The 241,651-nt window shown below is 42.4% G+C and overlaps 8 protein-coding genes, 2 long non-coding RNA genes and 1 other non-coding gene across 19 annotated transcripts; 6 read left to right on the top strand and 5 right to left on the bottom strand.

The window, feature by feature from the left end:
* Nucleotides 1–4,154: 4,154 nt before the first annotated feature.
* Nucleotides 4,155–10,886, bottom strand: arxa (aristaless related homeobox a). The gene is made up of 5 exons (XM_030397679.1): nt 10,408–10,886; nt 9,509–10,070; nt 8,012–8,057; nt 5,586–5,917; nt 4,155–4,863 (listed from the first exon to the last, which is right to left on the bottom strand). Exons 1-5 carry the CDS (start codon nt 10,595–10,597, stop codon nt 4,602–4,604), a joined length of 1,392 nt encoding a protein of 463 aa, XP_030253539.1. The 5' UTR covers nt 10,598–10,886; the 3' UTR covers nt 4,155–4,601.
* Nucleotides 10,887–24,436: 13,550 nt separating this feature from the next.
* Nucleotides 24,437–32,765, top strand: hgd (homogentisate 1,2-dioxygenase). The gene is made up of 14 exons (XM_030398814.1): nt 24,437–24,569; nt 25,797–25,868; nt 26,178–26,266; nt 26,367–26,472; nt 26,878–26,937; nt 27,032–27,123; nt 27,268–27,302; nt 27,423–27,502; nt 27,786–27,885; nt 29,131–29,255; nt 31,041–31,145; nt 31,589–31,715; nt 32,122–32,303; nt 32,413–32,765. The coding sequence occupies exons 1-14, from the start codon at nt 24,555–24,557 to the stop codon at nt 32,554–32,556; spliced, it is 1,332 nt and encodes a 443-aa protein (XP_030254674.1). The 5' UTR covers nt 24,437–24,554; the 3' UTR covers nt 32,557–32,765.
* An 804-nt stretch (nt 32,766–33,569) lies between these two features.
* On the bottom strand, nt 33,570–36,554 carry ndufb4 (NADH:ubiquinone oxidoreductase subunit B4). The gene is made up of 3 exons (XM_030398815.1): nt 36,329–36,554; nt 34,726–34,869; nt 33,570–33,721 (listed from the first exon to the last, which is right to left on the bottom strand). The coding sequence occupies exons 1-3, from the start codon at nt 36,503–36,505 to the stop codon at nt 33,659–33,661; spliced, it is 384 nt and encodes a 127-aa protein (XP_030254675.1). The 5' UTR covers nt 36,506–36,554; the 3' UTR covers nt 33,570–33,658.
* A 29,848-nt stretch (nt 36,555–66,402) lies between these two features.
* myripb (myosin VIIA and Rab interacting protein b) lies at nt 66,403–198,914 on the top strand. Of its 4 annotated transcripts, none has more exons than XM_030398662.1 (18): nt 66,403–66,706; nt 75,886–76,082; nt 128,359–128,580; nt 161,686–161,822; nt 176,148–176,234; nt 177,686–177,783; nt 178,046–178,126; nt 179,042–179,203; nt 181,799–181,988; nt 183,133–183,659; nt 184,030–184,176; nt 184,287–185,051; nt 185,430–185,492; nt 192,484–192,672; nt 192,748–192,909; nt 193,060–193,155; nt 193,265–193,325; nt 195,629–198,914. In XM_030398662.1, exons 2-18 carry the CDS (start codon nt 75,973–75,975, stop codon nt 195,670–195,672), a joined length of 3,141 nt encoding a protein of 1,046 aa, XP_030254522.1. In that variant the 5' UTR covers nt 66,403–66,706; nt 75,886–75,972; the 3' UTR covers nt 195,673–198,914. The 4 variants fall into 4 exon arrangements, with proteins under 4 accessions (XP_030254522.1, XP_030254521.1, XP_030254524.1 ...); XM_030398661.1 differs by having other exon boundaries at nt 192,481–192,672; XM_030398664.1 differs by lacking the exon at nt 185,430–185,492 and having other exon boundaries at nt 66,404–66,706.
* A 59-nt stretch (nt 198,915–198,973) lies between these two features.
* On the bottom strand, nt 198,974–201,947 carry prlh2 (prolactin releasing hormone 2). The gene is made up of 3 exons (XM_030398665.1): nt 201,514–201,947; nt 200,926–201,113; nt 198,974–199,365 (listed from the first exon to the last, which is right to left on the bottom strand). Exons 2-3 carry the CDS (start codon nt 201,089–201,091, stop codon nt 199,163–199,165), a joined length of 369 nt encoding a protein of 122 aa, XP_030254525.1. The 5' UTR covers nt 201,092–201,113; nt 201,514–201,947; the 3' UTR covers nt 198,974–199,162.
* A 3,619-nt stretch (nt 201,948–205,566) lies between these two features.
* trnar-ccg (transfer RNA arginine (anticodon CCG)) lies at nt 205,567–205,639 on the top strand. Its single transcript has one exon. It is a non-coding gene; the product is annotated as a tRNA-Arg (tRNA).
* A 1,095-nt stretch (nt 205,640–206,734) lies between these two features.
* On the top strand, nt 206,735–220,257 carry shrprbck1r (sharpin and rbck1 related). Its single transcript, XM_030397717.1, has 14 exons — nt 206,735–207,443; nt 208,999–209,173; nt 212,140–212,217; nt 212,471–212,612; nt 212,718–212,808; nt 212,936–213,257; nt 214,564–214,664; nt 214,799–214,969; nt 217,136–217,296; nt 217,526–217,637; nt 217,801–217,980; nt 218,153–218,251; nt 218,601–218,744; nt 218,892–220,257. The coding sequence occupies exons 1-14, from the start codon at nt 207,162–207,164 to the stop codon at nt 218,970–218,972; spliced, it is 2,139 nt and encodes a 712-aa protein (XP_030253577.1). The 5' UTR covers nt 206,735–207,161; the 3' UTR covers nt 218,973–220,257.
* LOC115569686 (uncharacterized) lies at nt 215,209–217,600 on the bottom strand. Its single transcript, XR_003981602.1, has 2 exons — nt 217,468–217,600; nt 215,209–217,290 (listed from the first exon to the last, which is right to left on the bottom strand). It is a non-coding gene; the product is annotated as an uncharacterized LOC115569686 (long non-coding RNA).
* A 101-nt stretch (nt 220,258–220,358) lies between the features above and the next one.
* LOC115569685 (uncharacterized) lies at nt 220,359–226,840 on the bottom strand. Its single transcript, XR_003981601.1, has 4 exons — nt 226,547–226,840; nt 225,943–225,995; nt 224,151–224,289; nt 220,359–223,988 (listed from the first exon to the last, which is right to left on the bottom strand). It is a non-coding gene; the product is annotated as an uncharacterized LOC115569685 (long non-coding RNA).
* Nucleotides 221,235–225,492, top strand: LOC115569684 (cleavage and polyadenylation specificity factor subunit 6-like). 5 transcript variants are annotated; one of them, XR_003981600.1, is made up of 3 exons: nt 221,235–221,365; nt 222,659–224,935; nt 225,357–225,492. XR_003981600.1 is itself a non-coding variant. In XM_030397718.1 (2 exons), exons 1-2 carry the CDS (start codon nt 221,293–221,295, stop codon nt 223,435–223,437), a joined length of 852 nt encoding a protein of 283 aa, XP_030253578.1. In that variant the 5' UTR covers nt 221,235–221,292; the 3' UTR covers nt 223,438–225,488. The 5 variants fall into 5 exon arrangements, 1 of the variants encoding a protein (XP_030253578.1); XR_003981598.1 differs by having other exon boundaries at nt 222,659–225,098; XR_003981597.1 differs by having other exon boundaries at nt 222,659–224,129; nt 224,203–225,488.
* Nucleotides 226,598–241,434, top strand: oplah (5-oxoprolinase, ATP-hydrolysing). 2 transcript variants are annotated; one of them, XM_030397714.1, is made up of 28 exons: nt 226,598–226,734; nt 229,018–229,221; nt 229,484–229,675; nt 230,041–230,155; nt 230,890–231,013; nt 231,474–231,669; nt 231,845–232,010; nt 232,199–232,337; nt 233,993–234,060; nt 234,364–234,539; nt 234,643–234,768; nt 234,895–235,007; nt 235,099–235,269; nt 235,391–235,528; nt 235,761–235,899; nt 236,054–236,166; nt 236,992–237,143; nt 237,234–237,394; nt 237,492–237,593; nt 237,698–237,872; nt 238,446–238,630; nt 238,704–238,850; nt 238,934–239,068; nt 239,534–239,683; nt 239,833–239,990; nt 240,085–240,245; nt 240,364–240,461; nt 240,651–241,434. In XM_030397714.1, the coding sequence occupies exons 2-28, from the start codon at nt 229,051–229,053 to the stop codon at nt 240,801–240,803; spliced, it is 3,924 nt and encodes a 1,307-aa protein (XP_030253574.1). In that variant the 5' UTR covers nt 226,598–226,734; nt 229,018–229,050; the 3' UTR covers nt 240,804–241,434. The 2 variants fall into 2 exon arrangements, with proteins under 2 accessions (XP_030253574.1, XP_030253576.1); XM_030397716.1 differs by lacking the exon at nt 226,598–226,734 and adding an exon at nt 227,572–227,752.
* Nucleotides 241,435–241,651: the final 217 nt, after the last annotated feature.

Genomic DNA, 241,651 nt, shown 5'->3' with positions numbered 1-241,651 from the left:
CTGCTTTGGCCCCACTGCAGTTCTAATTTAAAAAAAAAAAAAGTGAGGAGAGAGAAGGGGCCTCCATTTGTGCTCCAGGGTTTTTTGGCGTTAAAAACTCCAGTCAAATTGAGTTCCCCCTGCATTAATTCGACCCCGCTAAGCTAATAAGGTCGAACAAGTCTCTTTGTATTGTGGCGTTAAGCTTTATTGCTTGTCGTTTTGACCAGCGATGGACAAGGTAGGGCTTTGATGAGGGAATTAGTCCCCTATTCTGTCCCCGTTATTCATGGCGCGGCGGAACATACAAGGCAGCAAGAGAGGGTGTCAAAAGGAGAGCCGGTCCTATTGCAAAGTGTCTCCCTTGTTGGAGCTGAAAGGGCGGTTATGAGACGATAAACCGCTTAATACACTGAGCTAATTGGATGAGAGCAAGAGAGACGGGGAATTAAGGGGCGATCCGAGAGGGGAGCGGAGTGCCATGGCCCTGCTATTCAGGTCTTTTCATCGGGGCCGGTTCTCTGCCTGAAGGGGGGAGGAGGGAGGGAGGGAGGGGGGTGGAGGAGGGGGGGTGTTCATCAAAGCGCCTTTTTAGAGCTCCTCTCCCGGGAAGGGAGCGAGGACTGATCCGGCTGAGGCTGTGGAGTGATTGGGCCTATTCTCTGAGGCAAAGGGGGGACGCGGTGTGAGAGACGAGGCCCGGGAGAATCCAAATCACGGGGCCAAATCAAGTCCAGGAGCGAGGGGAGGTGGGGGGGAGGGTGATGAAAATGGGCAGTCAGCAGAGTGGGGAGGGACATTTTCTCCCCCTGGGGATGGACACCTGGATTTTTTTTTTTTTTTTTTTAACCTGTGAGAATGCATCGACAGAATCCGCCCGAATCATGCAGATGTTTTTGTTCCCCCTCTCCAATTCTGAAAGAAAGCCACCCGCATGATCGGACTGTACTCACCTTATACTCGTTTTTTAAAAAATGTATAAACATTCATTATCACGATCATTCATGCAACAAGAAAAACCTCACGGGCCTTAATCCCAAGTTACAGGCCTGACTCTGAATGAAAGAGCGCACCGTCCAACAAGTGTGACTTTTTAAATCCGGAGCCACAGCATTTCAATTTTCTCGCCTTTTTGCGCTGCAAAGAAAGTTTAAGCCCCGCTCACAGCAGGGTCACCCGCCTCCCGGCATTCCCCAGATATTAGGGACAAATTGGTTTGCCATTCATTAGTTGTGTTCACAATAAGATTAAACCTCCCAGGACAATCTCATCAAAACCCTATGGGAAGAAAAAAAAAAAAAAAAGAAAAACACACACGCTTCAGTAGGTTTTAGCGCAAGAACAGGAATTTTTAAGAACACATAGAGCTCACACATTGTGGATGATGGTTCGGACGCAGGAGAAAATTGGTTTTTATCTTTCTTTTTATTCCCCCCCTCGCCTCCCTTTCATGCTTTTTTTTTGTTTCTGTTTTTTTCTTCTGCATTTTGCTCCAAGGAGCAGCTGTGGGGTGACTTTGTGTGACGCACAGAAATATCTCCTCTCCCCTTTTATCACATCCAGGCTAATTCCCGCTTGTTTGGACTAAACTGTGGTGATTAACAGGTGTAAGACCTGTAAAACAAGACCGCTGAAGGAAAGAAGAAGAGTATTTTTCTTCTTCTTCTTTTTGTTCTTCTTCCAGGGATGCAGAGAATTAAAAAAAAAGAAGAGGGGACTACTTTAATCCGCGAGGTAATTTCACGCGACTTGCTCGGGCACCATAGATGGGTCAAACGGAGGAGAATAACCATTGATTGCTGTAATAGTCCTGCATTAGTAGTGAGATCCAGTAGAGGAAGGGGAGGGGAGGAGGGGAGGAGGGGGAATTAACTCTCCGAGATGTGTGTGTGTGAAAAGCCGTTTGATGAAGTGGTTTGTTACTTCATTAATGACAAAGGGGACTCGCTTCCATCGACATGGCATTACAGATGTTAAGACCAATTTAGCGCCTTTAAAGGGTTTTAAAGGAAGTTTTGTGACGCCCCCCCCCCCTCCCATATATATATAAAGTGGGCGATCTAATTGAAAACCCCTCGCCTTTGTCGCGCGTTTCACATGTTGGGGATTAGGCTCATGAATATATGGTCAGTATTTTGTCAACTGCGCTGAAGAGGATAGACGCACGCAGCGCGCTGGATTACGCACCTAATACATTTTGTGTTATTCAGGTGGAGCAGCGCGCCTCCATCTCTGCTCTCTGCAGCGATAAATTCCTCTTTGGAGAAATGTTTTTTCATCCTCCTCAGCAGGACGAGCTGTTACTGAAGCTGCCACTAAAACTACTGTGCCAATGATATTACAAATATTTATGATACATTTTAAAAAACAAGGGATTTCTTTTTTTTTTTTCAATGTAAGACAGAAAACACATTTCTTTCTTCATAACACCTTTTATTAATAGTTCTATAATATTCTATTTCACATGGTTTTATTTTTCCTGGTTTTTAGGCTAAATGTCAGTCCTAAAGGAAATTTTTGAAATAATAAAAGATAACTCATTTTCAATGTAATTTATTCAAATTAGCATTATTAAACCAGGAAACTTACAATCACTTAATTAGAAAACCAAAAAATGTTCCTTCACTCAGTTTCTCAGGGAGAAAAAAAAAGTTTTTGACATAAATAATTATCTAAAAACCTAATAATTCATAAACACAGGTGGAATTCTACACAGGGCGACATTCATTATTAAACACTACACCGAGTGCAAATTATCAAAACACGGCCTCCTGAAATGTACACGACCTTGTTTTGAAAATCATCCTTCTTTTTTTTGTGGTACTTTTTTTTTTTTTTTTTTACACAATATGTACAGTTTTCTTTCACACAGTCAGGTCGTTAGAGACACATCTCAGATCTCTGCTCTGCTCGCATGTCCTGGAATCAGACTCAGCGGAAATGCCACTGCTGGGATAATAATAATAAAGAGCTGGAGGAGGTGGAGGGAGAAAGTCTCACATTGCAGCAAATTCACACAAATCTCCCCTCATGTAACTCCGGTTTGATTCGGAGGTGTCAAAAATACATTTTCAGCCGTGCTGCTGAATGTGACTGGTGGACATGCGAGCAGTGGAGAGGAGTCAGGCTTGTAGAGAAGGCTATGGAAGGTCTATGGACAGTTTTCCTTTGGTTCTGAGGGGGGGTGGAGGTGGGAGGTGGGAGGTGGGGGGGGGGGGGGGCCTCCTCCAAGTCGCCTTTATTAAAGACGCAGACCGGCTCAGCCCACATCAATGCATACAGATTAAGCAGTGTTAATGTTGAGCACTCGAGTTGTCCACATTTGAAGTAGCACAAGAATCCTTTCTCAAAAAAATAAAAGTCTGGGTTCCCCCTGTGGTTCTCGCAGCTTTCAGTGTGTGTGAATGTGTGTGTGGGACAGTAACAGACAGGTTGGAGTAGTTTAAAAACTAGTAGATGTTTTTAAAATATAATTATTGTAGCAAAACTAAAGACAGATTATGAGAAAAAAAATGGCCTCTGTGATGCGAGTTACTGTAACTGATGCATTCATGTGTAAGCAGCATTTATCTTTAGTAGCTGGTTGAGGTGAATCTTATTTTTTACTTTTATTTAACAATACTTAATATTTTTTAAGATGTAATTTAGTTTAATAAAAATGGCTAAAAAGTAATAAACAAATGTTCTGGACATTCGTATCTTAAATGTAGTGAAGTATAAAGTGGCATCAGAGGGAAATTCTGAAGTATAGTGCTCATATTTGTACAGTACTTTTTAAACATACCTGTCCTGGCACTGTGTACTACACACAGATAGTTGTCTATGTGATTGTTACGGCACCTCATTTTAAGTTAGAATATAAACAAAATATAAAGAGGTTATTTAAAATGTATTGTTATTTTGAAATACTGTATCTGTTATTTAAAGGAGCACTCTGTAGTTTTAATTTCAATCAGAAGAGAAAAGTCTTCATTGTTTTTTTTTATGCCTAAACAAACCTTTTTGGTTTTTATGAATAAATAAACTGAATAAACAAACTGACCTTAAAGAACAGCACAGCTTCATACTGTTTTACTTTGTCGATATGTGGCGGACCCTGCCACCTTTATAGCCTTAAACAGTGTTCAGGGGACCTTATTTTCCTCTAAGAACAGCTTGTTTATTCAAATATATAAAAAAGAAATATTTTTGAGTTTGGATTTTTACCTCATTAATATTTTAAACATTAAAATTCTGAGATTGAATTTCTTTCCAAAACTACAGAGTGCCCCTTTAAGGAAGAAACTATTCCTGGACTGTCATTCAGATGTGAGTATGGAGTGTAAAACGATGTTACAGTAACTGTTATTACCAGGCACACACACACACACACACACACACATGCACAAACACACACACACACTTTTTGTAGCCGGTGCTCTTTTGAATTTGGTCGTGCTATTTTGTTGGGGAAACATGAGGTAACAGGGACGCTTGAACAAGGGGACATCAGGACATCAGCCTCCAGAGGTATGAATGGGTTTTTGAAGGGGGAGGGACGGGGGACGGTGGTGGTGGGGGGGTGTGTCATGGAATGGGACATAAGCCCCGGGACAGGGAGGCCTAGAGCTGGTGTTGAGTGTTCAGCACACCTCCTTCCCTGTGGCTCCGGCGGGCAGGATGTTAAGCTGGGTGAGCTGAGCCGAGTGTTCCTTGGCCTTGAGGCGCAGCGCGGCGATACTGGAGGCCCTGCGGTCTGCCGAGGCAGAGGAGGTGGTGGATGAAGAGGATGGGTCGGGGAGGACGGGGCCCGCGTGGGAGGGGTTCTCTACAGGAGGGGCGGGCTGACGGAGGAGGGCCGCGGCGGTGGAAGCACTGGTCAGGGGACCCATACTGGAGAAGAGTCTGAAAGGAAACAAACATTTATGGATGCTGAACATGTTGTTCAAGATTGAATTATTCATAGAAAAATAGAGCAGAAGTTTTACTTTCCAAGCTAAAACTTTGCTCACACATTAGAGAGCGTGGTGCTTTAAAATTCTGTTTGTAGCAGCAGTGGAAGAGGAAACCCACAGCCTGTCAATCAGGAGTCTCACTGTCTCTCAGATGTTTTTCATCTCCTTTTAGTTTCTTCAGTTTGCGTCTTACACATCCTAAATAATCTAAGATCATCTGTTGCATGCTGACTTCCCTCATATAAAAGATAACACGGAGAGTTGGAAGTTAATAAGGCCGTTTAATAGAGAGTGAGAAGCTAATTGTGGCATATGGAGTGCGGTGTCAGGCCTCCTCACAGCTTGTCTTGCCAGATCACACGTTTCATTAATTTATTTAGGCATTTGACAGATTGCACACCACTGTGAACAGTTAACAGTATAACACATTTACTACCAGACACTGTGAAATAAACAGTAATGCAGTGAGGCTGAGGATTACTGTAACTATCAGTCATTAGACTTACATGATGTGCTGGGAGATTATTATAAACCTGACTTGCTGCCGTACATTTATCCATACATGTGCCTGACTATGAAATTGTAGTCATTTATTGTAAAATACAGGGATGAGTGTGGAGATTGGTAGTTGCAAAGAACAGGTATGAAGGTCTGTGCATGGTTGCAGCTTACCTGCCGAAGGTGGGTCCGATGAAGGCAGGGTGACGAAACATGGCGGCCGTGCCCAGGAAAGTGCCCAAGCCGAGTGGGGTGGCCAGGGGCGGAGCAGCGCCGTTGTGTGGTGGAGGGGCCAGGCCCGGGAAGGCAGCGGCTGCAGCTGCGGCTGCTGTCCATGCAGACTCGAGGGCAGGGTGGGGGTGGTGAGGGAAGGGCCCTCCCTCCAGGTAGTGGCTGAGAGGGTGGCCTGCCGCCAGGGGGCCTGGAAACGGCAGGCCTGACGGGTGGGCCTGCACCCCGGCCTTCTCGCGCTTCCTCCACTTGGCTCTGCGGTTCTGAAACCACACCTGAGGGCGGAATAGAAGTGATAATATAGATTAATATTTCATTTTACTTAATGCACTATGTAGTTTTGAGGGAAAAAAAATTGATAGAAAGAGAAAGACCTCAATTTACTTATGTTTTTAATACCTGAAAATAAATAAACCCTCTACAAGGAAAACATAATTTCATATTGTTGTATTTTTTTTTTGTCTGGCGGACCCTGCCACCTTTCTAGCTTTAGACTGTTCTCGTGACATTATTTTCCAAGAGAGCAGCTTGTTTATTCAGATATGAATATATATATATATATATATATATATATATATACATATATATATATAGGCTATATATATTTCTGAGTTTTTATGATCACCTTATTGAGACTGTAAACATAAAAAATTCTGAGTTTGAAAATCTTTTCCAAAAACGACATAGTGCCCCTTTAAGTCAGAAGGCAGCATCAAATAACCAGAGGAAGAAAAACCAGCTCGATCGATACATAAATAGGTAATTCTGTCTCTCTTTCTTCTATTCCTAAATGACAAGCAGAGTGCAGTCACACATGCCGATAGAAAATACTGGCTCTTTCTTGCTATAAATAATTAAAACCATAACTTCTTGTCCTGCTTCCATCACAGCACCGTCTCATTGTAATTAACATGACCAGACTCTATTGAGCGTCGTGTCAGCGCGGTCTAATAGTTGTCTAGTTCAGGTGGTGGCCAACAGGCGGAAAGTCAGCGGTAATTACATGCAAGGTAAACCCTGCCGCTCACGGTCCTTTAAATCTACTTTCTGTCTAATTAAACCCCCTCCTCTGTGTGTCCCCGCGGACGGGCTTCGGGGTGGGGAGAGATAATTAAGAGCGGTGTTAACAAAAGATCCAGAAAATTACCGCCGAACTGGCTCCAATAACAATTAATGCGCTTTAAATTAAATTCTTAAGGGGAATGTGGAACAAGTTGACTTCCATCCGAGGGGGACTATTTAACTTTCCCACGCATCCGCCGTTGCCCAGTTTACACTGCGAGGAGCACGGGGCTCTCACAATGAGCAAAATGTCAACACGAGCGCGGTGATTGAACTGCGCGAGTCTTGAGCGACAGGGACTGCGCACACACATTATTCCCAGAGGGCTGTTTAGCATTACACAGCCCCTCGGGAATTTATGAGTTTTTATCACCTCCTGATGGCGCCCGTTAAGTGATTTGTTCACCTACGGTCCCTAAAGAGACATCTGTTGTTTTACCGTCGGGCCATAACCTCCCGGAGCTTTCCACCAGTGTTTGAACTGTCTCTCTGGTTATGAGCCCGGGCTTTCGACATGCAAGCCACGCTTTCAGTGTGAGAGACAGAGAGACAGACAGAGAGAGAGAGAGAGAGAGAGAGAAGAAGGGAGGGATGGATGGAGGGATAGTGAGGGTTGAGAGAGGGAGAGAGGAGAGAGGGGGGAGAGAGGAGGGAGGAGGGGGGAGCAAACACCTTTAATGGTCTCTCATTCGCTCCCAAGTGCAAAGCATCGGATCAATGCAGGTCTATTGCAATCACATAATGGGAAATCAAATAGCATTATCCCTCCCCTCTTTCTCTTCCCCCCCCTCCCTCCCTCCCCCCCTTTTTTTTTTACTCACACACAAACACACACACACACATCTCGTCCTCGCCTCTTCTCGCCCCCCCTCTCTCCCTCTGACGGGAATTCAAACACCATCTCATCCCAGGTATATAGACGGTGTTTGCTCCTGCGCTAAGTGAGCTTTTTATGAATCGCCAGCGTCGGCTTAATTGCCACTAAAACGTCCCCCGTCTGCGTGTAATAACATTCAATAACAGGAAGGACCTTCCCCGCGCGGCGACTGGGGCCATTTAACACATTTCTGCCGTAATAAATTACTGCCTCAAATTGGCCCGTAATCGTTGATCCTCAATCAGTGACGCATATCACCGGTTATTATCCAGCACCGTGCACCAGGGACATTTTATAGACGACATAAAACATTAAGAGGGTGCTGCTTTTTTTTTTTCCTTCGCTTTTTTCTTCCCCTCCAACCTCCCTCTTATTTGATTTTACAAGCCACATGCAGGCTCCTCTTTTTCAGATAAAGATGAACACTTACTTGAACACGGGCCTCGGTGAGATCCAGACGCATTGCGAGCTCCTCTCTGAAAAGATTTTTATTTTTTTTTTAAAGAAGGGAGAGAGAGAAAAGAAAAAAAAAAGATTCAAGGTTACACAGGCCACCGTTTGGAAGCAACGCAGAATTGCTGTTTTGTCCCCTCCTGTTGTTCACTGTCAACAATAGACGGGCGAAAATAGGCTTGATTTCTTTTTCTTTTTTTCTCCTCCACCCTGGCATTGGCTGCAGAAAGAAGCCACATAGCCATATTCTATTTTCCCCTGTCACGGATGGGTAGAAATAGGCCTAGTGATTGTTAGATTTCCCCCCTAGCACAGGCCTGTCACTGTAACAACATAATGGTTGAAATAATGACATCTAAACTAGCCTGCCACAAAGCAATTGACGCTCCCTTCAAGCTTGCAAGATGGGCTGGCAGTGTAAATTAGACCTACAAGTCGCTTTAAAGTAAATCGATTGGAAAATATGAATAATCTCAATGGCAGGGGAAATTAAATGAGAGTGGCAGAAAATAAGCTGCTATTTTAATTGACAGAAAATAGGTTTCTATTATAGATGCGTTCAGTTGGTTTTAGGCCCTGGTGCATACAAATCATAATAATGTATTTTTTTTATCAACATCAAAAACCTTTCCAAAAAAAAAAAAAAAAAAAAAAAATCAAAATCAAATTAATCACATTAAATGGCTCAATCAGTGTGCACACCTGCCCTCGGGCTTGAGTTTAGGCCCTGACTTGTTGTTGTTTGGGGGGGTGTACAGCCTATCATGTCCAGCAGGTAACCTGATCCGCATCGGCTAATTATTCTTCCAGAGAATTACACAGCTGTCAACAACAGGAGCGGATACAGGTAACAAAACGTCCCCATTGTTAGCACTCACAGGGGCCTATTTATGTTCACTTATGCTAGGCACGGGTTCGGTGCTGGGGCGTTTTATGAGGTGCGATCCGCGTGGCGAGGCGTGTGGAATTACTTGCGGAGGGGGAAAAAATGTTATGGGGTCGGGAAGTGTTTATTTAAAAATAAATGCAATTAATTATCACTTTCATTCGTGGAATTACTAGAGGACACGTTGCGTGTTTTGTCTGTTTTTGCGCTTGGTCTTGGATTTTCTTTAACACAGGCATAGGTTCTAATAATCGTAATAATTTTAGTATTCAATTTAATAATATAACTAAATTAAGAAACAATAGAGTAAATATATATATATATATTTTACATGCATGTAAATTAAAAAAATAGGGTCTAGTTGTGTCGTTTAAAAAATTAGACGCATATAATAATAATAATAATAATAATAATAATAATAATAATAATAATAAATATATTATTATAATAGCTAAATAATAATAGTAATACTAGTAATGATAATACTACTAATAACAGTCATGGTAAAAATGGGAAATGTTTAAATATTTTGAGTGAGTTTTTCCAGACTTAAATAATAAAAATGTCAGCACTTTCACTCCTTCTTACCGGGTGAACACGTCGGGGTAGTGTGTCTTCTGGAAGGCCCTCTCCAGCTCCTCCAGCTGGTAACTGGTGAACGTAGTCCTGTACCGTCTCTGCTTCCGTTTCAGCATCCCTTCCTCCGAGTCACTGCCCGCCGACAGACACACGCTGTCCTCCCCGTCCCTCACGTCCCCATCCCCGGCGTTCAAGCTCTCCCTCTCCTCGTCCTTCGGGGACAGAGCTGCCGCGTCCCCGCAGCTCTCCTCCTTTCCGGCGTCCTCCTCGAACTTCAGCGGGCCGAGGTCCACCAGCCCCAGGCTGCCGTCCTCCGAGCCCTCCGCGGGACTCTGGTCGCCCTCCCCCCGGCTCAGCGACGCGTTCTCCCGGTAGCTCTTGCTGCGGCTGATGCTCACCTGCGGCGCCTGGCTGATCTTAAGGCTGTCGCTGGCTTGCTCCAGGAGGAGCCGCTCCCTCTCCAGCGTCTCTGCGTGGTCGTGGAGGTACTTCCCCCCGGGGCCATACAGCCGGCGGAGCTTGGGTGGCAGGTGCATGTCGGCGCTGAGAGAAAGCGGGTCTTTCGTGTGCCCTGAAAACGTCAAAATAAAAACAAAAAATGGCAGCGAATAAGAAGAGAGAAGGAAAAAAATCCTCCGAATGAAGTTTAATACTTTGTGGGCCTGTGAACAATTCTCTCAGACTTTACAGCAGCTTTTTTTTTTTTTTTTTTTTTTTGCATGAAAACAAGAGTCTGGACCGTGAAACGCTGATTCCCTTCATAAAAAACCTCTTGGTGACGCATTAACTCGCCACACACTTTTAGCTAAAATCAAAAACAAATAAAAACTGGCTTAATTGTCACACATTTATGCTCCCAGCTAACCAACACACCCTCTTATTAATTTCACCCCCCTAGTCAAACTTACTGTCCGCCGTCTTGTCGTGCTCCCCTCTGCCGGGCAGACCAGTCAAACTTTGCGCCCCTATCAGCCTGACCTTACAGGGACTCCGGCGGCCCAGAATGCTGTCTATGCAGTAAGAGGAGAGCAGCGTCGGGGATTTACTGCTCTTCCTCTCGCCCCGGTCGTGGATATCTTCCTCGAACTGACCGCTCATGTCGACGCTTCGGCTCTTCTGCTCGTCGGTGTCGCCTGTCAGTCTCTCCCTCTCTCTCACCTCGGGGCCGACGTATCTGTCTGAACCTGGACCCTCTCTCTCTCACACACTCTCTCTCTCGCTCTCTCTCTCTCTCTCTCTCCTCTGTCTCCCCCTGTGTCTCTCACCCTTCTCCCTCTCCCGGCTAATGACTGACAGCGGTTGGAACTGCCTCGCGCTGCGCTCCGCTCAGCTCTCGCTCCGCGCGCTCCCCTCGTGCAGGATGCTTCGTCGCGCCTGATTGGCTCGCGCGTGTGTATGCGGGGAGAGAGCCCGCGCGGAGCTGCTTTATATATTTTTACGATTAAAGTTAATTTGAGGGAAAAGGCAGCGAAAACCCGACATGGAGTCGCTTTCCCTTCCGCGGAACGAACTCGACCGCCGCCAAAGTGAAAACAAACCCGCTTTTAAAATCACTTTCTCCTCGCTCGTCGGTTTGGAAGCAGTTCAGTTTACTCCTACTAGAAAAAATACTGAAAATGCTCTGAGAACAATCATCAGCTCTCCATCGGAATTATTCGATTTCTTTCTTTTTATTGTGTGTGTTTTTGTTTTTGTTTTTTTTTTTTGGGGGGGGGGGGGGGTTGGCAGGCGTGTTGCAAGTAAAGCACAGCCCAGGTGTGTTTTTATGGCGTTAATTAAGAGCAACAATGGCGCCGGAGCACAACAATCAGCACTACGCACACTGGCATTTTAACACGTCGCCCAAAAAGCACAGGTGTAAATAATAAAACTATCAGAGAGGCTGAATCCCGTTTAGCTGCTCGCTGTCGTGACGCATGGTGTTATTGTGTGACACCTGTGCTTTTCAAGTCAAAATGTCTGCTGGGAGATAGAGGCCTTTTCCCCGTGTATTTGTAGCCTAGTTATCATGTGCACACACTATATACTGTACTATATACATTAATACACCACAGTTTTAACAGATGTAGTTAGCTGTAGTTTGTGCCTGAAGCCTAACCCTTTTAGTTTCCTGCGTAACATTATACATGAAACATAATTAATTGGCACACTATTATTTAATATATGTGTCATCAGTTTAATAATAAATAAACGAAAATATGTAATATAATATGATCAAACAGGAAGTGGGGCTGTGTGTATGTGTGATTTTTTTTTTCTTTTGTAGCTTTAAAGCTGCACTAGCTCTGTGGAATGTTCTTCCCTGGTTGATTTTTCCCCTTTGTTTTAATGTCTAAACAAAACATAATAAACAATAAATAAACTGAATAAACAAACCAACCTCAAAAGGACAACATATTGGCAGACCCTGCCACCTTTCTAGTCAAACTACACAGTGCCCCTTTAAAAGCGACCAATTTTTTCTTTCCTCTTTCTTTTTTCAGGCCCCTCTCTCTCTCTTCGAATCCTTGTGCCAAGTTAAAAAAAAAAAATAATAAATCTGGTGCGGAGTTTACGTTCAACCTCAGACCTCAGAGAGCACCTGCGAGAGCCATGTCAGAGATATAGTCACACTGAAATAGAAAATATCAACACTGGGCTCAGAGTTTTGGTGCACTCTTTCCGGTTGCAGCAATTTGATTTAATTTTTTTTGCCAAAATAAAAATAAACATTAATATTATCTATCTATCTATCTATCTATCTATCTATCTATCTATCTATCTATCTATCTATCTATCCTTTTCTCTTTCTCTCTCTCTCTCTCTCTCTCTCTCTCTCTCTTTCCCCCCTTTTCCCTCCAATTGCCTGCTCTCTGCTGGAGTTGTGGATTGACTTCAAAAGTGAGGGTGGCGCGACGGTGATGAGACGCCGCACGGGGAGCCGGGGTAGCACGCAGGGACTCCGCGGTGGAGAGGGGGAGCGATGGAGAGATGGATCGAGAATGTAATTTTAAATGAAAGTCTATTTAACCCGCTGTGAATGGCATGACCCTTATCCTCGCCTCAGAGCCCATCACTGTTAAAAGGATCATTTTCAGAATTCAATCCAAAAACTTCAGCAAGCTGCAATTTACTCTCTCCTTCTCTCCCCCCTCTCCCCTCTTTCTCTCTCCCCTTTTCCTCCCCTCCCGATATGTATCTGCCCGGGGCTGGAGCATCGAAAAAAATAACAATAAAATATATGTCCAGAAAATTGCACAAGTTATTCTTTTTTTTCCCTACTCTTTCTCTTATCTATTTTAAAGCAATAGCTTTATGACCTTTTTGTGATTGAAACTGGAATAAGAGCGCCATTGATCTGTTTAGTTAAGGTGCAGGCCGCTCTGCAGTGGAGGTAAACCCAACCATCTCAGTTTGCAGCATTTCTTCTTCTTCTTCTTCTTCTTCTTTTTTTTTTTAATCTAACAGCCCCATAAAAATTTACCCAACACATGCTATTAAATGTAAGAAGCACACAAGCAACACTTTTCTTACCGTATTAACCTTTTTCGTGCCGCACATTTCCCCTGCGATGAATTAATTTCACCTTATCGGACGGCACAAAGTCAATACAGCGCTTCGTGGAGCTTGCTGTACTCTGATGGTGTCACATTCAAACCCATCTTCAACTTTTTTTCTTTCTTTTTTTTTTTTTTGCGGTGTCACAAACTTCCGTGCTTGTTTATTTGCAGGCAAATCAATGTAATGAGCAGTAATAACAATATAAAATGTTATGCCTTTTTCCTGCGCGGTCACAAACAGACGTGCGTAATACAGACGGGTATTTAGAGTCGCTCTGTAATTTGGGGGCCACAATTTGATTCATTTATCCGCACACTGTTATTAACCCTGTGGAAAAAGAGATGTCAGCCGCCATTTCAGCCAGCAGGACATCCGCGCTTTGTTTAAATGCACTAATTACGCGCATACATTAGAGGGTTGGGGTTGGGGGGTGTGGGGGGTTGGTGTGGTGGTGATGGTGGGGGGGACGAATAGTCGGAGCGCAATTTTCACATTTCCAATTTACCGTCTGTTTGACGTGCAGGTGAAGACATGGCGGAGAGGAGAGAGGCCGCCTTCCGTTTTCCAGCGCCACCTCGCCGCCGCCTCCTCCCGTATTTGCATAACATCCTAACTCGATGATATCCAAAGGGGAAACACCGGGCTGCGCGCTTTCTCCGCGTTTCCTGCTGCTGCTGTGCCACAGCTTGCAGGACTCGATAGAAGTCCTCTCTGCTACACCATTACTACATGCATAGTAACGCGGAAGTCAAAAGGAGGATTTGTGCATACATTATAACAGCGTTCTCTTAAGTGATCAGCTCTATTTCTTCTCTCTTTCAGCATTCTTCTCGTCCTCTCCAGTGAAGGCCATGGAAGTGATACTGATGAAGTCCTTCATGTGAAGTCCGCGGATTGTATTCGAGGCCTTGCAGGTCATTCAAATGGCGCCATCTCCTGGAAGGAAGAGCGAACTGCTCTAACAGGTAAAGGCAGATCTATTTGCGTCCTAGTCTGTGTGTTTGCGCTTTTTCTGCCATCCTCTCGCTCATACCTACAACTTTACGCGTCATGCGTCACGCGCTATCCCTCATTCTTGGCCACAAACGTATACGCATGCGTGATCTTCAGGCATAATGTAATGTATTTAAAATTAACTCCACGCTCCCAGCCCACTTTAGAGGACAATTTGATCCGTATTCTGTTATCCAACAAGTTTGTCCCTAAATGCAACACGTGTACATACTGGCCCCAACTGGCTCGTGGACTTGGTGACGACTCATCACCCTCCGTCCTCCATCCATCCTCCCGATCTGACATAATTGGACACTTGCTCTGCTCGAGAGGCCGAGCAAGGGGGGGGGGATGAGGAAAGGATGGAGAAGAAGAGGCAGAAGGAGAGGGGGAGAAGAGAGAGTGTGTGTGTGTGCGCGTGCGCGCGCGCGTATGTCGGGGGGGGGGGGGCTGGGAGGCTTTTAAGGCGCGCGTAAGCAAAGTTAATTAGCGGTTATTAACAGCCCGCATAATGAGAGCGAGAGGGAGTCAATTTAATGACTTTGTTAGCGCGAGTTCAGAGCGACAGGCGATGATCGAAACAACAAAGGCGAGCGCGCACGCAGCCATCATCCGTAATTTCCAGCGGTAATGCGGTCTGATCAGAAACAAAGGGTTCTAATTTCGTTCAACTGACTCGATAATTTGTCCTTATGTAAGGAAAATAATTAATGACTTAATGCTTCAACAGAAGTAGCTTTGGGGAGGGTTTTCGGATGCCTCGTTTGCTGGAGAAGGTCGTAAGGAAATCAATTCCCAGGCCTGTAATTATTTACATCATGGATTTAAAAAAAAAAAAAAAACGTGGACTTGCGCCTCTCGCTTTAGCGCGAGGGTCTATTAGGAGTCTCCAGATCTTCCTCTCCATGCATGCGTGGCAACAAATGAGCCACTTGTCGTAATGCAGTGTGGCCCATTTTGGGTGTGAAATCGTGCGGAATATGACAGAAATGTACAGCAGAGTCTAAATCTGATATAATATCAGTCATCAGTCCAGGTGTGGAGATGGTGACAGATAGATACCTGATCACGCCTTGGAGCTCAGATGACTAGATGGCCATCCTCAGTTGCCGACAGTACGCCAGGTTATTGTGGCTAAACTGCATTGTAAAATTATCCCCGAGGAGTGCGCGTCTTTACGCACGATTTCATCATTCCACAGATGGCTTGAGTCGGAGGAAAGATGCGAGCGCCATTATCGATTGCGGGCACATGTAAGCCGCCTGCGGGCCGCTCTTGGATTCATGGCAGGTGGATAGGTCACCCACACGAGAGCGGCAATCTCACGGCCCCCATTGTCTCCACTGATTACTGCTTTGATCACAGGAATCAAGAGCCCAAGACTCTCCTAAACCTAGTACGGAGTCCAGGAGCTCGTGAGCTGAAGAGGTCATCATCATCATCACCATCATCATCAACTGCGACATCATCATCATCATCATCATCATAACCGTCATCATCTTCGCTAGTTGACCATACAAACCTGGGGTGCCGTGTGTTTTCACAGCCGCGTTGCCCTTTTATTGATTGCGTGCCTTAATTTTAATTCGATTGCGCGAGTGTCAAAAAATTCCGCAAGAATCATCCTAGTAATGAGATAATCAAAGTAATATATGCAAATCAGTTATGTTGCCAGCTTATCAAAACCGGAGTGCCCCCCCTTGAGTCTGAAGAAGTCCATTTATTCAGTTAGTGGCAATACCTTGCGCAAATGGCGCGATGCAAATGACAGTTGATTAGACTAAATTAAGAAGCTCGTTTCTCCCTGACCTTGTCTGAGTTTTATGTAAATTCCTTTTTTCTTGCTTTAATGTGATAAAAATGCATTTTACACCTTGGCCTTTATAAATCCGAACAATATTTTTCCGTGTGAGAAACAATGGTCAGCTTCTGATAACTCACTGTGTCAGTAGCTTGGGTGAGTCTGTCTGTCTGTCTGTCTGCTTCCTGTCTGTCTCTCAGATCTCAGTATATCTTGACCCCGGTGCAGCTCCCACAGAGACAGAAAGTGTGCAGCTCTAACTTCCTTGCTGTGGGGGAGTGTGCCTTGAAGATAGACTAGGTATGTGTGTGTCTGCATGTGTGTGCCTGTGTGTGTTTACACGATTATGTGTACTCATGTGTGTACCATAACATATTGTCTTAGGGGACAGAAAGAGTGCAGTTGAGACTTCCTCTCTGTGGGGTGTGTGGGGCCTGTAGATGGGAAAGGAATAAATCCAATATAGATTGCAGGGCTGCGCTGCCTCCCGCTGGGGACCCTCAGACTTGCAGGCCAGGATCGAAGTGCTTTTCTCCCCCTAAATTGGCCTGAGAGGCCGCAGGAGCAGCTGAGCTACACCCCCAACACTGGGACTGCCTACGACCTAATGATGGTGCTGGGGACAGACACACATATACACATGCATACACAGAGACAGGGATGCTCGCGTGTGCACAGACACACACCGATACTCACACGCAATCATTCCCAGATTGATATAACATCAGTCGCACACTTGCCCCAGTCAAACACACACTTGGACAAGAAAACCACACAGATATAAACACACCCGCCCCGCTCTCCGCTGTTGAACACACTCATTCCTTGTCCAAAGACCATTCACCTCAAGTTTTCCTCTTCACATCGCAGACCAACCCTCAAAACTACCTAGCTAAACTACGGATTTAGAGGAGGCATCCTCACTACCTGTCCACACACTCCAGAGGGAGGGCTGAATAGCATAACTGGCACCACACTAAGTGTTTGGACTGATACACACTCCTGCCCTTTGGTTCCCCTACACGGAAAACACCACCAGCACCCCAATGCCATTACACTTCCTGCCAAACATCCAGCCACTGTCATTTTGATTCTGTCCAGGGTGCTAATTCTATTTGTGATGAGGTGTCTGGTGTGTTGCCTGGTCGGGTCCAGGGACAGTGAGACAGAATATCTAAGAGGTGGACATTTGTGGCTCAATGTGTCTCGTTACCTGCTCACCGGGCGTTTTGTTATGTTAACCGCAACATGCTGCTACCTAGCTCATCTGTAGCGGTACAAAGATACAGACCCATGCATACATATAGACAACTCAGTTGTTATTTTAAAAAGGTTTGTGGATGTTTAGATGGTGTGATATCTTTTCAACTCAGTGACCAAAGGTCAACGTCACCATTTCTACTAAGACTGCTCATCATTATGTACAATGACGCATTATTGACAACAATTTTACCACAAGTTTATTCTTCTTGGAAGAGGAAGCATCATCAATCAGATATTGGTCATAGCTGATATCATTTTAGTACTTAGCAAGGAAATGGAGTGAACTACAATGTCCTACAAAGGTAGGGAGCAGCTAAATTGAGAAGAAATACTTATAAATCCTCAAGCAAGCCAGCTTATATAACGGTTGTCATACTAAATCTTATGCCTTTTTAGGCTAAATATCTCAACCTCAAAATCGTTGCTATAAATTGACATAATACCTAAAAAAACAAATAACAAACAAACATTGCCTCAGGCCCTTTGATGATCTTTTTGTTTTGTTATTTTGTACAGTAGCCACAAACTACTGAAACTGAAGTTCAATTCAGCCTCTGACCCATCTCAGCACTCACCTGAGACCCTGATTCTTTCTGTCATTTCCCTCAAGTCTCTCTTCTTTTTCCATCTCTGCACCACCATCACACTTTCCTGAAGCATATTTAACTTGACCTTTTAGGTGAATAGTGTCAGCATGATAGCTAGCAAGCTAAAAATTACATTACATGTTTTAAGGTCAAAACAGAGATTCGAGGAAGAACATTTTCACAACCAACTTGGTGAACTAAGCATGTGTTTTCACCAAACCAGAGCTGGTGATGGTTGGAACAGTGAAATGACTAAATATGATTTTGGTCAGTTTGAATGAAGTTTGTCTTACTATTATCTGTGAGGTAAAATTGTCGTTTTTGTCAATGGAGTCTGGTGCCTTTGAGGAGAGTGCTGTAGCTGTGGTTTTTGATTAGGAGGGGGGTGTAGCTGATGTGCCTGTGTGTCGTTGTGTGGAATGTACCTCATGTCTCAACTCCTACTGACAATGGCAGACCAGTTTATTGTGTTTCTCATTACCCTGTATTATAAAGAACCAACATTATCAAGACATCGAATTTAAGGACAATATGTGAAGTGCCCCTGCCAAACAAGTGGGCTTTCAGGATAGTGAGAAGCTTATGTAATTTACATTTGGGATGTAGTAGAGTTGTTGGCACGGCAACGATGTCATTGCAGGTCTGAGCTAGCTAGCTCGCATTAAGTCATTTAAATCAAATACAGGAGGCACTCTGTAGTATTTGAGTTGAGCATTGCACTACCCAAATTAACATAAGAAGAAACTGGAACACACGTAGGCTCTATATGAGTGCGGCAGTAACATATTTCAGGCATTGTCACCTGTCGCAAATTTGCATCGTTGCGGGTGGCCAGTATTTTGACATTTTGTTTCCTTTTATTCGTCACTTTCCTGGTGTGTTAAGGCCTTTATTCATCCACTCGTCTCCTTCCGAGTCCACTCTGACTTATCTCTGCTGCACCATCTTGTGTCTTTTCTCTCCTTCTTTCTGTCTTCTCTACTATTTTCCACTTTGTATTTTCTCCCTTTCATCTCCATCACGCCTCTCTTGTCTCTTGACGCTCATACACCTTTCACCTTGCTGTCTTCAGCGCTCCACTTGTGTCTCTGCTATGATGCATCACATTATGTTTTTCTTACATCGGCCCAACAGTTTGTGGCCATTTCCATGTCTTGTTTTGCTTAATAGCTCATTTGCAGCGGGCTGTGTGGAAAGCAACATTGCTATTCGTGTGTACTGCCCTAATTCGGCACATGTACGTCAACGGAGGGAAATGCGTACTAAATACCCAGAATGCAACAACATACACGTGCAGTACATAAACATAGGCCACAAACAGATACACAACAAAATCCTTTTGACATCAATAATTGGTAAATCCTCTGATTAACTTGTAAGAATTGTCCTTAGAGTGCTTAAGTAATTGTGTTTGTGTGTGTCCTTTTTTATTGCATGCACCCCCCTCTCTTTAAAGCACATCTTTATAACCAAGCAATTCCAAAGCAATTTTCTCTGTGGGAGGAGAGTGTAATTTTCTATTCTGTGACACTGTGATGTGTAAGAAACTGGTAGCTGGCGCTAAAAGGCGTCTGTAGTGTGTGTCTTGGTGTGGGTGTGAGCCGCTTTAATGGCCAACGCGGGGCGGGTGGCGGTGGTGGTGAGCGGGTGCATGTCAGGAAGGCCATCATTTAATGACTCCCAAATAGTGCCCTCCTCGTTAGAGCTATCGTCCTGGAAACACGAGGCTGTGAACCAGGAGAGCGCCACACGCTGCAACAGTCTTTTATCTTCATATTAAACCATTTGCATAACATTAGCGCGATAGATAGGATTCAGGAGATACTCAACCTACTCAGGGAGAGACAGAGAGGGTATACTACATGTCCTTGCAAATCTAATCAGCGTTAAATGGAGCTGTCAAATGTGTGTGTGTGTGTGTGTGTGTGTGTGTGTGTGTGTGTGTTACTGGATGGCTCATGTCAGGAGTCATTTAACATTAAGCTGCAATAGTGTGTAACAGGGCTGTAATTACAAAATACAAGAATCTGAGCTATTTCTTGTTAGATGTGACAACCAAATACAGCAGTTACCCACCAGTGATACACAAGACGAGGCCAGGCGACAACAATGCAGGTGTCATATGCACGTACGTCCTTCACAAAGTTAAGTTCCAATGGTTCTTTTCCTCCTATAATGAGCAAATTGTCATTGTTGCAGCAACTCTAGTAGAATAATGAATAGAATAAATCGCATTACTATGCAATCATTTAAATTGCTGACGTGGTCTGCAGTGACTGAATGGTCATACTTTGCGTGATATCGGCAGGCTAACAAAAGACTCTATTCATGTTTTGTGTAGATTCAACACCTATCTACACTGTATAATGCTGTGTTTTTGCTTTGCTTTGTGTCTAAATGAGTGTATCTGACTGCTGCTCTTCCCCCGGCTCCAAGAAGAATAAAGAGAAGACGAAAAGAATCTCATTACTGCAGAGAAACAAGAGCAGGAAAGTGTGTAAGCACACACTAATTAGTTGTTGCTACTTGCTACTGCCTGATTAATTTAATCAAAAGTAAACTTGATCTATATATAACTACCAGTATGAATGTTGTAAATATCACAAATTGGCTCCAGTAGAATCATTTCTTATATATTTCTTTGAAGGTTTGAACATTGAGAATCCTCGAATGAACAGTGAGCCATGTAATGATACATATTGTGAAGTCTACAAGTATTCAAATTGCAGCAAAGCATGCCGGAAGCCTTAATTCTGACTTAGACATAATACCATTGTGTTGGACATGTTAAAGGCCCTGCACGCTGATGGTAAACCCACACAGGTGATTCTTTCTCCCAATGAGACCTTTTGTCTGGACTGTGTAGGCGTGTATAGACTGTGTTTGACTGACATTTCCCACCTGTTGGGCGCAACAAATTACAGCTTTATAATTCTTGTTAATGTATTGAGTTTGTTGACCTTGCACAATAACCAGCACAGTTTTGTCTGTCTTTAACCTGAATGTGGGTCTAACCACTCATAATAACTAACAACACCTGTGCGAGTCTGCAGGGCCTTCAAAGGGTCAATGCACACATATAACACCATAAGGTAAGTTGTGTTTTTCATGAATAAACCATAATAGCATACAGCAATGCAGAAAGACACATTGCACACTTCAAGAGTTTGTTTGATGGTCTTAGCAGTACCTAAAAAGTTGGTGGCAGAAATCTTGAAAGTGAATATCTGAAACCTCAGCTAATAGAACAGAAACACTGTGCATGGCTAGATGCCCAAACGGATAGTGGGATATGATGTTTGTAACACATCCTCATATCTAAACAAGGTTGATTGTGTCCCAAAACGATGTATATAACCATTCCCGAAACAACACCTTTGTTATACTCTTGCAGTTTGGTCAGGTTTAGGCAACAAAACTACTTGCTAACGTTTAGGCAACAAAACTACTTCCTCATGTTTAGGCAAAAAAACTACCTGCTAACGTTTAGGCAACAAAATTACTTGCTAATGTTTAGGCAACAAAACTACTTGCTAACGTTTAGGCAACAAAACAACTTGCTGACGTTTAGGCAAAAAAAACTACTTGCTAATGTTTAGGCAACAAAAGTACTTGGTTAGGTTTAGGCAACAAAACTAGTTCCTAAGGTTTGGCAGCAAAACTAGGCAACAAAAGTACTCGTTAGGTTTAGGAAAACATTGTGGTGTGGGTTAAAATCACTGTGTTACTACTTGAACGTCCGTTGCAAGTGTACCTACATTAGTTTGGGGCGAAAAAACTACTCGGTTAGGTTTAAACAGCAAAACTCACAGGTCACAGGTCGCTGCCTAACAATGTAAATATTGGTCATAAATAATAAGCTGCTATAATTGGATAAATACTGTTTGGTATTTTTTCTGATGAAGACAGGCTGTTTGTATTTGGTTGTGTGTTTTAGGTGAATCGACCCTTTAAAAAACATATAGAGTATAGAAGGGGTTAAAAGCACATGCATTGTAGGTATGAAAGTTTGGGCACTTGCATCTGTTATGAAAGGCTAAAGATGTCATCATATCACGGAATAAGCTTGTAACTGTGAGTGTGTGTGTGTGTGTGTGAGAGAGAGAGAGAGATTGCTTGTTTATGCATATGGGGAGAGACTGTGCCAGGTGAGTGTACCATTTACCATCAAGCCATTGAGTTCAGCAGGCATCTAATAACAAAGCATTTATGGCCCACTTACGCATGCATAGATATAACTGTCAGTAGGCAACAACAGTCTCCTCTCCCCCGTCTCCAGCTATTCCTGCCTCTCTTAAAACACACAGGCACCATCCGGATTGGACCCAAATACTCTAGAATTCTATCATCAGACTCGGGGATGAAATTAAAATCGCTCATTTTCTTTCTCCATGCAAGGAGCAGATCAATTTCCGGAGACTGGGACGTGATATTTTCCTGCCATTGGGCTTTCTCGTCTTTGGCACAGCACCCTGACTGGCTGCCAGCGGGGGGCCCGGGCCTGACTGCACGCCTCGCCGGAGAACAGTTACTTCTGCCGCGGCGAGTTTATTTGCGCCTCGCTATGAGAATTGCCATCATTTACCCTTTCCCAACACCTCCCAAAAAGAAAAGAAATAGACAAGAGGGGAAGCGAGGCAAGGATGAGAGAGGGGAAATTGATTCTTTTTGATACATGCTGCACGGGGGACATTAGGTACCCCTCGTTTGACCATCTATTTCGAGAAATGAACTGAATAAATTTTGCGTAAAGTAATGTATAGGCCTTTTCCGAGGCCTTTTGCTGTTGTTCATGTCGAGAATGAATTGCTCGCTGCAGCATACAGAGGTTATCCGCTGTATTATGCTGGTTTTAACAGAAGTCAATTAATTATGCAGCTGTACAGGAATGATAACTCACTTTAAATAAAACAGTAACTCAGCGTGAGTTAAACATGATAAAATTAAGGGCAACTTGATGAACCAGCGGAGCAGTAAATGCAGAGAGATGGCGGCCACGGCGCTCAGACTGGTGGCATGTTCGACTCCACGGCAGAGTAAACATTTCACTTTGCTGTCAGCGTTGGGGAAACTAACAAAGTACATTTATTTAAGTACTATATTTACATACTTATTCAAGGTACTTCCACTTTGCTTTAGTATTTCCATTTTATGCAGCTGTATTCTCCTACATAGCAGAGTTATATACTCTACCTTTTACTCCACAGCTCTAACAGCTTCATTTACTTTTCTAGATAACAATTTTTCATACCTTTACTGTTCAATAAAAACATGCATCTCCAAATTTGTTGAGTTTTCTTTCTTCATTCTCCTGCTTCTCAAAGGTCCACGGTGTAGGATTTATGGGCAGATATTTAATGTAATTCATACCTTAATAATGTTTTCATTAGTGTATGATCACATGAAACTAAGAATTATTATGTTTTCATTACCTTAGAATGAACCATTTCACAACCGGATCTGTGTAGCGGCCCGATCTTGCATAGCCAAGCACGTCGTGAACAGCAAGGTATGGCAACACCACTTGGACAAATCATGTGCAGAGCTGCAGCAAAACCAGACACTCGATGTAGTTATAATCATGATTACGTTTTTCATGTTTTCAGTAGGGAAACTAAACCTTAAATGCTACCTTGCGCATTGTTTTAGCTAACTCCCTGTCTTTTTTTTTGCAGCTAGCAATCCCCTCCATCCTCTGTTCGTCACCACACTTTGCACGACTGCTTTATTGCTTTTCGAGTTGGCTCTTTCTTTCAACTCATAACATTGTTATGATGTGATGACTATTGCTTGTGGTCAGCACCTACTGTCTGATAAATTCTTACAGACCTGGGATGAGTATTTACAACAGAGGTGTTGCACTCAGAAACTGTGGGGGGCACCAAATCGCACAAGATGACAATTTCTACATAATGTTGCTTTAATAAAAACATCAGAAATAGTTGTGACACCCTATCAGGGACCATTTCTCTGCAGAATTGTCACTACTATTAGATTCTAAATCCTGAAGTAACATTCTGAATGCGGGAATTTTCCTTGCAGTGGAGTCATTTCACAGTGTGGTACATTTAGTTCAGTGAAGGATCTGAATACTTCATCCACCCCTGGTCCACAGAGGAAGTGCTCGAGTCAAGAAAATAATGGTCTCGCAAATTTCTGGAGCTTTAACTGCAGAATGTACTTTGCAAATCTTTTTGTCTGGAGGTTTGTTTTTGCAGGACGTGAAGATGTGCACGACACCGTTGTTTACACAAGCAGTTCCATATGAGGTCACAGCCATTTGAACAAGATTAAAGTCACTATAACAGACTAATGCTGTCTGTTACACCATCGTTTATAGGCTGCCATTTTTCCTTACTTCATTATAGCCTAAATATCTGTACTTTTTCTACTACTAGTTATAGTTGGTTTGCGATACTCAAGCATCCCTTCAAAAGCATTTGGCTAAAAGGTCATGTCAGGATTACAGCTGTATGTCACCCTAGAAACCATAAACTGAGTAATAGCCTGTCCTTCCCTAAGTAACTGTATGAAATATGCCCCGTTTGTTACCTGTGTGTTGCTCTCAAAGCTTTTAGACTAAGTTCTTGTTTGTCTTGGCAGTGGCTGGTCCTTGTTTGCGCACATTTTGGCCATCTGACCCATCCTCTCCGCTTTGCATGAGACCCTGGCACTGTTGCGTCACGGAGTCAAGGCCTAATTAAAACCAGATTGAGAAAGAGAATAAATCCAACCCCCTTTTTTTCCTCCCAGTTCATAAAGCGGCATGCATGCGACTGGGCAGCGGATTTCGGTCGAGGAGAATGCGTAAAGAGTCCGGACAGCTGCAGGTTAATCTGTAACCACTGAGACCCTTTGAACGGCTTTAACGATGGCTGGACTCAAGGTAAGGCGGCGATGGCTTTATCCAACACTATATTGTTAGATATGTTCATTCTCTGATTGTTATGATCTGCGTTTCTGCCAAGCCCTAAAAGTTTCAGATGAATGTAAAGTAGTGAACGTTTGCATGGATGAAAAAAGGATAAAGTTCAGGAATAGATCATTTACATCTTGGGGCAGAAAGGCGCAAAGTTAAACTGTGCATGGAGCCATCATTAACTCTAACACAAGCAGACAGGCTGACTGATAGGAGGCGTTGCCGGCGACCAATCAGAACGCTGCATTCAGCAGCTGCCCAGATGCGGTCTGAGAAGTTTCTACAGCTTCACAAAACAACGATATTTAGGTGTGAAGTCCTCATTACGACATCATTTTTGAAACATTTTACATTGGTGTATTTTAAAGCAAACATCAATCCCATTTGATATTACTTAATTTCACTGTTGTTCATAATCGTGGGAATGTCCATATATCTATAACCTAAAGCATAGGGACTAGTGGAGGTAAGCCAGCTATTTGGCAAAAGCTTCGCCAAGCAGAATTTTAAGAATGAACGTGATTTAATGACTTACTTTGACTGACAGTTCGTGCGTTTTCTTTGTTTGACTTAGTTTCAAGAGTCTTTGCTGCTCTGACACTAAAAACGTCCCACTGAATTGAATTAAATCCGACTTTACATAACAATTCCTCGTGAGGCATAACAAACTGGAGCCTCAAAAAACGCTTTTACGCACGCACAGACGCGCATGGACGCGCACATATGGAAGCCATCCATGCTCGTGAGCGCGCTTTTTGCAGACTAACAGTGACTCAGCAACATTTCTTCACGTCGTGTCAAGTTTGTGTTTGTCTATGCAGACACGGCTGCTGGTGATCAGCGCCAGTGCAGACGGATGGGAGAATGATATTGCTGTCATAATTGAAATATTGACCAAAACGTACTGTGCGCAATTAGTCTGCGACGCAATAACACAAAAGTAATGGATGCCTGCGAGGGGGGGAAATTTGGCACAACAGCAGTTTGTTTTATCATAGATCTAATGTGAATCAATATGACGACAATTAACCAAAAGACAAGCCTTAATGACAAGCCTTCAAATTTAATTATAACCAGCATGAACACATTTATCCTGCATTACAATGAAGCCGCGTGGTGTTTACATGTGCTTTCATTTATTTTTTTACTTTAACTTGGCTTAATGTGAGCGCTGGATGTCTCTGTCTCTGTCAGTACCTGAGCGGTTTTGGGAATGAGCTCTCTTCTGAGGACCCCCGCTGTCCAGGAGCTTTACCTGAGGGACAGGTAACACAAAAAAACACACACTGGGGTCATTTTAGCATTTATTCATACTAATATTTATTCACTTTTTTCTGTTTTCGCTTTACAATACAAGTACACAAACATGTGAGTAGTTACTGAGGAGGGAATCAGTAATGACTTGGTAGTGAATGAATCGTTAATGAGTAATTCCTCAATAAGTGAGATTTGAGGATATATGGCAACAGACTGAGAGCAAATATTTTAATGAATCATTAGGAAATGATTAGTTTATCAGTATCTGTGAAAATCATCACTATTGCACCTTTAACATCCAGTATTATGTCTCTACAGAACAGTCCTCAGGTCTGTCCCTATGGCCTCTATGCTGAACAGCTCTCCGGCTCTGCCTTCACCTGCCCGCGTCCGGCCAATAAGAGGAGGTATTCGCTTGTTGCTGACGTTCAAATCATCTCACCTATCACCATAAAACCAAACGGAGCTATGACAAAAAATAATTACTTAACCTTTTTCCTTCTCCAGCTGGTTCTACCGCATATTGCCATCTGTCAAACATAAGCCCTTTACTGCAGTACCCAGTGGAAACCTAACAGAGAACTGGAACGAAGTGGAGCCTGACCCGAACCAGGTATGTGAAGGCTCAAAAGGAAGAGCTCATTTCATCTTCACCTCGAGTGGACAGACTGGGAATCTTCTTAGAGCCCCTGAAAAGTTGTGTTCACAGTTTGAATGTCTATATCTTTAAAGGTGCAACATGTAACCACGTGTCGAATTCATATTTTAGCTCCACTCTGATTGGTGCACAGAGCTGACATCATCTTTTTCCAACTGGGTTCCGCCAGATAAATACCAGTTAAAAAATCAGATGTACAGAAACCACAAGTGTTTTAACTCTGGCTAAAAAAATGATGTGTTCATGTAGGATCTTATTGCTCATGATAGGGAGATCATTTTAAACATATATATGTATTCCTTAAGTCTCCTCCTGTATATCGTGCATATGTAGATTCTGACTCTGAGTTCTCTCTCACAGCTGCGATGGCTGCCATTCACCATCCCCAAATCTACAGAGAAGAAAGTGGACTTTGTGGCTGTGAGTTGAACTCGTCGTTTTCTGTTTTCTGTTTTCTGTTTGATTTTTTGGTTATAGATTCTCAGTTTGCTGATTGGGATTTTGTATGTTGCAGGGCCTGCATACCGTTTGTGGTGCTGGAGACGCCAAGTCCCGCAACGGCATCGGCATCCACATGTACACCTGCAACACCTCCATGGTTGACAGGTGTGTACGTATTTGTGTGCAAATGTGTCCCATCACGTAACAAACAGATGCATTTTCACATATCAAACGGCTACAGAATCCTTGGTTACGCTTTGACGCTCATTTCCAAGTTGACTCAGTTTTTTTTTTTTTCTCTCGTTCCAGGTGCTTCAACAACTCAGATGGAGACTTTCTGATTGGTGAGGAAAAGGGCTGTTGATGTTTTCACTGTCGTCTATCACAAGAACAATGATAGCTCAATCCCCAGTCCTTATTCTCCCTCAGATTTTCTTTTCTCTTTGTTCTGTTTTCCTCTCTAGTCCCCCAGCAGGGCGAGATCTTGATCACCACAGAGTTTGGGAAAATGATGGTCGAGCCGAACGAGATCTGTGTCATCCAGGTGAGGTCTATCTTTTTCATCTTCCCAGTTTTCATGCAGAAATCTACCGGTGTGTCTGCCCTCACACCCCATTTACCATATTTAGAAAGTCGTAGTTTGGTACTGTCACAAAAGTGCCCTTGAAATTAAATGACAGGGAAAAAGGGTCTGAGCTACAGAGCGCCTGACCACCGGGCCTTTCAGCACACGTGTTAGTCCGTGAACCCTTAAGTATATCACACTTTTGAATCAGCACTAGCATGAAATTTCCCTTCACAGCCATTTTTTTGTGTGTTTTGTCCAGCAAGGGATGCGCTTCAGTGTGGATGTGTTTGGAGAAACCAGAGGCTACATACTGGAGGTCTATGGAGCCCATTTTGAACTCCCCGACCTGGGACCCATAGGTGCATTCATCCCTCCTTGAAATCTGCACATCAACCGCTTCATGTCTGTTTCTTATAACTGCCTTAATTCTTTTGCACCTTCTCCTGCCAAGTCCGAGCAGTTGCAGTTCACATGTCTTGGTGGAGTACCACTGCCTATGTGAAATAAGACATATAAAGCCTTTTGTGACTCCAAAGGAAGCTGCATTTAATCTGACAAATCCCTCCAGTGATGTCACTCGGTGGCTACTTTGCACTGTGGGTAATGTAGGCGACAGGTTTGAATAGGAAGACGAATATGTGGAATAAAGACGGTGATGTCTCTGGTTCTGATATCTCGATTTTGATCATTTCTGTTGAAACTTTCTGTGATGAGTCCAACAGTGTTATAAGACTGCTTTTCAAAAACCGGCACCTACATTACCCACAATACAACTTAGCCACTGAGCGGAGGCAATTTATCAGATAACATGCAGCTTCTTCTGGAACCACAAAAGGCTTTATACTACTTTTTTAATTATGCAGGAAGACTCCTGATCTGTGAAAACACTGTGATGTGTAAAATTGTTGGAGTTACTCTTTGAATGGATTGCCAGACATTTATTATCTCAAGTGGATGAGTCCTAATGACATTAGTGATCTCCTGACTTTTCCTTTAGTATCACCATGAAGTTCACATTTGTTGTTGTTCATAAAGTGTCTCAACAACTGTTGGATGGATTGTCGTGAAATTTGGCAAAGTATTCATGTTCCCATCGGGATGAACCGTAATAACAGTTATTCATGTCTTATCTTTAGGTAAAAAGTCCAGTTTAACCAGGGCTATATTGGTTTCTGACCACATAGCAACAAAACGAATGGCATTCCCATTCACCTCAGCAGTTATTTCTTTTGCGTTAATTAGCAAATGTTACCACAGAAACACGCTGAACTCCAATAATGTTAGCATGTTAGCACTATGAGTTTATAACTATTGCTAATATTCAGCTCTTGTCCCTAGTCAGGCTTTGAAATGTACGTTTTAATGAAAACATACAACTGTCAATTGTTAGTATCATAAAACCACAACACACAATAGATATGGAAATACACAATAAAATACACATACCACACTGCGTCAATACATGTTATCATGCCGATGTTAGCATTAGGCTTAAAGTACTGTGCAAAGAGTCACAGAGCAGCTAACATGGCTGTATACTGTTATGCAGATTTTGATGTTTTTGTGTATGTGTATTTGTATGACTATGTTTGTGTGTTTCCCAGGAGCCAATGGTCTTGCCAACCCAAGAGACTTCCTGTGTCCAGTTGCTTGGTACGAGGATCGTAAAGTAGCCACAGGTTACACCGTCATCAACAAGTACCAAGGAAAGCTCTTTGCCTGCCAACAGGTGATGTTTTTTTTGTTATATTTAGTTTTCTGTGGGTCAGTACACTGACACGTACACAGACACCGTATGACAGGAGCCAACACATATGGCGTTCTTGCCCTATTACCCTATTTAGGTATGTGTTCGCTTCAGTTGACTCCATTGAATCGCAACAATGCCTAACAGGAAATGGTCCAAGTGAAGCATATGATCCATTAGCTGCTGCTGCCGATTGAATTGCCATCCCTGATGATTTAATATCAAAGTGTTGGCTGTTATCCGTTCAGCAGGTTTCCGCCTCGACTCCCTTATGAGTCTTAATCACTCATAATTAGTTAAGACATTCAGGAGTTACAGGCAGTGTACCTGTGAAGCTTTGCTTTGTAGGAAAAAACCTTTCCCAAGTTAAGCATTAATTTCACCGTATTTCACTCAGGGAATGATCCTGCCCCTCCTGAAATGTCCTGTTGGGCGCATAATTGGATCGACACATAATGTCTGACAGGAGGTTTTTTACCTAGACGGGGAGGAGGTGGGAGGAAAGGTTTCGCAGGGGCGGGGGTTGGAGGGTTGTAACCGTGGAAACCGTGTCAAACCACACTGTTATTATTCATCTGAGGAAGTACCCAAGGGCAAGAAAGTGTCTTTTTTGTAGCGAAACAAACATTTTTCTATCTCTCTTGCTGCCTCTGCTTGTGTATCAGCCCCCTGTTATGGGCTGGGTGTCAGAGGTGGAGGCTCCTGTCTGCACCTGACACTCTTTTTCCTGGTGTCCACCCTTCCCAGAGCCAGGAGGGCGAGGCTACGGGGCTAAGAAAATAGGGTGGGGGTTGGGGGGGAGACGCGGGCCTCATCTCAGGGAAGATGCTGCTGCTCCCGTCTGGTCCTGCTGTTTTGTTCCCCCGCAGAGCGCTGAAATTGCTCAAATTAACTTATTATTTGCTTGACTGGGCCAATATGTTTGTGTTTTGTGTGCATGTGTGTGCAAGCGCTTGCTCTCCACCACTTTCCCCTTCATTTTAATCGAATGTAGTGGAGTTACCACAGACGAATGTCCAAGAGATTACCTGCACTGGGTTTCCCAAAGACCCCATTTGTAGTGTAACCACTGCAAATTGCGTGTGTGGCGTAGGCCCTTTTTGTAAGTGTTTATTAGTTATGTAATGTGTGTGAATTCACTTAAAGACATGTCTGTGTATGCATATGTGTCTGTGAGGTCCAACTACTGGTGTGTATTAGCTGGAAGTGTACGCGAGCATGTGTGTGAGGAGCACGCGGGTCACTCAGGAGGCAGCTCGAGTTGTAATGAACTATATTGATTTTAGAGCTGCTGTTGAATGTCTTTTTCGCTCTGACATTATCAGAACAGAGAAACTATATAAAATTGCTGTGGTTTTAACAATCAAGATAAAGAAATATCTCTGCACACACTGTTACCGCCGCTCCCCCCCCCATAACTACGCCGCCACGAGCGTCAAAATGCTCAAAGTTTGGGAAAGTTTGATTGTGAAGCCAATTACCCCATAATACCTGGAGCCTCGTTTCACAAAGAACAGGGGGAATGAAAGAAGGCGAAAAGAATGAAAGAAGCACACCCTCCTTCACAATCAACCCTTGTCATTATGACAAGTTTTTTTTTTTTTTTTCCCTCTCTTTATGTCAAGAAGTACTCTCTCTGGGAATTTAAGATTACAAAGACATTATTCATTATTCCTTTTTCCCTGTGAAAAGCTCAATTTAAAGTCTTTTGTGTTTGCTGCTGGGGTAGACTCGGCTCATTTGTTTCATTTTGTGCTCTGAACGCAGGATTTCTCTCCGTTCAATGTGGTGGCTTGGCATGGGAACTACACACCGTACAAATACAACCTGAAGAACTTCATGGTTATCAACTGTGTGGCCTTCGACCATGCGGTGAGAATTCAAGGACACAGACGCACACCAGTATTATACAGTACTTTACAATGTTTTTGCCTTTCTGCCTTTAAAGGGGCATTGTGTGGTTTTGAAAAAGAAAGTCAGAATTAAGGTCATAATACAAACTCTTTTCCATAACCGGATAAACAAGCTGTTCTCAGAGGGAATTAAGGTCCCCAGAACACTGTTTGAAGCTAGAGAGGTGGCAGGGTCCGCCACATATAAACAAAGGAAAACAAACGGTGTTGTCCTTTAAGGTCAGTTTTTCTATTCAGTTTATTCAGACATGAAAACAAAGAGAGTTTGTGTATTTAGTGTGTTTAGGCATAAAAACAATCAGTCAATGACAATCTTTCTCTTCGACATTGTGCACCTTTAAGTGAATTAACCCCAGCTCTCAGCCTTAAGTCATGTATTCTTGATGTCTGATCTTTCTCTAGGATCCGTCTATCTTTACCGTGCTGACTGCCAAATCCACCCGACCAGGTGTGGCCATTGCCGACTTTGTCATCTTCCCCCCTCGGTGGGGTGTTGCCGACCACACCTTCCGTCCTCCGTACTATCATCGTAAGACCATGATAACATATTACATGCCCTCCTCTAACTTAATTTGTTCACATTTTGCGAAATTAGAAGACCTAAAAGGCAGAAACAATGAATTTTTGAGAGCCTGGTTGTTAAGAAAAGGCTGAAATTTGATCCTAACATGTCAAATTCTGTCTAGTGAGGTTAGTTTTAGTCTATCATGGAGTGAAACAGGCTGACCAGAAGCTGACATGTCCATTTCCCCCTAACCAGTGTCAAGACAGTGGGAGATAACAGTCCACCTGTTGTATGACTCCTTCCAACTGAGGCAGCAGCACAGCACCTTTTGTCTGTTTTCACCACAGACCTATAAGGCCATCTAGTTGTACTGAGTACAACTGCACCCATTACAGTGCTGTGTTACGGCTCCTCCTGCTTGTCTCTTTAGGTAACTGCATGAGTGAATTCATGGGTCTGATCCACGGCCACTACGAAGCCAAAGAGGAGGGCTTCCAGCCTGGAGGGGCCAGTCTCCACAGCATGATGACCCCACACGGCCCGGACGCCGAGTGCTTCGAGAAGAACAGCACGGCTGAGCTCAAACCTGAGAGGGTGGCTGAGGGAACCATGGTAAAAAAAAATAAAAAATGACTTCAGCTTCACCTTATAAAAAGCTGGAAAGGAAACCATCTTGATGCTATAACTGATTATATCCGTGACATGCCTTTGTTTCCTTCAGGCCTTCATGTTTGAGTCGTCCTTCAGTATGGCAGTGACCAAGTGGGGTCTACAAACGTGCCAGAGACTTGACAAGAGCTACTACCAGTGCTGGGAACCTCTCCGCAGCCACTTCAATCCCAACTGGAAGCCCAGCAAACCGTAGTAAAACAGTATGAAACAGATAAAGATAAAACATTGTAATTTCCCTCTATTGAATGTAACTACCATCAGTCCATCAATCCAATGTCTGTGGCTTTCATTCTTTGTGTTTTGTATGATCAGGTCTGCTTGGGGAAATTAAAGAAGAATTAAGCTATGTAACAGATTTGCTGTTTATCATGTTCCAAATTAAAATAACATCCAGGCAACATATATGGTTTCTGTACATTCAAATGTATATACATGGAAACTGATGAGCAATTAGGAGTGGCCTTTCTAACAGGTTTGGCTGATAAAAAAGGGCTGGTGTGATCCAACTTTAAACAGATATTTCATTAGTCAGTGTCATTTCAGTGGCCATGTGTGAGCAGATTGTAACGTGAAATGAAAAGAGACTGTGGAGGACTTGGGTCCGATTTTCTGTGACAATTTCTGTGACTTTTAGCTTGTTTTCGACTGCTAACAGACCAACATTATTTAACTGTAGTTTAGAAATGGAGTCCGCTAACTTCAACAAATGACAGGTTTCAACACAGATCATCCCAGGCTCCTTTAAATGGAGTTTGAGCAGCAGTAGCCTGGTTCTACATGTTAGATAGAGCTGCGTTGGTAAGTCAATCAAAAGAAAATTGCCAACTATTTTCACAACTGATTATTAATTTCAGTCACATCAAACTTTTGCTGGTTCAAGCTTCTTAAATGTAAAGATTTGCTGCTATTCTTTGTCCGTTATGATACTAAATGAAAAGTCTTAGGGTTTTCTGCTGGTAGTTGGACAAAAGAAGCAATTAGAAGACATTACATTGGGTTCTAGTTAACTCTGATGAGCATTTTTGACAATTGTTTGACATTTAATCGACTGAACCAGTAAACATGAAAATAATTGTCAAGTTAAACAGTAATGAAAATGATCAGTCTCAGCTATAATGTGAACTGTGCACACACTGACTACACCTTTGACAATAGGTTGTTTTACCATCATTCACACTTCTACCTCATCAATCAAAACCACATGACTGTTTTTGACAATATCATTTTATTTGGATAATAATAATTCCAAGAACTAGCATCATTAGAACATAAAGGAGATTTTTGTACATCTGAGCTCACGATGACAGACTGAACTTGCGATCTAGAGTTCCAGCCTTGATCTGTGCCTCCTTCCTATCCTGTAAAACAGACGACAAACAGATGATGGGTTAGTGCAGGTTCCATGGCAACAAAGTCACATCACATCCCTCTTGACCTTCAAGACATTTTCTCAACTGCATGCTTTATGAGTGAGTGTTTTATGATTTTCAAGCAGTTTTTTTTCCTCCCAGAATGAAGAGGGAGACATGATAGCCCAGCAGTGTGACAATTGTACCAAATTCCCTCTGGATTATTCTGTTGGTGAGGATTTAGAGGGTGAATCTCCATGACAATGGGGAGGAAAATGAAAGCAGGCAGCATTTCAAGTGAGGCATTCATTTCGAATGGAACTGTGACAAAAAAGGAAAACCAGATCAACTGCACACCTACATACAAGGGAATAATGACTCCCAATCTTCCAGTAAATAGCTTTTCAGATATCTATGATGCCATTCATGACCAAGCGTCACATTTCGGGACTATTTTACGCAAAAATATTCTTTGAAATGGCATCGTAATTGTACTGCAGTAGCTAATAAAACATTATTAGAGCTGTAACATAAGTAAAATTACCCCATGTGTTCTTACCGCCAATACTGTGTTTACATTAAGTAAAATCATTGATGTTTTGACCACAGTTTGGCAATAAAACAGTGAATAGATGCAATGAAAAGAAGACAACAGGAGAGATTGGGAATACAACTTAGATACCTACAACACAATGATACTCATTGAGGCAACAGAATTTAACCTGCAACACTATGCAGCATATATTATTGTTTTTTTTTTGCCAGTTTTTGTTTAAACTGTTTTAATTCTTTTCTGTCGGTCTTGCTCTACAAAGATTAAAGAAGTTCTCTGACTGAACTGTGATCAACAGATGTTCCCATGCTTTGTATAAATATAAACATTATCTGATGTATCTATAGTACATAGATAACACATGGTGTAGTTATTGAACTTTCTTCTTTAGGAGCCACACGTTTTTATTCATTAACACTAATAATCAAGCAAAAAGAGGTCAGCTTGTCTAATTTCATACCCTGTCTGTCTTGAAGATGTAATAGAGGCCAAAGAGAGGCACAACTCCAAACAGCAGACCCACGAGAGATGTCTTGAATGTTGGCTTGAAGTATAAGTAGGGGTTGGCGCGTGCGTGCACCCAGCGTGTCAGGGCAGGGTCTTCCTGTAAAGACAGAAGTATACTATTACATTTCAGTTTCGCCTTGTATAAACTGAATCTTTGCAGATGGAAAGAATTTACGCAATTATGTCAACAAAGACATCGAGAGTAAAAAGAAAATAGTGTGTTGCCAACTCAAGTATATATATTGGGTGAAAAACTACTGAAAAACTGCAGAAACTACTAGTAGCAATATTAGTAAAAATTTATATTAGCTTCTTTGGTTACAGGGTCCTGGTATTGTGCATTTTTGCTCATTGTCATGACTTAGTGAAATACTTATAAAACAATATTATCGCTAATGCAACACCTATGCTTTTCTCACCAGGACAAGTCAGAACTTTTGTCACCGAAAAGGCCAGCATGCACAGAACAGACATAAGAAGCAGTAGCAGAACTACACAACACGAAACAATATTAAGTAACCTATCGTGCAAACAAAACTCTCTAGTGTTTTCAAGTATGATTGTTGACACCGCTGTCGCAAAGACAACTTGATCACTTTCTGTTTTCACTCAGTGTCACATTTACCAACAGCAAAGGATGAAACGTGAGTTTAGCCATTCATTTAGTCTATAATGGAGACCTGAAAGCAGAGTAAAGTCATGCCATGCTCCTAACCACTGTCTTCATTTTCCAGGGAGATGTATGCCCAGTGGCAGAACAAAATAGCTTCCTAAAATAAAGGTTTATTCCGCTGATGGTGTTGTTACATTATTGACAATATGTTATGCAAACATTCACTTGATAATTATATATTAATAAAAAAAACTGTCTGTAGCCAGTTTAAGTACATAGGTTCGTATCAAATGTGGCAACTGTATGTTAGTGTTACCTGAGAATTTTTTTATTCTGATGTATTATTCTGTATCCTTTGTGAATATCAATTATGAGTGGAGTCAGTTTAGTTTCTGGGTTGAAAGGGACTAGTATGTAACAAATATCTCACAGGATATTCATTTTGTTTAAAGCAGTCATGTAATTAGAGTGCATTGACTCAAACTCTGGCCAACAATGTAGCACTTCCTACATTCATGGACTTTGTGAAAATTCTCTCAGAAAACACCTTTTTGAAAACAAAATATTGAACTGAGCTACAAGTCGTCATAGTAAAGGTAGGAATAGGGCATTTATGTCTTAGTGAAAGCCTCCCAATCGCTCTGACAGTACTTTGCTCAAACATCAACATCAGGGACCGACCTTCCTCTCGAGTTAGCAAGCTAATGGGACACACTGTCGTTTTGACAAAGATAAAACCTTCCTGACAACATTAGTGCCACCCAGCCCCACTTGCACACGCAAAACACATGCACCAGTATGCGGCACTTAATAATGCATTTTTATACTTCAGTAAAATTGGGCTCGTGTGACTTATGTGCCCTGGCATGCTAGCTGTTAGCGTTAGCAAGTAGCCTGAGCCATTTTCAAGGGTGACATTGCTAGCTAGCAGTTAGCCACTTACAATGAGCGCTTTTCTGTGCGGGTTGTTGAGCTGTGTCTGATACTGCATCTTTAGGCTCGCTCGGATTGCTGCCCTGTCCTCTTCCGCACGTCGGTACTCCTTCGAGAGATTGAAATACTCATTTGGGTCCAGTGTTTTTGGCCGACTGGCCAAGGGCGCTTCTCGGTAGTCCGCCATGACTGCTTGGTGACGGATGAAACGCGAACTGGTGAAATCTCGCGTTGAACGGACTTATCGTCGCCATAGCAACATCAAGCGACATCAAACTTTCCCTCGCTTGATGTGTCAGACAGAACATGAGCGCTGCTGATAAAAAAATGGAAAAGTACGAGAGTGACGATGACTTTCAGTATGAAGAAGTATCTCTCGGAGATAACTGGAGTTTGACAGAAGGTGAAGAAGATTTGGAGGCGACGGTGAGAGCCATCCAGAGCCGGGCAAAGCCAAGCGCTGCTCCCGGAGCCGACGCAACAACACACCGACCTGAGGCCGTGGATGACTTTTTACGCAACTTTCTCCTCCAGATGGGCATGGCAGAAACACTTGACTGCTTTCAGACGGAGTGGACTGAAATGGTGCAGAAAGGGCTGGTGGATGCAGAACGGGTCGGTGTGGTCCCGGACGTGTACACTGAAATCCAGATCCTGGACAGGGAGCTGAAAAACGCTAAGCGGGAGCGGGAGGAGTACAGACGGGCAGCTTCAACCTCAGCCGAGACACTGGCCAGGGTCCAGAAGGCCAGAGACTTCCACAGGATGCAGCATAAACGTGTTGTCCAGGAGAAAAACAGGCTCATCGAGGAGATGAGGAAGCTCAAAGTGCAGTGCGACAGCTACGAACCTGCCGTGAAGCGGATGAATGAGAAATACCATGCGGTATTAAAGCAGACCATGCAGCTGACTGTGGAGGTGGAGGAGGCCTTGGGACAGGTGAACCATCAGACAGCTGCAGGTGAAGAAGGAGAGCCACAAGTCAGAGGGACAACTCCTCCTACACCTGCGCCTTACCTGAGCAGTCAGACAGGATGCACTCAGTGACGTCATGAAACGTTTCCCAAATCTGTTGTTGTAATAAACCCAATATCTCTTCATTTATAGGACACATAATGACAAATAAATTCTATAAATATATATATTTTAAATGTCAGTACTTCCATCAAGATCACTCAAGACATTAAATGGGGCAGTGTGTAGTTTTGGGAGAAGAGATTTCAACTCAGACATTAATAAAAACACAATATGATATTTATGAGGTAATAATACAAACTCAGAAATATTGTTTTCTTCCCACATCTTAATAAACAAGCTGTTCTCAGAGGAAAATAAGGTACCCAGAACACTGTTTGAAGCTAGAAAGGTGGCGGACCGCCAAATATAAACAAAGTATGAAACTGTGTTGCCCTTTGAGGTTATCGTTGTGAGTTTTTTTTTTTTATTTGCAAAATACTACTTATCTCACACCTTTGTTCTTAAATGTGTGATTCTAAATTTACACTGATTAGTACAAATCAGAATAATTTGAGATTTGTATGGTTTTTATCTGTAGAGTCCACTCGAATCCACTACTGTCTTGTTGTTGAAGTTGAGACATGTTGCATCCTAAAGTATAGCCACAAGAGAGCAGTCTCTCGCAAGCTTTGGTCAAACTAACGCAGAGTGAACATCAGCAAACTGAAGCTCCAGCTTAGTCCAGAGTACAACAATGTGTAGCAGCAGGGAAGAGGAATCTGCTGAGCTGCTCTCAAAGATAAACCAGTGAAGAACCAGTATCATTCCTGCTCACAAGAGGACTCTCTGTCTCTATTTGACAGCCGCAGTTATGGTAGGCTACCAGTTGTCAGCGTGGGTTCTCAATGGAAAGACCAGTGTATTTTTCTCATTAGTGGAAATAAGTGGTGGACCCTGTCTGAGGGGCACCGGCAAAAAATAAAAAGGGCACCAGCTGCATACAACTAGTACTAATACTAGTGTGCAGAAAGTGGGCATACAGTTATCGTGAAACTATTCCTGCATATAGGGCAGCCTATATATATGGCACTGCATCATATTATAAGCAATTGTAGAGGGCATTTTATCATGTTTTCCCCACTGGGAGGGCACCTTAGAATGGGTTTTCTCCACTGGGGGGGCACCTTAGGGGCATTTTATCATGTTTTCTCCACTGGAAGGGCACCTTAGAGTGGGTTTTCTCCACTGGGGGGGCACCTTGGAGGGCACTTTATCATGTTTTCTCCACTGGAAGGGCACCTTGGAGGGCATTTTATCATGGCTTCCTCACTGGGAGGGCACCTTAAGGGCACCGCATCATTTGTTCTCCGTTTTAAGTGCACTTTAACACATTTTCTTGCACACTGGGCCAATGTAGAGGGCAGTTTTGAAGTGTTCTTCTTCTTTTCTTTCAAACATGGAGCCACCAGTGAGAGTAACGTTATAGAATTGCAGTTTCAACTTAGGCTAAAGATATAATTTTTTTCTACATTCTTGCAGACTAGCTTTTTAAGAGAAAGGCTGTTCTACTATTTTCTTACACCAGGGTGATGGGGAGTCAAGTTAAGCTGGGCCGTCACGTAGCCTGGTCACAGATATCTCAGTGGCATCACAAATGTATGATGCAATATAAAGATATATCTTTCTCTCTCCCTCATACATTTCATACTTGAGCCGGAGAGTACGTGGTATGGAGATGCTGAGAGGGGCTCTTTGATCCGGAGAGGCCCGGGCGTAGCTACAGTACGTGTGACCGAATGATTTATTGTCCTCTCGGGACCTCTAAAGCACCACCCGCTCTGCAGTTTTGAAACGTCCATTTATGACTTCAAAATTCAATGTGAGATCACACTCCTGGGCCAACAAGCCTCCCCTCTCTCTCCGTAATGTTCGGAGTGAGACTTAGCCTCAAATGAAATATTAATACTTCTCTGCCCCAGCTGGCACCCGGCAGACCCCACAGACTTGGGGCTGAACTTGCTAAAGTTTCAGAGCTGTAGGCCCTTTACAGCCTGTGTCCTTCACTGTCAGCTCGCACAGTCTGTTATGCATTTCCCTTTACAGAGCATTTGGTATTGTTCTTTATCATACATCAGTGATGCTGACGGACGTTTATTTTGATGCACTCACCGTGCAGAGCTTTTGACAGGATAATAGAGAGATAAGGAGGCGATATAGTTATGGAGGCAGTCGCAGACCGAGGGACAGATAAGGAAGAAGAAAAAAGAAAAAAAAAGAGGCAAAGGCGATTTCTATCAGCAGTCTGCGCTACCTCGCAAGACTTAATCACTCCCAGCAATCAGAAGTCATTTTGTGCTGTTTTGGTCTGCTCCAAAATGACTTCTACATGCGAGTCGAGGCTCGGAAAAGTGGGAGAAGGTTTCTTTTCCGACCACAAGCTAGAAGTACTTTTCTCCGTATTCCTCACCAAAGGTCCCTGAAGTGGTTTGAGGAGACTTAAAGACAGTGACCTAATGTGTTATGCTCCTCTTTGGTCGTACTTATTCATAATATTTCCTGGCCCAGATATGCCATTACTCTGCTGCCCTTGAGGAATGTAACTCAGGAATGTAATGTTCCTTCCCACCCTTGTTTTCATCTCTATAGTACATAATTGTGCCAGTTGAGAGCCTTTGTAATTTTCACAAACGGTTACAAAAGTCAATGAGGTGGTGACTCGAAGCTATTTCCAACCTCCAAAGCACATATTACCTTTCCGTGGCTGCCCACCCATCCCTCCCTCGTGGTGCCTCAGGTCTAAGGGCTGTCTTTCACTTTTACAAGAAGTCTTCAACTCTGTGGCTCCATCTTAAATACCCCAGGCTTATTTGAATCTCTTCCCTCACCCCCGCTCCTCTCTCCACTGACAGCTCTGTCCACTTCACAACCCGCGACGACCTTCGTGTCATACCAAAGAGAAAGGGGAACGAGAGGGGAGAGAGCTCACGTTTTGGCCCACTTGGCTCGGGCTGAACCAAACCTGCCTCGCACCCTTTCATCTCTCCTTTTCTGCGCCTACATCCCATTACATTGGCCCTGTCTATGCGGCTGAATTACGCCACGCTTTGCCTTGTGATTGATCCAGAGATTTCTCCGGCCTAGTTAGAGCCGTATATATGTGACGCGTTGGCTTCCTCGTTTCCTCGAGATATATTTTTAAGAAATGCAGCATTCTCAATTCATCATCACTCTCTCCGCCATCCTATTTTAATCTGTATCTACGAAATTGATTCGCCCTGTCTGAGAGTATTCCCCTCTTAATAAATCAGCTTTCCGTGGACCTATGGTGGGCAGCGGGTCAAACTCAGCAATATTTTCTGCTTTAATGTACTGAGCAGGGCAGAGATTGGCCCATGGCAGTGACTCAGCAGGCATCCATCATCTTCAAGGAGAGGCGCGCAGATGAATTGCCCAGAGACGGAATTGACAAAATCCCGCATTTTTCTCTCAGCTATATGCTCATCTCAGTGCCCGGCATTTATGACCGCTTTCAGATTTCTCCGGCAATATTTGTCCCCAAACCCAGGGGCATTTATTGCTAGTGAATTGCTAACGGTGAAGCATGTGGAGACCCCTGTTGAGAAATTGTGACTTCATTACTCCTGCTGGATTGACAAAATCTTTAAGGAAAGCATTTCAGATACATTGGAGGAGCTCAAAAAGGTATGGTGGTCAAACTTAAACCGACTTTGTTTTTTGTCAGTTTCTTTTATGTCATAGCAAGTGTTGGATTCCCAACTCCAGTGCTGCCCTGTAAGCCCCAGGTCAATCTATATCAGTTAAGGCGTAGGTCGACATTTGGGGAAATACATTTAGTTACATGAGAACATTGATACCATTTTCATGTCCGTTACGTGGACATGAGGCCAAAGCCAGGGGAGTGCTAGCTTAGCTTAGCATGATGACTGGAAACAGGGCTTCCGTCAAAGCATGGCTGACTCAGTGAAAGAGGACCCAGTCCCTCTGTTGATGTAGAAAGCTCATTCTGAAGTAACACAAAATACAATGGTTCTTACTTTCAGGTGGTAAAACATAATCATGCATGTTATATTCCATTCCATACACCAAAGTAGTCCCAGGGGCTGCGTTTGAGGGGTGCCCGAGTGAGCAATTAAGCTCCGCACGAGGCCGAAACCCATAAAATTTACATTTCCAACACTTTAAAATTTTTTATTTTAAGTTTTATGAGTGTCTGAGTATGTTAAGCCCTCAGAAAAGCAACCAAGGCATTTGCCAGAAGAAGAAAATCCTTGCATTTCAAGATTTCATCAGTAATACCTCTTGGTCCACCTTTAGTGAACCTCTTGATCCCCAACACACCGTAATAAAGTCGTAAAGGCTTGTGTATTTCCCATTCAGTTTTCTCCAAAGTTGAAGTTTCCCACTATTGTTGGAGCAGCTGAGAACTGGGCAGGTTCATCCTGATTTCTTGACAAAAGTAGCATTATATAAAATAAATGCAAAGTATAAAATTGCTTCTGCAGTAATGGCGACTTGTCTACATCAACCATGTATGTGACTGTGGCATCAATATTTTGCAGTAACTGCAAGATTGTGGATGTTATTTGTGACTGTGACAACAAAGTTCTTTTCTAAATTATATTTCAGGACATCTGAGAACGTTTGTGGACATTTGTCTGGTGACAAACTGAAGGGATTGCAGATGGCAGACTGCCTCTGGATGTTCAGACGAAGCCTTTGTTTATAATGAGAAGCTGACAGAGCCTGGAAAAGTCAATGAATTCTGCATTGGCCCATAAATAACCCTCCCGCTGCCATACACGCTGAAAGGTCAGCGGACTGATATATTGAGCTGACGTCACAACGCTGTTACTGAGGATTTACACGTATCACACATATACATCTCTGTTTGCCTCTCCCTCCCTGCCTTCTCTTCATTAGGGATGGAGTGATGTGACAGGGCTTGGCCGCTGTGACAGCAGTTAGAGGAAGTTTTGACAGGCAGAGTTAGGGAGGTTGTTCGGGGGCGGTGATGTCAAGTCAGAGAGGAGCGACACGAGGTGAGGGCAGACAGCCAACGCCCTGTATCTGATCTGATGGGAAGTGGCAGGAGATGAAGAGAGGGAGCCAAATTCAGCCTGAAAGCATGGTCACAGTCTGAGGTCAGCTGGAACTGAGAATATGTGACGCGAACCACTCCTGGAATACTGAGTAGGGAATACCTTGTCTGGACGGTCCATCACAAAGTCACACTTTGTACAGCAAGTCTGCAGTTGCTATAATACCTTCTTTACTTTCACAGCCCAGTGCAAAGAAGTAAAAAAAACATAACGCTGGTTTATTGCGATTAGGGTTTTTGTTTTTTCATTTATATCATGATAAACCTTACACAAATTTCACACTTTGACACACACATACATGAACACACTGTACACTAAATATGAAGCTACAACCAGGCTAGCTTCAGGATAAGCCTAGTAGCCTCACTTCCTGGAGTCTCCGCTGGTTGCTTGTCAGTTGGTTCTTCCACAAGGAAATAGTCCCCTTAAAAGAAAACCTACCTGAAATGGTTATTTGCAGTTTTAAACTTAAACAATTCGTACAGCTATATTGGCCACTTCCACGTTTGTAGCCATCTCTCTGTTGCTATTTTTGAATGCAAGCTAGCTATGTTTTAGTATAGCATTCTTTATTCAGCACAAGGAAGCATAGACCAGCACCAAAACGCAACATATGCTGGTCTTGCTGGTGACTGGTCAAATCAAAGGCAAAATATTTTTATCAAACATTATAGGCTAAAGCTAACAAGCCAGGCAAGAAGCTATGTCTCTATTCTTAGGTGTGATTGATTGGTTGTTTCTTTAGATGGGTACACCAGCATGTGACCGCAGATTTGAAGTCTTGAACCGGGCAAAATTTAGGTTGGTGCTCCTTTAAAACCGATACAATCCTCTGACTACTCATGTTTCTAGTCCAATCTGTCTTTCTTAAAATTAAGTCACCATTTTTTCCCCCCCCAGATTTCAGCAATTAACTTCCTGATCATCACCAAGTCAAGGCCCCAAAGCTACAAAAGGCTTTTATGAATAGTGATTATCCTTAAAACAGAAGAACATTTTAATTCACACTGTGATGAAAATAAAAGACAAGGCACCCATAGAGTTTTCAACTCTTTACTGTTCTGCAAAATATTAGCTGATCCTTTCTTCTTTCAAGACAAACTTGCTGCTCTCTGCTCACGTAGGTTGTTTGCGACTTGTATTTTGCCACATTGCATGTTGTTTGGGATGAGACGCTCCTGTCAACAGAGACTAATACTTACGCCGTGGTTTCCACTGCTTGAAAGGGATGTTGACCGTAAGCCACTAACTGCATACGAACCTGACTGAACTTTTATGGGAAAATCTGACGTATAACTCCACTTGCGCCATTTCCTCCCGCAACCCTATAGATTGAAGGCCTCCACGTTATTTTGCTCGCGGTGATTATCATCAGCTTTGTTCTCGAGGAGACGACTGACCCCAAAACCGGAGCGGAAACAATGCCACACACCATTACACAACCACGATGAAAGGAAAGAAGGCAAGAAGGATTCCCTTTGTGTTGACCACACACGGTGACACATGCTCAGATTGAAGTCTGAACTTTAATTTAACACTTACATCACTGGGAGAAATGAGCATATATGGCCGATTTCTATTTACAGCGTGTCTAGGACGGATCTGTTTGTGTGCAACTAACACACACACTCTGACACTTTTTGTCTAGTTCCATCTGGTCATCAACTAGGAGTTTCCCAGGATGCATTAGCCCAAGGGTACAGCCGGTCAGAGATGCCCTGCTGGCAGCCGTCACACCAATGCGCGTGTGTGTTTGTGAGATGACGATGACAAGGGAGTGGGCCGAGGCTGTGTCTCCCTTGTTGCTTCTAAATGGGAATAATAAGATCTTTGTCTTTATCAGAGCGTTGCTGTTTCGGGGAAATCACAGTGGCATCCTGTGGCGGATGGTCACCAAGACAACGCAAGGATGGTTCGTAACCAGCTAATCCAGGTTATCTGATGAGTGTGTCAGCAGCTCGGGACCTCACACTTTGTCTATATCCCCCCTCAGCGAGCTGCTGAAGCGTATTCAGCATCAATTATGTGCTTCAGGGAAAATGTCAAGTTTATAAATAACATTTTGTTGTGTTATTTTTTCCCCGTTCTCTCTGTTTGTGTCTATTAAAGCATCGTAATGAGACTGTGACTGCTGCATACCTACGTCATGAGCTGAGGGCTCTGATCAGTAAATGAGCGGAGGATGAGTCATCCTATTCACTTAGATTGCCTTACACTTTTACACATGCAGGCTCATTTTCCTCATCAGATTGCCTCATCCTCTGGATTTTCTGGTGGCATCACGTCGGGCGGAACCGTGTTACGATTTTAGATGGCCGTTTTTTTGCGTCTTTTATTTTTAACCCGGCATGCACAGCGCTGTTTTTTCTCAGGTGATTTTTTTTCTAATCCGATACGCCGTAAATAGGCAGAGACCCAGATGCGGAGCCCGCCCGCAAAGATCAGATTTTGTGCACGCATTTACGTCAGCGTTCTGCAGAAACACTTAAAAAAATCTGCTGCTGCAGACCGTACTGTGTTTCCATTCTTGGCCAAATGAATTAAAAAATGACACAAGATATTTAAATAGACAAAGTTTGACTCCTGAAACAGATGGTCTGGTCTACACTTAGAGTTTTATTTTTTTCCCTCTCTCACACACGCAGGCTTTTTGCCCTTGGCTGCGGTAAATTTAAATGGATTAGGGCCTTTTATAGAAGGCTCCTGCTGGTTTATCCCGCCACCATCTTTGCCAGCCATGCACAATACCTGTAACACTTGCCATATGTAATTGGTGACTCAGAGGTGCTTCCTATGTGTGACCCCATGATATTTCATTTTATGAATCAGTCGCAGGCAGTTATTCTGAGACAGGGAGGGAAAAGGAAAAAGTGGCTGTATAATTTCTTAATGGAGCTCAGGGAGTAAACTATTATCACATTTTATAGATGAAGACTCCAGTGGAGCATTAAGTGCTTTAAGGTGCACTGTAAAGTTTCGGGGAAGAAGTTTTAATCAGACGAGAAAGAGCTACGTGGACTGATTTTCTTATTTTATGCCTGAACAAACTAAATAAACAAACACTTAACGATAACACAATCTCATACTGTTTTACTTTGTTTGGATGTGGCGGACCCTGCCACCTTAACAGCTTCAAACAGTGTTCATGGGACCTTATTTTTCTCTGAGAACAGCTTGTTTAATCAAATATCTGATATTCTCACCTGAGGTAGCATATCACCAGAGTTCCCGTTAATTGTTACTAACTGTAGCTGGCTAAGCTAGCTAACTCGGTTAGCCATGCAGCTAGTGGTTTGGACTGGGAACTTGAGACCAGGGGAATGTTAGTGCTTACACCCGTAGCACAGGAGCTTTGGACCAGGACGAGCTTGGGCTAGCTGGTTAGCACGCTAAATTCAGTGGATAGCTCAACATAATACGTAGACATCATAATGTCAAAACAGCTATTTGTTACTTTTTATGTTTGAATTGTTGCCTTAGTTCATTTTTTCTTCTTTTTCTCACAAAATCCCCCACAAAATTCTGAGCTTGACCATATGACTCCGGTAGACCTTTTATTGAAATCTGATACACACAACACAAGAAATATTTCTGCAAAAATATACCCCCAATCTTCATAAGGAATCTGTGATTAAATAGGTTACAACAACATGGCAAACTAGAAATATTAATATGGGATCTTTTGTAACTTGATTTCGTAACATGCAAGAATATATTAGAAACTTAAAATAGTATATAAAAAGTATCTGTAAGTGCAAACTGGTTGATTGAAGTAAGCTAGCTTACAGGTGGAACAGCAATGGTGGACGCACGCATCATGGTCACTCAAAAAACACAGAAGATCTTACTCCAAATGTCAGATTTTCACACCGATCTTGAATTTGTTAATAGTGTGTCTTTAGGTAAAATGTGAATGAAGATGAGAAAGAACATTTTTCTTCAGCAGCACTCTTCTTCTAAACGCTTCTCTTGGGTCTTTCTTCCTGTCCTTCATTCAGTGGATCTCCCTGGAGAGCACAGAAAGACATCATGTAAATATTAAATATTTTTATCGGAGGAAGTACATTTGTGCGTGGGAGGTTAATCTCTACGTGATGATGACTCACCAGGACAGAGAACGCTCCGGAACGATTGGAGTTCCTCTTGGCTGGGTCCATCTTCACCTGCCTCCTTGCTCTAATCACCTGGAAGTGAAATCCCACACAGAGGGGAGTCGTTGTTGACATTTTTTCTGTGAGAACTTATTTCGGCATCCTGACAAGAGATGATGTTGAATATTTGCCTGATATGAAAACACAATTTCCAGGAAGAGATTGTAGCGGTAAGTAAACCCAAACCGATCCAATAAAACCAAGACAGGTGGCCTTATAAGTCTGCCTGCACATCTGGCCTCTTTGCTCCAGCTGTTTCCTCTGCTCGGAGGGGTTGCCATGGAGACTCACCTGTAGCTGGTTGGATTTCTTGTCGCTACTGAGCAGGGAGAAGGAGCCCACGCGGGATTTGCGCTTGCTCTTTTTCTTATTTGCAGCTTGAACCAAGTGTCGCCTGGACCTATCAGCCTGATACACCACAGACGCAGGGATTTAGTATTGACACACACTGCAGAAAAACGTGCACTTATATGGTACTTTTTTTTTTATAAGTGAAGAAATAATGTGGTTTCTTAGGATCATTTCCATACAGATGATACAGCATGACTAACAACTTCTCTGGACTTTTGGCAGCAGCAGCAGCAGTCAGCGCTGTGAACCATCCCCACCTCCCCCGCATTTGGCTTTTGCTCACTCTGACTCCTGCGTGACTAAAGAGTGTGGTTTACCTGGATGAGAGTATTAGGGAAGCCTCTGACTGAGACGGCCCCGGGCAGGCTGGAGTGGCTCAGGTGGGTGTGACCCCTCTGCTCCAGCTGTCTTTTACGTCTGGACAAAACCTGCAAGAATCACAGTCACAACCACATCCACAACCCACAGCGAAACAACAGCTCGCGTGCGTCAAGTCTCATGTCCCGTCCTGCTCCGTTGTGTCCCTGTCCTCACATTCGGCCTCTTTTCTTCCAGGCAGGACAAACTCCGACGTGAGGGGAGGAAACAGTAAAATTATTATTGTCAAAGGCCCCCGTCGTATCCTGCATTTCTCATTGATCCGCGCATAAATGAAGCGCCGCTATTGATCCACTTGTTTTCCTAATAAATGGACTGTCACTTTGAGAAACAACAGGTTTCAGCTCGCCAATTAGGACATTGTGGTGAATTTATAACAGCACTGCAGGGCTTTGACTCCATCAGTGCCTTTTTTCGCTTTTTTCCCCCCCAAAGTTATATAAGTGTGGACATAAAAAGACTGTTCCAGTATTGGATAATAACTTCCTCCGCTTTCTCCTTTTCCATTCTGCTGAGAATAAAGACGCCTGCATTAGCTATGAGATATTTGCCCAGCGATTTAAAGTGCTTACAGTGATTGCCATTGACCTACATTTTGATGATAGCTTAGGTTTGCCTTGCGGAGTGGGTTTTGACGAATATGTGAGTATTCGCTGTGGCACATCAGCCTTGTATGCAGTTGATGGGTAATTAAAAATATGCCTATGCCATTGCGGCGTGAGGGGCCTCAGTAACCTGTGTTTGTTTGTTGCTAAAACTGCAACGCTTCTATGGTTTCATCGCTGGATAGCTTTCTCGCAGATACATCATACTGTCACTAATTGCCATTTTGTTTTGCTTCTGTCATGATGTCTTTTCCCCAATCGTATGCCCTCTTTCAGAGGAACAAACGGATTCAGACTGAGGGAGCCTGTCCTCGTCAGAAAAACTACCACATGTGTTGAAAATGCTTGCAGCTTATTAACGATCCATGTTCACGTTTGCTGTCAGCGGCAACCTCTAAGTGCGTCTCTATAGGGAGGATGTCGGGGATGGACGGTCGGGTAAAACAACCGCAGGACTTTCACTCAGACCGCTGTTTTTGTCCATTGGAAAACCGGAAGTCAACAGTGAGTTCCTTTACACAACGTTACGTGAGGTCGGTACACTTGTAACAGGAGTTTGAGGAGCAACGCAATGATTTTAACCCAGACCACAATGTGTTCCTAAACCGAGCTGGTTTGTTGCCTCAACCTAATTAAGTGGTTTTGCCTCTTAAACCTAACCAAGAACTGTTGTTGCCCAAACTCAACTAAGTAGTCTTAACCCTAAACCGAACCAAACTTCAAGAACACGATGAAGTTCTGGTATGTGTGTCGCTGTTACGCCGCAACAGTCAAGTTGTTTTGGGATCAGTGATATATGTTAACGTGGGAGATGCAGATAATTGACCTGTTCGGCAGTTGAGGTGTGAGGGTGTGTCGAACTGAGGCAACAACCTTGAGTGGGATAGTAAGTGAATAAAATGTGTCACATACCAATGCTTCCGTTAAGGGTAGCGCCCTCTGCTGCTTCTGATCATCATACTGGAGAAGAGGAGAGGAAGAGTTAAAACTTAGGCTGTATTTAAAACAAATAAAAAGCACTTTTAGTACCAAAGTGGGATTATATTAATGCGAAGAAATGTGTGTTATATAAATATTCTTGCACTTTTTCATACATTGTTTTCCTACATAGTACTGTGTCAAAGTAAGTGTCATAACTTAACCCTGGCAAACAAACAACAACAAACATGGCAGCATCTGCATGACCTTCTGGGTGTATGTGTGCATGTGAGTGTGTATAAAGGATATTAAGCCAAAATTCCTCAAAACCCTCAACAACCCATCTGGTTTTCTGCTGCTACGTGTTGCTGAGACCCATAAATTTCCACTGCATTAATAAACACAAGTGACCTTGGTGGGAAAAGGCAAAACACAAGTAAACTAAACCAAACGCAGCCCCTGAGAAGATGCTGCATCGGGTATTAGTTAGTCCCCACCACATTTGAAGCTTCAAATCGCGCACGCTGTAATTAAAATAGGAATAACTGCTGTAGAAAAGCACATATGTGGCACAAACGCCTTCAGATTCCCAATGAAAACCCTTTCATGTGTGGGTGAAAATCCTCCTCTCTGCTCCAGCAGCTGTCGAATCCGTTTGTCCAGATGAGGGTGATTACTTTGGACAGAACATGAGGACCGTCCACAGAAAAATGCTAACCACCAGTTTAAAGTATAACAGCCGCCAGCCACATGAAAAGCCAAAAAAAGGGTTAGCTGGAAGATTTTGTTCCACTGAGGGGTGTATTTTTGGTGTGTTGGCATTATGGCTGCAAAAACCATTACAATGAGACTTTGTTTCTGTTAGAAGAAAAAAAAAAAATTATACGTCTCAACAGGTCAGACTGTACACGTCTCCTACTGACATCCTGAAGCACACTTGACCACTATTATCGTCACAGCTGCCTCGTTGGAAGGAGTCAGAGTGAAGTTGCATTCCAGCAGAGTAACTGTCTTCCTCTGACCTGAGCTACTGTGTAAACAATGACCACACTGCGTACGAGCATGCTGCCATTGAAACCAACCTACACTGAAAGCACAACGTGTTAGAGATTGATTTTTGTCGTGAATTATACTTGACTGATTGATAAGGTGAGTCTCGATGATTTTACTTGTGAATCTATGCCAAATGACATGAAGTTACCGTCGGTGAAAAGAAGGCAAATTAGATGTTTTTTGAGCTTTAAGTCATCTGAGATGTGAAATGACAGAAATGACGGAGATGCTTGAACTATTTTGTAAATTCACTGCAATTTTCCAAATTTTAAACATGCCATACTCTTAAAATTATCATCAAACTGACTCGTCCCTGCCGGCTTGCATTACATAAACCGTTCAGTAGCCTCTTTCCTGGAGAAAAATGCTGATAAATCAGTTTCTTGTCACTCTGATTTGAGAAGAGGGTTAGTTATTATATAGTTTGGTCCAGCAAACAGCATTTAAACAGACTCAAACAGGCTGCACTTACCTCCGAAGTGTCACAACAGCACACATGGTGACTGATATCTAATGAACACCTTGGTACCCACTGTCCTTATCTTAACTATCACATCCATTAGAAGTGCGTCTCTTACCTGTCCGTCTGCGGTCTGTCCGCTGACACACAGCTCTCCCTGTGTCGCTCCTGAGCAGTCGAGGGCGTGTGACAGCAGGCTCGCCTGCAGGCAGAGCACGCACAGCCAGATAGTAAACCCCATGATCCAGGCAGGAACTCGAGTGTTCCCAGCCCCTGTCAGCTCCCTGCTTTATACTCTCGGCTCTGCTAATGGGGAACAGATGCAGGGGAACGGGAGGCCATGCCAGCTTCACGCAGACAAACAGCCCACCACAAGCCTGTGCTATGCGCCAGCCGGTGGCCTGCGGTCCTGCAGAAACATGTCAGACATCTTGAGGGGCCTCCCCTTTTAAAATCTCCCCCTACTCCACTAACCCTACCTTAATAGGAGGAGGATGAAGGACATTTTCCACTTATGCCTGTACTGTAGCTCCTGCCAAAGTGTGTGTGAGAGAGAGAGAGCACACGGAGAATGGGAGGGAGGGCTAAGTTGCGTTGTCAAACCTCTGCACATAACAAATGAGAAATTGGTGGTTTGGTTCTTGTAATGTCTTGAAGAAATGCTGCATTATGTGGTGAATTTGTCTGCCGGCTCAGTGGAGATGAATTTCTTCCCTTGTGCTGTTTATACAGATCCAAACACTTCAGTAAGCCTTTTAGAATTACAGTAATTACTCCTCAGTAGACTTTTCAGTGGAATATACAGCAGCCATCAACACTGTCAATCCATCTCTCAGCTCGCAGACTGCTGTTGACTGAACACAGGCAGAGGAGACGAAAACACAATTGTCAGATGTGGATAAGGATCATGAGGACTCATCATGATCCTCAGGGCATTTAGGGTTTCGGGAAACTACTCATGATTGATTGGCAAAAAAAAAAAAAAAAAGAGAAGAGAAAGAAAGTGTTTTGAGTTCATTTTCTTTTTAAATGTGCACTATATAGTTTTAAGGAAGACATTTTTGATCAGAAAAGAAAGATATTCATTGACTGAATAAACAAACTGACCTTGAACACAAGTTCATACTGCGTTACTTTGTTTATATGTGGCGGACCCTGCCACCTTTCTAGCTTCACACAGTGTTCCGGGGACCTTGTTTTGCTCTGAGAACAGCTTGTTTATTCAGTTATGGACAAAATAAATATTTCTGACTTTGTATTATAACCTCATTAGTATTGTAAATATAAAAACATTTGACTTAGAATTTCTTCTCCAAAACTACACGGTGCCCCTTTAAATTGTAGGCCTACAGTATGTTTTAGATTATCTGGAGCATGTTCCTCTGTGGGAGTTTATACGGCCTTTAAAGCAGGGCAAACCATAAAGAATGCATCTCCTGATGGGGCAAGCCGTGGATGAATAGGCAGCCTGTCTCAAGGTGTATTACGGGATGGAAAGAGTGAGTGGGAGGGAGAGAGACGAGAAGTCTTCAAGTCTTCAAGCCTCGGGCTCTGGGCCACAGAGGAATTGTCTCCCGCTACGAGTCGAAACATGCACCGCTGTGAAAATTGTCGAAATTAAAGTTTCATTTCCGGTCTGAGAGGAGCCCTTACACCACTTGCCTGTCCTCTGGCATATCAGTGAAATACGTTGAATTTGAATACGATTGCGAAAGCATCTGTAATGTCTCTGACAGCCTCCCTGTGAGTCACAGCTTGAGTGGAGGGGATGGTTATTCACCCCCGGCTTCCATTTGCTGAGATATGGTCGACACTGTGTAGGAACCGCTGTTGCAAACTTCCCCCGGGAGGTTCAGCAACCAGACCGCAAGCAGCCAACTAATGATGCGAATTGATGGAGGAGGATGTTTAGTCCAGAGACAAAGGAAGGGTGAGAGTGCAAAATAGCCTCAAAACAGCAAAAGATTGCGAAACGGTGCAGCCCATCCAAAATGGTCCTCAAGTCTACCAGTGGACAAACGCGGCAGACATTTCACAGACCGAGCATCTCATTTCACCCCTCCCGAGAAGCAGCCTGCGCTCTCGTTTTAACAAAACATCAGATGACTTCTCGCAAGGCATGTCGAAATCACGTTACCAAGGCTACGAGTTTACATTAACCTCACAGACCACAATGTGGCCATGCAAAGACACAGTAATCACAGCGAGGGAGAGTCATTTCATACTCCAAATCCCCATTATTCACTCCACGCTTTCAAGTTTAAAGTAAGTTTTCAGCACATCTCAGGGAGTTAACTGGTCAAAAAAATTGCTATGCAGAGCCACTCTCAGTGCTTCACTGCCTCCCTTATGGGAAGTGTCATTCATCATTGGCTCTGCTGTGAGATGCTGTCAGTGTGTCTGAGGAAGATGTTCTACGGCCAGCAGCTGTTGACCTTGTAAAAAAGAAGAAAAAAATTATCACCCCCCCCCCCCCCCCCCCCCGCTGCACACTCCCTGCTCGGACCGGAGATGAACACAGGTAATTTGTGACACATAAATACTTCCAAATGTCCAAATGTGTTTTGTGTGTGCGGAAGGGAAGCAACAAAGATGTCTGGCAACGGGATGAGGAATGAAAGAAAACAGGAAATGTGATTTAGGGAACAACATCTGGATTAGGAGACGTGACTCACAAAGTAATGGATGTTTTGGATTATGTAATTGAAACATCGACTCTCTGACTGCGCCATTTGTTAAAGGGTTGGTTCACCCAAATTACAGAGAAACATTTTCTCATGTAGCTCAAGCTGTATCTGCTCAGATAGTTTGGGTTTTATTTTCCCAGATTTTTGAGATATCCGTCTCTGAAAATAACGCCTCTGCCCCAAAACTAGGGAGGTGAATTCTCTTTATGGTGCTGAAAGTATTTCAAACATTTGCAACTTTACAGAAACATTGTCCTTGTTACTGATTCACTGACCTCACTATAAACCACTTTTTGAAATGTTTTTTTTTTTTTTTTTGGCAGAAAGTAGTCCTTACAAAAACTACTTGCATAGTGGGACTGGAGTGAGTTTAAATATAATTTTGGTTAAAAGGGGGATCCAACTGGTTTGTTTGTTTAAGGAATAGTTTGATTTCCAGGGAAATAACCTTATTTCTTGCGGCTACAGCCAAGACACAGTTAGCTTGGCTTAGCTTATTCTAGCTTAGCTTAGATCAGTTTAGCGTAAAGGTGGTAACCGCTAGCCTGGTTCCCTTGAGATTTTAACATGAAACGATATACATCACAGGCTAATCTGTGATCTTAAAGGGACAGTTCACCCTAAAAGCACAAATGCACCTTTTTCCTCTCACTTTTAGATAGTGCAGAGTTTTGGAGATTTCAGCTGTAGAGATGTCCGCCTTCACTTGAATATAATTCTACTAGAAGACAACCCACAGACCTTGTTGTCAGCTGGTTCGTGTTGGAACTACTTTCTTTCTTCCAAACCAGGCTCGTGCTCATCCCATCACAGGAAGCTTTTCTTTTTCAAGCTGCAATGTTAGCTAGATAAATTAGGTTAATATGTTAGCCTCTCTGTGGGTTATCTTGAGTAACCAGGTCATGTACAGCTGTTCAGATTTTGTTTTGGGGGCTATGAGCACCACAAGTAGCCATCTAGTTGTGTTTTATTCCAGAGAAGGTGCACATCTCTTTGGCAGACATCTCCAAATCTCAGCCATTCACACCAAAATGATCTAGCCAGGCTAGTGCTGTCCCACTTGCTTCCAGTTTTTATGCTAAGACAAGCAAGTTGGTTGCCAGTGATATTGAACAAAAAAACAACAACCCGCCTGTGTGTTCGAGTTCACCTCAGCCTGTATGAACTCTCGACTCCACTTCTCTCCATTTCCCTTCAGTCTTTCTCAGATTTCAGATTTACAAAGTCCTGGGATACACCCAAATGTTTGGTTGAAGAGGGAATCTTTCCAACTCACGCAGTTGCGTTGTCGTGGCAATTTGCTTTTCACTCCGTCTCAAAAGGGGAAGAAAACAAAGAAAATCCAACTTTAATTTGAGGAAAGCCATGCGTTTTCCCCATCACATATAAAACGATTGTGTTGGGTCTCAGCTCACTGCTTTGTAGCGCTCCATAAAAACTACCCTTTATGGCTCTACATATTTGTATGTGCATGCGAACACTGAAACACATAATAGCCAATGTGAGTTGATTTGCTTGACTCTTGGAGGCCATATTATTTTGCTTCCAGACGAGATGAGCACTGACACAAGAGTCAATTAGCCTCCTTGTGCATCAAGGTTATTTGGCCATTTGGCAGACCGAATTCAGTCACGCTCCAAATAGCACTTTCCAATCATCTCTGTGTTATTGTATGCACAAGTTGTATGTGTGTTTGAGAGATGGGTAAGGCATGAACCGTGTGTGTGTGTGTGTGTGTCTCTGCTTTATTTTAGGGTCATGGCGATAACAGCCTCTAGCTGAGAAATGAGAGACTGAAACTCTCCCTCCTCCTCTTCATACATCTGGACAGGCTCATAGGTCTGATTGCAAATCAATACTCTTCTACAGCGCGTCGTCGGCTTCTTCTTTCTACGCGGCTGCTTTGGTAACGGCTTTGTGAAAGGTGCGAGGGAGAGAAAGGCAGCGAGCCTTTCAATCCTCTCATGTGGAAACAGTGGAGGAAGCCAAGGACGAGGCAGAGAGAAACCAGTACGGCCGTTCTGCAATTTGTGTGTTTGTCATTGAACAAAGAGGGATTATTGTCTGCTCTCTTACATTCCACTTTCCGTTTACGTGTCCCCGGCTGTTTGAGCGTTGGCAACAGACCAGCCCTCATTTGACTCAACGTGAATTTTTAAGAGATATCATCACTTGCCGACAGTATTTGTCTCTAATCTCACATCCCCCCCACCCCCACCCCCGACCCCCGCTGTATATCCGTCATATCTCACTGAAAAAGGCACTCATCAGTCACAGCCCTTATTTTCCCACAGCAGACGGATGAAACGCAGCTTTATTCCAAATGATCTGTCTACAGATCGCTATTACTTATCAACTCAGACATCAGAGCTCCCAGAAATAGAAAACATCCTGTATGTAGATAATCAATTAAGTCGCCGGAAACATGACGTCTCAACACAGATGTGCTGTGTGAAAGGTGCTTGTTCAAACATTAATCCATGAAGTCACGTTGCTCTGAGGGGCTTGTTTACATTATGATTTGCCGGATTAAAGCCATTTTATTGCTTCAAAATCAATTTGCAAGGTTTCAATATGACGACTGACAAAACGTGACACTTGAATATACAGAGTACTATCATTTCATTTGAGGTTTGAAGTGGTTTCCAGTTATAGGCTTTGTTGACAGAAATGCAGCTGAGGTAAAACGACACGCAAATAGCTACTTTCATAATGTGCCTTCCATTTTTAGCTCAGTTCTGTTGATAGTCGGTGTGTTTTTCTTGTTTCATGGGGAAAAAATGACTGGCAAATTTCTGTAACCACTGTGGACCTGAATGCAATACACAAGTGTGATTTAGTGGCATCTGGTGGTGTGGTTGCAGATTGGAACCACCTTAACTACCCCACCCTCACCCTCCCCAGTGGTGGCCCCTGAAAACGTGAAAAATCCGAAAGGCCCTCTCTTGTTTGTCCATTATTGGCTACTGTAGAAACATGGCGATCTCTGTAAGAGCACTTGCTCCTCTGTAGATATAAAAAACAACGAAAACACAACGATTTTTGGTTTCAGGCAGTTACACACCAGTGAAAACACAATTCTGAATATCATATTACATTTGTTACAATCCTACATACTAGACCTTTAAGTTTCAAATTACTGCTTGAAACATTCTGCTCCTGCTTCTCAGTTCTCTAAGCAAATTAGCTTTACCCCTACAGTTGGTCATGTGACCCAGAGCTGAGATGCACTAGCATTACTTTTCGAGCTCTCACAGCGTCAGCTGTTCCCATCGTGTCCTCTGAAACTTCCTTTTCATGACTGCAGTGAATATTGGAAAACTCCTACCAGAAAGTGTGTTGCATTACTAAAAGGCAAACACCTGTCATGTCACCACATAGTTAGCAGGGTTGTTTTATTACACCCATTTTGATGTTAATTGCTCATTAATCGCTTCGGTTACTGCTCTATTTCTGCTTATTTTCTTTCGAGGGAAATTAGCAAATTCTCTGGGTCGTGGAAAAGCACGTGTGAGTTTAAGAAAGAATAGAAAGAGCTGATTGAAGGAAAGAAGTTAACAAAAGTAAATCCCCACAACTCACTGTAGATGATGTCTAGATGATCTAAATGGTGTAATAGTGTTAACCTAGCTGCACCATATATGGTCATGCTACAGGTGATATTGAACCTTACGGAGGCAATGAAGTGAGAAAGTGCTAATTGAACCCCACTTGTCCAGTTATGGTCACAGCACACCGACCATTGTTCATCCAGCCAGAATACTAAACACGATATCATGAGAGAGTGTTAGACGTAGTGCGGGTCGTGCCCTCTCACTATCTCTCATTTATATCCCATCCTCTCTCCGCTCTGGTTGCCATGGCAGCAAGGAGTTGGATTCAAACAATGCCACGAAGGGCTGAAGCCTTTGACGAGAGGAGAGAGAGCCGAGCGTATCTGTGTCTGGGTGAGACGAGGTGTGGACAGGCTCAGTCTGATGTGTACGCTGCTGCACCGCTCTCTGCAGCTGCAGCCACACGTACATAATTACATACATATACCTGGAGTGCAGCTCACATCTGTGTCTATTTCTACTGGGAGAGTGTGGAGTCATAAGGATGTGTTTTTCCTCTGGATGTATTGTTCAGAGGCAAGAAGGGGCTGAAATACGCTTTCTTGTTTTTGTGAACACGTGGAATGAACTGAGACTGAATTTTATGTTATCTGATTATTTGCTGACTTTTTCCATTTTGTCTGCTACTTTGTCCAAAGTGGAAATGCATACTTAAAACTCATAAATCTCATGGCCCTTGTTAATCAGCAACAAATCAAGTCACTCGCCAGAGTGGGAGGGCAATCATGATAGCAGAACCCCGATGTGGTAAAAAAAAAAATACAAAAAAAAAAAAAAAAATCAGTGTATGTTAATTCATAGCTTGCTTGTTGCATATATGTTGACTGGTGTGTAATATATAAAAGTGGCAAAAGAGTGCTCAGTTAGACAAAAACTTGTCATTTTGCCATTCATTGCACAGTAGTATGTGGAAATCTTCACATATTTGCCACCTCAGTAAGCTAATACTTTGATAAAATGTTTAAAACGGCAAAATGTAAGAACTGATCACCTGTTGAATTTATACTCCAAACAAACAGGGGGCAGCACATCACCACAGCTACTGCTAACTGCTGCTAACTGTATTTTACACTTCCATACAGTTAGCTCTGTATGGAAGTTAATTAGTCTGAGCAGCTTTTCGGTGATTTGTTAACAACCACACACCAAGGGAATATAGACTACGTAAGCATACATTTCCAGTCACTTTTTTGTGTACAGGATATATTAAAGTCTCATATTTAGTTTTGCATCAGTCTTGATTAGGATCTGGCTCATTTGCTGCTAAAGGCTATACCACAACAGCAAACTGCGAGGTTTGTTTGTCTGCTATCTGTTGCTGGGCAGGTAGCATAGTGTGGGTCACTGACATGCGACAGGTTTAAAATGAATACATTTTGAACAAACAGCAAAGACTGCAGTCTGAAGCTCGGCTCATATGTGATCCCTCATACATGATCTCACGGGGAAGCAGACTTAAACCAAATGGAAATTAGCGATGAAAAACAAAACAGGAGGCTAAATGGCTTTCTATTTTTTAGAGAGAACTGGAAGTGAGATTTTAAACTTGTCAACAATTTATTGCTAGCTAACGTTAGCCTTGGCAGTTTAATGTGACTTTGCAGCATCGTCAGCGGGATGAATCTCCCATTGGTTGTTGTGGTCCAGCTCGGATGTAATCATCTAGATTTCAAATCATAAATGTCAAAATCTGTAAACCCCTCACGTTACCAGCCAAACAGCATGCTTTGCACAGGCCCTGCACTAGCTTCTTTAATTCATTCACACTTCGTCAGACATCCTGGTGTGCACAGGCTGCTGAACTGATCACAGTCGGTGCTGAAGTGCTCATTTTCCGGTGGTGTGTGTTAACAAGCGCCGCTAAATCTCAGACCTATCACAAAAATATCTAACAGAGCTGGGTGGCTCGCAACAATAACACCTCTTTTGTAAGCAGCTGCAGCTAAACTTGGCTGGAGGAAACTATTGGCAAGCGAACCGGGAAGTGGAGTGGCTGGCAAATTTACTCTCACTCATGCACATTTGTGAAATAAACACAGGAAAGGAGGGGGCTTAGCAGGCTTCTGTGCTGTGTGACTAATATAGTCTGGAAGGAGACTGACCAGACAGTCAATATGTTGTGGTTTTCAAACACTGGAAGGGAAAATAATTAGTTTGGGGCTACTGGAGGCTAAAAGGAACACTTAAAGAATGAATGCTAATATTGAAAGCTTTGCACTGTACAAACCCTCGGGCCGGTGTTCCTCGCTGACCTCCTGCTGTCCACACACTTTACTTTCCGTGACCTGTCATGCTCATGCGCTGCAGTTTTGTTCCCCTGTTTGTGTTGCAAATGCAAATCAGTGTTAATGAACATCTGCTCCGAAGATATTTTGCGGCACCTGAGCAAACTGATTGCATCCAGTACTAACAGCCGTGTGTATCCAGGAGGTAAGAGAGTTGTTTTCTATTACGAGCGTGATTTTCCTCAGCTCCTGCTTTAACTCATTACTCAACCCAGAGGACAATCAGCTCTTGTTTATTAGCAGTAACAGGGGAAATGGCTTCATGACTCCCTTCCGCCACTGAAGCCCTATCCAGGCCCCGGGGATATCTGTAAAAACGCATCTTTCAAAATGAATTATTTTCATCAAATGTAAAAATATTGAATGTGAAGCAAGCTTCTCTTTCATCTCCCTCTCTTGAAATTAAATACCTTTCTTCCGCATACGCCACACTGTGAATAACAGCACAATGCATGGAGTGACTCACTGTGTTTGTTTGGTATTTGTGATGCTCTGTTTCCAACACTGGAATGGCCACTTATGGGCAATTAGTCATGCTGAGTAGGCAGAGGCTTCACCTCCACCTCGTCGCTGACAAACACAAGAAAATGTATGTTTAAATGGAATAAGCTGAGAGACTGCAGACTGAACAATCCGACAGAAGTGGGGGTGGTCATGTTGGCATTAGTAGACAGGCAACAGAGGGTTTAGCACAGAGAGCATTGTGGGAATAAAGGCAGGAGCTTTAATCCAAAATCAACACTCTGAACCAGAGGCATCTCAGGCCTTTTAATATTTTCATAGCAATCACAGCAATTATGTATTTTACTAATTGTTTTCCACTGAATGCTAAGTGAATATGCTTTATGGGCTTGTTAACATCTGCTTTGCAGCAATTTGCAGTTTACAAGGTAATCATATATAATTCCACTCAAGAGAGCCCAGTCTTTCCCTGCTGATGGAAATTCTGCTTTTATTTTTGGTCTTGACACATACATATGGACATACCTTCACATACACACCATTAAGCATTTGCACATGGTTAGATGTAAAAGGCTTTCTTAAAGGTAGGTTAAACTAAAGGCACATCCTGTGAATTTCCACGTGTTGATGCCCTCAAGGGCAGCAAAATTATGTTTGAACTATTGGCCAGATTATGTGAATGACGTGGCCAATTTAAGTGACTAAAAGTGCCAATTTTCCGACTTTCTGAAGAAACAAGAATCGGCTGAAGACAATCTGCAAGTGGACAATGTGTTATGGGATACCCTTCATGAAGGATGTCATGGTTGTGTAAGGTGGAGGAAGCCTGCATTTGAATGATAGTAACAGGTTAAGTACAGTAGTATTTCAGTGATTTCAGCAAATGAGATTTGCAGCAACAAATCAAGGACAAAATCATTTTGTAAAACCAAATGTCTGCGCAGTTATTCTACAAATGTTGGCTTTAAAAGGTGTAAGACAATCCTATTGGTTGGTGGAAAACTATCTGTTCAAATTGATCACACACACCGATTACCTCAGAGGAAATGGTCCGGCCTTGAATAGCTTCCCCCTAAGAATCACAGGAAGGATGAAAGTCAAGAGGAGCAGGATATCACACACTGTTACCAGGTTGAGACAGGAGCTGGCTTATGTATGTAGGTCAATATAGACCATGGATCACTGAAGAGTGACTGGATGTTAAGTGTCGCAGGTGCAAAATGTCCTCTTAGGTAAGTGCATCTGACGCACCTGCTGCCTCCCTGAACACCGAGACGTCCCTGTGGTTTTATTACAGAATATGATCTGTGAGCATGTTCACACTGATGGTTTTGATCCTTTTTTTTCTTAATGGTACAGTAGAATAAAGAGCAAGGTACTCTTTTGCTTTTCAAGCGTGCTGGCTGGCTTAATACTAATTGTAGTCAAAGACTGATTTAAAAATGCACCATTGTTTTGTAATAGAAATCACTTTTAAATTAACTATGGACAGTTGGACTGCAACGACATCTAGAATTTGTCTTTCCTGTCTTTCCTCCTGACATGTTTGAAGGCTTTGTGTAGTGATCTTAAATCACCACATTTTATACAGGAACTTTAAAACGTGTTATTTCTATAGCACACCTCCTTTAAAGGAGAGTTATGCCCATTTTCTGGTTCATGTTTTTAGTTTGGGACACTACAAGAACTCTTTAACTCTTTCTTTAACTTATTAAGGACATTTTCTTTTCTTTTTGGTGCACCCTTTATACTTTTTTGTCACTATACCAAAAACATGTATCTTTCAATATGTTCAATTATGACAATGACTCAGCAAATGGGTGGGTGCACGTTTGAGTAATTGGTGTTTTCTGCCTGCCACGCAATTACCGTAGCAGTGAAAATTGTTGCCTTTCGAAAGAATCACTGTTACAAGTTTCCCAGCAAAACCTCCATGAATCAGCTCTTACCGGCTGCTAATGTACGGTACGTGATTCATTGACCGTTTATATGGTTTCTGAAGGCTGACATTTGGCTCAAGGACAGGATCATATGATGTGCAGCGAGGCCTTCAAAGAAAAAACGAGCCTCAAATAGCAACATGGAGGCTCCTCAGTTATAATCTGTCTCCAAAACACACCAAATTAGTGAATGTCACAGCAGACAGTAGACATGTATGAACACAAGAGCAGTGTAACAACAGCATGTGACGTGGATAGAAGGAACACAATACTTCTCTCTCTTTAGTTACTCTAAATATTTCAATCACAACACCCCGGTAGCCTCTGAGGACTCACATGCTCGTTAAATCTATCACAAATTGCTGATACATGTTAAGGCGTGCCACGCTGACCCGTGGATTGCATTTTCACACGGGTGCTTATCAAGGATGACTCTGTGACTATTCCCTCTGTTCCCATGTGCCATCTTGATGGGATTATTAAAGTGTGCAAATGCACAAACTCTTTTGTAACAAGCTGAATTCCCCAGGCCGAACTTTCAGCAAAACCTGCTGTATTCAGCCTTTTAGGAAATAGGAAAAGTTGAATGATTATGCCACACATTTAAAGGAGACTTTAAATTATGACAATTATGTAATTGTTTGCGTTTCTCTAAGTGTTTTATATAAGTTCTTGTGCATGTAAGAGATCTTGAAAATTCAAAAGCACAAAGTCAGCACCAACAGAAGCTCCTCTCTCCCACAGAAAACACTGCTCCTGAAACACCTTGTTGGTAGTCCCGCCTTTAATTCTGTGTCTTTGTGACTTCACACTTTGTCACAGTGTCACACATTGGATAAAGTTCTGCATAGTGGATAGTTTGACACTTAAGATTGATTTAGCACAGCTGCTCTGTTGTTGTTAGCTGTACTGGTTCAGGCATGTGCAACTGACCAATCAGAGCAGACTGGGTATTCAGGAAGGGGGAGCCTTAAAGAGACAGGAGCTAAAACAGAGCATTTCAGACAGAGGGGGAATACGGTGCTCCAGACAGTATGAGAAAACTGGTGTGTTTATTGAGCATTAGAGCATTCTAGTAGTAACCCAAAATAAAGTTCCCAACCTGAACCTGAAAATGAGCGTAATATGTCTCCTTTAAGGGATTGTGCCTACATTCCACCTCAGGTCTGCGGATGTAAATGCAGAGTCATGCTGCAAATAAGCATAAAGTAGTGCAAACACCAGTATTACCGGAGCGTGAAGCCTTTAATACGCTTTAGTCAAACATATATGCAACCTGCAGCTGCCTAAAGGTCATAGAAATGTGCTTGTGACCAGAGGATTGCTGACGTAAAACCCTAGAATAACCCCTAACTCTACACTGGAGCTACTTAGTGACCCACAATAGAATACTGGGATTGTGTCCGTGCCCTGTAAAGTTGCTCCTCCTTCTATCCTGAATTCCATCCACTTCTTTTTGCATCTGATTTAAACATTGTGAACTTCTCACTTCTGTGTTTCCTGCAGCCCCTGTGATTGCATTAAAAAAAAAAAAACAACAACTTGCAAGTAAAACTGCTGTTTAACAGGCCAGACATTATGTTATTTAAATCTCTGAGTACTGAGCGCTGAACCATGATAATCAGACTCATTTTAAAATGCACCACTGAACATCCGTTGCGCAGTCATATGTGCTCGAGTTAAAAGATTTAAATAATCCCCGCCTGTGACCTTCCAGCAATAATTACCAAGACCTTATATTTCTCAAACAGGCTAATTCTAGCAAAGTGTAGTACAGTATATACAGTAAAGTTTATATCATTTTTAAGCTGAACTGCCCTGAGGTACAGAAAGTGACAACTCTGGAGTTTGGAGTAAATTGAAGAATTGTAACGTTGCCATGTAGCTTTTAGCTGCTAATACAGCACAAACACTATGTCCAAGCCTTTGTTTGAGATATAGGACCCAAATGCCTGCTTCTAATCACGCCCTGGAATGATGACAAAGAGGAGATGCAGTCAAAAGTCAAAACTCCAATGAAAAAGAGGCGAATGGAGGTATGTTTCAGTCTTTACGGTGTGTATACCTGCTCTCTGTGGGCTTACATATTTGCAGTACATTTGCTGTTTGTTTTATCTGTGTACATTCAAACTCTGATATGAATCGAATGCCTAAGATTGCAGAGGGACTTGCTGCTGTGTATTCTCTACATACTGAATGTAGATCAAGGGTGTGACTTGGGCCAAGCACACAGTCCATAGTGACTCATGGAGGTGTTTGTGTGAGTAATAATAGGGTCCAATAAGGAGAACATATAGAGGGTTTCTTGGCAACATCTCTATGGTAAATTGCAGCCTTAATTAGACTAAAGAAAACATCAGTCCAGCTTTATTTATAATCTCTGAAAAGTACCCAATTTCTGCAACATTGGAGTGGCTCTTTATCTTACTAAAATTGACCTTGTTGAGCAAGAACCACAGCCCAGAAAGTGTTTTTACAACACTGTCAGCATTTTTTCCCCCCCGAACACTGTGCACTAATAAAGAGAACAAACAGGCCAGTATTCTCTTCAGCTCTGCCAGACCACAACTCAGGAAGACAGAGTATGCTGCAAAAATACAATTATGGTAATGTAATAGTTTGACTGTGGTAAGGTTTCTCAGATACACTGTTAGATATATAGGTGAATTGTTATGCAATTCTATCCAAGACAAAAAAAGGCCATGCTTGCAACTACTTCTTTAAGCCGGTATCACATGTTACTTTTTCATTATTTTCAGAAAAAACAAGGTTTGTGTCTTGCGATAACATGATACCCGATATCACAAGAAAACAAAAGTGTCTTAAAAACTGCAGCAACTAGTTTAAAGCTCGTATTTGGAAGAGAACTGATTGCTGAGTCTTACTCACTCGTCAAATACTGGCGCTTTAGTTTGCCGACCGACTCGACCTACAATCCCAAAGCGTCAGTATTTGACAAGTTGAGAATGACACTCAAAAATCAACCTTCTTACAAATCGCACCTGTTAGCTAAAAAATATCAGATCGGACTGTACTTCAATCTTATACTTACCTTTTTTTTTGCCTGCTGGACAGTAAAACACCTGCTTTAAATGGACCACTGTAATCCCATCCCTCACAATAATTAACCATCATTCAAATACCCTCAACATGTCATAAAAACTCTGAATCCACCCCACAGAGCAGTCTGTGTATGTCACCGTCCACTCTTATGATTTTTAAGAGGTTGTTTTACAAGTGATGTTGTTTTCTTGAGAAAGCAGTATTTGTTTTTGTTCAAGATTGCGGGATAAAGTAACCAGTTATCACAAGAAAGTTACTTTTTCATCTGGAGATAACAAAATAATTATCTCATGATCTTGAGGTGGCGGCATTAAAAAAAACAAAACAAATGCAAGCATGGCCTTTGTCGGCTTCTGTAGTTTCATGTTAAACCACAATGTGAAAGTTAAACTGGCAATAGACAACTTTTTTGCACATTTATCATTCTGAAGGGTGAAGCTGTAAAAAACTGATTCCCTGTAAACCTTTCACTACGCTATTCACTCTGGTACCAGACATTAGTTTTACCACAAAAATTAAGGACATTACCTTGTCTGCCATTACCCAACCAAAACAGGTAGAGGCATCGTTTTACCTGTTCGCTATCCCCAGTTAATGGTGGAACAAGAGTGCACTGTGAACGAAGAACCCCACTGACTGGGTCAAACTGGGATTCTTAAGGTTGTGATTTTGCTTAGGAACGTAGCCAGGCTGCTAGCAGAGTAAACGACTCCTTAAACCTGAAATTAGTTAGCCTTTTTTTGCACTTCTGGTTCCCTTGTCTCAAAGTCAATGAGACAAGGGAAGTCAATTAAAATGTGTGAAATAAGGTTTTCCTATTTGGTTATATGATATAAATTACTGCCAGCAATACCTCATCTTTCAATATAAAATGCGGTTGCTAACAGGCAGCTAAGTGCGACTACAGATGTGGTGGTGGACATTTAACGTCACGCGGAAGACGGAGATCTACTCACTAGCTTAGTGGTGGTAAAGTTGAATGCATGCGACCGCAGCCGTTAGCGTGACATTAGCTTTTCACTTAAGGCCACAGCGGTGTCACTTGTGAAGGTTATCTTGCTGAGCAAAACATGTAAGTACCATGAACTTGGGTTTGACATAGACATTTGAAAAAAAAGTTGCTAACAAGCGGTTAAATGCGACTACAGACATTTTGGAAACATTAAGCATCACGCTGGACATGGAGACTCATCTACTCACCAGCTTAACATTAGCTTAAAAAATCATAAAAGTGGTTTTCACTTGTGAAGATTATCGTGCTGAACAAAACATGCAAGTGTCATGAACTTGGGTTTGACAGAACCATTAGTAGAAAAAAAAGGTTGCTAACAAGCGGCTAAATGCGACTGCAGACCCTGTAGGGGACATTAAGCTTCACCTTGGACACAGAAACTCATCTACTCACTATCTCAGTATTGGTGAGGTTGAAACCATGCGACCGTTCGTTAGCATAGCATTCACTTTTCATTTCTGGCGACTCAAGTTATGCTTCAAAAATCATAAAAGTGGTGTTAACGTGTGAAGATTATCTTGCTGAACAAAACATGAACTCAGCGATAAACCAAAATCCAAATTCAGAAGCTCGATAGGCTTTTTTTGCTGAGGGAGCCAGGGTGATGCTAACTTCCAGGGTTAGCCTACAAACATATCATCCCTGCAAAAGTTGTGTGTTTCTATTTTAAGTACAGAGATGTTGGGATGGAGAGGGAGGAGACAGACGCGGGATTAATGAGGATGTGTTCATCTCTCTCTGAGGTTAATTGCACTGTGACTAGCTTTGTGAATGGAGCTGCCAGCCCACACTCCTCCTCCTCCTCCTCCTCCTTCTCCAGGAGCAGCGGTGCCAAACTGCAGGATGCCCAGGTGCCAGCAGAAAAAAAAAGAAAAAAAAAAAAGGATAAGATATCAGATCAGCCAAGCACGGAAACAGACTCCGCTATCTATGCTTTCCAACCCCGCTACACACACAGCTCCATCAGCACACCGCGAAACAGGAAGAATAAAGGTTGGGTGCCAGTCCCTCACCTCGCTCGCCGTGCGCACTCCCTCCTCCTCCTCCTCTCCTCCTCCTCCTCTCTCCGTGTAATACAAACCTCGTGATCTTCCATTCAGCGGTGCCTGCGTCTGCTGCTTTTGGGTTGAAAAATAATAAGCCGAGTCGCCGAGGGTGGGAAGGCGAGCCAAAAGTATCTGGGAGACAGACAGGTGTCGCGGAAGTTTCCACTTGCAGAGGCGCATCCTTCCGCGGCTTCTCTCTCTTTTTTTTAATTTCTTTTTCTGTCAGTATCTGGGATAACGTGAAAGAGACTGTAACTGGCGGTCATCCGGCACCCACTGATCCTGTGTAAGTGATTCTCCACATCAACTCACTGCGAATAGGTGAATGTTGTAGCCCTGTTGTAACGAGCCGGAGTGTCAGGTGTCTGCGTCTTCGTGCGTACGTGCTCGCATACCTTCAAGAATGAAACACGTTTCTGCAGAAAATATCCATGATCACCCCCCCACCCCCCCCTTTTTTTTCTCTTTACCGTGCGGTTTCTTCTTCTTCTTCTTCTGCTTCTTCTTCTTTTTCACTGGTGCTGAAGCTGACACGGATCTCCCGCACTGATGTTACCATGTTATGAATGGGGCTGCTGGGTTTGAGATGAGGGGGGAAAGTGCGGCATTATTTCTTGCGGGATGTGATTTGGGTGTAAACAGGTGGATCTCTCCCCACAGAGCAGGTGCAGGAGATGCAAGATTGTGACATCTCTCTTCATGCATGGCCCCGTCCTTTTCTGGTTTTGATCATGAGGAGCTGTTAGGAGTTAAAGTCATGTTTTTGTGTGTGTCAGAGCCTTGCCTGCAGAGAAACATTAAACCCAAAGGAATGCAAGCTGGAAATCCATGATTTGGCAGCCCACTCTGTGAGTGGGTGTGCAGGTAGCTGTATTCCTCTTGTGTTTTTTGTTTTTGCGGTGCTGCCTGTCACCTGTTGACAATAATACTAGGTTATCTTCTGTAGGCTTTTGAAAAAAAAAATTTTGTTTTTAGGGAGACACCAGGAATTCATTCACCCACATGGAGCATGAATCAGGCTGCTATTCTGAGCATTTCATTCAAGGAAATAATGGAGATCACTCAAGTAGAAATACAACCCATTCTCAGATTCCTCAGGAGTTTGCGGCGCAGACCACCCCCTACATACTTTGTCACATGCACAGTGACGCAGGGGCAGATTCAATTAGCATGCCTTTTGGATTCTCACACTCTCAGGTCAGGAGTGTGTTCGCATGTCTGCGGAGCGTGTGTGTTTTTGCGTTCACAGCATTCTTCGCACCTTGCTGGCAGTAATTGGGCAGGTGTGGTGATGGATGTGGCACAGCAGGCGGGTGTCAAACAGGGACAAATAATCAAGGGGTTGTCATCTTTATTTGGTGTGTCTTCATCCGTTATTGCTTTTGGCGTAATTTAAGGTTTATTTAAGGTGGCGGTATTCTTATCCACAGCGTTGGCTTGGAAAAAAGTGCAAAGAAGTGGTTGGATGAAGTATTTGGCGCCATTAACTTCGAACCATATTCCTCCTGATACCGATTTTGATACCTGAACTTGCATACCGGCCAAAACCGAGCACCGATCTGATACCAGTGTACTTGAAATCATGCATGCAGCATATTACTGCAGTATTTTATTATTTTTTATCAGATGTCAACAACTATTCAGACAGTTGTTGCTGTATGGTCTGGCTGAGTTTGTAAATTATGAACAAATACATTCAGAGAGGGAACGTTTAAGATTCAGCTTGACAGACAGTCATGAGTAAAAAAAGAGCACAATTAACTACTATTGTAAGTTTGCTTGTTGTTTATGGATATTGGCTACTTATGTGGTAAACATCTTTTATGCTGGACACAGCTGACATTGCCGGGAAGTAGCAGGGTCCTGTTTTGGCGCTAATAAAGGATGTGGTATTGGGTCGTTGCATGGACTTGTGTACTCACTGATACTCTATCCAGCTTATAGACTCTGTCTGTCCAACCAGAGATGTAATAAGAGAGGAGACAAACCATTTAAAACACTTTGAAAAAGAACAATTTAGTAATTTCACAAGTACAATCTGTGGGGGAAAATATTTTTTAAACCTCATTTTGGTGCAATGTCACCAAACTTTTTAGGAATTTTTTAAAAATCAGATCTGATGGGTGATTCTAAATCCTACATTTGGTTTTTATGTCCTGGTGACCGTTGAAAGGGAAGTTCTGGCTCTCTCTTTATTCATATAGATAAGTGACTGGTCTTGTTAGCATGTAATAACTGGCTGGGGGCGTTGCCAAGATGGCTGCCGAGTGGCAAGACTTGCCTAAAAGGACTAGGGTTTGGTACAACCCCACAAATTCCGCGACATCATAAAGACATCAGAAAAATAGCAATATAATAGACATGTTCCTGAGCTAAATCATCAACAATCTGTTCCGTCAAAGTGTCTCATGTGAGATATCACTCAAATGTCAGCAGTAGAAATGATATTAGGCTGTGTGTGCAACATTTAACGTCTACATTGTACGTTCACAGAGGGGAGATGGGGCCAAAACGTGGATCTGTAGTAACCATTTTGAGTCAGTTATGTCACATTCTGTTATTAAATTTCAACTACTACTCAATGACATAATCCCGGGTAAAGTTCTGGCGTCCACAATATGTCAAACAGATCATCTTTTTCAAGACATTACATCAGTTTTTGTCTGTAGTTTTCTTCCTATCCACAGTAACCACTTGCTCCAGTGGTGCTGAGGAGGGTTTTTCCTCATAAAAAGACACGTCAGTGCATATTATGTATTTAACGCTGTTATCGGCCAACATTCTGCACATTATGCAGATCATCTGAAGCACATTCATTAACTGCCTGAACTCATCTGCACATGCTCCTGGCGTTTGTAACCACTTACACCGCTCCCCCTTAAGGATGTTAAGTATGAATGAATCCTCGGCTGATGGGTGTTCTCATAAATTCAGGGCTGCTGACAGGCCTGTTCACACGTTGTGCTTCTTACTTTACAGCTAGTCAGATGGTGGGGCAGCTGGAGGAATAGAACATTTTAAGTTGACATGCAGCATGTGCCCAATTTCAGTCCTGAAGTCTACAAGTATTCTTGTTGCCTCTCTGTTCTCCCCTCTCAGTGTGACTTTGACAAATACTGGTCATATCCAGGGTTGCAAAAACACCTTGACTGTCTGCTTTTCTGCTGTCAAGTGGACGCAGGAAGACAAATGACCAGGAGGACAAAGAAAGGCCTCATCACACAGGAACAGAGCTTGGGTTTTAAACACGTTTGAAGTGAGATATTTCCACGTATTTCCAAGCACAATGTGGTTAAATTTGCAAAGTCGGTTCCACTGTACTCACCCGTAGTCCAAATAGTAATTTCAGGGAAATCGTTCTCAATCTCCTTCCCTCTGGCTGTGACGAAACGCTGAGCCAATGGAGAGTGTCTAAAACAAGCAGTTCATTTAGCGCTTGGCTGCACCTGCCCTTTTAGCGCTCCAGCAGGGCCCTGTCCTCAGCTCGCCCGTCCTCTCTCTGCTGACTCTCCGAGGTGACAGACACCAGCAGAGCAGAGCCAAGCGCTCTGTGGCACCGTGTGGGATGTGGGGATTGTATTTGATGTATTTGGGACAATTTAGTATCAGTGTGCACATATTGTCATTGAGGACGTGGTTGATTGATGCACACAGGGGAAAAGACAGGTTTCCGTTCATCCACCTGAGAGATGCATCGATGTGACCTATTTTCCCTCTGAAGCCATTCTCCCTCTCTGAGCTCTGAGAGTGCCAGTGCGAACGTGTTGCTCTTGTCGGCTGACTGCTTTACACTGTTGCACCTCATTGTAGTGCCAGTCAAAATGTGACAGCAGTGGCCAAAGTTACGTTTTCATATTGTGGACCAGTTGTGTGGATGTGTTTCAACACATAGGACTAATTCACATACCGATTCTTCAAACGTCACCACCGATATAATAATGAGCTGCGAGACAGCATTTCACTTCCAGTTATCTCTCTGGTACCTACAGCAGCTGCGTGTAGGTTTACAGAGACAATCAAAATCATTTAAATCCCCAGAATTCCCCAGATGCAGCTCAGAAAGTAAGATAATCTGAAACACACTAGATCCTCGAGGGGGAAATCAGTTGCTGCTGCTGTAATTACAGCAAGTCTACATGGAGTAAAAGTGAAAACATAACAGAATGTTTTGAATGTGGTTATATTCTTGACAGGACTTTTCAACACTTGGCAGATGTGAATGCCTGTACTGATTTGTAGTGCCAGAGGTTAGAAAGTGATACATGCAAGCTTGATTTGAGTTTCGTGATGCCTGGTGCACTGTTGGATGGACTTGCCTGGAGGTTATTGGATATACCTGCAGCCAATCAAAGCAGTGAAACAGGTGACTTCAGATCTGGAACTTGTCCCATAGTAGATGAATGGTTTTGATTGGCACAATAGGGACTAGATCCGATAGGGATCGTCTGAATGGTTCCGAGGCTAAATGTTCATTCTCAATGCAGAAAATAGTTTACTTCATATGTACCAAGATGGAAAGTAAGGCTGTGAAGATTTCGGTGGTGTGTGGTGTTTCTAACTTACATGCAGACCGGAACACCAGAGTTCACCTTCAGTCACAGGCCTCCTTTGTTTGTGTTCCAGTATTACAATCTTGATCTCTCTCTCACTTCATTGATTACCTCGATAAACAGTTTCCTCATGAGTTTATGGTCTCAATGGCTAGATTGAATTTTTCTGCAATTCAGCATGATGTTCATTTTGTAAATGATGATCCTATTTACAGTAAGACGGACTATAAAGCAGGGTATGCTTTATGGTGTGGCTGCCTCATGGTTGACAAGTCTCTACAATGGCGTGTCCTCAGGTTTTCAGTCAGATCCAATCAGTGTCGTCCCTACCTCCACCATCTCTCGTACAAATGGGATTACGTCTGCTTCCGTAAAAACCAAGATGGCGACGGTCATAATGCAGAGCTTGCGGCTTCAAAACAGTAGTCCAAAAACCAATGGGTGACGTCACAGTTGGTTTACACTTGATTTGAGATTATTGACATTCTTGTCCAGTGATAGGGTTGGTTAAACTGTATGTGTTGAGACATACAGACGTACGGGTGAACTGATCCGATCACAGACTGAATTCTAACAATAGTCTGGTTTGTTTTGTCAAACATGAGAGCGCAGGTTTTGTGGCTGAGGTCAGGGCTGTTTGGACATTTGGACATCATGCTCTCTGCAATCTAATTGCTGCTGGTAAGACACACAGCCTGAAAGGTCTACAGCACGCTTTTACATCAGCTTACTGAGACTGTGTTTAGTTTAGCCGACAACCTGTCTTCAAAACAGGTGAACAAAATTGGTGAAGCATTGAACCGTGGAGACAGTCTCCAATCAGTGTCACTGAGGGAGTGTTTCTCTTTTGGAACAGCCCACGTTCCTTTTTCGCTGTGTACTGACTGATAGCTCATCTGTGCTATTGTTGAGGGTGTGTTAGTGTTGCTGCAGGGCGGTGAAACTGATCCACAAAAGAGGCATCATGTGCACATATTTGTCAGAAATTGTCGCAAGCTAAAATGGATTGGCTGTGTGTGTGTACATGTTGCTGCCCTCAAGTATGTGCGTCACCAGAGCTTCAGAGGCAGACACTCTTACAGACATAAATGATGCTCCATCGCCGTCCTTGACACCACTCACTATAAAAAGAAGGCCTGAATAATTGCCTTCCCTTGTGGCTATACAATAATGGCCATACAGTAATGGTGCATTAATCTCCTCTATGCATTAGGAGACTAACAGGGAGTGAAGACAAATGTAGGAGCAGCCAGTTGCAGTTGGTGTTGTAATATGTTACACTGCAGCTAGGTTGATCTTCAAGCTGCATTGAATGTGTGTTTCTGTCAAGACATGAAGGTCTACAGTGCAGCACGCTCATAATTTCTCTGGATTTTTGCAGAGGGTTCACTCTAAAACCATATTGCTTTCGGTTCCAGTAGTAACTAGAGTCTCAGACATGCCGTCATTGCCTCCTGAAATATCAACAGTAATGGTATATAACCCAAATGGTGTAGGTCATTGCACAATATTAAGACTAGGTTATTCAACTTTTTCGTTCAAGAAATTGAGGTAATAAGTGTGTTATTATTGTCCTCATCAGTCATCAGATTGGATAAGATACCTTCAGTAGTTTCAATGGGTCTAGATAGAATTTCTCGGTTTAAAGTGCTTGATGATAAGTGATGTCACTGAGTCAAGGACTGTATTTGAGACTAATATTATAACAAATCCTCAAAAGACTAGTTCATGCTAAGGCTATAGCCAGTAGCGAGTTAGCTTAGCGGAGCATAAACAGGAAACAGCTAACTTGTCACTGCTCATGGCTTAGAACTGTCCGGCCCATAATGTTTGTATTGGCAACTGCAGGGGAGGGGTAAATGAGGGGTGTTCAGTTGGTTGCAATCTGCCACCTCACCTCTAAATGCCACTAAATCCTTCACACTGGACATTTTTAAAGGTGCATTATGTAAGAATTTTTGCTGAAAATATTCAAAACTTAAATCATCAACAAAATGTGAAGAAAAAACAGGTTGACTTATAACATGACGTGTTTATTACAAAGTACGTTTAGCATGCCAAACAGCTAGCTCTGGCCCATCCCAGTCCAAAGCTCCTGTGCTAGCAGTTTGAACACTAATCCAGACTGCTAGCTGCACGGCTAACTGAGCTCACTAGTTAATTGCAGCAGATAGCTGTCACTCTGTTGATATGCTCCCTATTTGATCAATATGATTTTGACAGATGCTTGAGGATTTCATGCTGTTCCATCCAGTTAGTTTTTCAGTAAGGCAGGTGACACATAAAACAGAACCTGTTCAGTGATCATTCTCAGAGATTGTGACGTTTATAGAGGAGTATTTTATACACTGTGATATTTTCTTACTGCCAACAACCTTCAAAGTATTTCACATGCAACATTAGAATGGAGACAAGAATGCTTTATGGTGCAGGGGACATTGCACATCTTACTGTAAAATAAATGGTACTTTGAGCGCTAGGGGTGTATCAACATGGGGTTTGGTATTGTAGTTAATTGCCCGTGACATTAAGGATCAGGCACATGCACATCCACATGCGGCTGAGTGTGTATTTTATCATTTTGTCTCTAAAATGTAATTCCGTGAAATCGAATAGCCTTTGCAGCAGAGTGCAAGGTCTTGCATCGCAGCGTCTGAATGAGGAGTGTTTGTGAATGGCATTGTGACCGTCTGTGTTTACACTGTGTGATAACAGATGTCTGAGACTGAGAGATTTTCAGCTTTTTTTCCACAGTAGCTGAGAATGTGACAAAAGCTCTTTTTTCACACTTGTGTGTGTGTGTGTGTATGTGTGTGTGTGTGATTGCGTATGTGTGCTCGCATATGCCCTTGTGGATTTATACTCCTACTTATACAAATGACTCATAAAAGCATTTGATGGAGATATCTGTAAGGTTGAAATTAAATGATAACATGAGAGACAATATTCCTCTTCTATCCCTGAAGCTTTTCATCACAACAGCCACTCTTCAATTTCAGACAAATGAACTGAAGTTGTTGCTTTATTGCTTAGATGCTCCGGGACAACCAGCAGTGATTTGATAATATTAAAATGTGTCTTTGGAATAAATGGAGCAGAATCCTACAGTAATAAATATAGTGTGCAATACTGCTTCCTGAACTTTTAAAAGACAAAACGTGACTTGTTGTACATGAGCTGGAGCACTGTAACGCTTTTGCATGCAGGGTTACAGGAAAACAAGGTATTGGACCGCCAGAGTCAGAGCTGGTGGAGTTTAATAATTTATTTACCCAGAGAGCAGGGCAGAATATGAAAGATCACTACCTCACTTTTGTTTTCTGTTTTGAAAAGTTCAACCTCATGCTGTTTTGAGACTGGAGGAATGAGCAATATGCTGAGCGAGAGGAGCGACGCTCTGTCGATGAAGCTGTTGGCCCAATAATAGAACAGACATAATTGTCTCGCCTTCTGAGTCATCATTGCTCTTTCCACTGGCAGTGCTCTCTCCCATCTTGTTTAGACACGTCAGTCAATGGACCTTCTCCTTCTGTCCATCTTCCCATCCGTCTCTTCATCTCTCTCTCTCTGTCTCTTTCTCTCTCTATCTCTCTCTCCTGTCATCACTCTGTTTTTATTTTTATGAGCATGCCCCGGATCTTGCCTCTCCATCATCCTTCCTTCCCCTCCCTGCTTATGGCCATCGCAACCCTCAAATAACAGATGTCAGACTTGTTTTTAACTGAGTTCAATCTCAAACGCAGTCAGCTCTTTAACCTTAAAATACGAACCCATTAACTGTAAAATGGATTAGAGGTAATTTACAATGCAGCCCAAAGGTCAACTATCCATCTAGTTGAATATCTTATATGGATCCTTAATGCATTGCAACCAAGTGAAGTATGTGTACAGTGTGTTCACAATGACACACTGCCCCATACCAGACAAGCAAACACTTTTTAATGACATCTTTCTGCACAGACACATGACATCTGTTCTCCTGTTATATCCTGTAGGTGTTTGTTGACAGTAGACTTTTGTTCTCCACAGCCACCTGAATGATTTGTTAAATGCAATGAAATACATATCTTGAATGTGATCTGGAGTAAAGCTGCTGTCCACTCAGTCTGTAGTGATTTTGTTCACTGACAGTCCTCTGTTTGATTCTTGAAAGCATGTATGCTTAAAGATGCAGTGTGTAAGAACTGGCCACCTGTTGATTTAATACTCAAAACAAATAGGGAGCAAACCGCTGCTAACTGTACCTGTCATTAGCTGGTTAGCTTAGTTGACTTATGAGTTCGGTGCACTGGGGGAGTGATGGTGTTGTTTACACAGCTAGCACAGGTGCTTTGGATTGGGATGGATACTGACCTCAGAATACAAAGTTGTCCTCTAGTAACATGTCTCAGATCATGTTTTAAAGATGATGGTTATTGTCTAAAAGCGTAGAAATGGCGAAATATTATTCCAATATTTCCTGGATTTTTTTTTTTACATTACATGTTTTATATCTTCCTCCAGGGACGAGTTAAGTATCAAATTAGTGATGACCTGAAAGAGTAAAAAGAAAAATGTTTTCCAGCCACTACGCTCAAAACAAACCCTTATCGAATTTTCAGCTGCTTAGAGATCAGAGTCCAAGCTGCAGGCAGGCGACTGGCGCCACAATATATTTTGCTTGCAAGTCATAAAAAGCAAACACTGCAGTGCAATTTGCATGGGGAGATTGTGACTCTTCAGTGGATCTTGCCATTGTGAGAATGTGTCTTCTATTTTTCTGTTGATTGCCCCATAAACTGTGCCAGAGAACTATTGATGCTGTAATTCCTAAACTAATACAGGTTAATGAAAGCCATACATTACTAATGTACACCAGAGTTCTTTCAGACATATTAATGTTCAGCTACATTTCCACCTCTCTGTCTTCCTGCAGGGTTGTCTCAGCCTCGGCCCCCAGAGCAGCAGTGCCTCTCCTTGTCTTCCCATCTCGGACCGGCCTAGCGTGGTGAGACTAGGAACGATGGGCCGAAAGCTGGACCTGTCGGGCCTGACGGACGATGAGGCGGAGCACGTCTTGAAGGTGGTCCAGCGGGACATGAAGCTGCGAAAGAAAGAGGAGGAGAGGTTGAGGTGAGATTGGGTTCCCCTGCCAACCCTTTTTGTACTAGTTTTACACATTTGAGGTGACATATATTGGCCAATTGGAGAGAAGCTGATCAGGAGAGACAAGACTTGCCTGTGTGCAGAAATGACCAGGGGCGCCCCCAGAAATTTCTAATGGGGGGGTCCACTGAAAGTTTTAGGGTGGCCAGTGCCTGTATGGTAGAATAGCGGTTTAGAAATGATGAGAATTCTTTTACCGTGGGTTAGCAGATTCTTTTATGGTGCAGCCAAGTGACGATACGTCTGCTTCAAAGCACTGAAAAGGCACTGGGTTCGGATTACGGAGGCAACGATAGACGCTTAAAAACTCCCAGGCTCTTAGGACAGCCCTACTATTATTTTACATAATTCTGGTTATAAAACGAATCAGCTTGAGATGGAAATTTCAACCAACTTACAGAGTTTCAGCGATATACATTAGCTGGCTACAGCTGCTAAAATCCCAACACAACAAAATAAAAGATCGGACAAATTCTGAGTGGTAAATCTCTTAGTACACGAATATAATTGTAAACAGAAGTGCTAGAAAAGCTTGACAGGCTTAGCATGTAGAGTTTGACGGATATGTTTTTTTCGGGGCTCATTTTTATTGATTACTCGGAAAAATTAAAGTCTTGGTGTCATAATTCTGTATAACCAATGATGGAACGTAACTAAGCGCAATTTAATCAAGTGCTGCTCAATTTTGAGGTGCTTTAATTTTCTGCTACTTCCACACCTCTACGTTTATTTGATAATTTTAGTAACTAGATACTTTTCCGTTTTTTCAGTATTGATAGGCTACTACTTGTGATGTGTAACCAATTGGATAGTGTTCTGGATCGGTTTCATTAGGTTGGTTATGGGCCAACAAACAATCCTTAAGCTAGTGTTCATCATGCTAGTCGTTCGTTTTAAGACACCCAACAAATCATATGTACATTTGTCTGTAAAGCTTTTATTTATAGTACAGGATTTGGCTGCCATTTATAATCCACAACATATTTTTTATCTATCATAGATTGTTCTTGAAACATAGAAGCAATGCTGTGTTTTCAGCTGCAGTTCTTTTTTTTTGTAGGATTTACTTCAGTTTGGTTTATCGTGGCACAGTCGGGGGCCATGAGGAGGAGGATGCTTGTCTTGTGTTTTCTGCTCGCGGGCTGGCAGGTCTGTGGGGGTCAGTCGGTCCAGGCCTCCAGGCTCTGCTCCGTTGTCACAGCCTCTTACTTAACTCAGTCCTGGCCCGTTCCTCCTCCTCCTCACCTCCTGTCCTTCCCTTCTTCCCTCACCTCGCTGTGACAGCCCATAGTCAGGAGGGGATTCAGTTGGGTTGTGACAGGCCTCCATGGGGGTTTGGCCGTCAAATCAGTATGTCTGCTTTATGTTGTTTCAGCAGGACTACAGGGGGGTGGGAGGGAGTCTTAAAGCTCCACTGTATCTCATGTCGCAGCAAAATATTATAAAGTGTGGTTGTACCCTGTAATTTTGGTAAACTCAAATATGCCCCTTGACTACCTACCAGCCCCCGACATCTACTGGTCATTCTGTTGTGGAGATTTGGTGTCTTTCTTCAGATTTGTAACGGTGATCCCTGCAGTTTTGTGTTCCTGAGCGGATGCCATGAGTGATTAGGGCTGCTTTACTCCCTGCACTAAACATCTTAGCCGTTCTCTGACGAGCATAGCAAAGTTTCTTCACAAAACCAGAAAGCAGGCGTTGGTCTGCGCTGCTTGAAACTCGTTTAATTTTCCCAGTTTCAAAGCGAGGATGTATCCCCAAATTACTGGGCTGTAAAATGTTCTCCCATCACGCTGTCATGAATGATCAAAAAGAATTTATGCCTCTTGGGCTGTTTATTACTGCTGTTTACTGCACAAAGATGAGCAGATTAATGTTGTTGCAGGAGCAGGCAGATATTTAGTAGGCAACACTTGTTCATAAAAGCAATCAGGCTTTGTGCTTGTGCTGTTATTGGTTTATATTGACTTGTTAGATGTTTTAAAGGCAAAGTTACTGAAGCAGATATTATATGCAAACACACTCAAATGAGCTTTTGCAACTAAAGCTGCTCTGTTAACACGATCACACATCTGCCATCCAGATTAACTGTTGCCTCCTGAAAACACAGTCGATGTTTCGACTCCCTCACCATCTAAATTTGTCTCACTTTTCTATTTTCATTTTCTAACTCGCTCACAGTGATAAAAAATCATTCAGATCCTCTAACTAAGATCCTTTGAGGAAGTAAGAGTGGGTAATAACTTTGACTTCAAAAATACTCCACTCTAGACAAAAGTTCTTCCCAAGCAAAAGTAGAGAAGAACTACAAAAACATTCACTTAAGCACTTTAATTTTGTAGTTGATCGGTGTTTAACTGTCTAGTATAATATAGATAGTGCTTTATGTTTTATAAGCCTACTATATGTTTTGTAAAGGGTTTAAAATAGTGGATAGAGCTTCTTTTAAGTGCCATAAACCTGCATTCTTTTTAATGGCCCGCATAGCAACCAAATCTGGTTGTATATAAGCTTATGAGAAAATTACCCTACTTCTCCCTTGATTTACCATCTTAATAAACAGTTTCCTAATGAGTCCATGGTCTTAATCCCTATTTTAAGTCTTCTTCAATACAACAAGGTTTTCATTTTGTAAAACTATTGCTAATTTAGAGAAAAATAGACAATAAAAAACCTTGAGATTGACATGCCACTGTATGTCCTCTGGCTTTCAGTCAGATCCAATCAGGATAGAGGTGTAGCAATGTGCATCCTCCCCTGCATCTCCTCCAAATATGGTCACTGCTGGCTCCAAAAATACAAGATGGTGGCGGTCATAATGCCATACTCAAGGCTGTGAAAGTGAAGTGGAATAATAATGTACAACACAGGAGGGGGAGAAGTAATACATTTTAAACTGTTATGATTAGGCAAAAAGGACCCAGAAGCGAAAAGAAAGAATCCCAGAGCCAAAAAATACCAGGATAACATACAGAACACAGGCAAACAAAGGCAGGAAAACTAGATTTTACTGATTTTATTGTAAACTTGCACTTCAGTCGGCTACTTGTGTAAATGAGACATGTCAAGTGTTCATGTTCAAGTCATTGAATCAATTAACATGGAATTACATAGCAACTGTCAATCAGCAGGCTGAGATTTATAAATGAATCCTTCCGAGGTTAAGAGCAGTGTGTACTCGTTCCATCCATGATATTACAACCTCATCTAACTTCACTGCATTGTGAACATTTGAACATTCAATTGTGTTTTCTGTCGATCAGTTCTTTCGATCCTCGCCGTGAAAAGGAAGTGTGTGTTGTCTTGTTTCATACAGCGCAGCTGGCTAAGAGATCAAAATAGCACATAATGCCTCTCGGTGTCGCTTCAGCTGGTTAGGATACAGAATGAGACAGAGAACCCACTTTCCTGTCATGTGAAGTGTAAAGTGTTTCACGGTTTACAGTATATGAATATGAAATCTTGCTTACAGCAGATGGTGGTTGAGTGTTCCAGCGGATAGCGCTCCCCCAGTGGGGTTTTCTCTTCCATGCATGGCTGACATTTGTTTTTCTTCCTTGAGTGAAGTCAGCCCTGCAGAGTTGTAAATTACCCTGTTGAAGGATTCATGGCATAGTTTATAAGCCTCGCCTGGCACTTTAAATGCACCATTTTAATTTCCCCCCCATGCTGAATAATAAGGAAAGTTGAAACACTTAAGTGATATTACCTTCAGTCCCATAAATACTGAACTGTAATAAATATGTTAAAAAAAAGATGCACGCAGCTATAAGACTAGTTAGGGTTTTCTTTTTACATGTTTCAATGTGGGAAACTGCAGCAGCTTTATGACATCTCTACACTTTCATGGCTTTATAGACGTTGTAAGGGACTGTTTATTACAACTATGTTGTATATTGTTATGATTTCAAGCTGTCTATATTTGATCTATCAGAAAATCATCAGTGGCCATTAGTGATGAGATTTCTAATGCTGCTTTGCTGTATTGCTTAAAGAGTTATTCTACACCTTATTCTTTTTTTTCTAAATGCCATTCTTAGGTCTACCTGTTGTGTGAGGAGAGACTCAAACTCTGCACGGCAAATTTTAAAAATACAATAAACAGCAACTAATATAGGCTGATTCTTTGTTGTTGGGGCTCTTAATTTGACATTTCTTGATAAAATTTACTGTATGTTATTTTGATATATCTTGTATATATCTTATTCAGAAGTAGTTCAGCTGACGGCTTCTGTTGTCTTTTCAAATAAATGAAGATAAAACTATATCATGACTTTATTATTGGCACTACAATAATGGCATTCAAAGTACATTGGAGCATTGATATTGCAAGGGGGGGGTATTCTTAGAGATATGAGATATCATATATGATCGACAGTTGGTTGTGGTAATGTAACAATGAAGGAAGCAGACTGCTAACAAGCAGATATGTACGTATGTAAACAATGTAGATTTGTCGGTTTGAAATTCAGTTTGAAAGCCATATTGTTTATTTCATGAGGAAGGAAACACATCTCTTATTCGTGTTGGACCTAAAACATACACCCAATGCATGTTGATGAGAAACTATAAAATAAAATAACTTTTCAAAATGTCTCTGGCAGCCTTTAGCTGACAGAGGGGTTTAGAATAAGATGAAAAATATGGTGATTATCTGTCAGACAAATGATATTGTGAAAGCCCTCGGGTGCATTTCTGATATTATTCACACTATGAGGCGTCTCATTTCTTCTGTCCCAAGCGGCAAAGACCGTACCTGCTCTGCCCTTCCACCTGTATCTTGAAAAACAAACTTTTTTACCTGTAGTTCATTAGCTGTTACAGGCCAAAGCGTTGACTCTCTCACGTCTCTTTTGTTGTACCCCTTTTGTTTACGTGACATTTTCTGCTAATGGCATTAACCGTGATGCCACTTTACCTCTAGAGTGGATAGCGCTATGAAAATAAATATTCAGTAACTTCCGTCCTGCACCCCGGTCGCTCTGCTGCTAAACAGCAACAGCGCGATTCTTCCAATTAGAGAGGGTGAGCGGCTCGACCTCTGGCCTCAGCCGTCTCAGCTGGCCATCCAACTGGAGAGGCTCATTACGGAGCAGCGGGAAACTCGGGGGAGCACGCGGAACGTGGGTTCACTTAACAAATGGTGCAAGCACTCCCGAGGGAGTCTGACTGGGAAATGATTATAGATAGAAATAGCTATCCACACCACTGCATCCGTGTGAGTGGTGAGAAGAAGGCAGAAGCTCCAGCTATCTGTGACTCTTACGGGTAATTTGCCCTCATTGTTGGGAAGGATCCACTTTACACATGCGTCTGGCAAGTCCTTATATGGATAGGCCAATTACTGTACCTGGAATGCTTCCTTCAAAACTCATTTCAGTCGCAGCTGTGACGAGTCCATCCTTCCCATTGAAGGCATCCGCATTATTTTCTCTGTGGTAGTTGACTATGAAATGATATTGGAAGCTGAACAATGCGCCGTGGTTAAGTCTCAATTAATTGTGAGGTTGTGGACCGCTACACTCCGCTCATCCTCTCTCCATCGTGATCCTTCTTTCTTCCTTTGCGCTGAGTAACTCTTGGCTCAAGAATGCAGCCCCTTCATCAGAGGGTGATATTGTGCATCAGCGCTTTTAATTAGACAGTAAAATAGTGACTATTTTTCTAACGAGGCTGTGAGTCAGAGCAGTGACCACAGACGTCTTCTTATAAATGTTCCACTTTTCAATTCATTCTGAGCCCGACTCGCCCCCCTGCATCCGCTTCTTTCTGTCCTTTTTTTCCTTTATGTGGGCTGGTGTATTATTTTAGCGACAGACAGGAAGGTACAGGGAGCAGGACTCAAACTGGGAGGTTTTTGAAAGGAGATGTCACTCGGTCAGAGATGGGACTGACCTCTATTTCCTCCCGTATTTATCCTCCTGGCTCTCTGTCTAGAGATGACACAAACACACACACTGTGCTGTCTGAATAGAAAAAAGGCGGACTTCAGAGGATGTGTGATTTTAAAGCCAGTCAGGTTCTGTTGGGCCCAAAGAGCTGTGTATTCATGACGATCGATAAATTGGTGTAATTGGATTTCGGAGCACGAGCAGTCAGACAATCTTGCCCTTGGTCGCAGGACAGTCCCTTTGCGGAGCAGTGCTGTCTCCTCTATTTAGGCAGCGCTAAATGGGGACAGATCAACCTTCTGACATCGACTTTGGTGCCTGAGGTCATGTCCTCCTACAGCAACCGCTCAGATTTCAATTTGTAGGATATATCAGTGCTATTGACAGGAAATCCTTGAAAAGGCTTGAATTTTAGTATGGTGTTTTCAAGGTTTACATGCTTAAAACCATTTAAGTTTGAGTCCTAACTGCATTGCCTCCATAATAACTGTTTCTTATTGGCTAAGACAGGTTAGATAGGATGCCAAGTCTACTTACAGACAGGTGACACACTTTGAAACATACATATTTTATCCTTTAGAATGCTATCTCAAAACGTAGTTTCGTTGTTTCATGCAACATTACGTCTGATATAATATCATCTACCCTCTCAAGTGGTTGCCAGTTTGTGCACCAGTTATGTTGCTACTGCTAGCTCGCAAGCATTTACATTGCTTGTGCTAGCAAATGTTAACGTAGCTAATAATGGTAGCTAACATCAACATTGCTAACACTAGCTAACGTTAATGTTGCTAATGCTAGCTAGCTAACATTAGGGCAATTTTTTTTATACACAAACTGGCAACTACCAAGACTGTTGATCGCTGATGAAACGCAGATATGATGTGAAACCATCGGCGTTATACTATTGGCTGACAAAGCTTGTTAGAAGCTGAAACAAACAGTCAGAATTCTTATACTTACATAAACAAAACAATCATTTTGGACCTTACAAACATATTAAAGTTATAAATTCACAATCATAATAATGTTTTTAAGGAACAGAACCCCAGAGTCCCCAGAACAGTGTTTAAAGCTAGATAGGTGGCGGGGTCCGCCACATATTAACAAAGTAAAACAGTATGAAACTGTGTTGTCCTTGAAGGTCAGTTGCTTTATTCAGTTTTTTAGAGTTATAAGGCATAAAAAAAAATCAGTCATGAAGATCGTTCTATTCTGATTAAAAAAGTACATAAATAGTCTATAAATTAGCTTGTCTTTGACTGACTGTTTCTTTAAGGCAGCAGGTTTTCCCAGACTCATGAACTCCTGACCTAAACTAGTCGCTGTTAAGCGAAAATCCCGAAATCGTGTCCAGCGTAGCTTTGTTAGTGGTTGAATGAGCTCCATTGTGTGACACAGACGTATTATTCTTTTCCTCTGATTGTCTAAGGTGTTTATTCTGTGTAATAATCCAGTGTTGGGTCCTATGTTAACATGTGACATTCTTTCACACGAAACGAGCCCAAAGCTGTCTGACTATAATATGTAGTTACACACATACATAAGGAGGCTCCGAAAGATAAAACAGCTTTATGTGGCTTATCGCCTCGCCTGCCTCCATCTTTAGCATGAATGTATTTTTATGAAGCAGCCAGAAGAGTGGGTCTGGAGAGAGTTAATTTCAGTCTGCCTGTTGTTGTGGCAGTTGTGTTCTCTTGGCTGCGGTTCCCCTTTTGGTTGGGGGATTAGCTGTGTTACGTTATTGGTGTGGGTTATTTGTCTGAGTCATGTTGATGTGGATTGTTTTTGATGTGGAGGCGCTGTGTGTGTGTACGTACGGATCTCATCAGCGCTCTGTCTATGTGCGAGTGTGTCTTTGCACAGTGAACAGGAGGGATAAATCCGTCTGACCTTTTTGTTCTGAGGCCACTGTGGCAGGTGTGTTACCAGTTTAATTTTGTGAGTCATCACATTTTGTGGTGTGCCAGGGTAACATTATGATTAATACAATATGCTCACAATGACAGGCTTCAATTGTTTACATCTGCTCGGCTTAATTTAATGTTTTGTTTTGTTTTTTTTGGGGTTACTTCAAATGAAAGGGAAAAAAATAATATTTTTCATACACATCGCCTCCCTTAGGAGAAATTTGTCATAGGAATGGGAGAGAACACAGTCAACGTAGCATCACACATGTCAACCTGGTAACACGCCAAACCATTTAAAAGTCCTGCCGGTTGACCGTGTCACCGCTTGCCCCTCACCTGTCATGGGTTGCAATTTTGGTTTAGTCATTTCCTGTTTTATTTTGTAGATTGTATCCTCTTGTGTCATGCCTTACTTTCCACTTCCTGTTGTCTTTTGTCCTTTTTTTTTGTTTTTCTGTTTTTTTTACTTTATTTAGTTTCTTATTTCTCTTTAGTTTTTGGATTTGAAGTTCTGTTGCCGGCCTTTTGGAACTTCAGCTTATTTTGTTACAGCTCGCCTTTAGTTTTTTCATCCATCTGTCTTTGTGTCTTTCTTTTCTGATACCCACAACATTGCCTTCCCATTAAAAAAAAAAAACAATCTAGAAAATAAAGGAACCAGGTACCTGGTTTGGTTTAGGAAAATGACTGGTTCCTATAAACTGTCATTGTTGACTACTTGCTTCTCACACTTCTCAAACCATCTTTGTCTGGGTGACAGTCTTATGAACTAAACATTTAACCATACCCAACTTCCTCCAACTTTTCCTGTGCTCGTCCTCATTGTTGTTCCCCTCTCATCCTCAAACACGCATCTACTTTTCGCCAATCCTTTTATCATTTAGGGGCACCAGCACATAATTTAGGGTCACCTACATTTAGTTTAATTTCTGAACACTTTACATAAACTATTATAAACATGAATAAAGGTGCAATTAATGTGTTTCTTCATTTTAATCTCGGCACACGACGAAAGAAATCGCAATAACCTTAATTGTTTAAGAAATAAACTTAAAAAGTGCTGACTGGGTATATCGCTGGGATACTGCCATTGTGTGTTGTACTTGGGAGGTATTCGTAGATTTCCTTTGTTTTTTTTTCATTTGTCTGTTAAAGAATATTTTATACATTCTTTAAACCCGACCCGCTGAATATCCGGCACAGCGGTGCAAATGTTTTGTTGCGCTTGTACCCTGGAGCCCTGGAGTGTTTTGTTGGACAGGAAGGTGAGCAGCTGGGTAGGGGAATGTTTGTTACAGTTGTTATCAGGTTTTTAATGAAATCCTGAATTAAAAGCGACATTTCAAATGACAAATCCTTTATCTCTTCTCTCCTTGCATTTGTGCAAACAGGGTTTGAAATCACACGTAGCGAGTTTCCCCGCTGACTTCTGATCAGCCCGGTTTAATTTGCTTTCTTGCGTTCGGGGCTGTTGAGGTGATCTGTACAGCTGCCACAGACTCTGTGATTTCTAATTAGTATTTAATATGGCCCTTAGTAGCTGAAATTTAATATAATTAAACGTAATTAACAGACAGAAATACAGCCCCCCTGACCACGGCAATTATACATGGGCATGCTCATGCATACTGTCTCTCTCTGACACATGCGCATGAACACGCACGCACACACACACACACACACACACACACACACACAGACGCGCGCACACACACCCCAAGGTCGATTTATCAGAGGTGCCATAGGCTTTTTCTAAATTAGTTCATACAGAAATCTTATGTCTAAAACATTAAAAGAGTCAAATAGACTTTTAAAATATATCTTATGTATGATATACATGTATGTGTTTAAAAATGTAAAGTGTACTTATAATACTTGCATAAAAGATCCTCAGGCCTGAGGCTGATATGCCCGTTTGAGTATTCCCGTCAGTGGTGCAGCATTGTTTGTGGACGCTGCTGCAAATTGAATTTCCACTTTACAGCGAGCATAATCAAATACATATTACATTTGTTTTTAATATATTCATACGAGTCAAATCACAACTAATTAATTTGGGTAGCACTCATGTGTGTTTGGTGTTTGTTTACAGCTTTGGGCAAAAGTCTCTCCACGTTCATGTGAATGATCTGTCAAGCAAGACGGTCGTACTTGAGCTTTAAAAGACACATTTATTGCGTCAAATTCCTGCGACGAAAAGTATCCATCTCTGAGGACATCAGCCTGCCTGTGCGTTATCAGACTCTCCCGAGCAAAGTGTCCATTAACAGACGGTGGTTTACGGCATCTGATGGAGGAAGAGTCTGATTTCCCCGGAGTGTGACAAATCAGCAGCTGCACAGCGCCGCCGTCCTCTGGAGCTGCTGAGCCCACCGGATCAGCTGATGAGATAGTGAAAAATAATCCACCGTGGCTACTTGTGGCACAGTTGCTTTCATAGCTCATACTCTGGTGTTCCAGCTGACTGAGTAGATAGCTTTCTCCTCAATAACCTTGCCTCCTTGAATGTGTATATCGGTGCATTTACGCGTCTGCGTTTGGCGTTTTGGCCTTTGCTCACTGAGGGTCAAATTGAGGGGAACGGATCGCCGCTCAGCCTCGTCTTCCTCGTCTTCCTCCAGATAAACACCTTTCCTCCTACATAGTCTTAGTCTTCCTGCAGTTATCTGCGGAACGACTAAGACAGGCTCAGAGTAATCGCCTGAGCTGCTACTTTTGTATTTGTCCAGGTCTGCAGTGATTACTTCTGCTGCCGGCCAAATGTCAAGTGCTGTTTTGAGTCAGAGGAAAATAGTTGGTTGCAACTGGAAGTGTTATTTCACTCCACGTTTCCTGAATCTGTCCCTTTGTGATTTTCTCGTCTGCTCTATACCATCCGTCTGCCTCTCTCTCCTCCTACCTCTGTAGATCCTCATTAGCAGGAGCCGTGTTGTGTTGGATGAGCCGCTCTCTATCCAGAAGGAGTGATTCTTGGCCAGACAGCAGGGAGACTCTCCTTCGTCTGAATAATCGCCCATGCTTTTCTCTTCCCCTGACCAGATTCCTATTATACCCAAGCCAAGAAAGACCAGACTCATTTAGCCCTCAACAGGCTGGTCATTCATCCCGTGGGGGCCTTATCTCCCATGTGATATTGAAGTGATTGAACTTTCGCCAGCAGTGTTAATTATGAGGGCTGGAGCTGTTTTGCAGGGGCGTTGGGCAGCAAAGGCGAGGTTCAAGTGCTCGGACACAGTCGGTTACCCCCAGCTCCAGAGAGGAAGCGTCTTTTTCAGAGTTCAAAATGGGAGAGAGTCGAGGATCCTCTGTGGGATTACAGTGTCTGAGGGGTGAGGAGGGAGGCAGACAGTACACTCTGTACAAGCCGCAATCTGGCTCGTTACAGAAAATGACTTCCTTTTGTATAACCACTGCGCTGTAGTGTTCTTAAATCCTCTCAGTATTCAGGTAATGTTCCATCTCTGTTCCAGGAGCCTTGTTCTTCCTCTGTGGCGTCGTGTTTTTCTGCCACTGTCAGTCTGACCCTGAATGGTAATGCAGAGGAGCGGATTCTATAGTGAGGAAGGGGGAAAAAATGAACGACTTTACGTACAGCTGCAACCAAATCATCAAAAAAAGATGTTGGAAATGTCGATGTGTTTGTTCACACGCCGTGCTTATGGCCTGGTTAGGTTTAGGCACAAAAACCACACGGCCAGAGTGAGGAAAAGAGTGCTTTTTGGCTTGCTTGGTTCAATTGTCATGAACGCGGCTAGAAAACATCCTGAAGTCTCGCAGAAAGCATCGAATGGTTTATCAGTCATTCACTGCTTCCATCTTCTAAAATGTAATTTTGTGCTTTTCTTGGTCATATATCATTGCAAATTGACTAATCTTTACGTTTTTGGACAGTTTGTCGAACAAAATAAGCAATTCGAAGTCAAACTGGGCTTATATATTTTAACGTATTTTCACCAACTGCGTGATTAGCTTTGCTGCTACTTTGCGAATGCTTAAAGGGATCCAATGATTTGACCTTTTCCACCAAATTAGCTTCGCTTTTGAAATATTTCCTTGTAAGTATGCTGCAGATTTTAAAAAGATTAAAAGGCATTGTGTGTGCCGCACACCCAGGGCTTGCTAGCATGCCTCCGTTTGTGGGGCCAATTAGCTTGAAAATGCTTATGCAACACATCAGCTGAACAGGTAATCTGTTTACCTCACATTGTGAGTGACGGAGGACCACAGAGACTCTGCCAAAAAAAAAAAAAAACCTTAGTTATACATCATCCTCATTCTGCGTACATGGACACACACACACACACACACACACACACACACACACACAGAGACTAAATTAAATTAGTGTTGAGCATTCCCTACAGTCCTGCGCTCCATCCACCCAATTAGAAGGGGATCTCCCTCTGCTCCAGCATCTTTGACCCCAAACCTCAAGGGCTCTAATTTCAGAGATGGACATGATCAGATATGTGTATAAAACAGAGAGACTCACTTGATTGACTGCAGTTATGGTGGTTGGATAAGCTGGTTAGCAGGAGTCGCTAACAGATGGGAGTTGAGGGTGGGGCTGAAGAGTCACTTTAAAGACCTCTCTGGTTTATTTTGGATTTCCATTGATTCTTATTTTCTCCTCCGCTGGATCTGTGCATGTGTGTGTGTGTGTGTGTGTGTTTTGGGGTAGATCTTACTGTCTCTCCTTGAGGAAATCGGCAGAACCTGATCAATATCTCCCCAAGGACTGTTGCCGTGTGCCAGCAGTCAAAACAACACACACTTTGACACTGTGTTCAATATTCTCTGTGTCTCTTTTGTGCGTTTGACACTTGCTGCAACTATGACCTTTTTTTACCTCATTACTCTCTCTTAATCCTCCTTTAAAACAGAAAGGTGTATCATCTGTTTGTCCCAGGCAATATTGTCATGGTAGCGCAGCAGTGTCCGACCTGTAACTGCACCCCCTCTGGATATGCTGGCACAGCTTTGGTGTGTATGAGCTCTCTCTTACATTAAAACCCACTACTAAAGAGCGACATAAAACACTCGCAATTAAAGCGAGGCCACTTTAATTTCTGCTCTTTTCTCACACTCAGAAGGATTATGGACTATACTTAAATCACCTCTTAAAACACTTTTATGACTTAGTCTTGCTTTTATGTGCAGTCCCAGGTTTTGAATCGGCCCCCTTTTAATACTAGTGTTGTGTCTTTTTACGGCTTTTCTCTACTGAAAAAAATAATTTTATGCGTCCTGTTACTCCATTTTTGCTTGTGTTTATATTTAGATCCTTGCATGTTTTACTATGGTTCCTTGGTCCTGTAAAAAACTGCTCTTACATAAGTATATCAGAATTTGTTTTTAAAGAACCCTTCCAAAAGAAAGAATCTGTTTTTTAACCTTGGTGTTTTGGTGTTTTTATATTATACAAGACATCTCATTAGCAAGATAAGCAGTCAATGCCCTGGCTGAGCATTTCTGCTTCAGAACTGCAGTGTATCAAAAGAGAACAGAGTCAGACCAAGGACGTTACATAAAAATCTAAACACAGCATTGGAGGCAGAGCCCGGTTCACGCCTATGAAAGCTGCTTGGTGGCATTTTGAAGACTAAATGGCTCGACTTCCCGGTTGTAAAATAAACGGGATCATCTGTGTTTTTGGGCCAATAGAGCTTGCGCACTAGAGACTTCCGACCACTGTGCCAGCTGACTTCCAGTTTAGCACCTGGCTAAGTTGAACAGAAATGAAATGATTTAATCTTGCGGCTTTTCAAGACTTTCCCAATTTTATTGGACCAAATGGCTCAATTTATGATAGTCAAACAAGTCAGGGGTTTTGTGATGCAAAAAAAAATAAAGAAAACCCACCCTTTTACAGACACTTCTTTCACAATTTGTGTAAATTGAATAGAAAATAATCATCATGATAAACATATTCCTTTGGAGTCAATGTAATAAAAAGTAATTAATTGCATCAGCCCATTTAAGGCACTTCTGCCTACTGAACAGCTGGCTGTCTCTCCTCTCTAAATGACCCTTGCACTCATCATACTGTGGCTCCTCATCGTGTGATGTTTGATATTTTGACAGATTTCAGAAAACCTAATGAGTCTCCTGGCGTTTGTCGGCTCTTCAGGCATGTGTGTGTGCCCGTGCTCTAACACCAGTTAACTCCAATCCCGGCGGATCAGGCCCTGTGAAAACTAAACAACTCTCCCTACACTCCTCATGACCTTCGACCACATTCAGAGTAAATACAGAGGAGGGCATACCAGATCATTGCTACCTCCAGTCTATCCAAATTAAAGATGTCTCAAGTTAAGTGTTATTGCTAGAAACTTCACTAACCACTATCTCGCCCTCTAATCAAAGTACAAATCCCTTAAAACTTTGAGGAAAGTTATTGAAAAAAAGAAGAAATCTAGACTGAAAGAATTTCTCTCACACGTATTTGGGGCATTTATTGACATTCTGTAAATCAGAGCTTCACTAACCTGGCACTAAACAAGATAAATTTAAATTGGCAAGACATGCGTGAGGACTTACTTCATGACTTGTAATCAAAACAAGCCAATAATGACAGTATAAATCGTCCAAAGAATCTGCATCACCGCCATCAAACTTTACTGAGGTCTGAGGTTGGGCGATGTCTTAACAAACTGGCATATGATGATGTCCGCAGCGAAACATCGCGATGGATGATGACACTGGTTTTAGAGGGTGGGGTTGTTAGCCATTAGGACTGTCCACCAGACCAACCTGAGGCTGAACTGAGAGGAGCAGGCGTGACTTTTATGGCATAATGTGATAAGTTAACGACACCTGTGAGTCCAAATCTGTCTTATACTGAACATTAAATTATGTTGATTTAAATCATGCACTAGATAAATTTACTGGCTGTGCATCTCATGAGAAAAGTTGAGAACATGCATGAAATCATTGCAATAACCTTCCGTTCAGTCATCTTTCTGCACGTCCGCCCCGCTTGAGTTAAATCAAACGACTCACTCAATTGTTTCATCATTTGGGGATGACTCTCAACCACTGGTGGTCATTTTTCAAGAAGTGTGTGTTTCCCAGGAGAACCATCATCGGATGACTGACTGGCTTCTGGAGATTATGAGTCACAGCTGGTGCTGCAGTTGGCTCGCCCTCCTCTGTTTAATGACTGCAGGAGACGTATGCGCTGATAAAACTGTTGCTTTGCCAGTGCACCAGTGAGCTCTCCACACACCCTCCTTTTTCAAATGTTTACCAATGGTGGGTAGTTGGAATGGTTCGTTGCACATTTAAAATATTTCCTGTGACTGAACAAGAACACCTTATGTAATCATTTACCTGTGTAGCACTTACAGAAAATACCACATATTGATTATATACTGTAAATGGGCCAAAGGACAAAAGCAAACACTTGTTATATTATTGTGTTGTTTTATTAAAATGCAAAATGTTTCTGTAAGTGACTGATTGCTATTATAATAATTACTTTTATTTAAATCCTTTTTTTTTGCCTTTGGGCAGCCCCGATTCAGACCATGTAACTATCACTGATATTTTGTTTTTTGGGGGGGGGTATCAATTTTACATTTGATGATTTCTAAGTGGGGCCCAATTTTGATGCACATACATGGTTACAGGTGCCAGTACGACGCCAGTGGGTCAGCAAAGGCAGTGAAGAAGAGGTCTTCTCCCAAGTGAATATGTGTTACAGCTGGTTCTTACTCCCAATGTGTCAAATCCAGCAGGCTCCTCAATTTGCGATGACCACCTGATTTGTTTTCAGTGTATGTGACGTGAATGATTTGGCGTACAAAAATGACATAGCTGATGTCACATACGTTACGTGAGTGATGTCCTGTATGCTATAAGACTGAGTGTAGTTATTTTAACTCAAATAATGCGAAAGTTGATAACAGGCCAAAGGTCATAATATGAGTTAATATGTGAACTGCATTTAATTTGAATTTTAGTCTCATTGAGCTTTGTATATTAAGTATTGTTGCTAACACGAATGCAAAGCCTTTATTTTGAAAGTGTAACTAGATGTTGCATGTTATGTATTATTGCTAACTTGACCATGGAGCCCTTCATGTCTGAAACTGACACTAGAAGGGAAGGTAGAGGGGTCATAGTTTGACCAAGCTGCCTGAATTGTTGAGTGAGAACGTGTTGTGTAGTATGTACTGTAAATGCAGTTGACCACTTAGTCATAACATTGTGCACTGAACGTTATTCCTCCACTTAGCTTTATGCAACAATACTACATTAATGTATTAATTATACACAGGGGTTGCGAAAGAATGTGGTACGTACACTTGAATGCACTGTCACTGTCACGTCAGTGGACGTTTCTTCTTCTGTGCAAAGGATTCTGGGTCAGAATAGTCAGAAAAGTATGATGGCTTGAACTCTGCATACTATATCTGGCAAATAGGTATTGGAAAGCAGTCGTATATATTAACAATGCACATTTAATGATCCAAAAATGTGCACAGCAAATGCTTTCAATACTTTTGTTAAACCTCAGGGTAACAAACTATTTTTTTCTTTTTGACATTCATATCAGTTAAACCTCTTTTTAAAATCTGTCTCTCGCAAGTAGGCCGCCCCAATTTACAGAACTCCAAAACCAAATCACTGAGAGCACTTTTAAAGAGCAGAACATGAATCTATCAGCTCCTATCAGCTGCTCAGCAGCTATAATAGGAGCTTCTGGGAAGTTTGATTTCCGGCATGTTGGTGAGATCATTTCAGACGATTCCTTACGTTTCAATCCCAGGAGAATACTAACTGCTGCCTGCTGAATCAGAACTGCTCCACACTTTGAAAACCTGTCGCCGTGGCTCACATTTATAACTTTGCCGAAAAGTCCAATGTATAGTATACGCTTGAATCAGTCCTGTCTGTCTGTCTGTCTGTCTGTCTGTCTGAAACCTTCACCGGAGGACAGGAGATAAGCTGCAGCTGATGAAGTCTGTCTGCAACGTGTGATTTGCTGAGGAGAACGAGGTGGCTGCAAGGCCGAGAGGAAGACAGAGAGGTAGAGAGAGGACAGACGGATAAGGGGAGGCAAGACAAACGGTCCGAGGATGTTTTTCATCTGTCCTTGATGAGACACTGGAGATGCAGATGCTGCCAGCTAAGCACCATTAGCCGAGGCTGCTGCTCTATGTTTGTGTTTGTGAGAGAAGAGGAGCGTCTGATCACGTTTAGGCTTTATCTGTGTGTGTGTGTTTGTATTTGAATGAAGTGTCAGGGAGATATGCTATATGGATTTATCTTGGATGAAGACGTATGGTACACAGACTGAAGGCCTCTTCTTAAAGCAAGCTGCGTTATATATAGCTGCTGCCGTTTTATCATACAGCACGCCTCGATGTGTTTTGCCGGTGATTGATTTCTTCTTGCAGAGTCACACCTCCTGCCGTATAATTGATTGAGACTGTATTTTCAGAATGCAACTTTATAGTGTCCTGTACGGCGGAAACCTGAAAGACGGAGCATCTGCTATCTCCCTCTGCTTTCATAATCCATCCTGATGTGTCTTCCCCTCTCAAAAAAAACCACCTCACTTTTTGTTCTGTGAGGCGGCGAGATGCTTCGAAACGCCCACGATTAACAAGCAAAGTCCTCTTGTTCAAAACCCACTACTGGATCGCCAGTGGAGGGGCTCCACGCTGCGACATCTTCAGTTGCTTGCCGCGCCAAAGCCAGCTGATTAGAAAACTCAAAGTCTTATAAAGGATGTCTGCTGGTCCGCTGCTGCTCACTTTTGTCAGCTGATTTTTTTTTCTTTCTCTTTCTATAAGCAGCTTTCTCTCTCTTTCAGCCTCTCCATCCTCCCATTCCTCTCTTTGATGACGGTGGTTTTGGCAGGGCCGCTAATACCCCCCCCCCCGACATGTATTCCAATTTTTCTTTTTCACAAGCACAGTCCAATATCCCCGCTCTCACTTCTGTAGTTAATCACAACCCCACTAATGTTCAGCCATCCTAAACACTTAATTTTTGGGGGGGAGGTATTGCACGGTATATCACAGTGTAGTGTGGATTGAGCCCAGGGCCGCTCTGCTCATCTGCTGGTACTCATTTCAGTCGAGCACTGGATCCCCGCCAGCGCTGCATCTGCAATTACGCTTGCGGTCAAGTGAGGGAAAGCAGTGGTGTAGTGGCGGACATCTGGAGACATGTGGAGTACATATCCAGACATGTCTTTGTCATTTAGGGAAACCCAACATTCATCTTTAATCGCAATTAAATATACAGCAAGCCCGCTCTATTTTTAGTAGGATTAACCACTTTTTTTAGCTAAGATGGAGAAGACAGACTGATACTCCAACATGTGATGGTTCAGTAACGTATCATCACCGCCTGTGTTTCTCATTGTGCGACTGTTTTGCAGGGTGCACAGGAGTCAAACTGACCCTGTCGGTTGCTGCTGTTTTATTGGAGCCTGATTGTGTTTTATGGCTGCGTTCTCTCTATTGAGGGTTTTTGCACAGCTGTGCTGCTCGGTGGCCAGGTTGTGAGATGCTAACCCAAATATGTTAATGGAGCTCTGCCACTGCTCTTCGAGGGGGTTGCCAGTCGCGACCGCAAGCTGGATTGTGAAAATGGATTGGCAAAGAATATGTTCTGTTGTTGGTTTGTCGCCTTAAAGGAGACATACTATGCTCATTTACAGGATCATCATTTTATTTTGGGTTACAACTAGAATATGTTTACATGCTCTAATCAGTTTTTCTCATACTGTCCAGTGCTGCAGCATTGTATTCCCCCTCTGTATGAAATGAAATGAAATGAAATGTCGCTGTCTCTTTAAGGCCCCCTCTCCCAAATTCCCAGTCTCCCCTGATTGGTCAGCTGACACATGCCTGAGCCATCACTGACAACAGCAGCAGAACAACAACAGAGCAGCTCTGCTAAATCAAGTCTTACACGCCAAACTAGCTGCTAGGCACAAATTACGCAAATGTTTGACATTGTGACGTAGCGTGATGTCACAAAGACACTTATTTAAGGGTGGGACTACTGACGAGGCGTTTCAGGAGCAGTGTTTTCTGTGGGAGAGAGGAGCTTCTGTTGGTTGGGGCCCAATGTGTTATAAAGAACCTCTATAACACATTGAAGGAAAGGGAAACAATAAAAAGGCATAATGGGTCTCCTTTAAAAAGGAATCCAGAGCAGTCTAGAAGTAACCATATATTTTCTATAGTGTTTCTGTAATCCAGGTCAAAAGGAAACTCTAGACTTCCAGCTTTATTTTGAGGGTGTTTACATCTACATCCAATGAACAATGAAGAAATAGTCACCCTTTTTTATGTACCCTCCTAAGGGTATAAAGCACTGTGAGTCCCACTATTCATCCAACATAGATGTGAACACCCCCAACAGCCTTAAAGCCGAGAGTCAGCACTTTAAACCCATTGTTTCTTTTGAAATCCAGCATGCTGGAGGACAGCCAAAACAATGAAAAGCACATCTCTTTCCAAATACTTACAGACTGCACTACAGTGTGGTGCTCAGCCAAAGGTGGCCTACTTATGTCTAACCCGTACCCCTCCTTTTTAAAAAGTTCCCTTTGATTAAGGGAAAGTAAAATTCCTCAAAAACCATTAAGATTCCCTCCCAGTCTCCAGAGCCCTCTCATCAGTGTGCAGTGCTGGAAAATGACCTTCTCCGCTGGGCCCGTAGGGAGCACTGTTGTCCATGTTGTCAGGACTGACAGGACTGGACTGTCTACACATGGCTGCACTTTGTTCGTCCCACTGGCTGACCACAGGCCTCAGACCAGACTGAGTGACACACAACACACTTCTGCCAGTCTCTCTCTCTCTCTCTCCTTTTTTTTCCTCTAAAACCACAACCACAAACCTTTTCTTTACCATCTTCAAGCCTAATGAAGCCCAAGTCTGTCTTGCTTTATTGCTAAATAAAGAAAATGCTGTAGAGAAATAAACATCTGCAGACAAACTGTATTCCAAATGTTCAGTTGTAGGGATCAAACTTGATATAACTGTCTTTAAGATTAAGTGCAGTTTTTGTTTTTTGTTGAATCAAAATTCTACATTTTCTCTGTGGCTTTTTGTTTTGAGAGGGAAATTCCACCTTCGTTTGAGGCCTTTGTCATTTCTCTGTGAGAGTACTGTTAAAAGTTTATAGCATGCAGGCTATAATCTATTAATTATAATATTTCAAAGGGTCTCATTTTAGTGCCCTCCTCTGGTGGACGGTGTCATTGCACATTTGCCCTCCAATTCTCATTCCTCTCAACTTGGCCTCATCAGCTCCATCATTTCTCTACAGAGGTGGCAAAAGTACACACGTCTTTATACACAAGCAGAAGTTCAGATTGGTAAAAGTAGAAGTACTGCTTCAACTTCTTTAATCAATTAAATTCAGAAAGCACAGGCTCTGAAATGTACTTGAAGTACAAAAGCAAAAAGTGTCCCTCTGAGGAGCATTTCTGTGCAAAGCTATCTGAACCTCACATCATGATAAGATAAGTCAAAGGCTATTAATGGTGTATTATGACGTTTTTGGGAAGAAACTTTAATCAGAGGAGAAAAATTCTCATTGACTGTTTTTTCCTTTTTTTTTTACCCTGCCACCTTTCGAGCTTCAGACATTGTTCTGGGGACCTTATTTTCCTCTGAGGACAGCTTGTTGATTCAGTTATGGAAAAATAAACAATTCTGAGTTTATATTATTAACTCATTGATATTGTAGATATTCAAATTGTGAATTTGAATCTCCAAAACCACATAGTGCCCCTTTAATATAACTCAAAGACAAATGTAAATCAATCAAATGTAAAAGGTAGGATCAGTGGGATTTGCCCGAGCCGTTAGTAAGTGCACCAGAAAGATTGCAGATTGATGAGTCCGTCGCTCCGTCTTGTTATGTCTCACGCATATGATATGATATGATATGATATGACGTGATACGTGCTGACAGGTTGAAATCAGTCTTGTGATGTTGGGTAGGCGGCGTCCGATGACAAAAAATAGAAATCGATAATTAAAACAAACTAAAGTAAGGAGCCTGTTTTGTAATCGTAGGGTGTAGAAAGTTAAGATATTTGTGTTAGTGTCGGAAAAACTAAATACTTAGTAAAGTACAGTAATGAATTATCTGTGCTTCTTTACTTCCCACCTCTGTTTCTCAGGCGATTTTGTGACTATACTCTTACTCTGAGAGAATTGCTATTTCACTACCAATGTTGTGTGAAAAATAAGAGATGACTTTTGTATATGTGAGTTCACATTAGGCTAAAGAGTGGCCTTTAAAGGGATATTGTTGGGGAATTTGACTTGATTCAAGATGTCACCCTGTTTGGTCACACTGGTAGGGGGAGTGTTTACAGAGTCATAACAGAAGCTCGTGGTGGATATTGCCCATGTGAAAAGTAATCATTCCTCCCTACTTTCATTTCCGAAGGCAACATGAGGACAGATGCGCTCACACACTCGCGCTGTTTGTGATCATCTGAGATTGGGAGCTTGTGTAGTTTTATGCTTGTTGAAAGGAGACAACAGACGGATTAGCAAATCAAAGAGGAGCCTCATTTTTCTGTTGGAAGTATTGAATTAGAAATGATCTTTACATGGCTTAACGCTAACACTTGAAAGCACTTCAAATCCCAAAACAAACCAGCGCAGACATCCAGTCAAACTTGACCATGTTTGCACTCGCAGCGAGCCACCGCAGCACAGACAGGCTGTTTGGAATCGCGCAAACACAAACAAGCACCGAGTCGTATCTTTAAGGGCAGCCGGATGATCGTAATAATTAGCAGGCCGAAAGAAGACACTCGTATAACATGGCTCCAGACGACAGCATGGCTCGAAATAGCCAGTCATCGCCTGAGTACTTGAGCAGGCAGCACACCGCAGAAAGAGTTGACAGGGGGAAGAGAAACGGAGGGTGTGGGTGAGGAGGAGGAGGAGGAGGAGGAGGAGGAGGAGGAGGAGGGCAATAATTAGCTGAGCTTGTCATTCTAGTGATTAAACACTGATTTAGAAGCGTGCTCAGTCGGTGCGTGGAGTTAAATTGGCTGTGCTGCTGTTAGCGGCGATGTGACATGCCAGGCCCGGGTCAGTGCACTGCAATGCAGCAGTACAGGGGTGCAGCTCAGTTCAGCTCCGTATCTGCTCCCTCCTTGTAGGTCTCACTGGTGTTTGTTTATGGGCCAGCGGTGATGCAAACACACCGGAGGAGTCTGCTCCTGAACAGTGATCTGGTAGCTGTTAGTTTCAACATTGTTTTCTTTCTAAATGTTTTATGAAGAACGAGCCTTCGCCTCAGTTCCATATGATGATAAATGATTTTCATTAATGCTGCTGAAGGAGCTCGTTTTCCTTTTGCAATTCTTAAAATGGAAGATGAATTTGCTGCACTTCTTTAATAAGTGTATGCCTTCAGACCTGCAGTAATGTGCCTCTGTGCCTTGATGGTTTCTGTTGACAATAAGTTATATTCAGTTTTCTCAGCAGATACCTCATGTCTGAAATTAATAATAGGCACCCCTTATTCACAGTGTTTGTTAATAACTATAGGTTTAACAATTCATCGATTACTTGTCAGCCAATGAATTAACCGCCAACCATTTTGATGATTGATTAATCAGTTCAACTAATTGTTTAAAGGTGCATTATGTAAGAGTTGGCCACCTGATTGAAGTATACTCCAAACATATAGGGGGCATCATATCACCAAAATGACTGCTTACTGCTGCTAACTGTACAGAAAAAAAAAACAAAAACAGAAACAATCACAAAGTGTAGTTGTCTGCAGTTATGGTCACAGACTTTCTCTCCACCTCCGTGCATTGGTATTTTGTGTGTAATTAATTTGCCAAAAGAGACAAAAGACACAATAAACAAAGAGATGATAGTGTTATTGTAGATTTTTTCGGCCAAGAATCCAACATCTAATCAATGAACCAACTAAACCATCAATTATTGAAAAGAATGACTGACAGATTAATTGACAATAAAGATAATCGTTAGTTGTTAGGTGTCATAGGTGTCATTGACAGGGGGGACATGTCACAGATGGACATGCACTGCTGCTTTCTTCAGTCGATGTGATATTGTTTGATTGACATGGTGTTGCAGTTGCGGATGTGATGCATATGGACGACTCTTGCTTGGTCAGTCGGTGTTATTGTGCATTTTATGCTGAGTATTTCTGCACGGTCGACTCTTTAGAAGTCTATTCTGTGACCTTTTCATTTTCACTTTAATTATCGACTCTGACTTCATACTGATCCCCACATTTTGTTGCCTTAAACCATGTATCTTGAATGTTAAAGAAATGTAACTTAGTCTGAGCCTTCGTCCCCGCAAAGTTAATATTTAAACCTCTCTGTTCTTTTCTCTCTACACTGATTTCCTGAGTGAATACAAAACTTTAAAACAGAAACCCTTATTCCAACTAAGCGCAGCCGCGCTGATGAATATTACATGAGGGCAATAAATCAACCGTTCTCCTTTTTTTTTCTGACACGGCTGTTTAAATTTCCCCTAATTGTGAGAAAATTATCCGCCTTTATTTTATGCATTGTTCTCCCCAGACAAACTCCAGTACTTGTGTTTAGTTTAGATTGATGTCGACGCAAACACTGCACTGTTACCCTAGTGCATTTAAGGAACTGTGGATTGTTCAGCAACAGGACAACTCACACACACAGTAAAGGTAAAAAAACAATAAATACAATAAATAAATAAATAATAAAAAAATAAAAAATAAAAAAATTAAATAAATAAAATAAAAGCCTAAATAAATTAATTGGCCTTCCTTATGCACGGCCAGTCTCTTCTCACAGGCTTGTTGTTGTGGGTGGTTCAGAATCACTAATGGCAGGTTAAGAGAAAACACAGCTCACATGAGATAGCATTAATGATTAATGACTGAAAACAAAAATAAATAGCAGTTGCAAGTGGGAGGCATCTTCTGACTCGTGGTGGAAATGTCAGGATTTTGGCTAGAGTTTAGCTACCACCCTGTTTAAATCTGAACTAGTCCATATTTTTTAGATTAACAGAATCAAATGACTATGTGTAATATGAAAGGGGCACTTGCAATGACGAACCCACTGAGAACTGCATGCTAACCTGCTGTTCCTCTCAGCTCTGATTAGCATTTTAGCATTTTTCAGCTCATTATTTTAGCTTTTCAGGCACATTAGGCTACTGTTTTGGTTCACTCAGGGTTGTTTTTGCCTAAAACAGGCAATTAGAAAGCAACTAGAATTAGCTTTGAAGCAACTAGAATTAGCTTTGAAGCAACAACCAGCAGAGACATAGCTCGTTAGCGCAGTGCATGTAGTAGCGAGAGAGCAGACGTATGTGGAGACCAAAATAAGAGCTAAAAGGAGATTAAATATTGGACAGGTGGCCATAAACAAGACTCTGAATAAACACTAATGTTGCTCTGTATTTGTTGGATGTGTGGATGGGCAGCTGTTTGCAAACATGTCCAAAAAATGTCATAATGTGACCATTTGTCAATGTTGAACTTCACTTCCTCCCAAGTGGTCAAAAAATGAAATGGTTACTGCTTTAATATATGCTGCATATCCCGTTATAGGATACTATAAATCCAGACTTGAATGGCACTCATTTCAGCCCATGTCAGAATTTTCATACCTGAACAACATCCATGTGATAGAAGAAGGTGCCAGCTCCTTCTTTTGGGGAGAGAGACTCCTTGTCCTGTCCTGAATTACCCCATTCTGTATCACACTGTCCTCCACAGATGTCCAAATGATAAAAAAATATGTGTGATTTGCGACACTTAACAAACTAAACATTCGAACATTAATATGGATCTACAGCCATTTTTCTATCATCACACTATATATCATCATCTCGCACAGGCCTACTTCAACATGCTGTGTAAAGTCGACTTTAAATTAGGTTTAGGCAAGTCTTATTTTACTTATATTGTTTTGAAAGTTGTTGTTGTCAGCGGTATCTGAGGGACAAGTGTACAGTCCATGTCTAGTTTCTCACAACTCAACACATTTTTTTCATCATTTCTCCCCAGGCTTGAAATTGCCTGAATTCTGGCCTGGATTGAAATTAAATTGATTTAAATGCATTAAATCAATACAGCATAGGATTTTTTAATGAAGAGTGACTACACCAACCATTTCATGGAAGTTTAGGTTTTATATATTTTGTGAAAAAAACAACTATGGATGAAGGTTTCCTCTGGAGATTCTACAGGAAAGACCAAGTGTAAAGAAAAGGTTGCACATTTCCTCTAACATTGACTTTTTGTCTACGCTCAGTGTGTTTCCGACGTCGATTGTGTTTTGCAACCTGGCTTGTGCAGTCAGTCACTGAACTGTTGGATGCAGCAGCTACTGAAATCTACTGAAAACTGATGCAGAAAATAATAACACCTCTTCTAATTTGTAGAGATTTGTTGTATAACAGTGTGTACTATAAAACCTGAAGAAGAAGAAACATGAATCCCTGACACACTTTTATTAAATGACCTGTTAATATAATAAAATAGAATCAAATCAATTGAAAAGAAATTATGTAAAAACTGTGAAAATGTGTGTTTCATTCCAAGAGTGAGAGTTTTCAGTCATGAGTTAATCAATTATGAAACATGGTCTTGTCCTGGTTAGTCCTTACGTGACATGAAGACTGAAGTTGTAATTTCATCGAGCCAGTTCCCAAGGTAACACTGAGCGAAGTTACATTCTCCACCTGAAGCTAATATTGCTGCAGCCGCTCAGATTGCCGGGCTGAACAGTTATGTATGGCCCCCCTTTATATTAGTGACACTTTATTATCCTAGCGTGCTCTACACCCAGCCTCCCCGCCCCCACCAATCCTAGTTGGATATATTTATGAAGTATAGGAATGTGAAGTATTTATTTTAATAGGAAAAGTGGTTTTCAGAACATTTAGATGATTTACAGAACAGTCAAGGGCACAACAAACCCTCTCGAGTGTGAGGAAACAAACACAGTGCAGCTGAAGACACAATGCCCCCTACTGAATTGACTATTAAACGCTATTTATATGAATGGATGTCTTGACTCATGCTCAATCAATAAGAAGGAGGGCGCAATACTGATAATATGCAGAATAAAGTTCTTATTTCACTTTAACAGACTCTTGACACCCCAAAATTTGTCCACACTTCCTCTTCACATCTCTCCTTCCTTATCTCTCAGAGCATCTGTTGAAGTCAGTGTTGTCCTCTGAAATCGTATTCCTTATTACAGTCATCATTTATGGACTCAGTTCGGGCTAACTGCGGATATTTTATTGTTTTGTACTAGCTGTTTGCTGCAGCCGCACAAATTCCATTTACCTCTCATGGGCCACACATATCCTGCCATACCTCTGTAGTGACTTGCATTATGACGGTATGTTATGAACTTTTTACAGCTTCGGGCTATTGTAAGCTAGAGTACGGTATAATGTTATAGCTTTATGGATGCTTTGTCTCAATGTCAATGAATGTGATATGTTTCTAACAAACACCTGCATAAATAATCCAGATTCTGTGCTTGAAAAGAACACATATTGTTGCCATTCTCAGGTTCATAATTGTATTTTACTAGAATATGTTTACATGCTTTAGTGCTCATAAAACACATTAGTTTTCTCGTACTGTTCAGTGCTGCATCACTGTATTCCCCCTGTTTTAGCTCCTGTCTATTTAAGGCCCCCTTATAAAGTCTCCTCTGATTGGTCAGGTCACACATGCCTGACCCAGCAGCGCTAACAACAACAGAGCAGCCACGCCAAATCAATTATTACGAGCCAAGCTCCTCACGTAGCATACATTATGTGTATGTATGACAAGATGACATGGTACTGTAATGTCACAAAGTCAGGAATTAAAGGCGGAACTACTGACAAGGCGTTTCAGTGGCAGTGTTTTCAGTGGGAGAGAGCAGCTTCTGTTGGTGCGGACTTTGACCTTTTCAAAATGAAGCTACTGTAAGGGCAGCAGTCAACTAGCTTAGCTGAGCATAATGATTAGAAACAGAGGAAAGAAGCTACTGGTTCCATCCTGTTCATGAATACCAAATCATGGAGTAGCAGCTCAACTTTCAGTGCGGCGTCCAGTTTTCCTTTGATTTATGCGTTCCTGATTTATTTTTCCATCAACGCTGATGCGCATGATTGTGTTGCAAGAGAAGCGTGGCTCCTAGCGGGACGGTGGCTTTGCTCAGGGCAGACAGGGTTGGTGATCAGAGCAAAGGAAATAGGTGGCAGTGAAGTTGTGTAGTAGCAGTAGATATACAGTGTAGGTTAGAGTTTGCCCATGAATAAACGCTGCAGCTCCTCCCGAGGAAGTTTTTCACATCTTGACTTGTCTACGGGATTACAAACAGCAGCAGACACGCCTAGCTTGCAAAATGTAGATAAGTGTATTCAATCAGTGCCATTTTTTTGGCAAACAACGACACATTCATGTGTGTATTGTTAAAAAAATAAGCTCGAGGCATAAATAAATTATTATGGTCACCCTTACGCCAGTAAGATGTGTTCGAGACGCAGCCCTACATGGATTAAAATGAGTGTATCTGTTGTGTGAGACCTGCAAGTAGAAAATATGTCTCACACACTTGCGGTCGAGACATGAGGTTAGTCTAGGTCGGTCCTAAGGTAATAACATCTGCCCTTTAGCACATTTAAAGCTAACTAATAGCCCTTTTCCATTCATGTGCTGGCTTGTCTGGGCTCGATTTGTCTTTAACTGATGGGGCCCCTGTCCTGAGTCGATAATGGATAAAAGCGGAAGCATTGTTTACTATTGCACTGTGCAACTGTTGTTGGTAGCCAGATATATCTCATCGTGGATTATCAGGTTGTTGTCACGACTTTGCTTGGCATCTACCACTTATTGCTTGAAAAGTGAAGAAGGGATTACTGGATTTGGATGAGGAAGAGGAAGCTAATGCAACTGAGTGATGACAAAGCTCATCTGACATCACCACAACCTGCCTGGAGGCTTTGAGTCGGGCCGCCTGACTTGGCGTGTTTAAAGTGTGAACCGAGACCTAAATCAGCTCAGGATGGTTTGACTTGGTGTGGCTAATTGTGCCAGTGAAAAAGCCCTATAATTAACTTCATTCATTTAAAGACACACTCCAGTGATTTTATATGTCCATTTACTAGTTGAAGTGAATAATGATAAGACTGAAATGGCATTTTCTTTAAAAGCAGTTGTATAATGTCTTACCTTGACTTGTGAGACGCTTTGTCAGCTCTGAGGGTTTTTGCTTGACTTTTTAAATCACAGAGTTTTATCTGGAGGTTTTAGATGGAGGTTGATAGGCACATGTAGAGATGGTCTCATTAAATACATGATTGTATTGGATTTTGGTATTTGTAGGATCCAGTGTTTTTATAGCTTGACTCATCTAGGAGCTTAAAGTCAGAATATTTTAGCTTCTGCTCCTTTAATTTTAACCATCGTTTTTTAAAATCTGTCTCTCAAACTGCAACGAGTTCTTTCTCTCAACTACCTCTTTGATCCATGATATAAATTAAAGGTGCAATATGTAAGAATTGTAGTTGAACACATTCACAAATGAATTAAAATCATCACCCACCAACAATCCCCCAGTTCTCACAGTCAGGACAGCTAGCTGCACTGCTAACTAAGCTAACAAGCTAATGGCGGCTACAACTAGCCACAGTTACCGGTTACTGTGGTCATATGCTGTCCCTTTTTGGATGAATATGAATATGACAGGTGACCAGTTCTTACATATTGCACTTTCATTGTGCTAATAAGTTTGCTCTAGAGGTTCTTGTAACAGATTTTGTTACCCGTTGGCAGAGACAGTCTAGCTGTTTCCCAGTCTTTAATCTAAGCTAGGCTTACTGGCTGCTGGTTAAGCTTAGTATTTACCATGCAGGCGTGCCAATGATCTTCTCATTTCACTTTCAGGGAAAAAGTCAATAAGTGTATTTCCCCAAATTTTCCCTTTTAGTTTTCTCTTTTTAATCCCAAAAAAGATATGTTTGCACTGTAACAGCACTTGACTTGGCAAGAGGGCAGCTTAATTCCGGATCTCACAGTTTGGTGTAGAGGTGTGAGGGGTGTGAGGGCTCAGAGGTGGCCGTAGAGAGGGTTACAGGGGCTACTCGGCCTGTAGCCGTGTGTGAATCGAGCTGTGTGGGACACAAGTGTAGCCACAGAAGCAGCAGGATGCAGCGGTGATTCATAGCGTAATACAGCCCACCACTGTGTGGAGTTTCAGGCCAACAGAGTGTTTGTGTGTAGGATTATGCATGTGGAAAAAGGAAAAGAAACACGAGAGGGATTGAAAGTGATATAGAGCGGAGGCAAGATGGGAAATGAGGGCAAAACCCAAATATGTTGGGGTAAGAACAGAAAAGGGAAAATCTAAGTCAGTGTGTGTGTGTGTGTGTGTGTGTGTGTGTGTGCGCAAGTGTGTGAGAGTGTAGTTTGAAGGGCATGCGCCTTAATTACCCTCACCTCATCTCCGACTCTCACTTATGCCACCTTGTCAGTCATTTCCTGTTGCCATAACAAAGGTGGCACCTACTAATTACATTGGCTTCGTTTTCACTCGTCAGGAGATTTGGGATTAAGATTCATCAGCATGGCCGACACGTAAGAGCGCATCACCACGGTGACACGATGAACCGCTTTTTCATTATTCCATTACCCGTCCAAATGAAGACTCCCTTCCCTGCGTCACATACACCACATTTATAACCATGATTAACTCAGAGAATGGACCTATTATCCCCCAGATATTGGGTATGGAATTTTGCAGATGTCCCATCCAGAAATCGCTTGTCAAAATTGAAATTTCTGCGTTCTCGTCAACCTGAAATTACACTCAGCGTGTTCATACCCAGCAAGGTATCATTACGCAGCAGCTAAGCCTGTCTTAATATAGGGATTAATGTCTAGATAAGGATTTGTTCAGCTTTAAGCCGCTGTGCATGGATGCTCATCTCTGCATGTCATCTCAGTTATGTGTACACATGTCTGCTGATACACATAAACAGATCCACGCAGCACGATGTGATGTGGGAGAGTAAATGTGAGCAAAAGCATAAAAATGTTCCCTGATGTTTTTTATAAATGCAGTCGTGAATCCTTAAAAAAACAAAGATGCGCATGATGTAGGGCACATTTGGAAAAAAAAGATTGTTGGGTTATTTCTCTGTACTGACCGGTAGCAATCACTGTGTGTCCAGCTATGACTCATCTGTGTGTGTTGAGCACATACAAACACACACACACACACACACACACACAAACACACAAACACACACAAACACAGTCTTTCCGAATGATAATCCGTTTTTGTCTCTGCTCTCTACCCACTTTCATCTGGAAATCCCTGTTTGCTCGCTCCAATCCACTGTTCCTCCCCCTCTGTTTACCCCCGCCATCATTTTTCCATGTCTACTTCCTTTCATCTCACTTTCACTCCATCCCACCGCCCCTCGCTGTCCCTGGTAGATTGTCCCCTGTCATCGGTGTCTGTCATCCTCTGTCTGTTGCGGTATGTCTCTGGCTCGAGGCAGCAGTGTTGTCCTCTCATCACCTGTCATCACACTGATACTTTAAGGACACAATACACCCCATCCCGGCCGATTCATTGTGTTCAGACCAGTGCTACAGAGTGGTTTTATAAATGAAGAGGCCATGTTGCACAATTAAAAGAGTTTCTCACATCTTTTTGAAATATGCTTTTTTGCTTTCTTGCCAAGTGGTACATGAGAAGCTTGGCACCACACTCATGGCTGTCCATTAAGTTTAAAGCTAGAGCCAGAAGGCGCTTTGCTTAGCTTAGCATAAAGACTGGAAGTAGGGGGAAACTGCTTTGTGGAGCCAGTTTCTCCCTGCTTCCAGACTTTATGCTATATATGTTTAACTAATCGCCCATGGCTCCAGCTTCTTACTTGAAGGTGCAGTATATGTGAGAATTAACTACATCTACATTCATACTCAAATCAAACAGGGGCAGCATATAACCAGAGGAACGGCTAACTGTAGCTGCCCTTAGCTAGTTAGCTAGCCCTCAGCTAGCAGGTCAGACTTTGTTTTTTATTTAGAAAGAGTCAAGCTAGCTGTTAACTTTATAATGTGCTAAGCTAACTGCCTCCTGAAAGCATGATCTTATTTAGCTCTCAGAAAGGAAGTAAACAGACTAATTGTATTTACAAAAATTCTCATCTATTCTTTTAACCATGCAATCACAGCAAGGAGATGATCTGGCTAGTTTAGGTTAGTAAAGCTAAACAGTGAGCTTGATTCTGTTTTCAGTTTTACTAGCTAACTTTTTTTTTATTTGAATGAAATTAAATGATTTTTTTTCCCTCTTCTTGTATGTACTTTGGACAGAGCCAAGCTAGCTGCTGTTTACCCTGGCTAAGCTATTCTTATCACCTGCTTTCTCTAGCTTTAAACTTAAAGGACTGACAGACAGAGAGTCACATTGATATTCTTATAAAGCTCCTGGCAAGAAAGCAAATAATCCTATTTCCCAAAATGTCTACGTATTCTTATCACCATGAATTGCTAGTCGGATGTCACAATTTACAGATAGATAGGGTGCAGGAAGCACGGCTCATTGATTTCCCTTGCTAAGTAGTTGACTGCATTTTAAATGGCAGATAAGAGCTTAAATTATCTGCAGTCATTCTTCAAGTGGCGTGTCCATTTTTGAGGCCATTTCTGGCAAGATAACTCCCAGCCTGATCTATACACTGTATCTGAATCCATTTTGAACTTTCCCTTGGCGAATTAGGCCCATAATTCTCTCGGCGCGTGTCTACACCCGCCAGGTTAATCCTCATTAACATCTACAAGACACTCGAGTGAGCAATTTGTCATGTACATGTGTGGGGAGTGTGAGGAAGCACACTCTAACACACTGTGGAATCTTGGGGGTTTGAATGAAGACTTATTTATCATATATATTATTTAGCAGATTACAGGTAGAAACCACTAAGTTCATACATGGGTCACATGTCAGATCCACTTTAAATTACTGAGATAAAGTAACTGCTGTATATTTCATGATTGACTTTTATGTCCGATGGAAAAATAGAAAGTTACAGAGGCAGCAGAGACTTGGGTTGGGTGTAGTGTAATGTTTTTTTTTTTATCTTAAAACTCCTCTCCGCTTATTTCATGTTGTGTTCGTGTTTAATTTGTTATCTAGAAGCCATATTGTTAAGGTCCCTTTACAATTAGAGCAATACAGAACTTTTCCATGAATGTGGAACTGTCTCTTTATTCTTTTGGGGGAATAATTAAGATGCAACACACAGAAGTTTTAAACCAAATTACGCTCATTAAATGCCGCTGGTAGATTAATAGGCATACTGTTAGTTACTGTCTGTTCACAAGCTGTGTTTTCCTCCTAAGCTTTCCCCGGGTTAGAATGAATAGAAAAGGGCTCCAACGTCACTTTTGAAAGGTCATCTTCAGACGCAGCTGAATTATTAGAGGCAAGGATCGATAAACGCCGCTTGAAGTCGCCAACATTTTGCTTGACATTTAGTTTTGTCTGCTGTGATTTTTTATGTTTTCACACGGCTACATTTTTTTATTTACCGTGCGAGCAGATGGATCTGCGATTCACGTGATCGTATGATCTTGCAAATCTTGCCAGGCTTCAAACTATACGCAACCGAACACAGTGGTTTAACCGATCAGCGTTTTTTTAAGTTAGCCGATGATGGACAATGATGGACAGATGGTTAGATCCAACACCTGCCAAGTACTGTGACTGCCTTTTTCCAAATGGTTTCACATGGCGCCTTGCCAGATGTCTCTGTTTAACAAACCGTCTGGCATGTCTTGCATAGATTTTCTATCGATTGTTGTTTAAAGCAACATTTGGAAGCAGCTTGACTGGAATTCTAACCAACCAAAGCACCGATTTGTTTTACACAAGCAAGTTATTACCTAATAATTGGAAAAATGTACTCACCTTCTAGCTCTTTTGTGTTCCACCAATGGAATCTGGGTCTTTAGCTTGCTAGATGCTTCTTTAACCCTGCTAATGTAAGCCATCAGTAACATTCAGTGTTATCTTGGTAACTTACACTTTCATTGCTTGCCTCGTTGAGGACATTAAGACTATACCATGAATTGACCGTCTGTGTGTGGGCTTGTCAAATAAAGAAAATTGTCAAAAGAAGCTATGAGCTGCAAAGAGCTGCAGAGTTTTGTGTTGAAAGATAAGTCGATAACGTGACTTGACTTTGTTGTTGTCAGAACCGAACCAATGAGCCACACTGTCATTTACTCCTATCATCTAACATTAGCTAAAGAACTAAAGCACCCAACTGATTTAGGATATTGTTTGTTTGTTTATTTGTGTGTTTTAGGAATAAAAGTACATATGTGTGACAGGTTGTGGACTATCTCATTGCTGATTTCTTGCAGAGATTTGTTAATAATACGAAAATTACACAATTGTCACTAGACCTACCCTGAATTTTCTGTTGGTGTTGCACCGCAATTGACATTTTCGCAGATTCAATATCAAAACATTGGTTTGCATTTTAGAATATTTCCTCTCAGGAATGAACACGTTGTCTTCGTTTTGCCATTCTTTCGTCTGTCCTAACGAGAGCTTCCACCTCCACAGTAGTTTTTGCCCTTCACAAACCTGCCCCCGCCTTTAGAGAAGCTTGTTTACATTCATACAGTTCATAATCAGTTGGTGGTATTTTGCCCTTTTTTTTGATGGCAGCCCCATTCCTTGGCAGTGGGAGACAGCTGACGGCAATCAGATGGGGAGATAAATGGCTGCCATCGAGGCTGTCTGTTCAGCTGAGAATCGGGGTTGTGAAGGTTGACACTCGCTGATGGTGAAGTAAACACACAGCGTGCCCTTGCATGCAGACTAGAGCTGACTGCCTGCCAAGTCTCTGATCTGCCAGTGTTGGATCTTAACTGAGTGTTCAAGAGATGTGCCATATCAGTGTGAATGGAAAGCGTGAATGTGCAGAGAAATTAAATAGTTGTCATGCTGGGGAGAGGTGGGACTGTGTGGTTGTGCCGCTTACTGCTGGTTAATATAATAACTGTCAAAATAACTCGAATATTTCATTTTAAAAGGTCCAAAATGTAATAAAACATAACAATATAATGAATTGTAAGAACTGGTAATAACACCCCATTTCTGCTTTAACCAGGAATCGTAAAAATGATAGCTTGATTTTAATTTACAATGTAATAATGAATGTAATTTCATTACACCAATCAAAATAAAAAGATATTATGAGGCAGTTAATTACATTTACAGTTTTCTTTCCAGCATATATGAGGACATTTAATAGCATTTAAAAAATTTGGAGACACCTGCAGTACGTACAAGAGGCTGTCTTTGTGCTCTGTAAGGCCAGAAGCTACAGTGCGACCTATGAGTCAATGTCAGGTTACCAATGAAGGGGAATGGATAGAGTGTCAGGGCTTTGTCAGTCCTTGTCATCGCTGTCTCTGGGGTTTGTTACTTCATTAAAATGAGTTATTGAAAGGATGACTCGCCAGGGACATCCATGATCCAGAGGCTGCAAGTCAGAACAGACTCAAAACCCTAATGCCAAAGATCTGGTTTGCATATACCTGTATATGTGTATATATATATATATATATATATATATATATACGTATATATATATATATATATATATATATATATATATATCAGGGTTTTCCCTGCCATTATACGGCTTAGGCGCGGCGCCCAAGCATTTTTGCCTCCCGCCTAAGCAGGGTTCTCCCCAGATGGTGGAACTGCGCCGCTATACCGCTAGGTCAGCACCGCTATACTCCGCGCGTGACGGTGATGAGCGTCCTTCCGTCCGTGCCCCGGTTGACGGCTAGTAGCGTCCGCGTTTATATAACGTTAGTCTGTAGGTTCCTTTGATCAGTAAGAATAGAAATGGGTTTTTCATAAAATAATCCAAGTGATGAATAATGTACTTTGTTCACCAAACAAAAGCATAATTTCATTTGACAGGGGACATATTATGTTTTCCTCCCACCCGGTGTTGCTGGGTTTATTTGTTTTCTTCATGTCCCTGCCTATAACATGAAAGTGTCCCCACTGTAATTTTGTAAAGTAAGTTATTACTTTGCTAGTAGAATGAAATGCATTACATTTTAGAAGTAACTTGCCCAGCCCTCCTTATTACCACTGCCTACTCGTCCTACCCTGACTGCTCATCACTGATGACTCCCTCTGTGATGTGACAGCCGTTTAAGCCTCTATGCAATGAGGCAGTTTGCCTTCGCAGCTGAATGCCATGAGAAACAGCTTTCTGACTCCTCCGACCATCCTGTAATGGATAAGCTATTGCTGCCTCCAGCAGAATGGGGAATCATTGTTATTCTGTGTGGCTTGTAGAGCTGCAGCGTGTGTGCTGAGAGTGTCCGAGCGGTGTGACGTGCATGCTGGGATGCACAGAACTCGTGTGTGTTGGTGCTTGTGCTCTTCGCTGCAGCTCCTCCTGTTGTGGCTACACTCTGAGGGGTAAGCAGTGAGTTAAAATGCAGTAATTGCTGGAGCAAAACACTTTCAAGTCCGCTTTCATGTGGCAGTAATCTCCCAGGTAGTCCCGGTCATTCACCCTCTGCCTCAGCTACACCTGTCTGCTTGTGATAAATCTCTTTCCCCCCTCTCAGTTTTTTCTTTCCCCACTAACTCGACTGCTACAAGAAAACTGAAGGTGACCGAAGCAAGGACACAGTGATGTGATTTTCTCTCCATAATGCCTTTTCCCCTTGCAGTCACTCTCTCTAAACCCCAGAAGCCTGACTTGTGTGATTGTTTGCCGCAGAGCATTTTGAGTGCGTGTGAGCATATGTTTGGTGTGGTTGAACACGAGTGCCTCCGTATAAATTTTTGTGTACCTGCGAGATTACACACTTGCCCACTTCCGTCTTAGATGAAAAAAAAACAAAAACCCAACCCTTTTATCAGCGAGAGTGCCTCAGGAATTAGTAATCACTCTGGAAATGAATGTGAGTGGTTTAAAAGGACAAGACGGCAGTGTGGTCTGGACCCCCTGTGGTGAAAGCTGTCCATAGATCATAAATAGAGTATTAGGTTTGTGTGCTTGTTTGTGTGTTGAGACTGAGGTAAATGTATTTATGTGCAGTTCTTTGATGTTCAGGCATCCTTAGAAAAAACCTAATAGAGTTTACGACGGATCACAGTGCTGTACGAAAGCCCTGTGACGAAGTTAAAGCCATTTCAATAGAATGCAGTGTGACTATGTGATGAGAAAATGGGACTTCTCGTAAGAAAGTGATGGGAAGGTTATTTTTCGCCCATGTCCGTTTGTTGGTTGGTTTGTGAGCAAGATTACACAAAACCTACTAAACAGAATTCAATAAAACTCTTATGGAAGGTGGAGAATAGACCCCATTAACTTTTGATTAACTTCCTTAAACATTGCAAGATTTTTTCCATAATTTTTCTGAATTTCTCAGGGAATAACCCATGAATCCCAAAAAGAACAATCAAGTGTATTTCGTTGGCTGGTATCTCTTAGTGAATATCATTGGATGCAGCTGTAGGGTTCTGTTGGGTCTTGGCAGTCTACTGGGTGCCGTTCTACTTTGTTGATTGGTTGGTTCGTCAACAGGATTACACAAAAACCGTAATGGATTAAATTAACTAAAAATGTATGATGCAAAATAAGTGACTGCATAAGTATTCACCCCCTTCAAAGTGACTGACCTGATTCAACAGAGGACCAGCCACAATCCTTGAGCACAACCAGATTTGGTCCTGCAAGGGAACTACGACTTGGACGAAGATCGATTTTTCCAGCAAGACTAATGACCCACAGCATACAGCGAAATCGACACAGAAATCGTTTAAAGACAACAAGGTGAATCTTCTGGAGTGGCCAAGTCAAAGCCCAGGCCTCAATCCAATATAGAATTTGTGGCCGGACTTGAAAGGGGCTGTTCGTGCCCGATCCCTGTGCAACCTGACAGAGCTTGAGCAGTTTGCAAAGAAGAATGGGGTAATGTTGCAGTGTCCAGTCAACCGCTGACTTGGTCTTGAAGGGTTTTGCCACGGACCAGGCTGCTATATTTAACGCGCTGGCTGTGAGAACGGGCTGACTGGGTGCCATTCTAGTTAAATAAAGCGCCCGGGCAGTTAGCATTTTAACCGTCATCTCCTGTTTGGATGTGTATTATAGTTCTTAAAAAGCTTCTCTGACTGTATGTGTGCAGAGTTTGCTCCTGGCGCAGCCACTGAAAACAGATCCAGGGACTGCTCTTGTTGTATTTTCTCTAGGTGAGGCGATTAAGACATTTTCTTATCGCTTTTTGTGTCTCTGCGTACGGCATGGTGTGAATGGCCTGCAGCAAGTTCATGTTGCCTGACATGCTCCGTGCCTTCTTGTTGACTCTATTGATTTGCCACCTGCACTGTATTATCATAAAGCCAATATGTATGTCTATCTGCTGTGGGAGTTGCATCAGGCCTGGTGGTGTGCTATCAACACTGATCCGTCAGCAAACAGAGCTACACGAACACTTCGGTTGTTATCGTTTTGTCCGTTCCTTTTTTTTTAGTCGTTTATAAGCCAAATCTTGAAATCCTCCTCACTCATTTCTTGTATTGTGCCTTCATTATAAGTTAATCATTTGCAAGTGTATCTCTGCTGGTTTTACTGTTAAATTGAGGCACTCGTGTGAAATGCTCTTAGCGCGGATAAAATGTGCCGCCTCCCTGCTTTTTGTCATTAGCGGTCGTTCTTGGTGCTCGAATCAAAAGTGCTGCGCGGTTGCAAATACCCTCCAGTTCTCGGGCTGCAATCAATAGCTCTTTTTTTTTCCCACATTCAATACCATATTCTGTCTTCCCTCTCCCCAAATCACCTCTGACAAACGCTGCTCGCACTGGACCTGAAAATGAAGCACGGTGGTGTGTGTCACGCAACCATCAGTCACACTGCAGCGTGTTTTTATGTGTGTGTATCTGTCTGTGTGTATGTGTAGTCGATGTGCCCTCCTTCTGCTGTTGAGTGTGTAACGGATTGATTTTGTTGTGTGCGTGCGTGTGTGCATCAGTGTAGGTGTGTGGTGTAATGTGACAAGTGTCAAATCTGTCATGGATCCACATAGACTGTGCTTTGCCTCATCAACCCACACACACACCCACTCAGACACACTCTGAGGTGCAGCAGGTGTGCTGAGGCTGCCAGTCAGGCTCCCTCTGAGTCTAATAGGGAGCTAGAGTCTTGGTCAGTACCAGAGCCCGGGGCCCCCATTCTGTCAGAGCCACAGCCAACCCCCCCCCTCCATCCCACTATAATTGAATTGGCATCTCCCAAAAATAACTCCCTCCGCTCTCTTGCTTGGTTTGGCCCTAATTATCTCCCACTGTCTGTCTTCTCCTTCTACGTTCCTTCTTTATTTTCTCTCCCCTCTCATCACGGGGGAATTCAGTGAACGATGCTCTTCTGTAGCTCTGCGTCTTTGTTGCCACAGAAATAGCCACTCGTTCCCTGGCGGCTATCCCAGGCCTCCTCTTAATATACAGCAGCACATCCTCTCACACCCGGCATCCGAACGCCACGGCTAATATGCACCGCACAGCATATTGTGTAGTGCAGTTGGAGCTAATGTTAGCACTGACTACAGAGAAAAAGGGTCACAAGCGGCTGAAGGAGATCGAGATTTTGGAGTGATTTTAAGAAAGGGTTGAATTTTACAAGCATAGCTGATAATGTTAGTGGACATATATTATGCAAATTTTCAGGTTCATATTTTATTTTCGGTTACAAATAGGGCATCCTACTCTCCAGTGTTACGAAGCTGTACTCCCCTCTGTTTAAACTGTCTATTTAAGTTCCTGTCTCTTTGAGCCCCCCCCCCCCCCCCCCCCCCCCCCCCCCCGGCCGAATACCAAGTCTTCTTTTATTTGTCGGCTCACACAAGCCTGAGCCAGCACTGCTAACAGCAACAGATCAGCTGCACTTAAACAATTCTTACATGCCAAATTAGCCACTAGTGTGACTCAGTGACATGATGTGATGTCACAAAGTCACAGAATTAAAGGCAGGACTGCTGAGGAGGCGTTTCAGGAGCTTCTGGTGATGTGGACTTTTTACCTTTAAAGATCTTTTACATGCACAAGAACATATATTACACACTGAAGGAAAGAATAAAAAAAAGAAAAAATAGGTCTCCTTTAAAATTTAGGTGCTACGTGTAAAGTTTTCTGTTTTAAAGCTATATGAATGTGTTACTGCTGCCTCCCTCCATATCAGACATTCTTATGAAACATGCTGTAGCATATTGTAGACTGCCAGTGTTCCCTCGTGGCTGCCTAACAACAGATTGACTCTCGCGTTCACTACAAACAGTTCATTCCCCCCCAACGGAGGCGCTGGTGTTAGATGTGTGCTCAGTAGCCGCCGCTGTTCTCCCTCCATCTCTCTTTTCCCTTCATCGCTCGGTGTCTCCTGCCGTGGTTGACACTGAAGCAGCTTTCTTGGCACTCTGGGTTGGATTTTCCTGTGTGAATAGAGATTATTTAGCAGGCGAAAGAACAATCTGCGCCTGTTACTGTGGCTTGTGAGTGCGACAGCTGCTAATCTGAGATGAAGGGATGAAAGGATGGAGAAGTGGTGTGATGGAGCTCCAATAGTGAGTGCTTGATGAAGTGCGTGGCGGAGGGATTAAAGGAGGTGAGCATGTGAAAGGAAATTCTGATTTGAAAAAATACCTGCACAGTGAATAAATACTTCAAAATTAGCATTGCCTTTACAGGCAATATGTTTCATGCTTCTCGACCTTTGTCAAAAAGCAGCTCTGCAGTCTATTTTTTTTCATTTCCTCTTTTGACACATGGTAATCTTGTGCACTGCTCCGTTTTCAATTTTCTGAAAAATGATTACGCCCATTGCTGAGAAAGGAAATTATTTAGGTGTTCCTCTCTTTGAGTTCAGTCTGTCAGTAAAGAGTAATTGCAGGGTCAAAACAAAAATCCCAGAATGCAAAATGAGTGAATGAATTCCCTCACTTCTAAATTATCTCCGCACCTTGCTGAGTTTGCTGTAAACCGTCTCAGCACATTATTTTTTGCCCCTCTTTATCTCACCCTCATTTTCTCACAAAGCTCCCGTGCAGGCAGGGCGTTCTGATTGGAAACGTTATCAGCGGAGCACACATTTGACTTGGATTGTTTCCCAAAGTGAGGGCCCATTATTGGCCTGTTGGATAATCGTCGGCAGCCAAAGTTGATTCAGAGAGAAGTCGCCCCGAGGCTCCGCTTCGGCTTGGGGTTCACAGAGAGGAGAGGAGATGGAATGGGGAGGGGAAGAGGAAGGGATAAAGAGGATGAGGAGTGCCAATGTATAGAGCTCAGCGGGTAACTCAGCCACCAAGCTGGAGTGTATAAGGCACAATTTTACGCACTCACAGGCTCGGAGTGATGGTAGCACAGGTTTGAAAAGCATCTCTAAGTCAGAAATTCTCAGGAAAAAAGGGAAGCAGACAGCTAGATAACAGAAGGGCAAAAGAAAAGGGACAAGTTTGAGGATAAAGAGGAATTCTGTTATCTAGGTAAACCTTTGGCGCAACTGCGACTGTCAAAGTTACATCCACTGAAAGTGAAAGTGAAAACCACTGACAGGCTGAGGTTGTTATTCTAAGTGTCTGACAACATGCTGGATACAATTCCTGCAGAGAAAGGACTTTTTGTTCAAGAGTAAGATCCTTTTTTTGTAACCAGAAACACAAGTCTTGTTCAAGAAGAAGTCTCACTCTGAAATCTCATGAGGGAGGCTGTTATGGTTGTTGCCTCATCTAGATTGTCGAAATCGGTTGAAAAGCCGACCATGATTAATTCTTGTCGACAGTTCCAAACTCCAAACTGCTCTCTCTTAACTTCTACTGTCTTTTTGCTTCACCAACTCACCTTTTGCAGGATTTCAGAGCGAGAATTCTCCTTGAACGAGGCTTCTTTTTCTGGCGACATAAAGGATATTTTAAAGATTATTTAACAAAAAACTCAAAAGTCAAAATCATTTCCATAACGTTGTCAGACACTAAGAAGTGCAACTTCAGCCTGTCAGTGGCAAAAACAAACACTTTTCATTGGACATAACCTTGATGGTCATAGTTGGATTACGCTGCAGCTATTGCGGATGTAGCTGAGACAGCCCGGTCGAGTTTCTGCAAACCACAGATACATCCAGACTTGACGTGACTGCGATCGCAGTTTGAGTCTGCATTGCGGTATTAGCACTGGACATTGTGAAGGAGACCTGGGGACCTTTACAGCTGTGTTTGCGGCGACCAAAAGAGGTATTTTAAGCCACAACCATAACCAAGTGTTTTAAGAACCTAAACCTAACCAGAGCATCGTTACGAGAGAAAAATAGAAACAATTGAAGCCAAGCAAACATAACTTTGTGATCTACTGGACCGATTAGTATGAATCATTTACACACCAAAACCCCAGAACAACGCTGGAACACTGGAATCTCCCTTTAAGTGGGAGCTTGAATAAAGGCAGGAAAGAGTTAACAGCGAGCGTGACATTATCTCACAGCAGTGGTAGTCTGATAATCTGCTTGAAAGCTGTGTGTAATTGATTCTCCTCTTGCATATAGCCTTTTAATAATTGCTCTGATTTTTTAAAATAACGTTATTACTGTGTATATGCTCTTAATGCAGGAGCCGAATGGGAGTGTGGGTGCCAACTTTTTAAAATTAAAACCAGATCATAGTTGTGCAGTCGATTATGGCTGCAAGTGCTGTGAAAATCCCCGCAGACCTGATGCATCACCTGTGCGAGAGGATTGTCTCAGATCGATTCATTAGTGTGATACAGTGTTGTGAATGACATGGATGACTGCATTAACTGTGTGTTATGATAATCAAGTCAACCGAATTGATTGGAAGAATTAGTAATCATGTAGTCGTTTTGTCAATTCAAGCCTCAGCCGAGACCTTACAGATCAGGAGCGCTTCCTCCGCGTGCATCTGTGCCTTAGCGGTCCCTATAGGAACAGCACCATCGCTCACAGGACGGTTATGTCCCCATGTGTCTTTTATGTGTGCGCATCTGTGTTTATCCACTCATGCTTACGTGCCTGCATATGTGTCTTCTTTCCTCATAGTGTTTACTCACATGCCTCTCAGCTCACCGGGCTGGAAAGCCTGCAGGCTCGATGTGATGTATGTGGAGAGATGGAGCAGGTCTTTATGTGTGCCTGGTGATGCTGCAAGAATGAGTCCCTGTGGACGTTTTCCATCCTGAGGTTCTGTCGGAGGAACTCCACGGAAAAACACAGACATATGCATACACTGCTCCCAGACATACAAAGCACAACAGCTTAGAACATGTTGCCTATAATCATGTCACACACACGCAGTAGCACCAGCATCGGTGTCCAGCTGTCATGCACACGAAGAGGAATTTTCTGACATTTCTGTGACATTATGTGAGAGCTGAGTGTATCTGTGTGTGAAACACCGGCAGCAGCAGCATCACCACATCATCCCTGTTGTGGTCACCTTGAGCTCCTCGCACAAAACCTAAAAGAAAGAACATATATATGTATATATATATATATAAATATACATATGTGTGTGTGTGTACTGAAGATGAGGGAGAGGGAGAAGCGAAGAGAAAAGAGACAAAAGAGACAAAATAGAGCAAGTCTGCGTTGCCTCTTTATTCATGCAGTGGATGAACAAAGCACACCAAGGCCACCACAGAAAAATGAACATGATTAATAATGTATGCTGTTTAAATTAGCCACATTCCTCTGCAAAATACTAAAAAGTTTGAGCTCACTGGCTAAAACCGAGGGGTTTCAGGGAACCAGTAGCAGGTGGTATGAACAAATTTAAGCCATGCCAGCAGCGAGGCTCTGAATTCCGAAATATCTCAACAAGTATGTGATGGATTGCTGTGAAATTTGGTAGAAAGGTTCATCCGCCCCCTAGGGATGAAATGTAATGACTTTGGTGAGACCCTGACTTTTGAGCCCAATCCCAGTACACCCCCTGGCTCTCTACCATTACGCCCTAGCCCTAAATTTTGCACGTTCAATGCTCAGGGTGTTGTCTGGATTTCGAATGGAGGTATTTCAGAGGCACGCATCAAAGCGAGTGCTGTGAGAAATATTAACCATGGTCCATTTCCGAGAACAACCGTAAAACAGTCGCTACTAGTTTGCTGACGTCTAGGTAGCTAACTAGCCAGGTAGCTAACGTTACATTGTTATTGCTTATTTGTGCATGTAAGTCTTGAATTTAGACATATTTCGTATTCGTCAGCCAATCACATTCCCATCAGTTATGTGTTTTGTGTGAATTAGCAAATGCTAAAGTGTTAATATGCTAGGACTGCGATGGTAAAGTGCATAAATGTTTCACCTGATCAGCATGTTGCTCACAGAGCCACTAGCACGTAGAATCTAGATCTTGTTAAAATATTGTATGTCCCCTCCTCCTCTTCCATGCTCAGTAATATGTAGTGTAATATGCAGAACTGGTATTTATTCCCGACAGCAACAGTTCTTATCATTGCACCATGTGTAGTATCGTCTAGTTTATTAGCTTGAACCTGTGCAGGCGTACCTTTATTCACCTTCTCTTTAATACTTAATGTTATTCTGTCTCAGTTTCCTTATCATTCCTTCTCTTGTACTTGGTGGAAATTCAAATTGCAGTCTGAGGACATTTTCTCACTTTCTCTCCCTTTGCTCACAGTGAAAAACATTAAAGTATAAAGACCATAGGCGTGCTGTAATTATTTACTGGCTGCTGAAGGGAAACAGTGTCTCTTCACTACCTACTGCCTTTGAGCTTTCGTATGGTTAATGAAGCCTTTGAAAACATGACTTTGTGTTTATGCTGATGAATACATTTGTGGAAGTTGTCGCGTCACACCCTCTTGGACAGGTTTCTCTGTCAAACATTCCTCAGCTCATGGGGACAAAAAACAAGATGCTGATACATGAATTCAAATTACTGTTGCTGTCATAAAGAAGGTGAAGCTCTGAAACCACACTCTGTTTGGAGCGAGTATTTTTACAGACACCACTGGTCAGGGAATATTACCTTGTTGGCTGAATCTCTGCTCAAAACTCTGTTCTGTTGTCAGAGATATACTTACACTGATTTTCAGGAGTCGGGCAGAGCAGCTATTTGTCAAACGTCTCACGGCTGAGAGTGCTGCTTGTACTGTGCAGCCTGAGAAAGATTTGAATGGATACCCTTTTGGGGGGTTATTCAAATTCTTATTCATTTGTCACTTTACAATATTTTAAAGTGACAAATGTATACCAGTATTTCCTTGTAGATGAGAAGAATGGCCTCCCCCTCGAGCGACAAGCAATATGATTTCATCGTAGCTCACCAGCCTCCCTACACCTGCTCCTTAATCAACACCTTGCCCACAATCCCAACAGTTGAACACCTTGGAATTTATGAGCACCGTGCCAGTCTGCCACTGCATTGCAGAGGAGAAAGACGGTTGAGATTGCCTATAGTGGTTCCCTCTGCTCTCACTTAGAGCTGGCTTTCAAGTCGGATGAAGTGTGGAGCTCTGCTTCACCCAGTCGGGGTCCAAATGCAAATTTTGCGCTTCGATTGAGACAAAATATGTTCCCGTTCTCATTGGTTGTTTCACCTCGGAGTGGATAAGAATTCCTCCAGCTTTAATGCGCACAGAGTTTACAGAGATGGCAATGCATGCACGCACACGGAGCATACATTTGCAGCCACACACAACACTGTGTTTTAATGCATCACGTCAGGCCAAAAAACAGCAGGAGAGAATGTACAGACTGTAGCTGACTAAACACAAGCATGCACAAAGACATAAATTAAATCACATTTCCTGTAGACTTATTTACCTTAACTATAACCATAGCCACTGCTTGCTATGCCCTGACCCAAACCTTAAACCAAGTCTTCACTTGAAAATGTCATGATTAACATTATAGTCTTGCGCTTTGTCCCCATAAGCAAAGGCGAGTCCTCACAATGTATTGACTGATTTATGTCCCCACAACGTGAGTAATACACACACACACACACACACACATACAGATCTACACAAAATCAGGAAATCAACATATTCACACTAAAAAATTGCCCACTTTCAATTAAAAGCGCCTTAAGCTCTCACAGAAGCCTTCGATCAATTCACAATTACCTTGTGAGCTTAGCTACTGTACTCTAGAAAATGCACATCAACAGTGATCAATAAAAACACACACAAACACACACACACTCAATTCACACTCAAACACACACACACTCAATTCACACTCAAACACACACACACACACACACACACACACACACACACACACACTTCTTTCAGCCAGGTATGCTCCCACTTGTCTCTGCTCCAGGCCTGTGTAATTTACTGGTGTGACGGTGAACGGTGAATGCCAGTGTTGTTGGTCACCAGTGCAGCAGGCAGATCAAAGCTTTGTTTGCTCGTTCTCTCCAGGATACTCTCCTCGGCTGTGCTATAGTTCAGCAATGCTCCAGCATGGCCACCTCTCTTCTCCTCTTAATCCTGTCATCCTGAAAAAGCCCATGCGCAGTGGAGAAACCCTCCTAACAACACCCTGTGTGGTGTTAAACACGGCTCGATTTACGCCATTTCAGATTTGAATAGCCCCTCACCACTCGCTCAATGATAACGACCCCATGCATGGAGGTGGATGGCACTGCTCTGTAAGGTGTGCTCGGTAATGCCTTCAGAAATGTTTCATTTGAAGATGCTATTAAAATTAACGGTTATGATTGTTATTCCGATGCTCATTAAATTCTTTGATTACAAATCCAAATCGCATCCCTCAAAATATCTTCCATTTCTAAAGCTTTGTGGCCAGAGGCATTATGTATAATGTACACGCCTCTGTTTGTATGTACACCCTATTCTCACACCCAATGCATTGAATACAGCAGCCTCGTCAGTGGCCCTACACGTCTGAGTTTCATACTGTAGGTAACTCTCTAGAGTCACCTCTAGTGCAGCAGTATGAAGGGCGAGATAAGTCGGAGTCAGTGTAACTGTGGCCTAACCACAACCGTTTGATAACTGTTCAAAAGACATATGTCATAATGTGTACCCTGTTTGTCGGCCAGCTTTGAACTGACAGTCTTACCTGGCGTTGCATACTGCTTACTTGGCTGCGGAGCTCTTCACCTGAACAAAGCTCTCTCTGTCCTTTCTATAGTCCTCCTCTGTAAAAATAGTCACCAAGTGAAGATGGCTTGTTTCTCACTGGAAATTACCCACCGGAATCATATATTCCATCTTCACGCCATATATTTTATGAGTTTGGACAGACATGGATGCAAACTGCGACTTGACTCCAGGGTGGAGGCACAGGACTGAGAGGCAACAGTCATAATGTGTCTCCTCACTTCTGCTGTCACAGCCTTGTCAACTCACTGATGAATACTGTCATGCTTTTACTTTTATCTTCAGAGATGCTGCCAGTGCCTCGGGAAACACGGAAATGTTCTGCTTTCGTAAGGAATCACTAAAATCGTGCAGCACATATATTGTATTTGACTTGTTTTAAGTAGTATGTACATGAGCGGCCAGAGAGCCGACTGGGTCTGTATGAACGCCCAACAAATTAACATAAAAATAGGATCTAAAGATAAGAGTGTTTACTTTGCACCTTAGCTGATTCATCACATTGTTTCCCTGTTGTGTTTTGGTCAGCAGTGCATCAGTTCTGAGAGGTGTAACTCTTAAGCACCGCACTGAGCAGGAAAACAGCTGCTGAGAGGGCGATACATCATTTTAAAAAAAAAAAAAAACTGCAATTGTTTCCTGGCCCGGCCGCCTCTGGACCTCCAAATGTCGTCATGTTGATTAAAAATCTGCCCATAACATTCATTCAACTTCACGCTTTAGCCCCACTCTGTCTGTTTGTCAGCCGAAGGAGAGGAACGGGAAAAGAAAGGAAGCGGGAGAAATGAGGGGACTATACAAGAAAATAACTATGTTAATGGATCGCTAGCAGGAGGAGCGAGCGAGAAAAGAGAAGCGGGGCAGACTTTGATGGGAGATGAGAGATGAGAGAGAAACGAGTTAATAGATCTTCAGCGCGAATAATGTTTGCCAGTAGTGACAGGCTGTCAGGGATACACCGCATATCATTAAACCCACATCTGCTGCCCTGATTTTAAATTACAAAATGTATTCAGCTGCGTACCCTCTGTTCCCCCTCGTGCACCCACTGTAGCCTCGACACCGAGGCCGCGCTCTATTAGCATAATCAATCGTTTTTAATTCAAGAGTTCGCTTTCTTGGAAACTTTCTGGAGAACTTTTGTTGGTCGTACTTTGTCGACGGCTAAAGCAATAGATCATTTTGACGTTTCGAGTAATTAAGTGTCTGATAAACATATTAAACTCCCACTCAACAGATTGTACTTTGCACGTGCACACCTGATGTTGCGTTGAATGGCTTCTTTTTGTCTGCAGTTAACCTTGCACTTTATTCTTGTCAAACATTTAGCAGAAGATTGGCTTTCATCCGTAGTTAGGCACAATTTTTCATCGTCCTCAGTCTCCCTCTTTTGACTGAACTGCAGACATTAATAACCCAATACTTGCGACATGAGAGTTCCACTGAAATAAAAGTTTAATTTCCTCGTTTTCAAACCTGTGAAATTGCATGCCTAGCCCACAAGAGCACAGCTATTAATTAGGCGTTGAACTGGTTTAAAGGCAGCTTGTGAGTCAAAGACGAGGCAAATTATGACACCTTGGGCTCTGCGAAAGGAATTTCAGTCACAGAATGATGTGATGGATTAATCCAGGAAATAATGGGTGGATTAATTCATTAATTACCAAAGGTCTTTTACAGAATTACAATGCGTGCATTAAAACCGCCTGCATTTAATTGAACGACCGACCTTGTTGAATAAATAAAAAAAAAATCATGGGCTTGCTTTGGCAGTGTGAATGCTGATGAGGTTAACTAAAGTATTAAATCAAATATGAATCGCTGCATGAAAGGTGCTGTTAGCAACATGTGTTTCTTCGTGTGTGTGTGTGTGTGTGTGTGTGTGTGTGTGTGTGTGTGAGAGAGAGATTTTCTGCTTCTGCTTTCCTCTTTAGAAGAAAACTGTCCATGTCCATAATTACTCCCTCGTTCACTGCTTCCTACATGAGGGACACTCAGTAGTTTACTGTCAGTGAACAGTAAATTGACTTTAGACTGATGCTGCTGCAGTTCACACATCATTTAGGAATTAGTTGTCATGCCGTGGACACTAATTTCTTGCTTCAGTTGCGGGAACTTTGGACACCACATATATTGTTAACACAAACAGGCAGGAAATGTATGTGAGAAGGGAGTGATTTCAGGCATACGAGTCGCTTTTTGACTGCCTAAACAAACAGAAATGTCTTTTTGCATAGATGAAGGTACCTGTTTTGTGTAGTGTTTGATTATATTACATGGTCTTCGTCAAGGGATGGAGTTCGTATAGTCTTCATAACTCAAAAACAATTTCGTCATACACTTCTCTTGGTGGTGTCATTGAACTGTGCTCAATTCCATTTTTCATCTGTTCGTCGGACAATAAAAACTGTATCCAGCCTGTAGCGACTGCAACTTTTAACAGTGAGTCTGAAGAGTCACTTGTTTCCGAGGACTTCAAAGCTGCAGGTTGAAAGTTCAATCCTCACCAGCAGCTGCTGAGAAAACAACCTCGTGGCAAGATCCATGGAGTAGCTCAACCTAGCGTTTAATAGCGTTTTTGCAGTCTTAATGAAAAGATGCCTTTGAGTGCTTCAGCGTCATTATCTGTATCCGTCTTAGTCCGTCTGTCTGAAGGTAAAAGTTAGCAGTTCAGCTCTAAGTGCTTGTTGACATTACATATATCTGCCACTCAGAAGGGCACTCTGCTAATAAAGAGTGACTCCTGTTATTCCTCATGAGCTAATTGTACCTCAGTGGCACCTGGATGACCCCCGTGTCTCTACAGTCATGGCTGCTAGATGAGCACAGGTTCTCATGTCTCATTAACTGGGACGTGAGGTAATGCGAAGGGACGCCAAGCATGATGATACCCCCCCCAACCACCACCACCACCACCCCCCACCCTCCGTCGTCCTTGGATATATGTGTACATTCGCCCACTCATTTAATTAAACGGCCGGAGCTAGCCATCCTAACTGGGCTGTTCATTAAACCACAGACACAGAGAGGCAAAATGGAACCTGATCTTAATCAGAACTGAAGGAAATGATTCCCAGGCAACGTCTCCTTGGCGTTATTGCGATATGAACGTGTGCCGCAGATATTTGTCTTGTTATTCTGATTCTGTTGTGCATATAGTTTGTTGAAGCAGATGCTTCAGCTCAGACACGACGAGGCTCTTTCATGTTGCTCGGAGGTTTGTTTAAATTGCTTTAATTTGATTGGGGGCCAACATCTCCCAGCAGCTGTGACCTTGTGCACGCAGAATATAAAACCTCCTTTTGATCGTCCTGATAAACAACTGTGCGCATGTCAGCATCCACGTGCCGAGCACTGCCCTTCAACCTCACCCCTCCAACCCCCACACATTTGCAACTCATTCTCACACGACACCGTATATGAAATGGTTTGTTCGTCTTGTTAATATGCTGTGTCTAATGATGCATATGAAAAGCAATCAGTGCGGCGGCAGACGATCTGCTTGAGGAGCGGCGTTAATAACTTAGGGAAGCAGGAGATTGCAATGCCCCCGCTGGCTCCACAGACACACATGCAGTCCACATACTACACACAGGAAATTCACATTCTGCTTCATTCAGCACTCGCTTTCTGATAAACATTTAATTTCCAAGTGTGACGCGGTGGTTCGGTTTAGTCGGGATGCCTACATGCATCTTTTGTGCATGTGTGGGTGTGTCCGTGCGTGTTGATGTTCAAAGCTTTTATGAGGTTTGAGAAATGACGCCGAGGGGTTTCTTTTACCGTGCGCAGTGTTCTTGAGAGATGCAGAGGGGAGAAAATTGGCTTCGATCTGTCATCATCCTCACCTTCTCTCTTTGTCCAACATGCAGATGTTAATGTCCACATACTTGATTCTGGACAGTTTGGTTGGAATTAAAGTTTTGAACCTGTGCAGCAGCACAACAACACAACTATTTGGAAAATGATTGATAGTTTCAGGAATGTTCCACGTGAGAATAGTCAAACAATTTCATTTTACAGCTTTTACAACGTGAGGATTTGGCAACCAGCATCAATGATGCTATATAGTAGAAAATTGGCCATCTCTTGAATTCATATTTTATACACATAAGGGGCAACATAACACCAGAGTAGCTGCTGGCTAGTGCTAACTATGCTATGTATATTATTAACACAATATCAATATTTCATTTGAAATATTCTGATTGTTGTCAATATTGCAAAACTGTGACCCCACTAGGCTTCCATCTTTTTTATTTCATGCGTCGCACCTTAGACACTGAGTGACAACACTGTAGGCAATTCATCCGTTTACATGCAGCTTCCTCTGGAGGGACAAAAGGCTTTATACTACATTTTCACATATGCAGTTGTACTCCCCAAGACCTGTAGACACACTTTAATGTCTAACTATGGTGGAGTTACCCTTATAATAGTTACAGGAATGTCTCGTGCAAAAATAGCCAAGAATTTCCAGTTTTCAGCTTTTACAGTGTGAGCATTTCCTGCTCTCTGTGTTGTGTTAATCGCACATACTTGTTCTCTTGCCACGGAGGAGATTTGTTTGTGTCGGTGTTCTGCATGTATCTGTTAGCATACATGGAGTCTGCTCTGTAGGATCAGTGAAATCCGTGTGTACTGTAACCTGGCTGTGTGTAGCGTGTAGGAGAGCATCTTAAATAATTCACTCACTGGATGTGAACGCACTTTTTACACCTTCCCGGCAGCAACAGCTCGATCTCTGCACCTCTTGCCTCCATTCACGCCTAATGACAACTGATGGGGGTGATGGCGTGAACGCGGCTTAACGTGTTACTCAACCTCCCCTCCTTCTTGTTGTTGCGCGTTACTTTTAAATGTCATCGACACGGGTGCAATATGTAGTGATGATAAAAGGTTTATGATATAAATGCAACACATTCCATAATTTATTGTAGCCTCTGCTCATGGTGCAGTGCTCACTCAGCACAAATCCTACAGAGGGAAAACCCATGTGCATAATTTATAGTAAAGGCAAAGCTGCTTTGCTGGTTAAAACGCAGATTAACAATTCATATTATCAGTCGCTGAAATTCAAAACTTGATATGTTAAAGAGGCACTGTGTCATTTTGTAGAAGAAGAAAACAAACTTGGAGTAGTTTATCGTTCCCATAATTGAATAAACATGCTGCTCCCAGAGAAAAATAAGGTACCCAGGTGGCAGGGTCCGCCACGTATAAACAAAGTAAAACAGTTTGACTTTATGTTGTCCTTTAAGGTCAGTTTGTTTTTTCAGTTTACTCAGTCATGAAACAAAGAAAGTTTTATATTTAGTTTGTTTATTCAGTCAAAAAAGATCTTTCTCTTGCCCAGAACTACGTAGCGCACCTTTAAATGTGCTGCAACAGACAAAATGTGTAGAAATGCATACAAACATGGGGCACAATCAGTTGTATGCAGCTGCTGGAATGCCAGTGTCCAGCTGTGGCTGTGGATTTTATGGGAATTTTTTTTTTTTACCAGCTCTGGTCAAGTATTTCAGTCTATAATCCTAATAGCTCATTAGTCTGAACAATTCTCCCAGGCGTTGAGATTAGACGGACCGCGCTGCTCTTAACCGCTCCGTCACTGCTGTACTTCCAAACTGTAATTTTTTGACAGGAATCCGAGCAGCTCTCCAGTACGGTACAACAGCGGAGGCTCTTCACTGATGCTGCTTTCTCTCTCACGCCGGACTTTCAACTTAGTGCCAATTTGTGGGAATTTGTTATCCTCGTCCACGCCTCGTCCACCTCATGCCTTAGTGAACAGAGATGCGATGCTTCGTTCATTTGAGGATGGAGGGGACGTGCGTGCTGGGCTCTCCTCAGCTGTGTTTTGACTGATGTGGGCAAACAAGGCATGACAGGTCCTCCCAAATTGAAATGTCAGCCATCACGTTAATTCCGCAGAATCAGTTGTAAGAGAGAGGGAAGGGGGGAGGGATGGAGGGAAACAAGGAGTGTGGGGTAATTTTCCCACCAAACCCGTGACCCCTTCTGCCCTCCAGCCCCCTTGTTCTAACACCCCCGCCTTCACTTTTAATATTTAATTTACCACAGCATCTCCATTTATTCCGCATTGCCATCCTCCGCTGTTTTCTACCTCTCGATCAGATGCTCACCTCCCCCTCCCCCTCCTGCTCTCTCTCTCTCTCTCTCTCTCTCTCTCTCTCTCTCGCTCTCTCTTTCTCTCTCTCCCTCTCTCTCGGTTTCAGCGAGATGAAGCAGGAGCTGGCGGAGGAAGGCAGCAGATGCTCCATCCTCTCCAAGCAGCACCGCTTCAACGAGCACTGCTGCATCCGCTGCTGCGCGCCCTTCACCTTCCTGCTCAACCCCAAGCGCCTGTGTCTGGACTGCCAGTACAACGTCTGCAAGACCTGCTGCACCTACAACAAGAGGGACAAAGCCTGGCTGTGCTCCGCATGCCAGAAGGGCAGGTCAGTGTTTTCACACACATTCCCATACACACCGGCAGCGGACAGCAGAGACGTGTGTGTGTGTGGGGGGAGGATTAGAGTAACGACGGAGGAATGAATGGGGACGAGGGGAGCTGTGAGATTGGAGGACAGTGAAGTACAGGGGGGGAATTAGGATGGAGAAAAATGAATGGAGGCAAAAAGAGAGAGGAAGAGTTGAGGGGATATGGGCACTGACGGAGACAGATGTGAGGAGGAAAAGTGAATGAATGAGAGGGAACACAGGACTTTGACAGAGTCAGCGCTGCACGGATTGGCGTTTTTTTTTAGGATTTTTTTTTTGTTTGATTTACGTTTTGAGAAATCCAATTCTCTGATCGATTTCTAATGTTTTCAGCTTTTCGTTTCTGCTTCTTTTCAGCATTTTTCTTGTGGTTGCACGGGAAAGGAGGGAGAAGACGGGGATTTTAGGGCGAATGGTAATGAAATGTGGGGAGAAAACTGAGGGAAATTGTGAATGTATCCTCAGTAAGGTGTGTGTTTGGGTGAAAAGATGGAACGTACAGCGTGGAAAAAGACATCAGCAGGACAGGGAAGGTAAAAAAATCATGCATGTGCCTGGTTGCTTCAAAGATTTCGACCATACAACTGCTGAGTCCCTGCTTACAAACTAAAACTCCAGGATCTTAGGGAAGAGAAGAGGAGAACATGCATGTATGATTTGGGGAACAAGAGAAAACCAACCCTGACTTTCAGGAGAGGCATTTGTATTCAAAATGCCCATGCGAGTTACAGAAGTGTTCGCGGATACACGTCTGGCCAAAAGCCTCGGGAGCTGCTCTCGTGCCCGGACTCACCATTGGATGAATATTAGGGCTCTATCTGTCTGGGCGGCGAAGGGTGGGGTGTTGGAAATACTAGAACGCTGAGTGTGTGAGTGTCTCCGTGATGGATTCGCGGCAAAAGCAGCCGTGAGCGCGGGGGAATTAGATAAGCGATGTGAAGATGTGTGACGGGTATACGTTTCTTCTTTAGGAGCTACATGTGGCATTTCAATCAGATTTTCCTGTTTTCTTCCCACTTGTGATTCCATGTTTGATGCAGATGCCTTCCAAAAAGACACAGTGTGATACCCCACGGGTCTTTGGGTGTGCAATAGTTAATGTGTAGTACGTGTGTCAGTGAGGCATTCTCCGCCTGTTTGTGTGTGTGTGTTAAGGTGGAGGTGGACAAGAATGTGGAGCTGTCCGAAAATACGTTGCCCCTCTGCTTGGCGTTATTTCTTCCCCACAATCCCCCAGCTCTGTCTCTTTCATTGATTTTAGCTGCACGCCGTATTGAGTTAGACCCGCTTGCCCTGAGTCCTGGTGTATGAGACAGGAGGGAGGAGGGAGGGAGGGAGGGAGGGAGCAGGAGAGACAGCGAAGAGGAAGAGGAGGAGGAGGAGGAGGAGGAGGAGGGTTGATGGCAGTCAAAAGAGGTGGCAAGGTTTGCATCGATCATCCATCCCCTCCGTTCCTGTCTCCTCTCTGTGTGCGCCTCTGCCCAGGGCTCAGTAATGTTCTCATTAGGGGTTTAGACTGAGTCACAGATGGGCCCGATGTCAAAACAAAGCCGTCTACCAGCTACATATAAATACAGCACTTTTCATTAGCGCATTAAAACGGCTTAAATCTGGTTTTAGCATGAATTACTCTCTCTGGGTGGAGTCGTGTCATTTGGAACAGTGATTTACAGCTTGCACGAGTGTTGAGCTCGAGGCTGGAGGGGCCCTAAACACCATTTTGGAAATAGCTATTACATCTACTGTTGGAGTGGATGATTGCAAAGGAAAAAGGGTATTGATTTCATGCTAAATAGAGTGTAACTTTTGGGAAATAAGGGATGCTTTGTGAAAGTAGAGGAGTCACAATGCTAATTCAGTCATTTGTCTTATTTTTCCCCTCTTGTTGTTTGTTTTTTGAAAGTGAACTAAGTTGTTTTGGGAAACGAAATTCAGAAACTCAGGATGGTAATATATATTGGTAAAGTAATAATACAAATGAAGAAACATTAAATTTTCCCACAACTGAATAAACAAACTCCCCTCAAATAATGTCCCCAGAACACTGTCTGAAGCTCGAGAGGTGGCAGGGTCCACCACATATAAAGAATGTTAAGTATGAAACTGTGTTGTCTTTTAAGGTCAGTTTGTTTATTGAGTTTGTTCAGCCATAAAACAAACAGTCAATGAAGATATTTCTCTTCTGATTAAAATTTCGTCCCAAAAACTACATAGTGCACCTTTAAGTTTAAAAGTGCACTATTTACTTTTGTAAATAGTAATATTAACAACAAATATTCAAATATGTTATGAATTTTTTAATAACTGAGCAAACGAGCTGTCGTCAGAGGGACACAAGGTACCCAGAAGACTGCTCTGGAGCTAGAAAGGTGGCAGGGTCCACCAAATATAAACAAAGTTAAACAGTATGAAGACAGTTTGTTAATTTAGTTTTTTTGAAGATTTTTCTCCTCTGATTAAAATGTATTCCCAAAGACTACAAAGTTTAATTTGACTTTTTTTTTTTACTAAGAATGCATGAACAGCATCAGTCAAGTCGAAAATCACAAGCTGTAAAATGTACTGATAAATCTGCTTATCAGTACTTTTGGAGGGAGGAGGGAATTTTGCTGAATCTAAACTCATAATCAATCCTCAGAAGGGAACAGGCCGCCAAATGGTCTCACTCACATGCGCCTGCTGTCCATCGACATTCACAGCGGCGCGGCCACGCTGCTCACGAGCGCAATCCGTCTAGGGAAAGCAGATTTGTAATCATCGCACACATGGACACACTCCGAGGCTAAAATCACCCACTCGCACATGTTTGCACATAAGAACGTAATGAATGAATCCTGGGGCGGACACATGGCTGCGAGCGGACGTGACATGTGAGCGCACAAGACGGACGCAGTCATCGATGGGGTTTATTTCAGGTGTCAATTGACACGAGTAAGATATGATGATGATGACAGATGGTGTATGAAAAAAAAGAGAAAGTGAAAGTGAATCAGCAGCTTTGTCATCACACCTGCACACTCATGCTCATACAGCAAACGCAGCGAGTGGGACAGGCATGACCAGTTGCAGTCTGGTGGAATTAACAGCATCCTCAGCCCACGGTCCATGAGCAGCACACACACACACACACCTGCCACACACGAGTGGTTCCGATGAGAAGAGTCAAAACATTTTTAGTGGAACCTGAGAAGTCATTTTTTCTTGTTTTGGCTGCACACGCAAAGCGGTGGGGGTTGTGGGGTGGAGGGGGGGGGATGATAAAGGAGCAGGAGATGAAGGTCAAGAGAGAAAGGGAGATGGGGAGGGCAGGAGGAGGAGGAGGAGGAGGAGGAGGAGGAGGAGGAGAGCGAATGAGAGAGGAGGAGAGTGCTCGTCCCAATTATCCGAGAGGGGGAAACGGCGTTAAAGTCTTCTTTTGTTATGACTCTCACATCTCCTTCCTTTTCTCCTCCTTTAATGTTTTGGTCTCGTTCTCCTTCATATTCTAACGCCGTCACGTCCTCCCTCCTCTCTCTACCCGATGAAGTCTCCATTAACCACATTTACATCTGAGCTAGTGCACCTCTCTGTGTTTAATCTGCTGAAATGGGCTGCTCTATATGGTCTTGTGTATGTGTGTGTGTGTGGGTGCACAAAAATAGCAATACACTAAAGTGGCAACCCGTTCTTACTTTGTGGCTTTCATAATCCCATCCCAAAGCATGACTGCAGGAGATTATGGCATCTGCTGCAGACCTACATACTATACACATATGCACAAGCAAACATGAAAGGCTTACGCACAGCAGGCACATGCACACTGTACACCCAAGTGCACACATGAGCACACACCGGGCATTTCAATTCAATTGAATTCTTTATTTATTTATTATTTTTTTTTTTCACTTAATTCCTTTTGCAGTACTTAAATCAAATTGACTTAATTACGCATGCATGGAGGCACATCATTGTACTGTGGGTAAGTGTGTGTATTGCAAACAGTCTGTGTTTACACGAGCCACACACACCTCTATATTCACTGCTGCAGTTACAGTGTGACATTAACAGTCTGAGCCTGGCGCTGTCATGGTGCTGTAACCACGTAGCTAACAGACAGCTACGAACACACACACACACACACACACACACACACACACACACACTCCCACACACACACACACACACAGGGTTCACATTTAATTATTTTGTTCTTTGTAATGGGGCTGCCGTCTTTTAAAGGCCAAGCAGAAGCTGATTGGCTTCAGGGCCTCAGGACACGAGCTAACAAGCACGTACACACGCTCTCTAGCTGTCGTAGTAGAACTTAGTTACTGTAATAGTTTATTAGCTCGGCTAACGAGGTTTTGTTTTCACCCGTGTTTGTTGGTTGGTTTGTCACCAGGATTAAAAACAAAAAAAACCAAACAGATTTCCAAGAAATTTGGTTGGAAAAATTGTGATGTGGGTCTGGATAAAGTGAAGGATCCACAAACCTTTTCTCATTCTCTGTAAAGCTGCCAAGAGTGTTGTCGCCGTTTTAGCAAACTTCCTGTCCATTATGCTGTTAGCAATCCCCTCCCTCCTCTCTACATCACCACATGAACGCAGACCTAGCAGCAAACAGGAATGTGTTCTCAACACGTTTACAAGCAGACAGGACTGCCTCTTTATGAAGTTCTCTTTCCTGATTGGATGACGTTGGCGGGGATGCAGAAAATGTATTTCTTCTTTTACTGTATGAGCAGGGGGAAAAGAGACTTGAGTAACTGACCAAACACTCAGCAGTGATGACTGTTGATATATAGAGCTTTTTTAACATTTTTCATACCATATTGCACTCACATAGGTCCAGTAAAAGGTGATTAATAGGTGAACGCCTTTAAATTGTCTCATAAAGCCCCTTTAATTGTTTCATAGAGCGCCTTTAAATGGGGCTGTTGGGCCTAAGAGGAGTTATACTCAGAGACTGAATACAGGGAGTCTTACTGTTAGTTATCAACTTTAAGGAGAAGTTCATGGATGGTTTTTACCTTATCAGATGGATTCATATGTCACCAGACAAGCTGTTAATCAGGGAGTCGGTGATAATCCAGGTGCTGATCAGCCTCAGTCTGATCATGTTAATCCTGCCCTTTAATGTGATAAAAAATAGGGGGAAAAAAAGAGAGCGTCATCTTTTAATTTAACAAAGTGTGACTCTGCAGCTGTGGAAATTACCAAATTACTTTTCAGCACTTTCCATCAATTTAATCACTGACATTTGACTTATTGAAACTATTTTCTTCCCCTCTTTCACCCTCGTCTTCATTTAACTGATTAATTTTGTGGCTGTTTTATTGCTTAAATGAAACCAAGTGTGGCTGCGCGCTGCACTTTTGTTGTTGTCCGCAAAGTTTAATAATGAAATCCTTTTGAGCTTTTATTGAAAGAAAAAAAAAAGTCCCATAACTCTTGAATTGATTTTCTTAAACAGACTGACACGGCCCGAATGCTTTCTGGCACACTTTAACAGTTTGAGTTATGTGTTGTTTTCGTGGAGTTTCTGCCACATTTGCATGTTAATGCGCAGTATCGAGAGGCAGGACAGTAACCAAGTGGCTTTTTTGTTGGAATGCAGTGCGTCTGTGATCCTTCACCCATCTTATCTCATGCAAATTTCATGTACATTAATATTTATCTTGACATCTCCGAATGATCCCACAACAACGGGACTCGATGTGTGTTTGCGGGTGCCGTAAAACCCTGTGAACTCTCTCTCGCTGCTACCAGACAAGCACCTGCGGCTAGTAGAGGCAGAGAGTCGCAGTCTGATCTTTTTCCGTCCTCCTTGCGGGGGTATTTTTATCAGTGCGGGTGAGCAAGACAAGTCTTAGACAGGGAGGGTCTGCCCTATAGCACCGGGCTAAAGACGGATTGTGTATGCACCACAGATGCCTCGGCCTTTTACATGTCTGTCGCCGTTTGTGTCTCTATGCCTGGTTCTCGTCAGCTGGGTGAACAATGGATTGCAGGACTTACTGCTGTTGTTTTGCCAATAAAGAGCCAAAACAGCAATCTGTAAGGCTCAGTAGATGAAGAATGGAAGTCTCTCGTCTCATTCGTCACCCTGTTGCATTATTGATATGCAGTGAGGAACTTTTAAATCACAAGAGGCAACGTAAGTTGATGTGCTGAGCCATATTTCACGCCAGAGGCTCGACGGCTACCTGCGTGGAATCGTGCTCGGGATTTGTAAAGAGCTATTTAACTCCAATCAGCGCGCAAAATACACTAAACCCAGTCTAAACCTTCCCAACATAGCCAGGAAGTGTTTCGTCCATTGAAACCCTTTGGGTGCAGCTGAAACAACTTGCAAAGCTCTCATCTCTGTGAGCTGCAGGCACAGGAAGGAGAGCCACTAATCAGCCTCTCTCCTGCCATCTTCCCCTCTTCTCTCCCTCCGTCGCGGCCTTGTCTCCTGTCCAATCCAGCTGACACAGGGGCCACCGGTCGATCGTAACTCTCGATGGTGATTTGCACTTCATACACAGCAGGCACACACACACACACAGAATCACACTGGTGAAGGTTCAAACATCTCCTGGTGGTCCCGACTCAGATCTATTTAAGCACTTCAGTCTCATTAATTGAAACGTAGCCTAAATCAGAAATCGTGCTTGAATTTTGCTAATGCAGTTTGTGCAAGAGTTTCCTTTTTTAAAACTAATTACTGCTGAGTTTTTCAGCCTCGAAGCAATCTGTGTGTGTGTGTGTGCGTGTGCGTGTGCAGCAGCTGCCTTCTGTATTTTCTGTGTGCAAACTGAAAGAATGTGAATGCATTTTTTTTCTCTGTACGGCGTTGAGTTTCTATAGGTGATAAATCACTGCCATACAGGTGAGCATGTGAGCACACATACACACACAGAACCTTGAACATTCTCTCTCGTGGGTGTGTTTCTGTTAGTCGTGTGAATACTGTTGTGTGTTATTTTGAATATATTGCTCTGAGTCATTAATGTCTCTCTGACTTCGCTGGTCGGCCTCCAGCTCCCAAGCCTCCTCCGTGTGTGTGTGTGTGTGTGTGTGTGTGTGTGTGTGTGTGTGTGTGTGTGTGTGTGTAGGTGGGTGAGACTGACTCAGTCACACCTCTGATCCGAGCACCTCTCCGGGTCCAGCTGTGAGCCCAGTTGGAGTTGTTGTGTACCTGCAAGGAAGCGGGGCAGCCATGCCCGAGCGCTCCATGTGAATGGGGTCATTTGTGGCTCACGGTGCAGGTGATTGGAAATCTCATGATTCCTAAATCGGTTTACGCAGTAGGTTGGCCAGTGGATCAGAACAGGAGCTAAAGCCCTTGTTGTTTTTATTGTGGGTTAGTGGGATTGGAGACAGAAGCTGTTTGCCACAGTAGAGTGGAGCAAGATGCAGGTTAACACAGATGGTGGCCTAACACACCTGTTACACCTAACACACCTGTTAGGCCACCATATTCACACAGCGGCCAACACTGCCTATAGGAGTCAAAATCCCATTTTTGCATTGAGTCTTATTATTTTCTAGATCTGGCAGAGAGTTGAGAAATGTACAGGAACAAACTGACAGGAACTCTACTTCATTTAATTTGATTATCTTTAAGTCAATGTGTAATTAAAATTAATTTTCACCATGTTTATATAAATCCTTGGTGTTTGTTTTGACTCGTGTACTGATTTGTTCACATATGTAATTAGCAACAAAACAATAAAGTTAATTGGGTGGACACTAAAAATAGTTAATTAGAATATATTAACTGGCAGTTAACCAGCTGGCTGGGCTGATGTTAGTCATTGCTCTATGGCTTCAGCACTTTGTCTTTGCTTCCTGCTGGAGCTGCAACGATTAGTTAAAGTTACTCACAAACTACTTTGATGATCAAATAATTCATTTTCTGATATTTCTTAAGATTATTATTATTATTATTACTATTATTATGATAAAAAAGTTATTTATTTCCTGCTTTCTTCAGTAACAGTAGACTGAATATCTTTGTGTTGAGGCCAAAATAAGACGTTTAAGGACGTCATCTTGGGCGTTGAGAAACACTGATCCACCTTTTTCAACATTACCAACATTTTATAGGTCAAATGACGTATCCATTAATCAGGAAATTAATCATCAGATCGTTGATTGACAGTGAAATAATCATTAGTTGCAGCCTTACATCTTTGAATCAGTCACATATGGGGTGCTGCAGAGTTCTGACAGTCTGGTCTTTTGTCGTCACCACAACTGGGCCCACGAAAGAGAGACAGCTAATGCTAGGTTAACTAGCTTCTTGGCTACTCTCCAAGTGGAAGTGAGTTAGCCTAGCGTAACTGAGTGAAATACAAACCAAATGGGTTCTTTGAAGTGTTAAATGTTGTAAAATGGAGGTTATGTGAGGTTATGCAGAAATATGACGCTCTCCAGTCAGTGAGCACATGACTAAAGCTAGACTATCCCATGGAAGACTGGATACAGAATCTGAGGCGAAGCGCACAAAGCCAAAAAACTTTAACTTCCTGATTAAAAACGACCTGGTTATGCAGCTTACCTTCTGCAATGTGTGGGCCAAAGAACATGTGTACTAAAGATTTCAGCTGGCCATGCGGCTAAATTCCGCCTCAGCCCTCGGCTAACTTCAGACATGATGAAATGACGTTATCACACGGTTATTTTAGACTTTTCGAATGTCATCGGACCTAATGAATTCAGTTCTGATAATGAAAGGAGTCCTTACACAGGGGTTGTCACGCAAAAAAAGAAAATATCATCGGGCTTGAATGTGAATCTGTGGGCCAGTGCACTACTGAAGCTAACAGCACGACAGCCCTCACATGTCAGTAAGCTGCTGCAAGAGGACCCGCCCAACCAGAGGCCCGAATCTTTGACCAGGTTTCCTCAGATATCTTCAAATAGAATAGAAAACAGGTGCTGCAGAATCATTGTAGTTAACATTTCCTTAAAAAGTTAGAAGAACTAAAAAAAAAATTGGAGTTGCCTTCAGTGCGCAAAACTAAATATATTCTCCGATAAAACAGACTCCAAGGGATTTATGTTTGATCCAGCGCTGATGTGTTGCTCCTGGTAAAGAACTTAAGTCGGTTATGTTTCAATCAGGCATCTAAGGTTATGATTTTTTCATCTACAAATATTAACAAAGAGGCCCTGCAGTTCTAAAACTGCAGCACACTGATTTACTCAAATACTGTACATATTTTAACGTCTGTATTGAGTCTCTGCTCCTCCCGATCCTCCCCTCCCCATTCTATTGGCTTTGGACTACAGAGGCTGGTTGCTGCAGATGTGATCTATCAAAAACATCTCCAGCGTGGGAGGCGCCCCACAGCGCTGCCAGTCGTGTCTCATATCCTGGTGGGTTGGCAGGAGAGGATGTGAGCTGCGTGACTGGCAGATAAAGCTCTGCTTTCTGATTAAGAATTAGGTTTGATGTCTTTCACTAAACTTTAAGATCACCATGGCTTCCTCCTCCATTTTCTATATAAGCCTATGAATTTGGCCCCGGAATGATAGAAACCTCTTTAGGATGCTGGATGAATAGTAATCTTTCTTCCCCTCCTTTAGCTTCACCCCTCACTTATTTTCTGAATCTCTTGCGCCTTCATCCCTCCCTCCGGCAGATCACACTGTCTGATCTCCTGCCACAGTGAACTCTCTGTAGCATAAAAGAAATGAGATATTGGCACCGCAGGATTTTCATACTCATTGCACATTCCTCACCTGTCAAACCAATAGCCCCCTCAAATGAAAGTAAAGATATTAGGAAAAGAGCAGAAGTATATTTTCCACTTTTCTGTTGGTATTTCTGTTTATACAGTTATGATAATGACGATGATCAAACAAGTAAACAAGGCCTTACAATGTCAACAGTGAATGCTTAGAGTAATCCACAGTGAGGTTTATAAAGGAAAGAGCAACAGATGCATTGATCCCTTTGACACTGCCTGCATATATTTACACTGTTAATGTATGTATTGTATGTAATGTAACATGTATTTCCCCTGCTGCCTTAGAATATGAGTTATTGAACTGAATCAAATACATGTTGAAGTCAAAATGGATATGAAAATGAATGAGATGTATACTAATGTTAATCATGGTTTTTTAATATTATAAGACGAAACAACCACGATTAAGCTTCATGTCAACACATCCTCATGTAACGACTGAATAGGTTGATTGTCGGCGTCTCCCAAAACACCATATATTACTGTTCCCAAACCAACATGATCATTGCAGCGTACCAGCGACATGCCCATCGGACTTTTGCTGTGCAGTTGCAGTTTGGTTAGATTCAGACTCTTAAACTACTTAGTCAGGTTTAGAGAATAAAAAACTACCTGGTTAGGTTAACCCTAAGATTCCACTGGATGCATGTACGTTGCGTTCAAGTTCTGGTACGGTTTTGCTCCCTTATCCGTCGCTCGGCAACCCCCCACCGGCTTGCGTTTAGAGTCCAGCACGCAGTCCTCCAGCATCCGGCACACACAACCAAACACACCGAGTGATGAAAACCGCTCAAAATACAATGTGGTGAGTTCATGTTAAATTCAGCGTTTGTCAGACGACGCTAATCTAAATGTGTCTCATGACGAGGTTTATTTCTGAAAACAGTACTACATCTGCTCATAGGACTAAAGCTACGGATCAAAAGTGTATTTGGAGCATATTTTATTGGACATTGCTCATAACTCACGAGAGTGACGATGGGGCCTTAGGCAGTCATGGTGCACAGATTCATTCATGTGGACAAGGTCGGTATTTCTGGAGGCTGGAGTGTGTAACCACAATAATCATAGATTTTTAAGATGCAAATTAGAATACATTTTTGGCTGCGTATCTTTAGGAATGTAGGTGTATGTTAACAAGGTCGAAGGCAAATTCATGAAAGACTGAAAACATGGAAATAAGGCTCCGCAAGGAAATTTTATGAAACAGCTAAAATTTTCAAGGCAGCTGGATTCATTAGATTACAAGATCAAGTGAGGTCACAAGACTAGACTTGACCATTCCAGGCTTCAAGTTATACACTTCAAATCCAACTCAGCAGCCAGTGAGGAGGAGCTGGGTGCAGCTCTGGGTGGGGTTTAGGTGCGATGACAGCGAGAGAAGTCGAGTATTTCTTCATTTAAAGAAGGTTGATTTCAGCAACTTGCTGTGCTGGTAGCACTCCTCTGTTTTATTCTACAGATTGTTTGAAGGTAACCCTTGATACATGGTGGAGACAGATGGTTCGTCCAATCATCTGCCAAGAATTTTTTTGTTTTTTTAAATGCCTGCCCTTTTCCGAACGGTTCCTAAGGAGGACTTCTGGGAACATCTCTCTGTAACAAACCATCTGTCAGTGAGTTAAAAATGTGCATCATTCCGTTCATATTTTAAGGCAGAGTAATAAGATGAAGATATTATTTGACCATAGGTGTTTCAAAACTTGCTCAACAATATTCTTTATATCGTTAACACTTGAATGAGTCACGTAATTAATATCTAACCACTACATTTGAATTGTTCCTGGCACACTCAAACACTCGAGGCCTGGCTTCTATTCAGCAGATGTCTTTGAAGCGTACGCACATGCTTGCTGAGAAATATTATACACACATTTCACTCACATCGTCTTTGTGGGCTTAATGTTCTGGGAAATGGAGGCAGTGTAAATGAATGACAATTAGCTGAAATATGCTAATGTCAGTATCCCACTTCCCCTGTACTGCCGGAGTTCTGGAGGGACTTCAGATGATGTGTATGTACACACCCTTATTGCTCTCCCTCTCTCTCTTTTTTGCTGCATATCAATGGTTGTGCATCGCTCCAGGCCTCTGTCTCATCGCACCTCCTCTCCCATTTTTCAGCACTTTAAATGAGGCTTAGCCGGTGCTTTCGCTGCAGAGCTGACTGCACTCCGCTCACCTTGTTTAGTCGTGATTTCCCACCTGAGCGAGGAGTGCTGTTTGATCTCATTTGTTTAAAATCAGCTGATGTTATTAAGTCTGTACCTGCTGGGCTTCTGGGACTCGCCGGTTGGTGCTGGCCGGCTCCCTGTGCGCTCATCTATTCGCCCCTGCGGTCAGGTATGAGAGTATATACATACATTTTGTGCCTTTATACCTGCTATGTTTTACCGAAAAGTTGTGCTTTCTGGCGTTTGTTGTAGCAATTTCGCTTACAAGGGGATTTTTTTTTTTCCAGTTAATATGCCGATATAAAGTGTTCGTTCTAATTGAAAACTTTGGAGCGGATAATGACTGAACTTACCCTTTAATGTACTTTAGAAAGATTGCGTGCACCAAAAAGAGAATGTCTCACCATATAACAAATATGGACAGTTCAGTGTTATAAAGCTGTTGGCAGCTGTAATACCACAGGACACCTTGCAGCAGGTAGTGGCCTGGAGCATCCACAAAAAAACTGGAACACAATAGGAATCCCTCCTCTCCCTCTCCCTCCCTCTCTCTCTCTCTCTGTCTCTTTCTCCCTGTGTCTCTGTCTTTCGGGCTATTTGTTCAGAGCAGCAGCAGAGGATCTGGGGTGATGCTGTCTGATTCAAACGGGATCAAAGCAAACGTTCATATCAGGGCTGCCAATGGGAGACATATCAAAGTGGCAAACATGCGCACACACACACACACACACACACACACACACACATTCACACAAATTGAAGCATTGTGCACATGAGAGCTCAAAAGTGCACAGAAACACAAACAGACACGTACACACACATATACACCACTGAGGGCTATCTGGTCTTGTGGTCAGTTCTTCAGAAGGAAATCAATCCTTTGTAGGTTTATAATTCATGTAACTTTAGTTATTGGTTATTTCATGGCTAACAAACAATGAAATGCTTTATAAACTATAAATAAAGCTTTAGACCATATACACACAACGGCCATTTTCCTCTGACGTCCTATAAGCATGTGGAATCTGACGAATCATTTTAATTTCCTGATTGAGCAGCAACTGAAAAGGAAAATGGAGCCATGTTTCAAGGTAAAGCAACAAATATCATCACCCATTAGACAACCACTAACATTAGCATTTAACCACTTGCTAGCCAACATTTATTGTTTCATTTCATCCTGTGTGTTATCTCTTACTAGCTTAAACAGATGTTTATATTTTTGCATTTCCCGTCACACTATCAAACAGCAATGTTAGCTGGGAAGTGGTTTAATGCTAACGTTAGCTTTTGGTTGTTTTAGATGTCAGCTTCCCTGATGCCAGGGAAAAATGGCCGCAGTGTGAATAGACATAATTTCAAACTATTTTACTTTGTTTATATGTGGCAGGCCCTGCCACCTTTCTAGCTTCAAACAGTTTTCTTGGGAACGTATTTTCCTCTGAGAGCAGCTTGTTTATTCAGTTTTGGAAAAAAAATAATATTTCATAGTTCAAAACTAGGCAGTGTCCCTTTGATAAATGGTATATAAAACATTTCATCATTTGTTAACAGTGAAATAGATATCAACTGTTGACGTTTAATTATATATGTGTACCATTTATTAATAATTTTCAATATACTGGTTATAATATAATCGCTGTTTATGTGCAGTGCTGTTCATGTCGAGAGGTGTTTCTTGCTCTCACCTGTGAGCTGTGGAAGCTCTGCAGGTTCTATAGTGTAAGCCGAGTTGTACATTCATGAATTTTGAATGAAGCCTCTGTATATATCCTCTCTCGCTCTCACTCTTCTACTCTCACTGTCTGTCGCTCTCTCGTTCTGCATCTCCTCAGCCAAGATCGTCTTAAACGCCACCGAACACCCACGAGACACACAGCTCCGCGCTGTGTTCGTATTTACCTCAACACTATCTGGAGCAGGCACATTTTGGTGAAAATTTGTTTCGGTAAACACTTCCCCCCCCCAGCCTTAGTGAGTAAGTGAGTGTGTTTGACATCCTCTGAACCTGCCTCAAATATCTGATTGCCTTCCTACCTGCAGCAGGCCCGCGCCGGCCCTAATAGCTTCCACCTGGTGTCAGTGCCTCGAATACCAGCAGGCGGATAAACATGCTGTATACGAGCACACTGCTACACACTCGCACACACCTTTTCTCCCAGACACGCACTGGTGTAACACAACATGTAGGACAATTTAACAGCTCCAGGAAGCATATTCAAACACGAGCAGACGCAGGCATCAGGCCACAAAGGCAGAGTGAAACAAACGTCAAAACAGACAAAGTCACAAGGGGACAAACAAGAAAGGGAACGAAGAAAATGAGGCTGATTGTAGGCTTAACACGTATTTTGGTAAGCTCGTCATGCACACTAATCCTTTTCCTCACCACCTCCACATGCCACGACACATGCACAGCTTTTCGCCTTCATCTTGCCGTGGCTTTACAGCGTAGCGGTACGGAGGAGAGCAGCTGGCCAGCATCTGGATTTCTAAGTCAAGTGCAGTTCGTTACTTCATCTCACCACTTTCTATATTTACATCCTCTACTGTATGCTGCTGTGGACTGTACAGAGTCACACACATCTCCTCCTTCAAGATTCATTTAACAGCAGCCAGGATTTACATTCCTCACGGTGGGTTGTCGCCTCAGTGTGCCTTTCCGAGCAATTGTCTTTCCGGCATTTAGATTTACATTTTATACATTTATGTGATGTTTTCTCTCAGCAGTCGCAGCCACAGCACAAACACATAGCTGCGCCTGATAAATAAACATGAACCGAGCAGAAAACTTTCATTTTTTCCGGACAGTAATGGTTTATTCTATTTTGTCACTTATTAAAAGGTGCCCTGTGGAGTTTTCTTGTAAACGAACTAAAAACTGTGTTTACATCCAGTGTTACTCACTAAACTGTATTGTGTGTATCAATGAGGTCTAACAAACATGACGAGGACATGTTAACTGGTTTGCAGTTTTCCCCTTCTCTTGCTTTTTATGGAGCATTGCAGCAAATCCTGGCTTGTTTACTGCCCCTTGTTGATCATTGGAATTGCATGAAGCCATTAGCTGCAGGAATGTCTATCGAGTCACTCGTGTGTGTGCGTGTGTGTGTGTGTGCGCGCATGAGATGAATGAAACATGGACCCAGTCATTGAAAAACAGCTCCATATCACTGTCTGAGGTCGAACACTCCACCGGGAGCCCTAAATCTAAAATATCATATAAACACACATTTTAATTGTCATACACATGATATATTCCTTGTTCTAATGATTTCATATTGATATAATCACATTGACATCGTTTCTTCCCTGATATGCACACTTATTAACAACCAAAATTAAAGCGTGCTTCCCATTACAGCAGTTAAAAGATAATAAAACATTAGTATAAACAAGAAAAACAGCAGTGAAGCAGAACTTGATTTCGGGCCTGTTACACACAGCTCAGTATTGTCAGGCGGGTCTTGGGTTCCTTTCAAACATTCACCTCATTAAGAAAAATGGGATTTCACACCGAGATCCAGATCAAGTGCCTGAGTCACTTTTATTTTAAAGTCACTACATAACACTTTCAACATCGAAACAAAACTCCTTATTGAATGTCGTCATTCAATTAACACAGGCTACACACGTTTAGATACGCACATCAGAGAGTAATGTATCACTTAAAGTACCATTTTTAATGCAGAGAAAAACTAAACCGCAGACCACTATAAATGAGCCTCCATAACATTTCAATGCCAACTGCATTATGTTTGATGCAAATGTTGAGCAGGACACCTCACATACAGCACCCTAATCTGACCACAGGCATGTTTGTGCTGCATCTTCGCATGAAAGGTTCTTAACAAATGGAGTTGTTATTAGCATGATTTATATTATTATTATCGATATTCTGTCCCTGTACACGGGTGAACACTATAAAAAAAAGGCATCAGAAAGAAATCAATGATATAATTGATGAGAAAATCTATTAGGTGTTTAGTGGAAAACACCCCCATTATGCTACTGTTTTATGTTGTGTTTTTATTATTGTGATATTTTTTGTGCCTTTATGTTTCCCCTGTGCTGGGAAAAATCAACCATAAACCTAAGCTCAGTGTTAACTCATTCAACTTATTTGTCCATATCTGAATTTTGTCAAGTTTATTCCTGTAAAGAGAGACAGTGATTATTGTGGGTGAATTTGATAATCGTGAGAACATTGATAATGGCGATTTATCTCATTGACACATTTGATCTGCCTCTGGCAGAGTGTACGTTAACCCACTCACCTTTTAACCACACCCTCAACCTTGTTCATTCCTGGCATGTGGCATTGACATTAAGCATTTAATGCTCTGGACTTATTACTGGACTACATGCCACTAGGCAAAAAAGAAAATCCTACACTAGATGTCTATCCATCCATACATCGGCCTCCCCGTTCTCTTTCTGTATTGACTTTGCCCTCTGATGGAGAGGATCACCTTGATGTCTGCACTGATCGCAGGCAGAGGTCACTGATAATGATCAAAACAATTTCTACTGAGAGGCAGAGGGAGAAGGTGTCTCCCGCCCTCCACCCTCCGCTGCTTCATGGCTTCAATTACTCAGTGTGACGGCATCGCTATGAATAATGCAGCGGTCCCCTGCCCTGGCCCGGAGTACGCTGTACGCCTCAGCGTGCGCGTGCACATGAAAGAGAGAGGCCAAAGGTTCTTATGAATGATCAAAGCCTCAGCTGGATGAAGGACAGCAGCAATGCAGATGCGGTTATACACCACTCATCTAAACGAGCTTGATCACTGAACTCATTCGCAACCCCATGTGATTGTCGTACTCAGCTGTCATTATCCAGCATTTCTATGTTTAATAATGTTTACAGCTGAGCTTTTCTTTGCCCCAGGATGTTTTTGCTTCAGGCGCCTCTGATGCTGTTGAGAGATGTTTTATCCTAATGAGGCTTACATGGGTAATTAAAAGGCTAGATAAAATGTGCCTCAGATTAAAAAATCATAATCCAACTGCACGCCGAAGGCCAAAAACGCGCCCACTGCACCCTGTGGTACGTTCTTCCCGAGGGGTTGTGAACAGTAAGTCACACAAGGTAGAGTTGACTGTCACAGGGGCCATCAGTTGACGAATGACACTGTATTTCGTTTATATGGCATCCATCTCCGCATGCAATCTGTTATCCTCGCCTCCTTTCTCCTACATACAGTCCTCTCATGTGATCTCCGGAGTGATTATACCTGGTATCCATCTGTGTATGACCACAAACATAAACGCCCACCTTGTGGTTATTTATTTTTTTTTCAAATATTAACACTGGTATTAAAGGTTAAATATATGAGACTTCAAACACTTATATAGCAGCAAGCAGCTACTTACCCTGTAGAGATAGATCAGTCCCTCTGTTCGTGTTGCGATATATGAACTTCTCTGTCCTTCGTTCAGGCAGCAGGGAGGGTTGTGCGTGCATTTAGTGGTATAAATCACCACGACCAATGGCATTATACATTGCATAAATTTGCTTACAGCTAGTGGACTACTCCTCTACTTGCAGCTCAAATTACATGTATTATTCAAACTTTTTAGTACTTACTGTTGCTTTAATGGGCTGTCTGCACCAAGAACGATAACTATAACTAGCACTGCAACTGTAACATTTTAAAGATCTTTCCAACTCAAGTGAATTGCAGAGTCCCCACCACAACTACAACGACTACAACAGCGGGGAACCATATAGTCAGGATCATTTTCAGAGCAATTTGATGTGCAATAGAAACACAGGTGGCCAATTAAAATGGATCTGAATTTGTGGGCTCGACACTATCAGGGACATTTTCCTACAAAATCATCCTGCGGGGGGGGGATTTAATATTGGGTTCTAACTGTAAAAATGACTTTTATGTAAGCTAATTGGTGGCATTTTGAAGACACTTCTTAGATGTTCCACTCTAATAACTACGTCTTGGATATTCATACAACTTATTAAACCTTTTTCTATAACACCCAGTATATTAGGCTGCAAATTACACATCATTTTACCTGAAATGGGGTCCCTTAAGATCGTTAAGATCTCTTATTACAATCACCAGGATAATTGATGTTGACTCAGACAAAAGTATGAATAAAATTTGCCTTCAAAAGACGACAACTCTGGGAACCGAGTGCCTTATTCCACTAACTCCTGTCGTCTTTGTAGAATTTAGTGAAACCATTCCTAATGATGGTTTTCTTTTTTCTGTTTCTCCATGAAACACACAGCAGTAACAGGTCGTTATTATCCATTTTCCCGAAGCTGCCGACACAGCTGGAGCACGCAGTGTGTGCTTGACGCGACCGTTTACAGAACGTTATCGTTGATCAGTGTCTGGATACTCACACTGTTATCTTTATAGTCATAGTTATAGTTCTTGGAGCGGACAGCCCTTCAGTCACTGCGTCTCCTGACAGGACAGCAAGTTGGGATCTCAGCCCAGCTGCACACATTTGTATCTTAAAGATGTTGATATGGGTCGTTGTTTTCACTTTGCATCACTGACATCGGCTCGTTAAACATTAAATCAATATATCGATCCAGAACGATGGATTATTACACCTCCAGTGCAGGTTAGTCCTTGTAAGTGCATGTAAGCAGCCCATCACTCTTTGCCAACATGGTTGTGAAACTTTCTCGTTTTAAAGCTAAACACTAGAATATCTGTCTGAAAACATTTTTAAGCTTGAAAAACAAATCCTAATTCTTATTTGATCAGCACAACCTAACTTTACAGTTTGATCTGAGTGTCTTGAGCAGTGTGTGTTCAGATGCTGCTTTCTTTCTTTCTTTTTTAAACTTAATTGTGCGAACGATGCATGCTTTTGTTGTGGTCTGAGATGCTGTTGCTCTAGTGTGATATCAGGTGGCAAAGAATAGTATATATTATATAACCTTTAACTGTCATAGAGCCCATTCAGTAGAAGAATTAAAAGCACAACATTACATATTTTTCACCTAAATATCAGAATATATCTGGCACTCTCTCCTGCAATGAGAAACACTGACGGTTTTATGTTATTGCAACTGCTCCTTCCAACTAATAAGAGATAGATATCAGGTAGTGATTGGAAAATAAAGACTGAGAGAAAGGCCAACGGCAAAATACAAAGGCCAACACAGGCTATTAATGTCATCTCGGAGCAAAGTAAAAGGCGAATGGAGTTTTTTCCTCCTCTGCTGCTGAGCCATTCCCCTCTCAATCCCTCCATCTGTCTCTGTCAACACAAAATCTGAGATGGCACGGTGAAAAACACCACGCTGTAAATGGGAAAGGACGGATGAGTAAGAGAGAGGGGCTGAACGTGTGTGCGTGTGTGCATGCATCTGGTGTGTGTGTGTCCTTGTGTGTTTTGTTTGTGATCTGTGTGCCGGGCATCAATGATTCATCGTCATCCGTCTCCCACGCCCTGTCTGCCAGACTGAGTCGGGAGAGTGTTGTTTGCTCTGTACCAGCGTGTGTCTTACTGGACCTCAAGCTGCGGTCACATTCGCATTTAGTCCACCGAAACTGCCCCGCACTCTGCGCCGCAAGCACTCTAACCCTCGGCCTGACGGGGGTGATGAAAAGAGATGAAGAGAGAGATGAAGAAATAAAAAGCATTCTGTGAGAGTGGTGGAGAAATTTGCAGTCTAGTCTAGTGTAGTTTACAAAAACGGATTGATGGCACGCCACAAGAATAACTACCCTTGCGTTTTGAAAACCGATAAGCGTCTACACAATACTTTTTCTTTTAGCCGAGGATGCAAATCTAAAAGTTGAATGATGGTGAGCTTCGACCTGCTATTCAGCTGGATTGGCCACTGACACAGGAAACGCGTCCTTGCGTTTCTCAGTTGCATGAGCTTCCTTTAGAAATTGATGCAAGTGTGGCTATGCTTTGACACGTCATGCCAGGGGATGAATCAGCATTGCTGGGTTCAAAGTATACAGTAGTTTGTTAAGATGGTCACTATTGGGGCGCCGTTTAGCGGGTTCCACTCCCGGCCCGGGTCCCTTTGCTGCGTGTCACTCCATCTCTCTCTCCCCCTGTTTCCTGTCATATCTTCAGCTGTACTATCAATAAAGCCATAAAAGGCCAAAAAAATACTTAAATAAAATTTAAAAAAAGATGGTCACTGTTACTCAAGACTGGAGGACCTGGCCTCAACTAACCTCATGCTTGCGACGGAGCTCAAGACTGAGGAAGAGGTTAGTCACGCCCTCTGGAGAGAAACGAACCAGCTGCAGGGAAGAGCTTAGGGAGCAGAAAGAGGAGAGGCAGCACGAAGCGTCCCGTCAGAGAGAAACTACCCAGCTGAAGGATCAGTACAAAGAGGCCCTCCAGAGAGAGATTACCCAGCTGAAAGAAGGACAAGGAGCTAATTTACTCACTTTTAGAGGCCCTTGAACTTATTCCAGGCCCAAACTTTTGGAAGAGAAGCTTCCAGAAAAAAAGAAGAAGCGCTCAAGCCTGGAAAAGAATCGACCATGCTGGAGGAAGAATAACAAGTAGAAACTGACGGAAACAGCGTCTGTACTAAATGTACAGACACAATCAAATACAGTGGATGCAAGTAGAGAACCAAAAAGAACACAGCTTGTGCATTTTTGGCCCTTGAAAAAGTCACATTAGTGTCTTTCACTATCTGAGCACTGCCAACACTCTCATTAAGTGACCGAAATCTAATACGAATGTACTAATAAGGTGGTTGGATGGTTAAATATGGCGTCATGCAATCTGCATTTCCATCTGTCTGCACAGTCCGTCACGGCCAGAGGAGGAACGATCTTCCAGTCCTTTCGCTTCACTTACTTTCTGTTGGAGTTAAATATATACTAATAATGCGCAGGAGGCCGAGGTAAATTTGTGTTTGATTTACATCTGTTGTTTTTCTGCGGTTATTCAAAATAATCATATGCTTTGTATGAATATTTAAGTGTTGCATTGTCAACACTTATGTGCCCGGGGGGGGGGGGGGGTTCAAGAGGTGATACGGAGAGAGAGGGAGAGAGAGAGAAACAGCCAGTCAGACTGAGAGAAAGAAGACAGAGTTGTGAGAAGTCGGCTGTTCCAGCGGCGAGTCTTGTTTCTTGGTTGGTGTTGTGTGACTAACTTGATGGGAACTGCTCCCAGGATGAGGGCAGCCAGAGGCTTATTTGGTAAAGCGGGGCGATTCATTGGTTTCCTAATTGGTGGGAGTGCAGTGAAATGGCTGAGTTCATTGGCCTGTTTTTTGGCAGACTTTCTCCTCCAATGAAATGCACTCGAGAGAGCGGCGGATGTGGCCCTCAGGTCACAGAAACACAGGAAGCATTTCAATAGGAAAATACTTAAAGAACAGACAAAACGGACAGTTAAAACTAATAGAGGGGTTTGTCAGGGCTATTTTAATGTCTTAATCTTCATCAGAGGAAAAAGAGATGGTCTCCTCCAGCCAGTTCCATTAATAATAACCATGATATGTCCCTGCAAGATAGAGCCAGACATGCTGGTATTAGTGATCAGATTTGTGGATATGGGGTTTTAAAGCCTGAGTGTGTCTAAGTCTTTAGTCTGCATTTATGTCAGACGCAGAGAACTGCAGCGTTTTAGTCTCTGACAGGCAACAATCTGCACTTAAAAAAAAACTCTACAAATACTCAGTGTCAATCCGATTTCTATTCAGCTGCATGCTGGTGTATAGAACAATAAAGCTCCACTTAAGCTATAAACGACACTGGTGCATTTATGTCTTTAAAGCCGAGGACGTGCATGCTGTCTGGAGCATAGAGGCAACCTGAGACCTTTCTCTAATCTGGGGAGTGTTTTCACATCTGCTCCGGCAGCGATCACCTTACAGACAGTTTACCACCATGCGAAACAGGAATTGAGCATCCAACTTTTTACATTTCCATTCAAATCAGCCTCACGGTAAAGGACACCGCTTTAGAAGGGGGCCGCCTGCCGCAAGTGTCAAGCCTTGATGTCTGGAGCCGTTCTGTAACCTTCTGAGAAACACTTCCCATACACTGTGTTCCTCTGTGAGAAGGCTTTCACAGCTTTCTGGCTTATCTGGCACACACACACACATAGTCTAAAAAACAAATCTTAAAAGAGCAACCGCAGCCAAAGACGGACTCTTTGCCTTTCCTCACTCCTCCATTGAGGATCGATTCACATGGATTACATGGACCAGGGGTGTGCTTTGAAACAGAACTTCTAAAAATAGACCCCACGGAACAAATGCCCCCATATGCCGGGGCTCCACCGTGCCAATCAAACCAATGACCTTTATTCTTAACTTGCTCTTTGTGTCATCCCTTCCCTCTATATCTCCTGTGTGCTCTCTTTCCCCTCTGCTGCTCCTGTCCTCAGTATCAGCAGGTGACAGCAGTATATGTAGCCTGGTGTTGTCAGGCTGGTTCCCTCTGCTCCCTAACAGGCTGTTAGGACTGACACTTCAGTACATTGGGCTCTGGCTGCTTCAGCGAGCCATTCCCTCATTGTCCTGTTTGTCCTTCTCTCAAAGTGACTTGTGCACGATGTCTCAAGGTTTAGATCAGGTTAATGACATCCACCCAATGCCTCTGTCTTTCATTCTCCTTGACTGATTTTACATTTTGCACAGTGTGTACCTCCATACCGCTGACGTTATTATCCTGCTGAGCTTACAAAGACTAGGGGGTGGGAAAATCTCTGCAGGACACATTATTATTGATTGATACACTGGAAGTAAGGATGACTAACCATCTGATTACACAGCAGTCAACAGCTTGGCAAATTTGCAATTAAAACATATATATTCTAAAGGGTAACTCTACCAATACGCATTAAAGGGTGTTTTACATGTCTAGGGGAGTGCTACTGTGTACGTGAAAAAAGTATGTGCATTGTGGGTAATCAAGGCGCCAGGTTTTGATATAAGATGTGGAATAAAAAAGGGGATATCTCTCAATTTTGATAATTTACTTTTAAACTGTCAGCAATGAGTGCAATGCTCGGACAGTGGAGTGATTTTGAAAACCTCTTGCCTACATTACCCACAATGCCAGGCCATTTATCAGATTACATGTAGCTTCTTCCAGGTCACATTAATGTTTAATATTAAAATAATATATTAAAAAAAAAGGTTTCTTGTGTATGGAAGCCCTAAATGATCATGGGTCAAGCACATTATTTTCCCTCTGTTTTCCCCTGACAATTGTTACATTTTGTATGTTTTCTGAGAGTCACAAGTTATAAACAACAAATGCTAATTACCAGAGATAACAAGATAATTTATCATGAGAGAATGACTTAAAATGGACCTTTACATAGACACTGCTCTGCAGCCATATGAACTTAATTGTTTAACCTGTTGATTCGATATGAGAGTATCTGCATTATGACTGCTGTAGGGATCGGTGTCATTATGTAGTGCTTGTTTCCACACTGACCTTTTAGAGAGGAGAGACCTGTGAGGAGTAGGTGGCTAGAGTGGTTATTTGCTCGAGGAAATTATCTTGTTATATCGGGAAAACAACATTTCCTTGCCCGCAATAATGACATAAATAACATATGATTTTGTGAACTTGTTATCGCTCTAAAACAGAGTTAATAATATGTTCGACCCATGAACGTTAAGGGCTTCCGCACTTGTTCACCCATTGTGTAAGCTCTAAAATCCTGTTATTTCAGTGGATTTTCATTTCCTGGCCGAGGTGTTTGATGACATTAAGAGGGATAAATTCAAGGTTCCCATTCAGACAGTGACCTCAAAAAAAACCCACAATGTCATGCCACCTTATTGAGATTTAATTACCACCATGGGCTTTGTAGTTCTCTCTCAACATATTTGACAAATTAATTTTGTTTACAGACAGTTGCCGCTTTCAACCTCTAATCATATCATGATTTTGGCTCCATGTAATTGCTCAGATAAGGGCTGCGGGGAGCTGCCGTTTTCATTATCCTCACAGAATAGCCAGATGGAGAAAGACCGGAGCGGTGGAGAGCGTAACCGCAGTCTATTCTGTCGCTGAATTTCCCACGTTGCTGGGCTGCTGCAGAGCTCTGCCTCTCTGCGTGCTCCCCTTAAAATCCCATGTGGTCCTCTGGCTGTGCAGAGGCAGGAGGCTGAGAGCAGATTATCTCACTTCCCCATATGCTCTATACAGTACATCCACACGGAAATATATGTAAATGTACCACAGCCTGAGAAAAAACCTGTCTGTGCAGCTTTGTGATCTCATTTAGAGAATGTTGAAAAATGACCCATATCTGATGTCATCATGAGCGGACCTCCATCCTTAAATGACCCACATGTGCAGCAGAACAACAGCAAATGATGTGACATCTGGCCAGCTGTTACAGGAGCCAAATTTGGGTCCATGCCCTAACCCAATTGACTCAAAGGCCAGATTACACTACTGTGCGGATGCTCTCGTTTTATTTGAAACAAGTCACCTCCCCGAATGTTAATTATATTCTACTCCATGCAGTAACAATAACACAAACTGTGGATACTGGTACTTCAGACTGTAGCCACTGGGAAACAGATACAGATTTCAAACTCATGAACAAAGTCCAAAAGACCAAATAGTTCTCTTTTTGTTCTGAGTTGCATTCTTAAGTTTTAGCTATTTGCTTGTCAGAGACAAATGCTTCACAGAATCAAGTCACAAAAAGTGTGGTTACCCAGAAGCTGCTGAGAAGTAGAATAACAGGCTATTGTATTACAGGACAATGATAAAGGTGCAGATTGATACTCTTATTACATTCATCCTTGAATCTACAGTGGCGACAGTGTGAGCTAGTGCTGTTTCAGGATGCAGTGATACCATTATATCAGGTGTCAGAGGTGAGAAGGTTAGAACAGGATACCCTATGAAAGAAATGCCATTAGACCCTGAGTGAGAGTTTTACATAACATTTCAGAAATATAGAGAATATTAGATGTCTCTAATGGAGAAAATTGATTATTTAGCTGATATGTTTGTTTCTGAACCTATAGATGAGGGTCAAGGTCTGAACTTACTTTTCAGAGGTGCATTATTTTTTCATGCACTGGTCAATTTGAGGCTCTCGCTTTTATAACATGTCTTAGTCCAGAAGGGAAAAAAACAAAAAAGCACAATAGGTCTCCTTTAAGGACATTCAAAAATCAATACCGATTCAGCACTGAATCATAGCGTACGTGGTATAAACTAGATCTGACATATTAATTCCTAAAATTCAAGACTGCTACTTTAGGAAACCAGACACCATGTGAGCACTTTGTCCCAATATAACTCATTTCCAGTCATCCATACAGTGCCACAGGCTGTCCCTGCTGCCGACACATTCATCTGTAACACCCTGTGGATGGCGAAGGTCTGAAAAGAGTGCCGGGTGATAAAGAGGAAGAGAGAGAAGAGAAAAGGGAGCGGAGAGTAAAGATGACAGCTTTAGGTCTTTAAAGAGAGAGCCAGTAGGAGTAAGAGGGAAGAAAATTGCTTAAATTGAGACTTTTTAAAGACGTGGGTTAGTGAAGTAGATGTAGGAGAACACCCTGCTGTGAACCTGCAGTAGCTTTCCAGGTAAAATGCTGCAGTATACTGGAGACACAATAATAACAGTGCGTTTTTAAACTGCTGCGGACCACACACTGCATGCAAATGTGTCTCCGGTTGTATACGTCTGTTCATTTAATGACTCCCTGCTCTGCATGGGAGAGCCTGCCAACCGCTGTAGGAACAGACACTGTTTTCTATAGACCGTGCTTGTATACAGTCAAAGTGTGCTTTTCGCAGAGGACATTTCCAGCAGAAGACGGGAGAAGGCAGAGGGAAATAATAAGAGAAGAGGGAGAACGAGTGCATGGACACAAACACACCTCTAACCACCTCATTATCCAAGAGGAGCTCTTTAAATATGCATCTTCCTGTTGATCTGAATGTCAATCACAGAGGCACATGCAGGCGATCAGCATTCTAGCTGCTTCCTGGAAAGGTTATACGCAGAAGCACTGCTGCAAGAGAGTTGTTTTCCTGCCCGCTGCAAAACCAGACGCTGTTTTAAATCATCCCGACAGGTTGGTATGACTGTGCCCCGGAAATCTCATACTGTAGTCTTTTCAGCAGTTGACCCGCGACCTTGTCCTTTGTCCTTCAGCCTGTTCTGCCCGGGCTGAATATATTTTGAAAAGAGGCTTTTAGAGGAATACACAGATGCCATAGCTCAGGGGAAAACCTCTGCAATGAATATTCAAAATGATGCCTAAAATATGCACACATTTTCTCAGTACTTAGTGCAAACAGTAGCTGACATCCTACATGTTTGTATTTAGTAAACACACACACACACACAAGGAGGTGAAAATACATATCTATATGCCTTTGGACTCACACAATCTCGTTTCTCTCTCTCTCTTTAAAGTACATATTTTGTCGGACTGTGCATCCTTCTCACAAAATCTGAAATTTTCAGTATGTATAGAAAATAAATTGTCTCCAGATCTGCTCTGAAGCGTTCAAATTCACAGCCACAGAAGCGGCAGGAGATGCAGATGAAAGGCCATTATTTCTTATTTGGAGTTAGATTTCCTCCTAGTCCTCATAACCAAATGAATCAATATTAATATTCCTTCCCCGCTGAGTGCACTATAGTTGTTCTTGAACAGACACGTTTTCAGCTGAAGACATATTTGGGCTGCAGTTTACATATTTGTATAACAGATTAGTGACAGCAAGTCAGAATAATGGTAACGGTTACTTTCTTACACGGAATAGGACCGAATTTGGTTGCCCACCACACCTTCCCCGTCATTTAGCAACACACTGAACCTCTATTGATACTCTGATCCTGGACCTCCCTATAGAGGAGGACAAGGGTAAAGGTATATTTTTCCTTTCTTCGTAAATCCATAAAGTATCATCAAACACAATATTGATCATTATTCTTATTGTATTCCTTTATAGCACCATTGGACAGTTGCATATGTGATGCTAGCAGCTGCACAGGCTACAATAGAACAAATTTTAACCAGTTAGCTGAGTAGAAGCATCGACTGATGGTCCTGTAGGAATAGTAAGACATTGTCTGCATAAAGGCTCATTTTGTTTTGGCTGTTGGATGTTCGTATACCCCTAATAACTTTGTTCTGAGGGATTTGGGTGCTAGTACGGAAAATGTAGAAATCTTCTCTTGTCCCCCCGTGTAAAGTGTTTTTATATTAAGCCACCCCATTCGCAGTGATAGGTTGTTGGTATTTGTATGGATTGGTCTTCCTTTGATAATACTTCTAATGAACACTTGTAGTGCTCCCATACATGCATCCCATACGCTTTCTGTTTATATTTGTCATGTCTCATATTGTGTATTGTTTGTGAAATATTATTGTACATGCCAACAAATGACTACATTTGCCGAATTAACAAGCAGGGACAAATAATTTAACTAATTCAATAATTTTACCCTTTAAAAAACATAAACATTTTGCCACTGGACAAACAGCGGTTTATTTTTGTCTATGTATTTTCTCATGTCAATATTCGTGAAATTGTCTTTTCACTACTCTGATTGTCTTCAACATTACTGCAAAGTTAATTAACTAGATAGTGGGTGATTGTTGACATATCTTCATACATTCTTATAACAACTGTATTCTAGTAACATACGCTGCTGCCAAGCAATGGTCATCGCTGCGCGGGTATTCACTTGAACGAACATCACTAAGCCTGATAACATCAGTAGGCTTAAGTGTGGTTGGTGCAACTGATGTAACTTTCATATTCCCTCATAAAAATAGATTTTTTTTTTCATTCCTGGTACACAATGATGAGCAGATATAAACAAAGCAACTCTGTCCTAGACATAATAACTCCTCCAGCTTTTCACTCATTAAGACCTCACAACACGAAGGCTTTATCTTCCCAAACATCAGACTCTTTGATCTAACCCTGGAGCTGAGAACAATCTCATATTTTTGCCTTTATGTTTCCTCTATTAACAAGAGCAGTCACTCTGCAAGTCTTCAGAAGAGACTTTTTGATGTTCCGTTAGTCAGCCCCCACCCTTCGTTCTTCTCCCTTCGCTCCCATCCCTACAGCAGCTTCAACAGAAGCTGAACCAATTCATTAGAAGGCTCAGAAAGTCAATTATGGTAATGGTTCCCTTTGCCAGGGGAGAAGGAAACTCAGCAAAGCCAGATACTTTTTATTGCACTTCTTCTTCTTTATATTTTATTTAGACCTCATTTAGATGTGCAAATCAATCTCTTGAAGTTTAAAGGGCAAAAGGGCTGGAGAGGCGAGGAGAGGATGAGAAGGGAGGCGTCGGTTCCCAAGAATCCACGCAGTCGAGGAAAGGCGAGGCGATGATAGACGAAGGGTAGACCCAGTGTCAGGAGACCATCCACAGGAATCCCTCTTACTTATTCATGCAGCAGCCGAGCATCAGGGAATCTCCCAGCCTCATTATGAAATGTGTATTTGCCAAAGCTCACATAGCAGTGCAGCTCTTGCTTGAAAGCCTCTGCTTATCCACTCCACTCTCCTCCCTTCTCCCTCTCTTTTTTAGATCAGATCACTCTAGGGAAGCAATGTCATGCTTCATTCATCGAGGCGCCTCTCCCACTGTCCTAAATCCCCCCCTCTCTCTCTCCTTCAAGGGAAAGCTTGGCTAATTTCAACAAGTTTGTGTAGCTGGTATGGAAGGGAGCAGATGCCAGAGCTGAAGTTTGCATTTACTTATCATCTGTTTTTGTTCCAGTTTGAGTGACAGGCGGAGGAGTGGGAACAATGCACCAGTGAGCAGCTACATTTAAAGGCAAAACATGTATGCATGCACATTGAAACAGGGTAAAATAAACTTTTTGGGTGACATTTATCTTAAAAAGGTTTTTGTTTTTTTCAAGCCTTAAAACCTCTGTAACTTAAGATGCAAACATGTCTGTCTACCTATCGTGGTACCTACAGTCGTATCCTAATCCAGTGTTTTAATCAAGCCATTAGCTAACTACATTTAGTGGGGTTACTTGTTTTGTCAAGAAAAGGCCTCTTTCCTAATAGCACAATCATTGTGTAGTATTTCCTGACTTTCCTGACTTCCTGAGGCTAGGATAACTTTAGCAGCTATGTATTAATCTCTTGTATTTGAGGAGGTTTACGCTTCAGCAACCCAAGCCGAACTCATCGCCCAAGTTTGCCTTGTGTTTATCAAATATATATATAGTGGTTAGTCTTCATAATGAAATGTAACATTAATGTGAAAAATTACTTTTTGAAAATGCAAATAATAAGCCATAAATCTGACCTATCTTGCTTGTCCTAGCCTAGGTTAGCTGAGCAGCTAACTTAGGCTTTGGACTATTTCTCCAAATCTTCCATCTGAATTACTCCCAACTCCTGTTCTGTGACCTCTCCAAGCCTGATCCTGCTGCAGAGCTCTGTTTTTTAGTCCATATGTCAGGGTTTTCATTGGACCATTTGTGATTGGGTTGCCTTCTTTGCTACAAAAATGCAATGAAAGGCTTAGATATTCATAAAATTTGTACTAAGTACTTAGTTATGTTATTGAAAATGTAAAAAAAAAAATGTAAACACATTGTGTTATGTATATAAGTAAAATTACAGTAATTTGAGCAGTTGGTGGACACAAATTATTTTCTGAGGCGATTCTAGGATGTTTGTTGAAGCAACACTCACTCATCACTGAGTTTGAAAGTGAGAAAGTATTACATATTCATTATTAAAAAAAAAAAAAAAACTAAAACAAAACAAATTAAAAGGAGAATGTATCTGCTGACACTAGAAAAGGAGTCAGCTGCCTATTCTTAGTGGGTGTGCACCCATTTAAAAACTCTTATCAGCGCTTATTTTGTGTAAAAATGAAAGCTATAGCTGCAACTAAGTAATCTAGTCAGCCCACAAACCCATCCATACTCACTGGCCAGAAATGTTAGGTCTGCTTTTGTCCAACTCAGTCTGAAGTCAAGGACTCACTGTTATAACTATTAAATGTGCCACAGTTATCCTTGACAACTTCATACAAACTGTGGTAGAACTGAGCAGCTGTAAAGCAGGCTGAGGGTTAGCAGTTAACAGTCAATTATTCATCAAGAGTGTGACCATGCAGGCATACAGCTTAATTTGTAAGTGAATTAAGATTCCACTCAGATAACAATATCTCCACCATAACCTTGCAGCCCTCTCTTGATCCTCAATACGCCTTTTCACTACAAAGGTTGCTTCCAGTGGCTCCAGCTCATTTCAGAGTGGAACCTATTTGTATTTCTCCCTCGTATGATGCCACCTTGGCGATGCGGCGCTCCTTCAGATTCATTTCTGTGCCTTCTTCCCCGGGCCCATGAGGAGATAAAAGAGCAAGGCCTCCTCGCTGGAGCTCGGCAGCTACCATTAGAGCGACTAGGTTGACCTGTGGCATGAAATTAAGGAGCTGAGGCCCATTGAGCAGCCCAGCTGATAGAGGCCGAGGATAATAAATCCACTGAGAAAGATGAGGGGAGGGAAGAGTGGAGGGAGGTTAAGAAGGAGGGGGGTGTAGGGATGGATGTGGCAGCCCGTTCAGCCTCAGGGGCACTCAGGATCCCTTTATAAGCATGGCTATTTTCACCCTCTCCTTCAACGGCCTGACTCTTCATTGAGCAGAAGCATCGACACGAGCACACACGCTGAAACAGTCTGTCATGTACTGTGTGTACTCTCTTTTTCCTAACAGTGCTCTTTCGTAAGAGAGGAGATTCAGTTAATGGCATAAACGGTATGAAGAGTTTGCATAATTTTAGTGACGCAGTTGCCAGATACAAAGGTTACTGACAGAAACGGAAGAGGAGGAATATTACTTCATCAATCAACATTTGAGACTTGTCAGATAGCTTTTCATCAGCAGTGGTGGTTGTTTAATGGTCTACCAGCAAAGGAAGTTTGACCACGGGATTATTTGTGTTCATTCACATTACTCACAGGGGTGTTTATTCCTCCCAATTAGACTGATTATTTTACGATACATTAGCCACAAGCTAACGAGCAACAACATGGGGTGTATATCTTGTGTTTGCAATCAGGTCAATGACTGAACTCAGCACTCACCAGACTCTCTCTTCCCTTTCCCTCCAGTCAATATAACAGCACACCAACAATCAACAGTGTAGGTTACCTCACCAAATCGCTGCCACAGTCAGGTTGATAAACAGGGATGAAGATACAGTAAATCCACTTCTAAAAGCCTTTTCACAATAAGCACAGACTTTCATCTGTCAAATTTGCACGGAAATGTAAAAAAAAAACATGCTTTTTTTTAAGCTGATGTCCGGGTCAAAATGGGAGGAAACCTTCTCACAGCATCCACTACTGTATGACAAACCACAATGACTACCTCAACAATTAAGTCAGAGACAACATAGGGCTTGAGATCACCCAGCAGCTGGGATAGAAGGTAATGTAGCTCATATTCTCTTGATTATGTTATATGGCAGTCAAAGAAAGTGGATTTTTTGCGGAAAAACAAAAAATACCAAATGTACTTATGAACATTTCTGCAAATGGGTGGATGGGAAAGGGGATGAAAATGGAACTCGGTACCCTGGATAATTTGCACCAGACCTGGTTCGCATGGTTGTCAAGATGAAAACGCGGATTTTCCGTCCTGCTGCTCCACATTGCACTGGTGGGAAATGGCTAATAGTCCCATAAGGTAAATAGACTCAAAATCAGAGCAGAATCCGATGTGACTCTGGGTGATAGTTCCTTCAGGTGGTCTGGCTCGTCAAACGTCTTTTACCGACAGCAGAAATGATTAAATGAAGAGTCCATTTGTCAACCTTTGAACACTGAACAATATTCCCAGCTTGTCTGTGGCTCTCAGCTCATTCATTACCTACGTCTACAAGGCTTTAGCAACCCAGGCATCATTTGTTTACATGATCACTTCATTATTATACAGTGTTTTCTTGATATTTGTTGCCAATAGAAAATGTAGAATAATTAATATATGAGCCTTATATTTAAAGGGAAGGTGTTTCTGGTAATGTTTCAACCAAACATGATCTGTGTTGGGCAAATAGTGTAAAACCATTCACTTCATATTGACTTGATTTTTATACCTATGGATGTTAAAACGTCTTTGTCAGTAGTTACATACAAAATATGAGAAAGTAAAAGACAGTAACTGACAAAAGGTGAACTTACGGTATCAAAGGACACTCACTCTGTTACTGAATACACTACTGAAGTAGTTATGAATGCACAGGGGATACATACTTTTATTTCATGAACAAAAATGTTAATACCTGCAAAAGTGAAACACACATCGGTACCACTCAGTAGTCGCTCTCTTCAATACACTATATGAACCTGTAAATGTGCATGTTCTCGGGTGTGTGTGTGCTGGTTATTTGTATAGCATCTTGTCACAACAAGAAAAAAAAGCCAAAATGTGAATATAATAAATGATAAATGGCAATGAATAGGCCGTGTTTGTGTCTGTCATCTTGTGTTTGTTTGTCCTCACCAATTTGGGCGCCAGCGGCATGAAAAAGCACAAAAAGAGCAGCAGGGACTGCAAGATTAAACACATAGTTGGCAGAGTTTCATGCAATCCGACGCAACACTGGCGCAAAGGGAGCGCTTTTCTGAAGGCTTTTCATAACCCCCCGCCCCTCCGTTATGAATTACTGCTTATGTAATTGGTTGGCATTCGAGCAGGAAAAGCCTGGAAAATGATGTGACGTCACATCTGAAAAACCCTCATTGCAGTCATCCGCCTGAACAATACACAGCTTGGATCCGGCATGATAACACTTTGAACAAATAATATCTTTAATACAGCCTCCACAGAGAGAACAGCGCCAGTGATTCACCTTAAAAACAATAGCAGTTGACAACAACACAAAAGCACAGTCCTGACTGGCTCCAGCTTTGATTGGATTCCATCACTCAGAACGGCCTCCTCAGCCTTTACATAACTGAGAAACGTCTATACGGTCTGGTTATCTACATTCTGATAATCAAAGAGACTCAATTGAAGCAGATTTTAATGGGAGTCTTGGCTTTAAGTCAAGTTATAATCCTGGTGTAATTATAATCAAATCTGATTCCTGCCAGTTTCTTTGCCATCTGTTCCCTTTGACTTAATATCATGTTTTCCCCTCTTTTCTTTCCTCCCTCCTCCCTTCCATCTTTCTTTTCCTTGACTGCAGGATTTTAAGGACACAGTCGCTTGAGTGGTATTATAACAATGTGAAGAGTCGCTTCAAGAGGTTCGGCAGCGCCAAGGTATTGAAGACTCTGTACAGGAAGCACATTATAGAGAGAGGAGCGCTCTCTGATCTCCCAGGTAACTCTTACATTTTTCTTAATCAGCCACGCATGGTCTTTGTTACACTGCCATGCTTTTGTTGTTGTTGTTTCTCTTTTTTCATATGTTATATCTTTTAACGATTTTGATTGCAGAGCAGCCCTCTGTGTCTGCGCGGCATCGTGTCATTTTGTGATTAAGGCAATTTCACAGAGTTGGCCAGAGAGACGTGATATAACTTCCTCAGCTCGAGAATGAAAATGGCTTCATTTGATATGCGTGGCTCGAGTTGGACATTAAGAGTGAACACAGACAAGCTCACTTGATTGCTCATTAGTTTGCTTTGTTGAATGATCACTCACTTTGTTTTACACGTTTTTTTTTTCCCCCTCTGCCTGATTTACTTAATCGCTTTGTCACTAGTATGTAGAATCAAGGAGATAAATACACACATCCTCAGAGTTAAGTTCAGGGTGGGCTAATGTTATGTGCAGCTATTTGTATTTTCACTTATCGTACTTAGTTTGAATGAATCTGACCACAACATCTGATTTAATTTGTGACAAAGTGGCTGCAGTTTGATCATTATTTTCTCTCTGTTGCGGTGGCACCTGCAGGGTTCAGCAGTAACTTGGATTATGTCATCAGATTACAAAATATAAGTAACTATTATCATCCCAGATTACGTTTGAAAAAATATGTCATTGGATTATGGTAACATTGTGAAGGATTACGTGATTACCTTTTGATTATGGCTTAAAAATAATGGAAATCATCCCTTCGGCAGCGCAGCTATATTCATATAGCATCGTCCAGACCCAAGGCAAACTTAAAGGGATTAACAGTTGCAGAGGAATACACTCAAAATAAGATGTTTTTCAGAAATTGCTTTTGAAAGACAATCAAAACAAAAAGCAATACCAGACAAATAAAAAGTTCCATATTAAAAAGAAGGTATGAACCTTATAATCTGTAAAACACGGTAGACAGTAATGCTTCAAAATCTGATTTAAATGAACAGACAGTTTTAGCAAACATATGGTATTCAGGGAGCTTGTTTCGCAGGTGGAGTGCATATTCAACTAAAAGCTGCTTCACCTCTCTTTGTTTTGATCGCGGGAACACAGAGTGAGCCCCTCTCAGATGATCTGAGGGGTCGGGACGCTCACATGTTGTCGAATACCCACAGGACATCTGTAGTTTGTGCCTGTGCTGTACTGTCAATGCGGAGAATTTAAAATGCATTTCTTTGAGATGTTTAAAGAGAACAAATTATATATCTGGAGCTCACATTTTTGTAGCTGCACTCATTTTTGCTATTATAAGGTGCCATATGTAGTAAAGCTAGTAAAAGTCTTCAGATTAGATTACATATGTTTGTATTTTACTCATTAGAAAAATTGCAGGCTCAATTTGACCCAACCCTGCTCACCCATATATTTGAACGTGCATACCTGACAATTCCAGTTTTCACTCCTGGTGCCAGATTATTGACATTTGCCTCCTGTCTCACCTATTCGTCCTGTCGCTTCCGCCCTGCAGACTGTAATCCTGCATCTGTTTATCCTCTTCCTCTTGTTCTTTTAGAAGGGTCTACCTTCATAAAGAGGGTTTTTCACAGCCTGATGTTGGCAGGTCTGAATGTATGCGCTCCCAAAGTGTGTGTATAGCAGTGTTGGTGCTTGTGAATGTGTCAGTGGTCGTGATGGTGACAGCCTGCGGGTGAGCTGCCCCGCGGGACTCGTCCTGCCCAGTTAATCCCTGCGGCGGCTCAGGCCACTTTGCGTCCTCAGTGAATTGTTCCTTTGCTGGACAGCAGCGGGCAGCTTTTATCCAGCCTCCCCCGCTTCAGATAACATTGTTTTTTGAACCGGCTGCAACATGATCAGTCTGCCTCTGCGGCTGGCTACAAGGCATTATTTCAAACCCCGGTACATGGAATTAAAGGGATGAAGGGAGCACAGACGGGATAAATCAGAGCAGACTTGATGCAGAGCTGGACGAGGGTGAAATGAGAGGATGTTGAGGAAAACTGTGACCACAAGTGACGTTTTATTTTATACATAAGGCGTCAAGTGGTGTGGTCGGCCAGAGCGATATAGACAGAATTAATACAATAATAAGACATTATTTCTGCTTCTGTGCAACCCACACAGAACATTTATAATGTAAGTGTGTTATTGCTGAACTTTATTAAATTTTCCTTTTTGCAGACAGCACGTCTACCCATTGTGAAAGCCGGCACAACTCTGAATCTAAAAATATGTTGGTCAGAAAGAAGCTTTTAAGAATGGAGCCTAATAACATGGTCTGTCAGTTCAGTTTGGGTATTTTATTGGTCCGCAAGTATTTTTTGCAGCATAAAAACCTGAAAACATAACTGCAAGTGGAGATATAAATGTGTTTGCACTGCCCGGATAATACAGACATAAAGAGTAAGGACATTGCAAAAATAATAGTGGTGGTAACATAAAGTGGCTTTAGAGCTGGAAATGTTTTTTATAAATAACATACATTTTACATGTTTTGCTCAACACGTGCACATTTTTGTACAAATCTGTAGATGTCATGTGTTCCATATGATTGTATATGAGCTGACTTTCATGTAAGGAGGTCGAGAGGGTGGTGGTGGCGTAAGAGCATACAATAATGATTCAGTCCTTCAGTCCTGCTGTATCTATTGTAGACAATGGAGTGTAGAGGATGAGTTCAGGGATCTCACAGCCTCTGGAATTAAGCTGCTCCGCAGTCTGGTGGTACAGCAGATGATACTTCTGTATCGTTTGCCAGATGGCAGCAGGGTGAGCAGACTGTGGCTGGGGTGGTTGTTGTCTTTTAGTATCCTTTGGGCTCCGTGCAGACATGTCACTCCTCCGATGTCACCGATGCTCTGTTGATGGGTCCCAGTGATGTTCTGGTTTTAATCAGCCACTTTGGAGCCTTCCTGTCCTGGGCCACTCACGAATCATGCCAGTTTTGGATGTTTGGGAATTTGCGTTCTTAAGTTTCCATAGGAAGTAGAGCTTTGTCTGTGCTTTTCCCAGCTGTGTTAGTTGCAGTAAAAGCAGGTTTTTTTTTTAACGAGGTATTAGGACAATATCCAGCTGAGTTTGTAGTGCCAGAGAAAGGGCCCTGACATACCAGGACATGGACCAGTGGTAGCCTGTGGCGCTAGTTTCTGTGTGTACTGCACTGTTGGCATTAGTCAGCCCTTTTTCCAGACTGAGCACATTAAATCTGAGGCGGAGCCCGTCGGTGCGAGAAATGGCTCAGATTAGCTGTTAAGCTAAGCAAATCAGTGCACGAGAAGAGAAACGGCAAAAGAAAGGGAATGATCCTTGACACTTGAAGCCACATTATGTAACTTCTTTTACCTTTAAATAACAGCTTTATAATCATGTTGATGGTACAGTGTCTTGTAATGGGGTGAATGGCATCTCTGTCACAGCCCAATTCACAAAATGCAGATTTTTACATAATGTTGCTATTAAGTGTCCACAATTTCATACATTTAGTGCTGTTTTTGCCTCTTCTTAGTGTCATTTTCAACTCTTCATCATAGTGTCTATATCACCGAGACTGGTGTCAAAAAACGCTGTTTATTCTTAACAACAGTTTGCACATCCAGAGTTTTCCAGTTTCTCTTTTTGAATGATGAATACAGACTACCGCCACCTAAAGGTATGGAGACGTAGGCGCAGAACACATGAGAAAAGAAACACCAACGATGGTTTTGCAGAGACATTCCAGCATTTCTTCTGGTTAATGGGTGTTTTATGGCAATGCTGTATCCATCAGACATGCTGTCTCCAGTGTAAGAAAGACAGAACCAAAGAGATGAAATACAGCAGTGAATGCATTTCCCATTTTATTTACTTAATTTTACCAACCATTTTGCAATAGGACGCTCTACCAGGAAAATAACGATCGCTGCTGTCACAAAGCTTATTCTGTAGTGTTTGTGTACACAAAATGAATCTCCTGCTAAATCTCCTGTTTTCTCATTTCCTCCCCACTCTTCTCACCCTAATCAGCCTCCTCTCCTTTCTTCTCCTCTCCTCTCCTCTACCTCTCCTCTACCTCTCCTCTCCTCTCCTCTACCTCTCCTCTCCTTTCCTCTCCTCTCCTCTCCTCTCCTCTCCTCTCCTCTACCTCTCCTCTACCTCTCCTCTCCTATCCTCTCTTACATCATCTGGGGTGGAGATGGAAGGATTATGTGACTCGGCTGCTGGTCTCTCAGCTCACATGAGCCCGACGGATTATAACGCTTCCAACTCTCAAATACTCGCATCGCCGCTCCCGCTAACTGGCTAGCTGACTTGCCATATGATTATGGATATACTGTTATGTGTGTGCATGTGCAGGTTCTGTATGTTGCTTGTGTGTATCAGAAAAGCATCGGATTTACTGCCTGGGAAAGATCTGGTATCTGTTTTTTTTTCTTCCATGTTATGTATTCTTGTCTGTGTTTCCATGAAATTATCCCTATTTTTCATCCTTCCCCCGCTTTTATGTTATATTTCTGATTGAATTAAAGGGGATTGTGAAAAATTGTGAAAAGCCGAGGCCAGAGCTGTCGAAAATATGATTAAGTTTGAATTTATTTGAAAGAAAATGCACTCTGAAACCTCTTTTGTTGCAAATAATGGGATGTGTCAGACATTTTAACAAGTCTATAACAGTAACAGATTATCATCATCATGTATATCAAGACGTCTGCGCTTTCAGTTGGACAGAATATAATGAGATTTTGGTTCAGCAAGTAAATCAGCGATAGATCGGCAAAAATTCAATTAGATAACGATGTTGCTCATTAGCAAACTGATGTTACACCATCTCTATTTTGCTCCAAGAGAGGAAGCTTTTGTTGTGTAGCCCTGAGACTCAACACCGGGTCTCCTCTCCTCATGCATTTAGAAAGGCAGCCGCAGGAATGCTAAAACACTCTCATAAACCCACATGTGAAATGTCGGCTGCCTCTTTACGTCTGCTAGTAAAGAATGTTTCAGTTTTTTTACATTTATCACCGAGGGACCGATGCTTGCGAAATCAATTCCGCCCGAGTGTGAAATGGCAGCTGAACGCGACAGTCGGCGAGAGAGATGTGACTGTTTTACATCTGTCGGCTCCCCGGAGAGAAAGTGTGACCTTCAAACCAACGGGATGAGAACGGAGAGCCAGCTATCTGTACTCTCATGTCCATCATCTCCGGTGGACAAAGAGTAACGCTCCTGTGTGACCTGGAACAAATACGGCGCCGTCGTCCGTGTGTGATAAATGTGGCCCCCGGAGAGCTTTAACATTAAACATGGATGAAGTGTTGCTGACCACATTCTGTAAAGAGGACCAAATAACATTTTAGAGCACGAACAGCGACTTAAACGGGATGATTCGTCTATAATGCTATTTGCTTGAGCAGCTTTTTGTTTCATAACTGATCGAAGCACCTCATTAGGTGCATCGACGGAAGCCGAGCACTCATCCGAGGACCTATTGAATCAGTAAATAATGCCAGTATAGCATGAGATCAAACTAATGAATGTGCTAGTCGTTGTGTTAACTCATATATATTTATGAGTCCTGAACAGTGAACATGTATCATCTTTTTTTTAATGAAATGAACTGAATGAACAGTGTCAGAAGTGTCTAAGCACATCTTTAGGATCGGTCAACTTGTTAGGTTATTCCCTGGAAACAAATTAGCGTTGGTGCCAAGAGTACGATGAGAAGATTGACACCACACTTGTGTCTGTACGCTAAATGTGAAGCTACAGCCGAGAAAGTGAACTTTTTGTGTTTTCAAAAAACGTATACGTTTAATTGAGGACTTCAGATATGGCTCACCTCGCCTCTACTTTTGTCTCTTTCACTGTATTCCTGCGCTTTGTCTTGGGTGTGTGTGTCTCTAAGTCGTGTGGGGTGTAACATGATAAATCAATACAAGCACGCTGGCTACTAATACTTCACCACTTTCTCTCTGGTTTTATGGTATATCGTCTTAAAAATTTGCAGTGAAATACAATATGATGAGTCTGTTCGAAAATATCAAATCATTATATGTTTTGTTTTTTTCTACACTTAAATCTCATTCATTTCAAACTGGGGATTTTCTGTTGTCCTTTTGTATTCGCTGTCACATCCCTTCAGATGTCCGTGGGAGGCTTCCTACCTTTCCAGTAAGACGGAGTTGACTCGAGAAATGCTCAGACATATTATCGCCTTTAAACATGCTATTCTCTCGCTGGTGAGATTGGAGAGGCAAGAGGATAAGCAAGGCAGTGTTTTGAAGCTTTGAGGGCTGCGATCGTCTTTTCAGGAAGATAACAAGGGAAGAGATGATGTCCTTGTGTGCGTGCGTCTGCGCTATGTGTCTGGTCTTATATTAATACCCCCGGGCAGAGGCTCAACAACACCTGATGGCATCAGAGGATGCAGTGATGTGCTTTGTAATTTGGGAAGACAGGTTTCAAAAGTCTTTGTCTTTAGAGTACGATTACTGAAGATGGGAGAAGAGGTAAAAAAAAAAAATACTCTGATCTATGCTTTTTTCCTGGCTACAAAATAAAGCGTGAAAATAAAGGATCAAATAAATGATGTGGGGAAAATATGGTCAGTAGACAAAGAGATAAACATACACTTCATCAGCTTCTGTTTGCATTTCCAAAGTTGACAGGCTGCGTTTCCACTCCAGAGTCCACAAGTGCATTTGGCTGATTGTTGTCGGTGTATGAGTCAGCTGATGTTTTTTGATGGCGATCAGAACGGGTTGTTTTTCTGACTGTTTCCCATGTGCTACGTTTACGAGCCCGTGTCAAAGTCTGACATGTGGGCGTCCCATTTACGGGCTGTTTTGTTGGAAAATCAAACCCGAAACCAAAAGAATAAACAAACATAAACTAGGGAACAGACGCTGCAACCTCTCAAATGGGGTCATTGTTCAGGGTTAATTAAGGTTTGCACTCCTCCCGACGGCCTTCAAATCCATTTATGAAAGTCTTTGGCCCAATTTTTGTTTGTGTTGTGCTGAACAATCCGCTGCAAAATTCTACCACTTTGTGTGGACTGACCAAGGTCAGATAATGGAGACTTTTTTTTGCATCTCTTGGGAGCAAATATCAATTAAACTAAATACTTTAAGGATCATATACCAGCCCTCCCGATTTTCCTGCACTGGCTACCTCCCGGGGTTACAGTCCTCCTGTATTTCCCCTGTTTTATGACAAATGTTCAAAAGGTTTTTGTGTAATTCTGTTGACAAACCAGCCGTCCAACACAACCAGCCTCTTGTTTTTTTTATTTTCCTTCTTTAAAAGTCACTTTCTTTCAAAAGAATGCAGGGAACAAAGCCTCCAAAATTCAAAGGGGAGGACTACCAGACCCACGCTCCGGTGTCAGAGTCCTCCGTAATTTTTAGGTCTCAAGGTTTGGCGAGTATGAGTAAGTCCAGCATTATTTCATAACTGAAACACTGAAGTAGAATAGGGAGTAATGATTTTGCATGAGTATTACACACTTGTGATGTCATGTGCGCTACGCCGCTGATCCATTTCTGTCCAGTGAGTGGTTACTTACCAAAAATTGTCTCAACCTTTAACAATGAATAACGGTGCAGTGGGTTAGATGTGGCTAATCTAGTGAGTCACTGCCAGGACAATGCAAACGGTGACCTTGTTCTGCTCCTGTGAGCGAAAGCGGAGTGTAGTAAGAAAACACAAGGACCTCCTGAATCACCAGGTTCTTTCAGGAGATTTGCACTCATTCAAAGCTTTCATTCAAAGCGCCTCGGGAGAGAAAACCAACTGTAATATGGCTTGAGCACTTTTCGGATAATTTTTTTCATTGTCTGTGTTCTTTGAGGCGAACGCTTGGTGACTCAAAGTGTACAGTGCTCTGTCTGCAGGGCTCGGAGGGCAGAATGTTAAACAGGAGCCCAGAGCCACCGTTTGGACCAGGTTGGTGTCAAGAGTCCAACTGACTCTGTTTGTGTGGTCCTGTAAATCCAAGTACGCATGTCAGCCGGCCTGCGTTCATGGACAAATGTGTGTCAAATGAAGGAGATGTACTTATAACATGACCTATTGCAGCTGGACCTTCTGTGTTTTGGAGCATTTGGGACATAAATTAGTTTAAAAAATGTATCTCACAGTGGCGCCATTTCAACCATCCAACATTGATCGTCCTATAATAGAGCTTTTTCCAAAAATGGTTCTTTTATGTTCCTGTTGTATGTGGGATTGACTCATTCTTCCTCTCTCAGCGGCATTGTGAACACTTGTTATAGCTTCAGGCTGCGTTCAGGGTCTTTCTCCACAGCGCTGTTCTTGCCCAGGTGCATGCATTACAAAGGATTAGTCCAATCAGGTTCCTTTTTTTTTTTAAGTCAGCCACTGTGGCCCGCAGGTGACAGTAGTCACGTTGGGAAAATGTAAAAAATGAAACACTTAAAGGCTGCTGCTAATTACTGGAGACATTGTGCTCCTTCATTTCGAATTCCACCTCCATCATTTGAACTTTAAAGGCCATGTTAGCCTGGGGACCAATTAATTCTTCACACACACACACACACACACACACACACACACACACACACACACACACTTGTCAATTCTGCGAGTGCCACCTGAACAGTCAGTATGGATAAGAAGAATTCACTTCAATAGAGCGCAGTTTTGTCCTAAAGCTCAGTCTATCTCATTTGACTTGTAGATTTTACTTTAATGACGGATTTAAATGATCTCCGCGAAAAGGTGAGTAAAACTTTTCATCTCCCAGATAACGGGGGAGAAATAAACTGAGAGCGGGTTTGTTTACTTTCCACCACCTCCCAGCCAGTCGTGATGCAAGCAGACATCCAGTCGGTTCAGCCGTTGTTCTGAGGACATTGTTTGTGAGACTGTGTGTGCTGCCAGATGCTGCCTTGTAATTGAAAGGAAACCGTCTGGACTCTCCTTCCTCCTGCTGCTGCTGCTGGCACTTCAGGAATGTTAGCTCTAAGTGGAGCTTTACTGACTCGTTTATTTATACACTCTACTTTTTTTTTGCCACCACACATTCTCTCTGTGTGAAACTCTTATTTTGCTCGACTTCATCCCCCACGTAAAAACATTTTATTCGCATTTTTTTCCGGGTGAGACAACAGATAATTTTCAGACTTCTTTTTGCGTGAAATGGTCCCATCGAACCGTATTATTCAGTGGGTAGAGCTTTAAAAATATAGCTAGAAGAGTGCCGCTAGAGTGCAGATCTCCACCAGGCTCACGGTCAAAATGGCAGTGAAGAAAACCATTTCAGGGTTTTTTTCATCTTGCATCATGCCTAACTTCAGTACAACATAACATGTTGTGTATTGAATTCATCTTCAGATGCTCCAGTTCAAGATGAGATGGAACCTTTTCAATGGATGTCAGATTTTAAGCCACGACAAGGTCCAACAAGTGTCCTGCAGCAGACTCGGGTGTTTGCCAATGCTAATATTCTATTCTAACCTCATGAGCGATTTTTATGAATGTTTACTTGAAACTGAATTGGACTTTTCTTTTACTAATACTCCTGAACCAGCTGCATTTTCGTCCTGAGAATGTGACATCTGGCCTCCTTATCTCTTTCTCCTTCAACTGTCAAGAAATCATGTTGGTAGAAAATGTTGCATTCAGATGACAGTCAGAGCATTCAAAGCGACCCCACGAGTTAATTAGAGAAAAGCAAACCACAGCCTTCTAGCTGAACCTTTCATATTTGCGACCAAGCTCAGGACCTGAAGAAGAGGAAGGTCAGGACCCCCCAAGAGAAATTAGCCAACTGAATGAAGAGCTGAAGGAGCAGGAAGAGGAACTTCTTTCTCCTTTAGAGGCACTCAAACTTGTTGCAAGGCCCAGGGTCACTGACTAGAAAAGCGAAGAGAAGAGAGGAAGAGAATCCGCCACTTCCTCAAGAAGATGAACAAGGAGAAAACGCTTAAAGAATCACCATCCAGCTAAGGCCCTTACACCTCAGCAGGGACATCAATGATGCCAAGAAAGAAGAAGCATTGCATTATTCATGGTAAATTTACAAATGACTATTATGTGACTCAATACAATATTTGACTATTATAAAGGAAATAATAAATCATGAAGTTATTTTGGACAAAGCTTATGTTCTACTGTCCTGTGGCGTAAAATGAACGTAAACACATGTTCAGCAGAATTTTGATTTGCACTCATTGTTGGATAAACATTGCTTCAATAGAATTGGACTAATTATTTCTTTAAATGTCACATTAATCATTGAGAAAAACAAGTCAGTTACGTTTTAATGTCAACAAGTAAAAGAAACCCCAAATCGTGCGTGTGGTGTGTTTTCCACTTTCTCATTTACATTTTAGCAGACACTTTTGTCAAAGGCAACTAACAGTTATTCATACATACATACTCTGATGGCGGTGGCTGCCATGCAAGGTGCTGACCAGCACATCAGGAGCAGTTTGGGGTTTCAGTATCTTGCCCAAGGACACTTTGACATACAGACCAGGGGAATTGAACCCACGACCTTCCGTTAACAACATGCTGGCTCTACCCCTGAGCCACAGCTGCCCTGTTCTCTTTATAGGAAGGTACAGTAATGCACCCTCCTTTCTCTTCCACATACATTTGCACACTCGCCTGCAGTGTGCAGACACCCAGACACAGAAGCAGGCCACTGCTGCTGTCTGTGTGGTAACCATGGCGATATCGAGCGATTTTCTCCTCCACTCCCCTGAGTGGTGGGAAGTGTTTAGGTACAAAGGTGAGACGATGGTCATGGCAAGGAAATGCAGAAGTTGCGCGTGAGGAGGAATATATTGTACTGGAGACACACACACACACACAGTACAGTTACTTCCATCATCTCTGTAGTGACAAGGCAGCAGTGTCATTCAGGGCCAGCTAATGACAAATGCATCACTCTGTTGTGTCACACTAGTCACTGTATCGTATGACTCATGGGTGGACTGCAGGCGCGAAAGGAAAGAACGACCCATTTGTGTCATATTGAAAATGCTGTAAATTCGCTCCAGCTACATCGTCTACCCACGTTAAATCAGGAGTGCTGTCTGAAGTGTTACATCTGACCTGTGACAGCCTTAAGATCCTTTTACTTACAGCAGCTGTAATCGAAGAAGAATCAAATGACAGTATTCCATCTGAAGCGGCTCACTGGCTGTGATGCTATGGAGCTCAGTAGCGTCTTTCAGCTCACTGCGTTGTTTTATTGCTCTCAACGCGTACTCAGTTGGCCACATTAACCAGGAGGTAAATGCACAAGCCAGAAAACGTTTTGGGGTGTATGCGCTAGGCGAGCGGTTCCCATTAATATCTGAATGGCGCCATCTTTCCATCTGGTATGTAGTTCTTCTACACAAATCAGCTAGCTACAGTCACAGATAGGTAGCAAAGAGCAGCAGTTGTCGGTTTCTCTGATGATATGCTGCCCCCTATGTGTTTCGAGCTACTTTCGGATTCCGGCCATATCCTTCATGCTTTAAAAAAAGAATCGCTGAATGTTGCTTGTAAATAGGAAATAAATTCCTGCCGTGTTAAAGTATAACCTTAAACCTGTACTAATACGAAAGCTAATAAACTGATGTGTGATCGCAGTAACATACTGGCGCATTTTCCTGCCTGCTTGTCCTGCATATAGAACAGTTTGCTGCAGGCTACATCTATATGACTGACAGGTGACAGCAACACTCTTTGGGATATCTCACACATGGCCAAGTTCTACTGACAGGCTGTTGTGACAGAGGTGGATGTTGGTATGTAAACAGTGCCGCCAGTGCTGCTGTGGGATGAATTATCATGATACCAAGTCCCCAAGGAGGTCTCTCGGCCTGTGTATTTGTGTATCACCTTTCCTTTGTCATTCTCAGTGTGTGTGTGTGTGTGTTTGTGTGTGTGTGTGCGTGCATGCTGCCCCACCTGTGTGTGTGCGATTCTTGGGAAGCGGCTCACTTTCTCTGACAGCAGTCTTTTTGTGTCTACATTGTCCTGGGCTGCTGCAGGTAATTTCCCCACCTATTGTCCCCCTTCCACACCGCCAGGAACGATAATTCAGCTCTAACCAAGCGAGAACAGTACAGCTCTGTCAGAGTAGCAGCGAGACAACTGTGGCAGTGAAGGACGGCTGGAGCATGTAATGGTTTTGGGGACTTGTTACACCGTGCCGCGACTGGGAGGACTGGGCTTTGTAAATGGAAACCGAACACTTCACTCGGGTGAAGCTGCTGTTGAGGCAGCTGCTGCCTGTAGTGAGATGTGTAGAGAGACATCAAAAGTTGTCTTTTGTGGTTGAGTGTACAGCATGTCACTGCATGTCATACTGAAGCAATGTAAGAGTTTGTGATTGCTGGCTCGCAGGCGCTGCACTCAAACGTCGCAGAGCTTTGACAAACAACAGTTTATCTTGCAGTAAAGCTGAAATAGAAAACATATCTGACAGCTGGATGTCTTACTGCTGCTGTCAAGGGAAAAAGAGGAGAAAAACTCCAGCGTCTTTCATGTATGATGTATTAGTGTTTTGTTTGCCCATTTCGTACTTCCATTTGCTGGGCTCATTAAACCCATTCTGAACTCATTTAATTAAGTTTACTGCTGTTTTTTGCCAAATATGTGTATTTTATTAAGACGTTCACTTGTGGGAGACACCAAGTCTGCATCCAATGACAACACTGCGGTGTAGAAGAGTGATGACTGTGTATGAGGCTGTATTCCTGGCCATGTTACAGTCAGCTATGGCAGAATTCGGTGAGTGGCTCCGGCTCCTTGAAGCCGCACCAAACCACCGCGAGCGTTTGGCTGTCTCTGTGCACTCAGCCAGAAACTGCAGCCTGTCGAAACAGGAGCAGCAACAGGACACTGTTGACTCGATTAATGTCGGAGGCAAGGAGACCGGCCAGAGATGGGAGTCATGGAGTTTGGTTGCGTTTGAATTTTGTCAGCAGCAGCAGGGGCAGAAGGAACAGGCCTTCGTTTTGGGCAGGGGATCTTGAGTATATGAGTAATGCGCTAATGTGCGGACCAGAGGTGGAAAGTGCTCAATTTTAAAAGATCACATATTATGCTGCTTCTCAGGCTCCTACTTGCAACTTAAAATGTGTTTCACGTTTATCTTTCAAAAACCTTATTTTTCTCATATTGTCCATTTCTGCAGCACCTCTTTTCACCCTCTGCCGGAAGGCTCTATTCTAGTGCCTGCATCTTTAAGCCCCCCTCCTTAAAAACGCAGTCTGCTCTGATTAGTCAGCTCTCAAAGGCCTGAGCAGTCACCAACCAGGAGGGCTGATTGCCCCCTGGTGTGCACCCATGTTTGAAAAAGTGCAGTGAAAGTGCCATTTTGGATGCCCTATGGTAAATAAAACATGATAGTGCCCTCCAGGGTGCATTTCCAGTGGTGCACTTTCTTCACTTTAAATATATCATGACTTTCTGAGCGCTGATGCCTGAGTCCACCGCTGAATCTCACACTTTAACAGCTGCACAAAGCCAGTTTTTAGTCTTGTGTTTAATAGCGGAGACGCGCCTGAAGTGCGGCCAGTCACACCTCCCTCTTTTCAGTAGCGTTAGATTCCACCTTGGTGGTCTGACAAATCCCTCTCCTGGCCCATCTGACAGTTTGTCTTCTTAATAAGCTGCGTGTCTATTTACACTAGCTTCATTTTTTACAGCTGGACTGATGAGAGGGCCACAATAAATGTTAACCACAGGAGAGATGTCTAACAGGAGTTAATGGGCCGCTAAGGGAATGTGTGGTTTTGAAGGCGGTGATGTTGTAACTGCTACACCTACTCTGGGCTTTCACGGCTCTTTAGGCAGACCTGTCTCAGAATTATAATCAGAACGTTTCCATTCCGGCTCGTCTTTGCTGTAACTCTAGATTTTGGAGATACAAATATAGCACATAACTCGCAAGAGACTTGGCCTGAATGAGTTATAAAGAAAACATACAACAAGTGACACTGCGTGGTGATGCTTATGTGCGCTGAGAATATGCTTCTGATGAGCGCCAAGATGTGATTTGTTTGACTGGCAAAAGGAATTAGTCATTTTCTCTTTCAACTGTCATTTTGTTTCGTTTTATGCACAATGGGGAAAGGCACAAAGTAGAAGAAACAAAACAATATAATTTGACAAGATGACAAAATGGAGTTGGGAATACAGTTGACAAGAGCACAAAAGGGAGATTTGGTGGCATTGTGCTCGGTGTAACCTACTTTTAATGTGGCAGCAGTGCAAAGGAATATGCAGCTTCGTTATTATATGGTATGATAGGAGCAGTATATTTGCATTCCTGTGACAGGCGTCACTTCGAAGGCTTTTATCTGACGTCTTCGTCTGTCCCCCTTTTTAGAAAGCAGCGTTCACGAGGGAAGCACCGGCAACGACAATGATGGCAGCATCTGTGGCAGTGACTCCGCCTTCTACAAACAGAGCGAAGGTGAGCGATGCGGCGGTGAAACAGCAGTTTTGCGGCGGCGCCCAATTATGAGCGACATTATCTTTTCTGCTTGAGTTGCTTCTTGTCTGCTCTGTTACAGTTTCTGTCTCTTTCGTGCATTGTCTTAAAATGTTGAGGTTTTTTTCTGTTTATTGCTCATTTACTATTGAGACCATTCTGTAAAGTGGATGTGTGTGTGTGTGTGTGTGTGGGTGGGTGTGTGGAGGGGGGTGTATTGGTCTTCTTGTGGTCATTAAACGGCAGACGCATTAAGATTCACACACGTACAAACATAAATCTACTGGATACATATAAAAACCCCTGACATGGCGTCTCACGCACACAAACAAATTATAGCCTCCAGCGCCACAGACAACACGTTTACACACACACACGCTTGTGCCGTTTACTAAACACAGACACACACACATACGCACACAGCCAAATAGCCCCAACATAATGATAAAGCTAATTTCATTTGTTTATCTGTAATTATGAGTTGTTTATGCAATGATCAAGATATGTCATTTAGATAATGGCAGCTCTTGAGAAGCCCACAAACAAACACTCTCTATGTGTGTTTATGTGTGTGTGTGTGGGGGAGATCTGTGTTTTCATTAGACTGCACAATTCAAATGGCCAGTGAGGCCACGCTGCATTGTATTCCGTTGGGAGTAAATGCCATTTTTTTTTTGTTGTGTTTATTTTTTTGTTTTTCTTCAAAAAAATATCTTATATCTTTTTCATCCCCAATTATATACACAATACATTTAAACTTAATTTTGCCAGAAGGCTTAAAGTTATGAATTAAACTTGTTTTTAAATCAAAGCTTCCCAACCTCTTCCGCTTTTGACCACGAGAAACGCGCAGTGTGTAATTTCATCTGTCAAGGGTCTGTCAATCAAAACAAGACAAAAGATTTAAAGGGTAATTCCACCATTGTTACACACTAAAGTGTGTTCACAGGTCTTGGTGAGTACGACTGCATATATGAAAAAGAAGTATAAAGCATTTTGTGGCTCCAGAGGAGAAATAAATTGTCCTCCAATGATGTCACTCAGTGGCTAAATTGCACTGTGGGTGATGTAGGCAACAGTTTTTGAAACATCCAGTTCAAGAATGAGGGGCGGGCTACAGATGTCTGGTTACATTGGCCTTTTCCTCCCCACCCCAAGATTATTTCCTTTTTTTCACGCTTCATCCCCAAGTGATGCTTTACGCAGCTCCTTCTCAAGTCTTTAATGGCTTTATGCAAACTTTTTTTTTTACTTACACAGAAGTACACTTCTCAAGACATGTAACCGGACTTTGAAGCTTAAAAATCAGCGGATTAAATTTCAGCAATGTCAACTTGCAAGCATTTCTCACAATTTCCACTAAAGAGCATTCTCCCCTCTAAACTCTTCAAATGTCTATAGGTTTGTACACCTTTTTTTGTGTGTGCTCTCAGGACACAGCATGGCAGAGACGCTCACAGTCGCCCTGCGTGTTGCTGAAGAGGCTATAGAGGAGGCCATCGCTAAGGCAGAGGAGTTCAGCGACAGCTTGGTGAGACACCCCTCCGATCCTCTTCCTCCTTTCTCTCCATCTTTGTCCGTCATTTTCTATCCGCTCTTTCATTCATCTTTCATTCCGCTTTTTTTCCTTCTCTGCTTCCTCTGTCATGGCCGCTTACCTCCCCCGTTGCCTCCCTCTTGGTCCCAGTATCAGCGGGATGCAGTCATGGTTTTTGGCTGAGACGTCTTCACAGACCCTCTCCTGGTAATTCACTGTCGCTTTGAACAGAATGTCTGTATGTGTGTGTGTGCAGGAGAAGCAGAATGAGGCACGGTATCTGCGGGACCACAAAGAGGAGCTCATAGAAGAACTTGCTACAACTATTGTACAAAAAGTAGGTTGATGTGTTCAATTTACCCCTTGTGTACGGAGGAGTTAAAGGAAAAGTTGATCCAAAAATAAAAATTATGTCATCGTCTTCTCACTCCTAACCCGATGCAAACTCTATTGAAGTTTCATATTTCATCTCAGGGCTTCCGCAGACTTGGATTACCTGGACCTTTTTTTAACGTTTGAAGACAAGTCCCCATCTGCTCCAGTTGTTAAGGAGGCTGCTGCAACACTATTTTGCTGTGTAGCTCCTGAAATGTTTCATGACTAAGAAAAACTTTTCACCCGACATTTTTTTTTTTACCACCATGCGGACGAGTAGACCACAAAGACCACAATTTTCCATTTAGCAGTAGTAGTTAGCTCCACCTCTGTCATGACAGACTGTTAAAATCTCCATTGATGTTCCATTTTGATAAAGAGTGCAGGAAAATTAACTGCATTTTGTAAATTGGGATTCTCAAACCATTTGAGCAAAGGGCAGGAAGTCTCTACGCACATTTTAATTTGAAAAAGTTTCAGATGACAGCTGCTTTGGTTTTAACCGCGTCTTTAATTTGCCTACATGTAGTGGAGCCAGAGTTTGGAATTGCTTGATTGCTTCTGCAGCTTTAATTAACAACCGCTGGCCGTCAAGTCTTTGAAGGTGATCCGAAAAAATGTATTTTTCATCTGCACTTTTAGGATGTCGGTGCATAATATTAAATGCAAAATCAAATGGAAACTGGATTATTGGTTTTAAAGTTTCATTATCCCAATTATTCATGCCGAAGTGTAGATGTAAAATGCTGTTATGGGACTGCATTTGCATTTTCCAATTTGCAATTATTATTATAATTTCTTATATAAACGCAGCTCTGCGTATGCTTGCGTACATCGCAGCTCTCTCACTTAATTCTTTCCCTCCTTTCCTCCTCAGATCATTCAGAGGAGGAAGCGCTCAGAGATGCAAACAGAGTATGATTTTGTCTGGCCTCAGCCTCAGTCCCTGATTCAGCCCAGCGAGCTCCCCTCTCCATCTCAGCCTCAAGCTTCTTCGCAAGGACCACAGGACCCCCTCAAGACCTCCTGCTCCCTCTGGGTCAGTCTCTGCCTCAGCGCATACTGTCAAAACTCTGAAAGTGCCAAACACATCCGGAGAAGCCAGAATAAAAGCGTCCCGTCAGCGGGTGTGAGCTGCTGAGTCTCGACCAGGAGAATTTGCTCCTCTGTTGTGCACCGTGTGTTTAAAGAAGGGCGGTTTGGTTTTTCCAGTGGACACGCTGTACCATGCTCACTTCCTTTCACAGCACATATATTTGATGGTCGTCTGTCTGTGTTTTTGTGTGTGTTCCTCTGGGCCGCCCAGCCGTTGTCTCCTTGTGTTTGCCAGATTTAAAATACACAGGAATGTTGTGTTTGGCGGTAAATCGCTGTAACCTTTCAGTAGCACCGGGCACATGTGTGGTGGCGATGTGGTCCCATTTAGCTCTTTGTATTTTGGTCTCTCTCTTTGCCTGATGCCCTCTGTGAGTCCTGAGCAGCGAGGGGTTTGATTCGCTTGTAGGCACATTTAATCTGTTTATGAAGTCGTAATATTCAATTTATCCTCCAAAAATCAGAATCCGGTGTATTTTGATGCTGTTCTGGGTCCATATTGCCTTAAATGCATTAAAGTGAATAACTGGGTGGATTGTTTGGACACTAACCATAACAAGACCAAATCACATAGAAGAATTGGAAACAGATACAGTTATTACGTGAAAAGTATAAAATAATAGAAAAGACTAAACGGTATTTTAACAATGAAGACGACTTTGCATAAAACAAGTCTATAAAAGCGGGTTTCATTGACTGTATGTGCCATTTTCCTTTGGATTGAGGGAAAATAGACCACCAGTAGCAAAGTAGACCCATCGGTGCATAGCTAATAATTATTTTTAGTTATTTTAAATGCTTTATAGTGGATTTACTTTTTAACGGGACAGTTCACAACATTAAAAATACATATTGTTCCCCTTACCTGCAAGGCTATTTATCGATCTAGATTGATTTTGGTGTGAGTTGCCAAGTTTTGGAGATATTGGCCGTAGAGATGTCTGCCTTCTCGAGAATCCTAATGGACAATAGGCTCATGCTCATGAGAGTGCAGCATGTAAACTTTATTGGCGTCATCCTCAGCTGAGCTGTAATGTTAGCTAGCCTCTTGTCCATGAGTAGATCCATGCTGCAAGCTGACATGATTGGTTGGTAGAGTTCTATAGAGAGAAAATAGTTCCTACATGAAACTGCTCACAACGAAGTCTATGGATTATCTTGAGTGACTGAGTAACTATTTCTGAAAAGAGACATTGCTGTCAAGTTTTTTTTTTTTTTGTGCGCTTTGAGCGCCACAAGCCGAGTGCCATCTAGTTCCATTTCAATCAAAGAGAGCAGACTTGTCTACCGTTGATAAGGCATAAGAAGTTTTGCAAATGTATGAGCCAGTACTGATCAATATGAGTAAGCCAGCATGACTCCTAGAGCAGAGCAATCACCAGGCATATTCACTAAATGCTCCATTTTATAGAAAAATCCACAGAACACATAGGTTGCACAGGCGCATAAGGATAATATAGTACACCCAGGAGCGCATACACACAAATAAAGAGTGCACACACACCTGGCGGTGGTTCACTCTACTAGTCAGCAGGGACTCCAGGAGATTTGTCATCGTCCCGTGTGTGAGCGAAGCATCAAAGCAGAGCTCCCTGGGCCTCACCGTTCTGTTTCCCGCTGTTTCACTCAGCAAAGATCAAAGTCCCGTGAAATACGATGGGATCCTCTTCGCCTGCTCGGCCCGCTGTGGGAAGGGCCGTGTTTATCAGCTCTCTGCAAACACACTCACTAAGACACAGAGCATGCAAATGCGCTGCCTTAACACTGATCCTTGGGGTAATCTTCATGGTGCGTCCCACCCATCGACAGAGTGGATTTACTACTAGAGAGTGCAGTGTATGCTTGAACACAACTATACACACACTGGCCACTCAGATGTTAAATCAAGATCAAGACTGAATCTTATGCCGCAGTTTTGGTGTACTTGTGCACCTGAATGAGGTTTAAATTGGCCCCTAAATGGCCTCTTTTGTTTCTCAGTTGAGCGGCCCCTGAAGCTACATCCCATTGGCATATGAACTTTAAATATACTGTACTGAAGGAAATATTCCTGATTACACTCCACCCTAGACTAATTTAGTCCCTTGTCAATGAGAGTACTGATTAAATGTCCTTATCTTTAAATATTTTATAATAAACAAACTTTAGGATCCTCTCTCCACACTCTCTTGAAGAGTGACTTGTCCAGTCCCTCTGCTGTCTGGCTGGTTATTTAGTTGTTTTCTAGCTCCCCCTGCTGATCAAACTGTTGACTTACATCTAAAGCGTTTGCCCAGAAAGGGAGAAGATGAACCAGATGGACCAAGTGCTCTGTTATGTATTATGTAATTACTATATGTGGATATTTAATGTGACTGTTCCTGGCCACTGTGCTGCCGCCTCGGTCCAAGCAGTAATATCCTCATCTTGAGCTCCTTTGTCTGAAGGGCCCGCTCAGACTCGAGTGAACAAAAGCAAATAAAAAAGGGGAACTTTAAATTTCCAGAGCGGTCAAACGTCTCTGTCTCAGACTTGTGTGTTTTGATGTGTGTGCCTGCAGCGCTCGCGTTCGGCGTTCTCCCTCACCAGTGACGACTCCCCAGAGAAGGGTCCAGAGGAGGAGGGCGCCGGAGCAGGCGGTGGAGGTGGAGGCGGCGGCGGCGGCTTGCAAGACTACGCTTCTCTGAAGAGGGAGGGCAAGGCCACGTCTTTGCCCAGCTGGAAGAGTGTCGACCGCCTGGACAACTCGAGTAAACCTCACACTCACAGGCTCTGCTTATTGTCATTTAGATGAGAAGTTTGAATTTTGATTCCTTCTGATAGAGATGCAATTGTGTGACCTTCAACCCTGATTCCAAAAAGTTGGGATGTTGTCACTAAAAACAATAATTTGTGCAATAATTTTTAAACAACGGACAACACTTATATGAATACATGTTGTTACATCTTTTATGCAAACATGTGTTTCACAAAGTGGTGGACCTCACTCCATCCTCACTTCTGAACAAGGAACAAGGAAGGCCGCTTTCATACGCAGTCATGATACCAGCACCTGTCAGTTGACCTCTTCCCCTGTGGAATTTTCCAAACAGGTGTTTCTGAGCATGACACATCTTTCCCAGTTTTCAGTTGCCACTGTCTCAACTTGTTTGCATCAAAATGAACATACAGAAATATACAGAAAAGTTGTTGAGGTAAAACATTAAATAAGATGTTTTTGTACTGTTTTCCAATTAATATAAAGGGTTAGCAAATCAACAAATTCTGTTGTGTTTTACACAGCGTCCCAACTTTTTTGGAATCAGAGTTGTATTTGCCAGATTCAAGATTTCAGCAAATATAGCATTTTCTGCTTACGATGAATTAAACAAAAGGGGAAGATGTGAAAAGAGACAGCATCAAAAAGTCCCTTTTAATTTTAAACTACTTGTTCACTGGTGGTACATAATGCATTTTATTATTTATTTTTGACCCTTCAGTAACAAGAACTGACCTGACTTTTTCTTAATCTTATCTTAAAATGTTACAACAAATAGTTAATAGTTTTAAATTGATGGAGAATAGCGGATGGGGTTGCTTGAATTCAGATTCCTAAAGATGACTTGTTTTTATGATGAATCTTTAAAAATCCCATAGAAGCAGCCCTCTGCTTTTCAAAATACTGCCAAATACACTGCTTCTGATGTTAGTGCTGTGCTCAACATTCGTCATTTTGAAGGGGTTTTTACTGTCATACAAGAGGAAGGGTTCATCTGGCACTCTTAAAGCAATACTATGTCATTTCTGATGTGTTTGACAACCTGGGAATGGGTCACACAGACGATCCAAAAAGCACAAGTGGAAATGAGAGTGTGTTTGTCTAAACCTCCTGCTGTCTGTGTGTTTTTCGTCCAGGTGCGTCCTCAGTGCTCCAGAGTCCAGACGGCAACTGGATCGCCCTGCACAGCTCCCAGCTGTCTCGGCCCAGCCTGCTAACCAAGAGGAAGAGCCTAGTGTTCAGCGTGTTGGAGAAAGAGTCCGGCGTCGTCTCAGCGTACGACGAGATGGGATCCGACTCCGAGCCGGACGACGAGGGCGGCTGGGGTGCGGCGTTGCGACAGTTCCGCCGCAAGCTGTCCGATGAGACTTACTACACGGACTCGCAGCACGACCCCGAGTGGACTTACACCCAGCACCTTCCCATCACATCGCCGTCCTCTGGACAGTACACCAACACAGAGACTCTCAACTCAGACTCAGAGGCCTCGTCCGTGCTGTCAGCATGTCCCCGCAAAGCGCCTCACAACCCACTGAGGAAGAAAGGGCCGGCGGACACACACCTGCATCCTCATCACCAGCCGCTCTACCACCAACACCTTCACCAGAACTTCTCTCCGTATCCACTGCAGTCAGAGGCGCTGGATGTGAACTTTAACCCCAAGGTGATCTGTCTTTACATCACCATATCATTTGGATTATATGTACAATAAAGTCTGCTGAATATTGTGTTTCATGTTATAAACTGGGGTTTGACAATTTGACAATATGGGAATGAGACTCAACGATCACATTTCTTTCTCCAGGATTACTTTAAAAGTTACATAAGGTTGCTTTAAATCTAAGGGAGGATCAGACGGGTGGGAAAGGTTAATCTCTTGTGGTTGGAACTGCACACAGCTCATAGAACTGAAGAAGATACTGTTTTTGGAAAGCGCTCTCGATCCAAAAACAGAAGTAAGTATTCTGAGAAGTAAGCGGGACTATTAAAATAGTACATGAGTAAAAGTACTCATTTTCCTCCGTTGTTCCCAGGTGATGGGAGACAGCAGCGAGGCTGAGGAGAGGCAGATTGACCCGATCAGAAGGTCGCGGCGACGCAGGAAAAGCAAGAGGGAGTCGTCGACAGAGAGCCGGCCTGGAGGCCAGAGCCACACACAGTCCATCTACCCAGTAGTACAAGTGAGATATCACACTTGCGAGTAAACTGACATCTAGTGTATTATAATTGATTCTTAACAGTAACTGAATTATATTGTAAATATTTCTGTCCCTTTGCCTCGTCGCGCAAGGAGAACAGTGGTTTTCTACTCAACGCCCTTCTGAAGAGAGGTTTAAGTGAGGAGCACTCAGCACTTGACTCTATGCCAACAGCCACAGCTGCACCAGACGCCTTCAAACTAGATGCCATGACACCCGAGCCGGAGGACTTGGACACGGTGGCCCCAAACTCAGCTGCACCGAGCCCTCCACAACCCCACTCTCTGGCTCTGGGGGCCAAGCTCTCGCCCAGCAGCCTGGGGCCCGTAGACCCCCTGGAAGAGGAGCTGCGGTCCAGACTCAGCCAGCTGGTGAGCCGCGCCAACAGCAAAGACAGCAGCTCATCTGACGAGGAGTGCACAAAGCTGCCCACCGACAAACAGACGGATAGAGAAAGTGACAGACAGCGAGAGAAGACGAGGCCGAAGGAGACGGAGAAGGAAAGGCAGAGGGCGAGTGACAGATTAAGAGACGGGCCAAGTGAAACAGTGGAACAAGTGAACGGACAAGAGGCGAAGAGAAGCGAGAGACTACTGAAGAGCCAGTCGGTGAGGGAGGAGGGAAGAGGGAGGGAGAGGAGGTTGGAGAGGGGAGCGGGAAGTTTGGAGGTGACGGCGGACGAGCCGGAGCAGAAGAGGGGAGACAAGCGAGAGCCGAACAGACAGAGCAAGAGGCAACACAGAAGAGATGCAGAGAGGGATGGAGAGCAGAGAGGGGGAGCGAGGAGGAGTGGGTCCAGCGTCAGTTCACCTGCTGTTACACCTTCTTCCCAGGAGGGGGTGCTGTCAGACAACCAGGTAGGAAGAAAATAGAGACGACTTGACTTCACCACTCACTTTCTGCTTTTTCTGCTGCCTTGTCAGTGAAGTACTGTCTGTCTGTCTGCCTTTTAACGCATGTATTCTATTCTTTTTATTTGTTTATTACATTACTTTAACTATTTTTCTTTTTTTAACTTTTTATTCATTTATTTTTTCTTCTTATCCGTGTGTTTATGAGGCAATCCCTGCTGCCTTTTTTCGGTCCTTCATCATGTGTTGTCAATCTTTCTCTGTGCTTCCCTTCTTCTTTTTCGGCTGGTCTGTGTTTATTTGTAAATGTCTGTTTGTGTGTTTCTTTTGTGTGCGTGTGTCTGTGTGTGTCTGTGTGTCTGTGTGTGTCTGTGTGTGTGTCAGGCGGGGCAGAATGACTTGGAGCAACAGCAGAGGCTTCAGTTGCTCTCCTCTCTCTTACAGCAGGTGAGATATTGGCTAGAGAGCAAAGTACGCCATGCCTTAGGACATACAACTAGACGCACACACATGTCCACACCTGTATGCATGCACGTAAAATGCCTTAAACGTGCTTTGGCACACATTTGTTCCGACCGAACACACAGTAAAGCATTTACTTCTCATTTAAATACTCAGGCATGTTTGCACAGAATATGTGGAGGCTGGATGAGTGTTTGATTCAGTTGTATGTCTCTTTTGCAGGTGGTTGATATTTCTTCTTATTTCTTGCCGGTAATGAAGCTGCAAACATTTGAAGTGCAGCTTAAGTGCGTGTAGTAGCAGAAAATGTTGCCGTAAAATGTTAGTTAAACAAAATAAAACAGAGAGGTCTTTCTGAACCCCCTTCCTTTCTCTGTGGTTTTCAAGACTCATACTGGAGGACATCTGTCACAGAGGAGCTGCAAATATCTTTTTTTTTATTATATTAATAAAACCGCAAAAGGTCAGAATGTAGCACAGCCACAGGCTCAGTTTTGCATAAGAAGCAACCCTCCTTTTTTCTTTTTTGGCTGTTGCTGTCGCAGTCTTTTTCTACATCTACACGTTTCACCATAGCTGAATGCAACACGTCCACCTTTGTTGTCTGTACGTAGCGTTCTGAGCATTGTATTAAATAAACCAAATCAAACTCACAAACACAAATATTTCCTGAAATGTTTTGAGCATGAGCAACATCGATGGTTGTGATTAAATTTTAAGTACCAGCCAAAGCAACCAAAATGTTGCACACAGTGACAAGAGACATCCATAGACAACCTGTACACAAAAGTATGAAAGGAAAATGCAGCAGCTCCCAGATCAGCTTCAACAATTTGCAAAATACTGATCTACTGTCACATAAGATACAATACGACATGATATCATAACACAACATACGGTTAGGTATATGACACATATTCGAGACCGATATAAGAATTCTTCAGCCTTTAGCGTTTAGATGTGGCGACTCTGAATCACCTGTTGGAGGGCAGAAGTTTGCATTCTCTATTTGGAATCATGCAAGGAGTCAGAAGGGTCACTGTTATCACGACTGAGCATACTACTTAGGATTTAAGAGGACTTAAACAGAGCTAGCGTGATCATTTTAATAAGAGACTTATTGCGTCCTTACATATTTCTGTCAGCCTAACACACAAGATGCGTCGTAATGATATAATGCAGATTATATAGTAGTAAATTATTGACAAAGAAGTCATCTAAATTGTCTGGATTGAGCTTGAGTGTGCGTTAGATGTCAATTATCATCCAAAAAAGGAGCTTTTTCTACTTTCATTGCAAAGTTGTAGCTTGAATAATGTCTGCTTGTGCACATACCACATCACCTAATGTAAAAAATGGTGTAGTATTTCATCGTATAGTAACCATAAAAGCATGTGTAGTGTAGTGTAGTGTAGTAAATGTGTTTACTGTTGTAGGTATTATGTCAATTGAGAGACAGCTGTGGTCTAGATAGATATAAGATAAACAGAAATGTCCCGCATTTCTTATATAAAATCTATGATCTGTTAAAAGCTGTGGTCCAGTATTTATAGTTACGCATCATAAAGTCAAAACCCACAAAATGTCAAATAGATAGAATACACCAACACACACACACACTTGGACATGCACTTATGAGCTCACCTGCTTTCCTTGTGCTACATCCAAGGCGTGTGGGCTGATGTTGGTCATTAGCCGGACTCATTATGAGGGCTCCTGTGAGTAATGCTTGTCTCTTACAATGTGAATGGCACATGTACTCGTGTGATCTATTTCTGTTGGTGTTCACAGCTCCCTTTGAAACCCACCGGGACAGCTCAGCTTGTTGTGAATGAAGGAAAACATGCAACAAAGACTGTGATATTTGTGGCTTTTTCTGTTTTGTTTTTACATAAAATGTACACAATTATCAGAGAAGCTTCGGCTTATCACAAATGCTCTACATGCACTGCAAAATGACGATGTTTGAAATCTCAGTTTATTGCAGAGAGAGACAAAAAGAGGCAAAACAATTTACAGAATAAGACATAAAACAAGTAAAAAGCAAAATGCCTACCATGCAATGACCACCATAGACACAAAACAATAAACGAGGACAAAGAGAAACAACATGAGGAGATAAACTACAAAAACGAATGCAAAAAGACAAAAAAAAGATATAAAAATGTCCATAAAAAGAATACAGAGAAACACAAAATGATCACAAAGAGAGGTCAAACAAGACGCAAACGAGACGTGAAACAACTGAAAAGCAAAACTACTAAAAAAGAGATGCAACACAGAGATACAAAACAACCACAAAGAGACACAAAATGATAAATTAACCGACAAGGGGAATTCAGAACGCCGATAAGACATACAAAAGTGCAACAAAGAGACACAAAACAATCACAAAGGGAGGTCAAACAAGATGTGAACAAAACGTGAAACAAGCCGTTAACCAACAATAAGGAAACAAAATGACTTGAAAGACATGAAAAAGGACCACAAAGAGACACAAAATGAATATAGAGACACACAACAACCAGAAATAGATACAGAACACGATGCAAAATGGATTTTAGAAATGCCAATGATGCAATGTTATCATCTGCTGTTTTTATTGCATCTGTGTCTGTGGCTTGCTCCTACATAGGAAGGTTGGGGAACCTTCAGGTTTACGTGTCCAAGGGCCACTTGTTTCATAATCTGTTCATGGCTCTTGGCTAGTTTACGTTAGAACCAGCAGCTATTTATACATATGTATTATTATCATTATTATCATTATTATTATTATTGTTATTATTATTATTATTATTATTATATGTTCTGTTACAATATTAAAGAACAAGCATTTTAAATCTAATTTTATAGATGTCCTTCAGCTATGAACTAATATAATTTTACTTCTAAACCAGAAAACTCCATTTATATTTTTCTTTACTTTTATCGGCTTAAAGATTAAGGCTTGTATTTATGTAGTCAATAGCAGAGAGTTGTGTATGTGTGTCAGACTGTTTGATCTGCATGGTGATGACCTGGTTCTTTGGAGTGGATGAGAACGTCTGACTCTCACCAAACATCCATTTCTCCATCGACCAACCCAGAGTCATTATCTCGGACCGTCCATGGCTGCTTCTCATCCTTTTTTAAGATCACTGGATGGGATCAATACACCTCCGATCCCACTGATCAAAGCTTCAGACAGTGATTAATTTATCATTGAACAACATCTGTTTTTCTTCGCTACCCTTTCCTTTTCTTGTTAGGTGTTTTCATCTGAGGCAAGGCAAGTTTATTTGTTTAGCACAATGCAGACACAAGGCAAGTCAAAATGCTTTACAGCAGCATACACATTGCATTAAAAGACGTAAAAAAATTGCATTTAAAAACAAGTAAGAGGAATTTAAGAAACAAACATCAAAACAAGTAGGCTAAAATAGAAAAGGTTTAAAAGAGACAAGACTAAAGAATAAAAGTCACAGTGCAGTTCAAAGACTTAAAATTGCTCCGGTAAAAAACAGTGGCAAACAGAAAGGTCTTTAGTCTTGATTTAAAAGAGGTGAGAGTTGTTCCAGATATGTGGAGCATAGTAACTGACTGCTGCTTCTCCATGTTTAGTTCTGTGTTAAAAAACAAACCCAAAAACGGCACGCATCTACAGCACTGAATTATTACTTGTCCCAGACAGCCCGTATTTGGAAGAACGAGCTGCTCCAGTTAGCGGCTGCAGTAAAAAGCCAGTGACTAACATGTTTTTTTCATTCGTCCATCAAAGGCGTCTTTAAATGATCATTGGAGTTCTCTACCAACTGATCTGTCCATTCATTCCAAAAGTAAATTAACAAAGCTATGTCCCTTTTATATGGTTTTTTTTTACATAGTGCTACTGATTTCCTCAGAAATCCCCAATTCCCAAATATATAACCCAGTCACCAGAATGAATATTAGCAATGTGCGTTTCTTTACTCCATGTTGAACTTTACATTTCTTGCACAACCATGGCTTCAGAAGGTCTCCTCGCGACATACAGTTGAACATTATCTGGTGAGTTCACGCTCGCGAATGTTGAAAGGCCGTCTCCACCACTGGTCGCCTGGCTGTATTGCCACCGCCAACATCTCCACTCCCCCAACATGACAGTCAGCTCTACATGTAATGTGAGCGTGATATGTCGTGTATGTAGAATATGTGCAGATATGATGCGTATGACACGTACTAAATTTGGACACATCTGTGGTTTGGGGAGACGTGAAATGTCAACAATTTATTTTGAAAATAAAAATCTAAATCTTAAGTACAAAAGACTCTTGAATGATAATGAACTAAAGGTGAAGCGTGCAGATGCCAGGCAATAGTAAGCAAGTAAAATGCCTTGCACAAAGCGCAACAAACTTGAAGGACTCCATAATCTATGAAATTACACAAGCAAAAGACGTAACAGAAGTCTCAAGAGGGTCTAAACATACCAGAGTTCTGTGGTTGACAACATCTGCTTACATGAGGGTCACATGAGTGTCCAATTTCCCATCTGTTTAAAGCCTTTCATTAATGATGCAATCAGCAGACCCTAATTGGCCAAGAGGGGAATGTACCTAGCTGCTCTCAGTCATTATGTAGTAACCAGTCTCCAAACCAGACAACAATGGTTGATCAGAATAACCCCGTCCAATTAACTCAGAGGGATTTCCACATTCAACTGAACTTCCGGGGCTATAGCCCTGAATGCCCAGGTCTAATGACGCGCCTGACACAAACTGCTACAAAATGGGGACTGCCACAACTCATGCACCGATTTATGTAAGCCAGAAGGACACCAGAGATTTTATTCATCGGCATGACCTGTAACGAACATTTAATCATGAATATAGAGCTTTTTAATTTGAAACCAGCGCTAATTGAATTCCTGGTTCCAAATTGCTCCCCTGCAGCCCACTTTTTGAGAATGGCTGCGCAGTAATAAGAGCTCTTCTAATCATGGCAACATGTTTTATTTTTATGACCCATACTTTGTTCCGCATTGTTCTTCTGGCTCTTCCAGCAGTTAATGAACATGTATAAGCAAATGGAAGACATGCATGTTCATGAAACAGCTGATTGGGCGACAGACAAATACGTGTGACCGTGTCGCCTGCACAGTGTTCTGTTGCAGAACATTGAGCACATAGGGTTGAAGTTTAGATCAGTACACAACCCTCTCAGTTTTTTCATTGTATATCATTGTGCTACATTAAGCCACCCTGCTGGAAAAACCAGCATAGACCAGCACCAAAACCAGCATCAAAACACAACATATGCTGTGTTTTGGTGCTGGTCTATTGCTGTTTTTTCCAGCAGGGCATTGTTTTGTGATTTTAAATGTACAATATGTTAAGAACTGACCACCTTGAATTCATACTCCAAACAAGTAGGGGCAGCATATCACCAGAATAACTGCTAACTGCTGCCAGCAGTATTCTTTTGAAATAGCCATGACTGTAGCTACTGTTAGCCTCTTAGCTCAGTTAGCTGTGCAGCTAGCTGGACTACCAGCAGAGTGCTGGCATTTACACCGCTAGACCCCAGGATCTTTGGATCGCTGGGAGAAAGAAGTTTTCAGGCTCAGGGCTAGCTGGATGGCATGCTAACTTCAGTGGATATCTCTTCAACACAAACAACAATACACAGACATCTTTGACATGAAAATTGTTGATAATGGTAGTTATTTTTGAATGTTTTAATCTAAAATTCGTACATAACTCAGAGGGATTTCCACATTCAACTGAACTTCCGGGGCTATAGCCCTGAATGCCCAGGTCTAATGACGCGCCTGACACAAACTGCTACAAAATGGGGACTGCCACAACTCATGCACCGATTTATGTAAGCCAGAAGGACACCAGAGATTTTATTCATCGGCATGACCTGTAACGAACATTTAATCATGAATATAGAGCTTTTTAATTTGAAACCAGCGCTAATTGAATTCCTGGTTCCAAATTGCTCCCCTGCAGCCCACTTTTTGAGAATGGCTGCGCAGTAATAAGAGCTCTTCTAATCATGGCAACATGTTTTATTTTTATGACCCATACTTTGTTCCGCATTGTTCTTCTGGCTCTTCCAGCAGTTAATGAACATGTATAAGCAAATGGAAGACATGCATGTTCATGAAACAGCTGATTGGGCGACAGACAAATACGTGTGACCGTGTCGCCTGCACAGTGTTCTGTTGCAGAACATTGAGCACATAGGGTTGAAGTTTAGATCAGTACACAACCCTCTCAGTTTTTTCATTGTATATCATTGTGCTACATTAAGCCACCCTGCTGGAAAAACCAGCATAGACCAGCACCAAAACCAGCATCAAAACACAACATATGCTGTGTTTTGGTGCTGGTCTATTGCTGTTTTTTCCAGCAGGGCATTGTTTTGTGATTTTAAATGTACAATATGTTAAGAACTGACCACCTTGAATTCATACTCCAAACAAGTAGGGGCAGCATATCACCAGAATAACTGCTAACTGCTGCCAGCAGTATTCTTTTGAAATAGCCATGACTGTAGCTACTGTTAGCTTCTTAGCTCAGTTAGCTGTGCAGCTAGCTGGACTACCAGCAGAGTGCTGGCATTTACACCGCTAGACCCCAGGATCTTTGGATCGCTGGGAGAAAGAAGTTTTCAGGCTCAGGGCTAGCTGGATGGCATGCTAACTTCAGTGGATATCTCTTCAACACAAACAACAATACACAGACATCTTTGACATGAAAATTGTTGATAATGGTAGTTATTTTTGAATGTTTTAATCTAAAATTCGTACATAATGCACCATGCATTCAGTCCATTTGCCCAAAACCTCTTTTATTTCATGTCTAATCATGAATGTTCACTATTTTTTAGCTGTTCACATCAAGCCTTTCAGGATGTATCGTGTAGATTACTGAATTTTATGTGTGTGTGCGTGCGTGTGTGCGTGCGTGTGCGTGTGTGTTTGTGTGTGTGTGTTCTTCTACTGAAGCAGAAGTACTCGGCGGCCTCTCTCTGCAGCATCACCACTGAGGTGCTGAAGGTTTTGAACGCCACAGAGGAGCTGATCGGTGAGGCAGGAGGTGACAGCTACACCCCGTCAGAGTCCATGAGTGCTTCTCCCATCTCCAGCAGCTGTGAGACCCGCAGGCTGGACCAGAGGCTGACCAAGATGGAGGAGAATGTAAGTTTCACCCTTCAGAATGCTGAGATTCATTCATATTAGGAGCTGAATGCGTCTATCTGCCTCTCTGTACAGGTGTACCTGACTGCCGGTGCTGTGTACGGGCTGGAGGGGGCGCTGGGGGACCTGGAGCAGTGTGCCCGCAGTATCAGCAGTGGCACCACAGACACAGAGCTGGCCTTCCTGGAGGACCAGGTGGCCACGGCAGCCGCTCAGGTTCAGCAGTCTGAACTACAGGTGCTGAACGACTTTTTTCTCTGCAGCTGTCTTGTTCTCCACAAAGTCTTGCACGTACCTGACTTATCTCCAGTGTCAACATTTATTTGTTTCATCAATAATGAAGGTTGTACTGGACTGTGTTTTTAAAACTCTGCACCTCCTTTTAAGGTATCAAACATTGAGGCCAGGATAACAGCTCTGAAAACAGCTGGGCTGAATGTGGCTGTCTGCAATCGCTTCTCCAAGTACAAGCCAAAAGCAAAGGTAAAGGTCACTGACCTGATGCTAAAGTCAAGCGTAGCGACTCGAAGTCGGGATGATTCATTAAATTTAAATGTGAATGAGGTGTATAATATGAGTACTCTGATTACAGCCTCAAACCCTGGACTCATCACGTCATCAGAGGAGGAAGCTTCCAGCCCCTCCACTGAAAGGTACCAAACTGTTTTTTTTCCCCTTCAATTCAGACAGAATTACAAACAAAGAAAACTGTGCATGAATAAATTAAATAAAAATGGCCACCTGTTGAAACTGTAATAGCACCCAGTAGAGCGCATACCACCACCAAGGCTCAACACTCCCCTTTAATTCAATCAAGCCTGATCCAGTAAACCTCCCATAACTACTTAACCATAATTTAAGATCACCAGATCTAGGATCAGCATCAGATTGTACTCATTCATATATGCCAGCCACCTAAGTATGCCTGATTTTTATTTTTATCAAGATCCATGTATTAGTAGCTGAGAAAATAACAAAAATGTCTTATCTCACAAGGTCACAAAAGCGAGAAGAACTTTCCGGGATCCATTGATAACCCTATCCTCAAACTATATCTATATATCTATCTGTTACATAGGCAAACTACATAGATGGACAGTATTTTAAAGTAATTACAAAATAACAGACTCCAAAATAGTTTTTTCCTAAAACGGAGAAATCGCAATTTCAATCTTTAGAAGCTGACTAAATGACTGAAACTGCTCCTGTTGGATATTTGTACTGCTGTGATGTTCGACCTCATGTACATTGCACTACTTGTCAGTCATTAACAGGTTAATCAAAAGTAAAGTGAGTCTGCTAACCCGTGCTGACTTGACTATATGTCCCACTCTCTCCTAATCACAAACACCGCTAATATATAAATAGACTGTGTGAGTGTGTGAAACAAAGACAGCTAGAGATGGAGAGTGAAACACTGATGAGGGGACACTTTCATTCACCCTTAGTTAACATCACACATTTTGCGCTTTGTCCCAAAAAGAAGAGATCGGCCCCTGAATGGATGTAAAATTGAATTCATCTGCCAGAAAAAGGGGCTAAGTAACTGAAAAGCTCCATTAGATGTAAAGCAGCCACATGGAAACACACAAACACACACAGTGCAGGAGGATAAGGCTCGTTTTATCAACCAACAAGAAGTCTGTTCCTTTTCATGCCAGTGAATGGCCTTTTTTTCGCTGTTGGGGCTTTCTTTATGTCCGCGTTTGTCTCGATTCTTTCTTCGCCGGCGTCCGCACAATAGCTCTGATTCAGGGTGGCTTTTTCAGCGCCGCTCCAAAGACAGACAGCGGGCAGGACAATGGGGCAAAATCAGTGACCAAGACATGTAATCATGTCATTGATTCCAGCCGAGAGTGCCCTTTTTTTCATCAGTCCATCATATGGTACGCTCTAAAACTACAACTGGGAGGACCAGTCAGCTCTCATCTGAATTACAAGTAATAAGTAGTCTCTCCTTTTCTGGACTACTCAAACTTTTTGTTGGAGATTTCATTGTAAAACATTCTATATAAAGGTTCTTGTATAACCTTAGTAATGGGTAATACAGCCCTTACAACCCCCTGAAAGATGCTTATTAACATTACTCAGCCTGTATCAGAAGCTTCCTGGCATCATCATCCCCGAGGCTAATGTGTACCGATACTAACCTGAGCCTTCGTTACTTGTTTTAACATGTGTGTCTTCGTCATTGTTAAGTGTAGTGGATTGTTGCTATCATTAATTTTTTTGTAATATTTATTTAAAGAAAAAGACTAAAGTACCATTAATCATAGCATCATTAACATGTTTGTTGTTTTACTATAAGAAATGCATTAGCATTTACAAGAAACCTGTAAACGGTTTATACACTGCTTAAGAACATTAATATAAACCTTGTGAGTTTCTTTGATTTATTAATAATAGATTTACTATTGAAATCACTGCTTTAGCATTGAGTCCTTGCTGTGTCTTGTAAAAAAAAAAAACTGTAAATACGTGAATAATAAAGGATGCATTGACTTTAATGTGTCAATATATAAATTATCAACAAAATGTGAAGGAATAACAGTTTTGGTGTTATGACGTTTATATATTTTGTTGGAAAGCATGTTTAGCATGCTAACCAGCTAGCCTCGGCCCTTCACGGTCCAAAGCTCCTATGCTAGCCGTATTAACACCAACCCTCCCCTGATGCTCTGAGCTCCCACCCCAGGCCGCTAACTGAGCTCACTAGCTAACGGCAGCTACAGTTGGCAGCTTTATTCTGATGAATGCCACCTTCTATTTGTACAAATTTAACAGGTGGCCAATTCTTCCACATGAAGCCATCATTAAGACATTGTTCTTGCCTTAGATCCAGTAGCTGCTGTGGAGCAGTGTGCTCCACAAACCGTCCGCATACAGTACACATTCAGCGTATCCAGAACGTAAAATGCCATGCTTTACGTAATGCTGTGCTGTTTTTGCGTTTCAGAAAAGCTGGAGCCAGAGCAGCAGGTGAAAGTGTTTCGGCCATAGTGACAGTCAGCAGCACAACGAGTCCCTCGGGGCCACTTCAGAGCCCCAGGGACTGGGAGGGGGGGCCTCTCATCCAGTGCCTTGACCCAGTGTCCGCCTCCAGCTCCAGGCCAAGCAAGGGGCCAACACCTGCCCTGTGTGACTCACCAAGCACTCAGCCCTCAGCCTGGCACGGTACAGCGCCAGGCAATGCCTCACAGAAGACATTACTGGCGCTTTACTCTTTTTACCACTTTATCCTCCATTTTGTCCTCCTCACCGCGCCCACAACATCAAGCAAGGATGACTCGACAGTCAGTGTCTCTGCCTTAACAATCTGCAAACACTCCTCGTGAACCAACTGGAAAAAGAATACCTGTACAGACAAAAATGACTCCCATTTCCTTTTTCTATCTGTTTGCAAGAGTATCGTGATCTACTGTATAATGAAGACGTGGAAAAAATCATGTTAAACTTTCTGTGATTCAGTGTCCCAAAAAGAGGCTGAGCCGTGTTTTATACTGCATCTCCTTTCTCACCAAATGAAATGTCACAAGGATTCTTATCATACTGAAGCCCCCCCTGCAGAACTTCTTTTAGATGATTGTCCTTTTTCACACACACACAGCTATCAGATGGTAATCCTCATCTGGGGAATGATTGTAACACCTTAGACATTTCAACCATTAAAAAAAATAAATCAGTTACCAGAAAATAGTGTTTAGATGTGCAAGTATCAGGACCAAAACGTTTTTTTTCCTTCCTTCCTGCCACTGAAATTGCTCGGTGGCAACAATGGAACACAAAGCACAGAAATATGCCATTCTTCTTAAACAGCTAAACAGTTAAAGAAATATTTTGATATTTTGGCAAATATTGACTTTTCTGCTGAGATTTACAGCGGGAGTTTGCACATCTGTACTGTAAATATGAAGCATGGTATCCTGGACTGGAAACAGGGGAAACAACTAGCCTGACAAGCATAGCAGCTAATTTAAAGCTCACAATTAGCATGTTATATTTTCTTAAAACCATAGAAAAAGATTTTGTTCCATTCAGACATATCCAGGCTAGTTGTTTCCCCTGCATTTCAGGTGGTAGCTTTATATTTAGAAATAGAATAAAAGACAGATTTAGTTATATTCAGACGGAGCCAGGCTAGCTGTTTCCCCCTCATTTCAGTCTTTAAGCTAAGCTAAGGTAGCCAGCTGCTGGTGTTAGCTTCATTTTCAGCATCAGACACGAGAGTAGTATCAATTATCTCAGTTAATCAAGGCTAAACTAAGCAAAAAGTAGTCATTTGCTGGTGGTATAGCTTCATATTTAGCATCAAACACAAGAGTGGGATCAATTCTGTCATTTGATCTAAGATAAACTTGCTGGATTTCCTGTGTTCATATTTAGCGTCAGACACAAGAGTGGGATGCATTTTTATCATTTTATCTAAGCTAAACCAACCTAAAGTAGCCGGTTGCTGGCATTAGCTTCATATTTAGCGTCAGACAATGGGATCAGTTTTCTCATTTAATCTAAGCAATACCAATGTAAACTTGTTGCTGGTGTTTTCATATTTAGAGTACAGGCAACAGAGCGGTATCAGTTTTTCCATTTAAGTCTCAACAAGAAAGTCAACAGGTATATTTCCAAAATGTCTATAAGATATATGCCAGCTGTAGTGATTATACAGGGAAGTGCTCTACCGATTATGTAGAGAAGGAAATGCTGAAAATAACTGTAGCCGCACGCACTACAGCCTTAATGTGGAAGCTGTGGGCTTTTACATTGCAGTGAGTCAAAATGAAGTTCAATTAACGTCTGAATGTCAGACACACTCAGCTCAACACGTCTCCACAGGTTTGATGTTCAGGTTTTTGGTCTGACAGCCTTCCCTCATGCAGTGTTCTTCAACCCAAAGTCATTCTCTCTCCTCTTCGTTTACTTTCGAAACGTCGTGGCCTTTGATTTGAACGGAGGAAAAAAAAGGTGTTTTCATGTTTCCCCTTCACCGGGTCACGTCTGAACTTTTCTGTTGCGTTTTCAGAAAATCCTGTAAAGATTTTTACATAATGAAGTCTGACGGGGCTATATATAACAAATGCCATGAAACCATGATTTTGTTACAAGCAATTTATTTTTGTACTTTACTGAACGTTTTTATGCAATACCACTGATATAAGTATTGTTGCAAATCGAAGGCTTTATTCTCTCCTCACAGGAGCCCTCCTCAGTCAGTCCTATCAGACTCTCTCACGTGTGGTGACTCAAAGTGCTTTCAGTGTATGCCTGCATTTACCATTTGATATTTTGCGAGTAATGACGATGGTAAATGTTACAGAAGCACGGGTGACAAGCAGGCAATTTTTGGGAGCGTGTTTGTGCTCCTTAAACACTCGATTTGAGAATACTGCCTTTCATTTTCTGGGTTATTTTTTCTTCACTCTGTGACCACTTACATCCGAGTCTCAGTTAGCCATGCATTGAGAGGAACAGAGTCGGATTTCCTGATGGACTGCTTGAACTAAAAAAAAAAAAAAAAAAAAAAAAAGGTGTGATGATCTTCTGAATGAATGCTCTGCCCCTTCTATTAGTGACCTTTTCATCCCAGCCTTTTCACATCTCTGGTTTTTGCACACTGATCCTGTACTTTTGTCAATCTTGTTCTGCAAAGGTGTCGATGTAAAAAAAAAAAAAAAAGCATGTTTCTAGTTTATCAAAATTGATGTTCCCATGAGAAGCACAGCCACAAGGGTCCAATCATCAGTGTCCTGTATTTTTCTAATGTAAAAAAAAAGAAGAATATTATATCATCACAGAATTTGTTAATATATGTATATGTGTGAAAAGATGGATATGATATAGAATAATGTGTGTATTGCCCAATCATAGTTGACCAATCTTTCAGTGTCGTGTGCAAGAGGCTGTGTATAACCGTCACGACTTGTAGGGCTGGATTCACACAGGAAGACTAATTCAATACTGTAACTGTATCCCAGATACTCAGAAAAACGATGAGATTCACACGGCGCTACAAACAAAACCTACTTTTGTTCCTGTTTAAATCCAGTGTGAATGACTACAACGAGGCTCCCCGTGCGCAGCTCCACGGGAGGGCCACTCACTTTTATGTGCAGCTGTTTGTTGCAATCCATATGACATGTTGGGGAAAATATAAACAAGCAAAAAATACAGATTCTCGATGTGCCACAGTACTCTGAGAAATAAAAATGTATTATGAAATGAATAAAATTTGCAAACTGAAAAACGTTCCCGCTTGAAAGACAATATTTGCTGTACGCTCGCAAATACAACAAAGACAAACGGATCATAACATCCTGGTTTATTAATCAATATAGAATGCATATTTTTATGTACAGGTACATTTGGAGAGTGATTTCATGGGTCAGCCAAGGCCTCTTAACAGACAGAAATACAGTGAAGAGCAAAAGGGTATGTAACCTCAGTCAAGATAAAAAATGAAGACGTTCGTGGATGAGGGGGAGGATGTGCGCCATCACGGTAACCAATCCCTGTCCTCCGCATCCATGTTCCCAAGATTCTCCTTGTTTCTGATACTGTTGAGCAGCAGCGCCAACGTCCTGACCATAGGCTGCATTCCCTCGCTGCCCAGAGACTCCACGCTGCTGTGCCTCTTCCCAAAGCGCCCTATGGGTCTCACCCCACGTCCCACGTACCAGAACGGGTCTATCTCTGGACCTGGACAGCACGCGAGTACATTAGTGGCAGTGACAGTGACTACTACGATCAAAAGACCAACATAAAGCCAGATGACCATAATTGTATGATGCTTTGTAAAAGAAAGGGCAAAACACTGTTCTGATTTTCATAGGAAACTCAAAAACAATCACTCCAACCTAAACCTCTTAAGTGTCAGTTCTCAGCTTGTGTGTCTGTAAAGTCTCTTGTCTTCACACTGTTGCCAACATAAACATCGCTGATTCTCTATTTTGACCTGTTGGATTCAGGAATTTTATGGAAAGAAAATATTTGTTGATGTTCAACATATTTAAAGGTGCATTATGTAGTTTTGTAAAATGTATGAAAACACACAAAGGCAATATTTAATAATATAGTATAATATATGTATATTTATATATATATATATATATTATATGTATGTACACATATTATATATGTATATATATTATATATGTTATATATATATATATATATTTTTATCATTATTATAAATAAAGTAAAAACAGAATGAAATTGTGCTGTGCTTTAAGGAGAATTTGTTTTTTCAGTTTATTCAGTCATGAAAATGTGCAAGTGTTTCTCTTCTGATTAAAATTATTCCCCAAAACTACATAGTGCACCTTTAATCTTCCACTCAATCTTTAAAATGAGAAGATGTGCTAAAGTAACACTGACTTTCATAAACATAGTGTTACATGTTACATGTTTCGTGTTAAGTTTAGTTTGAAGTCATTCATCATGATACACCAAGTACGGATAAAACACCTTACTTATGTCTTACACTATTATTATAAAGTTTAACAGGTTTCTTAAAAGCCTAATTTCTTAAAAATGGTGTAAAAAAAACTGTTGTGACTAGAAATGTCAAGTAACAAATGAGAACAAATGCTTTGCTCTCCATCAGTAGCTGCAGCTGAAACCAAACGCTGCAAATTCTGGTGTGAAATATGACAAAACTGTACCTGAGGACCAAAAGCTCGCTGTAAATAACACAGTTATTCTTGAATGGATAATAGATTAGATCAGCAGAGACTGTTAAAGAAAATGTCTTTTTCATCAGAGCTTTAACGTCCCCACCACTTTCGAATACAAAGTGACAACCTTGAAATGAATAGTTATTTGCAGCACCTTTGAAGTAAAACAAATTATTGATTGAGGATATTCCTCATTTTGAGCTGAATAGAAGTGTTGAGCATCTGTCTTTTAAAACAACTGGCTTATACTCAAATACAGTCTCAGCACCATTTAGTGTTCAGAGAGGGTTTTCAGTTCAGACTGTGTCAACATTCACCATTTCTAGGATTAATATGTAATTGTGAACAGAAGTAAAGGATCAGAGCTTTTTTTTTTAAGAATCTTACAATAAATCCCAATGGGAATAAGAATAACAGAAAATAGGAGCAGGTCACTGAACTCACCATCAAGAGTCAAAAACAGACCATGAATCTGACCCAAATCTCCTGAAACTACTTCAACAAAATTCTGCAATTTACACAATAATGCTAGGTTAAAGGGTTGCAATAAAATGGCACCAAAAATATAAAAACCGAGCCTTACTTCTGTTGTCGACATTGTGAACAATGTGGAAGTCGTGCTCCACCGTGGTGCTGTGAGCGCTGCTGAGGCTGGAGGAGAGGAGGAGGAGCAGCGCCAGAGCTGCAGGCAGCCAGCGGCTCGTCAGGAGGACGCACTGCCGGACATCAGCCGCTCTCCCAGGCAGCATGCTGTGTGAGTCGCTCAAGGCACTGAATGAGAGGTAAGTAAAGTATCAGTCACACGGGGAAAGCTTACACTGAATTAGACACACAAAAATATATGAAAGGCAGGTAAGATTATTAAAAAATCACTCTGAATATAATAGAAAAGCTGTATTTAGGCTATAAGAGATGGGGAAAACAACTCCCATGAAATAGGGTTAAGTCATTTAAACCCCATTACTAAGCAGCAGAAGCTCATGCAGGAATATTATGGTATGAAAAAAATTTGCTAGGATTTGAAAAAAAACAACAACAAAAAAAACACGTACTTTTCTCATAAAAGTCCTAACACACAGTGGATCCTCAATCTGGTGCATTTAAAAGAGTGGCTTTGAAAAAAGAAAATAAATAAATCTGTAACATAAACCCACAAGCAGCGGCTCCTTACCCTGAACTTTGGTAACGGGCTGAGGTCAGTTGTCAGGAGGTCTGAAGTCGTTATCATTGAGCAGGTGTGCTCCACCGTATATATCCACACCGCTCGGATGATGAATCATGAACGTCAGTCACACACAGTGATCCCAGACTCCGGGATGCATCTACCACCCCTCCTCCTCCTCATCTCCTCCTCCTCCCACTCATCCCTTTGAGAAAGGAGGTTTTGGAGTTTTCCTTGCGTCCGTCACGTAGCAGAGCAGTCCATCAGGCAGTCAATGACACGCGGACAACTTTAAATTAGTGAACACGGGGAGACCCAGCACCTCAAGTGGGCCTGTCAGACAGTGACCCGGAACTGTGGTGGGCGTTTTTTTGATGAGCCTTTCATCAATCAGCTTGATTAGAAAGGGACAGGGCAGGACACAAAGCCTCGGTTTGTTTCATGAACAGACTTGTCTTGTCGCCCGAACTTTCTAAATAAAAATCACCTCCGAAATAACAGGTCTTCGGGAGGGAATGGGAGCTTTAAATTCACAGCTTTGACTTCACACTTTGCCACCGAGCACTGAGAGGTTAGAGCGATGAATCACATGCGAAAGGCCAATGTGGGGAGAAGTTGGCTCAGTCAAACGTACTCAGGTGTAAAAGTCGCCTCTGGGAGTAAAGCGATGTCTGTAAAGGTCACGATACTATGTGACAGAGCAGCTCAAAATATGCCCATGCTGCTCAAAGTTAATATATCAGACAGCCAGGAGTTGAATAAATACCTTTTCAAGCAGAATTTTTGTCGGGGGTTTTTGTGACTTTTTGACTCACGCAAATGTTGAGAAAATCCCATGACTAGTGCACTGCAGGCTTCAAGCAATAACATCCAAACACTGGCCGGTTCCAACTTTGTGAAATGTGCTGCTTTTTTCCCTCTATATGATAGTCAGAGGAGGGAACTTCCTGCACACTGTCCTGTTTTTTTTATCGTAGATTAATCTGTTGATTACTTTCTCCATAAAATGACAGAAAACGGTGAAACATTCTGTAAATATTCACTTTACTAAAAGTTGTTTTTTTTTACACCTTAGATGGACAGGTTTGTAGGAGAAGACCAAAGGTTAGTCAATTAATCAATTGGTCGATCGACAGAAAAGTAATAGTTTTGATAATCCATTGATTATTGAAATCTTATTCAAAAATGCCACCCACTAGTGAAAGTTTTCTTTGATCTGTATGAAAGAACAATGTAGTGTACAAGAAATGTAGGAGCGATGACAAATGTAAGATCTGTCATCGTGTTAGCTGACTTCCTGCCGTTTCTGCACTTAGCAGTCCACTCCCTTCTCTTTTCTACTTCACCACACTCACACGACTCCTTTCTTTTATTCTTTCTTTCTGTTTTGTTTTTTTCTTCACTTGGCGTGTGCGAGCCATCACCGGGGGAGGATCCAGCTCTCTATGTGTTGACGAGCTGACAGGAAAGCTTCTTCATGGAGTTCTCTGTCCTGATTGGATTAAGTGGGCAGGGATTCTAATTTGTGATTCGGATCTGGCACGACTGTAGACAGTTTTCCTTTTCTCTTTTACTGCGTGATCCAGCGGGAAGAGAGACACGTGTTACAGACACTCTATAACAATGTTCACTGTTGAAATAAAGAGCTATATAACACATATTTTAATAAGTAAATGCAGCTTTAAAGGTGTCATCATCAGTCATTTCAGATCACAAAATATGACACTTTCCTTGCAATATGTATTTTAAGTGGGTAAATCTTGATCATGGTCCAGTTGAAAGAATGTTTCCTACTTAGAATATAATCATCTATGTTCTAATTTCTAACTAGCGCATGAGGTAAAAGATTGTATGAGTGTGTGTGTGTGTGTCCATGTGTGTATATGCATGCACACAGCTCCACCCTAGGGCAGTGCTCTGGTTCTTCTCCACACATTAAGGGATACCATAATTTTGTCATGGGCTGAGATCAGATGGTATGACGCAGAGCCCTGCAATAATGAGAGGAAAACTACCTGAGGATGTGTTATCACACCACAACATGAAGGAATCCTTAACAAATGGAGCTAATTCGATTTTGGAAAAGGGAGCCCTTATTTGAAACACTGTGTGATTTGTTGGCGTCACAGACGCGTTTGGTGCTGTGCAAGAGTGCAGAAAACACATTCAGAAGCAGTTCAGTTCATCCCTGTTTTGTGGGCAAAACATGGACGTGTTGGTGCTGCTTATTAATAGATTTAGAGACAAATAAATGTACACATGCTCAGTCACAGACCTGTGTTAAAAGTTGGCCTCTCTCTTTCTTTAGACCTTGAATTCATTCATAGACAAACTACCCTACACTAAGGCAGTGGCAGACTTACAATGTTTAAAGGGCAGGGGTGGGGGACAAAAAAGGGCACCAGATGTGTGCGTTGATGCAGAAAGTCATGATAATTAGAAGTTTACTGTGAGGGCACCCTTTTTTTCCGCTGAAGGGACATCCTGTAAGGCACTTCACCATGTTTTGTCCACAGAAAGGGCAACCTAGAGGGCACTTTATCACGTTTTTTCCCACTGGTAGGGCAACCAAGGGAGCACTTTATTATGTCTCTCCATTGGAAAGGCACCCTAGAGGGCACTTTTGCTGCGTTTTTTCAAACATGGGGCAGGGGGCGTCCAGTTGATGTTACATTATCATGCAGGAATCTTACATATCGAACCTTTTAGCATATGGTCCTTTAATTGTCACAGCTTAAAACTTACCACATCGACATATTTATATAGATACACTACTAGGTTGGGGCTGTCCACATCGTCCCTGCTCAAGATCTTTTATTAATCACAGCGCTGCCTCTGACGAGTGTGTTCTTCCTCCTCTTCAAACTATGACATCATGTTCTCATCAGCACCTGATTGAATGGCTTCATCTTTTCGTCTCGTCAGTGTTGCTGTGAATGGAGCCACAGACGATCACCGGTTCAGTTACAATACAAAGTGACCTGTCAGACCTCCCGCTTTGTTACACAGATTTTTGACGTATCACGACAGTACAAGCAAGAATCATGTCCTCTGCATCTTTAAAGAACAACTTTCATTCATAGAAATAAGAGCATGGCCTTACTCTCTGCTGACGAGTTTAAAGAGGATATTTCCTTGTTATTGTGGGACGTGAGCGCCCTGAGGCATCTGGTATTGATTGAGAAAAACACTGCTTGCACAATGATTCACAGCTAAGCTTTATGGTCTAAATCATTCCCCTTACGTGCTACAGTATATTTTGTTGACTGCCTCGTAATTCGTGACCTACAGAGTGCGTGGGCCGATAGATTCTCTGACCATGTTTAGTTGACCCTCTTTCTTAAAAAAGCCAACCAGTGTCACTTGAAAGTGTGTGATAGCTCCACTGGTCCACAGTGCAAACTGTCGGATTTTCACTGTACTGGCTCTTAAATTGTAAGATAATGTGTTTTATTCTGCCTTTACAAAACATAAATGTCTTGCCATTTTGATTCATTTAATTCAGAAACCTTAAAATATTGCATTCCCTACTGATAATGAAGGAAACGTCCACCATGTTTTTTTTTGTTTCACAGACCTAAACTTTGCCGTCACGTGACGTCTCACAAGCCATCATTCTGAAACTGCTACATTTTGCACTGTGGTCACACGTAACTATAACACATTTTGATGTGAGACTAAGTTGCAAAAAGGCTCAATTTGGAAGTCAGTGTTTAGCAGGAAAATGTATTTAAAATTATTTCCTGTTGATTTAGGAACTCATTTTGGCCAAAGGGCATTTAGATTGCAGTTTAAATAGTTCCTCCTCTAGCGTGAGTGATTCACAATACCAAACAGAACTAGAACTAATTGGTTACAAGAATAGAAAAGACTCTGCTTTGTGACATGAAGATTCCAATTATAGTCTACATGCTGAAGGAACTACAACTTGTGTAACCCTGTGTTGTAGATTGGAAAATACATTAACCTTGACCCATGTACTGTGTGTGAATAGGCCCAGTCCCATAATCCACCCACACAGAAATGGAGTGAGTGTTGAGAATGGAAAAGGAGGGTTGCTGTGGCCCAGTGGCCTAATGGATAAGGCATCAGCCTCCGGAGCTGGGGATTGTGGGTTCAAGTCCCATCTGGGTCGTATAGGTCTAACATACTTTATGATGTTTATATATCTTCATCATCCTTACACCATCATCATGCTGCAGCAACGCACAGTAGTTCTTAATCATGTAGTTACTTCACTGATGCTACCATCATGAAGTCAACTACATTGCAAGGATAGTTTACAGGTTCCTCATGCAAGAAACAAATCCATTTAGGGAATGGAGAGGTAAATAATAAAATCAATGATTTGCAGCAAAACTAAATTCAATATAGCAGCTTTGGTTTTGGGGTGCAACTACTGAGCATGCTGGCACACATATCCTGACTGGAATATCTTGTGACTGGTCAAATTATGCTGTAAAAAAAAAAAATCAATATTTTAATCATGGCAGAATTATCATTATATGTACAATATATTACCATTGTATAAGCAGTGCTTTGTTTTTTTGTTTTTCTTACTTGTTCGCAATAAAAATAGATTACTTTCAAATGAGAATGCAGCCTGCAATATGCACTAGTAACTAAAGTTATTAGATAAAAGTGGTAAAAGCACAATATTTCTCTCCAAAATGTAGTGGTGTGGTAAGCAAAGTACAAGGACCTCAAAATTGTACAGTACTGTAGCAAATGTACTTAGTTACATTCCATCATTGTATATATGTATATATACATATATATAGTGATGGAATGTAACATCTGTACATATGCATGTTGCGATCATTTTAATTGCTTTATATTTTTCTATTTTAGCCGATTGAATGCCTTGTCAAATGTTGTAAAGAAAAAATGAATATGTCAAGAACAGATGTATTCATCAAAATTATTCTGAAGAAAAGGAGAAGATACACAGCTGGCCTAGATCTTTATGTATTTGGGATGCTTTGCTGCCCCTTTGTGGTAAAATATGTGCACACACACACACACACACACACACGTACTGTAGATAATATCAAATGACCAAATGGCAGACACTTGTTTAAAATACTCCTCTGAGATACCTAAAATTTAAAGGTTATCAAAAAGCCAGCTAACATGCTAACCAAGCTAAGTATTAATATATAATTTAAAGCAGCAGCCACCTTCATGTATATTACAACAGCATACGTCACCCCACAAGCGACGCATGCGCAGCACGAAGTGAAAGCATACGCAATCAACAACACACTCAGCGTCACCAGAATCAAACTATTGTCAACAACCTTGTTGTCAGAAAGCTATGGGACATCCAGAAGAATATTATTATCGCTCGGCAGCCGAACGGAAACACTAAATCTGCCTGAAAACCCTGGCTGGAACGACGCTGTGGCGACAACGGAAGAAGAGAGAAGTGAAACCTCAACACTTTTTTGGAAACGGCTCCAAACAGTAGTCAGACTGTACGCACTTGCTTCCTGTTGTCAGTGTGGCTATTGAAAAACAAGCGGCGAGGTAACGATGTGAGAAATATCGTCAGAAGGACACTTAAAGCAAAGGTGACAGCGTGGGACAGGAGGTGAACGACAACCCGGGGCAGCCGTGTGTCAGTGTGTTGATTTCTACATGAGTCTGTCGGCAGGATGTCGCTGAGTTCAGGCGGTTGGACCTCTGGCTTCACACCGGACCAGTCCGCCGCCGCCGCCGCCGCCCTGCCCAATCACTATGGGGCCTCGCAGTCACAACTCGGCTGCCAGACCGTCCTCATGTCGGTTCGGGTGTCGGTTTGCCATTCTGGCATTCGGCCGCTGTGTCTTCCGGGAGCAGGTGATGAGTCACTCCGCCTGCAGCTCAGCATGGACCCGGGGAAATCCGGGGAATTCCGGCTGTCGCTGCAGGACAGCAGCGGGACTGGCCGGAGTGTGGTGAGTTCACGACACAGCGGTGGTGTTGTTGGGCTTGTTGTCATGTGTGTTGTACACTCTCCATGCTGGATATCTCAGTACTCAGTGTAAAGATTTAATGTGGGGGGATGTATTTTTAATGGGGACAACTTAGAGCAATGTTTCCCAAACTTAATGGCTTATTGTCAGGGCCACATTAAAGGGTAACTCCACCAATTTCACATGTTTAAAGTGTGTTTACAGGTTTTGGGGAGCACAACTGCATATGCTAAAAAAGTAGTATCAAGCTTTTTGTGGCTCCAGAGGAGGCTACATGTAATCTGCTATCCTGATTGCCTCCAGTGATGTCACTGAGTGGCTAAGTTGCATTATGGGTAATGTAGGTGCCAATTTTGATGAGCAGTCCACTGGTCTAGCATTGCAAGACAATAATACTGCTGGACTCATTGTTTGAAAACAAATGAACAAAACTGATATAGCGAAAGCAAAGATATCACATTTCATTCCACACGTTCTATTTACTTTTCAAAAAACCTGCTGCCTACATTACCCACAGTGCAACTTAGCCGCTGATTGACATCACCGGAGGCAATGTAAACAGACCTGTAAACACACTTTAATGTGTAAAATGAGGCTCACTTTATGTGAATTGTTTTGTGACCTGTAACCTTTAATCATACCTGTGCTTGACTATTTTTTGTAGGGATGCACAACACATAATAGAGGTATTTGATATGCCTCTATATGACAGTGCTTTAAGATTGTGTTACAATGCTCTTTTTGGTGTATATTATATTTACTAACACAGAACAACCTCAAACACTATGGCATGAATACAGAGACTTTTGGCCCTGTGTGAGGTTGAGGACCAGGGAGCAGTAGCCCACTTTGCCCCGTTGGTATATTTAGCATTGCTTGTAATACGAAGCAATGTCTGTGCATGACCTTTCATTACAAGTTGTAAATAAAGGTGTATTCAAATCTTTTTTTTGCAGGGCTGAAGAGATAAAATTGACAAGTGTTTCCCAAGAAAGAACTAAATACAAAACCTAATATGAATTTTTAATCAAAAAGAAGGACAATATCTTGAAAAGAAGTGAACTGTATATTATGCACATCTGAGAGTAAGAAAAATATAGCGCTTAAAGATGGATGATTTAATGTTCCATTACATTGTCAATTGGCTTGTTTTCCTCTGAAACCTTGAAAAAATGTCCTCATCTGCAATGACATGTTGGCTCTCTAGTCTACAATGTGTGGCTCTTCTTCTTCTTCTTCTTCTTTTTCTTCTTCTTCTTCTTCTTCTTTATTGGTGGATCACAGTTTGTAAATACTGTGCTTATTAAGTCAATGGAAGAAATTTGGCTCTATATTATTGTCTCTACTTACCAGCTAATATTTCACCAATACCAGTAAACAGGCAATAATATACATTACCCAACACAAGCCCAATAATTGATCAGTACTATCAGTATTAATATTGTGCATCTCTAAAATCAAATGCATACAAATCTGAAAACTTTGCTGTTTTAATCGTCATGGCACCACTCAGATTTCTTTCTTTCTCTTTTCCCAGACCATCGCTGAGTTTGATTTGGGGACGGTGAACTATGAGGTGAAGTCACCAAAGTGCCACGAGCTGAGCTTAGTGGCACCACCGCATGATCGCATCAGCTTTAACTTCCGCTGCGAGACGGAGGCCCAGGAGTGGGCTACTGTGGTGATGTCTTCATTAAGAGAAGCACAGAGAGGTCAGTCTTCCTCGCAGCCAAGTACTCGCTGTTCTATTAGATAACAACCACAGCAAAAAGACGAAGAAAATTGTACTTTGTAACAGACTCTTGTCTGTTGTGTATTCTCAGTTTGTGGAATTTGTTTGCCCTGTAGTGAACTTAGTTTGTGCTAATTGAGCTTAGCGTATCAGATTGTTCATGCAAATAAAAGAGCTTTTCATTGTTGTGCTCGATGCTTGTTACTGATGTCAGCCTCAACTACTGTAACTGAGCTTCATATTTTGGCTTCAGGGGGAATTTCAGTAGTTTTGGTTTTTCATACTTATTGTAGAAAAAGATAAAAACTGGTTTTAATAAACCATTACCATTTTGGGCTAATGTTATATTGGTATTTGTACAAAACTTTTGCAGATAAGAACTATGCACGACTATAAGTTAGCAGCTGTGAGTATAACACAAACTCAGCCCCATATCTTTCAACTAACAGTAAAGTAACGCTGGCATAAGAAAATCTTTCGAAGAAGAGAGGTCAGAAATAGAGCTAGGACGTGCATAAAGGGATACTTCAGGAACATGTAAAAGAAAGATTAGTCCGGGCTGCTTCAGAGATCATGCTTCCAGGCCTAATTTTCCATACAAGAGGCTGAATTGTGTTTTTTTTTTTCTTGGACTGACTTGCTTGCATGGCTTACAAACCAAAACGTTTTTGGAATCAGTCTTGGAGGTACTGGTGTAACAGACAAATTATCCCTGTGGCAGCAAACACAGAAGCTATTTTGTCAACGGATCTCATTTTAACATATAAATGGATTATGGAGCTACAGTTCCTGTAGAACTGGTGTAACCTAAATGTACTACTGCTCTGCTTCCTTCATGATTATGCATAATAAATGAGCTAGCTGTGCTCACTGTGTCATTCTGATGACAAATACACATCCCAGATCAGAGGGAAAAATTCACCTTGTTCCCTATTGTGCTGTCTGTTTTACTAAAGGTATCTACTAGAGATGTAACGGTATGAACATTTCACAGCTCGGTAATAGTGCCCAAATTTATCATGATTATTGGTATACAGCTGTATTTTATAAACGTCTTCAAAATGTTGAAAAAACACTGATACATTTAAAGGATTTCACCAAGATTTATATTTAAATAGATTTATAATCGTCCAAAATCCAAAACAAACCTTAAATACAGTAAATAAAAGATGTATCAAAACTATGCAACATTAACAATAAACACAGTAACATTTATCAAAAGGTCATGTCTATGTTTATGTCAGACAAAAATGTACCATGCAGTCCCAGAAACAATGGCACTTTCTCAGCTTAACTATGGTTGCACTATTGTATATCTAAACAAATCGTGTGCCTTTGTTTACATTTCAATTCGAACTAGAAGTTCCTAGAGGTAAGATTTATAATTTAAGGTGACTTTTTTAAATAAAAAAATTATTAACAGGTACTCTAATTAATTATTTGTTTATTACTACTTATTACTGAATCGATATCGAAGCATTTAAATCAATATTGAATCAAACCGATATTGAATCGAATTGCGAGCTAAAGAATCGAAATCGAATCGAATTGTGAGCTTCTTAACAATACCCAGCCCTACTGTGCAACATTAACAATAATCACAGTAAAAATTGTGATCAAATGTGATGAGGGTGCATAAGCAGCCTGTTTTTGAAATGTGTCCTTTAACGTCTGCGTTACAGAGGTAGAATGAGATGTACTGGCAGTCGCACTTGATTGGCCAGCAGACTCTCTCTGTGAAAAATATGAATAGAACATGTCATTGTTAATTATTACTGTCATTGTTACTTGATACTAAGGGTGCAACCAACAGATCACAAAACTCACAATTTAGATCATATCACTTTTATGAGATACAGGTTGGATAATTTTTTAGATCAAAACAAAAAGGATTATTGTTACATGAATTATGAATACTCTATTTTGGCTCTTATCTCTATCTAGACACTTGTTATATTCACCATTTTATATTATTTTTTTATATATAGTGGATTCTACAAATAATCCACAAGTATTATATATTTCTGATATTACTTATATATATTGGCTGTCTGTCTCTCTGTCTGCTTGCTCGTCTCTGTCAGTGGACTCGGTCAATCTGATTGGTCAGATGGCTGCTGAGCCACAGGTAGACGCTGCTCCAGTGAACGGAGCTGAGATGAAAGTCAGTCATCTCAGTCAGTTTGCGTTCACTAACTCAGTCCACCCAGTACGTGTTTGTCTCAGATCCTCCTCACTGCAGCTCTGCCTCAATGTTTGGCGGTTCAGATAAGGTGCCAAAACACGGATCAACTTCGTTCACTTATTCCACTATCTGGTCAGTTTACATTAGTGACAACAGCAAATTAGACAGAGAAAACTCAGCATACACATACATCATGCACCTGTGCTTAAGATTAGCTTACCTTGCATTTGCTAAACAGTTGAGGGTGATGGTCACGCAAATGAGTAAGTAAATTGGATGTGTTGCCACCCCTCGCAACAACTTTCTTCTTGCAGCTCCTGCAGATAGGGCTGCCATCCTCGACCAGCTGTCCTTGAGCATTCTTATAATCACCAAATTATGCCCAGACTTCAGATTTGGAAATTCCTTGAGGGCCGCCACTATCACGACCTCCCTCTGCCATGTCTTCTTCACTACATAACAAGCGCACATTACACACTGCGCATGCGTAGGGAGACTTGGATAAAGTATGTTGTGAGTTTTCCACACCGTAGTTATCGACTGCGGCGGTTACCATGGTGACTAAACCTTCACCATCAGGAATTTCACCGTGGTTTACCTTGACACCGGTACATGGCTACATCATGTAACACTTTTAAATTTGGATTTGGATTTCAGTTTACAGGAAGAGCGAGCGAAATTAGAAGTTGAAGGTTTCTTGTTGCGGGTTTTCTACTAGTTTTAATGCTTTTTTTCTGGTTTTCAACCTTTCTCATTGGCAGTGGCCCCGCAGGAAAATGGCCAACAGCGCCCCCTGGATGAACTCAACCAACAGAACACAATGGCTTTGCAACGAACAGGTGTGTACACTGAACGTCTCCCTGCCAATATATAAAATATGATCTGATATTGTTCGAAGATGTGATGTAACTAATTCCCCCATCCTTCGCTCATTTTATCCCTTCATTGAACCATTACTGGCCCACTAGTGGCTGTTTAGAGGTATGGCAACATCCTCTGCACATACTTTGCTCATATGTTCACCTGTGTGGGCCTGTTTGTGTATCTCTTTGCGCGTGTGTGTGTGTACTGTATGTGTGTATCCATCCGTAGAGGAAACCTGCATGGAGCTGACCCGCGCCATAGAAGCAGGTGACATGCAGGCTGCCTCTGTCTTTGCTGCCACGCTCGCCCGACAACACGCCGCACTCAAGATTCAGCCCTCTACCAGAGACTATGAAGACACTGAAATCACGTAGGAGCATCATTATTTACTTTTAACATTTTAAAAATATGACTGGTGGTCAATAATTGATACAAACTATGTGGCTAACAGCTGCTGTTTTATTCTGTCTGACAGCTTGGCTGTTGTTGTTGAGGATTCTTCGTCATCCTGCTGCGTCACTGTGAAAGTTTTACCACATATGACTACTGCAGCCCTGAAACAGCAGGTTAGTCTGAAGAATGCTTCTCCTCTTCGTTTGTCTTCAATGGAATCAAGATAGGTCAGTTTTTGTAATTTAACCCAAAATCACAAATCTCCTATGCCTTTTTTCCTTTGGTTTTCTACCACCTCAGATGTTTCTTGAGTATGGCTTTCACCCACGAGTGCAGCGCTGGGTGATCGGCCAGTGTCTATGCCACGACCAGCGTTCTCTGGCCTCGTATGGGGTTCATCAGAATGGCGACACGGCCTTCTTGTACCTCCTGTCAGCCCGTCATTCTCGCTTGACCCTCCAAGTCCTCCAGCAGGACCAGGAGAGTGCCCTCCTTCTCAGTCATCCATCTCTGTCACTCACCACCCCTCCCCTCCCTGCTACCTCCGCAAATGGCCCCTCATCTCTGGACAGGAGGCCCTGCACCACCCTACCTCCTAGACTCCATACCAGCAGCAATACTGGTGAGTGAGGGTACTAACGTGTAGGTTGTCAGATTAGATTTGCTTTAACTTCTCAATTTCATAGAGCACATACCATTATTTAGTGCTTTATACTAAACACAGTAAAGGATTGTTACATTTGGTGCCCAAAAATTAGTAATACCAGTCGAAAAACCCACTGGTTTGAAATGGCTACCATCTCAGGATCTCCGGTGTATAGGGATAACGGCGTCTGCTGTGAAATGAGGAATCTTTCTTTACAGATAAAAGCATGTAAGAGCATCTGTGATCGCAGTTTGATTGTTTTTCTTCTATTTTATCACCATGTTATCATGGAATACTGTGTTTTTGACTACATGTGTACAGAAATGCATCTAGGGATTAACATAGTGTTTTTTGGAGTTTAATGCGCTACCGAAACTCTTAACACTGTATCATTGCACTGGCATGCCTATACACTTTTATTGAGGAGTTTGCCTATTTGCTTAGCTGTGTAAAGTTTTGTGGAGGGAGCCAGATGGCCCACATGCAGCTGAGTTTTAACAGTGCTTGACTAAGCGTACAGAAGCAGTTGTAGTTGTGGGAAGTAGAAATCGTTAACTTCTGCCAGTTGACCTATTTAGAGCAGTTACACATCACCAAGCAAAAGCAGTGCTTTGCAATCAACTGTAGGAAAAATCAGCAACAGTATCAAAAGATATCAGCACTGCAAACATGTTGAATTATTTTGGCATGACTTTATAACATCAACGTCCTTTTAGTTCTGTCAAAAATAGTTTAATTCTGGCGCGCAAGTGGTCGAGTGGTTAGAGCGCATGCCATAAATGCGGCCGACCCCGGTTCGATTCCGGCCGGAGGTCCTTTGCTGCATGTCACATCCCCCTCTCTCTCCCATATTTCCTATCTGCCTACTGCATAATAAAGGCGTCTATGCCAAAAAATCTTTAAAAAGTTGAATTCTACCAAAACTGAATGTAAAATCACCGCCTCAAGCTAGACATCATTTCCAGTTCTAGATTAATATTCTGACCGGACACACAAGAATTTAACAATAAACAAAGGAATGGATAAAGTAAGAATAAACCCATTTGAAATATGTGTAATAAAATTAAACTTTAATCGAATAAAGAAAATAAAGACAAAGGAGGTCCATAGAACAGACTTGGGAAACTTCTAACAAAGGACTATTTTTGGGAGGGTTTGCACTTTTATATGGCATATTTATCAAGGGTTACACATGTACAGACACAAAGGCATTCACACATAAGCTTATTGGGTGCACATATTTACTTGCAGGTGTTTATTTATTTCCCCTTGAATGTTTCAGGTGGGTCAGAGAGAGGAAACATCAGTGAGATCAGAGATCTCATCAACCTTGAGATGCCTCAACTCAATGAAGCAATGAGCCCCAGCACAGCCTCCACACAGGTAACAGACATCAGCTGTGGTGATTTTTTATATTCACACGCTGTTAGAAAAAGTATATGTTCTGATGATAGACATAATGAAAAGGATTAATCTCAACTGAAAGCAGAGACTAAAAGCACCACTCTGTGCCGTAGGGTTGGTCGTGCCCTTCTTGCACTTACATAAACAAACCCACACGGCCGGGCTGTGAGATCTGCAGCACAAACCGGCCTGAGAACTATGTCATCCCAGGAGGGTACCGACCTGACGCACTGGAACTCCGACGAATCCAGCAGGAGAAGGAGGCTATCAGACAGTATCAGCAGGTATAAAAAAGCACACTCACAGCTGTACCCCTGAGCATACCATGCACCTACAGTCTTACATCTACAATCATACACATAAAAACATTTTTCGGCATACTGCTCAAAAATATGCAAGACAACACTCCAAATTTTTGAAAAAAAAAACTTAGGAGAGGGTAACATGAAATTGATTTCAAGTTGAGATTTGAATTCAAAATTACAGGCTCTCTCAGGTTGACTCTCTTCTCTTTTGTCTCTTGTTTTTTTTTTTTTTTTGTTTTTGAAGGAGAAAGGGAGAAGAGAGGTGCTGAGGAGTGCTGTGGCTCAAAACAACTCACTCCTGTATAACCTGGACCAGGACAACTGAACACATACAGACACAGACATACATGTTTATTTATGGTTCATTCACCGACAGTTTGAACAGACACTCAGTTTTAGATCAAGTAAATCATCGAACACAAACTCTGTATGCACTTCTATATGCTTGAATTGAAAGTGTGTAGTTCAGTTGTGTCTTCCCTGAAGTTGAATGTTATTTAAAGAGTTCATTTCAGATGCACTTATTCCACTGAAGGCTATTTAAGCCTTATGTAAGCCTATTATGGCTAGATAAGCAATAAAGGTGGTGGCTGGCTCCAGTGTTTTGCACGTTCACGAGACTGTAGAGAAACTCCGTATGAACAGTTGACTTATATTTTACACAGAAAATGTGCCAACTCTTTTCCCTTGAAAAGGAGAAACTCTGATACTTAACTTTTTTGTTTTCTAATGTCACGAAAACATAACAAACAGACATGAAAGTTGAGCATGGGGCCTGTATCGCAAAGTGAGTACAAATTGGTGAGGCACTCCTGAGGTTTCCTGGCTTCACTGAGGCTAACATTGTCCGCCTGGTGTCATGAAGCAGGTTATCAGCTGGTTCTGTTAACTGTGGGCTTTTCATATCCAAGAACAAGTGTGTTCATCTGGAAGAGCCGGAGTTGTTGATTACAAGTAATGTTGTCCAAAACATGAAGGAAATACTACATGAAATGAGAAAATTGGTGATAATGGCTGGAAAAAATTCAGTTACAGTGACAGCAGAAAGCGATGAAATGAAATCTAAACATGATGATGTAGTGTAGGAGAAGAAGATGCAGAAATGCCAGGAAAAAAAGTGCAAGAATTATTATATATGTCAGTATTAGGCAAGTTTTTTATGCTTTTTCTGTGGAGTCTGATATGTTAGTTAGCCGATATTATCAGCAGATGTTGGTATTGGCGTATATGTCGTCTGATATGCGGCAATATGAAACCTAATTTATTTTAAAAGGTGCTCAGTTTTATTTATAATAGTTGAATTCCTACCCTGCCTTCATTTGATTAACACATTTGAGAGATCATTGCAAAAAATGTCCGTATATCAGCCAATGTATCACTGCTGGAGTAGAGGGTTGAGTGGAGAGGAGCGGGAAGGTAGTAAGTCCTGTAGAGGTTGAAATAATCTGCACAATAAAATGCAGCTAGAATCATCATTGTGTGGTTATTAAGAGTGGTAATTTGTTACGGTTTTGAAACCAGAGTTGACATATGAAAAACCTGCATCTCCAGAACTATTCAACTGATCTGTAAGAAAATCTCCAAGTCTTTATTATTTAACAATTTTCCATCATGATAGCAGAAAACCTGAGTGAAGCCTTAAGATAGCCGGCTATACCACTAATCTTGTTTCCTGGTATAAGCCCCATGGCCATATAAACTGGTCCAACTCTAGTGAGCAGGTGAATTTCGATTGATTTTCATTATGATGGTCACTGTTTGGCGTTAAGTGCCTTTTTTAATGAAGTCCCAAAGAGCAGAGGTCACCACAAATTGAATGTATTAGCCTGATTGTTGATTTTTGCACTGTTAATTACATACACTCTGTGAAACAGATCAAAATAAAACGTTTTTAAACAGAGTGTGTTTGCATGTGTGTCTGTGTGAGGCTGAAAATGGTAAACTTAGGTTATCTTATCAGTGTCGACCACAAGTAGCAAGTTATTATCTATATTGGCTATAATGTGCACCCCTAAACTCCCTAAAAGCACCATTTTTACAATCTATGCATTACCAATCTCGCTGTGTCCCTGTCACAAAAACTGAAGGGTAATGGTTTACGGAATATTCCTTTAACACTTCAAACAACAACACCCCTTGTGTCAGGCAAGGGAGGCGGAGCGCCGGGAGAATTTTGCCCGTCTGGTGATGATGGACAGCCAGGACGTGCTGCCTAACCCCGAGCCTGTGGACTGTAGGATCTGCTACATGGACCTGCAGCCTGGAGAGGGGGTCCTGCTGAGGGAGTGCCTCCACTGCTTCTGCAGGTAGGATTCAGGAGACGGCGGGGGAAAAAGTGGAGAGAAGATGTATCATAATTGGTGGAAAGGTGCTGGGAAATGGGGGGGGGGGGGGGGGAGGAGAAGCAGGTAAAGAGGGGCTTCAGCCCTTCTTTGGATAGGATTAGAAATGTGTTTCTTTGAGCTTGATTGAATCACCTGTATGTTATCTCATGATTCAGTGTCTGCATGTTTGTGTGTTTGCCTGCCCGCCCAGAGAGTGCTTGCGTTCGGTCATCATGCTGAGTGAGGAGCCGGAGGTGTCCTGTCCCTACAGAGATGACACGTATTCCTGTGACCGCTCCCTGCAGGAGAGGGAGATTAGAGCTGTGAGTCACGCCAGTAAATACAGTATTTGATATGTAGATAAATGGATTACCTTCAGCTGAATCAGCTAACATGAAGCAACATTTGTCCAAGATTATAACCTGTTAGTAAAACCAAAAGTGGTCAATTAGTCCGCCATAATTTCTCTCTCCATCTCCTGTACAGTTGGTGCCAGCAGAAGAGTATGAGCGCTGGCTGCAAAGAGGCCTGTCAGTGGCCGAGTCTCGATGTGAGGGCAGCTACCACTGTGCCACACCAGACTGTCTGGGCTGGTGTGTGTACGAGGACACGGTCAATGTCTTCCACTGCCCCGTCTGCAGGAAACACAACTGCCTGATTTGCAAGGTATGACGTTTAGATAATGTAAAACTCTTGACACACACCCATCATACAAATAGGGGGGGTAGAGACTGTGCCATGCACTAATGAATTAGTCAGAGTTCATTCATGAAAACACGTGAGTCTCCACGTGTGATGTTGTTAATTAAGTCAGAAACACAGTGTCTTTTCTCCTCAGTCTATCCACGAGGGAATGAACTGTAAGCAATACCAGGATGATCTGGCAGCCCGCGCTATAAATGACTCTGCTGCCAGGAGGACGACGCAACTCCTCAAGGTGATCTGCGGTATTATTTATTTTCATTGTCAATTAATTTTGATGATTATTTTCTCGATTAATTGATCAGTTGTTAGATCTACAAAAGTCAAAGCCCAAGTTGATGTCCACAACCCAAAGATGTTTAGTTTACTGTGATTGAGGAGTGATGTATCCATGACATATTTATAAATTCAAGAAGCTGGAATGGACGATTAAATAATGGAGCAGATGAGCAAAATAGCTGGTGTTTGATATAGATCGTTCGTTGCAGCTCTACTGTTACATGTACAGTATCAGCAGAACTGTCCCGTCTTCTTTCCTCTTGAAAGTCTGTTCTCCATCTCACACCAATGTCTTTCACACACAGACTCTTGTGCAGTCGGGAGAGGCAATGCACTGCCCCCAGTGTGGCATCATTGTGCAGAAGAGGGATGGATGTGATTGGCTGCGCTGCACCGTCTGTCACACTGAGATCTGCTGGGTGACCAGAGGACCCCGCTGGGGGCCCGGGGTAAGAAATCCTTCCTTTGTTTCCTCGTGTCTCTCCCAATGTACCTACCAGATCCTGAACACCCTCAGGTTTTTTTTTTTGAAGAAAAGCTCTTTATTTGCAACATAACTCAAATGTTTGCTAACTCTTATTCTGACCCTTTCCAAGGGACCTGGTGACACCAGTGGAGGATGTCGCTGCAACGTCAATAATCAGAAATGCCACCCTAAATGCCAAAACTGCCACTGAGAAGCTCAAGAGTGGTCGGATTGTAGAAGGGAACGAAAGACTAAACTAACTTGAAACTGTTCGCTCAAATAGGGAAATGAGGGGGAACTATATTTAAGCCAAAACTGACTGCACAGGATTGTAACGTACGATGCATCCTTCTTGTCACAGACATTCTCAATTTTCTCTCAGCAATCACAATAACAGAAACTATATGTTGACATTTAGCTCTGCCTCAGGCTGTGTGAGTTTTCTAAGAAGGCAGTGTTCAGCATGGATTAAATGATCGCGTCTGAATGTTACGATGAGAGGAGAAAGTATGCAGGGAGAGAGTGTTAACTCTTATTGCATGTGGTGCTTTTTTTATATATATATATATAACTGCGCCCCAGAATGTAGCAATACAGGTGTGTTGTGTTTCTGTTTTGGTAGTTACATCCCAGGATGCATTGCATTAAACTGAAGAGGCCTTATTCTTGTGCACAAAAGCTGTACCGGGTGTTTATGGAGACGTTTTCTGGGGAACGTGACAAAATTGTTGTGTCCTTGATATGCAATTTTTCTGCATAGAGATAGAACAAACTAGTGTATAGCTATGGAAGATTATATATTTTTTTGTGTCGGTGTGAAAGTTGGACTGCATGTGCACCGTGTCGCCAAAGAGGTTTGAAATGTGTGTGGTTGGTGAGTGGAAGCAGGCTGTTTACATGAGTTAGTCTCTCACGTGCTTCTGGATCTGACAGCAGTGGGTACAGAGGTCACTGTGGTGCTGCTGACCAGCTGAGTGATGCATGATGACATTGTCGATTCAAAGCACAGTGTACTGATTGATTGTGACAGGTCAATCACAATACTTGAACGGGTTCTGTAAGAGAAGGCACATAAACACATAAGCTCATATTTCTGTGAAGGAGCTCAAATATGATAGGGTGCATAAGGTGATATCAGCCAGCATACTTAATACTATTTCCCAGTTATGTGAAGAGTTCGTATCCACGGTAACCCTTGGAGTATTTTGTAATTCATCACTGCATGAATTTGTTTATTCTAAACACATTAATGTGATTTAATAATGTATCTTGCATGACCTTGCCAAGGATAAGCAACTAGCCTCACCAACTGCACTCTCTGTTACCCAGAATGAGAATAAAGAAAAAAGATTAACTCCACATAAAGTTGACTACACTACTGCCAGCCACTGACAAGCCACGAACAAGTCTTCACTGTTAATTGTGTTCAAACATCAGCTCTGTGTTGCTGATGCACTGCTGTGCCTTAACTTTCAAATAAATACTCTTTAAACACATTCTTCCCTGCGTGTTTTCTCATGTGTTATTGAATGTTAAATCAACGCCAGCAAGCTAAGTAACACACTGGCTAAACTTTAACATATGCACACAAAAGTCCCACATTGTACATATTTTAATATATTTCATATTTTCAAAGCTTTATTGGCAAGAATGGAGTCACTTAAGCTCAATTACATATTATTTGATAAATACATTTTACACAAGAACAAGAATTCTGAGAACTTTTACTTTTGGATAATCCTGGCTGTATAAATGCATACTGCATATATTTTGGCAAAAACACACTGTGTTTAATACAGACAGACTGTCCTGAACTTACATATTATGGTACCGTTAAGACCCGTGAAAACTTTTTGTTTTCACCCTACAGTCATTTCACCATGAAATCATGCATCCCATGTTATCAGGCTTTCATCCTGTGGTCCTTGGTGATTTTTTGTTATTTGTATTATTTTCCACTAGATACTGTAGGGCCCACAGGTCGAATACATGCTATTTTCCTTTTGTCCTGTGGGGGGCTTTTCCTCATGCAACTAATAAAAGACCACATATAGTACGAAAAATGTTGCTTCTCAAAAACTGCCATAAAAAATATATTAAGTATATAGAAAATAACACGTTTTCATGCGTTTTTTCATTAAAATAACTGTGGCTTCATGTATACAAACAGATATTTAAAGGATTAAAATCCTGAAAATGAATTAATATTTGGAACATAGTTTGTACCAAATGTGGTCTGAATAAAACGTGTTTTTCCCATGTTTGTCAGTTGCGTGAGGATTGTTTAAATTTGAATTTAAATCAGTGAAAGCCTTGGAAACAGAACGTTGATCAGAGCTGTCAGCACTGCAGGAATTATTCATTTCTCATTTGCACCTGGATTTGACACAAATCGAGCTGCTGCGAACCTTTTTGTTGGAAAGTTTAAATCTTGGATTAACTGGAAAACTTCTTCTGAGACACAACCCTTTGGATCGCTGAATTTGAGGATAACTTCTGCAACAAGTGGACAACTTGTATCTGCTGGAAACATGGCCTCTCGTGGACTCCGTGTGGCGAAGCACCTGCTGTCCAGAGTCGGACGGTGGATCAGTGGCTTTGCAGGTAAGACATCTTTTATTACCATGCCGAATTAATTTACTAACCTTATTAGACGCTAGGAAATGTGTTTCAGTTGAACGTTTGCATTTGATTATCGTAAATTGGTGAATATCCAAACAAGGTGTTGATAGAATTTTAGTTGACCTTTGAGAAAAACTCAGTTTTGGCGAACACTTTTTTCGGCGCAAAATGATTTTTAGATGTTAAGAATGTTCTGAAATTTCCGGGACGGCTGAGGAATGTGTTGACAGTTGTGTAGTGATTTCAAATTACTGTTACTTTTGTTTGGGGGCCACAAATTGATCAAATTTGGCGAAATTTTAGGGGGTAAATGGCGACTGGGCCTTTTTCGAAAAATGCCCCCCAAAGAAAAATAATATTATCGTGCACCATGGAGATAATGGAACTCCCGGAACGCGTAAAATAAAACAGGGCTCATTTCTCCATTTCTATGGCAGAGTTTTCTGGGTTAATTGTAGCATTTAAAAATGTGTCAGAAGATGTTGCAGAAGAGCACATTGAAATGATGTAAGCGCGTCCTGCGGTGACTGGCCCTGAGTCCAAGATGCCACCGTCTCCTCCAAGCCACATGATTTGCGACTAATTAAAAACATATTGGCGGCAGTAATTTTCTTTTCTACGTGTGTTTATTATGTCAACAAGTCCTGTTGTTAATTGCGCCCGATTTAATCAAGGTACGAGCAGTTTGAATTGCGTAAAGGCGCACGCAGCTCTGTGCGCATCAGATGTTTTGGCTACATGACAACGTTTAAAGAGAAGTGACATCCTCTTAGAAAACACACAGTTTCCAAAGTGCCCAGAAAAACCACCTCTCTCTAACTGAATAGCTTCAGAAACACCTAGTCCCACGAATGTGCCATCATTTCTTTTTAGTATTTTATTTCAATGTCATTGAAATACGGTGCAGTGAGACGTGACCTGTGGCACTTTATTCTGACTGGACAGTGGTTCTAATCCTCGAGATGTTTTCAGATCATGTGAACAGGACGATATTGTGGAATTGTGTTCAGCAAACTTGGGTTAAATAGACAGTAGCACTATGATATAACCATATACAACTCAACATGTTAAACTCATTATAACTACCCTATGCTCATTAAAGAGAAGATACAAATGAAATATGATTTAGGAATGTGTCTGGTGTTAGACAGTGAGCCTAGATATGTGTAATTATACCAGAAATTCAAATGTCTAAAAATGATTAATAAGGTCTGTAAGCCTCCTTTTTAATTAAAGTGCACAATCTGACTGTTTTATACTATTTTTCTTCCCCAGGTGGCTCTTTATGGCCTTTTAATAACCCTGTTGTTCATAGTCCTCCGTATGACCTGGTCCTCCCTGACTATGAGGATGAGGAGGACGAGGTTGTTGTTGCTAGGCCGGATATTGTAGACGGGCCTCCAGCAGCTGAGGCTCTGAGGAGACAGGAGGATCCAAATGTAGCTCGTGAAAACGCTAGACTTCCTTCTATTCCTCTCCAGCCAATCCCAACACCGCACGATGGGATGGAGAGACCACAGCAGGGTCATGCTCCTCCTTTTCCTGCTCTTTACCCTGATCCCTACTCTTTCCCCTATGCTGTTCCACATCCTGTTCCTAATGCTTATTCTCCCGCTTTCCCTGCTGCTTTTCCCCATGCTGCTTCTATTTTCCCTCCAGCTTTCCCTGCTGGTTTCCCTCCTGCTTTCCTCTTCGCGGATCCTCATGCCTTTGCTTTGGATAATGCTGCTCCTGCTTTTCCTCAACCTGACCCTCAAATTGACCAACAATCTGACCCTCCCACCGACTCTGATTATGACTCTGATGACGAATTTGAGCAGCTGATGGACGTGTACAGCGGACCTGATGATTACGAATACTCAGAGTTCTCGGATACGGGTGATGAGCAAGTGGTCCCTGTATTTAACATTGGACCGGAAAAGTCTTCCGAGGATGAAGAATCTCCCTCAACTTCTGGCCTCAGCTCCTCCACGAGGAGACGCAGGGAGGACAGCGACCAGGGCGAGCCTGCAGCTAAGAGGCCGAGGTGGTCTGAAGAGAGCGACTCGGATTGACTCTAAAATGCGTGGACTGACAATCCTCCGTCTGAGAAGTCAGTGAGTCCACATTCACTCTTCATCAGCCAACCATTGGATGGCTGCAGTGACTCTTATCCCCACTGATGACTGGTCTTTGCGTCTGGCAGGGCTGATGACTGCCCAGGTAGCGTCTTGCACCGGGACCTGTGTCATCACATGGGCAGAAAAAGAGCATTGATTAATTTAAACCCTGAGGGCTGGCCTTCGCGTCTGGCTGGGCAAGAAAAAGCCCCAGGTAGCCTTTGCGTCTGGCAGGGCTGGTGACTGCCCAGATAGCGTCTTGCACCGGGATTATTTCTTCCTTTTGGCAGGGACGTTGGATTGACCCTTTTTTAACCCTGACCCTGACCTGACCCGACCATCTGGCAGCGCAGTCAACATCCTGGGAGGCGTCTTTTTTGTTCTACATTGGTCCTTTATTTGTCTTCTCTTTTCGTCCTACCTCCTCATTTCGACACAAGATCGACATTTCTTTCATCCTGAGGTCCAGCGACGCCTTGTGCATGTGGCAAGTCAGGAACCTTCGTCTTGGTCGCGGGAAGAGGAAGACAGCAGAGAAGAACAACTTTAACACAAAGATGCATACTCTCGGGCCACCAGTTTAGCTTCACAGAGTACAGGAGCAGTACAGCTGAGGGTTGCGTCAGACAGGGTTTCCAACATCCCAGGTAGTGTTTTATTTGTCCTACCTCCTCATTTCGACACAGCGGCTTATTCAATCAACGTTTCTTTCATCCTGAGGTCCAGAAACGGCCCAGGAAGCCCTCGCGTCTGGCAGGGCCGTCATCAGCTCGCGCACGAGGTAGGTTAGGAACCTTCAACTTGGTCCTGTGAAGAGAAAAACGGCAGGGAAATACTGTCAAAGAAAAGCACCTTACTCTCTTACAATCAGTCAAAGCTCCCTGGGGGAAGTTTAAGAGGAAGCAGTTAAGGCAGCTCTGACAACCCGGAAAAAGAAAAACAACCCACTAACACTGATAGGACATCGTCTTCTAGCTCCTTACAATGACTCAGAACGATCAAAAGAGGTAAGTATGAGCCTCTGAATTGTTAGCAAATATCCTAATATCACTTATTCAACAATTCAAAGACATCCTACTAACCATTTATTTTATTCCCCGGCTGAAAAAAGTAAGTAGAAGCTTTTGAACTCGCCACATACTGTAACCCACACGTATAATTCATTGAGTCATTCAAAGTCTGTTTGTTTTACTATGATATCCTGTTGTCTCTCCTATTCCCCCACATGGGCCGCGGCAATTCACCGTGGACGAAAAAGGTAAGAACCATCTCCTGACCTAGATATAATACGAAGACAGACTAATGTCTACATACTGTATCCCACACATGCCTATACACATAATATGGCTTATTTTGTCATTTATATATATTTGTCTGTCTTACCAACCATTATTTATTGTCTTCTCTCAAACTCCACCATCTGAGCCGCCGCTGTTCACCGTGGATGAAAAATGTGAGCGTGATCTTCTGATTCCTTGAGAAAGTAACCTCAAGTATATGTGCAAACTGGCTGCACAATGTACATTAATCACTAACCAATCTTTATTTTTCTCTCCTCTAATCTGTTTCACCACCTGAGCTGCTGCTGTTCTCTGTGGATGACAAAAAGTCGCATCGTACGATTACTAGAACAGAAGGCTTACTCTGCCTGTGGCATTTTATAAAGATAACTTCTTTAAATATATTTCATTGCTCCAATTTTCAGAGTCAAAGATGGAGCTTGCAAATCTTATCTTGTCAAGTATAACCTGTGCTGGATAAATGTTGGATAACTTAGAGATGATTTAGTCTGAAGGCCAACACTTAATAGGAAATGTCAAATAGTCAGGGTTTGAATTGAACTGTTAAATTTCCTCCTTCTGTGCCACTGACAGCCCTGAGAGAGGACGTGGACCAAAACCACACCGAGGCAGCATGGCAGCAGTCCGCTGAGCTCACCGTGTCACCTTACTGTCTCAGTTCGACTGGTTCAGTGTCGTATTCAATAAAACACCTGGGCATCTCAAGTGACGCTGTGCACTGTGACATTTTTCTAACCTCAGAGATGTTAACGTGAAGCTTTTTAAAACGGTGAATCACCTGCACATGGCATAAAATGTCTGGTTGTTGAACTGCTCCTAATACCAGAGATGGAATTACAAACCTTATGGACTCCTGCGAGGAGCAGGAACAAAAATACTTGAATCAGGTCAAAGCAACATTTTACTTTTGTTTACCTTAGAATAACTGCTTCAAAATCATGTTGATGTTACAGTGTCCTGTAAAGGAGTGAATGGTGTCTCTGTCTCAGCCTCTCTGACAAATATACAACAGAATTTGATCTTCTCAAGGAAAATATTGACAAAAAAAAAAAAACATGCACAGGCACGCTGTCACACTGAATTACTTTGTAGAGCCCAAAACAGAGCTTTTGAAATCAGTCCATAAACACATTAAAGCCTCCCCACATACCCAACAGACCTGATCAAACCTTCAAAGATGAGGGGAGGAAGAAGAAGATCACATTGGACAGGCTGTAAACATTCCAGAAAAGAGAGAAGCCTGTCAGAACACACACATTTGTAACAACACAAGTCAATCAAGGCATTACTGAAGGGCCACGTTGGAAGAGGTGCCCAGATCTGTGGTAACCAGAGCTTTTGGGCTTATTTACACAGGGTTAAAGAGTGAGAAAATTCTGTTCAAAAAGTGTATCATGTGACAGATCATACTATTTATGGTACGTGAGAACTCTGTATTTTGATTAAGATTAAAATATTACAGTTGGCAGTGAGGGTGCAATCTGTAATATTTTTTGTTCAAAACAATTTTAAAAAGTACTAAAGTTATAAGCATAATATAATATAACATATCATAGCAGACGTCATTGAGCTGTTCCATGCATGTTGCTGTCCCCACGTGTCCACACAGCGACCCTGACCCCTGCTGGGGATTTCACTGGTAGTGCAGGCGGACACAGACATTGATGAATGAAGCTGCAGTCATGTTTCATAATAAATTATCACATTCTTTAAATAGATACTAAGGGACTCGAGGAAGAAATCGTGAGAGCTTCACCACTCACATTCAGATCATTCTCAGGGGGGCGGGGCTTAAACTCCTGGCAGCAGGAGCGCAGAGAAATCGCTCCGATGTCTTTTCTGACATGCTTCTGTGGTTCCTGTCGTAACAGCGCCGGCACGGGGGAGCAGGGAGGGGGATCTAATAGTTTTAGGATTGTTGAAGATTACCACCCAGCCGGTGCAGCAGCAGGTGAGTCAAGATGTCGGCACGGTCACCGCGTTCTGCTTCGACGATTTCGATGTTTGCGCACATTCTGGCCAACATGCCCGCTGCGTTCCGTTCCTACCACGCCACCGTCTCCACCACGCCAGCGGAGTTGATAGGTTTCACTTCAGTCTATGTGTTAATTTTCCGGTTACTTTTCAAAATAAAACATTCCGTGTTGACACATCACACAAATCTCAAAAAAGAGACAAACACATGTTATTCGGCTAATCCTTCGGTCGGGAACACTTCGTGTTGTTGTTTTTATAACACAGACCAATAACTGCCGTCGCGAGTGATTATGTGGTTATCACGGGAACTCTTCTGCCTCGTGATTTCGGTCAAGTCAGCCTCCACTCGGAAACCACCGGGCAACCTAGTAAATTTGCAGTGCCTGTATATAGACGATATTAAGGTAATGCAGTGCCAGAACAGAATTCAAAATAAAAGCAGAGACTTGAAGGCAGTCTGCAATTTCACACGAATTCAATCAGTCAGTCTGTTAATTGATTGATGAATTACTTCCAAAATAAAAGCCCGCTAAAAAATAAGGGGGCTAATAGTGGGCTTTAATATTGGAAGTCCATATCAGGACTTCCTGTTATCACATAAGTGACTCTCTGAGGTGGACTACTATCATTCTTAAGTAAAATAATAATTTAGTAAATAATCAATAAATGTACTGCTTAAATGCTCAATTAATTAATTAACTAATCGACTGAATGAGTGAACTTGCAAAGTGTGTATAGGTCGGTGCTTTTATTTCGAATTCCGTTCCTGGACTGCATTACCGTATTATCTACTATATACAGGCACCACAAAATAACTGGAGGCTAGGTTGACCAGGGTTTTCGGAGTGGAGGTTGGCTTGAACGCAGTGCCTCCGCGACGCCAGCTGTCTAACGTAGCAGGTTAGACAGCCAGGTTGCGCCGTGGCAGGCTTAAAACGCAACTGGTAGGGATTGCCGGACGGCGGACGGCGTAGCAAAACCGGATCGAAGCCGTAAGTGTGTGTGTGTGTGTGTGTGTGTGTGCAGCAGCCAAAGCATGACCCATGAAAGTATTCAGCCCAGAGGTCATTCAGATGATTAGATTGCATTGAGTCTGTGCAGCTGAAGCAGGAACAAGTTTGAGTCCATTCCTGCAGACAGCGTTGTGAGTTTATGAAGGTCATGGTGGCCGTCTGCTTTATGAGCTGAACGGCTCGTCTGGGACATGGGTGTGTTGCTGTTATGCAATGTTCACATATAAAGAGAGATAGAACCGTTTACAAGCTGCTGGTCTTCTCTATACTTTTTCCCCATATGCACCTTGACTGTACCTGGATTTGTGCCAGGTGTTTCAACACTGCTCTGCTTCTACTAAACTCACAACTCTGACATGTTTCTGAAAAGATGATGCAAAAAAATGCAATTAAATTGTTGCCAGCCGACCTCTGAGTAGCTGAGGAAAAGGGATTATATGATGAGTTCGAGTGCCAGTGTTCACATGTAGGACCCGTGAACCAGTGGCGGTTCTAGACCAGTTTTCATAGGGGGGCCAGGTTGGGGCCGGCTTTTTTGTTAGGGGGCACATACAACCTGGAAAAAAGGATAAATCCCTCATTCAGACAAAGCAGTGTTTACAATTTCAGCAATTTTGATTGGGTAGTAAACTGCTGAGACACTTTATTTCTGCCTTTCCCTTCAGAACAAAATCATTGCAAGAAATCTGTCATTGTATTATTAATGCAGACTCCCTGTCAGGGGGCCACAGGGGGGTCCAGACTCAGAGTTACGGGGGCACTGGCCACTGTTGCCCCCCCCCCCCCCCCCCCAGAACCGCCCCTGCCGTGAACCGACCCAAGTTAGACTAAAAGGCCCCCATTTGATAAGACCACACAACTTCACAGTTTTACTTCACTGTTTTACTTGGCACATTTCTAGATTCAAACAGTGTATCTGGGGACCTTATTTTTCTCTGAGAACGGCTTTGTTGATTCAGTTCTGGAAAAATAATAAATGAATGACGGGAAGTCAAGCCTAACCCTGGAGATGTTTAGCCCAGAGAGAGATAAAAAAAAAAGACAAAGACAGGAAGGCTGGGTCATATAAATTCTGCAGTGGTTGATTAGATATGTCGGCAGTGATTGAGGGTGCAAAGAAGTTGTGTCACTGTATTGATTTTTCTGAATGAACAGGTGTCTCTGCTGTTTCCTTATCAGTACTGTGTCACTGAGGGGATATATCTAATCTCTCCCTCTGTCTCACTTTCTCTGACTCCACTTAGTCGCAGACTCGGCAGCAGCTCTCTCTCTTCACTATGGCCGAGACTAAGGGGAAATTCGACTTTGCCATCGACCGGGGGGGCACCTTCACCGATGTGTTCGCCCGGCTGCCCGATGGCAGGGAGAGAGTCCTGAAGCTGCTGTCCCGGGACCCCCAGAACTACAAAGATGCTCCCACTGAGGGGATCCGCAGGGTCCTGGAGGAGGTAATGTGACAGGACGGATGCATTCTCTTCTGAAATATTAGAAAGCACTGATTTATAGAAGAGCTTTGTGGAATTTGAGGTCATATTGAAATAAAGAAAAAACAGCAAGCGCCTGCCTAGTTAAATCTTGAAGACAAAAAATGTTTGCAAACCAGATCAGAGAGCAGGATGTGGAGTCAGGTCACAGTATAACACCACCACTTCGCTTGTGTGAATAGTATATGATCTAAATGTGTTTTTTTTTTTGTGAATTTGTTGGCAGGAAACCGGTCAGGTCTTTCCTCGCGAGCAGCCCGTGGACACGTCTCTGATCGGCTGGATCAGAATGGGCACAACAGTGGCAACCAACGCGCTCCTGGAGAGAGAGGGAGAAAGGACTGCGCTCCTGGTCACGCAGGGCTTCAAGGACCTGTTGCACATTGGCACACAAGCCAGGCCAAAGCTTTTTGATTTGGTTTGTAACGCCTGTTTTCTAAATCCACAAACATATACTGAATGTGGTGTCCATGAGTATCCCTGTCTTAGTTGTCTAAGGTCCCTTCCACATAGACTTGATCTTTGTCTTGTGTTGCAGAGACAAGAGACAGGTCTTGGAGTTTGTCCTCAGACAAGTTGAACTATTAAGTCTTTAATTGGTCACTTATCTGTGAGCTGATGCTCTGTTACAGGGCAAGCTGTCAGGAATGCATCAAGGCCTAATGCAATAAAACTCTACAGTACTCAGCATGAGTATTTTGCTCATGTTTAAGCCATATTTTCATGCAGTCTAGGCAAATTTCCAGGTTTACTCAGCTCAAATACATAAATGTGTGTACATAGGAGGTGGCGGTTCCTGAAGTGCTGTATGAAGAGGTAATAGAGGTGGATGAGCGAGTCGTCCTCAGGCAAGATGGCTGCCAGCTGCCCAGGAAAGACCCCAAACGTACCGTCACAGGTGCGAAACACGACTACACCTTTCTCTTTTTTGCTGTAAAGAGAGTTGTAAAGCTTCAAGCTTTGGTTGAAGCCCTATATGAGTCACAAACCTCTTGACTCTAGTTTTTATTCTGCTGCTGCGTGTTTTTCAAGCTAAGCTAGTAGCATGGCTAATGGCGGTCCAGGCTAGTTCATCTAGCGCCCCCATCAGGTCAGGATTTTAGATCATGTAGATTTCAGTCAGTGTATGTTAGCATGCTAACAAGCTAAATGAAGACGGCGGATAGTGAACTTGATAAACTTACCTGCTAAACATCGCTATGTAAACATTGCTATTGTGAGCACGTTAGAACGCGTACATTAGCATTAAGCTAAAAAGCACTGCAATGTGTGGGTAAAGCCTCACATAGCCTTGTTAACATATAGCACAGCCTTACAGCCTTTACCGGTCTGGACTGACCTTTCATCCATGTTAGGTGCACCAGCGCATAATTTAGATAAGCCCGGTCATACATTTTAATTTAATTATTTTGAATCATTTTCCAAAATCTCTTCTCTCGAACACTTTCGCGTGATTTATCAGTTGTGACAGCTGTCCAAAAACAGCAGTATCCTGTATTTCTGGCTGTAAATGTAGGAATGTAACGTCTGTCTATTCACGGTTAACTCTCATGGACGTGTGGATTGTCTGAATGCTTGACATGATTTGAAGTAATCCTGGTAATCTCTGTGTTTGTGCTGCTGTCCAATCAGGAAGCACAGGGGACTCCCTGGAGGTGTGGAGGGAGCTCGATCTGGAGCGAGTGGAAAAAGACCTCAGGGGAGTTCTGTCCCGTGGGATCACCAGTCTGGCTGTCCTGCTGCTGCACTCGTACACGTCAGTAATACGGCTTGTTTTTTGTACTGACAAGATCCTGATCTGTTCTCTTGTCATCACTTTCTTTCATTACCTGTCATCTCTCTGAGCCTGGAACAGATTATGTTTATTCTAACTTGATTCTCATGTGAAGCGCCATTTTTCATTTTGTCTTTTATCAGGTCTTCAGTTTTTGCTCCGCATGTCAGAGGAATGCGGGTCAGTAGGTGGAAGTTCATGTTTGTCTTACCGTGCTGTTTCTCTGAACCGCTACTCATCCTCCATTGGTTCATTTAAATTCCATCATACTTGCGGTCCCAGTCTGCAGACTTATTACCTCTAGTTTCCATTAAAGAAGGTTGAATTTAACGTGACAAAAGAGACAATATATACTGTAGAGCAGTGGTAGAATTACATAAAAGATTTTCATTCCAGCTCCGCCTCATTCGTCTCTCCTTGTCTCTCCTCTGATCTCCCTCAGATGGTCCGATCACGAGAAGGCTGTAGGCGCCCTGGCTCGTCGTCTCGGCTTCACCCAGGTGTCTTTGTCCAGCGAGGTCATGCCCATGGTGCGGGCAGTGCCCCGGGGCTACACCGTCTGCGCCGACGCCTACCTCACACCCAAAATTCATCAGTATTTGAAAGGCTTTACCTCTGGGTTCAAGGGGGGCCTGAAGGTATGTTGATACCACATCATTCAAGATCCTAGTCTACTACAGAGGTATAAATCATGGCCTCCAAAGTGCAGGTTGCAGACAGAAGATTTTCCAGATGTTCCAGTTGCTGGGTGTCAGCTAAAGACCCTGTTTCATCTGATAAATTAAATGATCTTGTATTTCCGTTTGTCCTCAGGATGTGAACGTCCTGTTCATGCAGTCAGATGGCGGTCTGACTCCCATGGAGCAGTTCTGCGGCTCAAGAGCCATTCTGTCTGGCCCGGCGGGAGGCGTGGTGGGATACGCGATCACCTCTTACAGCCAGACTGAGAAAAAACCTGTGATTGGCTTCGACATGGGTGGTGAGTAGGGGGAACACAGATCTGAGGAACTTCCTGGTGTTGTTCTTTGTTCTTTGATCTACATTGTCTCTATCTTTATCTAGATTAGATAGATTAATTACGGATTGTGCAAAAAAAAAAACAATCCTTCTGTGCAGGAGAACTTTACTTCTCCTTCACTTCACCTTTAATGCATCTTCTCCTCTCAGGAACATCCACCGATGTGAGTCGGTATGCCGGCCAGTATGAACACGTGTTTGAGGCAACCACAGCCGGAGTCACTCTGCAAGCACCTCAGCTGGACATCAACACTGTGGCTGCAGGCGGAGGATCACGACTGTTCTTCAGGTCTGTCAGTCAGTTCCTGATGATAAATGTTTGTACATGACTGTAATCATCACACCAGGGTACATTAAAGAGGAACTCTACCGAAGTTCCTCTGGTAGAGAACACATTTGAAGAGCGAGCCCTGTTAATCAGCCAAGAGCAGAGATGGCACTGTCAACAAGCTGTCCGTACGGTGCAGCGTGAAGAAAAAAGTGCATGGAAATGACACATTAACGCTTTGCTAAATGTTTGTCCGACACTGTTCATCTTGTAGCTGAGAATCCCATCCTCTCTGAGGGATTTATATAATATAAACGGGGATGCAGAAGTACCTGAAAGTGATATAGCTCCATAAATGACTTTTTCATGTTCATTCATTATTTTGGTCTTCTTACTATAGATCCAGTTAAATCTATTGTGTGGATGCGTAGCTCAGAAAAATTAAATAGCAGGTAAATATGTCTTTTCTTTAGGTTTGAACAATGATTACACATACTTTTTGCATTAGTATCTTTCTGGTAGATGATTAACTGACTGAGGCATTTATAATGCGTCAGCTCCAAGAAGAATGATTATGTGAAACGCCTTCCGTGTCATTAAAGTGAAACTCTCGCCAAAATGCAACTTAGGCTTTTTTTGTGAATGTATATGAGTCAAACCTTCGTGTAAAAGCATACTTATGATGAAAGAGGCACTTTTAAGATTTACTGTATTTTTGTTTTCGGGTCAAACTCATTTTCAATGGGAGTGCATGGGGCAAATTAGCGATAGCATCAAAATCGCTATTTTTAAAACGCTAAGAAGCCTCGACACAACATGAAACTTTGCTCGTAGTATCACCAGGGTCTCTACACATGAACACGAGCATTGAGAACATTGTTTTTGTACACAGAGTTTGCTAAAAAGAAGGTTTTTGAACAACTCACCTTAGCAGTAGCTTGTTCCGCTCCCAGACGTCATGGCAGCTGAGCAGTATCGATCTCCGAATGCGACGTAACCTGGAGGAGAGTTAAGGTGGACCGCTACTGTCTTCTGGAAATAGCTATCCATGTGATATCTCACATGATTTTTCCGGCTTTTAATTTTGGTATTGTTTCTTACATGAGGCTCCTTTTTCAACTTCAAGGTCAATATTGTTTTTCGCTAACAACAAAACAATGAAGTATCCGTGCATTTATATGGAACTAAGCTTTAGGAGTGGTCCACCTTAACTGTCCTCCAAGTTACGTCACATTCGGAGATCAACACTCCATCGAAGAGTTTGACCCGAAAACGAAAATACATTAAATCTTAAAAGTGCCTCTTTCATCATAATTATGCTTTTACACAAAGGTTTGACTCGTATACATTCACAAAAAGCCTAAGTTGCATTTTGGCAAGAGTTTCACTTTAAATAAGACCTAATTTAATCTAAATTGTGGTAGCATCTTTATCAGAAATGGTAAAGCTTTGAAATTCTGAGGTTTGATGTGATAATTGTAATCATGCCAATTCATTGACACAAGTATGTTGCTTGTCATGTATACTCGCATTCATGAAAATCTTTCCACTTGTCTCCATTATCCAGTTATTTGGTTTCACTTTAATTTTTAATCAATTAAGAATGGATCTTAACTATATTTTGCTCCTCTTTTTCCTGTTTCATGAACTCTCCTTCCTCTGTACTTCCCTCTCAGATCAGGGATGTTTGTGGTTGGGCCAGAGTCTGCCGGTGCGCATCCAGGGCCAGCCTGTTATAGAAAAGGTAACAGACTGCTATTCTTTGAACATGATGTAACTGAAGCTTGCCTCACAGATCTCAGTTGGAGCTGTGAGGTGTGTGAACAAAGAGGAACTTGACTCTGACCTTGTTTTTTTTTTACCCTGTGGGAGAGTTGGGTAGCGGGTGTCTCCATTTCATACAGCATAAAATGTGTTCATAAACAAGACTGAAACACCGAGTAAAGCATCTTACACAAAAGCTGCTTTTGAACATGTGTGCTTGAACAGCATCAGTATGGAAGAAATATAATATTGATGTGTCTGTGTGATTTTTTTTTTTTCCTAGGCGGCCCTCTGACTGTCACAGATGCTAACTTGGCCCTGGGTCGCCTCCTTCCCTCCTTCTTTCCGAAGATCTTTGGGCCTGGAGAGAATGAACCACTGTCACTGGAGGAAACCATGAAGCATTTCCATCATCTGACCCAAGAGATCAACCTCTTTTTGTCTTCTAACCAATCACAGGCATGAACATTTACTGAGAAATCAAGAAGAGTTTCGTATTTTCTGCATTTTTCTTCAAGAATGTGTTGATTGTTAGGCTTTACTTTGTGTGTTGTCATCACAGGCTGGCAAAACTGGGGCCAACCACTCCGACAAAAGCACGTCAGGGATGAGTGTGGAGGAGGTTGCTATGGGATTTATTCGCGTTGCAAATGAGGCCATGTGCCGGCCAATCAGAGCTCTGACACAGGTATTTTGGCCTCTGAGGTCTCGGCTTCTTCTTGGTGAAGCAGTGACACTGTCAAACATTTAAAATCCTGTTGTTAATTTCTTTCTTTCTCTCTAACTCCTCCTCCTCCTCCCCGTCCCCTCGCAGGCTAAAGGCCACGATACATCTCAGCATGTGTTGGCGTGTTTCGGAGGTGCAGGTGGCCAACATGCCTGTGCTATTGCTCGAGCCCTGGGGATGAAGACTGTCTTCATACATAAGTAAGGGGGGGGATGGGGTGTGTTTCCATATCGTGTGCGTGTGTAAGAGGCAATAAAATTGGTGTATTCACATTTGGTTGCAATATTACAGATACAGCGGCGTGTTATCAGCGTACGGTATGGCTCTAGCTGACGTGGTGGAGGAGGTGCAGGAGCCGTGCTCTCTGCAGTACGAGCAGCACTCTTTCACTGAGCTCAATCGGAGGGTGGAGCAGCTTTCGAAGCGCTGCCGCGATACACTCTGCGCACGCGGGTTCATCAGGTCAGTACCCACAAAACACCACAGGGTTCAGGGCTAACCATAGGCCTCATCCCTAAAAGAACCCAGGGTGTCTGCAGGTCCAGTTAAAATGTTGCCCCCTTGTGTTTCTTGTCTTCTTCAGCGCTCAGATTACAACTGAGGTTTTCCTCCATCTGCGTTACGAGGGCACCGACTGTGCTCTCATGGTCACTTCTGCCGGTTACCCCAGCGACGCCCAGTCCTGTCAGGCTGGAGACTTCCGCAGTGCTTTCACCAAGCGGTTCGCTCTTTGTTTGCTAATTTTCTCAATGATTTTTTTTTGTTTATTCATGCACACTTACACGTCTCTTTGCCCTCTGTTTACAGTGTTTAAGCAAACACGCCATCAAGTTCATACATTTTTCCATATGAGATTAGCTTAGCAAACCTCTGAGCTGGCATTTGTTTACACTTCTCATGTTTCCAACTTGTATCATTTGACATTTCTTCCTCCTCCTCACCCCTTCTCTTAGTTACCTGAAGGAGTTTGGATTCACTATCCCAGACAGACCCATCATGGTTGATGACATCAGAGTGAGGGGTTGTGGGAAATCTGGTATCAAATCGGTGCATAAAACAAAGATAGCACACGGACAGGCCAAACCGGTCACCGTACGTGGACACACAGACACACCTCTTATGAATGACAACAGGGAATGATAGAATGACGTGGTTCGAGCCAACATCTTTTTAATTCCCTTCCTTTCACAAATGTTATGCTTTACTAGATAAATAATAAGTTATCTTGTCTGTTCATCGTCTGTAGGTGACTAAGTGTTACTTTGAGGAGGGTCACCTGGACACCAGTGTGTATCTGTGGGAGGAGCTGCCGTGTGGTCGCAGCATTCCGGGACCAGCCATCATCATTGACAAAAACAGGCAGGCATCATCTCCTTACTGCTATAACTAGATTTTAAATGAAAACCAACGTCTTTTTTAAGAGATGCCCATAACCAATCCTAAAGATTAGTATGGAGGACATATTTGGGTCATGTCTGCTTAAAATAAAGCGGATCAAAATCCAGTCATTTCTTTACCAAACTCTACAATCACAATTCTCCTATTTAAACTCTCATTCATGTCAATAGTTTTGACTCAGGGCCTTCAGTATTTAATCAAGTAGCTCCTAAAAATGTTGAATTTACAGATGTAGAAGGCTGCCGCTGTTATTTATGTATCAGATACATATTCAATCTACATGAAAGTACATGAAGTATAAGTATTGAAGCAGACTCAGTATTGGAGTTACCAAATAAAGGATTTGCTAAAACAAACTATATCAGGGCGTCCCATATTTTTTTATATGAGGAATCCAAATCCGATTTGTTACCAAGTAAACCTTTATATACAGTTGTTGTTTTTTTCAGCGTGTTAAAATGAATGAAAAAGTAGAAAGAAAGTTGAGAAGAATATATACATGTGTGCAGAATGCTGTAAAGTAGCTACAATTCAGTTAGCATGCTCACTTCATTAGACACAACACACAGACGTCAACATGTAAAAATTTGCATTCAGCTACATTTCTTACAAATTGCACCCTTAAATGTTGTTTCGTTAAAGTCAGGACATGCATTATTTGCATTATTTCAGGGATCCTTCGCTGAATTTAAGGTTATTTTGTCAGATCAAACTTTAATAATGCTGGTGCTCCTCCTCTATAAACAGCAGGTCTTTTCTAACTGTCTATCTCCTTTCCTCCATCAGTACCATCTTGGTGGAGCCCAGCTGTGAGGCCCATCTGACAGAAGGGGGCGACGTCTGTTTGTCTGTCAGCTCGGACCGTCACTGTGCCCTTGGCACTGAGCTGAACACTGTGCAGCTCTCCATCTTCTCCCACCGCTTCATGAGCATAGCAGGTACACCTTCAGAGGAAAGAGTGTGGGGACAAAGCCAGAGGGCAGAAAATATTAGTTTGCTCAGTTATGTTCCATCTCTTACATTTACAGAACAGATGGGTCGAGTTCTCCAAAGAACCTCCATCTCCACCAACATCAAGGAGCGTCTGGATTTCTCCTGCGCCGTGTTCGGACCGGATGGTGGTTTAGTGTCCAATGCACCTCACATCCCGGTGCACCTGGGGGCCATGCAAGAGACGGTCCAGTACCAGGTGAGGAATGTGTGCTTCTGAGTTTAGACAAACACTGAAGAATTAACAGCCTTTTCTGATAAAAGTGATGTTGCGTTTCTTCTTCTTTTCTGTACAGAAAAAAGTATTGGGGACCAAGCTGAAAGAAGGTGATGTGATTCTGAGTAACCACCCGTGTGCCGGGGGCAGCCACCTCCCAGACCTCACCGTCATCACACCGGTCAGTCTGTCCAGCTCTCTGTCTGCATCCTCATTATCTTTCTCTTTTCTTTTTATTAGAAATGTTTAGTTACGCCTTGCTTCTCCCCCTTTTTTTCACCCCAGGTGTTTAGGAAAGGGGTGAGCAGTCCAGTGTTCTTTGTAGCCAGCAGGGGGCACCACGCTGACATTGGAGGCATCACTCCGGGCTCCATGCCGCCCCTCTCCACCTCCCTTCAGCAGGAGGGGGCCGTCTTCACTTCCTTTAAACTCGTCACTGGTGGCATCTTCCAGGAAGAAGGTAAGCGAGGAGGAGCAAGTCGAGATAAACACTCCTTGCAGTTGACTAAACCAGTGACTTTGCCTGGTGTAACCAAATATCTACAAATATCTCATACACAACTTGGCATGGTCCATTTTCTTGAGACTTTCAGATTGTTTTGGTAAAACGACAATTTTTCTTGAACATTTGTTTCCATGATGGTCACTACATCAAGTAAAATAAATGTATACAAAGAAGTAGAATAGAATAGAATAACTATTGATCCCAGACTGGGAAATTATTTTGTCACAGCAGCAGTGGGTCTGCAAAAAAACACTCAGAAAGTAGGGTTACAAATTAAGATTATTTTATTTATGAATTAATCTGGTGGTTGTTTTCCTGATTAGAAATTTCATACATTGGTTTCAGTGTTCAACAGTCCAAAACTAAACTGGAGGCTCCTTTTTGAAGATCAGGAATCAATCTAAAACCTTACTGTCTACTTTTGGGAATGGTCAGCAGTAATCTTGTGTGTATGCGTACACCCGTATGTAGTTAACAAGCTTAAACTGTTGTTCTGTTTATCTCTCCCCCCCTCTGCCTCCATATCAGCTGTAACTGAAGCTCTGATGGCTCCGGCCCAGTACCCAGACTGCTCTGGGACTCGTAATCTCCATGACAACCTGTCAGACCTGCGGGCTCAGGTGGCGGCCAATCAGAGGGGCAGTCAGCTGGTGGGGGAGTTGATTGACAGCTATGGGTTAACTGTGGTCCAGGCCTACATGGGATACATTCAGGTAACTGAAAGGCGAATGAAACTTTAAGTACTGCTGGTTTTTCCGTGCTAAAGCCTCTGTGTTTGTGTTTCAGAGTAATGCAGAGCTGGCAGTGAGGGACATGCTTAGAGACTTTGCACGTCGCAGACAGCATCAGACTGGATCCTTGGAGGTGGAATCGGAGGATTTCATGGATGATGGAACTCCGATCCGACTGCGGGTTCAGATTAATGAAGAGGAGGTGAGCAGGGAGAATGAGAAATTATTCAACTTCTTTTTTTCAGAGTGAATGTGCGTTAAAACATTTAAAAACCTCCACCACAGGGCAGTGCAGTGTTTGACTTCACAGGGACGGGAACTGAGGTTTGGGGAAACTGCAACGCTCCACGTGCCATCACCCTCTCTGCCCTCATCTACTGCCTGCGCTGCATGGTGGGACAGGACATCCCGCTTAATCAGGTAAACATAAAACAGACCTCCTGTGGTCAACTGTAATTTCACTTCAGGAGAACATTGTTTGCATGATGTTGTTAACATTGATTTAAACCAAAAAAATGCTAGAGCATTCATTATTTTTGTAGTGGAAAGCAAAGGTTCTTGATTGTTTTGGGTTTTTTTTTACATCACAATGTACGCTCATGACGCATTTTAAGATTATCTAGGGAATGGCATCACAATAAGGAAAAATACCAATGTGAGCACTGCAGAAATTTCAGATGAAACTTTAAACGCGTTTGCAGCATAATATCTCAAAAACTAAAAGATATACATGGTTCAAATAACTTAAGTGTTAAATGTCTTCATGCTTCTACATTCAGAATTGTTTTCAGCTCAATATGTTGTGTTTATTTGGTAAAATCTGAAGAAAATACAAATATCTTGTAAATCTTCCTGCACCTCAGTTGTTTCCTTTTTACTATCCAGGGCTGCCTTACACCAATCAAAGTCATCATACCCCCTGGTTCAATTCTTCAGCCCTCCCAGAATGCAGCTGTGGTAGGTGGAAATGTACTCACATCCCAGCGGGTGGTCGATGTCATCTTTAGGGCATTTGAGGTGTGCGCTGCTTCGCAGGTGAGAATAATTTTGGATTTTTACATTCAAAATATGTTCTACAATTCTGTTGGAGATTTACATGTTAGCAGCATTTATTAAGTGTTATCTTGTAAGTTGATCAACAGGCTAAACATTTGCTTATTCATTGTCATTGCTGTTCTCTTCAGGGTTGCATGAACAACATCTCATTCGGCAGCGAGAAAAAAGGTTATTATGAGACGGTTGCTGGGGGAGCAGGGGCGGGGCCAGGCTGGAATGGGCGGAGTGGAGTTCAGAGTCATATGACCAACACCCGCATCACCGACCCCGAGATCTTGGAGAAGAGGTCGGACATGTTGTAGTTAAAGAAACCAAATGTGTTGCGTTTTTGAAAAATATTATTGACACTTACATGTCACTGCTGTCCTCCGTGTGTTCAGATATCCTGTCGTATTAGAACAGTTCTCTCTGCGGCCCGGCTCAGGCGGTGCAGGAAGATACTGTGGCGGAGACGGCGTGAAGCGGAAACTTATGTTCAGGAGCAAGGTGGTTCTGTCCGTACTGACAGAAAGGAGATCCACCCGCCCCTACGGCCTCCATGGTAAACTCTGACCCATTTAACCTGCCTGCAGAAATCCTCAGTGGTCATTTTAACTTTTTGTGTTTTTGAAATGATAGCTTACTTACTCTGTCCTCTGTATCCTTTCTCTGTTGGTCAGGGGGTGAGGACGGTGCAGCAGGGCTGAACCTGCTTCACCGAGCAGACGGACGAATCCTTAACCTGGGAGCCAAAACAAGCGTCAGCATTCAGCCCGGGGTGAGACTGCAGAATGTACAAGTGTCAAAGAAATACTGTCAAGTGTTACTAATGATGATAGTTAAGAGAATTTTGTAATACAGCCTGAACGAATTTGCACACACAAATATAACTTACCAGGTCACCGCTGGTAGAAACGGTTAAACTGTCAGCCGCATCCACTCATTGGCTGTCTGTCTCCCCCTGCAGGACATGTTCTGCCTCTACACTCCTGGAGGAGGGGGATACGGAAAAGAGGACGACGCCAACAGGAGACCTCAGACCAAGCGCAGGCGTTTAAACGAGACCTTTCCAGAGAGAGGCAGCGTCTTTGACTACCGAATGGCACAAGAGGGAGTGTGAAAAGAAACAGAGGGAGAGAGATAACAGACAAGTCAGAGGAAGGAAAGAGGCTGGAGAATCAAAGGAAGACAAGTAGAGTCAGAGATGTTAAAGACAGAGTGGGGCTCTTAAAATGGAGAGCAAATGGTGCCATCATCAGCTCTATCATAATACCATGTGAATCACAATAAAGAAAGAAGCATAGATGTCCGCTCACAACAGAAATATCAGATTTCTTAATGGTTAATAAACACTAACATGAAGTAAAGGCAAGTGACAGAATACTATAGCTCAGATGAAGGTATCAGTCAGATGTGTGCAATGGAGACCTAAGATTTAACATTTCACGTGTTAGTTGGAATATTTTTCTTCTCTCTCACCGAAAAATCTGAATAAACCTTTTGGGAATAGCCTAATTTTTATAATACAGTTTGTAGTGCTGCAGAGATATCCTGGACTACAGATCTGGTTCTCCAGATCCAGGAAAACATGTTTGATATGCATCTTCACGATTTTTCAGTAGTTTCAACTAGGGCTGAACGATATATCGTTATCGTATCTATATCTAGATATAAACATTCAAGATATTCATACCGAAAAAGCAACGATATAAACGATATAGATTACCCCGCTCGCCCTGCACGTACAGCTCTGGCAGTCGCAACCAACATCCTTTTTACGATTGCCCTTGAATGCACCGCTAAGGCCAGCCAACCACAAACCTTATTTCATGCTTGCTGTGGATCGACAGCTGAAGATAACCAATGACAAACATACGAGGGCGGGAGTAAGGGAGACGGAGACGTAGACGCACACACAACTTGGCGACACTAGCTAGTTTGGCGACTTTTCAGACCCTCTTAGCGACT

This window comes from Sparus aurata, chromosome 19 (assembly GCF_900880675.1).
Source record: "Sparus aurata chromosome 19, fSpaAur1.1, whole genome shotgun sequence".
Classification (NCBI taxonomy): domain Eukaryota; kingdom Metazoa; phylum Chordata; class Actinopteri; order Spariformes; family Sparidae; genus Sparus; species Sparus aurata.
This window is presented reverse-complemented; position numbering and strand designations above follow the sequence as displayed.

Bases quoted from the DNA above. Each gene is read 5' to 3' on its own strand.
- arxa (XM_030397679.1), bottom strand. From the start codon at position 10,597: ATGAGCGGTCAGTTCGAGGAAGATATCCACGACCGGGGCGAGAGGAAG. The intron at 8,058-9,508 runs GTAAGAAGGAGT...AAATCTTTTCAG, and splicing joins TACCCCGACGTGTTCACCCG to AGAGGAGCTCGCAATGCGTC. The intron at 5,918-8,011 runs GTAAGTGTTCAT...TTCCGCCCTCAG, and splicing joins TCACCGAGGCCCGTGTTCAA to GTGTGGTTTCAGAACCGCAG.
- hgd (XM_030398814.1), top strand. The intron at 27,886-29,130 runs GTGCATTCATCC...TGTGTTTCCCAG, and splicing joins CCCCGACCTGGGACCCATAG to GAGCCAATGGTCTTGCCAAC. The intron at 31,146-31,588 runs GTGAGAATTCAA...ATCTTTCTCTAG, and splicing joins GTGTGGCCTTCGACCATGCG to GATCCGTCTATCTTTACCGT.
- ndufb4 (XM_030398815.1), bottom strand. From the start codon at position 36,505: ATGGCGGACTACCGAGAAGCGCCCTTGGCCAGTCGGCCAAAAACACTG. The intron at 34,870-36,328 runs GTAAGTGGCTAA...CTGTCTTTACAG, and splicing joins CGCACAGAAAAGCGCTCATT to GAAGACCCTGCCCTGACACG. The intron at 33,722-34,725 runs GTATGAAATTAG...TCTGTTTTACAG, and splicing joins ACATCTTCAAGACAGACAGG to GATAGGAAGGAGGCACAGAT.
- myripb (XM_030398661.1), top strand. From the start codon at position 75,973: ATGGGCCGAAAGCTGGACCTGTCGGGCCTGACGGACGATGAGGCGGAG. The intron at 76,083-128,358 runs GTGAGATTGGGT...TCTCGGTTTCAG, and splicing joins AAAGAGGAGGAGAGGTTGAG to CGAGATGAAGCAGGAGCTGG. The intron at 192,910-193,059 runs GTGCTGAACGAC...CCTCCTTTTAAG, and splicing joins TTCAGCAGTCTGAACTACAG to GTATCAAACATTGAGGCCAG.
- prlh2 (XM_030398665.1), bottom strand. From the start codon at position 201,091: ATGCTGCCTGGGAGAGCGGCTGATGTCCGGCAGTGCGTCCTCCTGACG. The intron at 199,366-200,925 runs GTAAGGCTCGGT...CGTGCTGTCCAG, and splicing joins TCACAATGTCGACAACAGAA to GTCCAGAGATAGACCCGTTC.
- shrprbck1r (XM_030397717.1), top strand. From the start codon at position 207,162: ATGTCGCTGAGTTCAGGCGGTTGGACCTCTGGCTTCACACCGGACCAG. The intron at 212,809-212,935 runs GTTAGTCTGAAG...CTACCACCTCAG, and splicing joins CTGCAGCCCTGAAACAGCAG to ATGTTTCTTGAGTATGGCTT. The intron at 217,297-217,525 runs GTAGGATTCAGG...CTGCCCGCCCAG, and splicing joins TGCCTCCACTGCTTCTGCAG to AGAGTGCTTGCGTTCGGTCA.
- LOC115569684 (XM_030397718.1), top strand. From the start codon at position 221,293: ATGGCCTCTCGTGGACTCCGTGTGGCGAAGCACCTGCTGTCCAGAGTC. The intron at 221,366-222,658 runs GTAAGACATCTT...TTTCTTCCCCAG, and splicing joins GTGGATCAGTGGCTTTGCAG to GTGGCTCTTTATGGCCTTTT.
- oplah (XM_030397714.1), top strand. From the start codon at position 229,051: ATGGCCGAGACTAAGGGGAAATTCGACTTTGCCATCGACCGGGGGGGC. The intron at 229,222-229,483 runs GTAATGTGACAG...ATTTGTTGGCAG, and splicing joins TCCGCAGGGTCCTGGAGGAG to GAAACCGGTCAGGTCTTTCC. The intron at 232,338-233,992 runs GTCTGTCAGTCA...CTTCCCTCTCAG, and splicing joins GGATCACGACTGTTCTTCAG to ATCAGGGATGTTTGTGGTTG.